Below are 280,885 nucleotides of genomic sequence, written 5' to 3' on the forward strand. Positions count from 1 at the left end.
ATAACAATAAATTGACAACACCACATTACAGGACTACAATACAAATAAATAGGAGAACATAATTTACAAAGAAACACACGAATAGTAGCTTACAAAAGGCACTAAATCCACAAACAAATAGTCAAGAGATATGTCGCAGCACAGGCATTTAATCTGCATTTACGGAATAGATTTCAAATACTTCGTATAAGGAGGAACTGAAGATGAATGGGTCGACATATATACTACAATTAAATTAAATATCCCCTATATAACGATATAGAATAAAAAACAATGCTACAAGATCACAAAGGTGGAAAATAAAAATTGGAGAAAATTTATGATAAAAAGATCATGTTCAGTACAAGATTTATTGAAATAAAACGTATAAACAGCATTATTATAGAAACAAAGTGCGCGGAAGATTAGTCAAATTAACTCATCAGAGATACCAGCATTTAAATTTTGTATTTTGCGCCAGATGCCCGTTTCTTCTACAAAGTTTAAAAGGCCAAATAAAGTACGAAGTTGAAGAGCATTGAGGACCAAAAATTCCTAAACGTTTTATCAAATACAGCTACAGTAATCTAATCCTTCGGTAGAAAAGCTTAGTATTTCAAAAATTCTAAGTTTTGTAAACAGTTAATTTATAATTATGGCCCTATCAACGATAATTCATGTCAAAAACAGAAATGCTGACTACTGGGCTGCTGATACCCACCAGCAGTTGGCATCAACCCAATGGTTTTAAATAAAACTCATCACAAATACATGTATTAGAATATTTTTTTTTTTTTATTTTGCACCCGACTTGCGTTTCGTCTAAAAAAAGAAGACTTATCAGTGAGCTACACACCTGTGCAAAACAGATATTGCATGACGTGGATATTGTTTTCTCTAAACATAATGTAAGAGGATGCGTACTTGTAAATAAAAGAAAGATATAAAACATTTTGACAGCTCGATAGGAATAACTTTATCATATGTATCCTGAAAAGTGACTTTAGTCGTCGACAGAATGATCATTCTGAGAAATATATCAGAGCATTAAATAAAACGGAACAGTCCCCTATTTATTAACATTTTTAGGACTTCAAATCGGCGTTTGATAACGTCAATTGAATAACCTGGAAAATCATCATGGAAAATTGTGTTATTCCATAGAAGGTACAATTAAACTCATCATGTCATAGATACCAGGATTAAATTTTGAATAATAACGCCAGACGCGCGTTTCGTCTACAAAAGACTCATCAGTGACGCTCAAATCCATAAAGTATAAAAGCCAAAAAAAAGTACGATTTGTAGAGCATTGAGGACCAAAATTCCTATTTGTTTTGCCAAATACAGCTAAGGTTATCTATTGCTGAGATAGAAAAGCCTTAGTATTTCAAAAATTAAAAAGTTTTGTTAACAGTTAGCGTTTTATTATCATTTCTGTTGTGTAGTTGACCTTTAGCCTGAACATTCTGAATGATTCACATATAAAGATGTTAGATTTTGAGTCCTGTATAAAGAATAGTTTATATAAGGGGCTCCTTTTCTACTGGTTATAGACTGGACAATTAAAGAAACATGCACATGGATTTGGTGGGAGACATTGTGCGCACTGACTTACCATTTAAAAGAACTTGTAATTTAACAATGTATATCATATACTTATAGAAAATAATGGTATAATTGTACCCAATGATGAAACTTATTCGTACATATATTTATTTATCAAATTTGAAGAATTGCCTTAGCCGTGTGTAATCAACTGCTTTAGGTTTATATCAACTGCTTCCGTTTCATATCAACTGCTTTTCTCGCATGCTTTGCTGTAACGTTATCGGATGACATTCCAACGTCATTCGGCAAATTCCGGAAAACATATTTCGCTGGTACGTTTCTTTTTGTAAAACACAACAAAGTTCGATACAAACAAAATATTAGAAATCAGGATAATATATCATTAATAGTTATCAAAGGTACCAGGATTATAATTTAGTACGCCAGACGCGCGTTTTAGTCTAGCGGATATCAGAATAATTGATCACTTTATGGTAAAAGCATGAAACTTGGCATAGTGAAAGATTAAGGGGTATAGACAAAATTCAGATATGGAACCACGAAAAAAAATCCAATATGGCCGCCAAATTCAAGATGGCCGACATTAGTATAACATAATTCACTTGATGAAGTCTTCCAATTTTAATGAGTTCAGAAGATGTCACAAACTTAAGGAAATACAATTAAGATATGTCAATTATTATTTGTTTAAACCTTATAATACAGAAATCATCAAAATGGCGTCCAAATTCAAATTGGCGCGTCAAAATGTGTAAGTTTGACAGTATTCGTATGTATACACCATCATTGTATGATAGAAAGTTACCAAATCCGTGAAACTGATCATTTGATATCGACAAAGGCCTACAATGTATCATTAATGCCTGGGTGCATAGATAATATTTTCAAAATGGAGGTTCATGATCTTTCATGTGACGGTTGGATAGTTTCTTTGTACAACTATACAGAAGATGTGCTATTGTTAATGTCGACTGAGAATATGAACGATCCTGAATGTTGGGTCCAAATTGAATCATACTGACCAAAGTAAGTATCTTAGAATGGTATAATCAGACTTTTTAGGCACAAATAAGAAATACTAGCTGGTTTTACTTGTATTGATTCTAAACTCCATTTGCACATAAATCTCAACGTCATAAGTAGCATGAGGTTACAATACATACATAGCGGTACCGCGAACGTTTAATGAACACAGTCCTGAACATCCTGGGGGCCGCGAATGAAAATTAAAGCAATAAATAAAGAAAAAACTTTAAAATGAAATAACTATTGTCTCTCAAATGAAATAAAACTTTAACTTTTTACACTTAAACAGTCTTTATGTTTTACGGAACGGTTGAATCCAACTTTTGATTTTCTCCTTGGCATCAGTTTTTGCTTTTCTAGTTGAAGTAATAGTATTGTCACTGGAATCACACGGACTATCTGTTGATAAGAGTTCAAGTGGATATAGCTTACTTATTGGTCTAGATGTCGTGCCATTTTTAGTGCGTAAAATGGCAGACCTACAAAGTCCATCTCTCCCATAAACTAACTTAACGATAATCGCTATATTCCACACTGTCCTTGGGGTATCATCATGAATCTGTACAATGTCGCCCACTTTAATGATTTGAGTGTTATTTCCGGTGTTTCTATGTTGTTCCCTAAGTGAAGTGAGATATTCCCGTCGCCATCTGTTCCAGAAGTCGTGAATAATGCGTTTTTGAACACTAGATTGTCTATTTGCTGTGTAATGTGTTAAGTTTTGTACGTTCTCCTCACTGCTAAAATTAATTGTTCCTGAATACGGTAAAGTTTTAACCCGTCTTCCATAGAGAAGATGAGACGGTGTAAGCGGTTCATCATCGGTAAGGTCCGTTGATACGTGGGTTAACGGACGATCATTTAATATAGCCTCTATCTCGATCACAATTGTCTCTAGCACTCTAAAAGTAACTAGTGCTCGTCCTAACACTTTCTTTATGCAATTCTTGGTCAAGCCGATCAATCGTTCCCACCAACCACCATACCATGGTGCACGCTTCGGAATTAATTTCCACTGAGTTCCATATATGTTGAGTTGTTCCTGAATAGTAGTAGATTTTGTAAGCATTTCAATTTCCTTCGCTGCTGCGGTATATGTTGTACAATTGTCAGACATCATGATTTTTGGTAACGATTTGCGGCTGGTGAATCTCCTAAACGCTAGAATGAATGTTTGTTCTGTAAGGTCTTCAACGATTTCCAAATGCACAGCTCTAGTGTTAGCGCAGGTGAATAGACAAATATATGCTTTACTAATACTGTTGCTTTTTGTTCTCACATTCAATGCTCCTGTGAAGTTGACACCGGTTACGCAGTCGGACGGCAGTGGTGGTGGGTCGGGTGTATGATAGGGTCTTCCTGTAATTTTACGGTAAGTAACGCAATTACGGAGTATTGATTTAACACATTGTCGAATCGACGGAATCCAGTAAGACTGGCGAATAAATGTCACTGTACTTTCTAATCCAGAGTGAAAATTCTTTGCGTGTGCATCCATCACAATTAATTTACAAAATCTGTCTTTGTTCGGTATTAGTACTGGAAATTTAGCTGATTCATCAATCGGTGCATTGTTAATTCTCCCGCCACAACGTATAATGTTCATTTTATCCATGTACAATCTAAGTTACTTCACTAGCGCATTTTTCTCTGATTTGTTGTTTAAACTCTCAATAACATCTGGGTATTTACGCAGTTGCGAATCTCGAATCCATGAAGTCGAAGCAGTCTGAATTTCATTGACACTAAGATTTCCTGTTAGTTTGTCATTATTTCTACAGTTGTTTATGAATCGGTACATGTATGCAGTTATACGCAAAAGTTTTTGGTATGAGCTGTAGCGTTGTATATCCATAGTTTTACTTATTCCTTCATAAGATATGATTTTCTGTTGCGGTTCACTAGTTGATTGTCCTTGCTGAATGGTAGTGCTAAGAATGTGTGATTCTTTATTCTTCCACTGTGGCCACTTTGATTTGTCAGTGAGCCATTCGAGTCCTTTCATCCAAAGATCCAATTCTATGAATTTGGTTGCAGTTACTCCTCTCGATAGCATATCTGCCGGATTTGAATCTGTCGGACAGTACTTTCATGTGTATTCTTGCGTAATTTCGTTAATTTCCTTCACTCGATTACTAACGAAAACGGGTAATTGTTTCTCAGTAGTAAGCCAACTTAAAGTTATCTGACTGTCACTCCATAATGTGACGCTTGTAACATCCAAGTGTGATTTCAAATGCCTGACGAGTCTTGCGCCTATCAAAGCTGCACTGAGTTCTAACTTCGGAATTGTTAACTGTTTCAGTGGTGTCACTCGATTCTTTGACATGATAAGTACGGTTTCTTTTCCACTGACTAAATATGCGAATGCTCCATAGGCTTTCAAGCTTGCATCCGTAAACACATGTAATTCTACATTGTCTGATTTTTCTTTGAAATACGGTCTATTAATTTCCAAATGTGAACATTCATTAATATCTTTTAGTACACACTTCCATTCTGTTGTAATTTCAGATGTAAGAGGTTCATCCCAATTTAATCCTTTCTCCCACAAAGTCTGCATAAGCATCTTACTACGCACAGTAACTGGACCAATAAGTCCGAGTGGATCATAGATTTTAGACGATTGTCTTAAAATCTCTCGTTTTGTCATACGTGTATCTTCAATATCGATGTATTCCGGTTTGGCGAAAGTAAGTGTGTCGTTACAAGTGTTCCATCTCAATCCAAGCACTTTTATGAGTTCATCTTTGTCTAATACGTTGTGTGAATTTGCGCGTTCTCGCAAAAGTTGAGAATTTGAAGCCCATGAGCGCAAGTTAAATCCTGCTCTAGTGAATAAGTCTCTTGATGTATCAAAATATTTCAGTAATGCACTCTCTGTAGGAAAACTCGACAGTATATTATCAACATACAAATCGTTCTTTAAAGTGTCAGTATATTCACAACGGTTCTCTCTCAAGTGTTTTTGTAGAACGGAATTCAGTATGAATGGCGATGAAGTGGCTCCAAATAATACAGACTTAAATCGGTAAGTTGATAGTGGAGTTGATGGGTCTGTTGGTGTATCGAACCAAAAGAAACGTGTGACATCTCTATCCTGTGTCTCTAGTCCCACGTTCAAGAACGCCTTCTCTATATCAGTAGTAACGGCAAATTGGTGTAAACGAAATCTTAAAAGTATGCCGACTAAGTCATTTAAATTGGGTGGAGTGGTCATCAAACAATCATTAAGACTAGACGATTCTGGTGTTGCTTTACAACTGCAGTCGAATACGACCCTGATTGGTGTTGTAGTTGAATCTTTTCTCACAGCATGATGCGGAATATAGTGTACTTTGCTCTTTTCATCGGCCTCATTAGTAGTATGCACTTTCTCTATGAAGCCCCTTTTCTCCTGGTCAGCCATTATTTCTCCATATTTTTCCAATAGTTTGGGTTCTTTGCTAAGTCTTCTTACTACACTTTCCGTCCTTTGTTGTGCAATGGCTTTATTTGTCGGTAACGTAGGGTGATCCTCTTTCCATGGTAACGTTACAAAATATCTGTTGTCATGGTAACGAATTTGTTTCTCTTCATAAGTCTTTAGAATATCCATCTGTTCTTCTAACTTTGTGGAGTCAATTTTCTCGGTAGCCAGTGACTCTATTTTCCAAAATTTCTCCAAGTCGTACAAATCGGTTTTTGTTGCGATCATCACGTTCATCATCGAAGCTCTCTTGTATCCATCTGTGTCAGAGTTGTGTGAATGTAGCGTTCCAGACAACAGGTATCCGATTTTTGATTGAACAGCTGTCGGTCCTTCGCCTCGGATAATATCATTCTGAACAATTGACCAGAAGTAATCAGCTCCAATTAGAATAGAAATTTCAAAGTTTTCATCTGCTGTTACTGGGTGAGCTAATTTGATTCCTGACAAATATGTAAGTTTTGCTGCTTGCATACATAGGTTCTCATCGGTGCTGCGATCTCTGGAACGATCAAGACTCGAATCGGCAGTTTACCCTCTGTAGTTATGAGATATACCAATCCTGTTCTTAAATGGCGAATTTTAGTACTATTTGCATTGTCTCCAAATCCGGATAGGTTAACGCTTTCAGTTCCAGTAGGTTTGAGTTTCAATTTCTCGGCTAATTCCTCTGTGATAAATGAGCGCTGTGCGCCTTCGTCAAACAATATTTTTGCATCAAGTATTTCATGTCCTGCACTTACTGGGTTAATTGCTGTCTTTAAAAGTACACGATCTGTCGATTGCGAGTGTAAAACAGTGTCTGGTTCCTCCGCGTTGTGTTGAATTGTGCCTACGGTTATATCCCCTGTTGGTTTGTTGTCTTCATTTGTTTTAACATTGTCTTTGCAAATGCTGGTGTGATGACGTTTGTGACACTTGTTGCAAGTTCTTGTAGATTTACATGCGGATAAGCTATGGTGTCCTAGACAGTTAAAGCATAAACGATCTTTTTTCACGATTGACATCCGGCCATTGTAATCAGATACTTTAGTGCAATTAACAGACGAGTGTGGCTCCTTACAGTACGCACAGAGTGGCTTGGGTTTAGTGTTAGTTGCGTTTGTATTCTTGTTACCTCTATTCCGATTACTATAATTTGTATTTGTCAGAAAGGCGGCGGTAGCTGTAGGGTGTTCTAACTGTTCTGAAGTTTTGCCTGCATCCATAATATAAAGTTCATCGAAAATTCCACGGCGTAATTCATTCAGTTGTAAATCTGTAGATCTATATTGTCTGGCAAGATTTCTGCGGATTTCACCGGGTAGTTTGTTCATAATAATGGGCACTAAAAACGCTCCGTATGTGTCTTCACTTTGACCTAATGACTCCAATCCTCTAATGTGTATCTCAATTTCATCGTAATAGTTTTTCATGCTAGATATCGTGTATTTAGGGGCTGGTATATCAACTAGTGCTTGCATATACTTCTGTCTTATTACATGCGATTGTCCATATCTTTCTTGCAGTAAAGAAATAGCTTTCTCATAATTTGCATGTGTAAGCGCGAACCCTGTGACGGTTTTCAATGCCTCATCATGGAGTAGTGACTTCAAATAATTAAATTTCTGAACGTTTCCAAGGGTAGTGTTTTCGTGAACGGATGTCTCGTATGAATCCCAAAATGACTGCCACTGCATAATATTACCATCAAAGGTAGGAAGATTCAATTTGGGCAACTTGTTGTACTCATTTAATCTAGTGTTAGTACGTGAAAACTGAATTTCCGGTACACGGAAGTTTGAATTACATGTATTCTGTTTATTGTATATCTCGGGTTGAGCATAACTTTGTTGATCATGAGCAGGTTGAGCATAACTTGGTTGATCATGAGCGGGTTGAGCATGAGCGGGCTGAGCAGAGGCGGAATGTGAAGGGTCGCTATAACTGACGAAATCTTTTGCATTTGTACTGAGTGTGGATGTATTGACAAGAATGAGCTTTTGTATTTGCGTTATTTTTCCATCTAATGTGAAAGCATACTCATCTGAATCGACGATCTCGGCTTCTACTTCTCCTTCATCAAGATTTTCTAGAATATCCTCATTTAGTTTTTGTAGTGTATCTTGTTTCTTCAACAGATTGTTCACAATTTTAGTTAACTCTTCAGTGTTCACGGGCTCATCTCCGTCGTCTCGGATGTCCTCAAATTTCTTCAAAAGTCGGGAAATAACGCTTCTGTGTTCTGCACGTATAGAACGTAGTTTGGAACTCATCTTGGTCCTACGGCACCAATATCTTAGAATGGTATAATCAGACTTTTTAGGCACAAATAAGAAATACTAGCTGGTTTTACTTGTATTGATTCTAAACTCCATTTGCACATAAATCTCAACGTCATAAGTAGCATGACGTTACAATACATACATAGCGGTACCGCGAACGTCTAATGAACACAGTCCTGAACAGTAAGCAATGACTGGGGTACATAAGCTTCATGATATCCCTTTGGGAAGATTCCTTTAAATTCTGAATTTGATGCGAAAATATCTTTACGAACAAACGTAGCTGCTTTTGATATGTTGACAAACTCATTATCAAAGTCTTCTAAGCATCGAAGTTAGGGAAATTACATTTCTGTGTTTTAGTCGTGTACTATTAACTCGAGATGAAACATCTGCACCTAGACATGTTATTCTTTCCGTATAAAGTTTACATAGATCTGACAATCTGAAAATGCAATACCATGGATTTGACTTTCCTTCTTAGATTCGACATTATCATTTTTCATTTCAATTTGACATGCGCGATTATATAAGGAAACAAAACATTTAGAGTGGAACTTTGCTTCCTTTGCAATTAGATCACCAGCACTTAACTTTGCAAGTAACAACGTGTCATTTAATTTTACTGCTCATTCTCTCACACGTGTATCCTGTCCAAACGTTGAGGACTCATGAAGGGCTTCTTGACCATTTTCATTACAGAAAAAGCACACAGACGGGTTACTGGTGGACTGAACGGAGAAGATATGTCTAGTTTTCTTTTAGATGTGGTTGCTTTATCATCTATTCTCTCATGTGAGGTTGGTTTTTCTGCTCTATCCAACTTTGTCCTGTTCAGTTTAAGTTGCATGCCTTTTGGTCAATGAAAGACTGTGCTATTCCAGATCCCTCATCTAAATATAAGTTTTCAATGCACACATTAATGCCTTCAGGCATCAATCGTAATTCATGAAACTTCTAAACATTGTCAGCTAAAGATTGATAACCAACATTGAGACGTTTAGAATCAAATGGGCATATACGTTTTTCATCTATTATTTCTTGGCATAGGATGCAATTTGCCCAATCAATATTATTTAATTTATTTGGTTTGTCATATTCTACACTTGATACCCTGAACGTCTTTTCAGTAGCCATGTTGTAAGAAATATGATCGTAAATTAGTTTATATATTCCTTGTATATAACTTCTGTATGCCAGACGCGTGTTTCGTCTACAAATGACGTATCAGTGACGCTTGAATCGAAAAAGTTAAAAAGACAAACAAAATGTATGTAATTTAATATTTGATGACCTGAAATCCTGAAAGTTTTGCAAAGCACAAATATTTGTTGATTATTAATAGCTTTCTAGATATACACGATACAGTTTCTGATAATAAGACTTTTGACGGCCATTTTGAATTTGTCGGCCATTAAGCAATTATTTTTTATTGTTCCATATTCAGAAAATATTAATAAGCATCATAACTAGCAATATGCAAAGTTTTTTGCTTTTATTTTCAAATGATCAATTATACCATATTTTTTTTGGACTCTGCCTCATGACTGTTGGCGGCCATTTTGAATTTGTCGGCCATTATGGAATTATTTTGATTGTTCCATATTCATTAAAGATTAATAAGCATATTTTTGGACTCTGTCTTATGACTGTTGGTAGCCATTTTGAAAATGGCGGCCATTATTTATTTTTTTGTTATTGTTCCATATTCAGAAAAGATTAATAATCATCATAACTAGCAATATGCAAAGTTTTGTGCTTTTATTTTCAAATGTTAAATTAAACTATATTTTTGGACTCTGCTTCATGACTGTTGGCGGCCATTGTGGATTTTTTTTTTATGGCTTCATATCCAAAAATGTTAATAAGCATCATAACTAACACTGTGCAAAGTTTCATGCTTTTACCATAAAGTGATCAATTGTCCCAAAATATTGGACTTAGCTGCTGGACTATTTCGTCTACATAATACTCATCAGGGACGCTCATATCAAAATATTCATCAAGCCAAACAAGTACGAAGTTGACGAGCATTGATGATCCAAAATTCCAAAAAGTTGTGCCAAATACGGCTAAGGCACAGGCACTTGTCTCAAAAAAAAATCCTATATACCTTAATAAATTGTTATATTAAGGTATATAGGAATTTTTTTTTGAGACAGGTGCCTGTGGGCTAAGGTAAGATATTCCTGGGATAAGAATATCCTAAAAAATGCAAAACAAATATAACAACAAACGCATTTTTTCAAAGTTTTAAAACTAGTGTTTGTCTGTATGTCTTCTGTTGAAGTATATGATAAAAAGAACACAACATGTTATTTTTCATATCAGACCCCTTATCAGTCCATGGTCAAAATCATCCCTCGAGCATGTCGGCTCTCGGGCTGATAAGGGGTCTGATATGAAAAATGCCATACTATAATCTAATCAATATTTATCATGCTTTTTATTTCTCTAAATGTTTTATTTTCTTTAAAGTGACGTGTTGACCCGAGACCCGTACACTCTGGATCTTCCTGATATTTTTTTTTCTTCATACTTTTTCTCTATCTATCATAGTTTTCAAACTAATATCCCAAAACGCAAAAGTAAATCCGACACATTTTAAATAAGATATTCTTATGATGATTGTGGTAAAGTTTGATGTTGGTGGTTTCAGATAGGAAATTGCTTTTACAAAGAAATCAAACGACAGCCACTTGATTACAGCTTCCAGCACAACATAAAAACAGTTGTAAAACTATGTTGCACATGATTTGACTCGTCAGAAAAGGACGAAGCACACTAAAATACTAACAAAATATTCCGACCTGAGAGTACTCGCAGTTACTGAAAGCTGACAATTTCTATGGCAAGCCGTTTTGCTATTTATTCTTACTTAAAGATATCTCATAAACTTTATAAGATATCGCATATACTTTATGATATATCTTATATGATTTTCTTTACAAGATATCTCATAAATTATATAAGATATCTTTCCGTTGTGTCATTTGTTTTCTCTTATTTTTGAGTGTGCATTCACATTACTATAAGACGTGTCACGGTACTTAACTATCCTAAATTCTTTGGTTTTGATGTTGTATTTGTTATTCTCATAGGATTTTGTCTAATGCTTAGTCCGTTTCTGTGTGTGTTACATTTTAATGTTCTGTTGTTGTTCTCCTCTTTTATTTAATGCGCTTCCCTCAGTTTTAGTTTGGTACACCGATTTTGTTTTTTGTCCATGGATTTATGAGTTTTGAACAGCGGTATACTACTGTTGCCTTTATTTTTTTTAAACTATATGAGATATCTTATAAACTATACAAGACATCTTTAAAACTCATATAAGATATCTTATATATTAAAGGAGATATCGTATATATTATATAAGATATCTTTAATATATATTATATGAGATATCTTGAAAAATTCGAATAAATAGTAAAACAGCTTGCCATAAGTTTCACTTAATAAATCAATCCGGACTCCTTAACTATGATTATACATTTCCAAAGGATTTATTGTAAAGACGTCCAAAAAACGTGTGGGCAATGCCAAAATATAGAAATATATAGTATCAACACAAGTTTGAAAACGTTTTGCTAATATACTTGGACTATATGCCATTGTGTGCTTCTTTGTTACATGTTTGATTGTTTGTTTGCTTTTTTAGTGATTTAAAGATTAAAACACAATGTTGACGGCTTTATCCGACCCTTTATCACTATTTTGACCTTTTTACCTAATGTCTGTTTGTTTTGTTCACGCATAAAAAAATAATGTATTTCCAAAAAAATCAGGATATATGTGTAATTGTTCAAGCCATCGAAATATAATATGAAATGACTAATGAATTGTCGAGTTCAGGGTTGTCAATTTTCAGTATAAACTCTGAAGAAATTATTTTTAATCTTTAGATTCTTAAAATATCCAAGCATTAAAATTCAGTTATTGTCGAAGGTCAAACTGTTCTCAGGTTCAATATTTGCAGTAGCTAATTTTTTAATATGCATTGAATAAAATAATATCAGGCCTTTCTATTTTTCCAAGCATTTTGTAAAATGCCTAAAATAAATTACTCAATATATAAAATGCCCGAATCGGACATCTAAATTGCCAAACTTTTTTTGAATGTCTGTAAAAGAGGGGCAAAAGATATCAAAGGGACAGTCAAACTCATAAATCTAAAACAAACTGACAAAGCCATGGCTAAAATAAAAAAAGACAAACAGACAAACAATAGTACACATGACACAACATAGAAAACTAAAGAATAAACAACACGAACCCAACAAATTGATAACAAATCCAGTAAATAGTCTAATTCGGTAGGTGACATGGATCATCCTTGGTGACATTCATGAAAGGGAAGGGGATTGTAGTTACGACGTAAGGAAAATATCCGATATCATTTGTGAAACGGTTATTCCATAACGTTTCGTCCCCGAGGTTATCACCAGTCCAGTAGTCAACACTTCGATCTTGGATACCGAATAAGTTGGGAAATGAATATATTCCATATGTAGGTGAAGTTGGCATACTGCTACTAACGTACATGGGGGTACTAGTAATTGATCATTTCTAAAATGAAATCTTCTCGTTTGTCATATATATAGATTGTTGAACCGAAATAACTGTGTATGTCAAATTCGAGGTATAAGTCTAAAAGATGAGGCGGAAGTAACCATGTCGATTGTTTCCTTAATATCTAGTTCTGTTGGACATTATAACGGCTATATCTTAAACGAACGTTCCAGTAAATACTTGGATCCAAGTTGTCCACAAACAATACGATAATACCAAAAACTTTAACTATCTACGCTATGCACAATGAACCAAAATATATACACTAGCTCTTTGTCGATACAAAGTAACAATGGACAATAAAACAATTATATATACACAAATATAATTAGTACACAGCCTGTCCTCCTAATGGGACATTCTGTCCTATATCAAGACGTAGACACTCTATCCGAATGGATTAAGGCAGTGAGGTCGTTAATACAAATCAGAATTAAGAAACTGAATTGGTCCATCAATGCCCATGCTACGTCAATCTTCAAAGATCCAAATGTTGCTAAACACCTATCTGACCTCCATGATGACTATGTTGTTGTCCCCGCAGACAAAGCCCCAAATAACATCGTTTTTATCTGTAAAAGTCATTACATTAATTGCTTGATAAACGAATTAGGTATAGACAATTCACTTGGAAACCCAACATATACCCTCACGACACTTACCAAAGAGGAAATCCTGGATAATCATAGGTCTGTTCTTTGTTCCTCAACCAAAGATGAAGAACTGGATCTTCCATCACTGTATTGGATACCTAAACTACATAAGTGTCCTTACAAACAACGGTATATTGCTGGGTCTTCCAAGTGCTCCACGAAACCCCTTTCTAAATTATTAACATCCATTTTATCAGCAATAAAAAACGGGCTTCAAAGTTATTGTGAAACTGCCTATTTTAGAGGTGGCGTGAATCAGATGTGGATACTTAAAAATTCCAAAGATCTTTTAGAGTACATACAATCTAACTCTCTTTCATCTTGTAACAGTATTAAAACATTTGACTTTTCTACTCTTTACACAAGTATTCCACATTCCAAACTAAAAGACAAATTAAAAGAGTTGGTATTACTTTGCTTCATAAAAAAGAATGGCCAACGTAGATACAAGTATCTTGTCTTAGGGAGGGATGAATCATACTTTGTAAAGAATCATTCTGATTCAAACAAAAAAATCTCTGAAACCGATATTATCAAGATGCTTGATTTCTTGATTGACAACATATTTGTTACGTTCGGAGGACGTGTTTTTCAACAGACTCTCAGCATCCCAATGGGAACAAACTGTGCCCCTCTACTTGCTGACTTGTTTCTTTATTATTATGAGGCTGACTTCATGCAGGAACTTCTTAGGAAGAAAGATAAGAAGTTAGCAATATCCTTTAACTCTACTTTCCGCTATATAGATGACGTTCTTTCACTAAACAATTCAAAATTTGGTGACTATGTGGATCGCATCTATCCCATCGAATTGGAGATAAAATATACTACAGATAGAGTTAAGTCGGCTTCATATCTTGACTTACATCTAGAAATTGACAATGAGGGTCGGTTGAAGACAAAACTTTACGACAAAAGAGATGATTTCAGCTTTCCAATTGTGAACTTTCCATTTCTAAGTAGCAACATTCCAGCAGCACCTGCATACGGGGTATATATCTCCCAATTGATACGATATTCCCGTGCTTGCATTTCCTATCATGATTTTCTTGATAGAGGGTTACTGCTCACAAGGAAGCTATTAAACCAAGAGTTCCAAATGGTGAAGTTGAAATCATCCCTTCGTAAATTTTACGGACGCCATCACGAGTTGGTTGACCGTTATGGAATAACCGTTTCACAAATGATATCGGATATGTTCCTTACGTCGTAACTACAATCCCCTTCCCTTTGATGAATTTGACCTACCGAATTAGACTATTTACCGGATTTGTAATCACATAAGCAACACGACGGGTGCCGCATGTGGAGCAGGATCTGCTTACCCTTCCGGAGCACCTGAGATCACCCCTAGTTTTTGGTGGGGTTCGTGTTGTTTATTCTTTAGTTTTCTATGTTGTGTCATGTGTACTATTGTTTTTCTGTTTGTCTTTTTAATTTTTAGCCATGGCGTTGTCAGTTTGTTTTAGATTTACGAGTTTGACTGTCCCTTTGGTATCTTTCGTCCCTCTTTTAAGACAGTGCGGCCTGGTACAGTATGCTACTTCCAGACAGTCTGGGCTGGTACATAGTTATCAAAGGTATACCAGGATTATAATTTAATACGTCAAACGCGCGTTTTGTCTACATAAGACTTGATCTTCATTGACGCTCAGATCAAAATAGTTGTAAAGCCAAACAAGTACAATATTGAAGCGCATTGAGGACTCAAAATTCCAAAAAGTTGTGCAAAATACGGCTAAGGTAATCTATTCCTGGGATAAGAAAATCCTTAGTTTAAAAAAAAATAAAGTTTAGTGACAGGAAATTTATCAAAATGACCATACTGGGCTGGTGAAACCCCCCGAGATGAAACGTCCACCAGTAGTGGCTTCGACCCAGTGGTGGAAATATTTATCAAAGGTACCAGGATTATAATCTAATACGCCAGACGCGCGTTTCGTCTACATAAGACTCATCAGGGACGCTCAGATCAAAGTAGTTGTAAAGCCAAACAAGTACAAAGTTGAAGAGTATTGAGGACCCAAAATTCGAAAAAGGTGTGCCAAATAGGGCTTAGCAGGAAGACATATATTATGTTAGATATACTGTTCCCAGTGCTAAGTTAGTAAGTTAAGTATACTACCATATAATAGTCCCAGATATAAATAAATAATTCTAAAAACGTACAAATTCGATCATGATCTATTTTAGGGGTTGGATTTTATCATGCATTACGTACTCACTAGTGTAGGCTAGTCTCAGTCTTCTCAGTGTAAGAAATTCCGCGACCGTCAGAACCCGGATACAAACAAATGGAAGTTTTTAACGGTATCAATTAAAATGACTTACGAAAAATCTTTACTGAGGTTTGCCATAAACTGCGATTAACAACAATACAGAATAAAATCTGCTATGAAAGGGGTGCAATTTGTGCCCATAGGAAAGCATACAACTTGTCAATCATATTGTCGAAAGTGCATAAATGTTGTCCATGAGAAAATATTAACATGTAGAGGGTGGAAAAGTCAAAACTAACTTCTGATTTATTTGGACCACTAGGTGTCCGTAATATATTTAAAACATTCAAGTTTTTCACATGGTGACTAAAAATAATGAATTGCAGTTTTCTAATATGTTTTATTTCAGAAGTGAATATGTTTTAAAAAATGTAAAAAGAAATGTTAAGATAACAAAATGATGAAGTATAATTATTTTAGGAAGCTTTTAATTGTTTGTTTACAAGGCAAAGATTAAATTATAATCCGCGGGAATTTTACTTTTTAGCATTTCCGGTGTTTAGATTATGAACCGGATGTTGCGATCACAACGAGGCTATAAATAGTTTATGAAGGTGAAGAACAAAACAAAAGTGCCTTCCTTTGTTTTCTTTAAATAGCTAAAGTAGGAGATAGCTTATTGGAAATGTTTTAAAATTTCTGACAAAAGACACAATATCTTGTTCCAGTCCGTGTGTTCAGTCAATTGACACGGAAGAAAGTCCGACGGTTTCAAGCTGTATGATCAGATAATTTCCTTGCACTGCTACGACGAATGCATGCACTTTCGAGTGCTCATTCATTAGTCACAAAGAATTTCCGTGTGACATATTGTACTCATAAACGTGATAGATTGGAGTAAAGTTATTTATCTGACCTAACCAGAAAAGGGGGTTACCCTACTGGGGTTTCAACCTCAGAGGTCTAAACTTAGTTTAGACAAAGGTAATCCAAACCAGACCCCCAGACATAATGGCAGACTTTGACCCAGAGACTTTGTTAGAATGGCTGCAGATGGGACAGGGAGACGAGAGAGATATGCAACAGATTGCCCTAGAACAACTGTGTATGCTGTTGTTGATGTCTGACAATGTTGACAGAGTTTTTGAAAGGTAAACTATGAAATTATATATATAATATATATGCATGTATAATATATATTATGTCCATTAAAACATTATAAAATCTTTTAAGATATAACCAAATGTTGTCATATGTAGAGCACTCGTTTAAAAAAACCTCAATTGTCAAAAAGAAAATTACAAAATAAATTTGGTTTCTCTTGCCCCATATTTGTTAGAGCATTTGTCCAAAGATTGGTGTACGTGCTCTTAGGACTAGTAAATCTCACAATTTTAATTATTTCAGATATCTTTTGAAGGGTCTATTAAAGCTGTTACAAATAAGGCCACATTTAAAAATATTTTGTTTTGCCCAAACCCTACCCAAAGGTTGAGACAGTGGGTAGGTAGGTCAAATGTAGGTAGGCATTTTCTTTTTTTTTTCAAAAAAAGAAATTGAAGTATCAGATATTTATAAGTCTTCATGCCTATTTGATTACAAAAAAACTTCTTCAAATCAGGACAATAAAAGAATTTGAGTAGGCAGCTTTTTCTGGGTAGGTAGCGTTTGGGCAAACAAACCTATTATTTATTATGGCTTAATGTAAGTTATAATTCTTAAGATGTATGAAAATCAAAAATATATTTTTAACCATTAACAATATTGTTATATCAGGCATGTGCCGGAAAGTAACAATCAATCAGCTGGTGTTTTTCTGTATACGAATTAAAGAAGGAGAAGACATGTTTTTAAGAAACTGTTTTTTTTTCAGTTGTCCACCAAGAACATTTCTGCCAGCTTTATGTCGTATCTTCTTGGATGAGTGCGCTCCAGACAATGTACTTGAGGTGACAGCAAGGGCCATTACTTACTATCTAGATGTATCGGCAGAGTGCACCAGGCGTATTGTTGCTGTAGATGGCGCTATAAAAGCTTTATGTAATAGGCTGGTAATTGTTGAAATGTCATCAAGGACCAGTAGAGATTTGTCTGAACAATGCATCAAGGTAAATGTTTAGGAAATTTGCCCATGTTTTTTTTCACCATGTTTTTATATACACTTTTTACGGTTTTGCCAAGTGTCATCCCTTCGAATTCTATTTCACTTGGATTTGAAATTCCTTACAACAACATTGTATGAAGTTTAACAGGTACCCTTGGAATAACAATGCTTCAGTCAGACTTGATAAATCCATCCTAGAATTAAAACTTAGGTCTTCTTTAGATAATGCTACATGTACAATGTAGGTAACCCTGTGCAATAAGTGTATATATACATGTCTTGCAGTTGCATTGTCTTGATATCATTCAGTTAAAAATATTAAAAGTTGTAAGTTAAGCATGTTAAGTATTTCATTCTTGTCAAATCCAATGAATTGAGTGAAAATATGCATGTGTACTTTTTTTGTTGCATAAATTTGTAATTTACTGTTAAGCCTTTTATTCCATGTTATGCTGTAATAGATCCCTGATATGAATCATCTGTTTTTAATCCCTTTCTTCACAGATTTGAGTAAGTCCTTGTGTTTATTCTAGACAATAAGCTTTGATTAAATGTGATAACTAAACTTAAATATGATTATTACATAATAAATGGCAGAACAAATTCTTGTCATTTCATTAACCTTATATATGACAGATAGTGAGATAACCTTTTAGTTTTGGCCAAATGATTGGTATATTATTTATTCTACAAAGATTTTATATTAATCCTGTTTAGCAATTATTAAAATATGAATTTCATAAAACTTATAAATATAAATCAAGAATAGGTTGTTATAACAAAAAATAATCTGGGAAATATTTTGGATTTTAAAAGAGTATTTTCTTTAATAAATTTGAGAAATTTGTTATACTGACAGTTGTAAAGTTGTGGTAAACATAATGGTATTTCAAATTTCCTTTTTTACCAGGATGCTATGTAAAATATCTGGGGAGAACCTTAAGTATAACTGCTAGTTATTAATTATTGAATGAATGTCTTGGAAAATTTACAAAATTTTGAAGATTTAAAAAATATTTCATACTTTTTAGCATTTTATCGATTGTCCCTCTGTCCTAGGCTGTTAGCTAGAACTTTACATGTATCACCACTCTAACTATCTTCTATAGGTTATGGAGAGAATGTGTACCAGAGAATCAGGAGCTGTTTTTGATGCAGGAGGACTACAGTGTGTTCTCACCTTTATCAGAGTGCATGGATCACAGGTTCATAAGGATACCTTACACTCTTCAATGTCTGTAGTTTCTCGTCTCTGTGGTAGAATGGAGCCCCAAGACCAATCCTTGGAGACATGTGTAATGTCACTGTCTGATCTTCTTGAACATGATGATCAATTTGTAAGTTTATATATTTTTACCACCAAAATCACATTTAACTCTAAATAAAAGCCAATCTACTTGCAAGTGCAGGGCCGTTACCTGAATTTTTTACACCAAAGTTTTTTTTTGAAATAATAAAATGAAATATTGACAATATGTACACGAAGAACTTGAATTTATATTATAAACAACACAGTTTTGACAGTGTCATCATCATACATGATATATCTGTCATCTTCTGGATTTTTAATCGATAGTAAACAGTTTCAGTATATTTATTTTATTTAAATTGTGTGAACACCCGTCTGTTATTCAGTATTTCCTATGTCGTACGAGAAAACATATTAAACTTTGGTCTTGACAAATTTGAATAAAATTTAACAATTCACATTTATTTAGGGGCTCAATTAAGCATAGGAAGTTCACTTTGTATTGTGAATCTTTCATGATATCGGAAATTCATTATCGGCTGAATCAGCTGTTGGATCATTATACAGTTAAGCTGCATTATGCAAGCACCCTAGATTTGTGTTCTACCCAATAAATGCTGAAATACCTGCCATTGTTATTTTCTAGCTGGCTACTATGTTACTGTATACATGTACATATATAACTAATTGAACACGTTTTAAATACTTTTTATTCTGGATCACAAACAATATGACCAGAAAAACCTTAAATGTTTGTCGAATCATCCTAAAGTTTTGAAGTTACACATAGGAAGTAGTGCTCATTAGGAATCATTGTGTAGTTTAGTATGACCTGTGCTTTTTGATAAGATGTCAAAGAACAATTGCATGAAATGTTTATCGCCGAAAATCTCTAAAGACAGGTAGTTTAGATTTCCCAAATGGCAAAAGTCGTAGGAATATTGTTTATCATTTGGTAGTACAAATACGTCAGTAGTCTATTTATAAGTTCAACTGTTCATGTTCATATCATATGATATAGTTACAGGGGAGGTAATGACGTTGCTAACGTAAAATGTTAATTTTGCAACGTCAAACTGTGACATATCGGAAAAAAGATGCATTTTCTGACTGATTTTGATCATTCAAACTGATTTATTTTGAAAACGAGGGCATGGCTTCCTATTTTTTATACGACTGCAAAATTTGAAAAAATTTTCGTCGTATATTGCTATCACGTTGGCGTCGTCGTCCGAATACTTTTAGTTTTCGCACTCTAACATTAGTAAAAGTGAACAGAAATCTTTGAAATTTTAACACAAGGTTTATGACCACTAAAGGAAGGTTGGTATTGATTTTTGGAGTTTTGGTCCCAACATTTTAGGAATAAGGGGCCAAAAAGGGCCCAAATAAGCATTTTCTTGGTTTTCGCACTATAACTTTAGCTTAAGTAAATAGAAATCTATGAAATTTTGACACAAGGTTTATGACCACAAAAGAAAGGTTGGGATTGATTTTGGGAGTTTTGGTTTTAACAGTTTAGGAATTAGGGGCCAAAAAGGGGCCAAATAAGCATTATTCTTGGTTTTCGCACAATAACGTTAGTTTAAGTTAATAGAAATCAATGAAATTTAAACACAATGTTTATGACCACAAAAGGAAGGTTGGTATTGAATTTGGGAGTTTAGGTCCCAACAGTTTAGGAATTAGGGGCCAAAAAGGGACCCAAATAAGCATTTTTCTTGGTTTTCGCACCATAACGTTATTATAAGTAAAAAGAAATCTATGAAATTTAAACACAAGGTTTATGACCATAAAAGGAAGGTTGGTATTGATTTTGGGAGTTTTGGTCCCAACAGTTTAGAAATAAGGGGCCCAAAGGGTCCAAAATTAAACTTTGTTTGATTTCATCAAAATTGAATAATTGGGGTTCTTTGATATGCTGAATCTAACTGTGTATGTAGATTCTTAACTTTTGGTCCCGTTTTCAAATTGGTTTACATTAAGGTCCAAAGGGTCCAAAATTAAACTTAGTTTGATTTTGACAAAAAATGAATCAGTTGGGTTCTTTGATATGCTGAATCTAAAAATGTACTTAGTTTTCAAGTTGGTCCAAATCGGGGCCCAAAATTAAACTTTGTTTGATTTCATCAAAAATTGAATAAATGGGGTTCTTTGATATGCCAAATCTAACTGTGTATGTAGATTCTTCATTTTTGGTCCTGTTTTCATATTGGTCTACATTAAAGTCCTAAGGGTCCAGTTTGATTTTAACAAAAATTGAAATCTTTGGGTTCTTTGATATGCTGAATCCAAACATGTACTTAGATTTTTGATTATGGGCCCAGTTTTCAAGTTGGTCCAAATCAGGATCTAAAATTATTATATTAAGTGTTGTGCAATAGCAAGTCTTTTCAATTGCACAGTATTGGGCAATGGCAAGAAATATCTAATTGCACAATATTGTGAAATAGCAATTTTTTTTAATTAGAGTTATCTTTCTTTGTCCAGAATAGTAAGCAAGAAATATCTAATTGCACAATATTGTGCAATTGCAAGAATATTTTTTAATTGGAGTTATCTTTCTTTGTCCAGAATCAACTTAAATCTTTGTTATATATAATATACAATGTATATTCACTTTTTACTACCAAATGATAAATTAAAATAATCTTTACCATTCAGTGATAACAAGCAGTTTTTTTAAAATCTTAATATTTTATGATGTATTTAAATGAGTAGTTATTGTTGCAAACTCCATTAGAAATTTTAATTGAAATTAGTTTTGGAATAAGGGAAAGGGGGATGTGATTAAAAAAATTGGGTTCAATTTTTCTCATTTGAAATTTCATAAATAAAAAGAAAATTTCTTCAAACATTTTTTTGAGAGGATTAAAATTCAACAGCATAGTGAATTGCTCTAAGAGAAAACAAACATTTTAAGTTCATTAGAACACATTCATTCTGTGTCAGAAACCTATGCTGTGTCAACTATTTAATCACAATCCAAATTTAGAGCTGAATCCAGCTTGAATGTTGTGTCCATACTTGCCCCAACCGTTCAGGGTTCAACCTCTGCGGTTGTATAAAGCTACGCCCTGCGGAGCATCTGGTTAAAACATCATTTTGTTTCATTTTGCAGGGAGATTATGTGAACCAAATTTTATAAAACTAAATAGTTTTTTATACGACCGCAAAATTTTTCAAATTTTTCGTCGTATATTGCTATCACTTGGCGTCGTCGTCGTCCGAATACTTTTAGTTTTCGCACTCTAACTTTAGTAAAAGTGAATAGAAATCTTTGAAATTTTAACACAAGGTTTATGACCACAAAATGAAGGTTGGTATTGATTTTGGGAGTTTGGTCCCAACATTTTAGGAATAAGGGGCCAAAAAGGGCCCAAATAAGCATTTTCTTGGTTTTCGCACTATAACTTTAGTTTAAGTTAAAAGAAATCTATGAAATTTTGACACAAGGTTTATGACCACAAAAGAAAGGTTGGGATTGATTTTGGGAGTTTTGGTTTCATTAGGTTATGAATTAGGCGCCAAAAAAGGGCCCAAAAAAGCATTATTCTTGGTTTTTATACGACCGCAAATTTTGAAAAAATTTTCGTCGTATATTGCTATCACGTTGGCGTCGTCGTCGTCGTCGTCGTCGTCGTCGTCGTCGTCGTCCGAATACTTTTAGTTTTCGCACTCTAACTTTAGTAAAAGTGAATAGAAAACTATGAAATTTTAACACAAGGTTTATGACCATAAAAGGAAGGCTGGTATTGATTTTGGGAGTTTTGGTTCCAACATTTTAGGAATTAGGGGCCAAAAAGGGCCCAAATAAGCATTTTCTTGGTTTTCGCACTATAACTTTAGTTTAAGTTAATAGAAATCTATGAAATTTTGACACAAGGTTTATGACCACAAAAGAAAGGTTGGGATTGATTTTGGGAGTTTTGGTTTCAACAGTTTAGGAATTAGGGGCCAAAAAAGGGCCCAAATAAGCATTATTCTTGGTTTTCGCACAATAACTTTAGTTAAAGTGAATAGAAATCAATGAAATTTAAACACAATGTTTATGACCACAAAAGGAAGGTTGGTATTGATTTTGGGAGTTTCTGTCCCAACAGTTTAGGAATTAGGGGCCAAAAAGGGACCCAAATAAGCATTTTTCTTGGTTTTCGAACCATAGCGTTAGTATAAGTAAATAGAAATCTATGAAATTTAAACATAAGGTTTATGACTATAAAAGGAAGGTTGGTATTGATTTTGGGAGTTTTGGTCCCAACAGTTAAGGAAAAAGGGGCCCAAAGGGTCCAAAATTAAACTTTGTTTGATTTCATCAAAATTGAATAATTGGGGTTCTTTAATATGCCGAATCTAACTGTGGATGTAGATTCTTAATTTTTGGTCCCGTTTTCAAATTGGTCTACATTAAGGTCCAAAGGGTCCAAAATTAAACTTAGTTTGATTTTAACAAAAATTGAAACCTTGGGGTTCTTTGATATGCTGAATCTAAAAATGTACTTAGATTTTTGATTATTGGCCCAGTTTTCAAGTTGGCCCAAATCGAGGTCCAAAATTAAACATTGTTTGATTTCATCAAAAATTGAATAATTGGGGTTCTTTGATATGCCAAATCTAACTGTGTATGTAGATTCTTAATTTTTGGCCCAGTTTTAAAATTGGTCTAAATTAAAGTGCAAAGGGTCCAAAATTAAACTAAGTTTGATTTTAACAAAAATTAAATTCTTGGGCCTCTTTGATATGCTGAATCTAAACATGTACTTAGATTTTTGATTATGGGCCCAGTTTTCAAGTTGGTCCAAATCAGGATCTAAAATTATTATATTAAGTATTGTGCAATAGCAAGTCATTTCAATTGCACAGTATTGTGCAATGGCAAGAAATATCTAATTTCACAATATTGTGAAATAGCAATTTTTTTTTTAATTAAGAGTTATCTTTCTTTGTCCAGTATAGTAAGAAAGAAATATCTGCAAGAATTTTTTTTAATTGGAGTTATCTTTCTTTGTCCAGAATCAACTTAAATCTTTGTTATATACAATATACAATGTATATTCACTTTTTACTACCAACTGGTAAATTTAAATAATCTTTACCATTCAGTGATAACAAGCAGTTTTTTTTACATCTTAATATTTTATGATGTATTTAAATGAGTAGTAATTGTTGCAAACTCCATTAGAATATTTTTATTGAAATTAGTTTTGGAATAAGGGAAAGGGGGATGTGAATAAAAAATTGGGTTCAATTTTTCTCATTTGAAATTTCATAAATAAAAAGGAAATTTCTTCAAACATTTTTTTGAGAGGATTAATATTCAACAGCATAGTGAATTGCTCTAAGAGAAAACAAAAATTTTAAGTTCATTTGAATACATTCATTCTGTGTCAGAAACCTATGCTGTGTCAACTATTTAATCACAATCCAAATTTAGAGTGGAATCCAGCTTGAATGTTGTGTCCATACTTGCCCCAACCGTTCAGGGTTCAACCTCTGCGGTCGTATAAAGCTACGCCCTGCGGAGCATCTGGTTGTACAATAACTTTAGTTTAAGTAAATAGAAATCAATGAAATTTAAACACAATGTTTATGACCACAAAAGGAAGGTTGGTATTGATTTTGGGAGTTTAAGTCCCAACAGTTTAGGAATTAGGGGCCAAAAAGGGACCCAAATAAGCATTTTTCTTGGTTTTCGCACCATAACGTTAGTATAAGTGAATAGAAATCTATGAAATTTAAACACAAGGTTTATGACCATAAAGGGAAGGTTGGTATTGATTTTGGGAGTTTTGGTCCCAACAGAATAAGGGGCCCAAAGGGTCCAAAATTAAACTTTGTTTGATTTCATCAAAATTGAATAATTGGGGTTCTTTGATATGCCGAATCTAACTGTGTATGTAGATTCGTAACTTTTGGTCCCGTTTTCAAATTGGTCTACATTAAGGTTCAAAGGGTCCAAAATTAAACTTAGTTTGATTTTGACAAAAAATGAATGGGTTGGGTTCTTTGATATGCTGAATCTAAAAATGTACTTAGATTTTTGATTATGGGCCCAGTTTTCAAGTTGGTCCAAATCAGGATTTAAAATTATTATATTAAGTATTGTGCAATAGCAAGTCTTTTCAATTGCACAGTATTGCACAATGTCAAGAAATATCTAATTGCACAATATTGTGAAATAGCAATTTTTTTTTTAATTAGAGTTATCTTTCTTTGTCCAGAATAGTAAGCAAGAAATATCTAATTGCACAATATTGTGCAATAGCAAGAATATTTTTTAATTGGAGTTATCTTTCTTTGTCCAGAATCAACTTAAATCTTTGTTATATACAATATACAATGTATATTCACTTTTTACTACCAACTGATAAATTAAAATAATCTTTAACATTCAGTGATAACAAGTAGTTTTTTTACATCTTAATATTTTATGATGTATTTAAATGAGTAGTTATTGTTGCAAACTCCATTAGAAATTTTAATTGAGATTAGTTTTGGAATAAGGGAAAGGGGGATGTGATTAAAAAAATTGGGTTAAATTTTTCTCAATTGAAATTTCATAAATAAAAAGAAAATTTCTTCAAACAGTTTTTTGAGAGGATTAATATTCAACAGCATAGTGAATTGCTCTAAGAGAAAATAAAAATTTTAAGTTCATTAGAACACATTCATTCTGTGTCAGAAACCTATGCTGTGTCAACTATTTAATCACAATCCAAATTTAGAGCTGAATCCAGCTTGAATGTTGTGTCCATACTTGCCCCAACCGTTCAGGGTTCAACCTCTGCAGTCGTATAAAGCTACGCCCTGCGGAGCATCTGGTTCTCAATTCATAACCATTTGATTAATATGAGTTATTTCTGAATAGTTTTTTTTTAGGATACTTACAAAATACAGAAATTACAAATTATTTAACAAAAAACAATTTGTGTTTATCTTTAAAAACAAAAATGTTATTGCTTTCTTTTGAAAAGGGAAATTCGACCACAAATCCAAATTATGAGCAAATATACAAAATTTCGACTCATTTTACTCAAAAAGTAGCACATGAAGGTTTATTTTTTATTACTCATTTGATTTGATCAGGCAAAAAATAGCCTATATGGAAATTTTCATAAAACTAAATACGGGATCAAAACTTTATTGTATGCCCTTAAAGTATCTAAGACGATTCAGAGCTTGACAATAAAAGGATAACTTGTTCTTATATTTTCATGTTTCACATGTCATAATGAATTGAATGATGTATTTGGTGAGGCCTCCAGTCTTATACATGTTATAATTATAGATAGATCCCTTTATATTATATAATGTTCAAATATCTTTTAAAAAAATAAAAAATAGTTCAGCTACATACCAAACTACTCAATTATAATCTGAAAATGAGTAAATACATTTTTCATGGTTACATGACAATGTTTATCAACATGATCATAATATAGAAAAGGTGTGAGTTTGCTTGCTTATAAGTACATAATAACATTGATGAAGTAGGAAAGACAGACCAAGTTAACATCTTTGATTAATAACATTTGTATGTTTAAACAGGTAGCAGATGGAGCCTTAAGATGTTTTGCATCTTTAGCTGATAGATTTACCCGTAAAGGAGTAGATCCTGTTCCTTTAGCTCAGCATGGACTTATAGATGAACTTTTACAAAGATTACAGAGAGCTGGTGAAACCAGTCATAATGTTTCCTTGGCAAGCACGCCAGGGGCAAAAACTCCAGAATCAAAGTCTAGTCCTAGTATATCAACTGTCATAAGTTTATTGTCAACCTTATGTCGGGGTTCACCGGGTATAACCCATGACCTTTTGAGGTCAGATCTTCCTGATGCTATTGAAAGTGGACTGAAAGGAGATGAAAGGTAATTTTATTTTTAAAGATTTATATATCACATTTTCATGTTCATGTACAAATGTGGTAAATTCATCGAGGCTGACAATTTTATATACTGATTATCTAAAGTAATATATATATTAATTTTCTTAATTGATAGCATGATAATTGTAGAGCAGGCATGGCATATCAGCTTGGTTTAGTTGTCAATTTATTTGGAACAATGATGCAGTTAGACTATTTTGATTGACACCATTATTTGACTACAGAAAGAAATTTTAAATGTTGTGTTTTCAGTACATATTTTTTTCTTCAGATGTTGCCTAGACACGATGCGTTTAGTTGACCTTTTACTGGTCCTGTTATTTGAAGGAAGGAAAGCTCTCCCTAAAACTGGTGTGTCCAGTATAAGTAGTAGGATCTCTAGTTTACGTAGAATGGACAGCTCTGGAGAAAGATCTCATCGTCAGCTAATTGATTGTATTAGGAGTAAAGATACAGATGCCCTCATTGATGCAGTAGATAATGGTAAATTGATTCTATGAAAAATTAATGTTTGTTAAGAATTCTTTTCTTTAGAAGCAAGTTAGAATTAAAAACGTAATGATATTCTTTACTAAATATATTTAAACTGAGAATCTAAGTCCTATTACAATAAGAACATAACATTGAAATATTGAATCGAGAGGGAAATATAAACAAGTTCACCTATGTGTCATGTTTAAAAATTTAATTTGCTATTGTTTCTTAACCAGGATTTGAAGTAAATTTTATGGATGATGTTGGGCAGACTTTACTTAATTGGGCATCTGCATTCGGAACTCAGGAAATGGTGAGTAGATTATCTCAAAATATTTATCAAGAATTGCCTGCTCTTAGTAATTTGTCTAGAATAATGTGTGAAAAAAAATCCTATAAAAGATTCTCATTTGAATCCTATTGGATAAAAAACTACCGCTAATAACAATGGCTTTGATTTGTCAATTTTTTAAGTTTCCTTCAGAATAACAAGGAAAATGTTTGACCCTTATTTTGTGTAATGGAATGGTAAACATGAACGCTTTGAGGGGACATATTTTTCAATGAAAATCCAGGAAAAAAACTAATATTTATCTCTGGAATTGCATGGGTGATTTTAAACAAACATTGCAAAAAAATAAATGAAAAGTCTCCTTATTAATGTTTTTCATTTGGTGCCATTAAGATTTAAAAAAAAAAGCCTATTGTTCAATTTTTATTTCTGGTTGGCCATTTTTCTCTGAGAAAACTAAAACTCAAAGGCAAAGATGACTTGGCACTTTAGTATAGTTGGGGAAAATGGAGTCAAAATGTTGCCAAATTTCCTTTAAGCAGTATCCCCATATGAGAAATCTTTTGAAAATACTGCTTAAAAATCTTATTTACATAGCAAATTTTAAATATTTTCTTTATTTAATTTGACTGTACAGTATTTTTGTGGTTTTAACAGGTTGAGTTTCTGTGTGAGAGGGGAGCAGATGTCAACAGAGGATTGAGATCATCATCTCTCCATTATGCTGCTTGTTTTGGAAGACCACAGATTGTTAAGGTAGGTGAACAATGTTTAACAGTATGAATTTTGAGAATGGAAATGGGGAATGTATCAAAGAGACAACAACCTGACCATAGAAAAAAACAACAGCAGAAGGTCACCAACAGGTCTTCAATGTAATGAGAAATTCCTGTAAACCTAATACAAAAATCCTGTAACAGTCAAATTGAAAACTGACGATTGTTTATCAAACAAATACTTGATTTGTCAATCATGCTTGAAATAACTAGAGTGGAATATAGTTTGACAAATTCCAAATCATTGCAGCTATTGTCATTCATTTATAAAGGAAGTATTGGGAAGTTCATTATCATTTTCAATATTAATTTTAAAGTTAAATGATAAAATGTATAGCAGACATTTTAGTTATCTGTATTTCTCATTTAGACATTGCTTAGATATGGTGCTAATCCAGAACTTAGGGATGAAGATGGTAAAACTCCTTTAGATAAAGCTAGAGAAAGAGGAGATGAAGGTCACAGAGAGGTCATACAGATACTCCAGTCTCCTGGTAAGTTGAAATCACATATAGATAGCCTTTTAAGATTAAGATTACAAAAATATTTTACAAGTCCTTTCTTTAGTTTCCTGTAAAATTGAAAATCACAGAGAGGGTATACCTTTTGTTCATCATAGACAAAATTGTAAAGAAAACATTTACCATAGAAAGGAAAAATTTCATATGTTATTTTGAATTTCAAGATCACAAATATTTTTCAGATTCTCTAGTCTGCTAACACTTCTGCTGTACAACTTTTCCATTTAAATGCATGTGTTAAAAGCTTATTTAGTATTACCTGTTTGTTCATGTTTTGAAAATCTTCATTGATGTTATAATTGATGCACAATTGAACAACCTTTTTGTTAATCAGGAGATTGGATGTCTGCAGCCACCAGTAGAGAGCCACCAACTACAACAGTGACAACAACTGCTACAGTAGTTCCCCCATCCCCTACAACAACCCCTCCAGAGGTCCCTCCTGTGCCAGAGGTAGTGAGGGAGAAAAAGGAAGATTCTACAATAGAGGAGAAGGAAGAATCTAATGAACCTAAAGGAGACCCTGAAGTAGCCCCTATATATCTCAAACAATTATTACCTGTATTTACCAATGTCTTTCAAAGTACTATGTTGCCTTCAGTTAGGTAAGATTCTTTAATTATATGTATATAGCTTTAATGGGCATAATCAAACTTAAAATGCTATGCATGTTTTGTTTTGTAAATTGTTAGCTCACATGTATAGGTTCTTATATTTATGGATTCAATTTCCTTTTATAATAAGTCAAATAAAATGTCAACAGAAGTCAACTTCTAGATGGAAGTATGATGTCACTGAAAGACCCTTAAAACCAAGTAAACAAAAGTATCAACTAGTTGCCAAAAAATGCAGCTTGTTGATCATCAGGTTGATGAGTGACTGAATCAATTTTTAAAACTGACTTTCAATTCTTGAAAAGTAATAACTACAGGTATCTAATAACCATATCCTTATAAGTTTAGGATCCTTTAGAAACAGTTGAAATATATTTACAATAATCTCAAAGGAAGTAATAGCTTCATAATCTAAAATTTAAAAAAAAATTGTGAGAGTGAATCTATTTGAGGTTAAACGGTGTCTCTGATTTTCTCATAATATAAACTGCATTGATATTGATAAAACTTTTCTTTTAGAAAATCCTGTTTATCATTGTTGAAAAAGATGATACATTACGTCACCAACACATTGATATGTGAACTGTCTAATCCCGAGGTGAATGTTGTTAACTTTGCTGCTGCCCTCACTGAAGTCATGACTAATGTCCTGGATCATGAGGTAATAATATAGTTTGAAGGAAATTAAATTTAAGATTTTTTTAAATTACCAGTACCAAGCTTATCCTAGGAAAAGAAATATGTTCATAACAAAGATTAAGTTAAGCTTATCTAGACTTATGAATGTACAAACATGATTTAAATTTTCTTTTTGATATTTTAATATATGCTATGCCCTCAATTAGTTTGTCTGTTCTCAATATAGCTGTAAATATTATTTGCCAATCTGAAAATAGATGAAAAGACTCTTAATACATGGTACCTCATTTGAGAGGAAGTCGTTCATGACTGTACAAATAAATCCGAAAATATTTCTTTGAAAATAGAAATTCAATGTGGTCTTCAATGGGAGAGATGGCTCAAATCAAGTTCTATTGTATGGAATGAATTGTTTTCCAATTTCTATGAGAATAATATTATACAAAAGATTATGGAATTAGTAATTAGTACAAAAACAATAAATTGCTATATTTTATCTCAGCATAAGACATTCAAAAAATAAACCAAACATTTAAAATAGTAGATAAAGATTTAGTATGTTGTAAATTTGATCATATTGTAATCAAGGGAAGTGAAGTACAATGTACCTTAATATTTATTTTAAAAATCCAAAATTACTTAAGGTCTGTAGTTACAAAATACTGGATACTTCACCATTAAACTGCATAAAACATTTTAGGTGTAAACAGACACTGAGTTCAGATGATTTTCAGATATATTTTTTACTTGCACTCATGTTTATTTTGCCATGGCCAGTCAATGATTAATTCAACAGGTATATAACACATTACCTTTCATATAAGATCAAATATTTGATTGACATTGAAATAAGATTTATTTTGCCAGGATGAGGATGAGAACCACCAGATAGTACTGAACATCATACAAGACATGATGAAGAAAGGCCAGGAATCTCAAGATGTCTTTCTAGAACATTTTGGTAGACTGGGACTATTTGGTAGGGTCCAGTGCATAGCTGGTCCTATGGAAGAACAGGAAGGAGCCATAGCCATGGAAGAAAAGGTATATTTGTTTTACTAATTAAAACTTCATGTTCTTTTATAGATTAGTCCTATTGCAACCAAATGAAACTTTTCCACAGAGTAATCTTCTATTGGTCAATCTATTAAACTTTTGTCAGTTTTACTGTCTCATTGAATAAATACAACTATATAGCTATTGTTCTCTGTGTAGTTTATACACATGGACATTTCAATTTCTTCTACAATAAATCTATCTCTCATTGATTAATTTACCAGAGTAATAAGATATCTTCTAAAAACATGAAAATGCATATGCATGTTATTTATTTTATCAATAATATTTTTGTAATCAGAAGTATAAAGAATATACAAGGCTATTGGAAAATACATCTGCCAACATACACCACTTAAGTATTCCAATGAAGCTTTTATCTATTTAGAAATTAGCTTCCCACCTGGTTTCTTTTGCTGCAACTATTTAAACTATATTGCAGGTTGAGGAAGATGGCTCTTTAGAAGATGCTACAGAGATTGTACAGGGTAGACCCTACCATTGGAGAGACTGGTGTATTGTACGTGGACGTGATTGTCTATATCTCTGGAGTGATGCTGCAGCACTAGAGCTGTCTAATGGTAGTAATGGATGGTTTAGATTTATATTAGATAGTAAATTAGCTACAATGTATTCCAGTGGGAGCCCTGAAGGAGGGTCAGACAGTTCAGAAAACAGAGGGGAGTTCTTGGAAAAATTACAGCGTGCTCGTAGCTTGATCAAGAGTGGAACTGTCAGCCAACCTTTATTATCTCATCTTGGTTCACCTAGACTGGTCATTGGGAATTGGTCTTTGTCTTGTAAGAAAGAAGGAGAGTTACATATACATAATGCAGATGGTCAGCAGGTTAATATGATTATAAATTATAGAATTGTGTAATTGGATGAATATTGTTACTTCTTAGATGATTGAGTGAGGAATGGGATTTTTGTCTGAAAGATATTTTTTTGGGCTGAAATATGGTAAGTTAATGATTTAATGATTCTTTCCCAGTGATCACTATTGTATTATAGATGAAATTGCTGACATTAATGTTAGATATCTTTGTTCTCAAATTCCAGGTTAGAAACAAAATAACAGATAAAACGGATATGATTCTAACTATAAATTGTAGAGAAGAAGTTTTATTTACATTTTTTCTAAAATTTCAGTCCACCATTCTAAAGGAAGATGTACCAGGGTTTATATTTGAGTCAAATCGTGGTACAAAACACTCATTTACAGCAGAGACCTCCCTGGGAGCAGAGTTCTCGACAGGATGGGGAGGAAAGAAGAGTAAGAAATTTAAATCAAAGACAGAAGAAATAAAAACAAAGGTAATTACTATAAACACAACATGTGTACTGTCATCTTGCATTGTCTCGTTATTTTATTTCAATCTATATCATCAGAAACAACTTATCTGAGTCCCACTAAACTTGCATACATTTACTACACTCCTGCATATGTTGTTTTAGTTTTTGATCTGACTTGTAATTGTGGTTTCACTACCAAAACATGGACCATTTATGTTGATATCAATTTGTTAGTGTGTCTGTTGATCTAAGTTTCCTATCATTTTGAAAATTCAGACTGAATTCCATCAAACATGCAAAATGTAGACGTGCAAGTAGTGCACTTTATGCCTGTACCAAGTCAGGAATTTGACAGTTGTTGTCCATTCCTTTTTAGCTCACCTGGCACGAAGGAGTTATTGCCCTTTAAAGACTTTTTTCACAATTTGTTCATCATGTTGACTTACTTTAAAAAATCTTCTCCTTTGAAACTGCTGTATCAATTTCAGCCAAACTTAGGCTAAATGAGTTTCAGAGTATCTAGTATGAGTTTTATATTTTATTTCCTTGTATGTCAAGAAACATAGCTCCTATGGCTAAAATAGAACATAGGAGAAAATGATTGATTTTTTTTTTGCTTTTGAAGAAAATAGGATGCTTCAAAGAACATTTAAATAAATTGTAAAGCCAAAATAATCATTGATGAGAGATTTAACCAAAAAAATTAAGGTGAGCAATTCAGGCTCTTAAAAGCCTATAGTTGATGTGTATTGTCATTTGATTTTGCCATGTGATTATGGACTTCCCTATTTGATTTTGCCATGTGATTATGGACTTCCCTATTTGATTTTCCTCTGAGTTCAGTATTTTTGTGTTTTACTTTTTAATCATTTTAAATTCGATTTTAAGTCTTCAAACTTATTCTGGAATTAGAGGATAAAGCTTTCAACATAAGTTTATAATAAATTTTGCATGTTTCAGGTGAAGAATCAAGCTCGAGATATTTATGAGCAATATTTCAGAGCAGCTGAAGCCACGCCAAGAGGTGTGGTAGCCAAGATAAGAGTCATTGTACAACAGCTAGAGGCAGCTTGTGCCAAACAAATTAGTCAAGTAAAGGTTAGTTTCTATAACAGGTAAAAACTAGTTCAACTTGCATAATATAATCACAAGTGATATAAATCTTTTATTTTACTTCAAAAATGATTGACACTTATCATTATTGTTCAATAGACCACTTTCGTGTTCATCTGTCACCAGAAAAAACTTGTCAAGTATACGCGCCTTTATCATCGTCATTTGTGCGTTTAGGGGCGTCGTCACTTCCCTTCCAATGTTGAGCGAGTGGTTGGAAAACTATAATTCTATATTGTATGTATTATTCGGCAAATTGAATTCTCAAAATTGACAATCAACACTACTGTCATTAGGGAATTGTCAGTAAGTACCTAAAGAGCAACCATTATTTCTAGTTTATCCTGCACAAAGACGATCACTAAGACGCTTGATGAATGTAAATAGTGCAGGGATACAGGCGAGCCCCTCTATCTGGTAAATGACGTCATAAAGGCGTGTATAATTGACGAGTTTTTGCCGGTGACGGATGAACTCGAAAGTGGTCTATTGATAGTATTTTAAATAGTTATAAGTTTACTTGATCTTCATACTTCACTTATAAAAATGCCTGAACTGCTGTATTGTAAACACTATTTTAAATGCTATCCATTGATGCTAACCTTAACTATTTATTCAATTGCTTGATGGTAAAGATATGTTGCTCTACTTTCAGTCCCCTGATGGTGAAGTAGCATGGAGAGATGACATGAAGGCCTCTTTTGAATCACTGGTAGATTTACTGAAAGAAGAACACACTGTATCATCATATGAGCTACATTCTAGTGGCCTTGTCCAAACACTTCTTAATATACTTAGTAATGTAAGTACCTCTTTCTCTTTGTCATACTTTAGAATTGTTTTAATGGTGACTTTTGATTCATTCGTATCAACAATATTTTTCATGGATTTCAGTCACCAATGCATGAACATTTAACTTGAAATTAGGAAAGAAATGACCTTTAAACTTAATTTCCATGAAAAAATGCATTCAAATTATGAATGACTGTTTATATGACCAGAAAGGGGCATTGACGAAACCGTTCATTTATTCTCTACAACATTGGACAACTGGTCCAAATCCTAAGGATTGATAATGCAAAGTAATTATATAATGAAAAGACTAAAGTGTTCAAACCCTTCTTGTTAAAGAATCGCTCTAAATGTTCCAATTGGTGTTTTTTTCCAGAAATGCACCTCTAAAGCAGGTTAACTTTTATTTAATTTCACATGTTATTTTTTACTCAGAATGTAGAGGATTCTGACAGTAAAGAGAGTAAGAAGAGGACAAAAGAAAGAATCAATATATTTAGGACAATCTTCCAGGATCAAGGAGAGTAAGTTGTATTTGTTTTGATAAGATATGCTTAATATACACCAATTATGTTAAATGTGATAATGGTTGGCTTGATAATTTTTTCAGATAATTCTGTTCATATTATCACAGATATTGTGACGAAATATTTTTTTTCAATTTAAAGATATTTTATATTAGTTTGAAGTATTGAAATCAAGAAACTAGTAGCATGGTAAAATGTTTTCAATTATTTTATCAGCCTAAGGTTTTTAACATTTCAATTAAAAATTGGTTCTTATATCTTTGTTTGAAAAAAAAACATGTACAATTATGAATATAAACATTGTACAAATATAAGTCAAACAAAAGCTTTATGGTAACGGAAACCTTTGCATGATTAGTTTACTTACTCACAGTTGTAGTATTTCTGTAAAGATATAGAATTGGTTTAAATACTTATAGTCTTATTTTATAATTGAAGCTTATCAGAAGAAGGGTGAGCACTTCAGCTTATTCTACTTCTTTATTTATGCTACTTACATTTTTGCTTGTATCATATTATACATAAGCTTATTTCCATTTGAATATGCATAGCAACTAGGGAAAATAATCCTGGTAAATCAGATATGATATTTGCAATTTAGATAATTTTAAATTACTTTCTTTCTTTAAGGGTGTTATTTGAATAGAAACTTCTAGAGCTTTTCAATGTCAGGTTACAACCCTTTAGTTATTCTATTTTGTTTTTTATGCCCCACCTACGATAGTCCGTCTGTCCCGCTTCAGGTTAAAGTTTTTGGTCAAGGTAGTTTTTGATAAAGTTGAAGTCCAATCAACTTGAAACTTAGTATACATGTTCCCTTTGATAAGATCATTCTAATTTTAATGCCAAATTAGAGAATTTGTTCCAATTTCACGGTCCACTAAACATAGAAAATGATAGTGTGAGTGGGGCATCTGTGTACTGTGGAGACATTCTTGTTTATAATGGTAATTTAAAATCAGTTAAATAAAAGGATATAAGAAAAAAATTCATTATATAGTATATATTTTGAGTAAAGTGATTTGTGGAATATTTCTTTTTAAATGTTGTTATTAGCATTTGCTGAAAAAATGTAACTGTATATTTCATTTATCTGTACAACTTTTCATGTTCATATAAATTTATATATATTTTAAGAAGGTATTTATTGATTTAAAAATGTAATCAATGAAACTGAAAATATCTACTTTGACTTAATTACTTGGCTTTCCTTTCCTTGCCACTCTTTTGCATAAACTTTTGAAATTTATTTTACAGTTTCTTAAAAATTCATGTCATGATTAACATTTATCCACATGTTATTTGCTAAGCAAAGATGTAACTACATGTTTAAGTTTTCTGGATAACTTTTACCTAGTGTTCAATTCTTATGAACAACTGAGTCCAGTTTTACATCTGTTATCATAGCTTATGTACAGTAGCAGTGGGTAAGGCAGTTTATTTTGTAATATAATAGAACGGTTTCTGATATGTATCTTAGGGTCTCAAATGACATTAACCCATCTTTCTTTCAATTGCTTACACATCATTTTCATTCAAGTAGTAAAAACAAATCTCATTTATATAATTGTCATGTTGGTGTTAGATATAACCAGATATAAGAATATGTTATTGATATGTTTTCTTATTCACAAAAATTAAATGTAAGCAAAAAAGACAACTCAAAGAAAGCACACATTTATATTTCACAGTTCTTAAAATTTGTACTGTACTTTACAAGACGATTAAGGAGCTGAACTGACTGACTTGAGTAATGCATAATTAACATAAACAAAGATCTAATATAATGATGCATTAGCATCAACATGAGCTTTTAACAAAACTGTTCTATATTGTTACAGGTTAACTCCAGCTATAGCACTTGTAAGAAAGCTGATATCAGTCCTAGAATCTATAGAAAAATTACCTGTGTACAGTTATGATTTACCTGGTTCAGGTTATGGACTACAGGTATGTAAATTACCTGTGTATAGTTATGATTTACCTGGTTCAGGTTATGGACTACTGGTAGGTTATTACCTGTGTATAGTTATGATTTACCTGGTTCAGGTTATGGACTACTGGTATGTAAATTACCTGTGTATAGTTGTGATTTACCTGGTTCAGGTTATGGACTACTGGTATGTAAATTACCTGTGTATAGTTATGATTTACCTGGTTCAGGTTATGGACTACAGGTATGTAAATTACCTGTGTATAGTTATGATTTACCTGGTTCAGGTTATGGACTACTGGTAGGTTATTACCTGTGTATAGTTATGATTTATCTGGTTCAGGTTATGGACTACTGGTATGTAAATTACCTGTGTATAGTTGTGATTTACCTGGTTCAGGTTATGGACTACTGGTATGTAAATTACCTGTGTATAGTTATGATTTACCTGGTCCAGGTATTAGACTAGAGGTATGTTTAATTTCTTCTGTCAAGTTATATTCTAATTGAAGATAGAATACCTGAGGTTAGTTATAATACATATAAATTATCCACATAAAATACCTGGTTTCTAAGTTGTGATTCACAAAGATCAAGTTTGGCTTTATAGGCAGTTAAATATATGTGTCTATTTATGACTGACAGGTTTAAGATAGTATTAACTATGGTATATACTTGTTGAGGGAATCCAATGAAAGTTCTGTTCAAAACCTGCTTGAAAGTCATACTTGTACACATTTCAATAATTTATTATATCTCAATCGAATCATTTATGAAAATTTTCACATTGTTCTCAGAAACTATGATTCAGATTTCCTTGAAATTTTGTTTCATCATCCATGTGAGCTTGCTATACTTCACATGTATTGCTCTTCAACTTCCTATTAACCAAACACTTTATCATAACCAGCACTTCCTATTAACCAAATACTTTATCATAACCAGCACTTCCTATTAACCAAACACTTTATCATAACCAGCACTTCCTATTAACCAAATACTTTATCATAACCAGCACTTCCTATTAACCAAATACTTTATCATAACCAGCACTTCCTATTAACCAAATACTTTATCATAACCAGCACTTCCTATTAACCAAATACTTTATCATAACCAGCACTTCCTATTAACCAAATACTTTATCATAACCAGCACTTCCTATTAACCAAATACTTTATCATAACCAGCACTTCCTATTAACCAAATACTTTATCATAACCAGCACTTCCTATTAACCAAATACTTTATCATTACCAGCATTAGCTTCAACTTTTTTTCATGTTGTCAGAGCTGCTAAAAAAACTTGTGAAATCATTGTGTTATGTACTATCTAATAAGATAGCTGCTGTGAAATTTAAGAATTTATTTCAATTGTAGATCCTAACAAGGAGAATCAGATTCCGATTAGAAAGGTCATCAGGTGACACTACTTTGCTAGATAGAAGTGGTTGTAACCTGAAGATGGAGCCACTTACAAATGTAGCATCACTAGAAAGATATTTACTGAAAATGGTGGGTTTAACTAGTATATATATTATGCCTACTTGTTCTCCATCATGAAAATAATTGGAAAATATTGAGGAAAATATGATATCTTCCTTAACAGTAAATATTTCATTTAAGTTTTCCACCCGACTATAATGGCTGAATATTCAATACTTTGAATTCCTTATTATTCGTGACTTCTTCAGGTATATATGGACCATAATTTTAAATGAAATATTAATTTTCTTTGCTCTTGTATGCAGACTTTGGCAAAAACAACCACATAAACACAATTTCTCCTTTATCTGCAAGAAAATGAATTAAGTTTCTCATAACTGGAAATGTAAGTGAAGAAAGATTCTGAAATGTATAACTATATAAAAAACTCAAGTTCAATAGCTGTAACGTTAGAATTCATATTTATATATATTCAAATTATCTATATATTTCTATGAATTTAAATGGCTTGTTTTTGACAGGTTGCCAAACAGTGGTATGATTATGACAGACAAACATTTACGTTTGTGAAGAAGTTAAAGGAAGCTGTATCATCCATTAACTTTACCTACCAGGGGGACTTTGATGAACATGGATTAATGTATTGGATTGGTTCTAATTCAAAGTAAGTAATGTAGTATATCAATACATGGTCTTTGCCTAAGCTATTTTCAGAAATGAATTTTATTTTCAATGTTTTGTTTCAACTATATGTTCTTTACACAACTATAATTGGAACTTATATAGCATTTATACGACTCAAATTTCAATTTTATAATGCCATCTTTGTTCCTACAATAACATAGAGAATAGCTATTTAGTCTTGAGTATTTTAGAGGTGACTGTCTGGCTTAATGTCTGTTGTCTTGTGCAAATGTTTGAAAATTGCATGTAAACATTGTAAAATTAAAGAAATTAAAGAATGCAAATCATTATTTTTTTTAGATTTTGAAATATTGTCAACATTGAAAGAATTCTAGAAATTTAGTTAAACATTGTTATTCTCCCACATTATTATGCAGATTACTAAAACTCAAGTTGTTATTTTTATGACAAATATATATAACAGTGATTTAACAAATATTTTGTTTTTCTTTTTTCAGAACAGCCTATGAGTGGGTAAATCCAGCACATTATGGCTTGGTTGTAGTAACATCATCAGAAGGAAGAAACCTCCCATATGGTAAACTGGAGGACATTCTGAGCAGGGATACTGCTGCTCTCAACTGCCATACTAATGATGACAAGTAAGTTACTATCAATATACCTACTTTACATCAGAGAAAAAACAGAGCTGGGGTGGTGTTGTTGTCAAATGTTGTGCAATATTGATAAGTAGGCGGCTCTTTCTGTCTTTTGTTTCATATTTTGTAATCACAAGGGCTTTTATAGATTTAATTTGCTGTATGGGTGTTGCTGATGGCTAAAGGCTGTACAGTGACGTCACCTATAGTTGTTTCATTGGCAAAAATAACACATCTCCTTATTTTTATAATTTTTATGCCCCACCTACGATAGTAGAGATGCCCCACCTAGGATAGTAGAGGGGCATTATGTTTCCTGGTCTGTGCTTCCGTCCGTTGTTCGTCCGTCTTTCGTTCATCCGTCTGTTACACTTCAGGTTAAAGTTTTTGGTCAAGGTAGTTTTTGATGAAGTTGAAGTCCAATCAACTTGAAACTTAGTATACATGTTCCCTTTGATAAGATCATTCTAATTTTAATGCCAAATTAGAGAATTTATTCCAATTTCACGGTCCAGTAAACATAGAAAATGATAGTGTAAGTGGGGAATCTGTGTACCGTGGACACATTCTTGTTGAAAATATTATCTGATGTTACATGTTATCAAAGTATATTCTGTTTTAATTTTATTCTAAAATTACTCTTTTTATTATCAAGTTTTATTTAGATTCTTGATTGAAATGACAACTTTTTACATAAACTATGGATAACTTATAATTGATATTTGTATGATAAGTATAAATACATACTATTTTGTAGGAAAGCCTGGTTTGCAATAGACTTGGGAGTATGGTTAATTCCCTCCATGTATACCATCAGACATGCAAGAGGATATGGCAGGTATAAGTGAATTACTATTGCATAGTTTAATATATTCAATATTTTGTATAGTAAATGTATAGTTTGAGAAGTGAAAACGGATGAATATAAAACCTATATCTAGAACATCTTTAAAGCTCTTTAAATTATTGTCTGGTCTGAACCAATAATTGTTCAAGCTTCTTCAAAGTTTAACTGTCGAAAAATTTATAAAGATTTTGTACTGAAAATAAAGGCAGTAGAATTGTATTTTTACCAGGGTTACTTTCAAGTCAGCCTATCATGATTTATGTGTGAATCAAAGATTATTTTATAAAATTTCAGATCTGCACTGCGAAACTGGGAGTTACAAGTGTCAAAAGATGGTACCACCTGGTTAACATTACGGAAACACAAAGATGATAATACTCTCAATGAACCAGGGTTAGTATTAGTTAAGTTAAGATGTCTAAAGCTTCTCCAGAAATATACAGGAAATTCAACAATGGATCTTCGTTTGATTGTTGAAAAGAGTTGAAACCTTTGCAGTATCAAATTGGAAAAAATAACCCCCATAGAAAAACTACTTTTCTGTGTGAGAAGAGAATGCAATAGTCTCTGTAGACCGGTTAAAATATATTATTAATGGAAAATTTTGCATGTTAAATTAAATGCTGTGTTTATTGCAGGTCAACAGCCTCCTTTGCCTTGACTGCTTCAGATGATGAACCTCAGGGATGGAGACATATCAGGATACAACAGACTGGCAAGAATGCTAGTGGACAAACCCATTATTTATCATTGTCTGGCTTTGAAATCTATGGAACTGTTACTGGTGTATGTGATGATTTAGGTAAGTAAAAGGTTCAAAAGGAAATCATTAATGTTTAGGTCACTAACACATCTCTGCTTAAAACGTGTGTAGCAGTCCAGCTACTTATGAGAACTACTGGAGTCAATAGGTCAGAGGTCAAGATCAGTGCATTGAAGGAAAGAAGGGAGATTATTGTCTGTCTGCACTTTAAATTTTAAAAATTATTCTTAAACAAAGGATTTGTGGACTTACATGACCCAGATGCTTTATTTGGTCTTTGTTTTATTAAGGTGATTCTTGGTATTTAAATTTCAAACAAAAATAGATTGTCATGTTTTGTATGTATGTTATTTACAGGCAAGGCTGCTAAAGAAGCTGAGGCTAACATGAGAAGATTGAGAAGAATTATAAGGACCCAGACATTGAGACAGATGGTTCCTGGGGCCAGAGTTGTTCGTGGCATGGACTGGAAATGGAGGGATCAGGATGGTAATCCTTCAGGGGAAGGCACTATCACCAGTGAATTAAGAAATGGTAAGTCCCATGCCTGTTTACTGATATATATTTTTCTGTAATATAAAAACACAAAAGGCACATGAATTAAATGAAAAGTGTGAAGTTTTAATAAGTAATAGTAAAAAATATGACAGTTATATATCTCAGTTGACATACAATTATATTATTTAGAAAAATAAAAGTGCATCCATTAATATTCATGGGACACCAGTTTTTGTGGTTTTTCGTTTATGTACAATGCAGTGCAAATTTTTATATACACTTGTATGCAGACTCGGACAAAACCATGAAAATACAATGTCTCCATTAAAATAAATGAATCCACAGTACATCTGAATTCTGGGGGATAAAAACATTGGTGTAGAAAATAATTCTTTCAGAAATTTAAATATTTGATTATTTATCAAGATAATATCAAAATAATATTAGTAACAAGTACACAATTACCATGACATGAATATGTAACGTAACAATCTCTAGTCCTTCATAAGTATTCTGTCTCTTTTAAGTCCAAATATTGATGCACACATTGTAAGCTGATATGGTTATAAACAAGTGATTTTAATATTTATCAGGATGGATTGATGTAACATGGGATGCTGGAGGAACGAACTCTTACAGAATGGGAGCTGAAGGAAAATATGACCTTCAACTTTCACCTAACCATGACCCACAGAATCTCAGACCTGTACCTGTCAGACAGGACAAAGGAAGTCTTAAAGTGAAAACACATGGTGTGTCAGTTTCTGATAAAATTAAGGTTAATAATTATTAGTATTTATCTTCAGTAGCATCTGTTCTCAGGCTCTGCCTTTCACTTATATTTTATTCTCTCCATTTAGCAAACAAATGGAGATTTTTTTCCCCATCAAATTCGACTTCTAAACTTTTATTGATGTTTCCTCATTTTCCATTGGCAGGTACTTCAAAACAGGAGAATCAACTAAAACATTATATTATTAACTTAAAAACAGATCATTACACTATAGGATACTACATACATACTTACAAAATTCATATTTTTAGATTTACTTTATTCACATTTATTATCCGAAATTATTTTCTTATGTGAAATTTTTATTTTGCAGATGTGCACATTGTAAGAATATTATAATATAACAATGAAATAACAACAACCAGAAATTAAAAGAGTTGTTCTTAATAATGATCCACTTAATATTCAATTTGGTATTTCCATATAAATTAAAATTAGGTTAATTGAAATACATCAATATAAAAAAGAAGATGTGGTATGATTGCCAATGAGACAACTATCCACAAAAGACCAAAATGACACAAATATTAACAATTATAGGTCACCGTAAGGCCTTCAACAATGAGCAAAGCCCATACCGCATATAGTCAGCTATAAAAGGCCCCGATAATTTCATTTGGTAAAAATTAGAATAACATTGCAATAACTCCCCTGCAGAAAAAAACAGAAGGACTTTTAAAGGCAACGTTCATTAGACACTAGGACATGCAAACCTTTTATAGATATCCCAAAACCAAACGTATGTGTATCATTTCATGTGTTAATTAGTTTACTTTGTATAAATAGGTTAGTGTGTTGACAAGTAGGAAGAGCAGCTCTACACCAAGTCTGACAGATGTAGAGGAAAACAAACCATCAGTAGCCAGCACAGAACAAGCTTCATCAGCTGAAAACTTAACTTCTAAAGTGAAATCTGTAAGTATTAAAATCTCTGCTTTAGTTAATAAAAAATTAAAGATCATATTAGGAAATGTTAAAATCTCTGCGTTAGTTACTGTGAAAGTACTTTAATTCGTGGGTATCAATTTTCGTGGTTTGAGCTATATTTACATGTGCCTGGGTTTTTAAATTCGTGGATTTTAGTTTTCTAAAAAAAAATATAATAATTGAAAAATTAAAGCCTTTAGAAACGAAGGTTACAAATTGTCTGGATTGAAGGAAATTGCAAAGTAAACATTGACCTGTGTAAATTGTAGTTATAACACTAATTAACCCATGATAAAGTGATCAACAGATTAAAGACCATCAAAGGTCTTAATTAGGCCATAAACATGTCACCTTAAGAAAACAGTAACATAAACAAATGCCATCAACGTATCTTGAATTGTCAAATAATTCTTATCAAAATTAACCCTAACATTAAATTATTATTTCTATCCCATATGTACTATAATTGAGGATATAAAATAAATACTTTATCATACTAGCATATCAATACTGGAAATCTGACTTTCAGCGATCAAATATGTTTTTATGAGAATTAAAAGTTCACAAGTTGTACAGTTTAGGTTATTAGAGATTAAATGGGTATAATCATGCATTCAGTTGTAGTTCTGTGACTGCTATTGAAGTATTCTCAGATTTGGCATTATTCAAAATAGTTTCTAGATCATAAAAGTAGTCAAACCTACCGACAGGGATCTCTCCATGTCTCAATCTGGACAATGATTGTTTTATTTCGTTGGACACTTAAATTCTCGGATAAAGTCATCCATGAAAACCACGAAAATTGGTACCCCACGAATAAAAGTACTTTCACAGTACCCAGAAACTTCTGAAATCATATCAGGAAATATTACAATCTCTTCGTAACCAGTTTCTGGTAAATACACAGACAACCCATTCTTTGAACTATATGCTTCTAAAATGTCCTGATATTTATTTTAGATTGTAAACTGATTTAACATTTTGAATTTTCAAGTTGAAAGACTGGGACAAATCAACATTTATGAGCATATTTTAGGCTTACTGTTCCTTTATTTGAAATTTTAACAGAAAAAGTCGAAAGAAGTAATTTAATTTTTGTGTGATATGAATTTCAGATCACAGAAGTATTAAAACTACACTATTTTTAAAAAAAAACTTGAGGTAAAGACTGAAATACATATAAACATGTCAAATTATTTAATCAGATGAAACAAAATAGTGCTTAAATGATACCTGTAACTCGTCTTCTGTTCAAAAATAATATATATCCATGTCCCTGTTTTGTAGATGGCTCAGAATCTCAGTGACAACCTTGTCAATCTTGCCAGTTCTAATAGACTAATGGGAAGTGTTGAGGAAGACAACAATTGTAACATCCCAAGAGAACAGTTTGTTGTAGCTCACCGTAGTAATAGATCAGGGGAGGTTACTCTGTCAGAATTTGCCACGTTATTAGAGGCAGACAATGAAGATGAAGTCAAAGGAGCAGAAGGAGGCCAGCCTGTAGATAATATATCTGTCACTACAACACAGCTGCATAACAAGGAAAACAAACGTCCAGAATCACAGACAAGGAGTTCCCCAACCAATCCAATGAGTGTTAGTGTACCTAATTTACCCACCAGTATGGAACAGACAGTCAGTTTGTTGGAATCCTTTGCAGCTGTAGCCAAGAGAAATCTAGGAACTGTGGGAATGAATAATAGGAGTAACAGTATAAGATTAGCCTCACAAAATGCTATCAGTATGTGTTTATCAGTTATATCTAATCTAATTATTTTCTTATTTAAAAAAAATCATTGTTAGTTTGAAACAAATCCTCATATCAAACAAAAATAGAAGAGAAGAAGTTTGAACATGGAGCCTAAACTGTATCTACAAAATCAGACAAAAAATAGACTGATGATTTTAAAAGTATTATAAGATCAAATATTTCAAAGTTTCAGAATCATTTTTTTTCACGAAAATGCACTACTGTTTATATCGATTACAAAGTTTCTATATAAATCAACTGAAGAACATTAGACTATAAGCTCACTAAAGTGATGCTGACACTTTTTTATTTCCCTGTCATAATTTTCAGCTTATGTTTACTAAAATTTAAAAAAAAATATGTCTTTATGGTTTAAGAGATTAGATTAATTTTATGTTTAAAGCATGTATATTTTTATTCAGGTAATCTTCTAAGTACTGCACAAAGTTATCCTAGCTTGACAACAAATAGTGCTGCCACCTCTAACACTTTGACAACGAACCAGACCATGGCCAATGTGACATCACTGAGCCAAGCTCTGACACGTAGTCTAACCTCTACATCGAGTGAGAGTGACAATGAATTTCTAGAAACAAGTAGGGCAACAAATCTTTTGGCAGAATTGGAAGATGAAGAAGATTTACCTGTACCTGATGAAGATGATGATGAAAATGATGAAGAAAATGAGGATGATGAACTTTATGAAGATGTACTGGTAAGTAGAAGTTTTGATAGATTTGATAAAAAGATAAAATGAAGATAAATCTGTTCACACAAGAACTTAGATTGAAGGGAACTGGAAATTGTATGAAAAGTAGAAGATACCCAGGAGGGAATCAGAATCTGAAATCTAATAATGTCATTGTACAAATGCAAAAACAAAATACACTTCAAAACATTACACAGACAAATTGCAGTTAGTTCACTTGTATCTTAACCAGTTTGCTGTGCAGATCATGTAGTTTAATGATAGTTTTGGCTTCTTTACCTGTTCTTGTGAATCCCTTCACATACTTCATATGACTTTTTGACATTTTTACTTGATCAAAGAAATGCATTTTGTTGTAAATCCATAAAATTTTTAATCTCAACATTATTCTTTACAATTATTTTCAAGCTTCAATATTAGCTTGGTAATGAAAATGAAAGCTTATACTATATTTGAAGCAATTCTACCTATGTTTTAGGAGGAAGAAGATCTTGAAATGAGAGGAGAGAGACGTAAAACTTGGGATGATGAGTATGTTCTTAAGAGACAATTCTCTGCACTGATTCCAGCATTTGATCCAAGACCTGGTAGAACTAATGTTAATCAAACTCAGGACTTTGAAATACCAACTCCAGGTAAGGAAGGACCTAAAATGTTCATTGTCATTTAGAAAAGCATGATGTTTATACAGATATTTATTACTTATGTTCATACTTTTCTGTTTGATAATCCTAACAATTCAAAATATAGCCTAGCATTAAAGTATCAATACCTACTTGCAAAGTCACAACAAAGCGAAACAAAGATAAATATAAAACATGTGTACATGTTGAAACCTTTCTAGGAACTAAACAAAATTTTACTGTTAACTCTATATAAAGTTTGAATATGATTTTTGTAGGTAAAGAGCCAGTACAGGCTCCAGAGAATATCTATCCTCTACAACAACCAAAACTGGTACTGTCTTTCAAAGCTCCTTGTCTTCCAGGGGTAAGTTTACATTCTAGGTGTTAAGCAAATGCCAAATAATATTTTTCAGCAAATTTTCCAAAAATGCTATACACCTCATGATTATAATAATTTTCTGTAAAATAAATTAATTAACAAGTAACTACTTTTGAATTAAAATTTAATAATATGCCCCAAATTCCTCACAAATATCATAGGATAAATATTAAATTTGGTGTATTTTTCAGTTGGAGGACACAGAGGTTGTTTTAACAGAAGATAAACAGTGCATATTCAGGTTTATACAAAAATTACTTATCCAAGGTGGTTCAGGCAGCAAGACAGAACGATTACGTAGAATCTGGGAACCAACTTATACGTAAGTTCCTAGTACTTATATGAAATAGAAATATATTTTATATTTGAGGTTGCTTAAACATCAACTTGACAGAGTCTGGAAATATAACATAAACATCATGCATTTAATGAATCATGTTAGATTGATGCTTGGATAGAAGGGTTGTAAAATTTAAAATTTACAATTAATAGAATTCAGGGACTTGCACACACATACGTTACAAATTCTTATTAGTATCTTAGATGGACAAACATAATGAAAATGAGACTGATCTCACATATCAAATATACTAACTTATTTTTGAAAAGAAAATTATCACAAGAAATAAATCTGTTTATGTTGTATAATGATGAGTTGATTAGTATATTTGTTACAAATTTCTTTGTAGAATTATATACAGAGCATTAAAGGATGGAGAGGTGAAAGAAGATATTGAAAAAATGACAGTAAGTATCATGTTTAAAAAATGTTATTCTATTTTATATTAACCTTTGTATAAATTTATGTTTTGTCATATTCCTAAATGCAGACAACTTTTATAGAATTTATTAGGGCTCTGCATCTTGTTATTCTGTCCATCAGTCCCTTAATTTTCATACAATTTTGTGAAGGAAGATCTTCAAAATAATGCATAAGATGAAATTGTGTAAAGTTGTCATAACTTCTGTGAACTTTGAATTTCTTCAACAAATTCTGGGATGATATGTGCATAGTAAAAAGTGTATTTGATGGAACATTTTTATCTGTCATTATCAAATAATAGATATATTATGATATTAATTAAACTATAATCTTTTATGTGCTATTGAAATCGATTTTTTTCTAAATTTTGCACTATTGATATTTATTCCACCTTATCATGCTTATAGCCTGTAACCCATTACTATCATGTGTCATTACATCTTAGAGTTTGTGTCATGAATTTATAAGTTCCATTTTTTTTTCCAGTTGAAAAAATGATCTTAAACATTTGTTTCTGATATCTTTATAGGATTCTACTTACAACCAGTTGGAGAGTAAATCTGAGAGTTATCAGATTCTAAGTGAATGTGATGTTCCTAGAAACAATGACCCAGCATCCTGTACCATAGACCATGTTTTACAGTTACTACAAAGGCTGTATGCTATTGGTATGGAACAGTCCATGAAACAAACTATAGGTATTGATTTTATACAATTATTTATACTCTGCAAAAATTTCCAAGTTCGAAACTTTACTTTGTCAACTTCAAAGTAATTGTACTGTGATAGGGTGTTCACTTTTAGTGAGGGAGGTTCAGGATTTGATCCTTGGATAGGTCAAACTAAAAACTAGAAGAAGAAAAAAATGAATTCTCTGCTTCACTGTTATGAAGGTGGTAGTGAGTATGAACAAATGATTGATTGAAGTGAAAATGATGTGTCCAACAATAGTGACATTACCTTGTGACTTGCATGTTAGAAGTCTGATAAAGCATTTCAAGTCTTAAACAATGTTGGTTATATTGATATCCCATAAGCATGTTATAATCCTAAGTATTTATGCAATATGAACTACTACACAATATCAGCCATCAGTTAATCAATCATGGAATGTTCCACATATTTCATAAACTTCCATATGAATTTTTTTTTTATACCTTGTAACTGTATAATGTTGAAATTTTGGAAGGAAAGGATTAATAACATATGTATATATTTATTTATTTTAGATGAGGTAGGAGGCCTTGTTAACCTGCCAACAGGAGAATTTTGTAGTAAGAAAATAACCAACAAAATAGTACAACAGATACAGGATCCCTTAGTATTAGCTAGTAATGCTTTACCAGACTGGTGTGAGAAACTTACCAAGAATTGTCCCATGTTGTTCTCATTTGATACCAGACAGCTCTACTTCTCATGTACAGCTTTTGGATGCTCTAGGTAGGATTTTAAAATTAACAAATGCAAGGCATTTTTTTTTCTTGCAAGAATGTCCTGGAGACATCTACTTTCAGTGAAGACTTCCAAGTTGGTTCGTGTGGAACTGGAAAGCATGAATTTTATTACAATATTGCATGTCTTCACCAGGACTCAAAACCTGGGACCTCTACTTTACAAGACAGCAAGTGTATCTACTGAGCTAAAGAAGTACTTTCTTAGCTCAACCTCTTAGGACTGACTAAGTATCTACTACATTTACTAAGGGATGCAATCCTGTCACCTAAAAAATAGACTTTCAAGAGGTCACTTGTCTTTGTTTAGATTTGTTGTTGTGTCAACTTCCTATTTATAGATCATCAATGTTTATGTTTTAAGTCAATGCAAAGTTAAATACAATGTATAACATTATTTCAGTCAAGGATAAACTTTTTTTGCAGGTCAATTGTATGGTTACAAGAGAGAAGGGATGCCACTTTGGAGAGAAGCAGAGGTGCATTGCCTCGTAGGGATGAGGGCGGGGAATATAGAATTGGTCGTCTGAAACATGAACGTGTCAAAGTACCAAGGGGAGACCACTTGCTAGAGTGGGCTGTACAGATGATGAGATGTCACTGTCAGAGAAAGTCAATCCTAGAGATAGAATTCTCTGGGGAAGAAGGGACAGGTTTAGGTCCATCATTGGAATTCTATGCCTTAGTAGCAGCTGAACTACAAAAGAAAGAGTTAGGACTTTGGTTATGTGATGATGATGCTCCCAATAAATTAGAGAGACAGGTAATAAAGTCGATTTTATAATGATTATATAAAACAAGAAAATGATTATATACTGTGGATTCATTATTATTCGTTGGATACCAATTTTCGTGGCTTTCGTGGGTACAGGTGAACCACGAATTCATATGTTCAACGAACTTCATATTTTCTATACGCTTTGTACACAGAAATCAGCAAACCACGAATTCAAATATCCACGAAAATGTAAGTTTTCCTCAATCCACGAAAATTGATACCAAAGAAAATAAATGAATCCACAGTATTACATGAAGTAACAGAGCATCTTTCTAATTTTTCTGTGGTTTAGTAATCCTTTTATTCCTTCTGTCAAATCAATACATGGATAGATCTATGAATATCAGTTACTGAAGTTATTTTAATGGCTCATGAATTAGAAAATAATACTATATAGATATGTTATGTATCTGAAGAACTTTCCTTGATTTACCTTCATCAGAAATGCTCAAAGCCAAAATTTGATTGAGGGAGTTGGAACCTTAGTTTCTTTATGATTTCTAAATCTAATGTTAATGTATATAGCTAGAAGAAGATTTGGTATGAGTGCCAATTAGACAACTCTCTCATCCAAGTTGAAATTTGTTGAAGCAAACCATTATATGTCAAAGTACTATTTCAACACAGAGCCTTGGCTCACACAGAACAGCAATGAAAAAAAATGGACCATAAAATGTGCATGTATAACAGTTATTTATGTTAACAATATTTTATTTTTCTCATGTAATTATTTCACTGCAGATTGACATAGGTCATGGTATTAAGCCACCAGGGTACTACATTCAGCGAGTAGGAGGGCTATTCCCAGGACCCTACCCACAGGAAAGTCCAGACATGCATAATATTGAACAGCTTTTCCAGTTTCTTGGAACTCTTCTTGCCAAATGTCTCCAGGACAAACGTATTATTGACATTCCATTATCAAGACCTTTCTTAAAACTGATGTGTATGGGTGAGGTTGGTCATCATATTACACAACAGTATACACAGTCACTTCACCGTTCAGTAGGGAGCTCCATGGAATCTTACCACTCTGACCTTCCTAGCAGTAATACCACTAGCTATACCACATCATATAGTATTGAGGACATGGACAAGGAGTTAATACTTGATCCACCAAAACCTAAACAACCAGAGACTCCAGCATGGTATACAGGAATATTAAATGATGACGATTTTGAAGTTATTGATGCTCATAGAGCTGTATTTCTCAGTCAACTCAAAGATTTGGCTAATCAAAAACAAAAAATATTAAAGGACAAAACATTGACTCCTGATCAGAAAAATATTCTTATTCAGCAGTTAGGGCTCAGAAATCCACAGGATCCTGAGGATAAATATAGATTGGAAGATTTAGGGTAAGTTTGAGGAGTAGTTAAACAGATTCATTTAAATATTTAGCATATTATTAATTCAATACCAATGCTAGGTTTACTAAAGCTAAAAGAGTTCAAGTTCAAGAAACGAAGGAAAACGATAATTCAAATCAAATTTTGATTAAGATTACCTGTAATGAAAGATATAACATTAAGGACCATACATATTTAAAAAAAATGCAAGATATTTCTATTCAAAGGTCTATCATGCACTAAATTGAAAGATTATGTCACACAAGGTTTCCCCAGAGAAATGTTCCATATTTAATGCCATCTTCATATTTTCAGAATAAATTTCCAGTTCAATCCATCATCTAAAGTATATGGTTATACATCATATGATCTCAAACCTAATGCAGAAGATGTAAGTATTTACTGTGGAAACATCACATCACATGGGTGAACATTTAATGATTTTATAGCACACAAAAATAATCAAATGAATTTTAAAATACAAAACTGTAATCCTCTAAATATAAGAAGTGATATACTGTGTTACTTCTTTAAGTCCATCACATTAAGTTTTCGCTAAGTTTTAGCTTCCTTAAATTTGTTTTCAGGTTCAAGTCAGCATGCTATCAGGCTTCAGGTGAACATGCTTTACTGTATTATGCGCTTTCAGATTAATTTTACATCAGCTTCTGTTTAACTGTATACTTTAAACCAACTAATTTTCGCGAGCGATTTAATTTCGCGACTTTTGCGAGGAGAAAAATAACGCAAAATTAAATAGTCGTGAATATGTATAATTTGGATCTTTTCTTATCTAACTACATCAATTTAATTAGATAATCGCGAAATTAAATCGCCGCGAAGTGGATTAGAAAGGACTAAACGCGAAATAAAGTATTCGCGAAAATAAGTTTACAGTAGTTAATAGGAAGGGTAGCATTACTTGTTTTCTGACTAGATTTCTTATCTAAAAAAATTTATGAAATAGAATTTTAGCGATTTGTGTAAGACTTATCATTAATCAGATCAAAATTACATTATTATTGTGTTTTTTTTAATTATTTTAAGGAGGAGGTAACTCTAGAAAACATAGAAGAATATGTAGATCTGGTCACCGACTTCTGTCTAAACAGTGGTATCAGGAGACAGCTTGATGCTTTCAGAGGTATTTAATACAGTACAACTTTGTACTAAATTTTTACAATAATATTGATGCCAAATCCAATACATTATATATATTGGATTGCAACCGTACTTTGGTCATTTATGGTATAAAATAATATAAAAGAAGATATCTATTTCCTTTTGAAGTCGTCACTTCATTCAAGGTAAAAGACATTTTTGCTAAAGAAAGATTGATATTTGTGCAGGAAAGTTCTCAGATGCTTAATCTATTACCTTACACAAAATTGAAACTTTACATTAGATTGAAATCTTGGATATGTGGTTCCATTCAAGGAGAGGAAGATTTCTTTTTATTTTGAAGTCACTAGGTCTAAGTTGAAGGTCAAGTTACATGTACAATATTTAGATACAGTTAGTTATTGTACAATAGTGACATCATGGGACTTCTAAAGATTTTTCATTTACCATTCACAATCAATTATTTTATATTTTGTTTGTTAGCAGTATTTCGATTATGTTTTTTTGAAGTCAATGCAACCCTATTAAATCACAACCACAAAAAAATTAGGAAAGATTATCTTTTTTAAAATTTTGATTGATAAGATAATCTTGACTATATTTTAGATGGCTTTAACTCTGTATACCCTATGGAGAAATTACATTCCTTCAGTCCCACAGAATTAGCCTCCCTATTGTGTGGTGACCAGACACCAGAATGGACTAAAGAGGACATACTCAATTACACTGAACCAAAATTAGGATATACCAGAGAAAGGTAGGCATATTGAAGTATGGTGAAATGGGATATTGTATAAAAGAACATGTCAGTGAACTAAATTTTTGTAATTTAAATTTTAAAGAATATTTCAATATTTTAGTTTCTGCAGAATTTTACTGAAGACTCTAGTATAATTAAGAAATAATTCATGGGGGCTTGAATATATCGTGATTTTACCACGGGTTGGCCCTTTATGACAAATATTTTACCCTGAGCGATAGCGAGGGGTAAAATATCGGCATAAAGGGACAATCCGTGGTAAAATCTAGATATATTCAAGCCCCCATGAATTATTTCGATTCTAATAGGACAAATACGGCAATTATTTTGGATCGAAGCGCTCTAGGTGATGGCATTATTTGCTGTTCCAATATATAAACGCACTATTAAATTGACGTAAAATAACGGAGCAAACTGAATAAATGATGATGCTTAAACTATTTATAATAACATATTTAGATAATTTTAGATTAATCTAATTATTATTGTACTTATATGTCTCATATGTATACAAAAACGGCTAATATAACTCATTTTAGCATCATTTGTTAACGTTTCCTTGTTATGAGGATTTTCCGTTTCACAAGCGTGTATTTTCCCGTAAATTGCTTATATTCTGACGTCATTGTTCTATGACGTCGAGTCGCTCATTCATTAAAAAACATATGACGTGGGGGTACAATGGGAACAGCCCATGAAATATATTCATATTTTACCACGGGTGTGTACTCAAAGCGTTTGAAGGACGTCATGTTAGAATACTGTATAGATATAAGATAATGCTTCACCCTTATTAAATTTTTTACTTGATTTCCGAATGAAAAATCGGTAATTGATTTGGGGATGAACACCTGGCACACATCTGGGTGGGCGGCTGCAAAACAGTATATGTGCATTTAATCATGAACTGTAAACCAAAGCTTTTTTAATTTTGATATGTTGATACTGAGGACAAAATGTAGGTCAAGTTTGATATTGACAATTTTCACTTTCACCGTTCAGGATTTATGGTCCTTGTGATATTGTAAACTACCAGGACACTGATAAAAGTTAAAAAATCTGGTTTGCTGTCACTCTGACAGCCTCTTGTTTTGTTAAACATGGCATGTTAGATGTTCATCTATGTGTTCACCATACATCTCTATAATATTTAATTTCCAACTAAAGTTAACATATATGCATAAAATTGTTCAGTGAAACTGTGACAAAAATTGAATACCCTTGTTAAAAATGATATACAATTTGGCAATAACAATTATAATTATTATGATAGTATCACTAAGTATCATCACAATTCTTTATCAGAGAAATATATTAACAGTGTTCCTTTTATTTGCAGTCCTGGATTCCAGAGATTTGTAAGTGTTATGGTAGATCTGAGTTCTGATGAGAGAAAAGCCTTCTTACAGTTTACAACAGGATGTTCATCCTTGCCACCAGGTGGCCTGGCAAACTTACACCCAAGACTGACTATAGTTAGAAAAGTTGACGGGAATGACACCAGTTTCCCATCAGTAAACACTTGTGTTCATTATCTAAAACTACCTGAATATTCCTCAGAGGATATTCTACGCGAGAAATTGTTAGCTGCAACGTCAGAAAAAGGATTTCATCTTAATTAATGAGAAAATTTTAGTCCTGAGAGTAGAAAATTAAGTATCAATTCTACTTTCTGTTTTATGTGATTAAAAATAATTGAATTTGAAAATGATAAAGACATATTTCTGTTGTAATTGATTATATTATTATTTATTTATAATTGCTTTTTGTAATACATTAGCAACTTTGTATAGATATAAATCCTCTAACTTACTGTTGATGTGTGATAGAATGTTTTATTGAAGTGAATGGATGTATTCAGGGAATTATGATCAAATTCATTATGCTCTGAAAAATAATGTGAGAGTCAGAACCTTGAATAATTATTGATAAATACCCCTCCCGAAAATGTATGTTTTTCACCATTTTAAGTGAATCTGATTGACATATTTTTCACCATTTTAGGTGAATCTAAATGACTTTTACTGTTAAATGATTGATTGTAATTATGACAATGTGTATATTACAACACATAGATTTTGTGCAATAGATGAGAGAGGACATTTGAATTAATATTGAAAGTGCTTGTGGTTGATTGTTAAGAATAATGTGTTTGTATAATTTGACAGTGTGTTCTGTTTTAATTAGGTCAATATAAAATTTGTTTTTCACATTAATCTGTGATTTTACACAGTAAAAATTGTTAAAAAAAATGTGTTTTGGTATTTCTTTGCCACCTGAAATAGAATTGTAGAATAATTTAGCTGTTTTTGGCGTGCAGGTATATTTCTTGACTTTATTGTTTATAATGCTATCAAATTTTTATGAGCCTCCAAATTTGTATTCTTCACTTCACTTCACTTCATTGTCTGTACAGTCTTTTTTCCAGTATTTATAATCTAGTTTTCTGTTCACAGTTTTGTAATAAGTGTAAATTGTAGAATCCAATATGACTCAAAATCTAATTCATATATAAGTATGAAAAAAAGGAAGATGTGGTATGATTGATAATAAGACAACTATTCACCAGAGTTCAAATGTAGTTATTGTACAGCCATAAAATGTTGGGACCAAAACTCCCAAAATCAATACCAACCTTCCTTTTGTGGTCATAAACCTTGTGATAAAATTTTATAGATTTATATTCACTTTTACTAAAGTTAGAGTTCGAAAACTAAAAGTATTCGGACGACGATGACGACAACGACGACGACGCCAACGTGATAGCAATATACGACGAAAATTTTTTCAAAATTCAAAACTAAATATTAATGTTATATACATATCCACTTTCATGGATTTTAACAGTCTGTCGATTCCTGTATCTTGGCATTGCACATGATCATGTTTTTATAAGACTGTTTATGGCGTCTTTAACCTTAATCTATTGGATGTGTTCAGATCGATAATTTAGTTTTAGATGCATGACTTTTTTTATTATTTGTTTATGGCTTTGAACTAGCTTTCAGTAACTGTAATCACTCTCAGATCTGTACTTTGTGTCTTGTTGTTGATGGGAATCTACACATATGTATTTCTATTTGTATCCATCTGATGAGTTCAGCCTTTTCAACTGATTTTTAGCTCACCTGGCCCAAAGGGCCAAGTGAGCTTTTCTCATCACTTGGCGTCCGGCGTCCGGCGTCCGTCGTCCGTCGTCCGTCGTCGTCCGGCGTTAGCTTTTACAAAAATCTTCTCCTCTGAAACTACTGGGCCAAATCAAACCAAACTTGGCCACAATCATCATTGGGGTATCTAGTTTAAAAAATGTGTGGCGTGACCCGGTCATCCAACCAAGATGGCCGCCACGGCTAAAAATAGAACATAGGGGTAAAATGCAGTTTTTGGCTTATAACTCAAAAACCAAGGCATTTAGAGGAAATCTGACAAGGGGTAAAAATGTTTATCAGGTCAAGATCTATCTGCCCTGAAATTTTCAGATGAATCGGTTAACCTGTTGTTGGGTTGCTGCCCTGAATTGGTAATTTTGAGGAAATTTTGCTGTTTTTGGTTATTATCTTGAATATTATTATAGATAGAGATAAACTGTAAACAGTAATAATGTTCAGCAAAGTTAGATTTACAAATAAGTCAACATGACCGAAATGGTCAGTTGACCCCTTTAGGAGTTATTGCCCTTTATAGTCAATTTTTAACCATTTTTCATAAATCTAAGTAATCTTTTACAAAAATCTTCTCCTCTGAAACTACTGAGCCAAATTAATCCAAACTAGGCCACAATCATCTTTGGGGTATCTAGTTTAAAAAATGTGTGGCGTGACCCGGTCAACCAACCAAGATGGCTGCCACGGCTAAAAATAGAACATAGGGGTAAAATGCAGTTTTTGGCTTATAACTCAAAAACCAAAGCATTTTGAGAAAATTTGACATGGGATAAAAATGTTTACCAGGTCAATATCTATCTGCCCTGAAATTTTCAGATGAATTGGACAATCGGTTGTTGGCTTGCTGCCCTCCAATTGGTAATTTTTAAAGAAATTTTGCCGTTTTTGGTTATTATCTTGAATACTATTATAGAAAGAGATAAACTGTAAACAGCAATAATGTTCAGCAAAGTAAGATCTACAAATAAGTCAACATGACCTAAATGGTCAATTGACCCCTTTAGGAGTTATTGCCCTTTATAGTCAATTTTTAACAATTTTCATTAATTCGGTAAATTTATGTAAATTTTTACCAAATATTTTTCTCTGTTACTAATGGGCAAGGTTAATTATAGATATAATTGTAAGAAGCAAGAACGTTCAGTAAAGTAAGAACTTCAAACACATCACCATCACCAAAATACAATTTTGTCATGAATCCATTTGTGTCCTTTGTTTAATATGCACATAGACCAAGGTGAGCGACACAGGCTCTTTAGAGCCTCTAGTTATAGTTCATGCTTATGTTGTACTGTGAGTGTTATACCACTGTCCCAAGTTATGATCCCACTAACATGTTTAACCGCCACATTCTGTATGTAAGTGTCTGTCCCAAGTCAGGAGCTGTAATTCAGTGGTTGTTGTTTGTTTCTGTGTTATATTTTTGTTTTTTCATTCCTTTTTTGTGCATTACTTAGGCCGTTATTTTTATCACTTAAAAATTGTTTAAAATTTGTGATTTCAGAGCCTTTTATAGCTGACTTTGATATGGGCTTTGCTCATTGTCAAAGACTGTATGGTGACCTATAGCTGTTGATTTCTTTGTCATTTGGTCTCTTGTTGAGAGTTGTCTCATTGGCAATCATACAACATCTTCTTTTTTATATGTGTACCAAGTTTCAAGTTGATTGGAATTCAACTTCATCAAAAACTACTTTGACCAAAATCAGTAACCTGAAGTGGGACAGACAAACAAACAAACAAACAAAAAAGACAAACAATTAAACAAAGGGAGACAAGAAAACATAATTCCGAAAAGTGGGGAATAATAAAACAAGAGATCTTTTGTGTGATTGATTGTATTGTTACTTATTCTAGATTTTTTTATAATGTTCCATTCAAGATCATTCAATCTCCAGTAAATATGGCAAAGATCTAATAACAATTTTACTACCAGTTTGCCCTTTTTTTGTTCTTGGACTAAAAATATATGAAGTAAGATGATTGAGTTTAGATATATTAGAAGATGCTTACCTAGTTTTAAGTTTGTCTCACATCATTCTTAAGTTTGATAGGCAGGCAGTACAGGGCAATGCATTAGGGACGACATGAAAAGTTCAATGTAGGATAAAAAACTTAATTCACATAGTTTTTTCGCTGATTTAAGTTTTTTAACCTACATCGATCTTTTGATGTTGTCCCTTGTAACAAGTTTTAATTTCATGTGTTTGATAGCTTTCATGAGAGCACATAATTTGAGATGCAGGTAATACTTGACTATCTTACTTATAAGGCTTAATGAAATAATTTTTTCCACTGCTTTCTAAAGTTCACACGACGGTTTACTAGCTTTACCATCAGTTATAAAATGTTCAATCAATTTTTTATTTCATTTATTATATAAAATACAACAGTAACAGATTTTACTCCATACAACAAAAGTTTAACAATAAATAAAATAATTTACAAAATATAATTATTATACAAAATATTGTTTATCTTCGTTGTGACATAAATTCCACATTCAAAAACAATTATACTGCAAAAACAAGAAAATTAACAGAACAAATGATTGTCATATATTGAGAAATCAATTTTGTAGACAAAACTTGTGTTTACTAGACAAAAAATGAAGATCTTGAAAAAAGTTTTTTTTTCTTCTTCGCCAATGCAATGGTTCCCAGTCAATATAATTAAATAAAAAGAAGCTGGTCATGGTATTAAACTCTTTATGAGAAAATTACCTTATAAAACCTAAAGTAGATTATAGGTAACTAAAGGAATTAAACTGAAAATGTGGACATAAACAATAGAAGTAAGACAGAGTTTCCAGAGCATGAGAATGATGAGACATGTATGTACACATATGGAATGCTTGTACAATTATACACCACGACTGCTAACACAATAGCATACTTAAGACGCATTATCAGGGACATGTATTGCAGGAGAGACAAAAAAAGATCACAATATTTGAATAAAAAAAATGGAAAAATTCTTTTCAAAATATAAATACTTTATCCTAGCTTCGTTCACACTTACATGGATTTCAAAGAAAAGGCTTAAAAATTCATGTTTTCTTCTGCTTTGTTTTTATCCTTCAAAAATTCAAAGAATTAGAAATCAAATTTGTGTCATTACCAGCCAGTAAAAAACAATCAAACAATTAAAAAATATTTTCTTGATTTTTAAGCTGCCTCTTTTTAGGAACTGGCTTTTTGTTCTTCTTATATAAACCATTTTCCCCAGCATTGTCATACAGAGAACTCTGTAATGTTGTATGGGATCGTAAATCTGGAAATGGATTTGGTGGTAAAGGCTTGTTTTTGTGCTCTTCATCAACAAAACATTTATTCTGAAATCCTCTCAGTTTTTCAAACTGATGATTAGCATACATTCCATGAGGAGCTGGAGGGTGATCATCATCTATATGATTTGCAGGAACATTAGGGAGAATACTTGATATTGCATAAGGACTTTCCTTCTTAGAACCTCTACCAGCCAAACCAAATTTTGATTCAAGTTCTCCATCTAATATTGTAGCAGTATAAATTCGATCATCTCTCTGCGATGACGTAATACTGTTTGATTCATGCTCATTATCCACACAAGAAGATGTAGAAAATCTAAACTCTCTGTCTGCTGACAAAGGTCTGTTTGATTCACTGTCTGATAAATAACTAGATTCTAACTCATTTGATTGTCTTGTATAACATTTTGATAGTTCATCATAGCCTGCTCTTGCTGATGCCCCTGAGGTCCCATGGATAGTAGATATTGCTGGAAGTGACATTGTATGGTTGCTATCGTCTTCTATGTTATTATTACTGGACCTCTCAGCCTCACCATTTTGCCTGGACTTCTTTCTGCGTTTGTATTTTTCCCCCTTTTCCATTTTGTTGTGTAAGTAGTTTACCCTGTGATAGTCAGTAAGGACATAATCTGCTCGTCGTTCTGGGCTGAAATAGAAAAATGTATAATTAGTATTGTAAGTAACAAGGAAACTAGGTGTTATGTAGGAATTAACAGGGTATTATTTGAACTTGGAATTATTTTTAATTATGGAATTTGCTTGATTTCTTGTTATTGAAATTTTTAATAAATTCCAAGCTTATTCTGTACTTAAATGTTCTGTGCTGCGCACAACACTTTCTATAACAGAGAAAATGGTATATTTTCAATAGAATGTACTGTGCCGCGCACAACACTATCTAACCAAAATACATTGTATGGAAAGTGTTATTAACCACTCAAAGATCATAATACCAAATAAACATGGAATTTATTAAAAAAAAAAATAAGCACAAGAAATTATGCAAATTCCATAGTTAAAAATAATTCACATAATAGCCTGTTAATTTATTTTTCTGGCATTTTCATTTTTATTATCACCTCTCGTTTAAAACTTTTGATTATATAATGAACAATCCATTTTGTTTATTTCAATTTATGGACACATGTTTAAAGTGGCGAATTCAACAGTTCTCATCAAAAGTAACCTGCATGGATGCTATCACAACAAAATTCCAAACATCAAAGAAATATATAATACTTCTCAAAGACACACTCAAAACAAGAAATATGAACAATTTTGAAATGTCAAAGTTAATGAATCATAAGCCAATTGATCTGAGCACCATATTCTCCTCAACTTTGTAGTGTACTGATTCTTATGCAATAGTGTACCTTAATTCCTGCAGTTCATTGTACCATTCAGGCAAAATTTTTAATTAGAGTTATCTGCCTTTGTCAATAATTGTCTAACAAATAGACTCGTATACCAGTCACATCTTGCATATAATTTGTTGAGAATATAAAATTTAAAAAATAAGAAGACATGATATGATTGTCAATGAGACAACTATCCACAAAAGACAGTAAATGTAGAATCCTTTCTCACAAGCAAAAATGCCCGTTACATTCTTCATAAATACTCATTCAATAAAATAATTTAAATTTTTAATTTTAAATGACATGGGAGCTCAAATATTGTATGCAAAGGAGATTCATGTATACCAAATATCAATGATCTGTCATGAATCAATCATTTATTTTAAAAAAGGAACTTATAAAAAATATTTCAACAAGATGCCAGAAAAATTAATCTCTATATCATCACAGACAAGACAAAGACACCAAAGTTAGACTTGTATAAAAAAAACTAGAGGCTCTAAAGAGCCTGTGTCGCTCACCTTGGTCTATGTTAATATTAAACATTGTACACAAATGAATTCATGACAAAATTGTGTTTTGGTGATGGTGATGTGTTTGAAGATCTTACTTTACTAAACATTTTTGCTGCTTACAATTATCTCTATCTATAACAGTAGTTTCTGTGGAAAATGTTAGTGAAAATCTACAAATTTTGTGAAAATTGTTAAAAAATGACTATGAAGGGCAATAACTCCTCAGGGGGTCAATTGACTATTTTGGTCATGTTGACTCATTTTTAGTTCTTACTTTACTGTACATTATTGCTGTTTACAGTTTATCTCTATCTATAATAATATTCAAGATAATAACAAAAAAACAGCAAAATTTCCTCAAAATTACCAATTTAGGGGCAGCAACCTAACAACCTATGATCCAATTCATCTGAAAATTCCTGGGCAGATAGATCTTGACCTGATCAACAATTTCAACTATGTCAGATTTGCTCTTAATGCTTTGTTTTTTGGGTTATAAGCCAAAAACTGCATTTTACTCCCATGTTCTATTTTTAGCCATGGCCGCCATCTTGGTTGGTTGGCCAAGTTACCGGACACAATTTTTATACTAGATACCCCAAAGATGATTGTGGCCAAGTTTCAATTAATTTGGCCCAGTAGTTTCAGAGGAGAAGATTTTTCTAAAAGATAACTAAGATTTACGTAAAATGGTTAAAAATTGACTATAAAGGGCAATAACTCCTACAGTGGTCAACTGACCATTTTGGTCATGTTGACTTATTTGTAGATCTAACTTTGCTGAACATTATTGCTGTTTACAGTTTTTCTCTATCTATAATAATATTCAAGATAATAACCAAAAACAGCAAAATTTCCTTAAAATTACTGATTCAGGGGCAGCAATCTAACAACGGAATGTCAGATTCATCTGAAAATTTCAAGGCAGATAGATCTTAACCTGATAAACAATTTTACCCCATGTCAGATTTGCTCTAAATGCTTTGGTTTTTGAGTTATAAGCCAAAAACTGCATTTTACCCCTATGTTCTATTTTTAGCCATGGCGGCCATCTTGGTTGGTTGGCAAGGTCACCGGACACAATTTTCAAACTAGATACCTCAATGATGATTGTGGCCAAGTTTGGTTAAATTTGGCCCAGTAGTTTCAGAGGAGAAGATTTTTGTAAAAGCTAACACCGGACGCAGGACGACGACGACAGACGACGGACGCCAAGTGATGAGAAAAGCTCACTTGGCCCTTCGGGCCAGGTGAGCTAAAAATGGAAAAAAATTGGACATAGTTTTCTAATATCTCATGGACAAAATTCAAGGACAAACAGCAAACTCTGATGAAAGCCTGTTTTATAAAAGTTGTATGTAGTAAAACTTTGGGTTCCAACAATGGACTAAGCAAGCTATAGTTATCACCCAGAGACCCTTTTTTCTGAATTTCTATACATGTATATACAAAGATCAGCTGATTTGACCAATTCATAGTTGAGTCACATACTTTTCCACCTTTCTGAGACAATTACCCTAGTAGACAATTGCTGGAATGTTTATTGAAATCACCACACAGGTAGTTTCTAGTTTATGTAGTAAAGTTAAAAACTTATAAAAACAAGCTGATATTTATAAGTAAAAGAATGACCTGGAATTTTTTTTTACTGTTTTGACTCAATTTCAAGAACTCAATTTAAGAGAAATAAATCATGGAAAGTGAAAATAGAACCTGAGTTGCATTTCATAGTTTATATGCTATGGTTTGCCTTTATCATGCTTATCAATGATATAACTTCCAGGATTTAAATATCAGCAACCCGACATGGTCATTGGTGGGACAGGAATTGGTGAGGTTCCTCATATTTTTTTTTTCTCCTGTTTAGTGTTATGTGGAATTTTGTGGACTGTTTTTTTTCTTCTGTTCAATTTATTCTTTGGAACATTGCTGTTTTCTGTCCAATTTCAACTTATGGTTTTTTGACTACCCCTCAGTATCTCCCTATTTTTTTTAATATCACTATTGCAAGTTTCCAGGGTCCTCTTACACACATTTCTCAAATACTTTAAGCAATAGATCAACTATAGTTAGTGTATGGAATCATTGTTAAGTGTACATATGTGGTCCTGCTCTGACATCTGATAATGTCAGCCATTAGAGCAATCTCAGACGTTGAATTCAAGTTCATAGTTCATTGAATAAAGTTTATGAGGTCAGGTCTGTTTCTCAGATAATATGTGCAATAGGTCAACTATATCTATTGTGTGGAATGATTTTAAAGGGTGCATGTCTGTCTGGCAGGGTTTGTCTGATCTTGACCTCATTTTCATGGATTATTGATAGTGTTGACTTCCTATGATAGCTGTAGTAGAACCTTTATCTTAAAGACTTTCGTCATTAATTCAATCATGATCAGTAAAGCAGGGGAGTCATTTCAGTGTGTGTACTTTTGTTTGTAGATTAAACCATATAGTTTGAAAACACTATCTTTAATAGATCTTGACCTTTTAAAAGAACATTTTGTGATACTACTACAAAAAGACCAGTCAAATAAACTTTAAGTGAATATACATTTAACAAGACTATATTAGAAAACATTACACTTATCCTGGACAATGAAAGATTAGCATTATTCTTTTTATCCTGCAACTATACTTTTTGTTCATTCAAAATGGGTTGACCACACAAGTTTTTTTTAAACAGTAACTGTTTGTGAAATTAATAACTGGTTCCACTAGAGTTCTTTTTATATGCCATATTTTGGCAGAATTTTTATTTTGTTCCCTGAAATTTCATTATTGTTGATATGTTCCCCTAAATATTTCATTTGGAACAGTTATAAGATTTGCAGTACGAAGGTGACATACAATTTCCCAAATGGCTTGGAAAGTAGAGAAGTGCTTATCAGAACCTTGAATTCAACCTGTTTCTTAAATTCTAAGCTAAGTTCATTTACACTTAGAAATTTTTATAAAGTTAAAATTCTTTACCAGTATTTATCTTCTACAAATTTTTATAGGCAATGATCAGAAAAAGAAACAACAGCATGTAACTTATTTGTGTTTTATTTTGAATATAATAACAACTGTTGATATCAGAATAAAATCAAATAAAATTGCTGCAATTAAAAATAAATAAATAGATAAATTAAACTTCTGGACTCCTATTTAAAATTGACTCATAAATTTCCTTTTTACCATTTATTTTACAATTATAATGGTTGAATGGTTTTGAATTCTAATACCAACAATTTCAATTGATATAAACAAAGAGTGTTTTTTATGACCAAAAAAATCATTCAATTAATAATTTGCATCTTTGAACACATTCTGTAATACAGTGAAGTTCTGCATCTCACATAATTTCAAAAATAATTACTTGGCATGTAAATGAGTATTAGTCCAACCTTAAAACCAGATGCTCCGCAGGGCGTAGCTTTATACGACCGCAGAGGTTGAACTCTGAACGGTTGGGGCAAGTATGGACACAACATTCAAGCTGGATTCAGCTCTAAATTTGGATTGTGATTAAATAGTTGACACAGCATAGGTTTCTGACACAGAATGAATGTGTTCTAATGAACTTAAAATTTTTGTTTTCTCTTAGAGCAATTCACTATGCTGTTGAATATTAATCCTCTCAAAAAAATGTTTGAAGAAATTTTCTTTTTATTTATGAAATTTCAAATGAGAAAAATTGAACCCAATTTTTTAATCACATCCCCCTTTCCCTTATTCCAAAACTAATCTCAATTAAAATATTCTAATGGAGTTTGCAACAATAACTACTAATTTAAATACATCATAAAATATTAAGATGTAAAAAAACTGCTTGTTATCACTGAATGGTAAAGATCATTTAAATTTATCAGTTGGTAGTAAAAAGTTAATATACATTGTATATTGTATATAACAAAGATTTAAGTTGATTCTGGACAAAGAAAGATAACTCCAATTAAAAAAAATTCTTGCAATAAGATATTTCTTGCTTACTATTCTGGACAAAGAAAGATAACTCTTATTAAAAAAAAAATTGCTATTTCACAATATTGTGAAATTAGATATTTCTTGCCATTGCACAATACTGTGCAATTGAAAAGACTTGCTATTGCACAATACTTAATATAATAATTTTAGATCCTGATTTGGACAAACTTGAAAACTGGGCCCATAATCAAAAATCTAAGTACATATTTAGATTCAGCATATCAAAGAGGCCCAAGAATTTAATTTTTGTTAAAATCAAACTCAGTTTAATTATGGACCCTTTGGACCTTAATGTAGGCCAATTTGAAAACGGGACCAAAAATGAAGAATCTACATACACAGTTAGATTTGGCATATCAACGAACCCCATTTATTCAATTTTTGATGAAATCAAATAAAGTTTAATTTTGGACCCAGATTTGGACCAACTTGAAAACTGGGCCAATAATCAAGAATCTAAGTACATTTTTAGATTCAACATATCAAAGAACCCAACCGATTCATTTTTTGTCAAAATCAAACTAAGTTTAATTTTGTACCCTTTGGACCTTAACGTAGACCAATTTGAAAACATGACTAAAAGTTAAGAATCTACATACACAGTTATAGTCCGGCGGCTTTGTAAAAAATTGTGCACATCCTGTTACAAGCATGAAATTTGGCATAGACCTTCCTCAACTATTACTCTTTTATTTCAGATAGGGAGGCATTTGAAAAAAATGTCTCACTTCCGGTAAAATCCAAAATGGCAGACGTTATACTTAAATCAGCCCAATATTGAAGGCTAGCGTGTAAAAATGTCCTATTATCATGCTACTATCATAATATTTGGTACAGACCTTTGTGTTTTACTACTTATGGATAAATTAAATAGATAAGATGTCTTCAGAAACCCCACTTCCGGTTAAAATCCAATATGGCTGACATTGTACTTAAATAAGCTTATTTTTTAGGGAGGGTAATTGAAATGTGTTTTAACGTATTGCTACTAAAATACATTGTGTATGAACCTTTCGTTGGTGCTTCTGAAGGGGACAATTTATGAGACATATATCTTAAAAACCCTTACTTCCGGAAGTATCCAAAATGGCGGACAGAGAAATATCAATTTTTTATTCAAATTTTCAACTTTTTTCAAAATGTAAAGAAAATGATTTTATTTTGTGCTGGTCATTAAACTTTTGGCTGTCAGTTATCCCCAAAACCACTTATTCTAGCATGTTGTAAATGCTAAGATATAAAGTTGACACTTCCGGTAAAAATATGACGTAAATTTTAAAGATGAGTCCTCAATCTATTTCTCCGATGTAGAGTTTTGGATAGATTGATTTAAACAAAATAAAATCACTATAGTACTAAAAAATATTTAAAACTACTTCTATTTGGCCAAGAATACATGCTTATTCACAGTCACCACCACATGCACACAAGGCAGTGCACGGGAGACCCGATTTTACACATTAAAAATAACCGCGGCATCCTTTCTTACATCCATAATGTACAAGCTTCTGAAAAAATGATGAGGTATCAGAAAGAGTTTTTTTTAAAGGGACCCTCTTTTTCCCTTCGCAATCCATTAGTGACAAGACAAGGTAGCATAAGAGTCAATCCAAAGCTCGTCTCACTAAACACCTGCATTAGTATATTACACGTTTTACATGCTTGAAAAGACTAGAACAAGTCGTGGGAACAGCCCCACTTAAAATGAGATTTCCCTTTTGTGCTAAAATTGACTTTCTTGGTTCGTTAATCATGTTAGATCTGATAAGTTTGTACAGTACAACCCCGGTGATTTAGGCTGATCAATCATCATTCTTTATGTTAAAGTCACATCTTCAAATACCATCAATGTCTCCCACATAGTCTTTTTTTTTCTTTTCAAGCAAAGAGAGAACAGTATCACAACCCGTCATAAGGTATTGGTCAGAAATAAAAGTGTGTGATCACTCATTGCCTTGTGCATTTGAAAGGCCATTGATAGATATTAATCCAAAGTTTTTTGCCTCCCCAAATACAATCAATAGTTCGTTTGCCCCTTTGTCACGGAATAGCGAAATACTGGTAGTTTGAAAACTGCTAAAAGAAGCAAGGGCAACATTTAGGGGAAAGGGAATACATAGACGAACCCAGGATTAAAAACATCCTCAAAGATGGGAAAGTTTTCTGAGAGATGACGACACTAAGAAAGAACTTTTAAATTTTCATTCACAGGAGCTTGCTCAATACAATTTTGAGTACAAGGTAGTTGAAGCAACAAATGCTCAGGATGTTTAGTGTTATCCACCACTTGATGATGTTTCAAGTTTAGCACCATGTTTACACGAAGAGACTGACACTAGAATCAAGATAGATGTGTCTGATGCAGTGAAACATAGACTTAACTGAGTCATGACTCAGACAGTCGATACTGATGTCATTGCTGTTTCGCTATTCCGTGACATAGGGCAGACAAACTTTGGTTTGCATTTAGAAGGGGAAAAGTATAAGATATATATCAATCAATGACCTTTCAAATGCACTAGGCATTAAAAGATAACACGTTCGCTGGAAAAGGAACTGCGTTGGTGACATTAATGGAGTTTGAAGATGTGACTATAGCATTTAGAATGATGATTGACCAGCCAACATCACCATATGGATTTGATGTTTAATGTCATTGAAAACGATACGTGGTTTTGTTGGAAGATAAAAAAAAACAGATTAGGTTAACAAGGCAAGAAAATATGTGTTTTTGCAGAATTTATTAAGATGTGAGAAACAATACCACAGTCTTTGTAAATGTTGGAAATCAGCTCTCCGATTGTGAATTGCGGCCTACTGAGTATGCTGATTGGGTATTATGTCCTTACCTAAATAAAATACCTTGAAACTGAAATACGAGTGGATGAAGTCTTGGATGCGTATGGTAGTTATAGCAACAAATGGTCAGGATATTCTATCTTATCCACCACGTAATGTATTTCAAGTTCAGCACCAAGTTCACATTTAGAGGCAGACACTAAAATCATGGTGCATGTCTGATGCAGTGAAACACGCACTTAAACGAGTCATGATTCGAACAGTCGTTAATGATGATGTTGTCACTACTGTTTCGCTATTCCGTGACATAGGGGTAGACGTTGTGTTTAGAAGGGCAAAATACTTTGGATTAATATCTATCAATGGCCTTTCAAATGCACTCGGCAATGAGTGATCTGAGTGATCTGAAACACTTATTGTTATCCATGTCTTTACCTGTTATGATATGGTTCTCTCTTTGCTTGAAAGGGGGGAAAGACTATGTGGGAGACATTGATTGCATTTGAAGATGTGACTTTAACAAAAAGAATGATGATTAATCAGACTAAATCACCGGGGTTTTACTGTAAGATCGCACAAACTTAGCAGATGGGTATAACATGGTTAACGAAGCAAGAAAATAACTATTTGCGCAGCAGGGACGGCTTTTCGAGGCTATTCCCTCAACTTGGTCTAGTCATTTCCAGCATGTAAATAATGCAATATACTTAGGCAGGTGTTTAGGGAGACGAGCTTGGGATTGGCTCTTATGCTACACACTCCAGGCGGGGACAAAGAGGATAACTTTTGAAAAACTCTTTTTGAGGCCTCATCATTTTGTCAAAAGCTTATACATTGTGGATGTAAGAAAGGATTCCGCGGTCATTTTTAATGTGGGAAATCGGGTATCCCGTGCACTGCGATGTGTGCATGTCATGGTGACTGTGAATAAACATGTATTCTTGGCCAAATAGTAATAATTTTAAATAATTTTTAGTACTATAGTGATTTTATTTTGTTTTAATCAATCTATCCAAAACTCTAAATCGAAGAAATAGATTGAGGACTCATCTTTGAAATTTACGTCATATTTTTAACCGGAAGTGTCAACTTTATATCTAAATATTTACAACATGCTAGAATAAGTGGTTTTGAGGATAACCTTAAGCCAAAAGTTTAATGACCAGCACAAAATAAAATCATTTCTTTACATATTGAAAAAAAATGAAAATTTGAATAAAAAATTGATATTTCTCTGTCCGCCATTTTGGATATAACCGGAAGAAAGGGTTTTTAAGACATATGTCTTATGCATTGTATCCATCAGAAACACCAAAGAAAGGTTCATACACAATGTAATGATAGTAGCAATACGTTAAAACACATTTCAGTTACCCTCCCTAAAAAATAAGCTTATTTAAGTACAATGTCAGCCATATTGGATTTTAACCGGAAGTGGGGTTTCTGAAGACATCTAATCTATTTAATTTATCCAAAAGTAGTAAAAAACAAAGGTCTGTACCAAATATTATGATAGGAGCATGATAATAACACATTTTTACACGCTAGCCTTCGATATTGGGCTGATTCAAGTATGACGTCCGCCATTTTGGATTTTACCGGACGTGAGACATTTTTTTCAAATGCCTCCCTATCTGAAATAAAAGAGTAATAGTTGAGGAAGGTCTATGCCAAATTTCATGCTTGTAACAGGATGTGCATAATTCGTCTGAAATATGCTTGTAGCCGCCGGACTATTAGATTCGGCATATCAAAGAACCCCAATTATTCAATTTTGATGAAATCAAACAAAGTTAAATTTTGGACCCTTTGGGCCCCTTTTTCCTAAACTGTTGGGACCAAAAATCCCAAAATCAATACCAACTTTCCTTTTATGGTCATAAACCTAGTGTTTAAATTTCATAGATTTCTATTTACTTATACTAACGTTATGGTGCGAAAACCAAGAAAAATGCTTTTTTGGGTCCCTTTTTGGCCCCTTATTCCTAAACTGTTGGGACCTAAACTCCCAAAATCAATACCAACCTTCCTTTTGTGGTCATTAACATTGTGTTTAAATTTCATTGATTTCTATTTACTTAAACCAAAGTTATTGTGCGAAAACCAAGAATAATGCTTATTTGGGCCCTTTTTTGGCCCTTATTCCTAAACTGTTGAAACCAAAACTCCCAAAATCAATCCCAACCTTTCTTTTGTGGTCATAAACCTTGTGTCAAAATTTCATAGATTTCTATTAACTTAAACTAAAGTTAGAGTGCGAAAACCAAGAAAATGCTTATTTGGGCCCTTTTTGGCCCCTTATTCCTAAAATGTTGGGACCAAAACTCCCAAAATCAATACCAACCTTCCTTTTATGGTCATATACCTTGTGTTAAAATTTCATAGATTTCTATTCACTTTTACTAAAGTTAGAGTGCGAAAACTAAAAGTATTCGGACGACGACAACGACGACGACGACGCCAACGTGATAGCAATATACGACGAAATTTTTTTCAAAATTTGCGGTCGTATAATAATGCAGAGATAAACAACCACAATTTTAAAAAGATGCTTTACATTACATAAGGTATGAATAAGTCATAGACATTATAAGATTGATTTCTATCCTTCAAAAAATATTTGGTTAAACACTTTCACTTCTGCCTTTACCTTATCATGGTCATTTTACCACATAATGAATTTGACAAGTATTAAATTATTTTTTAAGACAAGCTGTTTTGAAGCAACACAGAACTGATGCAGTTTTATTAAGTGTTGTTAATTAAGCAGTATTTGTTTTTCTATTTTTTTCCTGACAACCCTGCATACCATCTGATATGCATGTAAAGGAACTCTACAAGCACAAAACAAAGGAGGTGTTGGTTCAGCAGCTCTTTATTTTTAATAGGTAGGTAACATTAGGGTACCCAAATTGCACTTCTTTGGTCAAAAGTTTTCATTATGTGTTTATTTTGTAGATGTATCATTATTTTACTATATGGTTTCAACAATTTAATTTTGAATCCACATGGAATCATAGAAAAATTGGTCTGAGCTGACCTCCTAACCATCAATGATTCTGTAATGAGGAAGACCAAAACTGCATCTATGCTTAAATTCGCATCGCCAAAAGTCAAATAACAGAGCTTTTGTTAAATTTCTTCAAATATTTTGAACAATTGGAGATAAGTCCATGCTTACTCTTCATTTTTTTAAGAAATGGATGCTTGTAACATAATGTATTTGCTAATTTTAAAAAGATGATGTTTTGATGACGTCGCATGGCAACGTTTCCATACATTTTGCTTTTTCAGTAAACACTTCATCTGTTGATAAATACTGTGAATGTTTTGTGTATATTTTTTTTTTTTTACCTATGTTGAAAGATTTGCATAGTATCAAATCATAAACTACAAATTGATTAGTCTCTAGGAAATCTTGTAAGATATTTGCTGCTATTTTTGCTAAATAGGTAAAATTTGGGTACCATTACGTTAGGTATAAAACCTCATATTTCAAACCTTAACGGTATTAGGAATTTTAAAAGAACCAACATCATTTATGTAAAATTCCTGTCTTCTAGATATGGTATGAGATAAACTGTCTCAATTTCAATGCATGTAACAGATAGGCAGACAACAAATATTACTGAGTTTTCAAAAAAATTGTAGTCTAAGAGAAAAAATCCTAAACAAATTAGAAAAGTTTTAGATTTTTGGAAATTATATAAAATTTTGTTCACAGTTTAAAAAAACAAAAAACAACTAAGAACAAACTTACAATAAAAACTTGAACTAAAATACAAAATACAACATAAAACATAAATAATGGTAATTGCACTTGATAAAATAAATTAAAAACAAAATATACAACAATAAATTTGTACAACTAAACAATATACAAAGCACTACAGTTTGTAAACCATTGATCAATCTCTGTAAAATAAATAGGTACATCCTGTTTTAAAAAATTTTAAATAAATAAAAATAAGGTGATTTGCTTTACTTATATATTGAAAATAAAACGGCATCAAAAGTTACTCAGATAATTCATCAAAGAGATTCAGTGTACAGTAAATTGCATGCTTGTAACTGCAAACAACCTCTTGGGAAAGTTAAAAAAAAAATTCCCATAGTTAACCAGTGACAATGTATAATGTAATAGTGTTCAGAAGGAAATGTTTTGTATAAACTTGTTTGTATAGAAAGCAGATCATATGAAAATTATAAGAACATATTTGTTCTGTGGTTCTTATCCCATTAAACTTTGAAAATGTGTTTATACCACTATGATAAAATCCAAAGAATATGAGTTTACATCTCAGATAAGGTCTGTCTATTATACTTTGGTCTTAATACATAAAAGGAAACAATATGGAGTGAAGATTTGGCTGAGAAACCTGAATGATAACAGATTCCAATGTAACAGTCTTTGGGTTAATACAAAACACATTCAACCTTTACATAAAGCTAGGTCTTAAAACTTTTCTACTGGCACAGGTTTGTCCTTATTTAAAATTTAGGTATCAATGGATATTTTTGACAAACAGTGAACCATAATTGATATTAAAATACCAATTGTACATATATATAGAAACCAGATGCTCCGCAGGGCGTAGCTTTATACGACCGCAGAGGTTGAACCCTGAACGGTTGGGGCAAGTATGGACACAACATTCAAGCTGGATTCAGCTCTTAATTTGGATTGTGATTAAATAGTTGACACAGCATAGGTTTCTGACACAGAATGAATGTGTTCTAATGAACTTAAAATTTTTGTTTTCTCTTAGAGCAATTCACTATGCTGTTGAATATTAATCCTCTCAAAAAAATGTTTGAAGAAATTTTCATTTTATTTATGAAATTTCATTTCAAATGAGAAAATTGAACCCATTTTTTTTTAATCACATCCCCCTTTCCCTTATTCCAAATTAATCTCAATTAAATTTCTAATGGAGTTTGCAACAATAACTACTCATTTAAATACATCATAAAATATTAAGATGTAAAAAAACTGCTTGTTATCACTGAATGGTAAAGATTATTTTAATTTATCAGTTGGTAGTAAAAAGTAAATATACATTGTATATAACAAAGATTTGAGTTGATTCTGGACAAAGAAAGATAACTCCAATCAAAAAAATATATTGCTATTTCACAATATTGTGCAATTAGATATTTCTTGCTTACTATTCTGGACAAAGAAAGATAACTCTTATTAAAAAAAAATATTGCTATTTCACAATATTGTGCAATTAGATATTTCTTGCCATTGTGCAATACTGTGCAATTGAAAAGACTTGCTATTGCACAATACTTAATATAATATTTTAGATCCTGATTTGGACCAACTTGAAAAGTGGGCCCATAATCAAAAGTCTGAGTACATGTTTGGATTCAGCATATCAAAGAACCCCAAGATTTCAATTTTTGTTAAAATCAAACTAAGTTTAATTTTGGACCCTTTGGACTTTAATGTAGACCAATTTGAAAACAGGACCAAAAATGAGGAATCTACATACACAGTTAGATTTGGCATATCAACGAACCCCATTTATTTAATTTTTAATGAAATCAAACAAAGTTTAATTTTGGACCCCGATTTGGACCAACTTGAAAACTGGGCCAATAATCAAGAATCTAAAAACATTTTTAGATTCAGCATATCAAAGAACCCAACCGATTAATTTTTTGTCAAAATCAAACTAAGTTTAATTTTGGACCCTTTGGACCTTAATGTAGACCAATTTGAAAATGGACCAAAAATTAAGAATCTACATACACAGTTAGATTCCGCATATCAAAGAACCCCAATTATTCAATTTTTGATGAAATCAAACAAAGTTTAATTTTGGACCCTTTGGGCCCCTTTTTCCTAAACTGTTAGGACCAAAACTCCCAAAATCAATACCAACCTTCCTTTTATGGTCATAAACCTTGTGTTTAAATTTCATAGATTTCTATTTACTTGTACTAAAGTTATGGTGCGAAAACCAAGAAAAATGCTTATTTGGGTCCCTTTTTGGCCCCTAATTCCTAAACTGTTGGGACCTAAACTCCCAAAATCAATACCAACCTTCCTTTTGTGGTCATTAACATTGTGTATAAATTTCATTGATTTCTATTAACTTAAACTAAAGTTATTGTGCGAAAACCAAGAATAATGCTTATTTGGGCCCTTTTTTGGCCCCTAATTCCTAAACTGTTGAAACCAAAACTCCCAAAATCAATCACAACCTTTCTTTTGTGGTCATAAACCTTTTGTCAAAATTTCATAGATTTCTATTAACTTAAACTAAAGTTATAGCGCAAAAACCAAGAAAATGCTTATTTGGGCCCTTTTTGGCCCCTAATTCCTAAAATGTTTGGACCAAAACTCCCAAAATCAATACCAACCTTCCTTTTGTGGTCATAAACCTTGTGTTAAAATTTCATAGATTTCTATTCACTTTTACTAAAGTTAGAGTGCGAAAAACTAAAAGTATTCGGACGACGACGACGACGACGCCAACGTGATAGCAATATACGACGAAAATTTTTTCAAAATTTGCGGTCGTATAAAAACATTCAAAATGATTTTTTTTGTTTTAAAGTATCTTACAACTATTGTCGATTAAAAGTTAATGAAAAAGACAACATAAAGCTTGCATATGCATAGTTGATGCAGTAACCTGAAAAGAAATATTTAACCACATAGTTTTGCTCAAAGTTTGTTCTAAATGACTGCATATATATGTACTAGCAGGAACAGTTATCCTTGGATACTTGTCTGGAAGCATAACCACTGTCAACAGTCAAACTTTGAGGGGTACTATCACATAACACAATATCATCTGATGATACAGCTAAATGTTCTAACTTCTCCACCAAATCTTCTTTAAAGGTTCCTCTGTCAAGTTTCAATATATCATTATTTCCATCATGATGGTTCAGAGATTGTCTGTTTGACATAGAATTATCCACTAACTGATGTTCCCCATTAATCACATTTACACATGCAACTATTTCACTGTTTTTATTTTTGTTCATTTGCTTTTCAATGTCTATGGAAGGAGCTTCATTTTTGATAAATTCACAATAATTGTTGGAGTCCTTGTTTGAATGAGTATTTTTCATTTTGCTTTGTTCTATTTCTTTGAATACCTCTATACCAAATTCTGAGGTGATATCAAATTGAATTGTTGGAGAGCCATCTGAATAACTGTAATTAAGGGGCGATTCTGCACTAGGGCTCTGTGGTTCTTGGATGATGTCTGGTAGATCAATTCTTGTATTTTCATTCTTTATATGATTCGATGACATGCTTGATTGACTAGAAAAACATCTTGGCCATTTTTTCCAACACTTTGAATGTGAAGAAATCCATCTGGATATATTTGACCTGAAACAGAATTGTGAATACCAAACTGCAATAAACATTCTAAAACTTTTTTCAATTTTGCAAAAATGTTTAATCATGATTAAAAAAAAGAAATTAAAATAAAAAACAGTTATCTGAGGAGAAGTCAAATCTCCCACTATAAAAGATAAAAATAGGTTCTTTTCATTTTATCATTTTCGGACTATAGGCAATTGTTGCTCATTTAAAACTCCACACATTACTGTCAGACTGTGATTGTTCACAAAAAATAGAATGTCCATGTTACCTGACTTTTTCATTCAATCTTCAATTCTGTCAATATTTTTTATACAATTAATTTTTAATTTATTTTAATTTATCTGAAACTGTTGATTGAAATAAATATGTCAAGATTACATGAAAGTCCCCTAATTCCCACAATATTTTAAGAGGGAGGGTAGGAGGGGTCCTGATCCCGAATTCCCGGGCTTAAAAACACGAAATCCCCAAATCCCGGTCCTAAAAACATGAAATCCTGAGGTCCCAAAATTCAAAATAAGAATTCCCGGATCCCGAAATTCTGAACTTAAAAACACCCGATCCTGGAGTCCCAATAAAGGTCCTATCCCCCCTCTTTTAAGGACTGAAAAGATACCATGACATCACAAAGGATTCCCATAAGTTAAAACTCATCATTATACTTTTAGTGTCTTGGTACTGATATGAATTCTTACAAACATTTGTAATATTTTTTGGTTTAAAATAAGAAATTATTCAGAAACTAAGGTTCCAACTCAATAAACTTGAAGGCTGAATGTTGTCTCTATCTATTTTGATTAACTTTTGTTGTTGAGTTGCTGCATCATTAACATTACCTCCCCCTTCCCACATCTCGTCTTTTGCAACCCCCTTTCAATCAACAATAAACAGTCAGGTAACAAGAACAAAACTATCATTTATATCAACAATATTACAGCCCACTTGTTAGTTTTAACATAACATGAACTGACGAAAACCAAAGAAACACCTGTCAAATATTACCTTAATTTCCTGTTCATTATATCACAAAGGTAAACATTGTCTACAATTTTCTTGTAATATTTCTTGTTATAAAGATTTAACATCCCACACTTGATTTAAAACATGGGTAAAGGTCATGCATTTAGATAATTACATTGTTCTAAAATCTACATGTTAATGTTTGATATCAGCCAAGCAGTGAATTTTATTAGCACTATAGAAAATGAAGTGTAAGTCACAAATAAAGTATATGTAATGAAAGTGGCTCTTATTATAGTGATTAAATGCCTAAGGAAATACTATATGTATATTTCATAGTAATTATATAAATAGAAAAATGCATCCAGTCAATTCCAATATTTGAAGAAAAAAACCACATATCAGGTATTGGTCCATTTTTTACATATTTCAAAATTTCAAAAACATGAAGAGTTAATTTAATACAAACAGAAATGTCTTAAATGGAAACAACATCAAAACTGCATTTAAAAATTAATATCAAAAACTTCAGTGCTTTTAATCAAGAAAATATGTGCAACAACAAATCTTTTTCAAGATCTAATCCTTTCACAAGATATTTCTGACTTAATTCTAATTGAGCCAATTTAGGGAGGAGGATCATACACTTTCATTTAATCTTACTTTCCAAACAAAATCTTAACTTTATTCATTAATCTTATTTCTAAAACTCAGAAATCATTGCTTGGGTTTATTATTGCAATTCATTCATTTAAGACTAAAATGCGATATAAATATTTAATAATGATGAGAAACATCCTTTTGAATTCTTAATTTAAATGTCAAAATGAGAGTTTGAATTATTTCGATTATAACCCTGTCACAAGTTTTTTGCAATAATAAAAGCATCACAATAATTTCTGAATTTGCAGTAAGCGAAAGAATGAATTTGCCTGGAATTCATTGGATAAGCAATAAGAAACAGTGAAAGAATGGCTTTGCCTAACATTCATTAGATAAGCAATAAGAAACAGTGAAAGAATGGCTTTGCTACAATTCAGTGGATAAGCAATTAGAATCAGTGTAAGAATGGCTTTGCCTACAATTCATTAGATAAGCAATAAGAAACAGTGTAAGAATGGCTTCGCCTACAATTCAGTGGATAAGCAATAAGAAACAGTGTAAGAATGGCTTTGCCTACAATTCAGTGGATAAGCAATAAGGAACAGTGAAAGAATGGCTTTGCCTAACATTCATTAGATAAGCAATAAGAAACAGTGTAAGAATGGCTTTGCCTACAATTCAGTGGATAAGCAATAAGGAACAGTGAAAGAATGGCTTTGCCTAACATTCATTAGATAAGCAATAAGAAACAGTGTAAGAATGGCTTTGCCTACAATTCAGTTGATCAGCAATAAGGAACAGTGAAAGAATGGCTTTGCCTACAATTCAGTGGATAAGCAATCAGAATCAGTGTAAGAATGGCTTCGCCTACAATTCATTAGATAAGCAATAAGAAACAGTGTAAGAATGGCTTTGCCTACAATTCAGTGGATAAGCAATAAGAAACAGTGTAAATATGGCTTTGCCTAACATTCATTAGATAAGCAATAAGAAACAGTGTAAGAATGGCTTTGCCTACAATTCAGTGGATAAGCAATAAGGAACAGTGAAAGAATGGCTTTGCCTAACATTCATTAGATAAGCAATAAGAAACAGTGTAAGAATGGCTTTGCCTACAATTCAGTTGATCAGCAATAAGGAACAGCGAAAGAATGGCTTTGCCTACAATTCATTGGATAAGCAATTAGAATCAGTGTAAGAATGGCTTTGCCTACAATTCATTGGATAAGCAATAAGAAACAGTGTAAGAGTGGCTTCGCCTACAATTCATTGGATAAGCAATTAGAAACTGTGTAAAAATAGATTTGCCTGCAATTTATTGGAGAAGCAACAAGGAACAGAATAGGAATTGATTTGCCTGAATTCATTGGATAAACAACAAGGAACATTGTAAGAATGGCTTTGACTGCAATTCATTAGATTAGCAATTAGAAAGTGTGAATGGATTTGCCTGCAATTCATTAGATAAGCAACTAAAAACAGTGTAAGAATGACTTTGCCTACAATTCATTAGATAAGCAATTAGAAACAGTGTAAGAATGGCTTTGCCTGCAATTAATTGGATAAGCATTAAGAAACAGTGTAAAAATAGACTTGCCTGCAATTTATTGGAGAAGCAACAAGGAATAGAGTAGGAATTGATTTGCCTGAATTTAAAACAAAGAAATAGTGCATGTATGGCTTTGCCTACAATTCATTGGATTATCAATAAAGAACAGTGAAAGAATGGCTCTGCCTACAACTCATTGGTTAATCAATAAGAAACAGTGAAAGAATGGCTTTGCCTGCAACTCATTGGTTAAGCATTAAGGGACAGTGAAAGAATGGCTTTGCCTAGAATTCATTGGTTAAGCATTAAGGGACAGTGAAAGAATGGCTTTGCCTGCAACTCATTGGATAAGCAATAAAGAACAGTGAAAGAATGGCTTTGACTAAAATTCGTTGAATAAGCAATAAAGAACAGTGAAATAATGGCTTTGCATGCAACTCATTGAATAAGCAATAAGGAACAGTGTAAGAATGGCATTGCCTACAATTCAGTGGATAAGCAATAAAGAACAGTGTAAGAATGGCTTTGCCTGCAACTCATTGGATAAGCAATAAGGAACAGTGATAGAATGACTTTGCCTGCAACTCATTGGATAAGCAATAAAGAACAGTGTAAGAATGGCTTCGCCTACAATTCATTAGATAAGCAATAAGAAACAGTGTAAATATGGCTTTGCCTGACATTCATTAGATAAGCAATAAGAAACAGTGTAAGAATGGCTTTGCCTACAATTCAGTGGATAAGCAATAAGGAACAGTGAAAGAACGGCTTTGCCTAACATTCATTAGATAAGCAATAAGAAACAGTGTAAGAATGGCTTTGCCTACAATTCAGTTGATCAGCAATAAGGAACAGTGAAAGAATGGCTTTGCCTACAATTCATTGGATAAGCAATTAGAATCAGTGTAAGAATGGCTTTGCCTTCAATTCATTGGATAAGCAATAAGAAACAGTGTAAGAGTGGCTTCGCCTACAATTCATTGGATAAGCAATTAGAAACTGTGTAAAAATAGACTTGCCTGCAATTTATTGGAGAAGCAACAAGGAACAGAATAGGAATTGATTTGCCTGAATTCATTGGATAAACAATAAGGAACAGTGAAAGAATGGCTTTGCCTACAATTCATTGGATAAGCAATTAGAATCAGTGTAAGAATGGCTTTGCCTTCAATTCATTGGATAAGCAATAAGAAACAGTGTAAGAGTGGCTTCGCCTACAATTCATTGGATAAGCAATTAGAAACTGTGTAAAAATAGACTTGCCTGCAATTTATTGGAGAAGCAACAAGGAACAGAATAGGAATTGATTTGCCTGAATTCATTGGATAAACAACAAGGAACAGTGTAAGAATGGCTTTGACTGCAATTCATTAGGTTAGCAATTAGAAAGTGTGAATGGATTTGCCTGCAATTCATTAGATAAGCAACTAAAAACAGTGTAAGAATGACTTTGCCTACAATTCATTAGATAAGCAATTAGAAACAGTGTAAGAATGGCTTTGCCTGCAATTAATTGGATAAGCATTAAGAAACAGTGTAAAAATAGACTTGCCTGCAATTTATTGGAGAAGCAACAAGGAATAGAGTAGGAATTGATTTGCCTGAATTTAAAACAAAGAAATAGTGCATGTATGGCTTTGCCTACAATTCATTGGATAATCAATAAAGAACAGTGAAAGAATGGCTTTGCCTACAACTCATTGGTTAATCAATAAGTAACAGTGAAAGAATGGCTTTGCCTGCAACTCATTGGTTAAGCATTAAGGGACTGTGAAAGAATGGCTTTGCCTGCACTTCATTGGTTAAGCATTAATGGACAGTTAAAGAATGGCTTTGCCTGCAACTCATTGGATAAGCAATAAAGAACAGTGAAAGAATGGCTTTGCCTAAAATTCGTTGAATAAGCAATAAAGAACAGTGAAATAATGGCTTTGCCTGCAACTCATTGAATAAGCAATAAGGAACAGTGTAAGAATGGCATTGCCTACAATTCAGTGGATAAGCAATAAAGAACAGTGTAAGCATGGCTTTGTCTGCAACTCATTGGATAAGCAATAAGGAACAGTGATAGAATGACTTTGCCTGCAACTCATTGGATAAGCAATAAAGAACAGTGAAAGAATGGCTTTACCTGCAACTCATTGGATAAGCATTAAGGAACAGTGAAAGAATGGCTTTGCCTGCAACTCATTGGATAAGCATTAAGGAACAGTGAAAGAATGGCTTTGCCTGCAACTCATTGGATAAGCATTAAGGAACAGTGTAAGAATGGCTTTGCCTGCAACTCATCGGATAAGCAATAAGGAACAGTGTAAGAATGCATTTGACTGCTATTTAAATACTTAAATAAGCAATAAAGAACAGGGTATGCATGGATTTGTCTGCAATGAATTCATTTATATTGGATAAGCAATATTGAACAGTGTAAGAATGGCTTTGCAATATACTACACAGTAAAAATTATTTAATTTGCAATTTTCTTCACTGTAAAAATTGGCAAATACTTTTGGATTTACAAACAAAAACACATCTTACTACAGAGTAAGCTTGATAGCAAATGTTTAGAGTTGTTCAGATGTATGATACAGTGCAATTTGTATATATACTGATGTTAGAAATGCTGGTGTTAAATATAAGCTTTGGCAGGACATCACACAAGGTTTGTATATACATTATACAATTGTTTATATATATGACAAGCTGCAGTGCAAGACAGGTGTGAGCTATATTTACCTCTTTATTTGGAGTCTAAAATATGTAAAATGGAATATAATATATACATAAACATTTACATATACAGGTACTACATACAAGTATATATATGTGCAAGTGGTATTTTAAATCATACATGTTAAAATCAAAATTTATAGAATTACATAAATATTCTATTGTAAAATGTAAAAATCCACATATTTCTATTGAGCACAGACAATTAAAGTAAAATTAGTATATTCTTAAGCAGATTCCAAATTATTAACATATTCATCCAGCCATGTACTAAATCTATTACCAATCATCCAAAGAAATTATTAAAAAAATATGACCTTCAAAATTCAATTATATTCACTGTTGCTATGCTAGAAAAGTGCCTCAATGATTATTTTTTTTGTGGGGAGGGCATGGAGGGAGGATCCTCATTACTGATATTGTCATTAGATTCAATCAAATAGATTTTGTTAAAATGCAAAATTGACAGTTTTTCTCCAGAGATTCTTGTTCTCAACATATGTTGCCTAGATTACCAGTTATTTTAGCCAAAGAATATAAATATATAAAATGCATATTTTGTTTTTAAAATTATTGAAAAGTAAGTGGAAGACAACATTTGCAAAGTGATAGCAAAGGCTTATATTGACCATTTTGTCAAGTAATATAATAAATCATTTAAAATTTTATGGAAACTAAGCTACATGTATATAATAATGCATAAGTGATTTTCTGATGTAAATGTGTGATCAAACATTAAGGCAGTATTTTCTTCAAAATCTGCAATGATTTTGGTAGTATATACAATTTTAACTAAAAACATTCCAACTAAAAAGCAATTTCTTGTCTTATAACAAGGCATTTCAAACATACTAACTGGCTTATATAAGGGTATATGTAAGTATGTAAAAATATCAAATTATCAGCTTACATTTTGGATAAATTTGATTTGATCTGAAATCAGAAACTGAGTGCTTTAGGAAGACATTTAAATACTAAGAAATGCATAATTAATCAAAGAAAATTTGAAATGACGCTGGTGGGCTGTCTTCAATGATGAAATACAGAACACACAATGTGTTTTTCAATAGGCCATTTTCTGTCTGTGTAATTCTGCAAAAGTTACAGAGATGAGAAGTGACTATTTTGTGTTAAATTTGTACATCTTTCTGAGATATGCACTAACATGGCATTCTCCCCATTTAAAAAAATCCATACAATAAAGGGCATTGCAAAAATTATAGGTTCATATTATCCTATGAGGAATAAAAATGTTTTTATAAGCTTGTACAATATAATACTTTACTAAGAGTAACATTTATCAATATATGATTTTTTATTTTTTATTCATCTAATTGACAAAACCTTTTCTGAATCATTATGAAAACAGATAATGCTAAAATATATCAAAAGTTGATATATATTTTCTATCTTCATACATATTATATAAAACATTAAAAAATAAAACACCAATCAATACAATGCATACATGTATAAGAAATTGATTTATTCCATACCATTTATAATACAAAAATACCAACATGTCTACTTAACATTGATATAATGCCTGTAAAGCAAAACAATGCAAAACTATTCCAGGTGCCTGACAAAAAAAAGATCCATATATATCCAGGAAATACCTTTCAGTTCAATTTTATGAAAAAAGATAATCATATTATTCAATATTTAAGTGCCAATCTGTCTAAGAATCGGGCTGTGGTAAAAACATGACAAACTAAAACCCACTCAACTTCACATTAATTTAAGTTTAGAATGTATAATGGTGCACTTCTATAATATTTGTTTCCTTTTCCTGTTCTAGTATTTCAAGATATAATTTGGTTGCAATAAATTGACTAGAAGTTAAGGGAAGATAACTGCATGATTTGCTATGATTCTACCCAGAAGTTATCTAGATATTTCTTGAATTACCAGACGTGCAGAATCAAAAGACCTACTATCTCCATGTTAGGATGGTATGGTCAGTGGGCTTTTTCATCCATGTTTTAAAATTCTTCTAAATTGCCTGAATCTTACACAAACTGGCATTTAAATGATGTAAAAAGTACACTTAAGAAATTGCATATTATATACAGTTTCATTTCTATTTACTTTCAAGGCCATGCCGTTAGAACACAGTTACACAACCATGCAGACCCACAATGCACAAATCACGTTTTTTTAGTTTGAGTTAAAACAGACATATACACTTTACATAATTAACACAAGAAGCTACTTTAAAACATAGCAGAATTACCTTTTTTCTGTTAGAAATTGGATGGAAAAAACTTTCCTCAGATTTAACAGACATCTAAAAATGTGAATTTACATTATCAATGCAACAATTTAAAAAAAAAAGTTTTTTATAAAGTTTTCTTTTGTCTTTTTATTATTTAGAGGGATCAAGACTTTGGTTTTATATAAATATAAATTCAAATATTCCATTTTCTCTGCGAGCTGATTCTTCTCTTCCAGTAGACCATTTTTTTTAAGCATATTTCAGAATACATAAATCTGACAAATGATTGGAATGGAACATAAGCAGCAGTATTTGAGTCCAGAGTGTTACTTCAACCAACTACTGTTTCATTTTAAAAGTTTTTTCGAACATTTGTAATTTGTCCAAAAAAAAATCATAGTAGAAAATGTATCCCCTGGGGTAATGATATGGGTCTGGGGAACTCAAGGTGAAAGAATGTACCGCTGGAATAGGTCACATATTTCAGCTTGAAAATCTGTGAATAGGTGGGGAAAACTATCGGAGATATATGATTAGGTCAATAAAGTTCCAATTACTTGTACTTGTATATAAAAAAAACTGTATTTTTTTCACAGCCGAATGTCTCGTCATAAGTCATACAATCCACTCCCCCTGATATGTACGGCAGATGAGAATTTAATTAATTCACAGAAGTATTTTCAGGTTGAAAGATTAATCTCTGTTGGTCAGACAAGAACAATGTGGACATACTTTTTATATGCCAATTAATAACCTGTGAATTATAGCTTTGTACATACCTCTCTCCTTTTGTCTTTTTCATGATACACACTACAATGATAACAACAATGATGATGACTGCAAGAACAGCAACGACAATCACACCAATTAACCAGGCAGGGAATCCTGCATCTGTAACGAGAGTTAGGAGCAAATGATCGCATGGTTATTTCATAAACTAATATGTTGTCCTGTATATGTCATTCAGGTAAACTACAAATAATCATGAAGAGTAAATGTATGACTATAATACTACAAATTCAAGTCCAATGCAATTGTGAGAGGATTGTTCTGAAAACATGTATTTTTGATAATACATTGTATACCTAAAGTTTAAAATCTTTGAATAATGATGAATCTGCAAATATTAATTCACTAAATGCTAACCTGAATCCATGTTTGTTTCTTCTTGAAAATATTAATCCATTTTATATATCCATTGAAAACCACAATAACTAAATAGTTCAATAACTTTGCAATATAGCTTGAGACAGATAGATTGAGAGGAAAGTATTATATACATTCTATATGAAGTTGATTACGTAGATAAACAAAGAATTGAATAGATAATCAGAACACTCAGCATTTTAATAATTTCAACAGTTATAACAATTACGGAGAAATAAAAGTAAACACAATTAAATTAATGCTGATAGTTAAAACAAACAGAATAAATAATTCTAATTTTTATGATTCTATTAAAAAACTTTAAAAAAACTAAATTGATGGACTGAAGATACATGATTTATCACTTAAAATGTCAGTTCAACATAAGCAGTTAATTTGTGTTTTCCTATGGCTAATTAGACATGAAATTTTGCTTCTAAGTGTTTTATTTTTAGATTGGAAGTCATGCTCATAGCAAAGTTTTATTCAAAGATAAAAATGTACGTTTCTTAATTTCGTACTTATCCCCAACTTCATTTTAACATTTCAACTGCATATCTATGAACAAATTTACATAATACAAATTACAATTCTAACTCTTAAAGAGCTCTGTCTTATTGATTTCATATTAGAGATCCTTTAAGGAAATTGCATTAAATGTTTGGTGAAGAATCATCCTTTCTCTTCAATCTTATAATAAGAAGATATTAATGTAATAAACTTTGGAAAAAAGTTGGACTTCCTAATCTCTTTTTTTGGTTTAATCATAATATATTTCTGCATTCAATGTATAGGTTAGTCATGCAAAGTATCTCTGAAACATTCTACCTAGACCAAATTAAAAGAAAAAAATAACAATAATTAGTAGATGAGTAAAAGCAAATCACAGGAGATTAAGATTTATGTAAGGAAAGATTTTTGTGAAATTAGAAAAGCTTTCTTTATATTCACCTGGTCATTTTAATGTCTTCTATAGCCAACAAAATGTCAAATTTCCAAAATGAAAAAACACACTATTTTTTCTGATTTTACAAGTCATATTTTAACGTGCTAAGAAGCATTTGAAAGAACCAGGTGAATAAATTAAGACCAACAGCCAAACTCTGATAACCATTCAAAAAACAATTTAGTTCTTACAAAATAATGATTGGGGAGATTTTGTCACATTGAAGACAGGACCAGCTAAAGTTGTATAGCTAGAAATAATTGCCGTGACTAGTTGAGGGTATTTCTGTGTGACAACTGGTACAATGTTTTCAGGGGTAGTTCTGGTAGTTTTTTCTGTAACAAGAGGAAAACTTAAGTTTATATGAACATATGTTATTGGCATCTGGAGGTCAACACATTTCTGTAATATAAGTGCTGCAAAATTAAAACAAGCATAACCAAGCCATCAACATTACAGTGCAAATGATCCATTGCTTTTCAAAACCCATGATAAAATACAAAATACATTATTTTTGTGTGTATATACATGTACTTAACAAAAAGGAATCAAAGGTCAATATAAAGGTCACAGTGACCTGATTTTGGTATGTGGCACACCATCTTCCCAATGTGTATGTGTATATTAAGTTAGGTTAGCTTAAGTTCTACCATACACCAGTTCTGCACTGGAAATGAATTGGTCAAGGTTCTTCTATCATAGGGTAAAAGTCAAGGTCACAGTCACCCACTTTTGGTGGATTCAAACCACTTTCCCTACTTTCTATGGTACAACAGTTATGATTATGAAATATGTCAAGGACACAAAGCAGGAAGGACGATTGACCAACAGACAGACAAAGTGATTTATATATTACCCCCAAACATTGCTTGTTGTGAAATAGAACACTTTATTCATGTAGTCTGTCATATTCTTTTATTTTCACTTTAAATAATGTACCAGTACTCTGTCTTTGTTAATCTTCATGATTAAAAGAGGTGAGTTTTGGCAATTTACAGAAAATTTGTTTATTATTGAGATATATACCAGTGAGACAATTTAATAGCCAGAATACCTTTAATTGTTTAGAACTTCAGTGCATTTTGCAAAGAAAACTGTTTTTTTATTTTTTTATCTTAAATTAATAGGTTTTAACTGCAGAGGTAAACTGTGTTTCATTAAAATTTTAAACACTGAAACATGCTGTTAGATTTAAGGAATTAATCTTACTAGCAACCAGATTAACAGAACAATGTATCATTGTTAAAAGAACAATATCATAACTAAGTTTGGTTTACTTCGGGTTGTGAATCAGCTTAAATAGGAGGATTAAAACAATATGTTTTCCTAACCAACACAAAAATATACAACTCGAAGAACCAGAAAACTCAGAAGTATTTCATTGGAGTGTAACTAAAAAGTTCTCCAAGGAGTCCAAGCCCTTTAATATTCCAAATGTCAGATGATTAGCAAAAACTGTTCTGTGTAACAAAACATGTTCAGAAAATATCATCTATAAACTACCTTGAATGAAAACTTTAACCTGATATGGGATGGGTACAACAGATGAAAAGGAGATCAAATAAAAAGACATGCAAACAGAGTGGAAAACAATATTTCTCCTTTTTTTTTTATCATAGACATCATAGATCTGTCCAGTTTTAACAGAGCACCTGTACACAACAGGGTTTATGGAAATATAGTCAGAATCAATCATTTACATATAGAACCTTGATTGATTATAAATTTGATTGAATTCTTAGGTCATTTAAAAAAATCCTTTGTTTGACTACAAGGACAAACATTTTTTTTTATAATTATAGCAGTAACAAGGAGGTCAAAGCTGTCCGAGTTTAAACTTTGGACTATCCATCATGTAAAACAAACATCATATTTATGTAGCTCACATTTTCACTATCATGTCATTCATTTTTCATCATTAAAATATACATGAATTGGATATATAAATAATGTTCAACAAACCTCTCTAACTAACTAGTACCAAGATAGAAACTTTAACCCTTGTCAGAACTACCCTTTATTTACAAAATATTGTCCAATATTTCTTTCAGATTTTATAAAAGCTTGGTGTTTAAGCAGTTGTTAAAGCCTCAATAATGATACTTTTGAGCCAGTATCCTTTAGTTAGTCACTATGTACAAAATATTTTCTGATGTTTTAGATTTTAAAAACAGCTAGGTGTTTCAGCAGTTGTAAGAGCATCAAAATTGCAAATTTACCATAACACCTTATTTAAGAAAAAAATTAGCAGTTACAACCTAAACAAAGTCATTTGAACTTGACCTCCATTTTGTCATCAGTAACCAAATTAAAATTTGAAAAGCTTTGGTTGAATGGTTTATGAGTAAATGAAGGGACTCTGGCACTTAAAAAGCCGTAGTGTTACTTTCATAGTTGAAGTTTTATAAACCAAACTAACTTGGCATCTTCATCACAGGTAAACTGTAATTTGTCTAACAGGGAAACAATGTCTGATAATGGTTTGTGTCAATTTAATAACAAATAAATCAGTTTTGTTTACACATGTTACAGTAACAAAGAATAGATTTAAAATGTCAATAAACAAGATAAATCTTACTCCATTTTCAATATAATTCATTATAACCTGATAATGAAATATTAATACATCCTCAGTTTCAAATTATCATTGTCTCCTCAAGTAACTCTTTTTATTGTCTTCTGACAATAAAAGGGGTCATTGTGTTTTTAGGTGCATCTGTCCTTTCAACCACATTTAATTTTAAGTCTATAACCTGACAATGAAATATAAATACATCCTTATTTTGTTTACTAAAAAACTTATTATCATCATCTTATGATTCAGTAATTTATTGTCACCTCAAGTAACTTTTTTCTTCTCCTCTACAATAGAAAATGGGGTGGGTTTGTGGGTGGGGGTTGGGGTTGGGGGGGGGGGGGCAATATGTTTTCAGGTCTCTTTATCTGTCTGTACATCCACATTTAGTTAAAAGTTTTGACAGTTTACCCTCAACTTGTGGTCATATCAACATGAATATGAGTGCACATGTTATTAATTATGAAATAAACTTAAATATTAATGAACATGGAATTTGATAGTAAGAGCAGGGAATGGTGTTCTGTGGACACTTCCTCAAAAGGTAATTCAAACATAAAGACACAAGAATGTGTCCAAAGTACACAGATGCCCCACTCGCACTATCATTTCCTATGTTCAGTGGACCGTGAAATTGGGATCAAAACTTCAATTTGGAATTATTAACTAGAGGCTCTCAAGAGCATGTGTCGCTCACCTGTTACTGTATTTACAAGTTGTTCAATATTGACTATAAAGGGCAATAACTCCTTAAGGGGTCCTCTAACAATTTTGATCATGCTGACTTATTTGTAGATCTTATTTTGCTGAACATTATTGCTTTTTACAGTTTATCTCTATTTATAATAGTATTCAAGATAATAACAAAAAACTGCAAAATTTCCGTAAAAGTACCAATTTTAGGGCAGCAACCCAACAACGAGTTGTCAGATTCATCTGAAAATTTGTGAGGGAATAGATCTTTTTCTGATGGACATTTACATCTTGTAAGATTTACCCCAAATGTCTTAGTTTCAAATATATAAATAAACCAGATGCTCCGCAGGGCGTAGCTTTATACGACTGCAGAGGTTGAACCCTGAACGGTTGGGGCAAGTATGGACACAACATTCAAGCTGGATTCCGCTCTAAATTTGGATTGTGATTAAATATTTGACACAGCATAGGTTTCTGACACAGAATGAATGTATTCAAATGAACTTAAAATTTTTGTTTTCTCTTAGAGCAATTCACTATGCTGTTGAATATTAATCCTCTCAAAAAAATGTTTGAAGAAATTTTCTTTTTATTTATGAAATTTCAAATGAGAAAAATTGAACCCAATTTTTTATTCACATCCCCCTTTCCCTTATTCCAAACCTAATTTCAATTAAAATATTCTAATGGAGTTTGCAACAATTACTACTCATTTAAATACATCATAAAATATTAAGATGTAAAAAAACTGCTTGTTATCACTGAATGGTAAAGATTATTTAAATTTATCAGTTGGTAGTAAAAAGTGAATATATATAACAAGGATTTAAGTTGATTCTGGACAAAGAAAGATAACTCCAATTAAAAAAAAATCTTGCAGATATTTCTTGCTTACTATACTGGACAAAGAAAGATAACTCTTAATTAAAAAAAAAAATGCTATTTCACAATATTGTGAAATAAGATATTTCTTGCCATTGCACAATACTGTGCAATTGAAAAAACTTGCTATTGCACAATACTTAATATAATAACTTTAGATCCTGATTTGGACCAACTTGAAAACTGGGCCCATAATCAAAAATCTAAGTACATGTTTAGATTCAGCATATCAAAGAGGCCCAAGAATTTAATTTTTGTTAAAATCAAACTTAGTTTAATTTTGGACCCTTTGCACTCTAATTTAGACCAATTTTAAAACTGGACCAAAAATTAAGAATCTACATACACAGTTAGATTTGGCATATCAAAGAACCCCAATTATTCATTTTTTGATGAAATCAAACAATGTTTAATTTTGGACCTCCATTTGGGCCAACTTGAAAACTGGGCCAATAATCAAAAATCTAGGTACATTTTTAGATTCAGCATATCAAAGAACCCCAATTATTCAATTTTGATGAAATCAAACAAAGTTTAATTTTGGACCCTTTGGGCCCCTTGTTCCTTAACTGTTAGGACCAAAACTCCCAAAATCAATACCAACCTTCCTTTTATAGTCATAAACCTTGTGTTTAAATTTCATAGATTTCTATTTACTTATACTAACGCTATGGTGCGAAAACCAAGAAAAATGCTTATTTGGGTCCCTTTTTGGCCCGTAATTCCTAAACTGTTAGGACCGAAACTCCCAAAATCAATACCAACCTTCCTTTTGTGGTCATAAACATTGTGTCAAAATTTCATAGATTTCTTATAACTTAAACTAAAGTTATAGTGCGAAAACCAAGAAAATGCTTATTTGGGCCCTTTTTGGCCCCTAATTCCTAAATTGTTGGGACCAAAACTTCCAAAATCAATACCAGCCTTCCTTTTGTGGTCATAAACCTTGTGTTAAAATTTCATAGATTTCTATTCACTTTTACTAAAGTTAGAGTGCGAAAACTAAAAGTATTCGGACGACGACGACGACGACGACGACGCCAACGTGATAGCAATATACGACGAAAATTTTTTCAAAATTTGCAGTCGTATAAAAACTGCTTTTACCACCATGTTCTAATTTTAGCCATGTCGGCCATTTTGTTTGGAAGGCGTGGTCATCGGACACATTTTTTTAACAAGATACCCCAAGATTGATTGTAACCAAGTTTGGTTTAATTTGGCCCAGTAGTTTCAGAGGAGAAGATTTTTGTACAAGTTACAAAAAATGACGAAAAGTGGTTAAAAATTGACTATAAAGGGCAATAACTCCTTAAGGGGTTGACTGACAATTTCGGTCATGTTGACTTATTTGTAGGTCTTTCTTTGCTGAACATTATTGCTGTTTACAGTTTATCTCTATCTATAATAGTATTCAAGATAATAACTAAAAATTGCAAAATTTCCTTAAAATAACCAATTCAGGGCAGCAACCCAACAACAAGTTGTCATATTCATCTGTAAATTTCAGGGCAGATAGTTCTTGACCTGAACAACAATTTTACCCTTTGACAAATTGCTCTAAATGCTTTAGTTTTTGAGTTCTAAGCCAAAAACTGTATTTTACCCCTATGTTCTATTTTTAGCCATGGCGGCCATCTTGGTTAGATGACCAGGTCACCGGACACATTTTTTAAACTAGATACCCCAAGGATGATTGTGGCCAAGTTTGGTTAAATTTGGCCCAGTAGTTTCAGAGGAGAAGATTTTTGTAAAAGTTTACGGACGACGGACGACGGACGCGGGATGACGGACGCAGGACGACGGTCGACGGACGCCAAGTGATGAGAAAAGCTCACTTGACCTTTCAGGTCAGGTGAGCTAAAAATTAGAAAGATCATATCATAGAGAACATGTGTACTAAGTTTCAAGTTGATGTAACTTTAACTTCATCAAAAACTACCTTGACCAAAAACTTTAACCTGAACTTTGCACTATCATTTTCTATGTTCAGTGGACCATGAAATTGGGGGCAAAACTATAATTTGGCATTAAAATTAGAAAGATCATTTTAGATATAAATTCAATACAGATAAATGGGTATGACATATAAATAAATATATATATAATACAATTACATCATACATCATGAGATATAACAGTCAGCTGAGAAGGTGAGTATGGGTGGGTCATACTGTTACAGCCATAATAGGTTATTTTGATACATGTAGTACAAAATTACTATGTATCAGAATATCCAATGTTTAATAGATTTTCTATAGCAATAAAATCTGTTTCAACACCAAAAGTATAACGTAAAGTATTCAGTTCATTTATATAATCTCTGGGGTATAATTTTACAGCATAATACATGTATAATTAAAAACATTCAATACAAAGAAACTACAGTGTAACATAGGAAATTGACTCCGGTTTATAATCTTATTTAAATAACCCCTCCCACTCAGACTATGATTAAGTCCATTTATTCCAATGTAAAAGTACCTTTTCCTGTTTCAACTGATATAGAATGATTGATAATGAAATCAAAGGTGTTTACTATTGACAAATGATCCGAATGTACCCAATAACTTATTTTGAAGGCGAGGCCTACTTACCAGAGGTAGTAATTGCAGCAGTGCTAACTGTGACTGTATGGAGACAACCTTCTGAAATACAATAGAAAGTGTCATGTATTTTACAAATAAAACAGGATCTACTCATTATAATGTAATAGTGTAGAGACTGCAAGATTTGTCATCAAGTTCCTTATTTAATAACTGAAATCTTTTAAAAAAGTATTTAATGAAGTGTATCAAACAATTTTTATGTTCTAAACCACATATAATATTAAAATAAAGATTTCCATTCCTAAATAATTAGTAGAAATGGTTAAAATGATGAACCCTTTTTATTCATTCATCCCTTTTAAATACCATATAAGTCAGAAGGCCAAATCAAAAATTGGTGGCCTTGAAATCATTGTTTCATTTCTACATTTGCTTTTCAATTACATGTACACATTAAAATAGAACAGAATGCATAGGCGGATCCAGGGGGGGGGGGAGGAGAATCATGGGAAAAATTTGGTTGATTATATAAGGAATCATTGAAGCATGACTGGAGCGGCCCCCCCTAAGGTCAGTCAGCGGGGCCCCCCCTTAGGAAAAGTTCAGGATCCGCCACTGGAATATTACAGAAAACCTTACTTTGACTCATATGAAAAGTCTCTCATGGGATGCAGTTATTAGTATAGATTTTTTTTATATATTACATGAAGTCCTTTGTGAAAAATAAAAAAAAATGAAATAACTGGTCTAAAATTTAAGGCTGATTACCAACTGAAGGATGAACTAATGGATGCACAGACCAAAAAACTTATTGCCCCTATGTGGGACAATAAAATTTATCTGAATATGATTACAAAGAAAAATCAATGGCTTACCTGAAAAATTGGACCATACAGATTTTTGACTAGACAAGAATTGGCAGGTGGATATGATGTCATGACATTCATCCTGGGGCAAGAACTCTGGTGGTGGTATGGGTGGTGGTCCAACTAACTCTGTACAGCCATTACAAAAGTCTGTAGTCATCACCTATAATACAAAACATGTAGGTGCAACGGTATTGTACAAGGAATATCTACTTTTCTATTATCCAATAATTTTGACTCATTGATGTAAATGGTATGACTAAATTGTCACATCTTTTAAATGCAAATACACAAGCAATAAATTTACATGTATATACAGCTGGTTCTCAGAAAGGCTGCAGACTTCAAATAAATAATGTAATCAGTAAAAAATAGAATATATTCAATAATCCAATGAAGAGTGCAAAGTGTTTAAAATACACTCTAAAAAAAACCAATCCTGTTCTACATCTACATACCAAAACATAAGTAAACGTACAATAACAAACTGTTTTCAATTATAAGAAAAAGCTTGTTATCAATTAATTAATTCCAGGCATGGTTCAATTAATCCATTCCTTGTAGAAAGCACTTTAATTTAACATTGACAGCTAGCAGTGTTGGTAGATTGATGAAAAATATAATGTCTATCAATACAATCTATCATGGTTAAAGGGTCACCTCTTTTCCTACCTAATCCCCATTTTGCTTTCAAATCTCCTTTGTCCATATATTTAGAAATAATCATGATAATACTTGAAATACCATTTTTCAAATGTTATCTTAAATGGTCAGTCTTAGATTTAAAAAGCAATAATGTGTTGACCACATAAATCCCACATCAGATGATAAAATAGCAAAAAAGTATAAAAGTGCATGGTATCATTTTAGAACACATTTGTCATTTTGAAATGCTAATAATTATACATGTATTTTCTTGCAATGCTGTATCTTGCATCTATATTGATTCATATCATATAAGTTACAAATTCCTTGTTGCAAGGTATATTTGTATATTGGTTGGAATATTGACAATAGCTCACACAAACTTTCTGACAAGGAGACCTGCTTAGAAATGAAAGGAAACTTTTCCTGGAAAATTATTCTGTGAAAAAGGGATCAAACTATACTAAAAAAACTTTTATTTTAATCGCCAGCATAATTTGAACATTTCAATCATCTTATATACATAATGTATAAATTTGTGATCATACTTATATCTTCCTGATGTTTATCTAAACAAAATCTAGACATAAAGTAAACAAACAGCTGTCAGCAGCTGGATGTTACAAAACACTTAATTCTAAAAGAATATTTAGTTTTTTATCCTCTCTGTGCTGCTATGATTCCTAGGCTGGAATGTGGTTTTGATTTGTCAACTTCCACCGAATCTCTATTCTTTGGCCTATTTGAGTTTAAAATGTCAAACTCAATAAGAATAAAATGCTCTGCAGGGCACAGCTGGATACGACCACAGATGTAGAACCATCAACAGATGGGACTAGTATGGACACAACATTCAAGCTGGGTAGCTCTAAATTTGGATGGTGATTAAATAGTTGACACAGCATAGGTTTCTGACATAAAATGAATGTGATCTAAGAACATGGAAATTTGAAAATTAAGTTTTTCTTTTTATGGTTCAATTTCCAAAATCTAAATAGATGGTTTAATTTGGCATATCAAAGAACCCCAAGAATTCAAGTTAAATTTTTGACCCTGTGGACCTTTCATGTGGACCAATTTTGTAAACAGGGCTCAAACTTTAAAAATCCAAATACATGATTTAATTGGGTATATCAAAGAACACCAGTAACTCAATTTATTTAACTTTAAAAGTTTTTTTCACTGTCATATAAAAACTTGAAAGACTTGTTCTGTTCCTTTTCTCACATAATCTTGCAACACTTTCATGACTTCAATTTTTCATCTGAAAAAATGGACTTAATATAGGAGCATGTTCATGAACCTGTGTTATGAGATACTCTCTTGGAAATCTTAAATGAAATTGAAAAAAAACAAGTCTGAACATTTAAACATAGTGTCTTTAATTCAAGATATTATAGCTATATCATGTATATAGGCTTTCTTAAATAATTATCAAAGGTACCAGGATTATAATTTAGTGCGCCGGACACATGTTTCGTCTAGTTATAAGAATCATCAGTGACACATAGATCAAAAAAGTTATAAAGCCAGACAAGTATTAAGTTGAAGAGCATTAAATTAAATGTTCTATACATTTGAAGTGTGTTTTATAATAGTGATTTTGACATTAGATTAAAATGAGGTAAAATTAATGTCTCAGTTAATGTGATTTTGAACTTCGATGTTTGCTTTTGGGTACCTTTTTTCTATAATATGAAATAACATTTCTAATGGTATAACAAAATTTATTGGCACCCTGTTCCTCTAAAAAAATATTGGAAAATTTCAAACAGCAATAATTTTTAAGATTGAAAATATGAAAAAATAATCCCAAGGCAAAATTCTGTATGGTTTAAATCATTAATGCATTGTAAATACTTATAGATAGAACCAGTATATCTCACACAATAAATTGAAACTGTAGTCAATTTATTTCAGCATGGCTAATACATGTTTACATTATCAGCAAAATTATTAAATTGTGTGGAAAATTGTTGCTATTTTCTAGTTTTTGACAAATCAAAACAACATTAGACAAAAACATAAATGTAAATATTTAATAACTGAGAATGAAAAACAATACAATCCTTTGACAAATATTTGAAAGTTAGTAAATTTTAAGTTATTCAAAACAACACAAAAAAATCTATATATATATAACTGTCAGAGAAGGGTAAGGCAAAGGGGGGTTAGGTAATTCATACTAAAGTATCAATGAAAGTAACATGGTAAACCTTCCATAGTTGGGTTAGTTTTTATCATATTTCTTATCGATTTTCCAGAATTCAAAAGATTGCAGATTCAAACAATTTCTTGTTTTAAGCAGTTGTAAAACTAAAGCAGTGCAACTTTCCCGTTACATTCAACTTTAATCCATACAAAAGTCAACTGAAACACTTTAGAAACTTGTATTTATTATATGTCTTATTTTGAATAAGAAACTCAATCCCTTTCAATGAAAGATGTGCAAACAGTTCAACCTGTGTCAGACCCCTGGCACTGTGTACATGGTGTACACATTTATATGATTCTATTCTAACAAAAAGTACTCACTTTAATATATCAATGCAAATCCACTACATACATTTGTATACATGTATGTAATATATTTTAATAATACAAGATACATTTGTCCATTTCAACTTCCTGCCTCAAATTAATCTGTATTCAATATTGTAGATTAAAAAGATATGTATCATTTAATCCAGAACTACATAATGTATCAACACAGCATCAGTTCACCATATGTCAAATTAGACAAATTAATCCTAACTTATATTTGAACTAACATGGGCCTACATGTGATCTAATGGTGTGGTTTGAACGTAAAGTATTAAAAAGAAATGTAATTATAGAAACATGATAGAGGAGTGGTAAGTTTTTCTAAAGTCATATGTCATGACACTTAAGTATTTCAACAAAAACTGTGGAATAAATATAATGAGTGCTCCCTTTACACAAGAATAAGATTTGTGTTAGCCAACCAAAGTTTTAAAGTAATGTTGTACATTTAGTGTAGAATCTGTAAGCGATACAAACAAATTCAATTTTTTTTATTTTTCAAATTTAAGTTTAAATGTCACCTAAATATCAACTAATCATGCTAATTCTATTCAAAGCTTCTCCAACCTCTGGCTCCAAACATTCTTTCATATCAGAAATGTAGCCTATTGTCTATGTCTTGCATAATTAAAGAGAGATTTTTCTTATCACACTGCACAGAGTATAATACAAAAAAAAACCAGAAATTTAAGATGAGAACAGGACATATATATATATGACCGTCATTTTGATAGACTTCAACAATAAAACATGGACTTTTCTAGTGAACATCCAACTTATTAAAGAGTAATAGCCTAGGTTTAACAACTTGTAAGAATTGAATATATCCATTGATAACAACTGTCAATTTAAGTCTGTGGATTTCTTTATTTTCATAGGTACGGTGACCGTACCAATATTAATTTTTGTGGATTATGGGAAACTGACATGTTCAAGGATATTTTTTTCATGGTTTTGCTGAAGTCTGCATACAAAATGTACAAGCCTATAGAAAATGTGTGATTCATTGAACCTTTAATTTCGTACCCAAGAAATCCTACAAAATTGACATCCAACATATAATAATGAATCCACAGTAATTTAAAAAATAATAATAAATCTGCAGAAGCTGGTTGATTTTCATACTAAAATAAAACAAAAAACTCAAGCTGCTATACAATTCTCACTAGTAATTATGGACCCATAACATGTATAACATGTATAATATAACTACTCACATAAATAACATGAATAAGCAGTACGTTTGTTAAAGATTAAGTTCCATTACATCGTCATGTTGGTTGCCATGATTTACAAAATAATGTACATGTACATACATCATGTACATGTAGATCTCCCAGTGAAAAAAAAAAATCGATAATTTCAAATGTAAAATAAACTCCTCTGACCTCTACTAGTACTGTGATAGTCGTATTTGGCACATTTTTACCCCCTATTTGATTGGATTTCAAATCCTATGATATAATAGACCACTTTCGAGTTCATCCGTCACCGGAAAAAAACTCGTCAATTATACACGCTTTATCATCGTCACTTGTGCGTTTAGGGGCGTCGTCACTTCCTTCCAATGTTGAGCGAGTGGTTGGAAAACTATAATTCTATATTGTACGAATTATTCGGCAAATTGAAATCTCAAAATTGACAATCAACACTGCTGTCATTAGGGAAATGTCAGTAAGTACCTACAGAGCAACCATTATATCTAGTTTATCCTGCACAAAGACAATCACTAAGACGCTTGATGAACGTAAATAGTGCAGGGATACAGGCGAGCCCCTCTATCTGGTAAATGACGTCATAAAGGCGTGTATAATTGACGAGTTTTTGCCGGTGACGGATGAACTCGAAAGTGGTCTATTACCTAGCCTTACTGAAATATCAACCCCCAGAATCTAGCTGCGGTATCATAGCTCTTAGGTCCTTATGTTATTTTTTGACTATTTCAGTATTTGCAGACCATAGACCAACTATATGGCATGTACATGATCTATGGGGGTGAATATTTGACTGATATATCAATTTTCTAATTTTTTTTTTTTTCAAAACTATTACATGGGTATGGGGGAAATCTGCAAATTAGGAAAAAACATATTCCCCCCCCTTTTTTTCAAAGTTAAATGGTCCTACCCTAGGCTATATACTTTCCCAACTTCACACAGTTTAACTGTAAATCCATTTGTTATATCTAACATCAGATTTAACAAAGAACATGATCAAAATGAATTAAAAAAGATAAAACAAACAGCCTTTGACACTTTTGTTAGCGCTAAATATTTTTTAAATTTTACGCATCGAGCCACATAACCATACCCATGTTTTCCTGAAACTGAATAATTGACAGCTGAATCAAGAAATTTATTGAGACTTATCTTACCGTGTTCAATTTAACTGGGTCCAATATCTATATATCCCAAGTATTAAAGGTCTTGCATCTTCGTTTCATTTACAAACAAAAAAATATTTGAACATTGTGGTACCGGAAGTTGATGAAGCTGATTACTTATGGAACTTGTCTGGACCTGATATGATAAATCCCGTCGGAAATCGGAATAATTTTTTTTACCTAAATATTCATCTACTAACAAACAAATCCTTAATGTCAGTGCAAAAGTTTTCAATTATATTTAATGAAAAACGTCAATGGAGCATTTTGAAATTAACATACAATGGAGAAAATACTAAATATATATGAGATAGTTGTGATGTAGAGACATTATGTCTCCGATGTGTGCCTACTCCATGGTTTATACAGTAATTCTTAAAAGAGACATATTTTAATACATTAAGACATATTTAACATAATTTACATATGTAATATATAAATTAAGGTAGTTTTCTCAGTTATGTATGGACCTGTTTAGAGTTATAATGACACTCCGCCTTCGTCCTCGGTCAATATAATCTGGACTGGTCCATATATAACGCATTGATCGGGGCATTGATCTCGCTATCAGTCCATAATTGATAAATATGTCTCTGGTCATACTATATAAATCCTTGTTGTTCTTATGAATCTAAAGTGTAAGTGTAAGTAATCTCTTTGACATCTTTAATTCCGACAACGTATAAGGAGTATGAAAGTCATAAGGTGATGTTACATCCTTGGAAGTGTACCTGGTGCACGTGGTTACAGTATTGTTCGTGTAAAATCTGTGCCATAAACGTTTCTGATTTTCGAATAAGGAAACTATGATAAAGAAAGGTTTGTTCAACCGACAAGACCTGCGACTATTATATTATTAGACAAGACCGTGACAAACAAATATAATGAGCTCGTGTTTAACGGGTCCTTTGAACCGACAATACAACAAACATTCCAGCCAAATAGAAGTAAAATTATTAATACTATTTTATAAAGCCGTACAGATAATCTACTTTATAAACATAGACTGCATAGTAACAGAAACACCAGCATCAAGGAAAATATATGTTGCTTTTCGCTTCTTTTTTTTTTGGGGGGGGAGGGGGGGGGTAGTTTAGGGACAAATATGATAGTCTACGAAATATTTTCATTTTTCACGTGCATCGCTTTTTCTAAGAATATTCATGCATTTCTATATTTCGTAAACAAATTTTTGAGATTAATGCATTGTTATTATGTTAAAGGAAACAAGTCGCAGGTAAACTGGGACTTTCTAATACGGCATAGATGTAATAATACTAGGTACAGAGAGTCCCTGGGGAGACAAATAAATATTAGAATGATTTTTCGTAAAGTTTCCAAACCCTAGCTTTGTGTGAAAGCAATCCTTTTGCAGGAGCCTAATATGTATGCTATTATTAATAAACAGCACAGACACATTAATTACTTGGTTATTATACTTATAATAAATCACGGTCTTACCTTGAATGTAAATAATAATACCACATACAGATATATACAATACTAGCTGTTTGTAACCAGAGAAGTACTTTTCTTCTCAATCTAGAGAATTGAAATATTTTTTAAGAAATGTCTAAAATCCCAAACAGAATTCGAAAAATTATTCACACGACATTTCACTCATAGATGTATGGAACAGGAAGACAGGACATGTGTCAGAATTTGAAAACCTCACCTGAGGGCCAAGTGTACATTATATGTTCGTTTTCAGATGACGAATGGATGAGGTTTGGTACAAATGTATATACGGCTATATACAACTTTATTATATCTTAATTACAGTATTACCAGCAGGGAGCGACCAATTTCAAGGGTTTACGGATGTGCTTGTACTTTAATATTTCTATATTTTGAATTCTTTGTTTCGTATTTTAAAACATGATATATAACAATGATTTTAAATGACCGCAAATAGATGACACACCAGTATCTTAATATTACAAGGAACTATTACACCTGTATATAATTATGTACATGACAGTTTATATAAAAATGTGTCCAAAAAAAAAGCAGACATTGACTGCACACAAGTATAATACACTGCCGTTATTTTATCTGAACAAAGAAAAGATTCTTATTTGATCATAATCACGCCACAACACCACTAGTACTAGCGGTAAAAACGCTTAGACTGACAAAGGACATTGCATTGGAAACTAATTTGTATTGAATACGCGCTTTCTTATGCATCATGAGCATCATGCTATAGTTTCTGCTTCTAGTGTACCGCTAGCAATGAACCAGCGACTCTTTTCACAAAGAAAAATCTTTCGTGATATAAAAAAGAAGATCAACATGCAAGTTCACGACGATTCTTATCTCAGTGGTTCCAATATAATGACAAATGGATGCTTCAAACTTCTAAGCCCCTTACTTCACTTCTATTCTGATGGACAGTCTACACTGTTGTTCTAACCTAAATGAAACAAAGGAAAGGGATGTATGCCTTTATCCAAATTAGTTAAAAATAGACTAATACTATAGACGAATATGGGACTTTTTCATTTCAACAGCCAATCATCAACCGAATCAAGAACGATGTCTACAGAAGTTCACACGATGGCACCCGAATCACACACAGATTTTAATTTTGATTGCGATGTTTATACGCTAGAAAAACGAAGTCAACACGACGACTTTACGATGCCGTATTGAAAGTACGATGCGTGCAAACTTATTCAAGAAAGTGTCACAAGACTTCCCGATGGTATAAAACATTCGGCTGGTCGTGGGAAATTAAATTAAATGGCCTTGGCCTTTTTTCTTACAAAACAAGTTATTTCGATTTCTATATTAAAGTATTTTTTTAACCCAATACACATGTGTAAAATAATTTGTTCCTCATACCGATGTCAGTGTTTATGCATTGGTGTTACTGTCACTACTTTGTTTGAATAATTACTAGACCAAATTGTCCTGTCATGTCATCATATCAAGCCTTTGATGTAAAGTAGTGATCAAGGTAGAATTTAATTTGCAGCCCTTTGGGATTTGGGTGTTCCATTTCATCTCATGGTAAACATCCATAAGTATTGTCAATTCTCCATGCCACCCTTCCTGTGTTCGAGTGTTCCATGCCACCCTTCCTGTGTTCGAGTGTTCCATGCCACCCTTCCTGTGTTCGAGTGTTCCATGCCATCTCATTGTCAACATCCAGAAGTATTGTCATTTCTCCATGCCTCCCTTCCTGTGTTCGAGTGTTCCATGCCATCTCAAAGTAAAGATTCCAAAGTACTGTCATTTCTCCATGCCACACTTCCTGGGCTAGAGTGTTCCGTGCCATCGCAAAGTAAAGAACCAGAAATATTGCCATTTCTCCATGTCACTATTTCTGGGTTCGAATGTTCCATGCCATCTCAAAGTAAAGATCCAGAAGTATTGTCATTTCTCCATGTCACCGTTCCTGGATTCGAGTGTTCCATGCCATCTCATTGTCAACATTAAGAAGTACTGTCATTTCTCCATGCCACCTTTATGGATTCGACTTTGAGAAATGACAATACTTCTGGATTTTTACTTTGTGATTGCGCGGAACACTCGAACAAAGGAAGGGAGGCATGGAAAAATAACAATACTTCTGGATGTTGACAATTAGATGGCATGATACACTCGAATCCAGAAAGAGAGGCATTGAGAAATGACAAAACTTCTGGATGTTTGCAATGACATGGCATGGAGCACCCGAACACAGGAAGGAGGCATGGAGAAAAGACACTACTTCTTGATATTGACAATGAGATGGCATGGAACACTCGAACACAGGAAGGGAGGCATGGAGAAATGACAATACTTCTTGATGTTGACAATGAAATGGCATGGAACACTCGAACACAGGAAGGGAGGCATGGAGAAATGACAATACTTCTTGATGTTGACAATGAGATGGCATGGAACACTCGAACACAGGAAGGGAGGCATGGAGAAATGACAATACTTCTTGATGTTGACAATGAGATGGCATGGAACACTCGAACACAGGAAGGGAGGCATGGAGAAATAACAATACTTCTTGATGTTGACAATGAGATGGCATGGAACACTCGAACACAGGAAGGGAGGCATGGAGAAATGACAATACTTCTGGATGTTGACAATGAAATGGCATGGAACACTCGAACACAGGAAGGGAGGCATGGAGAAATGACAATACTTCTGGATGTTGACAATGAGATGGCATGGAACACTCGAACACAGGAAGGGAGGCATGGAGAAATGACAATACTTCTGGATGTTGACAATGAAATGGCATGGAACACTCGAACACAGGAAGGGAGGCATGGAGAAATGACAATACTTCTGGATGTTGACAATGAGATGGCATGGAACACTCGAACACAGGAAGGGAGGCATGGAGAAATGACAATACTTCTGGATGTTGACAATGAGATGGCATGGAACACTCGAACACAGGAAGGGAGGCATGGAGAAATGACAATACTTCTGGATGTTGACAATGAGATGGCATGGAACACTCGAACACAGGAAGGGAGGCATGGAGAAATGACAATACTTCTGGATGTTGACAATGAGATGGCATGGAACACTCGAACACAGGAAGGGAGGCATGGAGAAATGACAATACTTCTGGATGTTGACAATGAGATGGCATGGAACACTCGAACACAGGAAGGGAGGCATGGAGAAATGACAATACTTCTGGATGTTGACAATGAGATGGCATGGAGCACTCGAACACAGGAAGGGAGGCATGAAGAAATGACAATACTTCTTGATGTTGACAATGAGATGGCATGGAGCACTCGAACCCAGAAAGGGTGACATTGTTTGTCCTGGGTTAGGACCCCCTTTTTAAAATGGCTGGATCCGCCCCTTGGTGGCATGGAACACTTTAACCCAAGAAGGGTGGCATGGAGAAATGACAATATTTCTGGATGTTTACAATGAGATGACGTGAAACACTCGAGACCAAGGAAGGGCTTTCTGGAATCGAGTGTTCCATGCCATCTCATGGTAAACATCCAGAAGTATGGTCAATTCTCCATGTCTCCTTTCCTGGATTCGAGTGTTCCATTTCATCTTATAGTAAACATCCAGAAGTATTGTTATTTTTAAATGCCTCTATCTTTTCAGATTGAAAACGGGTTCATCCGACACTTGTTAATACTATGAGGAGGAACTCTGACCTTTACCAGCAATGGTATCCACCAAGTGGTTGATAATAAATTCATCATAGATACCAGGATTAAACATTTGTACACCAGTCACACATTTCATCTCATTGACACCCTAATCAAAAGTAAACAAAGGCCAAATAAAATACAAAGTTAAGGAGCATTGATGACCCTAATTCTGTAAAGTTTTACCAAATACAGATAATGTTATCTATCCCTGGGGTACATTTGCTTAAACTAGATATACATTCCCGTTGACGACTGTATAGGTGATGGTACCCTTCAATCTTCAATCTTGACCCTATGATGTGATCTTTTTTATATTTATGAGGTGATTTAACTGGTAAATTGAGCTTTTTAGTTCCCTTTCAAGTCATTCTTTTCTCATGACTGACTTTGCTGACTTACTGTGGTTTATTTGATACTTGCAATTTCCAGGACATTGTTTGGAATCATAGCCATAGATCTCACAAGTAAACCAACAGGCTGGATTCAGGAATACTTGTCAACCTTGATGTCAAATCAATAAAATCGAAAGAAGTTGAAAAATAAGGTGTCCCTATTGTAAACAGCTGCAGTGACCTTTATTTGTTGCAACATGTCCTTCATATATTAACTGTTTTCCTGACTTTGAGGAGGATTTTGGATATTGACTCATATAGATTACGTGTCTTCAGTGGCTTTCCTCATTAGAGACATAAATGTTAAATATAGTTAAGTAGCATTTTAAGCTACACCTTGTATGATAATCATTCATGGCATGAGAAATTGTACTTAAATGCAACATTTCTTTTCTTTTGGTCTGGTTTATTGTCAGACTGTCTATTTGACATATACCTTGTTTCGCCAATAACACTTTAATTCATATTCATAATGTACTAATCTGAATCCATTTTGAGCAATTAATGAAAGTTGAAGACATGAAAGGAAATAAATATTCCTTCCAAGATATCAGTCAGGATCAAACTTATGATAACTTATCTTTTATGATTTTAGTGTTACATAAATAATCACAGCTGATTTGGTTCAACAAATATGTATAAACGATATGATCAAATAATGTAAAAGCAATTGTTTTAAGCTTTATTAAAAAGCAGTCTTTCACCAGATGAAATGTGTTCTAAAATTGTTAAGCTATTACACTTGATTGATTTCTAAAATAATAATAAAAAAAAACCTTAACAATGAAGTAAAATCATTTTTCAGAGAATTTTCCTTCACATACACGTGCATCATTCCAGGGAATCTATTAACAGCTTCATCATCACACGGATTCTTCCAATTTTATACATATGATATTGGTGATGGAAATACCACTACAATGTTAGTTAAGGTTATATATAAGCAGCACATGATAAATCTAATTATAAGCAGGAAATATCATTTAACAATACAAGGTAATAGTAAGGAGTTATGGTACGAGTGGCAAAGAGACAACAATCAACCAGCGTCCAAATGATGTAGATGTAAGCAACTATAGGTAATAATCAGCAAAATCCACATAGCCAGCTATAAAAGGCCTAATAGGACAAAATTTGAAAAAGTTGAATAAATGTGCAATGATTGAAAAAAAGAGTCGAAATATCAAATGTCTACGGACTCGACTCCAAAGAACTCAAAATAACATGCCATTCCAAATAAACTGAAAATTAAAAAACTTCCTTATTCACTAAAACATGACAAAGGTAGGGCTCCCCCATAAAATGAAATGCAAATATATGTTGCTTTTCAATGAAAAATACCGTACCCAAAACTTGAATTTTCACTTACAATCTAAAAAATCTTATGCGACTAAAAGGGATGGTGTCACTGTGACCAATTTCTCCATTCAATCACATCAATTCAAAATATCAGCAAACAGAAAGTGGGTTTCTGGCAGATCAGAAAAATGTTTACACTTTATATCTTCTTCTTCCTTTATAGTACAGGCCTCCCATGGCAATACTATTGTACTTACTTATCACTGTCAAGCTGCTGATTTAACAGGAAGTAATTTTGTTCACTTGTACATGTTAAAAGTGTGTTAAGAAAATTAAAGTTAACTAAACATAATTAAACAATTTAATGTATTGGCAAACAGGAATAGTGTGTCTAACAGACCTGAACAGTGCTATCATATTACAACTAATCACTTTTTAGCTGCCCACCAAATAAAGAGCCACTGTAGGACCTGAGAAAAAAATGGGATTACACATATTGGATGAAGAAACTTACAAATGAACAGGCTGAAAGCAAGCAGCTCACACTCCTAGAGTGGAGAAATAATTTTAGGTCTTTGAATGAGATTTTCATGTATGATTGTATTATACAATATTGTACATGATGACTGATGTACCCATAGTTTGACTATTTTATTTATTGTGTCTGTTTATTTAACACATCAATGTAAATATAACAGAATTTGATGAGACTGTTATTAAAGTGAGAGGGTTAGCGCTATAGAACCAGGTTTAATCCACCATTTTCTACATTAGAAAATGCCTGTACCAAGTCAGGAATATGACAGTTCTTGTCCATTCGTTTTTGATGCGTTTTGTTATTTGATTTTGCCATGTGATGATGGACTTTCCCAATTGATTGTAAGTTCAGTATTTTGTAATTTTACTTTTTGCATTATACATATAAGTAGATATTATTCAATTTTAAAGTCCACAATTTTTACATTAGTTTTAAATTACACTATAAACATATAAAAGTTGATTCTTTACACTGTACATGTAACAAATATAGAATAACAATAAAAAATGACAACAAATTCATTGTAAAATTAATGGACAAGACACCTGTTTACTGTATACTAAAATGAATCATTTTTAAAAATAAATTATAAGACTTTTTACAGTAACCAAATTAAAACAAAAGCGTACATGCTGAAAAACCTGGCCTGCATAATCTGATATTGGTTGATTTATTTTTATGAAAGTTTTTGACATCAAGGTTTACTACAGATACCACACCAACTTAACATTATAAATGAACCCCAAAAATGATATCAAAGTTAGATGGACATGTACACATTACAAGAACTCTAAAGCCTACTATACTGCTTGTAGAACTAAAATGCACAAGTTCAAATGCAACAACAAAACAAATATTATCAAAAGACATACACTTTATCAGAAAATTTGACATTTGAACAATGTAAAACTTTAAAAGATATTGACACAAACCACACATTCTCTTTGAAGCTAAGATGTAGGACTACAACACCATAACAAATATTATATGAAAGTCTGGTATAAGCAACACACTATAAACACACTAAATCAAGAAACTAAACAGAATGAAAAAAAATCATTGCAGAAACATTATTAAGACAGTGAAGCCTCAAATAATCTTTGAAGTCTACTGATACTAATGCTACAGTATAAAAATATCAATGGTCAATAATTATTACATCTTGAATAAAAACTTATTTAAGTTGATGTTACTGAAGAATAACTGACTAAGGCTGAGGCTAACATACACAACTGTAAGAAAATGAATGCAAAATAAATATAACAGTTGATAAATCTGAATAAAATCTAAATATAAATGACAGCAAAAAAATAAAATGATCGAATGATGAAATAAAAAGTGTATGGGTAAAAAAATTAATGATAATCAATTCTCCATGTCAGAGAAATAATAATCAGCTTCTTCATCTGAGTTGTCATGATTTTCTGAAGAGCTGGCATCATCCATGAACAAGCTCTGGCTGTCAAATGACTTTCCAAACAAATTCTTAGTGGGTGATGCTGTAGTCTGTAAAAGAAGAAAACTTATTACTCTCTATAAAATAGTTGATACAGAACATACAAAATCTAATTGGATATTCATCATTGCAAAACTTTAATACCCGTAAATGATGCAAAATGTGAAAATTGTATCTGTGAACTCTTTTGTTGGTTGATATTTACATAAGATTTCATTCCCAAATTATCCCATGGAGGTTAAATTTGTAAATTTCAATCTTGAAAATCTTGAAATAAATACTGTTAAATATCAACCTTTGGGTATTTTCATCATTTTACATGATTGCAAAATCAGCAAAAATACCCCTGCTTAAAAAATCAGCAAAAATACCCCTGCTTAAAAAATCAGCAAAAATACCCCTGCTTAAAAAATCAGCAAAAATACCCCTGCTTAAAAAATCAGCAAAAATACCCCTGCTTAAAAAATTAACATTTACAGTATTGTGATAACTTGAGGCATTGTTTAAGGAATAATTCATGGGGGCTTGAATATATCGTATTTTTACCATGGGTTGGCCCTTTATGACAAATACTTTACCCTGAGCAATAGCTAGGGGTAAAATATCTGCATAAAGGGACAACCCGTGGTAAAATCTAGATATATTCAAGCCCCCATGAATTATTTCGATTCTAATAGGACAAATACGGCAATTCTTTTGGATCGAAGCGCTCTAGGTGGAGGCAAATATTTGCCGTTCCCATAAATAAACACACTATTAAATTGGCTTAAAAGAACGGAGATAACTGAATTAGTGACATGCTTAAACTATTTACAATAACATATTTATATAGTTTTGGATGAATTTAATGATAATTTACTTATATGTCTTGATATTTAAAAAAAATAAATGGCTTTTATCACATTTTAGCATCGTTTGTTTTATTTCCTTGTGATGATTTTCGGTTTTACAAGCGTGTATTTTCCCATAAAATGCTTATATTCTTACGTCAGGTTCCTCATTGAGAAAAAAACAACATATGACATGGGAGTACAATGGGAACAGCCCATGCAATATATTCATATTTTACCACGGGTGTGTACTCAAAGCGTTTGAAGGACGTCATGTTAGAATACATAATATTGATCTGAATTTATATTTTGACAAAACCAGTATTTCAAATAAAACCCACAAATCAGAAATTATCATCACGAATAAAAGTATTTGACCTGTTAAATAGGAAAATTTTCATGCCATTTTGAAGACAAAAACATACTTTTTGTGATTTTTTGTTGACAGGAGTTTGATTTTTATCTAAAATTTTACGCCCCTTCATTTGACGCCTCTTCTGCAGCTGATGGATGTAATGATCAGCATCTTTCCTGCAAAAAAAAAGGAATTTCTTTAATCAAATTTTACTGTTCTTAAATACTCTGGACCCATTATTATTCATTGGATACCAATTTCTTGTATTTTGTGGTTTCTTAGAAATAGATAAATTTGCAGTTTATAAAGATAAATTCAGAAATAGGTCTTTCATGCCATATTCTATAAATATATTTTTCTACAATAATTCTTGATTTTTTTTTGTATTGTAGTCTGAGTGAAATGTTTACTTCTTATGTAATGAAAAGTATCATCATTTTCTTTTTCTGTAATGTGCAAGGATATCATTCATTTTGAAGAAAAACAATTGAGCCATTTTTGCCTATATTTAAAAAAAACATTAATCCAATATCCATTCATTTTTAAAAAGTGGGCTACTGTTGATATCATACCTGTCAATATTAGTCCATGGGCTTTCTAAGGAGGTAGCTGGAGTCTTTTTCTCTGAGACTGGATCTAGATGGACCCTGGTCAGTGGTGTGTAGATCTTGTTGAGAAGGTGTGGATGTTTTCTGGACATCTCTTCAAATATGTCACCATCACTGTCATCCATCAGTTTTGGTACCTAAATAAAGGTAGAATATAACTTCAATTTATCTATAAAGAAGCTTATGCCAATAATACTGGACTATAAAAATCTCAAGATCACAACTTTCATCTTTCAACAGATACTTGACTTTTCATGATGGGGTTCCTTTTTCATTGACATAATTGCTCTCGTTCTTTCACATAAATCTTTTTGACAAGAGAAGAGGTCATCTGTGTAGGTCAGTAGTAAAGTATCTTGACAATATTATTTTGTATGTCTGATCCAATATTTCAACTTCAGTTTCTTAACACAACACTGCCATAATTCTTTTAAAGAATTTTTAGTTAATATCTAGGTTGGCCTAGAAGTATAATAATGAGAAACCTATATACAATGTATAAAAACTAAATATATAGAAGAAAAAAAAACCATTTCGATATCAGTTATCCCTTGAGCTATGATCCTACTGTCTTTCAAAGTTATCATTGTTCCTTCATAGCCAGTGATTCGCCATTTATTTTATAAATGGGCCTATTATGGCAGGTTTGATTGTTATGTATTCCTTACCTTTACATTGTCTTGGTTTCTATATGGAGTAGAATCAAATAAATCATCCTCATAGCCATCATTATGGTGTTCTATCAGATCTCTTAGCTGTTGTTTTCTCTTAAGAGTACCCTTTCCTGCTGTTATAGCTCTAACTTCATTAGGTTTCACTGAAAATAATCAAATTAAGCATTCAGTGAACTCACTTATTGAATCAAATGTACATTGATACCATGAATACAAGTAAGTTTATTATTAAATATACCTTGTATATAAAATAAGGAAATTTGATATATAGTCATTAAGATAACTATCAAACCAAGTCTAAACAGAGTGGGTTTAAGGTTCTAGTTGGAACTGGGAGGAAAAGAGTTTTGTATGGTTAACAAATTACAAATGATGGGAAAAAAAAGTGTTCTCAGCTCATTCACTAGTCTTTTGTACCAGGTGAGCAAAAAATTAAACTATATTTTTGGAGTAAAAAAGTATTTTTGACAAATTTCACTTTTTACATACAAAATATTGGTGGATTGTCATGCATAGTTACTAAATGTGGTGAAGGGCAGGTGATAATGACTGGTTTAAAAAGTCTCTCAGATTGAGTAACCTATGAATGAAAGAGTTGATAAGATATTAAGCTAATTCGTAAATTGTTAAATCTGCAAACTGAAGTTCATACTATATTTAACCGTCTGCTATTTCATGGCAAGCGAACCAACAAATATACATACATTTTATGTGAGACTAACCTGCATTATTGACTTTTCTTTTCTTTGTTGACTTAGGGACATCTTTGTAGTACCATGCAATACATTCTTCACTTGTTCGTGTACCAACTTTCTCTGCGACAATCTCCCAGAAAGAGGGATTATCTCCCGGTATACTGGCTATTGCACTGTAATATTTTATCTTTTTGTTAACTTTATGGTTAATCTGATTTGGCTTTTGGGGGTATTAGAATGTATTTATTAAGCAATCTAAACATTTTTCAAAAAGATTTGTTCCTTGAATAAATACAATATCTATCCTACACTCATTGAATCATGTTGTCCACCTCTAATTAGGTCATTATTCATTAAATTGATACATTATATTGCCTTTGATAAAAACTGTCAGCATATTAAAATACAAATATGTTGTAAACACATAATTCAAAAGCTGGTATTTGTTAACAGTCTGTACGTGAAAGGGAAACCTCAAGCATAGATTATGTAAGAAAATGTCCTTAACACATTTAAATGACAAAAGAACAAAGAAGTTGGTGAGTTCAATTTACTATTCATCTCTTTATTCATTCAGCCATAACATTGCAGTGGAAAATCTTATGCACTTAATTTACTACCTTAAATGCTTATATATGTTAAGAACACTGGTATATTTATCAGTAATTATGAAGTTTGATTTGGTATTGTTTTATATTAAACAGAACTTTTTACTGTAATGGTATCAATGTGTATACAAATTATTTGTGTTTTTCCTCAAATCTTGTTATGTTCATTTTTAACAGAATACATACTTATTTAGAGTGTTAACTTCCTGTTTGGACCATGGTAATAATTCCTCTATCACTTTTTGTGAAATGTTCTTTGCACCATTTTGTTTATCTTTTGCTTTGATGGTACCAGTCTTTTTCTTACTGACTTGCTCATCCTTAGGCTTTTCTGCTGGTTTATTAATCCTGCTTTGTGTTCTCTTAGCCTTAACAGTGCCAGTTTTCTTACTAAAATCATCATCATCATCACTAGATTCTTCTTCTGAAGAGATACAATTCTTCGTCCTTTCATTGTAATTATCAGTTCTTTTTCGCAAAGACCTTGAAGTTAGGTCTTTTTTCTTGGAATTTTCACTCAATTTTGGAGTATCTGAACTTTGATAATTACTCTGCTTTCCAAGTTTTCTAGAATTAGTACCCTTATTACCATTTTTATTCTGCACTGCAACTGATTTTGAAGAATCTGTACTTTTACGACCTTTTTTTGATTTCAAATTTGACTTTTGACCTTTGACGTTCGTATCCTCTTCTAAATCTTGATCTGAATCTTCTGAGTTCTTAACAGTTCCAGTCTTCTTACTTATATCACCATCACTATCATTAGATTCTTCATCAGAAGAAATACTTTTCTTCTTTCTGTGATCATTTGTTCTTAGTTTACGTGACCTGGAATTGTCTGATAATTTATTTTTACTTTGGTCAAGTTTTTTAGAATTAGTACCCTTATTGCCATTCTTGTTTTGCACTGCAGATGATTTTGAAGAAACTGTACTTTTACGACCTTTCTTAGATTTTTGACCTTTAACGTTTGTGTCCTCTTCAAAATCCTGATCTAAATCAACTGAATATGTATCATCAGAAGTCTTGTTAGAAGTCTTTTTTGACTTGCCTGTCCGACTGTAACATGTATCTTTTCTTACCACAGGTGTTTTTCTTTTTAGTTTTGCTTGTGTGACAGTATTATCTAAATCTTCTACTAAACTATCTAGATCCTCATCAGCACTATTTAACGAGGTTGTAGTTTTGCTATGCCCTGTGGTCCTACAGTCGTCTGAGGGATCATGAGATCTAACATTCTTATTGTCATAACTATAACTTCCATTTTTTGCTTTTTCTGACAATCTTTTTTGTTTGGGCTGTCTATCCAAGATCCTTTTTCCACTTCTGTTAATTTTCACTGGTGTATTTTTATCTGTACTTTTATATTTTTCAGCTGCAGAGCTGTCGCTGCTATAAATTTTGGCTCGTTTATTTTTTGATGTACTCAGATGCCTTGCCTGAAATTGAATAAAAATTATATTTGTTATATAAATATATCATATGAATTGTTATAACACAGGTTATTTTATTCAAAAGTCATCATACTTCTTTTATAGAATGCAACCCTATAAAGTGAGAATATATACTGTGGATTCATTTATTTTCATGGATACTGATTTTTCTGATATTTCCAAAAACAGTATTTCATGTATATTTGATTTTATGTTTCTGCAAAAGGCTTAATAAAAGCAAACAGAAACTAAGAATGTGTCCAAAGTACACGGATGCCCCATCAGCACAATCATTTTCAGTAGACCTTGAAAACGGGATAAAATCTCTAAATTGGCATTAAAATTAGAAAGATCATTTCACATGGAACATGTTCAAGTTGATCGAACTTCAACTTCATCAAAAACTACCTCAACCAAAAACTTAAACCAACACTTTACCTGAAACGGGACAGACGGACGAACAGACAAACAGACGAACAAACGGACAGAGGCACAGACCATAAAACATAATGCCTATAAATGGGGCATTATAAATGAAGCATAAAAAAAAAATTTTAAATAGTGATTTACCTTAATCCACAAAACCCCATTAATTAGTATCCAACGAATTATAATTAATCAATAGCAAAAAAAGTTAAATGGATTCATCATCATAAGGGAATTTGCAACACTTGAGAAGAGATTTTCAACACACATATTTTGCCATCACAGAGATACAGGCCTGTATACAAAGACTAAACAAGACTATTGTTCCTTTGTCAGGAACTTTGTTTTTACTGGTGTGTGGCCGCATGGTTAATAACAATATCATCATTAACGACAGACAAACCAGCGGATTTGAACAGTACACCATCTAATACACCTTAAAAAGTGTACAAAATAACTTCAATATAAAAAACAGAAAGTCAATACAATTATCAGTTGTAATTGAACAGTGCTACTCATTGAGGATGTTTGTCTATTCCATCTGTTGTAATAACTATTCTTTTTCCCTTGTGAAAATTTGCATTGTTCCAGCTGATATTGCATATTACTATTCTTTTAGAATGCATATCTATGCAGTCCCTTTATAAGTACTTAGCCTTTAAACTTTTAAGAATTATAAAAGCATGGTTTGGTTTTTAATTTGTATAACTTTCAAGATTGTTTTTAGCCATATCTAAATAAATTGACAAGATTCATTTAACATCATACAGATGAGGGATATCTGCTATCTGAAATATTTATTGATACTTGTTTTTACTTTTACTTTTTTAATATTGGTGTTGTTTTATACACTTTTTAGGTGTCAGGTTTAACTTGGTTTTTCTTACAAGCATAATGTGAAATATTTTCATGTAATGTGTTACTTACTTTGTATGTTTCAGACATTTCTTTCAATATTTCAGGAGTGTGTGATGAAATGTAAGTTGTTTCAAACGTATTGTCATCATAAGTTTTAACCCTTTGACCTGCCCACCATGCTAGAGTAGGTTTAACTACTCTTCCACTCCTTGTTGTCTTCAAAGTGCCTAATTCTACCTTCCCAGTGGGTGTATAAACTGTAATGCAATATATATGTTTGATTATACATATACTACAATTAAATTTCTTCTACAATCTACGACATTGAGAATAAAGAACTGTGAGAAGTGCTACCTAGGAAAAGCACACAAAATTACTCAAATTTAATCAATTGTGAGAGTATTTTCATGAATTAATACAAAGTGTTTTAATACCTCAACTCATTGTTTCGATTCAAAATATATCAAACATAAGACAAAGCTTGTTTTGTAGTGACCAGATCCTGAATCTTTTTTAAAGATATTTTAAATTTCATGGTCTTGAAATTCAGCTGGCTTTTTTTCTACAAATTTCAGTTAGCTGTCAAAATTTGTCAGAAAGATCAAGGTTGTGGGCAGTGCTAACAAGAGAAACTACAGCTCACTGATGATAACCCTGACGAAACTTGATAATTCTAATAGTGTAAAAATATGTTACTGTTTGATAAACAGGAAGTTGTTGAGTGATTAATCTGAAAACTCATCACCCTGTATAGCTGTCTTGTATAAACCTTGAAACCAAATTTCTGAAATCCTTATGATGTAGTTCCTGAGAAAGATGCAACAAAAAATATTCATGGTACTGATAGACTGATAGAGGTAAAACTGTATACCCCCACCTTTTTTAAATTAGGGGTACAATTACACTGATATAATAATGATTTTCATGATCCACACACTTGACATTAGCAGATTTAGACACACTTACCTTCAGACGACACATCAGATGTCCCTGGCTTTTGTGCTTTTGGTGTGAGATAACGCTCTGTCCTACTGTGGAAAAATTCAGGTCAATTTAGATTAAAATCTTTAACTTTAACAATAAACTATTGTAAAGTCGTAGCTGAAGTTTTTAAAATTGTTGCTTGTATCTTGTATATATAACTGTTTTATGATTTTTTTTCCTTTTCTTTTTTAATGATTCTAACAAACTGTCTTTGATATCTTAACAATATATACAGGCATTCTGAGAGTATTACATGGCAATATTTAGTCCCCTTTTCATTCAAAGATGATTGTACTGGAACAAAATGACAAAAAGGTGCAGAAAACTGATATCTTTTCAGTAGTTTCTCTAAGTCCAGGGACCATAACTCTGTACAAAAAATCTAAAAGACCAGAACAAAACTCAAACTTGATCTGTAACTGGTCATGATAAAACTATATACCAAATATCAAATCAATATCTTTAAGCATGACAAAAAAAGATGGAAAACTGACGACGGACAAAGTGCAAACCTAAAGTCATCTTCAACTTTAGCAATAGTGAACTAATAATCCCTCTGCTCCCTAACACTCTTAAAATGTACTATGAACTCACCTACGTCTATTTAAACCATTGAGATGTTCTTTTACATAAATCTTCCAAGATTTAGGGAAACCATTAATAAACATCTTAATAACTCTCTTTGAAAATCCTGAAAGATAGAAAAAATATGATCCATATAATTTTAAATACTTAAGTCTTTTTTATATGGGTTTGTATGCGTAAGGAAAACTGATTCAATAACCTCAAAGACGTATGCATTATAAACATTTTATCTATGTCAGTTTGTACTGACTAAATCAGCCATATAAAGAGGAAAGGGAACCAAAATTAAGCCAATGACTCAATTACTGGGACATAACAAGAGATGCAGATTGATTGTGTTACAAAAGCTTTGAATGCTCACAAAAGTGTACTACACTACTTTTTAATGTAGTAAGACATTATTTTGGCATGTTGAAAAGTTAAATCATTTCTTTTCAAATAAACTACAATGTAAGCAAACTAGCATTCTTTATCTGAAAGAGTTTAAATGAAATATCTAAATTTTACATCTTGTGAAAAATAAAGTCCTGGAAAAAAGTTTCTTGTAAATCAAATACAAGCAAATATATTGCAGTAATCTGATACCTGATTCTAACATGTCCAGCTGTGATATTTGACCCTGTATTTTATAGACAGTTCCTGACGTTGTTACCAAGGTTCTTTTGTCTATGATGTAATCTATAGCAGTGCTATGCCAGTATTCTTCTGTACCACTGTAAAAAGTATAATAAATCATAAAAAAAATTGTTAAAGGGGCACTAGCTACGAGATGTGTGAAAAACCTATTATATCATTTTGTTTTGACTCAATCAGTAATGAAATACAAATAGTGAAATAATAATTACTTTTTAGGAGCCAATAAGGTTCAATTTTTGTTAAAATTAGCCAAAAAACATTGATTATTAATTATTCACTTTTAAGTGAATAGATCGACCTCATTGTACCTGTATTCATGTGAACTTTAGTTTAACTCCTTAGCTTGAGATGGATAACATGTGAATTGTATGTGTAAAGTTATTTAAAGGAAGAGAATGTCAACATTGAAAGTGAAACAAAGGTATATCATTTAATTGACTGATTCCATCCACAAATAAACATTCTTTTTTTATATTCTAATACAGGTTAAAACAGTGATAAACATTTTTTTATATCTGTTATATGAAATTAAAAAGACCTAGAATAATTCAACAGCACATGTTTGCTTAATCTATTTATATCTATATTTATGTTTACATTGCTTACATTGGATGACTATAGAGGTCAGCTCGATAAATAATTAAAAACACATGAAACTAAGCTACATATTTTCATACCTGTGCCTTGTTAATTGTTTTATTTAGACTTTAAATAGTTTGGATACATGTTTAACATTGTTATAATTCAAATATGAGAATTTGATTAGAATCGGTGAACACGAATGTGACAGCTAATGCCTCTTAAAGAAATTTAATTAGGATCAAGTCACCTGGAAATTAACATGATGAAAATAATACAGTAAACTGGAAAGTGATTAATATAAGTTGTTATAATTTGTTTCCCAATCCACTATAAATAAATATGTTTTCTCATAAAGAATCAATATTGTTGTCAGAATTTAGGTTATCTAACACTGATTTCAAAATCATATTTTATGAAATAAGGGAGACAATCAGCTACTTCAAATCAAATGTGTCCAGTGCTACATGATAGTCTCCTTTACTTTATGGTTATATTATGGCTTGAAATAAGAAAGATAATTTACTACTTTACATTAATATCTGATACAATTAAATATTCTGATTCCAAAAATTTATACTTAAATCATATTTTTTACAACAAATTAGACACGACAAGACAAACACTTTATTAAAGTCTCTTCACTTGTAACATATAAAATATACTGCTTTTTAAAACATAAATTAATAACATGAGGCACTCTATAAAGAGTTATGAGAGACTATAAAACATTTTTTTTTTAAATTAGAGCAAAAATGAGAAGTCAAAATATAGAATGTCAAATTGTCCTTTGACAATGACGACAATTTGACAGTCATAAAACAAGGATATCTAAGTCTCTATTAATTATGGGTTATAAATTAAATCACCATACAGCATCATATTAACTGTAAATATCAATTTTAATACCCCAAAAAAATGTTTAGTAGTTATTGAACCAAGCCAAGAAAAATTAGTCCAAGGACCAAAGGTTCATGCCAGACATAAACTTAAAAAAAGTGAAATATAGACAGGCAAATATAAGACATCAGTTAACTAGACATTGGTTTTGATCAATACCTCTTTTTACCATCAACACAGATATCTGATGTTCCTATTGGTCTGATAATCCAGTCTGTCAGGACATTCTCACTTGAAAGTCTGTCATGTGATTCTTGTAGATGGTTAATCTCATCAGGGATCTTATCTTCAACTGCAATATCATTTACTGCCCCAGCTTCTAATCTCTCCTCTGGAAATAAAAAAAAAACACCATTCAATTAATGAAGTACAATCACAAAGAGTTCATATGAAATCAGTTTTAAATCTGAGAACAGAAGTCCCTGCATTTTTAGGTGGCTCTTTAGACTTTGATGCAAACGAAAAGTAGCCATATAATTGATATCAAATTGATTAACAAATTTCATTTGTGTGTTGGTTTTTTTTTTAAATCAATAAGGATTTGTATAGTTAGACTATACAAATCCTTGATTCAACAGTTAAGGGGGCTCCTGGGTATAAATGATTTTTTTTTTCTAATATAGGATTTCGCTATATTTTTTCATAAATGAACTTTATCATATACTTAAAAGAAAAATGAAATAAAAAAATGGGGTCACCGTTCATTTAAGCTAAAATCTGCCTCTGGAAGAAACATACATTTTTGTTAATGTTCTTTTTTTCTGTTGAACTAATAGGAGAAAAAGAGGAAATATCGAAATAAAAAAATAACCTAATATAAGAAATCGCTTGAATTTTACAATTATTTAGTTTATGTACAGCTTATTTGAAAACAATAATAAAAAATATAGGTCACCGATGAGTTAAAAAAGATATTTCAAATTTAAGGCCAAAAAATGGCATTTTTGCACCAAAGGGAGATAATTTGGAGCTTTTTCAATTTTTAAAGTCATCTGGGGCCAAACCAAATCATTTTTTGTTGTTGTTTTTTGTACCATATCATAAAGTAACAACTAATAGTGTAATAAATAAAATTTGTAATGAAAAAATAAAGGTTTAATTTTTTGCTAAAATTTTTGTACCCACGAGCCACCTTAATCATGCATTTCATCTTCTAAACATGGCTTTTTCTGGTAACATTCAATGTTTTATTATAGTTTTTAAAACTTTTTATTGAAGTTGTAGCAAAAGGCATCATTTTGCCTATACAATTTTTAATTACCTTTACCTTATCTTATAAAATTAGGACTACTTATTTCTTTGTGTATGAGTTTTTTTTTAATAATTGTTTACAATTGAAATTAACGTGTGGGTAATTTGTAGGACTGCTTTGTAAATGCATTAGTGTCTTAGCTAGTCTATATACATAAAACAAAGGAGATGTGATATGATTGCCAATAAAACAACTATACAACAGAGTTCAAATGAAGTAGATATAAACAATTATAGGTCACTATATGAACTTGAACATGTACATGTTTTAAACAAACAGGCTCAAGTAGAAAAAAATATACAAAATAAAAAAATAAAAAATTTTACCATTAAAAATAGGGCTTGATTGACTGACGCTGACAGCTTGCATTTTTTGTCAAATATATATATCTTTATTCTCATAAAGCCAATGCATTACATCGGTACAGAGATAACAAATACAACAATAAATATTTACAATATGTACAAAACAAGCGAGAGAGGTTACAAAAGTTACAAGCCAGGAGTACAAACACTAGTATTTATATTTTTTATAAAAGAACAAAGCTTCTTCAGAACTGGTTTTCTTGTACTTGACATAAGTTCAGAGAATTTAACTGTATTTTGCCGTTTTGTAAAATATGCAGTTAAAAACTCTTTTCGTTTTTGATGGAAAAAATTGCATTCAAATATAAAATGATATTCGTCACCTATTTGTCGATTGTTACATAGACTGCAAAAGCGGTTTTCTCTGATCACGTTTTGCCATCTTCCTGTTTCAATCGGCAGCTTAGTATTAGTCGTTCTAAATCGACAAAAAACAATAGCGTCTTTGAAGTCCAAAATATTAAAATATTCTTCGAATTCCAAGTTTTTCTTAAAAATTTTGTAGTTTATACCTTTTGGTGAATTTTGAATGAGGGAATTCCAGTTCTGAATATATTGATCTAGCAATCTCTGCTTTATAACAGTTTTTAACCATTTTTTATTAACGAAATTTTGTGACTCCCATATGTATGAGAAACCACAATCTTGAAATATTTTTTGTATAAACAGGATCCATTTTATCTGGTTATTATGGTGATCGTTCATATGACGAGAAAGTTGATATAATATGAAGGAAAACTTTGCTTGTTTACCGGATATCAAATTTGCCCAGAATAGTACTGTTCGAACTTTAATATCTATTTCGATCGGATGACGACCTAGTTCCCCGTAGACCATATAATTTGGCGTTGAGGATTTCAAGTTTAAAAGAATTTTACAAAATTTTAAATGAATCTTTTCCAGGATATCATTATTACCAAAGCCCCATACTTCACACCCATACAATAGAATGGGCTTGATCATTTTGTCAAAAAGGTCAAGCTGACATTTAACAGAAAGCTGATACATCCTTCCTATTTTCAGGACTTCGTACATGGCTTTTAAGGCCTTATCGGATAAATATTTTTTAGTCATATTAAAGTTTCCTGTTTTAGTAAACACAATACCCAAATAGTTGAACTGCTTTACTAACTCAATGTTTATGCCATTATAAGTAAATTGGAGATTTTTTGGCAAACGTCCCAAACCAAATACTAGGGTTTTAGTTTTGTCAACGTTTACTTTCAGTTTCCAAACCCTACAATAGTCATGAAAGGCATTGAGTTGCGTCTGCAGATCCTGTGCTGTTTCGGCCAACAGCACCGTGTCATCTGCGTATAATATGATAAAAAGTTTTAGATGTATTTCTAATTCTCTTTCAAGATCTTCTGATAAGGTTTTAAGTCCTGTAATATTTTTACTAACCAAGAAATCTTCTAGATCGTTTAAAAATAAAGAAAATAGGAAAGGTGATAAGTTTTCTCCTTGTCGTACGCCGTTGTCACAAGCAAAGTATTTTGAATTACAATTATTGTATGATATACGAGATTTAGTATTACAGTACATATTAGATATAACCTTATACATCTTACCATTTATATTATTTAACAACATTTTATAAAACAAACCATCTCGCCATACAGTGTCAAAAGCCTTCTCAAAATCTATAAAGGCACAATATAATTTCTTTTTCCTACATTTCAATAATTCAAAAAAAGAATACAAGGTAAAAATATTATCTGTAGTAGAATACTTTTGACGAAAACCACTTTGATTTTCTTGTATTAAGATAAACTCTTCTGAAAAATCATTAAGTCTTTTATTCAAAACTGCTGTAAATAATTTTCCCAGACAGCTAACGATAGTTATTGGTCTATAATTCTTTGGATCTTTGGAGTTTCCTTTGTTTTTATAAATTGGTTTAATTGTACCTATAAGCCAGCTATGTGGAATAAGACCTTTATCAAATATAATATTAAAAAGTTTCTCATAAATGCATAAAAACTGGTTTGATGTGGATTTTATGTATTCGTTTATAATTTCGTCTTCACCACAAGCTTTGTCATTCCTCAGTTTTTTAATAGACTGGAGAATTTCATCTTTTGAAAAAGGCGAATTTATATGTTCATTCATATGTTCACATTGCATGGGATCAATCTCTGGAAGTTGCACATTTTTTTCATCTTCCGGTGCAGCGTTTAAATTTTTGAAAAAATCGTGTAATTTTCCAATGTCAATATCGGGTTGTTTCTTTCTTTTATTCTGATTTAAAATTTTCCAATATTCTTTCGGATTTTTGCCACGCAAATTTTGAATTTTATCTGAAAGATCTTTTCTAAAGTTTCTAAATTTGCTATCGAGAATGTGTTTATACGCTTTTTCGGCATTTAGCATGTCTGAATGGTTTTTAGAATGATTTTTGGACTTGAAACGTCTTTTTAATTTCCTGTAATTTTGACGTGCAAATTTACATTCCTCATCAAACCAGGGTTTATTTTTATTTCCAAGATCCCCCCTTTTCTTATTCTGTTTTACAGTATAAGTACCAAAAGTTGTCTGCCCAGACTTGACAAAAATATTACACAGATCATCTATAAGTGAATTAATCATGTTCTTATTCACTACAGTTAAATCAGTATTTGTAAGTTTGTATTCTAATTCTGCTATTTTTTCTACATCAATATTATTTTGAAATTCATTTATCTTTTCAGAATTCCATCTTTTTATCTTCGTAAACGTATTCTTTTTACTAAAATAATCGACATTTTCCGCATGGGCAATTGCCAAGTTTTTATCACAGAAAAAAGTAATAGAGAGTGGGTTATGAACATCTGATAATAACTTACTTGAATCTAAAACTTCAAAGTCCTTAAACGTTTTCAAAAGTTCAGGAGTGCTTATACAATAATCAACTACACTGGCATTACGACAAGTGAATCGCCCGATATTTTGATCCCTTCCCAATCTTCCATTTAGTATAAAAACCCTGTTGCCTTTGCAAAAATTTAACAGCATATTGCCATATCTATTTTTACCTTTATCCATACTTTCCCTCTTCGTGGGAATAGACAGAGCTTCTAGAGCATTAATGGGGTTTTCGATAAAGTCAGACAAGTTATTATCACCATGTTCATCTTCATTTATAATTACAAAATCATCATCACAACCTGTCCTGGCATTAAAATCCCCTAAGAGGCATATGTAATTTGAAGTGTTCGAAAAGCGTAGAAATTCTTGTTCAATCTCATTAACAGCTTCATCTGAGGAATACCTAGTATATTCCGGAGGTATGTAAACGACTCCAAAAACAACGGGTTTATCTAAATTAAATGTTTTACCGTTAACTTGAAACCACATTACATATTTACTTTCTGTGTCTATTATTTCTATCATTGTCTTCAAATGTTCTTTGTAGCCAACTGTAATACCACCCGATCTCGTTTTTGTAACTTTTTTCCTGTTTTTCATTTTGAATTCATAACCAGGAAGATTTATCACATCAATGTCATCGGTTTTTGTTTCTACAAGACATACTATTTCATGATTATCTATAATGTCTTTAAATTCTGGATAATTCACGCGAGACTTTATTCCACAGCAGTTCAGGCATAAAATGTTTAGATCACTACCAGCTGAAATATTTTTTCTAGGACTGCTACATGTATCGCTACTGGTTGAAGTCGAAGCATTATAAATGTCTGAATTCGGGAGTGAGAATATATTACTGCTTAAATCATTTTCAATATTCGTTTTTGTATGTTGTCTAGCTGGTTGTTCTCCGTGGCCACTCTAATATTGGTTTGGTTGTGTGTTGTTCGCATGTGTTGATGGAGAAGGTATGGAATCACTGTTTCTGAGATTTCTTCTTATAGGGCTGTTATCTGACTCAGTCCTAGCTCGTTTTGATCTAGGTGGGATTGGCGGGCTCTGGTTGGTTGCCTCAATTTTCTGTTGTGTCATTTTTGCCGGTGTTTGAGAATGTGTCTTTATTTTCTCTTCTGTGTATAATTTCCCGTTTATAAATAGTTTATCCCGTACCAGGCTTGCCATTTTGCCGTCCTGTTTGGCTTTCTTTAAGATAGGATAAAGCTTTTTCCGCGCTTGTTCAATTTCAAACGGAAACTGCTCTTTAATCCCAAAAGGTTTTCCTCTAAGGTGGTAAGCACTAGAAAGCACCATCTCTAAATCTTTTCTGTACAAAAACCTTGCAACTATTGGCCTCGTCCCATTAAAGCCCTGTTTTCCATACCGATGGGCATTTCCAAACTCTATTCGATGGTTAATTTTAAGTTCGTTGTGTAAGAAATTTCTAAGTTTTTCTTCAACATGCTCATCCTTCTGGTATTGTAGACCAGAAAATATCAGATTATTTTTCATGGAGCGACACTTTAAATCTATTAAACTTTCTTCCATTTTTTGAATAACGTTAGATTGATCGGTGACTTTTGCGGTGTTTGATTTTTCCACTTCCGATCCTATTTTTTCAATTTCAAATTTCAGCTCTTGAATTTCCTGTTTATTCCCGGTACATTGGTTGATCACGTCATCCACCACTGTGCTTAAACCTATAAAACTGTTCTCAGTCTGTTCGTTTCTTTCATTTATAGTTTTGACCGCGTTCTTCTAGCTTGAAGGTAATTCGTTCTATTTGGTCAAATTTCCTCTCAATTTTACCCATTCTTTCCTCCATTTTAGTAAGTGTCTTTAATATTTCTACAAGAACGGTAGGTTCTGCAATTGTAGCTTCTTCATTTGTATATTCTTTTAAGTCATGTCACATTAGCATTTTGACTTATTCAATTAATGCACATCAAGTTTGGCAAACAGACTTCAAAAATATAAATGAATCAATGCCATGTTAGTAAATTTACTGCAGTTAAGTCAGCAGTGGTAGTGAAATAATAAATTTTTTTGTGCATCCTACTTTCATATGTACACTCTGCATACTATCCTATACACATACTACCCTGTATTAAGTGAACAAACTTACCATCAAGTGTCTAATGTCTCTCATCAACAAACTTACCATCAAGTGTCTAATGTCTCTCATCAACAAACTTACCATCAAGTGTGTCATGTGTCTCATCAACAAGCTTACCATCAAGTGTGTCTTGTGTCTCACCAACAAACTTACCATCAAGTGTGTTTTGTGTCTCATCAACAAGCTTACCATCAAGTGTGTCATGTGTCTCATCAACAAACTTACCATCAAGTGTGTTATGTGTCTCATCAACAAACTTACCATTAAGTGTGTCATGTGTCTCACCAACAAACTTACCATCAAGTGTCTTATGTGTCTCATCAACAAACTTACCATCAAGTGTGTCATGTGTCTCATCAACAAACTTACCATCAAGTGTGTCATGTGTCTCATCAACAAACTTACCATCAAGTGTGTCATGTGTCTCACCAACAAACTTACCATCAAGTGTGTCATGTGTCTCATCAACAAACTTACCGTCAAGTGTGTCATGTGTCTCATCAACAAACTTACCATCAAGTGTGTCTTGTGTCTCATCAACAAACTTACCATCAAGTGTGTTTTATGTCTCATCAACAAACTTACCATCAAGTGTCTTATGTGTCTCATCAACAAACTTACCATCAAGTGTCTTATGTGTCTCATCAACAAACTTACCATCAAGTGTCTTATGTGTCTCATCAACAAACTTACCATCAAGTGTGTCATGTGTCTCATCAACAAACTTACCATCAAGTGTGTTTTATGTCTCATCAACAAACTTACCATCAAGTGTCTTATGTGTCTCATCAACAAACTAACCATCAAGTGTCTTATGTGTCTCATCAACAACATACCATCAAGTGTGTCTTGTGTCTCATCAACAAACTTACCATCAAGTGTCTTATGTGTCTCATCAACAAACTTACCATCAAGTGTCTTATGTGTCTCATCAACAAACTAACCATCAAGTGTCTTATGTGTCTCATCAACAACATACCATCAAGTGTGTCTTGTGTCTCATCAACAAACTTACCATCAAGTGTGTCATGTGTCTAATCAACAAACTTACCATCAAGTGTCTTGTGTCTCATCAACAAACTTACCATCAAGTGTGTCATGTGTCTCATCAACAAACTTACCATCAAGTGTTTTGTGTGTCTAATCAACAAACTTACCATCAAGTGTCTTATGTGTCTCATCAACAAACTTACCATCAAGTGTCTTATGTGTCTCATCAACAAACTTACCATCAAGTGTGTCATGTGTCTCATCAACAAGCTTACCATCAAGTGTGTCTTGTGTCTCATCAACAAACTTACCATCAAGTGTGTCATGTGTCTCATCAACAAACTTACCATTAAGTGTGTCATGTGTCTCATCAACAAACTTACCATCAAGTGTCTAATGTCTCTCATCAACAAACTTACCATCAAGTGTCTAATGTCTCTCATCAACAAACTTACCATCAAGTGTGTCATGTGTCTCATCAACAAACTTACCATCAAGTGTGCCATGTGTCTCATCAACAAACTTACCATCAAGTGTCTAATGTCTCTCATCAACAAACTTACCATCAAGTGTGCCATGTGTCTCATCAACAAACTTACCATCAAGTGTGTCTTGTGTCTCATCAACAAACTTACCATCAAGTGTTTTGTGTGTCTCATCAACAAACTTACCATCAAGTGTCTAATGTCTCTCATCAACAAACTTACCATCAAGTGTGCCATGTGTCTCATCAACAAACTTACCATCAAGTGTGCCATGTGTCTCATCAACAAACTTACCATCAAGTGTCTAATGTCTCTCATCAACAAACTTACCATCAAGTGTGCCATGTGTCTCATCAACAAACTTACCATCAAGTGTGTCTTGTGTCTCATCAACAAACTTACCATCAAGTGTTTAGTGTGTCTCATCAACAAACTTACCATCAAGTGTTTTGTGTGTCTAATCAACAAACTTACCATCAAGTGTCTTATGTGTCTCATCAACAAACTTACCGTCAAGTGTGTCATGTGTCTCATCAACAAACTTACCATCAAGTGTGTCTTGTGTCTCACCAACAAACTTACCATCAAGTGTCTTATGTGTCTCATCAACAAACTTACCATCAAGTGTTTTGTGTGTCTAATCAACAAACTTACCATCAAGTGTCTTATGTGTCTCATCAACAAACTTACCATCAAGTGTGTCATGTGTCTCATCAACAAGCTTACCATCAAGTGTGTCATGTGTCTCATCAACGAACTTACCATCAAGTGTCTTATGTGTCTCATCAACAAACTTACCATCAAGTGTCTTGTGTCTCATCAACAAACTTACCATCAAGTGTGTCATGTGTCTCATCAACAAACTTACCATCAAGTGTGTTATGTGTCTCATCAACAAACTTACCATTAAGTGTGTCTTGTGTCTAATCAACAAACTTACCATCAAGTGTTTTGGGTGTCTAATAAACAAACTTACCATCAAGTGTCTTATGTGTCTCATCAACAAACTTACCATCAAGTGTCTTATGTGTCTCATCAACAAACTTACCATCAAGTGTCTTCTGTATCTCATCAACAAACTTACCATCAAGTGTGTCATGTGTCTCACCAACAAACTTACCATCAAGTGTCTTATGTATCTCATCAACAAACTTACCATCAAGTGTGTCATGTGTCTCATCAACAAACTTCACCTTATCAAAGTACTCTGAGATTTTGGCTTTCCATTTAATTGGAAAACCTTTAGTAAAGTCTTTCACAACATCCTCAGTAATACCTACAAGCAAATACAATCTTATCAAATGTATTAATATTCTTAAGTTAATTTTTGTAAGTACTTAAATTGAGAATGGAAATGGAAACTGTATTCATGTCATAGGAAGAATATTTTTAGTGAGTGAAAAAGATTTTTTATTTCTAAATGAAAGGATCTATTTCAAACAAATCAAGAGAGATGTCATATGTAAGAAATTGATCAAGTTTTATGCATTTGAATATTTTTCAATTTTTCAATATGTTAGTAAAACAAACAAAAATGTATTTAAAATCAGCATTCCAAACTTTTGGTCATGTGTGTACTTGATGAAGGTTATTACAGGAACATGTGGAAAGCGAGCACATTGAATTCATACCATACTTTTTGAAATTCAACTTTGTCAGTCACAGAGGGTACATGTATTGTCTGCCTGTTGGCTTGTGCTTTGATTTTGGCATGAATTAAATGATTCATTATGTCAGTAGTTTGTTTGTTTGCAAAACTATGTAATTGTGCTCAAACTTAGGTTGCACCTCCCTAAGGCATATAGTTAACCATAGACAGTTTTGATCTGACCTGTTTTAAACATTCTTTGGGATTTTTAGGATCTCTATTGTTTTTAATTTCAATGATTTTTTTCCTACATCATTACATCAACAAAAAAAAGTGTTATGTTTGTGACAAACAATGTTCAGTAATACTAATTTTACAGTAATAAAAAGATCAATGTAAGTTGTTAATTAATATACCTGCTTCCAAAGCATCCTGTTTTTCCATATTCCCAATCAATCTATACTTGGATCCATTTAAAGTGCTTACTTCGTTCTTCTTAATACGAGTTGTCACTATACTACTTTGAAAAAACTGTTCATCATTTGGACTGGAAATAAAATAAATATGTAGGATACATGATACCTTGCCATATTATAACTATCAGTAATGTGATGCTGGATTGCTGTAATGTGATGCTAGATTGCTGTAATGTGATGCTAGATTGCTGTAATGTGATGCTAGATTGCTGTAATGTGATGCTAGATTGCTGTAATGTGATGCTAGATTGCTGTAATGTGATGCTAGATTGCTGGAATTATTTTCCTAAAGATTATGTTATGGATGTATTGCTATTATTTCTGGAAACAAGAAAGAATTTCAAATTTTGTTGTTTACAAGGACAAAGAATAACGCTCAAACCAGTGTTAGGGGCAGTCTTCAATTTTGATCATCAGGGACTTCACCTTTCATTAGTAACCTTAATCACCAAAATATATTCTACAGTAACATAGTTTGATATTAAGACATTTGCATAGAGCTTTTTTGTTTTAAATATGAACTACTTTCAGTTTGTTCTTTTTTGAATGGACCAGAGTTGGTGGAGTTACATTTTAAATAGTTTATATGAATTATTAGCCTTTAACATATATAAAATGTATGTGATTTCTAACTGAGGTATAGAACCTATATCTGGAAGTGCCTCACAGTCGTCTTTATGTTTGTATTGGTTTTCTTCAGTGTAATTGTAAGGCTTTTTTATGACAGTACAAGTTTGATTTCTTTGCCAGATTTATAATTTTATTAATTTCACTCCACGGCTCTGTTCTACAATTCACAGTATTGGCTTGCTTGTCAGTTTGCAAAGAAATCAGCTCAAATAGATTCTAGGGTCTGTCTTAAACTTGCAGAGATGTGAGAGCTTTTTCTTCTAGATAAGACTTACTTCTTTTTCCCTTCGACACAGATCCCTTTGACTTCAGGGATCGGTTTGATAATCCAGCTATATAGTTTGTATACGGAAGTGTCCGGTTCTTCATCATCTTTACATATCTGTAAATCATGGTTCTGTATCACATCACTGGAATTTGTAACCCTTTCAATTAATGCCTCCTGTATAAATTCATCTTGACGATTCATTGTCCCTACATGTGTGACCTCTTTCCTAGTCTCAACATTCACTTCTATTGGATATCTATAATCATTTGAACTGACATTTGAACTTGATTCAGGATCATGGTTTTCCTGGTTTTCAATAGAAATGCTTTCTAATTCTTTATTTGGTGATAGAAGTTTTATCTTTTTAAAAATAGCAGCAGCTGACATAGAAACTCCAGCAGAACTTCTAACTGATCTGTCTGTTAAAACTTCACTTTGAGATTCAGAAGACTCAACTGAATTGTTATAAGAAAAACTAGCACTGCTTTTATGGCCTACCCCATCCACCTCATCAAGTCTATTTAGTTTGTTATTATCTTGAATGTCGCTACGAAATGTATTGTTCTGCCAGGATGATCTACTATTGTTACTTATATCTCCATCAAAGTTGTCTTTTGAACCATTCCTTTGTATGTTTAAAGTTTCAGTGTTAGATAATTGTACAGCATTGCTCTGTCTAGGTAATTCAAGATTTGTGTAATTTGATTTCTGTAAACTCTGTTCATGAAAACTTTTAGAGGTATAAATAGCTGGAGGGGATTTAAAAGAATTTTGTGACTTCAACTGGTTAAAGATGTGACTTTTCTGTACATGTAGTGATTGTCCCTGTGTTGAAGTATTAACACTGATTCCTGATGAATTCATAAACAGATTCTGTAAAAGATTTACATGTATCAGTAATAATATAAACTTTATTATAGTCTCTATTACAGTAAATACATGTACAACAGTCTTTATTTTCATGATGAATTCTAGTTTGAAAGTGATGAAGGGAATTTGTATTAAAATTTACCAGTCATGCTGGTTTACAAGCAGGTAAAATAATCTAACCATTGTTTTTGAGTTTTTAATGAAATTATTAAAGATAGTTTAAGAAACAGGCATTAATAATAAAAAGATGTTAAAGGGAAACTTCGCAAAAAAATCAAAAATTGATATTATGTTCATTCTGTATAAAAATGCTCAAATTCAAAGATATTAAAGTTTTATTCCGCTAGATAAGCGATCACCATCGGTTTTAAATTTAGAGTGTCAATTCTCCGAGATCCGCCATCTTGTCTTCTTTCCTGATGAATAAAAACGATATGTCTATAAACCACAAAGAAACAAAACTACAGTAACCGATGTAGTCGTAATTGCGTGTCGATATCTTGTCAATCGTACGGTTGTTTAATCCGACTAACTAACTTGATACGGAAAATATTCTTACTTTTTTTTAAATACCATGGTCTGTTGTTTTTAAACTGTTGATATTGGAATTAGGTGAAAAGTCAAAGTTGAAATCATAATTAAGTGTTCCGTGAAAATTGTTTTCGAAAATCTAATTTGTTCATAATTCTTAAAAGTAATAAACTTTTTTCAAATATATTTTGATCTTCCCTCATCTGATCACCAGCATGGCTAAAGGTATTACTTCCAAAGGTATTGTGAGGGGTGTGAGGTGACACGTCCAGGTATTCAAGCGATTTCCTGTCGGGCTTGCAAGTTCATGCATCGTTTCACTTCTGCAGGTATTGATCAGTGTACACGGCTGATAACTTATAACTTATAACTTTCCATTTTGAACTATCAGATGTATAATATACAGCTCTGTCTTACTTGTCATTACTAAACACATACGCTTGTTTATAAATAACATTTCTGGTGTAAAGAATATAATTCATAAAAATATAAATAATACCCAAAAAATAAGATTTGATGAAATTAAAATCTATTTAAATATTTTTTCCAAGGGTGAATTTGGGAAAATGTAATATATAGTCATTGTCAATAGTGAAGGACAGATTGGAACAGACCAGAAATATTGATTTAAAAAAATGTACGCACTTGCAGACGATTCGTTTATACGACTGGATAGAAAGTTACGGAACAATAGCGCAATTTAAAATATATACGTGTATACATTGAACATAAGAAAAAAACATATATTTTGAATAAATAGGGGTTAAAGTGTTGTAAATAGACTAGTCCACGTATGCCAACAGTATGTAATCATTGAATGTCGATAGACTACAGTTGTATACCAAAAGAAGAAGAGAACCAATTTGATTTAAATACAGGTCGATGTATAAGTTTTGCTTTGGTTCATTGAAGCTGTGGACCTAGGAAAATCACAGATTTATATTTCAATAAGATTGTTCTCAAACAAAGGAAGGAATTCGTCATCACAATTGTTATATACGCCACTGGACGAACACTAATTATCCCCAGGGGATGTGAATATTTTGCTGGGAAACTTTTGAGTATCAAAGGTTCAAATTAATTTCGGGATTTATTTTCTTTCTTGGTGTTCAATAACAGAAAAAAGAATAAATTACTTGTTCGCTAAATAGGGGTATTCTTGTCAGATAAAAGAATTTTAGTTATATTTAAAAAATAGGGAAATATGACATTAAATTGGTTCTGTCTTTTTTTAAACATCGTTAAAACGATGTGTGTCTAAGGTGAACGCCACAAGAACCCTGTAATACTAGTACGAGAGTATAGCATGTAAACATTCCTTCTCAATAATATGGTTGTATTGGAAATCTTTTCATACAGATTGACAACTCATTGTCCGATATGCATGTAATATTTGCCACATGACGCCCATAGTTCTTTCTACCATCATCACCTTATTCTTTGATATTGCTGTAAACATCGATGGTTCACACCTAAACAAAATGGGAGTAATGAACCTTCAGAGCTTCTCCGTGTTATACACTTGTGAAATATATAGACGAAATTTCTGTATTGAAATGAACCTACATCTCACAAACAGGATTTTCAAATAACGATTTTGAGTAATCACCTTACAAACCAATATAAACGTATGGCAAGATATAACCATGAAGGAATTTAGTTTTTGTCAGACGCAAGAACTCATCACTATATCATAAACGTATACGTATATATATGCATACAGTTTCAAATATCAAGAACAAGCGGTCGATGTCGATAGTCTGTTTTCTAACTGTTCAGAGTTAGACATGTCACTTGTTCATTCTTGGAAGCCTTCATATTCCCCGTCTAACGATGGGAACTCTTTCTGATTGTGTTGACTATAAATGCGTGTATGGTAATTCTGTAGTTTATCTGTACAAGCGGTTGCATTTCCTCTCCTTTCCCAACAAACAAACGAACGAAACGCCACTAGTCTGATTTCTCTGGAGCTCATCCTCAATGGCTCTTATACGTCAGGAAACTTACATGTATACTAATAATGATTGTTTCATGAACAACGATGTATGAACGAACTATTATAAATTCGTCAATATCTGTTATGCATGACTAAAATATAACTTTTATTACAACTACTGTATTACTTATTTGGATTATTCAACATTGCACAAATATTATCATAGAATTTTTAAAAAATCCTCAAAAATTCTCAAAAAAAATAATGCCTTAGCTTAGATAATTGGTATTCTTTTCACAAAAAGTTCGTGTAAATGATTGTCAAATGAATTTAATTATGTAAGAATAAAATGTTAAAAAGAAACTAAAAAAAAATTATGCATGTTGTAGGTTGTATTTTTTTGTCAATTAAAAACTTTAAAATTGCAATAGTTTTATTAGCATTTAAACACAGCCAGCTTTGAATACAAGTTAAGAAATTCCGGTAAAGTCAATGATATCAAACAGATGTACAATGGTATAACGTCACGCACGCTGTTCCTACAACCCCGATGATTTAAAACATAATCTTAGAAATTTCCTCCGCAAAACAAAATAAAACGTTAACAAACACTAACCACTATAAAAACTGATTCAATATATGTTTTCCTTTATGTTCGTATAGCTCTTGGTCATATGCTTAGTAATATCTAGTATATTTGAGGATTAAAACAACAAAGCTATGTGAAAAAACGAATGTCCAACGTTACATTTTTGAACAACTGTTTTATCTCTTACGTACAGTGATCCTATTTCTTATTCTCTGATGTTCCCGAAACTTGGCAGAAGCAACGAAGTGTGTCAGTTCTTGGTTAAATTAAAGCCGTTTTTTTTTTGTCGAGTTTCGTTTGACTCGGTGGCTGCATATTAAGCTGGAATAAGAAAAATGTCCAATGACGTTTTTCGTTGACTTAACGGCTGAAAGGTAGTTTTATAAGAAGACATAGCTAAAAATGTCTAAAAAATGTGAGATAATTATAACATCTACCGAAAGAACAAACAGTTGCCTCATTGTTCGTGAGTTCAAAAATTGTAGATTCTATAAAACCATCTCTACACAGTCGTTTTTCAAGCGGTAGCCATTTTGTCCATGTTGATATTTCATTTGTCCAAGCACTAAATGCGGGTTTTTTACCTGATATTTCAATAAGTAATTTATAATTTACCAAAACAAAAGTTAGATACACGAAAAGAACATAAAGTCTAGATTCTCTTTTTATTAACTGCATGTTTGGGTCTTACAAGAATCAATTGCTACGAAACATTACAAAACGGTAGCCATTTTGTCCAAACGTCGAAAAACGTCGGAAAATCCAAACAAAGTTGAAACGGGTTTAGTTTCGACGTTACATGTGCAAAATTTGTTCCATTGTATATTCTCGATACTTAAAACAAATCGCGTGGGGGAATTTTGAAAAAATAGCCGGTTGTCGAAAAAAAACCACGTTGCATGTTTTCCATGAAACAGAGGTAACCGAAAGACTTATTGGAAACAGCGACAAAAACAGTTTCATTGAAGTAAAGCAACCCCGTATTATACGGACGATTCAGGAGAAGATTGGTACATTTCAAAAGCAAGCAACTTCAAATGTCTGGGAAAATAATTTTCAAGATCGGGTTTTAATAATAATTTTATTTAATGGTTATATTTCGGCAAGTTATGTGTCGAGCAAGTTTTTAATACAATTCAATTCAAATCATTAATCAAGGGTAAATATGTTTTTATTTACTTGCATCTATGCTTGCAGAGTGTCGGATATATTTGTATTAGGGTTGAATCAGGATATTAAAAATTTACAATGACAGATGGAATGCACCATGCAATTTTAGCAGCCTGCGATTAAAGTTTTGTTATAATTCATTTATTGAAAACCGTATTATTCTGTCCCATTTTTCCTTCCTTTTAGTTCATTACTTACGACAATGCAACATTTTAAGGTGAATTAAGGGTAAAAATTATTTAATCGATTTCCACAACTTGAGGTAAATAGACATAAAAAAATTAATAGAGACAGATTTATAATCAACCAACTACACAAAAAAGCAAATGCAAATTGAATAAATGTACGTCAAAAGTTTCAGAAAACTCTCTTTGACGTTTTGGTGGTGTAACGTCGTGTTGTAGGAACGTCGTGTTGTAGGAACATCGTGCGCAACGTTTATATCAAATTGGGTAATATTGCATTTAGTTTTTATTAAAGATTAAAACTACTATTTTTTGCTTCATATTTGAATCTTTACGCCAATTGCCGCTAAGAAAGTAATAAAAAATTGTTTCCTTTTATTTTTATACACTTTCGGAATTACGAATCAGAATTTTATTTTCAATTGATTTACACAATTTAATTATTGTATCTTTATTCTCATCGTGTATCAAATCTTAGTGTATTAACATCATGGCAGCATATACTCTTTCTAATCCTTTCTGTTTATCCTTTCCAAATAACAACATTTATACCTGTGTACGCTTGAACTCACACCTGCGGCTAAATAGCTACAAGGTAAACGAATTGACCTCAAGCCGAGAAATATACAGTGACCTTTACAAAATAATATACACACTCTGCTCACACATTAGTTGCATTGCAATGATTATCAAAACAATAACGGTAAATAGAATTGAAATATTTTCAGTTCAATATCAGTAAAAATGTTCAATAAATATTTTATTAAAAAAATCTCAACAATAATTAATTAAATTTATTCAAAAACATTTACTAGAGATAATTTTATAGGAGTTTAATTCAATCAATACAAAACGGTATATATATGCATATTCACTTTCGTTCATTCTTATATGGTGGTTAATAACTTCGACCATTCGTCAGCTGTGCGCTTTTAATTACGTATATTGTCGATAAGCTATAAGAGTTAAACAGATTTTATTTTTTCCCAGAATTCAATAAATCGGGCTAATACGTCACGACCCACTCGAGAATTCAACCAAAAAAGTTACAAATACTTGATTTTCTCCGTTATTAGAAGGAATATAAATTTAAAACTTTGCAAATGTGTTTTTTATGTTAAGATGAACATGATTAGATGATAAGTAAAAAATCGCGGAATTTCCCTTTAAAACTTATGATCTGAAGACAAATTACATGTTTCAATAAGTTGAAACTTTAGAAATGTTGTACTTTTGCAACTGTTGGACAATCCGTAGTAAGATGAGTTTAATTATTGTACTACTAATGTATTGTGATTGTGGGATTTAGTTTTTTAAGAGTTTGCCTTAGTGTTGAAAGTTGCAGCATTGACTTAACAATTTCCTTGAGGCAAAAAAAAAATGATTAAGTTGATTTTTTTAATAACTTGATTGAATGATATATATTTTGAATATATCCATTTCTCATTTGCCAAATCACAGTAGTTACAAATGTATCTGTGTATACCTTAGGAACTGGACTTCTTTGATACAACTCTTCAAACATATCTGGAGGTCCTTTGTTTGGATTTATTCTAGCCTTTATGAAACTCATCTGAAACAAAAAATAATTAATTCTCTAAATTTATTATAACTACAAAATATATTTTGCAAAGGACAGTGTGTTTACTCTAAAAGAAATTTCATAATCCACACAACTCTTGAAACAACAAATTCAGGTTATCTATCATATGCATACATTTTTCAATATTCAATCCTTTGCATGCAATTTGTAGATCTACATGGATGTATGAAGGACCAGAAGGGGGATTTTGCACTCACAATATTAGTCAATGTTTTTAACTTGTAGAAAGGAATGCAGGAGTTTTGAAAGTCAAGATATTTTTTAAACTGTCCTGTCTATGTAACATGTTTAATATTACATTGATGATCAGTATACTGTTTCGTGATTAATTTTCGAGCACAGTTTAAAGATAGCTACATGTATGTACAGATAATTTTACTATGATTTGGTTTTTCATCATTCCATATAGCATTGCATTGAACATCCCTTCATGACTTGCAGAGTCTGGGTCCTTTGCCCAAAATCATTAATTTTGCTTTCATTAGTGTACTTATGTAAATAAATAGCTACACGTAAATGATGTTTCAAATAAAGAAAAATAATTTTCTGTTGTTTTGAAATAAAATAAAGTGGCATTATAAAAACGTAAACAAGTTTTCCTTTATAAATTAACTTGGCAAGATGGATAATGAATATTGATGACCAAAGACTTGTAAAAAATAGATAGGCAAAAGGTTCCAAACAGCTATCAAACATGTAACTAACTGGAAATTATAGTTAATGTATCTTTCATTTTTTCTTTAAAAATCTTCATTGTTTTACCAATAAACTGTAAATAAATTAATAATAATCATTATCTAATCAAAACACATAATATATCCTATAAAAAATTAATTATGTTATTCATAACATATAAATGATTTGATATTAACATCTTAAAGCATCTCATAATTTGACCGTTATAAAAATAAAAATTTGGTACAAATGGACACAAGGAGCAAATAAACAGATCAATGTACTAAATTACAGTGGTCTACTGTGTCTTATACATTATTATTAATATATGAAGTGTAATGTGTAGTTTGCAAATTGGCCACTGAATTAATTCAATTATGTGTTTTGGGAGTAAACAGCACAGGCACTTGTTACTATCCATGGGAAGACCCACTATCAACATTCATTTACCAGGAGGTATCCAACTACTTTTTTCACCTTTCCACTTAAAACCCTTAATCCCCAAGTGGTCAATACTGGCAAATACTGATCAATTGAAATTTTCATGGTTGTTTCTACTATTGATTGAAGTAAAATCTTGATCAAAAGACAAATATAATGTGTCAGCTTATAAAATTGATGAATTTGATATCTTTTATTCATTTATAACACTTATTCTTACTGATTTAAAATTTAGTTTTTATGAATTATGATATTGCATACTTAAGAATTTACAAATTTTATATTTTATTTCTACATGTTTGAATCAATATATTTTTATTCAAAATGTATGATTTTACAGGTAATTAAAATTAAAGGTAAATAAAACTACAGGTAAATGAAGTTACATGGGTCTTTTTATCTATCACCTGGCATTGCTAGGTGTGAAAATTCAATTACAAAAACAACAGCCTCCAATAAAAGTTGACAGTACATGGGTTGAAAGTAATAAAATTGATATATATGAAGACTCCCTTGAACAATAAATCATTTCCTGTCTATAGCTATTTAACTGTGAGATTAAAACCTTCTTCATGCTGCAAGGGAATGGAAATTTAAAGCAGGGACACAAAGTTTTTATCTTTTATTATAATATTATGTACACATTTATCAATGTCAATCCCTGTTTGAATTACCATAGAATTAGAAATGAAAGCATTAAAATTGATATGGACACTTTCTTTATAAATTAATTATTAATTGTAATCATAATTGACCAAGTAAATAGTGTTTTTTATAGTAATGACCACTCAAAATTCCAATCGACCAGTATTTGCCTGTATTTCCCAGTATTTCCCGGTAGTACTGGTATTGACCACTTTTTTGCCAACCTTGATCTGACGCCACAATGGATAAGTGATTGTTGTATGAGTCAATAGTTTTAAATAATTGTTTGATATGAAAAAACATTACCTGATAACAGTGTTTCCTTGTTTACATTGAACATGACGTCATAACTTAAAAAACATCACAACTAAATCCCTCACTTTATACTAATTTGGCCTTTTTTAACATTTTTGGATTCGAGCGTCACTGATGAGTCTTTTGTAGACGAAACGCGCATCTGGCATGTATGTAGGATTTTATGTCCAAGAACAAGGGAAAATTTTTACAACAGGAGACACTATTTTATGGTTTACAAATGTGATATCTTGTCCCGTGAACGAAATTTCACAGATGAACCGTGAAATATAGTTCAAGAAGACACAATTTCATGGGACACTTTTTTGGCTTACATATATACTCAATTTAGTTCTGGTATCTATGATGAGTTTATTTACAACAGAACCAATATTAGTCCGAGATTACTCTGACGTCCATATCAAAAAGTGGGTATTTGTCCACCCAAAATAGATGCGCTGCTTCCTCGCTTCTGGAGCCGACTGAGGGCCTTGGAATTATATAACTAGCATTTAGTTCCGACCACGATAACAATCGGCAGCTCTCGGACATTTAGGTAACTTGCAGCGTAAATGAATGAGGTGTTACATTATGGTCATTTGCACTGTTTTCTTGTGGTCACATGATAATCTTTGAAAATGAAAGGCAACATGGAGAAATCATGGGTCTCTGTGAAAAATGTTAAAATATAGAAAAATAAAGATTTGGCAGGTACATTTGTAGGTAAAACTTACATAAATGAAGAGATAAATGAAAACTGAAGAGATTGGTGCCCGATTTATATAATTCCAAGGCCCTCAGGTTGGCTCCAGAAGCGAGGAAGCAGCACATCTACAGTACCCTTCAAGAGGACCAACTCTCCCACACCCTACACCGAGGAAAATGTCGGAGCCACTCCAGAAAACTCCAATATTCCTCCCAAAATGTTGGGAGGAATTTGAGAGTAATCTCTCCCAAAATCAGGTAAATATTTAGTGTGATTACGAGCTCACTCTCTACACCGTAGAATTAATTTCCCTTATTCTACTTTGATCTCTACCGGCAGAAGACTGAATGGGTAATTGAATTACCTGACAGGTAAAGGTTGAAGTAATAAAGAATTATATTTCCGGTCTACTGTATCAGTTTAAGTGTCAAACAGGTGTATAATTTTAATTGTCTTTTATTCTTATTAAATTTAATTTGTGGTAATAAAAACTTAAGTCAAAATATTTTCGTATTTTTTGTTAGCCCATCTAAAAATATCTTAACCTTAATGTACTTGCTTTAAAAAAAAAACGATTACAAAATATAGTGGACTATGTGAAAAAACAAATATTCTACTTCAAAGTTAGTCTTTATTTAAAAATTATATGTTTAAAAGTTTGGTATATGCAATTTAAATGGAAAATTTATTCACCATTCATTAGGCATAATAATAGCCCCATAATAATTGTGTAAATCTACGGCCTTTTTTTTACAATTATCTAATTGCTGGAATGAATAAAAGATTTATAAGCAAAATGTTGTTGTTAATTCTTTCAATTGTATTTAAGTTTTATAAAAAATGAAAACTACTTAATTTTGGCCTCGATGTCTTCACCAGTAAATTAATAGTTTATTTACGAAATGAACATACTTGTGTAAAAATAACCGAAAACTTTCGCTTAATAAATCTGAGCAGTTTAAAGAAAATTATAAAATTACGTGTCTGAAAGTTTTTATATTCAAGTAAAAAGGAAAATATTATTCACCATTCGTTATGCTTAATAATTACGGCATTTTTCATTTACGATTTGTTGGCAGTACAGTAGGATAATAATACATTTCGGTTACAACAGGAATACTTCTACAGCTGCATTAATTCTTCTTTGTATAATTAATATCTATTTTCGCACAATGAATGTAAATTTGTGTATTTTAAACAAAAGATTTTAAAAACAATTATTTGCGTGCGAAGACAATTCCACGATACACATCTCAGTTATCAACAGTTTGGGTTGAACTTGAACTTGACTTACTTAACAATGTTAAATGCTAAAAATAATTAACATCAATTTTATCCACAGCACGAGTTTTTTAAAGGGCGGGAAAAAATATCGTGTACTAGAAAACTCAGGTGACCTTTCTAGATGACCGTGAATTTGAATGTCAATGTTTTATATTTCAAACAAGAGGCTCTCAAGAGCCTGAATCGCTCACCTGAATTTTTTTGGTTTAATCTCTCATCAATGATTATTTTGGCTTTTCAATTTATTTAAATGTTCTTTGAATCGTCCTATTTTCTTCAACAGCAAAAAAAAATCATTTTCTCCTATGTTCTATTTTAGCCATAGGAGCTATTTTTCTTGACATACAAGGAAATGAAATATAAAATTTATACTAGATACTCTGAAACTCTGAAACTCATTTAGCCTAAGTTTGGCTGAAATTGATACAGCAGTTTCAAAAGAGAAGATTTTTTAAAGTAAGTCAACATGATGAACAAATTGTGAAAAAAGTCTTTAAAGGGCAATAACTCCTAAAGAGGTCAATTGACAATTTGGTCAAATTGACTTATTTGTAGATCTTACTTTGCTGATCATTTTTGCTGTTTACAGTTTATCTTTATCTATAATAATATTCAAGATAATGACCAAAAACTGCAAAATTTCCTTAAAATTACCAATTAAGTGGCAGCAACCCAACAATTGGATGTTTGATTCATCTGAAAATTTCAGGGCTGATAGATATTGACCTAATGAACATTTTTACTCCATGTCAGATTTGCTCTTAATGCTTTCGTTTTTGAGATATAAGCCAAAAACTGCATTTGACCCCTATGTTCTATTTTAAGTAACGGCGGCCATGTTTTTTGACGGATCAAAAATCAAAGCACACACTTTGTGCAGGATAATCTAAGGAACAACCATGCTAAGTTTTAACCAAATCCATTCAGTAGTTTCAGAGGAGAAGATTTTTTAAAGTTAGCAAATATGATGAACAAATTGTGAAAAATTGTCATTAAAGGACAATAACCCCTTAAGGGGTCAATTGACAATTTTGGTAATATTAACTTATTTGTAGATCTTACTATGCTGATCTTTTTTGCTGTTTACAGTTTATCTTTATCTATAATAATATTCAAGATAATGACCAAAAACTGCAAAATTTCCTTAAAATTACCAATTAAGTGGCAGCAACCCAACAATGGTTTGTTTGATTCATCTGAAAATTTCAGGGCTGATAGATCTTGACCTAGTGAACATTTTTACCCACGTCAGATTTGCTCTAAATGCTTTCGTTTTTGAGATATAAGCCAAAAACTGCATTTGACCCCTATGTTCTATTTTAAGTTACGGCGGCCATGTTTTTGACGGATCAAAAATCGAAGCGCACATTTTGTGCAGGATATACTAAGGAACAATCATGTTAAGTTTCATTCAAATCCATTCAGTAGTTTCAGAGGAGAAGATGTTTGAAAAATTGTTAACGACGACAGACGACGACGACGACGTACGCCAAGTGATGAGAAAAGCTCACATGGCCTTTTAGGCCAAGTGAGCTAAAAAGGAAGTAGCCTGAACATTAGTTATATGTCCATGGTCAATAATATAAATTACGGTTGATGAAATATTAAAATTATGATGGAAATTGTCCGGGTGAATAATTGTATTCAAATGACAATACATGTAATACGATAAAGAACTGCCAATTGTAGGCGTTTGGGAAATTTTGAAAATAAAATGATGACTGATTTAACTGGAATAGAATATTATGATGGGCAATTTTGAGGTTTGATATTAATTGAAGGATAAGTGACCTATCGCATAGCGATAAGCGGATTACTTATCATCACAACTTTTAACATCTTTTGTAAACGTATACTGATTGAGCGTCATAAACTTGTCAAACGCATGAAGGCCGGTAGAATTATAGTACTTTAAAGTGAAAATAGTTTTACACTTTCCAAATTTAAATGACAAATTGATATAAATACTTTCGTCAATTTGAAACCCCTTCTGTAATATGCGAAAATGAAGAGCGCTATCAATATAACTTGGAAGTTATTTCCTTTGTTCAACAGAGCTGTCATTTTACAGTTTCTGTTCGTAATTTAAATTATTCTAGTCTGTATAAATGTACCGAGATTGTGAAACATAATATTTTACATTGCTCACAAAATTAAGTTTACTTGATGATCCGATGAATCATGTTACCGAAAAAACAACATGATTTTATTAGCCAGTTGATTTTTTAAATAATGAACAATTAATACGCCGATATTGCTTTAATATTGAATGAGTTATAAAAGATACTAATTGTGGCAAAATCGTCTTTGTTGAAAGAACACAATGTATGACCTGACGGCATTGTAATAGAAACACAAAATAACAAGTATTTTCTTCATACTTTTTCGTATGTACATTTATTTTCAAAGCTAATGGCATAGGACAAAAACATATAAGATAATAATTATCTTATTCTAAATGATATTGTCACATCTTTATCTGTCAAAGAAAGAAAAACATTTTCAATATTTAATACCGTGATTTTACAGCACACCTGTGCAACCAAGATCGATTAAATGTTCATAGGTAAATTATCTGGGTATTCCGATTATGTTGTCTTGCGTCGTTAATTTTTAGTACTTCTGATGGGCAATAAACCAATTAACAGCCACACGTGTTGGGAGAGAATCTTTGGAGGATTTTAGGAGTGAAATCCGCGGTTCTCGGTGTGATTCCTAGAAACACGGAAATCGAAAAAAAACAAATGGAATCGATATTTTTTAAGGGTACTGTATTTTGGGTGGGCAAATACCCACTTTTTGATATGGAACGAGCTCTGACGTCCCACAGCCCCAGCTTGTCTGTCTAAACAGACGTCGGACGTCAGAGTAATCTCAGAAACGTTACAATATTTCCGTTTCTTTTTATCAACATGTTTGAATTTTTGAAAATAAAAAATAATAAATACTTCGTCCCCATTCACAGGTAATGCCTGCCTCATATTACATGTATAACAGCCTTTTGAAGCGCAGGCACTTGTTTCTGTCAACATGGGGTTTACTATCCATACCAGTACAAATACTGGTATGGATAGTAAACCCAATATTGACAGAAACAAGTGCCTGTGTTTTGAACTGTTGAAGACCTCATTATAATTTATTTGGACTAGCGAACTGACCTGATACCTGTAAAGGCTAATTACATATCACATATTTCTCAGTTTCTTCAACCTTACCTTTTATTTATTTGATGGGCTAACCATTCAATGCCTCTGGTGATTTTATCTTGTTATGTTTTCAAAAATATTGTGTGTGCATTTTTTGTTTTGATAAAACCGCCTTAAAACCGGAAAATTGTTTGGTCAGTGAAATGTTTTAAGTGTGGTACTATTAAATAGTGATAATTTCAAGCGCCGAGGAGACTTATTACAATTCAAGAAAATAATATACAAAACGAATAATCTGTATTTGCTCCCTGAGACTACTATAACACTGTGTTATGATAGTCTCAGTCATTCCTTCGGATTTAGCAGAAAGCAAAAGCAGATTGTGTTTGAAAATATATTTCAAATTATATTACTTCATATTAAAAAAAATGACAATTAACAAATTTTGAAAATTAAAATTCGTTTTGTTAGGTTTTTTTTCCTGAAACAATATTATTTTGGTGTTGCACTTCAGTCTGACTTGTCAGTTGCATCCTTCGAAATAAACACTTTAGACAATGGCACTTTCCAATGAAGAAGTGGCAAAAGCGTGCATGGAGCCTGACGAATCAACCAAGGTAACTTTAGATTTATGTTGTCGAAAGACAGCGTATAATTATCCATAAACAACAATTTCTTTTTTAGCTCTGTATCTGTATTTCCCACTTCTGTTATTAGGATGGGTACGTCACAGATTCCTTTCGGCTATTATGTGACGGGTTGGTCTGCGCACAATTAGTCGCGCTTGCTGAGGAGTGCTGATTTAAACTCCTCGGTAGTAGTGGCGCACACTACTGAGTCCTCCAGATGGTTCCAGTTTATTGCAGTGCGCACAAAAATAGAGTTCTTGTACTGTTCTGTCTTACTAGTTGGAACTATGACCGCACGTTTGTTGTTACGGACTTGGTGGTCTATAATGTTTTTTGTTACAAAGTTATTATATGTTGTTGCTTTGATTTGTCTCTTTGGTCTATGAAATTGGATCAAATCGTCGGGAGGAAGCGCTGGTATCTTCCCCTCAACCACTTTGAAAAAGAAGATCAGTCGTTGTTGTTGGCGTCTTGATTGTAATGACGGAAGCTGAAGTTCTTTTAGCATTTTTGTCATACATCCTTCCTCTCTTGATTTGTAGTCTTTGGTAATGAATCTAGCACCTCTCTTTTGTATGGATTCTAGTTTGTCAATGTCTTTTTGGGTATATGGGTCCCAAATAATTGATCCATACTCCATTATTGATCGTATGAGAGCTATATATGCGGTTTTACGGCATTCCATAGGACAGTGTTGTAGGTTCCTTCTAAGGAAGCCTAGGGTAGAACTGGCTTTGTTACACGTATTTGTTATTTGTTCTTTCCATTTAAGATCTTCTTGTATTTGGAGTCCTAGGTATGGGTTGGATGACACTTGTTCAAGCGTGTGGTTGTTAAGGTTGTAAAAACGCTGACTTTTACTTTTCAGGCTAAGCATATAGCATTTTTTGGCGTTGAAGCGCATACCCCAGTCGTTGGCCCATTTTTCTAGTGATTTGAGATCCTCTTGTAGTTTATTATGGTCATTTTGGTTTTTGATTTCCCGGTAGAGCAAACAGTCGTCTGCAAATAGTCGTACTGATGAGTTTACTGCATCTGGGAGATCATTTATGTGACACAGGAAGAGGATGGGTCCTAGTACCGTTCCTTGGGGGACTCCGGATTCAACTGAAGCATTACTCGAGTTTTCTCCATCAAGTTGTACTCGCATTTTTCTTTCGGTTAGGAATGAAGTTAGCCATTTGTGGATATTTCCTCTAATTCCATATTGGTCTATTTTGTGCAAGAGTCTATCATGAGGTACTGTGTCGAACGCTTTTGAAAAATCCAGAATCGCAATATCTACTTGGTTTCCTTTATCGTAGGATTGTAGCATATCATGGATTGTAATGGCAAGTTGGGTCTCACAGGAATATCCAGATCTAAAGCCGTGGTTTAGTGATGTTAATACATTATGTTTTTCCAGATGTTTGAGTATATGACGGCATATGATGTGCTCAAGAAGTTTACATGGTACTGATGTCAATGAGACTGGCCTGTAGTTTTCGGCCGCTCATCAGGTTCACCTGTCCTGCTATGAAGCCAGCAAAGGTTTTGTGTACTTGTGAGCCTTGGTATCATTTTTTTTGTCCTGGAATGCTTAATGTTAAGAGGGAATCCTGTATCCCACTTCTTGTTGTCATTATATCGCATGAAATTTCCCTTGTCCTGACATCAGGAGTTTGAAATCCTATCAATATTAATAAAGGGGGTAAAAATATACCAAAGTCGACTATCACTGTAGAGTTTCTCTCGAAGAGAGAATCGAGAGAAGCTTGACTGTGATAGTCGACTTTGGTATATTGTTACCCCCTTATTGAAGAGAGAAGCGATAGAAGCTCTTCTGTGACAGTCGACTTTGGTATATTTTTACACCCTTATTGCGAGAGAAGCTCTACTGTGATACAAAATGTAGTAGACTTTGGTAAGCGTATAATTATCCATAAACAACAATTTCTTTTTTAGCTCATCAGGTTCACCTGTCCTGCTATGAAGCCAGCAAAGGTTTTGTGTACTTGTGAGCCTTGGTATCATTTTTTTTTGTCCTGGAATGCTTAATGTTAAAAGGGAATCCTGTATCCCACTTCTTGTTGTCATTATATCGCATGAAATTTCCCTTGTCCTGACATCAGGAGTTTGAAATCCTATCAATATTAATAAAGGGGGTAAAAATATACCAAAGTCGACTATCACTGTAGAGTTTCTCTCGAAGAGAGAATCGAGAGAAGCTTGACTGTGATAGTCGACTTTGGTATATTGTTACCCCCTTATTGAAGAGAGAAGCGATAGAAGCTCTTCTGTGACAGTCGACTTTGGTATATTTTTACACCCTTATTGCGAGAGAAGCTCTACTGTGATACAAAATGTAGTAGACTTTGGTAAGCGTATAATTATCCATAAACAACAATTTCTTTTTTAGCTCATCAGGTTCACCTGTCCTGCTATGAAGCCAGCAAAGGTTTTGTGTACTTGTGAGCCTTGGTATCATTTTTTTTTGTCCTGGAATGCTTAATGTTAAAAGGGAATCCTGTATCCCACTTCTTGTTGTCATTATATCGCATGAAATTTCCCTTGTCCTGACATCAGGAGTTTGAAATCCTATCAATATTAATAAAGGGGGTAAAAATATACCAAAGTCGACTATCACTGTAGAGTTTCTCTCGAAGAGAGAATCGAGAGAAGCTTGACTGTGATAGTCGACTTTGGTATATTGTTACCCCCTTATTGAAGAGAGAAGCGATAGAAGCTCTTCTGTGACAGTCGACTTTGGTATATTTTTACACCCTTATTGCGAGAGAAGCTCTACTGTGATACAAAATGTAGTAGACTTTGGTATATTTTTACCCCCTTATTGATAGGATTTCAAACTCCTGTGTCCCGACGTACTTGTTTCCTGCCTAGTCCAAATAATTATGACGTCTGGCAATGCTATTTTATTTTTTTTCTGGGATGTCGTCAATGTGGGATAAAAAAAAAAGTCAAAATAGAAAAATACCCACAGCAGACGACATGATTATATTGATCTGAACTAGTTTCCTGCCTTACTTTGTTTCCTGTTTTCTCCTCACTTAATTATTCAACTTTCATGTGTCAGCCAATCATGTGTCAAGCTTAAATCCCCACTTTCAAATCACTTTGCATTTCCTGAAATTTTGGTAAATTGTTTATATCTATTGACTATTGTTGTAAGCTCCCATTTAAGTTTTTATAAACTTTAGTTTTCAAACAGTATCTTGAAGTGCTTTGAACAATTTTTATTAGACTTTAGTGACTGATTTATATCTATATGTCTATAAAGGTAACCTCCATCCTGTTATTTTTTTTAAAATTTCTGATATGACATTGAGAAGTTATTGAACTTAATTCTTTGAAAACACGACAGCCGGACAGGTACATCATGCGCTTATGGCTCAGTTGTTTATTTTTAGCTCACCTGGCCCAAAGGGCCAAGTGAGCTTTTCTCATCACTTGGCGTCCGTCGTCCGGCGTTAGCTTTTACAAAAATCTTCTCCTCTGAAACTACTGGGCCAAATCAAACCAAACTTGGCCACAATCATCATTGGGGTATCTAGTTTAAAAAATGTGTGGCGTGACCCGGTCAACCAACCAAGATGGCCACCACGGCTAAAAATAGAACATAGGGGTAAAATGCAGTTTTTGGCTTATAACTCAAAAACCAAAGCATTTAGAGCAAATCTGACATGTGGTAAAAATGTTAATCTGGTTAAGATCTATCTGCCCTGAAATTTTCAGATAAATCGGTCAATCGGTTGTTGGGTTGGTAATTTTGAGGAAATTTTGCTGTTTTTGGTTATTATTAGCTCACCTGGCCCTTCGGGCCAAGTGAGCTTTTCTCATCACTTGCCGTCCGGGGTCGTCCTGCGTCCGTCGTCCGTCGTCGTTAACTTTTACAAAAATCTTCTCCTCTGAAACTGCTGGGCCAAATTAATCCAAACTTGGCCATAATCATCATTGGGGTATGTAGTTTAAAAATTGTGTGGCATGACCCCGCCAACCAACCAAGATGGCCGCCACGGCTAAAAATAGAACATAGGGGTAAAATGCAGTTTTTGGCTTATAACTCAAAAACCAAACCATTTACATGTAGAGCAAATCTGACATGGGGTAAAAGTATTCATCAGGTCAACATCTAACTGCCCTGAAATTTTCAGATGAATCGGACAACCCGTTGTTGGGTTGCTGCCCCTGAATTTTGTAATTTTAGGGAAATTTTGCTGTTTTTAGCTCACCTGACCTGAAAGGTCAAGTGAGCTTTTCTCATCACTTGGCGTCCGTCGTCCTGCGTCCGTCGTCCGTAAACTTTTACAAAAATCTTCTCCTCTGAAACTACTGGGCCAAATGTTACCAAACTTGGCCACAATCATCCTTGGGGTATCTAGTTTAAAAAATGTGTCCGATGACCTGGCCATCCAACCAAGATGGCCGCCATGGCTAAAAATAGAACACAGGGGTAAAATGTATATTTTGGCTTATATCTTTGAAACCAAAACATTTAGAGCAAATCTGACAGGGGTAAAATTGTTAATCAGGTCAAGATCTATCTGCCGTAGAATTTTCAGATGAATTGGACAACCCGTTGTTAGGTTGCTGCCCCTGAATTGGTTATTTTAAGGAAATTTTGCAGTTTTTGGTTATTATCTTGAATACTATTATAGATAGAGATAAACTGTAAACAGCAATAATGTTCGGCAAAGTAAAACCTACAAATAAGTCAACATGACCAAAATTGTCAGTCAACCCCTTAAGGAGTTATTGCCCTTTATAGTCAATTTTTAACAAATTTTCGTCAGTTTTTGTAACTTGTACAAAAATCTTCTTCTCTGAAACTACATGGCCAAATTAAACCAAACTTGGCAATTTTTCATTGTGGTATATAGTTTGAAAAATGTGTCCTATGACACCGCCTACCAAACAAAATGGCCGACATGGCTAAAATTAGAACATAGTGGTAAAATGAAGTTTTTGATTTATATCTTTAAAACTAAGACATTTAGGGCAAATCTTTCAAGATTTAAATGTCCATCAGAATAAGATCTATCCCCTCGCAAATTTTCAGATGAATCTGACAACTTGTTATTGGGTTGCTGCCCTAAAATTGGTAATTTTAAGGAAATTTTGCAGTTTTTGGTTATTATCTTGAATACTATTATAGATAGAGATAAACTGTAAACAGCAATTTTGTTCAGCAAAGTAGGATCTACAAATAAATCAACATGATAAAAATTGTAAGAGTACCCCTTAAGGAGTTATTGCCCTTTATAGTCAATTTTGAACAAATTTTCGTCATTTTTGTAATGTACAAAAATCTTATTTTCTAAAACTATGGGCCATATTAAACTAAACATGGCCACAATCATCACTATGGTATCTATTTTAAAAAAGTGTCTAATGACCCCACCTACCAACCAAGATGACCGACATCAGTAAATACAGTAACAGGTGAGCGACACAGGCTCTTGAGAGCCTCTAGTTTGTTATTATCTTGAATATTATTATAGATAGAGATAAACTGTTAACAGCAATAATGTTCAGCAAAGTAAGATCTACAAATAAGTCGCATGACCAAAATGGTCAGTTGACCCGTTTAGGAGTTATTGCCCTTTATAGTCAATTTTTAACCATTTTTCGTAAATTAAAGTAATCTTTTACAAAAATCTTCTCCTCTGAAACTTTCAGGCCAAATTTAAACAAACTTGGCCTCAATCATCATTGGGGTATCTAGTTTAAAAACTGTGTGGCGTGACCCGGCCAACCAACCTAGATGGCCGCCATGGCTAAAAATAGAATATAGGGGTAAAATGCAGTTTTTGGCTTATAACTCAAAAACCAAATCATTTAGAGCAAATCTAACAGGGAGTAAAATTGTTAATCAGGTCAAGATCTATCTGCCATGAAACTTTCAGATGGATCAGACAAAGTGCTGTTAGATTGCTGCCCCTGAATTAGTCATTTTAAGGAAATTTTGCCTTTTTAGCTCACCTGGCCCAAAGGGCCAAGTGAGCTTTTCTCATCACTTGGCGTCCGGCGTCCGTCGTCCGTCGTCCGTCGTCTGTCGTCTGTCGTCCGTCGTCCGTCGTCGTCCGGCGTTAGCTTTTACAAAAATCTTCTCCTCTGAAACTACTGGGCCAAATCAAACCAAACTTGGCCACAATCATCATTGGGGTATCTAGTTTAAAAAATGTGTGGCGTGACCCGGTCATCCAACCAAGATGGCCGCCACGGCTAAAAATAGAACATAGGGGTAAAATGCAGTTTTTGGCTTATAACTCAAAAACCAAAGCATTTAGAGGAAATCTGACATGGTAAAAATGTTTATCAGGTCAAGAACTATCTGCCCTAAAATTTTCAGATGAATCGGTCAACCTGTTGTTGGGTTGCTGCCCCTGAATTGGTAATTTTGAGGAAATTTTGCTGTTTTTGGTTATTATCTTGAATATTATTATAGATAGAGATAAACTGTAGACAGCAATAATGTTCAGCAAAGTTAGATTTACAAATAAGTCAACATGACCGAAATGGTCAGTTGACCCCTTTAGGAGTTATTGCCCTTTATAGTCAATTTTTAACCATTTTTCATAAATCTAAGTAATCTTTTACAAAAATCTTCTCCTGAAACTACTGAGCCAAATTAATCCAAACTTGGCCACAATCATCTTTGGGGTATCTAGTTTAAAAAATGTGTGGCGTGACCCGGTCAACCAACCAAGATGGCCGCCACGGCTAAAAATAGAACATAGGGGTAAAATGCAGTTTTTGGCTTATAACTCAAAAACCAAAGCATTTTGAGGAAATTTGACATGGGATAAAAATGTTTATCAGGTCAAGATCTATCTGCCCTGAAATTTTCAGATGAATCGGTCAACCTGTTGTTGGGTTGCTGCCCCTGAATTGGTAATTTTGAGGAAATTTTGCTGTTTTTTGGTTATTATCTTGAATATTATTATAGATAGAAATAAACTGTAAACATCAATAATGTTCAGCAAAGTTAGATTTACAAATAAGTCAACATGACCGAAATGGTCAGTTGACCCCTTTAGGAGTTATTGCCCTTTATAGTCAACTTTTAACCATTTTTCATAAATCTAAGTAATCTTTTACAAAAATCTTCTCCTCTGAAACTACTGAGCCAAATTAATCCAAACTTGGCCACAATCATCTTTGGGGTATCTAGTTTGAAAATTGTGTCCGATGACCTGGCCATTCAACCAAGATGGACGCCACGGCTAAAAATAGAACAGGGGTAAAATGTAGATTTTGGCTTATAACTCTGAAACCAAAGCATTTAGAGCAAATCTGACAAGAAGTTAATATGTTAATCAAGTCAATATCTATTTGCCCTGAAATTTTCACATGAATTGGACAATCGGTTGTTGGCTTGCTGCCCTCCAATTGGTAATTTTTAAAGAAATTTTGCCGTTTTTGGTTATTATCTTGAATACTATTATAGATAGAGATAAACTGTAAACAGCAATAATGTTCAGCAAAGTAAGATCTACAAATAAGTCAACATGACCTAAATGGTCAATTGACCCCTTAAGGAGTTATTGCCCTTTATAGTCAATTTTTAACAATTTTCATTAATTCGGTAAATTTATGTAAAATTTTACCAAATATTTTTCTCTGTTACTAATGGGCAAGGTTCATTATAGATATAATTGTAAGAAGCAAGAACGTTCAGTAAAGTAAGAACTTCAAACACATCACCATCACCAAAATACAATTTTGTCATGAATCCATTTGTGTCCTTTGTTTAATATGCACATAGACCAAGGTGAGCGACACAGGCTCTTTAGAGCCTCTAGTTTTGTTATTATCTTGAATATTATTATAGATAGAGATAAACTGTAAACAGCAATAATGTTTAGCAAAGTAAGATCTACAAATAAGTCGCATGACCAAAATGGTCAGTTGACCCCTTCAGGAGTTATTGCTCTTTATAGTCAATTTTTAACCATTTTTCGTAAATCTTGGTAATCTTTTACAAAAATCTTCTCCTCTGAAACTATCAGGCCAAATTTAAACAAACTTGGCCTCAATCATCATTGGGGTATCTAGTTTAAAAACTGTGTGGCGTGACCCGGCCAACCAACCTAGATGGCCGCCATGGCTAAAAATAGAATATAGGGGTAAAATGCAGTTTTTGGCTTATAACTCAAAAACCAAATCATTTAGAGCAAATCTAACAGGGAGTAAAATTGTTTATCAGGTCAAGATCTATCTGCCATGAAATTTTCAGATGGATCGGACAAAGTGCTGTTAGATTGCTGCCCCTGAATTAGTCATTTTTTTAGGAAATTTTGCCTTTTTTTGTTATTATCTTGAATATTATTATAGATAGAGATAAACTGTAAAGAGCAACAATGTACAGCAAAGTAAGACCTTAAAATAAGTCAACATGATCTAAATGGTCAATTGACCCCATAAGGAGTTATTGCCCTTTATAGTTAATTTTTAACAATTTTCATAAAATTTGTAAATTTTCAGATGAATCGGTCAATCGGTTGTTGGGTTGCTGCCCCTGAATTGGTAATTTTGAGGAAATTTTGCTGTTTTTGGTAATTATTAGCTCACCTGGCCCGAAGGGCCAAGTGAGCTTTTCTCATCACTTGGCTTCCGGCGTCGTCCAGCGTCGTCCGTTGTCCTGCGTCCGTCGTCGTTAACTTTTACAAAAATCTTCTCCTCTGAAACTGCTGGGCCAAATTAATCCAAACTTGGCCATAATCATCATTGGGGTATCTAGTTTAAAAATTGTGTGGCGTGACCCCGCCAACCAACCAAGATGGCCGCCACGGCTAAAAATAGAACATAGGGGTAAAATGCAGTTTTTGGCTTATAACTCAAAAACCAAACCATTTAGAGCAAATCTGACATGGGGTTAAAATATTCATCAGGTCAACATCTAACTGCCCTGAAATTTTCAGATGAATCGGACAACCCGTTGTTGGGTTGCTGCTCCTGAATTTTGTAATTTTAGGGAAATTTTGCTGTTTTTTGTTATTATCTTGAATATTATTATAGATAGAGATAAACTGTAAACAGCAACAATGTACAGCAAAGTAAGACCTTAAAATAAGTCAATATGATCTAAATGGTCAATTGACCCCATAAGGAGTTATTGCCCTTTATAGTTAATTTTTAACAATTTTCATAAAATTTGTAAATTTTCAGATGAATCGGTCAATCGGTTGTTGGGTTGCTGCCCCTGAATTGGTAATTTTGAGGAAATTTTGCTGTTTTTGGTAATTATTAGCTCACCTGGCCCGAAGGGCCAAGTGAGCTTTTCTCATCACTTGGCTTCCGGCGTCGTCCGGCGTCGTCCGTTGTCCTGCGTCCGTCGTCGTTAACTTTTACAAAAATCTTCTCCTCTGAAACTGCTGGGCCAAATTAATCCAAACTTGGCCATAATCATCATTAGGGTATCTAGTTTAAAAATTGTGTGGTGTGACCCCGCCAACCAACCAAGATGGCCGCCACGGCTAAAAATAGAACATAGGGGTAAAATGCAGTTTTTGGCTTATAACTCAAAAACCAAACCATTTAGAGCAAATCTGACATGGGGTTAAAATATTCATCAGGTCAACATCTAACTGCCCTGAAATTTTCAGATGAATCGGACAACCCGTTGTTGGGTTGCTGCTCCTGAATTTTGTAATTTTAGGGAAATTTTGCTGTTTTTTGTTATTATCTTGAATATTATTATAGATAGAGATAAACTGTAAACAGCAATAATGTTCAGCAAAGTAAGATCTACAAATAAGTCGCATGACCAAAATGGTCAGTTGACCCGTTTAGGAGTTATTGCCCTTTATAGTCAATTTTTAACCATTTTTCGTAAATTAAAGTAATCTTTTACAAAAATCTTCTCCTCGGAAACTACTGGGCCAAATTAATCCAAACTTGGCCACAATCATCTTTGGGGTATCTAGTTTAAAAAATGTGTGGCGTGACCTGGTCAACCAACCAAGATGGCCGCCACGGCTAAAAATAGAACATAGGGGTAAAATGCAGTTTTTGGCTTATAACTCAAAAACCAAAGCATTTTGAGGAAATCTGACATGGAAAAAAATGTTTATCAGGTCAAGATCTATCTGCCCTGAAATTTTCAGTTGAATCAGTCAACCCGTTGTTGGGTTGCTGCCCCTGAATTGGTAATTTTGAGGAAATTTTGCTGTTTTTGGTTATTATCTTGAATATTATTATAGATAGAGATGACCTGTAAACATCAATAATGTTCAGCAAAGTTAGATTTACAAATAGTCAGTCAACATGACCGAAATGGTCAGTTGACCCCTTTAGGAGTTATTGCCCTTTATAGTAAATTTTTATACGACCGCAAATTTTGAAAAAATTTTCGTCGTATATTGCTATCACGTTGGCGTCGTCGTCTGCGTCGTCGTTGTTGTCGTCGTCGTCGTCGTCCGAATACTTTTAGTTTTCGCACTCTAACTTTAGTAAAAGTGAATAGAAATCTATGAAATTTTAACACAAGGTTTATGACCATAAAAGGAAGGTTGGTATTGATTTTGGGAGTTTTGGTCCCAACAGTTTAGGAATTAGGGGCCAAAAAGGGCCCAAATAAGCATTTTCTTGGTTTTCGCACTATAACTTTAGTTTAAGTTAATAGAAATCTATGAAATTTTGTCACAAGGTTGATGACCACAAAAGAAAGGTTGGGATTGATTTTGGGAGTTTTGGTTTAAACAGTTTAGGAATTAGGGGCCAAAAAAGGGCCCAAATAAGCATTATTCTGGGTTTTCGCACAATAACTTTAGTTTAAGTAAATAGAAATCAATGAAACTTAAACATAATGTTTATGACCACAAAAGGAAGATTGGTATTGATATTGGGAGTTTAGGTCCCAACAGTTTAGGAATTAGGGGCCAAAAAGGGACCCAAATAAGCATTTTTCTTGGTTTTCGCACCATAACGTTAGTATAAGTTAATAGAAATCTATGAAATTTAAACACAAGGTTAATGACCATAAAAGGAAAGTTGGTATTGATTTTGGGAGTTTTGGTCCCAACAGTTTAGGAAAAAGGGGCCCAAAGGGTCCAAAATTAAACTTTGTTTGATTTCATCAAAATTGAATAATTGGGGTTCTTTGATATGCCGAATCTAACTGTGTATGTAGATTCTTAACTTTTGGTCCCGTTTTCAAATTGGCCTACATTAAGGTCAATAGGGTCCAAAATTAAACTTAGTTTGATTTTAACAAAAATTGAATCCTTGGGGTTCTTTGATATGCTGAATCAAAAAATGAACTTAGATTTTTTATTATTGGCCCAGTTTTCAAGTTGGCCCAAATCGGGGTCCAAAATTAAACTTTTTTGATTTCATCAAAAATTGAATAAATGGGGTTCTTTGATATGCCAAATCTAACTGTGTGTGTAGATTCTTCATTTTTGGTCCCGTTTTCAAATTGGCCTACATTAAGGTCCAAAGAGTCCAAAATTAAACTAAGTTTGATTTTAACAAAAATTAAATTCTTGGGCCTCTTTGATATGCTGAATCTAAACATGTACCTAGATTTTTGATTATGGGCCCAGTTTTCAAGTTGGTCCAAATCAGGATGTAAAATTATTATATTAAGTATTGTGGAATAGCAAGTCTTTTCAATTGCACAGTATTGTGCAATGGCAAGAAATATCTAATTTCACAATATTGTGAAATAGCAAATTTTTTTAAATTAGAGTTATCTTTCTTTGTCCAAAATAGTAAGCAAGAAATATCTTATTGGAAGAATTTTTTTTAATTGGAGTTATCTTTCTTTGTCCAGAATCAACTTAAATCTTTGTTATATACAATATACAATGTATAATCACTTTTTACTACCAACTGATAAATATAAATAATCTTTACCATTCAGTGATAACAAGCAGTTTTTTTACAATTTATTTACAGTTTATTTTATGATGTATTTAAATGAGTAGTTATTGTTGCAAACTTCATTAGAATATTTTAATTGAGATTAGTTTTGGAATAAGGGAAAGGGGGATGTGAATAAAAAAATTGGGTGCAATTTTTCTCATTTGAAATTTCAGAAATAAAAAGAAAATTTCTTCAAACATTATTTTGAGAGGATTAATATTGAACAGCATAGTGAATTGCTCTAAGAGAAAACAAAAATTTTAAGTTCATTAGAACACATTCATTCTGTGTCAGAAACCTATGCTGTGTCAACTATTTAATCACAATCCAAATTTAGAGCTGAATCCAGCTTGAATGTTGTGTCCATACTTGCCCCAACCGTTCAGGGTTCAACCTCTGCGGTCGTATAAAGCTACGCCCTGCGAAGCATCTGGTTAACCATTTTTCATAAATCTAAGTAATCTTTTACAAAATCTCCACTGAAACTACTAGGCCACAATCATCTTAGGCGTATTTAGTTTGAAAAAATGTGTCCGATGACCTGGGCATTCAACCAAGATGGCCGCCAAGGCTAAAAATAAAACATAGGGTTGAAATGCAGTTTTTGGCTTATTACTATGAAACCAAAGCATTTAGAGCAAATCTGACAAGAAGTTAAATTGTTAATCAAGTCAATATCTATCTGCCCTGAATTTTTCAGATGAATTGGACAATTGGTTGTTGGGTTGCTACCCTCCAATTGGTAATTTTTAAGGAAATTTTGCTGTTTTTGGTTATCTTGAATACTATTATAGATGTAAACAGCAATAATGTTCAGCAAAGTAAGATCTACAAATAAGTCAACATGACCTAAATGGTCAATTGACCCCAGCAATAATGTTCAGCAAAGTAAGATCTACAAATAAGTCAACATGACCTAAATGGTCAATTGACCCCTTAAGGAGTTATTGCCCTTTGTAGTCAATTTTTAACAATTTTCATTAATTTGGTAAATTTATGTAAATTTTTACCAAATATAGTTCTCTGTTACTAATGGGCAAAGTTCATTATAGATATAATTGTGAGAAGCAAAATCGTTCAGTAAAGTAAGAACTTCAAACACATCACCATCACCAAAATACAATTTTGTCATGAATCCATTTGTGTCCTTTGTTTAATATGCACATAGACCAAGGTGAGCGACACAGGCTCTTTAGCGCCTCTAGTTGGTGTTTCTCCTTAGATTTTAAAATTTATATAGATACATGTAGATATATACTTAAACGCATGAAATGCTAAGCACGAATGATGAGTAAGACAAGATCTTCTCATATGTCAAATAGCAGAAATAGTCAGATGACTTCATATTTGAGTAATTGCTCTTTAATAATGATTTTATCCATTTTTAATGTTTTTGTCCTTTTATACCTTTAAATTGTAATAGATGGATGGATGAAGCAAAAACTATCAGCAAGGTAACCCTTAGTAGAAAGAAATTAATTATTAGTTTGGTTGCTTAAAAATTATTCAACATTGTATAAATAATGTTTTGATATATTTACATAAGAAAATCTAGATGCTTGTTTCAGGTACAAAATTAAGTCAAGAAAGGAGGAAAACAAATATGAAATATGAAAATGTACAGCAATAAACAACAACCACCTGACTTTATATTTTGCAGAGACATAATTTATTCTTGTTCTTATGACTTAGTGTTGTTCTTCACAAGATGAGAGATTTTGTTAAATTTTGTAACATTTTAACTAATGTTTTATAAATAGAATATCTTGGTTTTTTTCAGGAGTTCTTTTTTCAACAGACAATGATGAGGATAAAGGATCCTAAAAAATCCTTAGAGTTTTACACTAATGTCATGGGAATGAGGTAAGTGAAAAATCCTTAAAGTTTTCACTAATGTCATGGGAATGAGGTACATGAAAAATCCTTAAAGTTTTACACTAATGTCATGGGAATGAAGTAAGTGAAAAATCCTTAAAGTTTTACACTAATGTCATGGGAATGAGGTAAGTGAAAATCTAGAGTTTTACACTAATGTCATGGGAATGAGGTAAGTTAAAAATTCTTAAAGTTTTACACTAATGTCATGGGAATGAGGTAAGTTAAAAATCCAGGACTCACTGATTTTCATTTACAAATATTCTATTGTTACAGTATCTGTTTAAGTTAAATCTATTATAGAATTGACATACCCCCTGCTTCATGGTAGAAGGCAGTATAAAGTGATCAATTTGTTGCATTTTGTATCAACAACTTCTCTTTTACTGGTGACTGAATTTCAATAAAACTTTCATGTAAAGTTATTCTAATGAATCAATTGGAATCCTACAGTTGTAATTTTCTCTAAAAATGATAGAGGGGATTTTAATTATAAAATATGGATTGAGCTATACTTAGATAAGGAGCAGACATTTTGAAACTCTCCTTCAATATATATCTGGATTTCAATAAAATTTGACCAATTCCCTTACATTATGCCTTTTTTGAAAATTTATAAGTGATTTAAAGGTTTTCTGTAGCAAAAGACATCACTATGTTTAAACAAATGCTAAATGGTATCAATTATTATTTTAAAGCTCGACTTCATCCATCCTAGTCTGCCTTGTGTCGTCTGCTCTGTCAAATTTATATGTACATGTACTTACATTTTATGCATTATTTATTCTGAAATAGTATAATACATGATTGTTACTTAATTTGTGTGTTTATAGGTTATTAAAGAAGTTGGATTTTCCAGCTATGACATTCTCATTGTATTTTATGGGTTATGATCAACCAGAAAACATCCCTACTGATGAAAAAGAGAGGACTCGATATTGTTTCTCACAGAAAGCAACATTAGAGTTAACTCAGTAAGATATGTTGATACAATAGTATTGCAGTAAACAGAAACCTCATATTGAACACCAAACAACCTGGAACTATTTCAATGTTAAACACAAAAAAAAAGAAACAAACAAGAAACCACTTGTTAAACACCAAAAAAATAAATAAACTAGAAACACCTTGTTATATACAGAACTCCAGAAACTATAAGTCGTATTGAACACCAGAAATCAGAAATGTTTGTGAACACCAAAAAAAACCTCACCTGAGACCTCTTGTAAACACACAAAAAACAAATACAGGTAACCAAAAAATCTATTTTCAGCTCTTTTTTTATTAACATTAATTAAGAATTTTTTTAAACATAATAGATAAGTTATGATGAGTGTGTATTAGTACATGTACATGTATTATTGTTTTATTCGATCTAGCTAATTCCACTATGAATCAGATACACTGTAAAACTGTTGTAGTGTTATTTTACAGCAACTGGGGAACAGAAAAAGATGACAGTCATTATCATAATGGAAACAGTGATCCTAGAGGGTTTGGTAATTTTCTTTTTTTATATAGCACATTATGACATTGATCTTATAGAAGTTTTATATTTTTGCATCTACATATATTATGTATACTTTCTATTACATTGTAATGTGGTAAGTGACAAAATGTGAAACAATTCAAATGAAAAATAATAGCCTGTTTTATGACAAACAGCAACCAAACTGCAACCTCTGTAATACAGATTTCTGAACAAAAAAATAATATAAGTCAAAAAGTGTTCTACAATGATCACCAGTCAGCTTTCATTTAATTCCAATATATATAGAATAATAGGTAGTTTCGTTTTTGATACAGACTATGTCATGTGGAATATCTAGACCAGCCCATTATTCTGTTTATCAGTAATTATGACATCACACAATGTATTGCCTAATATTTTCAGTGATACCGCCAGTACATTGATACTCGAAAATATTAGGCAGTAAGATCAAAGGGAAAATATATGAATTACCAATAATAACAAAATATGCAGCATATTTTGAAAGTTATGACCCTGTGTGGAAACTATTTTGTTTTGAATGAGTACAACTTTCCTTATATTCTTTCAGATCATGGCGTTACACCATAAGGGATTTGAAATTTTGTTTATATTAAATGCTATCTAAAACAAAGTGCACCTGATGACACTACCAATATTGTCTACATATGATCACAAATGAATTGAATTTTATGTGGGTTTATTATTTTCAGGTCATATTGGAATGGTTGTACCAGATGTAGACAAAGCTTGTGAAAGATTTGAAAAACTTGGTGTAGAATTTGTCAAGAAACCTAATGATGGTAGGTAATAAGACGAGATAGATTATTGTAAAATGATTATGTACTCACTCTCATCAGACAAGATAGATTATTGTAAAATAATTATGTACTCACTCACATTGCCAGACAGAACTGCTTAATAGTATATACTGGTTCAGCATGTACAACTACAAAAACATCTCAAGACAAATGATGTTATTAGGACTTGGAATGAGGAAGCCCTATAATTTTCACTTTGTCAGTCTTTCTGTCAACGTAAAAACTCCAAAAGAATAGGTAGGAAGCTAATGAAATTTTGCACAGTTGTATCCAATATACAGATGCACAAATTATATTTTGATAAATTATATATGATATAAGTATGATATGATTCCAAAATTGTTTCCTAATGTAAAAAACTTACTTTTTGTTAAAAATGATAAATTCTGTGCATCATTTTTGTTAGGGTTTTAATGAAAAAGGTATCTTTTATAGAAAAGTTATTCTCATTGTCAAAATTATTGGTTGTCAACCATTTATGAAAATTCCCACCAAATTACACCTATAGTTTTGGATTTTTATGCCCCACCTACAATAGTAGAGAGGCATTATGTTTTCTGGTCGGTGTCTCTGTTTGTCTTTTTATCCGTGTGTCCGTTCGCTTCAGGTTAAAGTTTTTGGTCAAGGTAGTTTTTGAAGAAGTTGAAGTCTAATCAACTTGAAACTTAGTACACATGGTCCCCATGATATGATCTTTCTAATTTTAATGCCAAATTATAGTTTTGACCCCAATTTCACTGTCCACTGAACATAGAAAATGTGCGAGTGGGGCATCTGTGTACTATGGACACATTCTTGTTACATATTATTATTAGTTACATAGTGTGTTAGTGACTTAATATGATATATACAGGGTCAGTAAACCCCATATGGAATTTACGTACCCTGTATATATCATATTAGGTCACTAGCACACTCTGTAACGAATTTATCTTACCGACTACAGTACGCCCAGAGAGTATGTAATCGCGAACTCTAATCACTGATTTCCGTGTGTAGCGGATTGACACCGTGAATCACGGATTATACTCCCAATTTCCTCCAAAGATTCTCTCCCAACACCGCGTGGCTGTTAATTGGTTTATTGCCCATCGTATGAGCTGAAAATTAATGACGCGTGACAACATCATCGGATTAGCCAGATTTATTACCTTTGTACATTTAATCGATCTTGATTGCACCTGTGTTCTTTAAAATACGGTATTTAAATGTCCTTTCATTGTCAGATAAAAGTGTGACATTATTATTTAAAATAAGATAATTATTTTTGTATGTATATGCCCATGTCATTGTCTGATGACAGGCAATGTACAACGTATAAAAATACAAATAAAACACTTATTTTGTATTTTCATTATAGTCCGATCCAGTCATAATTTTTGTTTTTTCAACAAAGATGATTTTACCACAATCAGAACCTTTTATGACCTACTCAGTGAGCAATATTAGGTTCATTAATAGTTCAATATTATATAATTAATATCAACTGGCTTAAATCAAAATGATGTTTTTACAATTATATGTATGACATGTATGAGCAATATTCGGTTCATTAATAGTTCAATATTATATAATTAATATCAACTGGCTTAAAACAGAATGATGTTTTTACGGTTATATGTTCAATCTAAATTAAACCCAAGAGTTAATTTATCAGATCAACAAGTGAACTCTGTTTAATACTTTCAATTTATTTTGAAATGTAGAATATTATGTTTCACTACCTCGGTAGATTACCGACTTGAAAAATTTGAATTTATAAAAGAAACTGTAAAGTGACAAATAGTTTTGTATGTATGCAATGTGGCAGCCCTTTATTCATAAATACTGAGATACATTCGCCGCCTGGACACAACACAATAATCACAACCTTATTTATTTATATGGAGAAAAAAAGCATGTGTTTTTTATCCGTAATGATCTGTTATTGGTCTTTAATTATTCAAAATAAAATTGGATTAGCGCAATCCGTCCGTATTTTACTGCTTGTTAAAATCCTCGGCGAAATATAAAAAGAAGTATTTCAACAATTTATAAAATAGAATATTAAAATGAAATTATATCGTATTTCAAGAAAGAAATATGTAAAAAAAAAATTGGATCGGATTTTTACAATATCGACAAATTTTCACAGAGGATCTCTACCAACGCCCATCAGGAACTGAACGACATGCATCCTGTTTTCATCTACCATTAATATATAGTGTTGACTATGGACGTATAAATAATGTCCTCTGTTGACTGAGAAACGTAAAAATAAAAGACTGATGTTGGTTTATTCAGAAAAGGAATATAATTTAGAATCCGGTTAATCAATTGTAAAAGGACCTTCTAGAGCCTCAATCTTAACGCACACACATTTATGTCAATTTTTTACAAAGCAAGTTTAAACCTTGAATGAACTTTCCCACGGTTATCCAGAAAGGTCACCTGAGTTTACTGTTACATGATACTATTTCCCGCCAAATAAAAATCTCGTGGACAAAATTGATGTCACTATTTTTAGCATTCAATATTGTGAGCAAAGTCAAGTTCAAGTTCAACTACGCACTGTTAATCACTGAGATGCGTATCTTCTTCCCACGGCAATTAATTGCTTTAAAAATATTTAAAGATCACTCTTCTAAATACAACACAAAAGTTTACATTCATTGTGCGTAAATGAATATTATGCAACGACGAGTTGATGCAGAAGTAATCCTGTTGTAGCCGAAATGTATTATTTATCCTAAAGTAATGCTAACAAACCGTGAAGAGAAAATGCTGTTGACTTATTAAGCATAAGGAATGGTGAATAGTATTTTCTTTTTTTCTTGCATATTGCATACCGGTATACAAGTTTTAAAACGTTATTTTCTTTCTTTCTCACATTTTATACCTTCAGCATTAATTACCGTTTATTTTCACGCAAGTATGTCTCTTTTCGTAACTTAGTTATATAAATTACCGATAAAATAAATCGAGATCATAATCAAGTATAGATTTTTTTTATAAAACTTTAATGCAATTGTAAGCATTAACAACAACCTTTTGCTTTTTAAAACTTTTATTTTGTAAGCGTAAAATGGAAATTGGGTAGACTTTTTAGCATAACAGATAGTGAATAATACTTTCTTTTTTACTTGTATAAACAATTTTGAGACCTGTAATTTTTCTTAACATTGTCCTAATTTATTCAGCGTTAGTCTCTGATTATTATTACACAATTATATCTCTTTTAGTAAATTAAATATTTATTAACTGATAAAAAACGGAAGTCAAAATCAAATATAGTTTGTTTTTAAAACTTGATTTAAATGTACAGAGTCAGTGCAATTAAAATAATTAACAACAACGTTTTGATTTTTATTTAATCTTTCAATTGTTTCAAGCAATCAGATATAAACTGATAATCAATAGACAGGAAATGCAATTGTTTAATTACATAAGAAATCTCGCATACCTTGACTGCACAGTTGTATCCAATATACAGATGCACAAATTATATTTTGATAAATTATATATGATATAAGTATGATATGATTCCAAAATTGTTTCCTAATGTAAAAAACTTACTTTTTGTTAAAAATGATAAATTCTGTGCATCATTTTTGTTAGGGTTTTAATGAAAAAGGTATCTTTTATAGAAAAGTTATTCTCATTGTCAAAATTATTGGTTGTCAACCATTTATGAAAATTCCCACCAAATTACACCTATAGTTTTGGATTTTTATGCCCCACCTACAATAGTAGAGAGGCATTATGTTTTCTGGTCGGTGTCTCTGTTTGTCTTTTTATCCGTGTGTCCGTTCGCTTCAGGTTAAAGTTTTTGGTCAAGGTAGTTTTTGAAGAAGTTGAAGTCTAATCAACTTGAAACTTAGTACACATGGTCCCCATGATATGATCTTTCTAATTTTAATGCCAAATTATAGTTTTGACCCCAATTTCACTGTCCACTGAACATAGAAAATGTGCGAGTGGGGCATCTGTGTACTATGGACACATTCTTGTTACATATTATTATTAGTTACATAGTGTGTTAGTGACTTAATATGATATATACAGGGTCAGTAAACCCCATATGGAATTTACGTACCCTGTATATATCATATTAGGTCACTAGCACACTCTGTAACGAATTTATCTTACCGACTACAGTACGCCCAGAGAGTATGTAATCGCGAACTCTAATCACTGATTTCCGTGTGTAGCGGATTGACACCGTGAATCACGGATTATACTCCCAATTTCCTCCAAAGATTCTCTCCCAACACCGCGTGGCTGTTAATTGGTTTATTGCCCATCGTATGAGCTGAAAATTAATGACGCGTGACAACATCATCGGATTAGCCAGATTTATTACCTTTGTACATTTAATCGATCTTGATTGCACCTGTGTTCTTTAAAATACGGTATTTAAATGTCCTTTCATTGTCAGATAAAAGTGTGACATTATTATTTAAAATAAGATAATTATTTTTGTATGTATATGCCCATGTCATTGTCTGATGACAGGCAATGTACAACGTATAAAAATACAAATAAAACACTTATTTTGTATTTTCATTATAGTCCGATCCAGTCATAATTTTTGTTTTTTCAACAAAGATGATTTTACCACAATCAGAACCTTTTATGACCTACTCAGTGAGCAATATTAGGTTCATTAATAGTTCAATATTATATAATTAATATCAACTGGCTTAAATCAAAATGATGTTTTTACAATTATATGTATGACATGTATGAGCAATATTCGGTTCATTAATAGTTCAATATTATATAATTAATATCAACTGGCTTAAAACAGAATGATGTTTTTACGGTTATATGTTCAATCTAAATTAAACCCAAGAGTTAATTTATCAGATCAACAAGTGAACTCTGTTTAATACTTTCAATTTATTTTGAAATGTAGAATATTATGTTTCACTACCTCGGTAGATTACCGACTTGAAAAATTTGAATTTATAAAAGAAACTGTAAAGTGACAAATAGTTTTGTATGTATGCAATGTGGCAGCCCTTTATTCATAAATACTGAGATACATTCGCCGCCTGGACACAACACAATAATCACAACCTTATTTATTTATATGGAGAAAAAAAGCATGTGTTTTTTATCCGTAATGATCTGTTATTGGTCTTTAATTATTCAAAATAAAATTGGATTAGCGCAATCCGTCCGTATTTTACTGCTTGTTAAAATCCTCGGCGAAATATAAAAAGAAGTATTTCAACAATTTATAAAATAGAATATTAAAATGAAATTATATCGTATTTCAAGAAAGAAATATGTAAAAAAAAAATTGGATCGGATTTTTACAATATCGACAAATTTTCACAGAGGATCTCTACCAACGCCCATCAGGAACTGAACGACATGCATCCTGTTTTCATCTACCATTAATATATAGTGTTGACTATGGACGTATAAATAATGTCCTCTGTTGACTGAGAAACGTAAAAATAAAAGACTGATGTTGGTTTATTCAGAAAAGGAATATAATTTAGAATCCGGTTAATCAATTGTAAAAGGACCTTCTAGAGCCTCAATCTTAACGCACACACATTTATGTCAATTTTTTACAAAGCAAGTTTAAACCTTGAATGAACTTTCCCACGGTTATCCAGAAAGGTCACCTGAGTTTACTGTTACATGATACTATTTCCCGCCAAATAAAAATCTCGTGGACAAAATTGATGTCACTATTTTTAGCATTCAATATTGTGAGCAAAGTCAAGTTCAAGTTCAACTACGCACTGTTAATCACTGAGATGCGTATCTTCTTCCCACGGCAATTAATTGCTTTAAAAATATTTAAAGATCACTCTTCTAAATACAACACAAAAGTTTACATTCATTGTGCGTAAATGAATATTATGCAACGACGAGTTGATGCAGAAGTAATCCTGTTGTAGCCGAAATGTATTATTTATCCTAAAGTAATGCTAACAAACCGTGAAGAGAAAATGCTGTTGACTTATTAAGCATAAGGAATGGTGAATAGTATTTTCTTTTTTTCTTGCATATTGCATACCGGTATACAAGTTTTAAAACGTTATTTTCTTTCTTTCTCACATTTTATACCTTCAGCATTAATTACCGTTTATTTTCACGCAAGTATGTCTCTTTTCGTAACTTAGTTATATAAATTACCGATAAAATAAATCGAGATCATAATCAAGTATAGATTTTTTTTATAAAACTTTAATGCAATTGTAAGCATTAACAACAACCTTTTGCTTTTTAAAACTTTTATTTTGTAAGCGTAAAATGGAAATTGGGTAGACTTTTTAGCATAACAGATAGTGAATAATACTTTCTTTTTTACTTGTATAAACAATTTTGAGACCTGTAATTTTTCTTAACATTGTCCTAATTTATTCAGCGTTAGTCTCTGATTATTATTACACAATTATATCTCTTTTAGTAAATTAAATATTTATTAACTGATAAAAAACGGAAGTCAAAATCAAATATAGTTTGTTTTTAAAACTTGATTTAAATGTACAGAGTCAGTGCAATTAAAATAATTAACAACAACGTTTTGATTTTTATTTAATCTTTCAATTGTTTCAAGCAATCAGATATAAACTGATAATCAATAGACAGGAAATGCAATTGTTTAATTACATAAGAAATCTCGCATACCTTGACTGTCGCTTGCCGGCATAGATCAGAAGGATTAGGGCAATTAATTTCCTGGTGTGACACCGCGTCACTCCAGACTGGGAGGGATGTTGCTAATACAATAAACAAAAGGTAACGGATTTACGCGAAAGTCGGAGGGAATACTCCCAAATTTCTCCGAGAATTTAGGGAGTGATGTCGGAGTTTCCTGGTGTTACACCAGGAAAAAACTCGGTGTATGGAGTATGGGATGGCTTTCGTGAAAACTGTACTGTACCTTTATTTGTTGAAATTAAACTAAAGTTGTCTTATTTGCTATCATAACACATCTTCTTATTTCTGTATTAAAGTGTTCAAGTGTTCAATTTTAAGAACCCTCTTCAGTTGTTCTGCACTTAAACGATAAATATCTATTATCAACAACCTTAATATAACTATATTAAACAGAACTTTCAATACTTTTAAATAATCAAACAGTGCCTAAGTCGTAAATCCACTACTTACCGTGTATTGAAATAAGCCCCGCCTTCCTACTAACCTAATATTGAATATAAACGGTATCCACGAGGTTGCTTTTAACCAATGATATTCCTTGAAATGTATAGGCGGTAAGATAATTATTAATCTTGAATGAATTGCTTTACAACCTCTGGACATTTGCTTTGAATGCATCATTTTCTTTGCCTGTGCTGACATGTCTGTTTTCTAGTCTTTCTTGACCAACATATTGCTTATGCTGTATGTGTTCACCTAACTTTTTTAAATCAGTTTCCTTATCAATATGTACTGATATAATGTTTTCACTCATTGATTTGAATGTGACCTCTAATAACTGACTTTTATATTTCCAGGTAAGATGAAAGGGCTTGCATTCATTAAAGATCCTGATGGTTATTGGATAGAAATCCTCAATCCAAACAACATGGCCCAATAGACAATTGCCATGTTAACATTAATTACCATTGATCATGTAACAATTACAATGTGACAATCTACAATTCTTGACATGCATCCGTCATTTATAAGTTTTCTACTATAAATATTATACATGTAATCAGAGCTTTAAAGGTCTTATAGTAAACGAAATTAAATTATGTCTGAGCTGACATAATATTCTGTTAATAATTGTTTTGTGTGTGTCCCCATAGAAATTAATATATTCTTGTGCCATTTTTACACATTAATGAATACTTGGATTATGGGATACTATTTACACTTGTTAATATATTATTATGACATTATATAGTGGTCAGGGATTTTTTGCTTAGTTTTATCAATGCTTTTGAGAACACAAGACTACTATTTGTAGAATGAAGAGTTGTTTATATGTATGGAATGTTCAATACCTCAATTTTTTCCGAGTCAAAATGTTTATGTTGCCTGGGTTTTTTTTTATGGATAATGTATACAGGCATGGTGCTAAGGTAACTGTCTTGTTATTCTTAAGTTTATCAGTATAAAAGGAACTAGTTGATGAAAAGAACACTTCTTAATAAATGTACATTCATTCATATCTGTTATTTCTCAGAAATGAGACTCTTCTACATAAACCTAAATACATTTTTTTGGTGGGGTCACTTTAACCATTCTGGAGTTATGCCCCTTTATAAATGAAAAAAAAAGCAAATTTTTAGTTTCTGTTCACTCAACTTAGTACCAAATATTATGAAACTTATACACGATGCTTATTACCACACAGATCAAGTTGAATTTTGGTGGCGTCACTTTAACCATTATCCAAATACGTCCCTTAATAAATTGAAAAATTGCCAAATTGTTAGTTTCTGTTTTGTAACTTAAGTTTGCCCCAACCAAATGTTATGAAACCTATACACATTCCAATTACCACAAAACACAAACTTTTATTTATTGTTCTTGAGTTATGTCCTTTTATAATGTTGTGTGCAATTGGGGCATCATCTGTGTCTATTGGGACACGTTCTCCATTTTTTGTTATATCAATTATGTCATTTAATTAAAAACACCACTTTTCCAAAGGGTACAATTTGCAATACTATCATTTGCATGCTTATCCACTCTTTAAACACCTTCAAATTTGAGTAAAGTATTGATTATTCAAAAAAGTGATAAACCTTCTTCGGATTCAGTTTTAAACTTGTTGGCAATGGTGCTCCAATATCTTCCCATTGAATATCATTTGGATTCCCCACTTTTAAAAGTACTCTCATGCTTTTAAGAGTGACTGGTCAGGTAGTAAGATATTAGAATATGAGGCTAAACAGCCTTAAAATCTAATTGTATTGTTATTGTTGAATTTTTGCTGAAAAAATAAATGACATGGATGTAGACATTGTTTAATTTAATTTTCATGAAAACAATATTGCTGAATTTTAAGTTTTTTCAAACTTATGTCTTTTCTTAATGTTCCTTTCAGTTCATGATTTAAGTGTTGTATTTTCTGAATTCTAGAGATAACAAAAGATATGATATCTTATACCAAGGTGATCATCCATAAGGTATCACATATTATAAATTATGTTATTTGGTCTCAACTTCATCAAGTAATATCAAGCATATTAATTAATGAGATAGGTCAATGTAAAAATACAAGAGCAAAACAAAACAACACAATATGATACATCACAACAAACAAATCTATGTCTAATGAGAGTATTTTATGGTGTAGTATATTTGTTTGTAATAAGTATGTCAATTTTGTCATATTATTTTTTAAACTTGACTAGTGCTAGTATATTTACAAAGTGATTAAACATCTAATTTTTAGACTTGTTTCTTTTTTATTCAAATTGAAATCGGCTATTCATTGTAAAAAGTGGAGATAATCACAAACACAAAGATGACTTTATTCTGCTTCTGATGAAGGTCCCTTTTGGACTTTGGACCAAAAACTGTCAGGCTATGAAAAATCACCAGGCACTGTTTGATAATAACATCCATTGGCATATACTATATTTTTATGCTTTCGCTTTTCCCCCTGCTGATACACATAACTTATATGGCTAGTATTAACAAAAGCTCCATTTGGAGCCAATGTGTTTGAGACCTCTTATGTTGGTTTACCTTTCCTACTTTGCCTACTTAATACGATTGATTCATTAATATTATTAGTTCTTGTTTATCATCTCTAATGAGATTTAAAAAAAATAACTTTTTAAGTGTTCGAAGATAGAAAATATAAGAAAGTAATATTCTGATCTGTATTTGCATTCAATTTCTAATAGATTATTTTTTTTTTCACAAAGAAAAATATAAAGTCAAGGAGTATATTGTGAAAAGGGACAAAAAAGGGAAGTAACTCAAATTTATTGTGAAACAAAGAAATAATCAAATTAATATGACATTAAGCTATCAAAGGTAATATGTATTAAGTCATTAACTGTGTGTTTTGACATCAAAGCTGTCAAGTGAAGTTTCATTTGACAGTTTACACAGACAATTGTACATCGTGTACAGGAAGAAATACAAATTTGCCTGTATTTCAATGGAAAATCGCTTGTTAAATCAGTCAAAATTAAGGCTTATAAAGAATTGAGGTGAAAATGAATAATTTTCTCCGGGATTATTTAACGAATGACTGTAATATTTTTTCTGTCTATGAAGAAATAACATTAAAAAAAAATGGTGCACACTGAATAACGCAAGTAGTGGGTAATTTAACAGTGTGCACCACATTTTTTATGTTAATTCGAATAGACAGAAAAATTATTACAGTCATTTCTTATAGTTTAAATCTAAATTCCATTTTAAACCTTAGAAAACCATGAAAAAAACGGTGATGACGTCACGGTCACATGACTAAATTATGTCTTTAGGCTGATAACAAAATAATGTCAGCCAATCAAAAGACATGTTACATCAAAAATTGAATTATTAAACAGTGTTTAAAAAAAATCTAGGTATGGGTGAAATTCTAGGATGTGACCCACAGGATACATTACAGGTCAGTAGACAGGTATGAATGTGTTATGATTTCCATTGAGACATCTATCCATAATGACCACACCCCTCAAAAAACCTTCAACAAATAGCAAATTAGAAACTATAATTTCCTATAAAAGGTCCAAGGATGACAAAACGTGAAAGTATTCAAAATAAATCCTGATTTATACTACAACAATAAACAAACGATCAATTAATCATCCAACAACCACTAGATAACAAGATCCTTACAAGACAACCATATTAAGAATATGGCAATATAAAACTGTTTCATGAGTCCTTATATTGAAAAGTAGTGTATTGCCACAAGAAAGAACTCTTAATCAGCTTGGGGAAAACACACATCCGACTTTACTGAGCACTTACCATTGATCATGTAACAATTACAATGTGACAATCTACATTTCTTGACATGCATCTGTTATATATGAGTTTCCTTCTATAAATAATATATATGTACTCAGAGCTTTATTATGAAATTATTTAGTCATAAGTGTTACAATTTGAACCAAATATAGACTTTTTGTCACAATTATCTTTAAAGTATCTTTCCTTAAAATAGAGATGAAATCTACATACTCCGCCTGCACCAAAGAGAGATCATGATTTTGTGTTTGTAGTAGCATACACTGATTTTTAAGATGTTGTAATAGTTATGCCATAGTCCATAGGCAGTGTGTATGGTCCTATATGTATAACTTTATTTTGTATACCCTTGTATATTGTTTGGTGCCATTTTGTTCAATTCTATGTTAGTATGATAAAAAAAAACAACAACAGTGAAGTGCAAAGGCAACCATCGAAACACACCGTTCATGAATGTTGTCTTTTCTTTATTTCCGAATTCGTTCAAGGCAATGATCGAGTGACCGACCGCTGTTGATTTTTGTAATTTTTTATTTCTAAGTTTCCTTTATTTTCGTGTTAAACAGTGAGTATGATATGTACATAAATATACTAGAAATAAATTGTAGTTGCTATTTACTATCAATTCCAAGTTACCGGCCGCTATCCACAGCAGTCACTTATATATTTATTGTCTCAATACTGTATGTCATAACCATTTAATTTAATTGTGTTTTTGCTAATAAATATTGTCTATATTACTGCCGCTTCTCTGTGGAAAAAAAATGTTCTGTCCCAAAGTACCTATGATATATAATAGTGTTTTTTTATCTTGAAATTTATAAGAGATATGTAGAGAAATTTTAACGAGCAACGAAAACATGCAAAACAAAAAAGTCAACACGACTAAAATGTCAATTGACATCTTCTAGGAGTTATTGTCCTTACAAATGCTATCCCATCGAACTGGAGATAAAGGATACTACAGATACAGTTTAGTCTGCCTCATATCTTGACGTGAATAGAAATTGACAATGAGGGTCGGATAAAAACAAAACTTTACGATAACTTTTGATAACTAATTACGACATAAGAGATGATTTGAGCTTTCCAATTGTAAAATTTCATTTCCATGTAGCAACATTTCAGCAGCCCCTGCATACGGTGTATATATCACCCAATTGATACGATATTTCCTTGCTTGTATTTCCTATCATAATTTTTTTGATAGAAAATTGCTGCTCACAAGGAAGCTATTAAAAGAAGAGTTCCAAATGGTGAAGTTGAAATAATTCCTTCGTACATCATTTACGGACGTCATCACGAGTTGGTTGGCCGTTACCGAATAACTGTTTCACAGATGATATCTGATATGTTCCTTATGTTATAACTACAATGCCCTTCCCTTTTCATGATAAACTCATCATAGATACCAGGACTAAATTTAGTATACGCCAGACGCGCGTTTCGTCTACAAAAGACTCATCTCAAAACAGTTAAAAAGGCCAAATAAAGTACGAAGTTGAAGAGCATTGAGGACTTAAATTCCTAAAAGTTCAAAATGTGTTAACATGATTTGTAAATGAATGTGACCTATCGAATTAGACTATATGCCGGATTTGTAATAACACAAGCAAACGATGGGTGCCACACGTGGAGCAGGATCTGGTTATCCCTTTGGAGCACCTGAGATCACCCCCAGTTTTTGATGTGGTCAGTGTTGCTTAGTCTTTAGTTTTCTATGTTGTGTCTTCTGTACTATTATTTGTCTGTTTGTTCTTTATTTTTAGCCATGGCGTTGTCAGTTTATTTTCAATCTATGAGGTTGACTGTCCCTCTGGTATCTTTGCCCCCTCCTTTGTCCAATTGGTACTCATACCACATCTTCTTATATCTAATTAATCATTTCTGCAAAAGTTGGCTACTATTTTGAAAACATAAAATGAATGGCAGAACAATGTAAAACTTCTAGCTTTTCCAGTAGACGTCTAATAAATATTCCGACTGATAAAACAGTTTATAGAAAGCGATTACAAGATGTAGTTTTGCTGCATTCATCTCACTTCTTAATTGTAGAGAATAGTTCAACCATCTGAATCCTTGCAAATGATCCCCTTCATTAAAATAACACCAGGCCAATATGTTGCACGCAGTTTCCCTGTGTCCGAGGTCTTCGGAATTCATAATGACCCATTTTAATTTCTCCAAGTTTCTTGTGGCATTTTGGAACTTTTTGTGTTTTTTATTCATCAAATAGTGAAGAAATAATGCCAGAGGAAGACAGTCTATAACGCAACATTCATGCCAGAAACCAAAACTCAGATCAGCACTCAAATGCTTACTCGATCCAACATGTCGATAGAACTCATGTATCAACGCACCAAATGTTAATGGTTTTTCTGTTGGTAAGAACATCACACAAAATGCCATACACTGTTCATTTACTGTCTGGAATGAAGGTTCCGCTTCCAACAGCCAAGTAGCAAAATTCTTATTGACCTTTGTATTGAAATTCCAACACCGACATACTTGGCATATATAGTTGGAACTCTTCTTTCGGACGTAATCTAAAAGTTTTGTCTCCTTTTCAACATCATCAATTACATGATAAATAACAGCTCTTTTCAAAATGGAGGAAAACAAATCCGGACTAGGCCCTTTCTCTAGATGATCTAAAGCAAGATTGACCACACTAGTTAGGTTGACAGAAATCTCCAAAGAAACACATTGCGCCCAACGGCTCGTATTAAAGAAACGCATCATCCAACTTGCAAACTTTCTTTCCAAGTTTTTTCCATTTTCCGTGATTTTTATAAGTCGATTTATAACGACTAAATGACAGAGGATCGATACACCGGTGTTCTTACTCCGACAAAAATGACGAAATATTCTGTTTCTGCTGAACGACATTGCGTTAGCAATATTATTATACTCATTAAATATCTCACAGTCAATATTTTTTTGAATGGTTAAGTTATGAAATGATGTGTATTGACTGAAATTAATCCACAATCCTGAACACTGTTTTGCCAAGGCCTCTCCAAAACTGTCAAATGCAATTTTAAGTAGATACTTTCCTTCATCTCGTAATAAACAGCGCAATAACAATTCAAGTTTACAACGGACCAAGCCTTCAATTTTGTTGATAAATAAATTTTCATCCTTTTTAAAATAATGCGGACAGTTTCCCACTTCAACCCACTCCAAAATTCGCCGTAATAAAAGCGCTAAACACGAAATAATGTTGTCAGGCCGCCAAAAACTATTATTTGTTTCTGTTGAGAGGTAAAATATACTATTTTTACAGTGGAAACTCGACAAAGAATCTCCAATAACTGGCTGAATAAATGTTCCTTTAATCATTTTCAACAAAATATAGCATTTCATTTGGGTTTTATTCAAACTGTGAATTAATCTTTGTTCAAGGAAAGAAAACGAAAGCCTCCATTCTAGTTCCAGTTGTGAGCTAAATGGGTGACCAACTGCTACCACTAAAGCTTGACATGTCTCAGTGGATAATAGATTGTGTTGCCTGTATTTTTTTGACCATATGCTCGTTTGCATTCGATATTTTGGAACTACTAAACCATATACAATGTCTCTCGACTGAAATCCTGGTTCTTCGTCATAAGTAAACGCTGGACCATGTTGGTCAAACTTAGGCATGTTAGTAACATCTTTGAAGCATGTGTTTCTAAGAACTATTCGCCCATGTTGGTCAGTCGCATGCAGACTGTCTAACATTATATATGGCTCTGGCTTGTCCGTTTTTAAACGCTGTAATTTGACGTATCCAGGAAAAGATAATTCATCTGCCACTATCAGATAACACTGTTTATTTGGCACCCAGTCTGTCATGTTTTGAATGACAATACAATTTGTAGGACATATAACCTGATCAATAGCAGAATTCATGTCAAATGTTGTAGCTCCCTCGGAAAGACTGCCAAAAGAATATGTAACTAAAGGTTCGTTCCTACATTTTATAGTGACGTTTATTGCTGCCTCTATTAGCTTTGTTTTCATCTGTCGTCGGCGTCTTGCTTTGTCTGAAGCACCGATTCCATCAAGTACTTCATTAATTGCTAGTGAAAGTTTTCGTCTCTTTTCACCAAACATTGCAATATTCCTGCTGTAAAATAGGGAAATAAATGTAGAGACATTGCTGTAGTCAATTTGAATTCAGTATTAAAAAAATAGGAAAGATAGGGATCCCCTTAAATGTAAGCTTTTACGAGTCGTATGTAGACGAAACGCGCGTCTGACGTACTAAATTATAATCCTGGTACTTTTAATAACTATTTACTATGCATTTAAGACTATGGGACTAGATCTTTTAGTTAACTTTTCAATTAAGTTTAAGTAGACTTTTGTCGTTTTCCTAAGGTATAAAAACGTGACAGAAACGTTACGAAAACAAGAAAAATTGTTACCAAAAAAAATAATCTAAAGAATAATTCAGATAGATATGTGCGGTTTTAGTAAATGCATTGGTGTCTAGAAGCTAGGAAGAGTCTTTTTAAGTGACTGCATGTCCCAACTAAAATGGTATAATTTCAGTGGAGGAATGCAAAAGACGGTCTCCCTTGTTCTATTCTTTCTCTCTAGTCTAGACTACTATGTTATTAGTAGTCTCAGATTTCAGTTCGAAGCAGAATTTAGACTAATTTTCCTTCTACAGAGCATTTAGTGAACTTTAAATTGTAACCGTTGTTTGACTATAGATTCTTCCAAAACATTGCATACCACCTCGACCTGGTTGCAAGGGTTTATACACCCATCATACACATCCCTGATTGTTATTTTTTTTTATATCATTATTTATACTTAGCAATGCTGCAAACCAAATGACGCTATGCGTGACTATAACATACCTCAACTATTTCTTCGTTATATTTAAACCAGGAAGAAATAATCCCCAATAACTGACAACCGTTTCCGTTTTCACCTCGTCCCATGGTAATGCAAAATGACAGAGATGATCATCCTTTTCGAAATTATTATTTTTGCAAGCATTGATTATTTTACCAAGTTAATTACTTTTTCGTTCCCAAAATTGAAATCCAGGTACAATAATAATATTTTAACATCGGCAAAGTGTGTTGGTAATTATTTTTGGGTTAAAGTTATATAGTACATTGGGACTTTCACACTGTCCTGTATCCTACATGCTATTAATAGTAATACTGTGGAAATATAATCCCCTTTATTTGTTCCAATTTAGAAAAAGAAATAATTGAATTTATAGGCTTCATAACTATAATATAATTATGTGTGAAGTAAAAGGTCACCCTGATAACCAACAGGGTCATTGTTATGAAAGATTATGGCCACTAAATAATCAACATAGTCAAGAATCGTCGTTGTAAATGATATTGGGTCTAAAGGTTTAATCTCAATAACAAACATAGTCCTTGTTGTCAATGATACTAACAACTCAAGGCGTCAACTTAATAGCAAGTCCTTGTTGTAAATAATGCTGGACGCTCAAGGGGTCAACTTAATAGCAAGTCCTTGTTGTCAATGATCCTGGACACTAAAGGGGTCAACTTTATAGCAAGTCCTTGTTGTAAATAATGCTGGTCACTAAAGGGGTCAACTTTATAGCAAGTCCTTGTTGTAATTGATGCTGGACACTAAAGGGGTCAACTTACATGCTAACAGAGTCCTTGTTGCAAATGATCCGGGACACTTAAGGGGTTAACTTAATAGCAAGTCCTTGCTGTCAATGATACTGGACACTCAAGGGGTCAACTTCAAAGCAAGTCCTTGTTGTCAATGATTCTGGGCACTCAAGGGGTCAATTTTATAGCAAGTCCTTGTTGTCAATGATCGTGGACACTCAAGGTGTCAACTTTATAGCCAGTCCTTGTTGTAAATGATACTGGACACTCATGGGGTCATCTTTATAGCAAGTCCTTGTTGTCAATGATACTGGGCACTCAAGGGATCAACTTAATAGCAAGTACTTGCTGTCAACGATACTGAACACTCGAGGGGTCAACTTTATAGCAAGTCCTTGTTGTAAATGATGCTGGACACTAAAGGGGTCAACTTATATGCTAACAGTGTCCTTGTTGTAAATGATACTGGACACTAAAGGGGTCAACTTTATAGCAAGTCATTGTTGTAAATGATACTGGACAATCAAGAGGTCAACTTAAAAGCTAACACTCATTGTTATAAATGATACTGCACTAAAGGGGTGAACTTAATAGCAAGTCTTTGTTGTAAATAATACTGTACACTCAAAGGTAAAATTAAGTCAAAAGTGTCCTTGTTATAAATGGTACTGAAAACTAAAGAGGTCAACTTAATAACTAACAGAGTCCTTGTTGTCAATGATCCTGGACACTAAAGGGGTCGACTTTATAGCAAGTCCTTGTTGTAAATAATGCTGGTCACTAAAAGGGTCAACTTTATAGCCAGTCCTTGTTGTAATTGATGCTGGACACTAAAGGGGTCAACTTACATGCTAACAGAGTCCTTGTTGCAAATGATCCGGGACACTTAAGGGGTTAACTTAATAGCAAGTCCTTGCTGTCAATGATACTGGACACTCAAGGGGTCAACTTTAAAGCAAGTCCTTGTTGTCAATGATTCTGGGCACTCAAGGGGTCAATTTTATAGCAAGTCCTTGTTGTCAATGATCGTGGACACTCAAGGTGTCAACTTTATAGCCAGTCCTTGTTGTAAATGATACTGGACACTCATGGGGTCAAATTTATAGCAAGTCCTTGTTGTCAATGATACTGGGCACTCAAGGGGTCAACTTAATAGCAAGTACTTGCTGTCAACGATACTGAACACTCAAGGGGTCAACTTTATAGCAAGTCCTTGTTGTAAATGATGCTGGACACTAAAGGGGTCAACTTATATGCTAACAGTGTCCTTGTTGTAAATGATACTGGACACTAAAGGGGTCAACTTAATAACTAACAGAGTCGTTGTTGTAAATGTTATTGGACACTCAAGGGGTCAACTTGAAAGCTAACAAAGTCCTTGTTGTAATTGATACTGAACACTAAAGAGGTCAATTCAATAACTAACAGTCCTTGTTGTAAATCAAAGCGCTGTAAGCACTGTAGGCAGTTAACCAAAAACCAAGGCAAGGCAAACATAATTATGAAAACTTTTGCAATGTTGCTTCAATTTTTTTTAAAGATTTAAAAGAAAAAAAACATTAAACATTCATGTATAATTGAACATTTATGTTCCCTTAATGAATTGATCATTAAGGCAAATAATTCATATTTTATCAAGGTTTTTAAAAGCAACGCATATATCGAGTTTATTTTTTCTGTGGTCATGAGTCTGCAGTTGTACAAATTCGCAATGAATGCAGTTTTTCTAGCTGATCGTTAACGTTCGTATAAGTTGACTGTTAGTAGTTCAAGTTTACTTTAGTACGAGCTTGTAAAAGTATGAATGGACTTCCCTGGAAAGAAAACTGGGTTTGTGTTCTACAGTACACAAGTTTTAAGACACAAATCAGACAAATGTTTACTACTACAGGGATCAATGGGGATGTCTGACTGACCTGTCCATAGTAAATGTTAATGACTCCCACCTTCACCCCAAGTCCATGATATGTAAGTTTGGAATAAAATGACAGGTGTTATGCATATGCATATGTGATGCCTATGAGATTGACCTTGTATGTCATTCAATCTTTTTGAAATGACAAACAGGAATATATGACTATGGTTTAGGAGTTGGTATCTCAATCGTTTACAAGTTCTCAAAAACACACACAAGAGGGTATGGGGTGACCCTAGGGACTACCCCTATATTTATTTACCATGCATTGATGTATTTGTCATCTGTATGAAATTTTTTCATCGCCAAAACCCGGAATTACCCTTAATTGTCCTCTTCCGGAATCCGATCCGATATTGTAATTTTCTTTTCACGTCAGCCATTTTGTTTTCAATGTTGTTTTTGTCAGATACGATTTTACTAGATTTTACACATTTTTTGTCGGCTATTTTCTGTAAAAAGCTAGCGGTTGAACAAAATGAACATCGCTGTCATGAATAATAATGCTAAAAATAAGTTTTGAGATCGTTTATTAGGAGACCTTGGTAAAAAGGTTTGCAAAGTTATTTTTTCTTTTCCTCTCAGTCAAGTCGGGCATGTCGAGCGTATACTTAGCTAGCAACCAAGTCGACGTCCGACTACAAACGTGGAAGGTCGCAGACCTCGGACAACCGCTTATTTGAACCCCTGCCTCCAAATTGAAAAGATACAAACAAAAATAATAATCTTAAGGTGGAAGGTCGCAGACCTCGGACAACCGCTTATATTAAATCCTGCCTCCAAATTGAAAAGATACAAAAATTTCATCTTATAATTCAAAATTGCCGCCAACAGCATGAACGGTAGAACTTATTTTAAGACTACTGACTTGTTGCCTACGTATTGACGACAAACAATATTCCTACGACTTTTGCCATTTGGGAAATCTAAACTACTTGTTTTTAGAGATTTTATGCGATTAAATATTTCATACATTTGTTCTTTGATAGCTTAGCCAAAATCACAGGGGATAATACTCTACATAAGGATTCCTATTGTGCCACTTCAAAACTTTTGGATAAATCGACGATCATTTAAGGTTTTTCTGGTCATATTTTTGGTAATCAAGAATAAAAGTATAAAAAAAACTGTCCAATTAGTTATTAAAAACATAACATTTAGCTGGATAATATCTAAAGCACATATTTCAGCATTTATTTTGGTTTCTTGTGTACAATTCGGAGTTTAGTATGACGTCCATTATCACTGTACTATTATGCATATTTTTAGGGGCCAGCTGAAGGACACCTACAGGTGCGGGAATTCTCGCTACATTGAAGACCCATTGGTTGCCTTCGGTTGTTGTCTGCTCTATGGTAGGGTGGTTGTCGCTTTGACATATTCACCATTTCCTTTCTCAGTTTTATTGGGTAGCACACAAATCTAGGGTGCTCGCATAAGGCAGCTTAACTGCCTAAAAATACTAGACACTCAAGGGGTCAACTTAAAAGTTAACAGAGTCCTTGTTGTAAATGATACTGATCACTCAAGGGGTCAACTTAATAGCAAGTTGTTTGTGTAAATGATGCTGGACACTCAAGGGGTCAACTTAAAAGCAAGTCCTTGTTGTAAATGATACTAGACACTCAAGGGATCAAATTAAATGCTAACAGAGTCCTTGTTGTAAATGATACTGGACACTTAAGGGTTCAACTTAAAAGTTAACAGAGTCCTTGTTGTAAATGATACAGAACATAAGGGTCAATTAAATACCTCACAGTCCTCCTTGTAAATAATACTGGACACTCGAGGGGTCAACTAAAAAGTTAACAGAGTCTGTTGTAAATGATACTGATCCCTCAAGGAGTCAACTTAATAGCAAGTCCTTGTAGTAAAAGATGCTGGACACTAAAGGGGTCAACTTAATTTAAGTCCTTGTTGTAAATGAACTGGACACTCAAGGGGTCAACTTAAATGCTAACAGAGTCCTTGTTGTAATTAATACTGGATACTAAAGGGGTCAATTCAACACCTAACAGTACTCCTTGTTGTAAGTAATACTGGACACACTAGGGGTCAACTTAAAAGTTAACAGAGTCGTTGTAAATGATTTCGATCACTCAAGGGTCAACTTAATAGCAAGTTCTTGTTGTAAATGATGCTGGACACTCAAAGGTAAAATTCATTCACCAGATTCCTTGTTTTAAATGGTACTGAAAACAAGAATATCTAAATAGGGTGTGTTGCTTTCCTAAGTATTTTTTTGTACATCTTGTCTTACTGATAATTTTTGCTTATTTAAGTTTCTTTCTATCAATTATAATTTTCGAGGTAACAGACAAAAGTGAAAAAAGTAGTAAAATTCATCAAGGTAATGAAAATCAACAATATGAAGAACTCAACTCAAAATTTCCCACTGCCAGATTTTCTCTATTTCAAGCAGTCTTTTTTAGATAATAGACATGCATTTAAACAGAATGTTCATTTTTGGCCTTTTCTTCCACATTGCTTGTCATCAGACACATGTTTTAAACCAGATACTCCAATGATGATTGTGGCCAAATTTGGTTTAATTTGACCCAGTAGTTTCAGAGAAGATATTTGTAAAAGGTACCAATGACGACAGATGCTAAGTGAGGTAAGAAAGTAAATAAACAAATTAAGAGGTAGTTTTCTTTTATTGACTTTTATCACAGACAGTAACTGTCAATTTTATTTGTTCTGTGCAAAAAACTTTTAAAAAAAAGAGAAAAAATACAGTAAACACATTATTCATCCAGAAACTCATCAGCAACCTCATATTTGTGGATATAAAATAAAATAAAACTAAAAAATATAACTGTTATCAACTATTACAATAGATTTGGCACTTCAGTACTTCAGAAATTAACAAATATTGCTGTTACTAAAATTTTACGAATCTGAACTTTAATGGTTTTGAGTTGTCAATACTTAGGAAAAATGAAAAATTAGAACTTACAATTGAAGAATGTGTTAAAAAGCTAAAAAAGCTTAAAAAAAAGAAGCATACAGCTCTTAAGTTAAACCACCAGTATATATACAGCACAAGAGGTCCATTTAGCCATATTATACTAAGTATTTGAAAATGCGTTTAATACAGGCTGTCCAATTTAAACACCTGGCACCTAAATAGAAATAATGCTCTTTTTCTAATGCTTTTGAATTTAAAAACTTTCAAATAATTTATAAAATGATAAAAATTTAAAAAAAAACCTTATATTGCTTTAACATTTCTTAGTTGTATTTTAAAATAATTATAACCTTTTTAAGCCATTAATAAAACAAGATAAAATGTTATACAGAAAGGTAAATATATGAAGCAGAATATATTTGAATAACCAATAACATCAACCCAATCAGAATTCTATCTGATACTGATTTCTCAACAAAATCTTCAACAATAAATCTATACAATAAGCATTAATATGAATTCAACCTTCTTTCAAGCTGTTCTAACAAAATTTTGTTGACTTGCATGAAGGTTCTATTTCTAACTAATATTAACAAACTTTATAAATTGTACATTTTTAAAAAGAAATAAAAATGAAACCTTGTTCGTCTTTTGAAAATTTGTACAAAATTAAAAAAAAACTGTTAAAAATCAAGCAGACCAAGTTCCTTTGGTTCTAAATGAAGTGCAATGATACCAACGTAACTGTATCTTTCTACAATGTGTATAACAGGTCAAAAAATTACAATTTCATTATTTGAAAATGTTGACAGTATCAAAAATAATTTTGTAAATATTTTGGAATTGTTCCTTTTCTGTGACATTGTGAAAGAGGACATAGAAATATTTGAACTCCACAATTGATTATATTTGACAATAATCTTAGGTTCAAACGACTCATTCAAAACTTAAAAGGGGGCGCTTAGAGCTCACACTTCAGAATCATAGGTCATTTCCAAATCGCCAATCAATTTCATAAAATACCATAAAGAGAAAAATACTCATAATATTTCAGTATTACTTACAAACCATTTTGACGGCAATGTTTAAATTAAAAAAAAAAGCCTTTAATGACAGATAACAAGGCACCTTTTTGTCAAGTGTGCATCACAAGCCTGTCAACACTGGGATATGTGCTTGACTAAATTCTTAATTGACTACTATCGCATTTTATAACTGATGGTCAGTTGTACTCTCCAGCTTACTCCATAAAGTAAAACTGATCCTCATGAAATAGCACAATAGTCCTGAAAGTAGCATTAAACACCAATCAATAAATGTAAAGATTGAATTGTCTTGCTCCTCTGACATTTGAAATAACCAAGTTTGGTAGAAAAAGTTGGCAATGTCTTACCATCCCTAAAATAAATTACTCTCAACTTTGTTCAAAATAAAATTAAGTTTGTTTATCAGTTCAGCTTATAAAGTGTTTAAATAAAATTGAATTAAAGGTGTATAGAATGATATCAAGATTGACATTAAACAGTGTTATAAAAACAGTATTATGCTAGCCATTCAGGCGCCAATATTACAAGCATATACAAAACCAGATGATAATTGTACCATTAGATATAGGGAAAATGTGGTGTGAATGCCAATGAAACAACTCTGCATCCAATAACAATTTAAAAATATACCATTGTACTGTAAACAAAACACCACAAGAACTACAAAAACAAATATCTTAGTGTATATTAATTGTTTTGATCTTTTTCACTCAAGTGTAGACTTTATGCATATTTTTTTGAATATTTCTTTAAAATATAAAAATCTGGTTTATAAACTCCTCCATAATTAATTTGTGTGTATAAAATTATAAAAAATACAAGACAATTTGTTAAGAGCATAAATCTGTATTGACATTCAAAACTTCGATGATACTTCGGACTGTAGGAAAAACTTCAGTAACAGATGGTAACTGTGAAACTGGTACAGCTAATCTGAAAATACAAATTATTCTCAATGTTTAAAGAGAATTCACAAAGATAACAGGCAGCATTAAAAATGTAATGATTTAAATTGCTCAGTCTTGAAAATGTCTTTCATTCACATCAAATTTTATAAACATTGAAAAACTGAAAAGGCTATTGAATTTTTATTAAGTAAAAAAAGACAAGTTTGATGTATAATTAATATACTCAAGAAGTCACATTTTTTTTTATACAATAAGTCAATAATGTATAACAAACCTGCAGTAACCATTATCATAAGTTTCAACAAACTATTCTGAATCTGAAACTCAATTCAGCACATATGAAAATAAAATAAAATATTGAAAACTGGTTGAATTCAAAATAATTGGAAAGCCCACAAGATAACATTATCATCAGATATCTATAAGGCCAGGATTTTTTAATTTGTTGGTTTACGGATCCGCCGACCCGATTTTGCCGATTTCGAGAATAAAAATAAAATCGAATTTTCAGGCTTTTTTTTATTCTCGCCGACCCTAACAAATGCATTATCCCTGTAAAATAATTAAAATATCCTTTTTTTATGAAATGAAATGCATTAATCACTAACAGAAGTGATGACTCTTTCTGTTGTGAAAAAATGAAACTTCCAGTTTACGTTTCTAAAAATAGATAAATCAATTATTAATGACCTTGAAATGTAGTTTGCGCAAATAATTTTGCGGAACGAAACCTGTGTTTAAACCAATTACACAATAAGTTCGTTTCCCTTATTTGTCACCAGTCCGTAAGATGCATGTTCTCATAGAAATAGACTTGACCAAATGTGGACAGGTAGAGGTTAAGACATCAAGTTAAAGTACTGAATTTTAACAAATCATTGGATATTTTCTTGTTTCATAGATATTAAAAAAATATAGCCCATTTGGATAAAAAACGGGAATGCATGACAACAGATTATTTAATCTGATATTCTCGTTTTTCCAGAGGACGAGTCTATAACGTTTTTTACCACGTGTGTTGAAACATTTTGTACGGCGTTTTTACTTTTTTTTTTCTTCCATCAGTTTTCATGCTTATTATTTTTCACCAAGTTTTGATTAAAAGCTAAGTCAAGTAACTGACGTGAATCTGTTTTTCTTGTTTGTGAAATGACGATTTAATTTCGTCTTTGTCTGTGTACCCCCCTTTTTTAACGGGAAATTACGGGAAATTATTAGACAATGGCATGCAATGTTTATCAAACTAAAATTCAAGAACGATGATAAAATAGTATGACAAACATATTATTAGAAAGATGAAATATATTTTTATTTTGCATATATCAGTTTTCTGTCTTGAAAGATCTTTTTTTTTCTTTTTTTTTTCCGACCGAACGACCCGACTTTTTCAGGTAGAAAATCCGTAAACCAACAAAATAAAAAACTGTGGCCTAAATGAGGACAACATACAGAGTATTAAACATTGTAAGAAATCATTAAGTTTATACTTCATAGTATTGTCAAATACCTACTTAGAGCTCATGCAAACAATGAAAACAAGAACAAGCCAACACTGATTCAAGGAAAATTGTACAAGTGCCTGAACTTACTGTACTCAAGCTAAATAAAAATAAACCTACTTTTTAGTTTGCATCCACTGTTTAGTTACAAGAATAAAGGCATCTGGAGCTCCAGATAACATGGCCTCCATCTCTAATAACTGAAATAAAAATAATCTCTCAAAACTATATCTAGTTCATGATACTGTGGATTCATTTATTTTTCGTGGGTACCAATTTTCGTGGATTAGGAAAAATTTGCATATTCGTGGATATTTAATTTCGTGGTTTTGCTGAAGTCTACATACAAACCTATAGAATAATTATCATTCGTTGAATATTTAATTTCGTGGTTTGACGGTGCCCATGAAATCCACAAAACATTGGTATCCAACGAATAATAATGAATCCACAGTAGTCATCACAATTGCTAACAAATACTTTTTTTGTAATTCAAAAGCGTTATGTGTTTACTAGTTTAATACTGAACATACTGAAGAAAGTTTCTGATGTTGTACAAAAGTCAATACACTCGTAATCAAGCTATAGAATAATGAATAAATAACGCAGCAGTTACCTTTCCATTGGGAACTTTTCCTGTCACCTGTCTACCAACAGACATTAATAATCCTAAGGCCACTGAATAAGCTACCACACTGCAATACAAAAGTGTTTCAAAACATAATAAATTGCTTTGCTGAATGCAACTGGATACGACTGCAAAGGTCTAGCCCTAAACAGTTGGGGAAAAAATGGACACAAAATTAGCACTTGATACAGGTCTGCATTTGGATTGTAATTAAATAGTTTACACATAATAGGTTTCTAACACAGAATAACTATAGTCAAAGAACTTATAATTGGTTATATGATTTGAATTCATATTCAATTTTTTCTTTTGTGCAATACACTATGCTGTTGCAAATTGACCCCCCTCCCATCGCCTTTTTTTTTCATCCCCAAAAAAATCTTTTTTGTGAAAGTTAACGAGGCAAGATGCCAAGTGAAGGAAAAAGCTCACTTGGCAAAAGGCCAGGTGAGCTAATAGGATATAATACAAATTTTCACAGTTCATTTGTGCATATGTTCACAAACATGAAAATTCTTGGCTACATCCTGTTTGGTGATGCCTTAGAAAAGAATTTGAACAATGCTTTCAATCCAAAAAAAAATATTATGTCATGACTACATTGGTATATCTAACTAAATAATACTGTATAGTAATAGGCTATTATAAGTAAACTTACGAGGAGCCTCTGGTTAAAGGCATTAAATTGTAGAAATAGTACACTAATGTTAGGATGATGTTCACTACAGAATCCACATCCTAAAATAAAACAATCATGTGTACAAATCTTTAATAAACTGTAAATTCAGAAATTATTGAGAGGTTTTTATTAATGCGAGTAATGTGACTGTTGGGTATGGTCATAGAAAATCTCATTCTAATATAGGATACATATATTTATCATATGTTTAGTAGTAAATACACTAGTTTTGAATATTTGATAAATAGCCACCTGTTTAATCCGTATTGGGCAACTTTGATGCACACCCTTTACCCTTTATCACACCCCTACTTTTTATTTATTTTATTTTTTACATAAAGTCAGTTATTATTTATGTGAGCTTTAGAAATATTTTCCCTTAAAATAGGTCAAATGGTCATTAGGGCATGACACAATTTATTAAATGACTCCATTGTTTGGTATGTACATGTGATGTCACGAACGTCAAGTTTTCATGTTTTTTGGCACACTATAAAATGCAACCATAAAAAATACAAAACACACACAAAAAATACAATAATAAAACACAAATTGTAAGGTTACCCATGTGCTTTGGATAAGTAATTGAGCAGTTCTTTTAAGGCTTTTAAAACAAGACAAAAGTAGAACTAAAGGTAACCCAGTGCTATGGATCAGAAAACAGTTCATATAATATAACTCTCTTGTTGAAATATATGATAAAGCGTATAAAACATGGCAAAATCCGTATCATCCTCAATCAATATCAGCCCTTGGGCTGATATTGGTCTCTCAGGATGATACGACATATGATACAGATTTTGCCATGTATTATTCTCTATATATTCTAAAATCGCAATAATTAACCTCACATTTAAGTCCATTCTTGAAAAACCACCATGCAAATGAGCCTTTTTTTTATATTGTTGCATTTACTATAGAAAATTGATCTGACATCACATTTGTTTTAAACCAACATATCTTTAGACTTAACCCTAAAAATGGACCTCGTCAGAAACATTTAAGTTGTTAATATTCTACCATGAAATTTGGGCAATTTCAGCCATTTGACATATTTTTTTAAAAGATACAATGCATGAAGTTTAACTGGTTATTTTCTAGCTGTTATACTATCAAACTACCTTCTAACTGTAACCTTTACAAGGAGACATACAAATGTACATAGAGATAAACAACATAACAGAATGCAAATACTGTATGCTCTTCAAATATATAACATAAATAATGTACATACTGTCAATTTAGTTATTCCTGTCCTTTTTATTTCTTCCTGTAACTGATTGAATACTGCATCTAGTTCTGCATGGTATGCTGATGTCCGACTCTTGGAATGTACAACATGGATAGCAAACATCATTTTAGTACTCCTAAAAAAACAAAAAACAATACGGTTTCTAGTCCCTGTCACTGCATTGAGTTATTTAGAAAGAGAATTTGGTGCTAGAAACACTTGTATTGTTCAAGATGTCACCTTGACATAAACATTTTGTTCCAATTTTAGTCTATCAGTTATTGCTGTGACCTTGACCACTGACTTAAGGTCTTTGTCATGCAAAGTATTTTTTATTTGAAACAAAGATAAATTCTGCACATTTTTTTGAAAAGTGCAAATTTAACAAAGACTAATAGGGGAAATTCAATGGTGGTATTACACCTGAACTCTGGAATAGTAATTGTGAAAATTACACATCTGGTAGTAAAAGTCTGCAATGTTGACATCTCACATTAAAGTGAATGGTTGTCCAACTGAAAATATATGTAATATCTTTTGTAGCAAAACACTTAAACAGTGAATATAGATCATGACTTTGAATGTAATTACACAGTGGTATAATTCTTTTCCAAAGGACCTCCAGTTATCATCTATAGGATGGACAAACATGCTTGTGGTGACTACCCAAAATTTTTGTTTAGAGCATAAAAAGTTGTTAATAAAATATTTAACAAATGACATACCAGCTATCTGTCAATATTAACATTGCTCCATCTAATCTATTATTGTTATTGCCATCTTTTCTGCTACTGGGTACTTGTGTAGACACCATAAAGCCATGCTGATTTATTTGACGCTTCTGTAAAAAAATGCACAATCTTTATAGACCACATGTTTTGTGTAAAAAAAATGAATAATGTTTAAAAACTAATGAAGATATTCACAGCTCAGATAGCGACCTACAAACATTTAAACTGGCATGAGAATGCATCAAAGAAAGCATTGTAGTCTGCTACCAAAACAATATTAGTCTAATCGATCTAGTTGATCTTAATGATAAAAGATTCAATCATTATCTGTGCACACCTTCTGTCAGGAGGGACCAATAATAACATATATTAATGTTGACTTAACAGGATAGAGTAATATACTGGCTTATCCCAGGAGTTAGGTGTTGCAAAATAGTGTTCTCTGTTGGTCTGTCCAATATTTTAGTTATGATGTGTAAAATGTAGGTTGAGACTTGATCTTTATAGGGGGCAAATTTAAATTCTTCGGACTACTGACCCAAGTCTACCGCCCTCCCAAAAATATCTATAGTTCTTCAATCTTTTTTTCAGTTATCTGAAATGCAAAATTTGAAGAGCAACATTATTTTTACACCAATGTTTATCTTTTAAACCATTTAATTTATGAAATCAAAAATCATTCTAAAGTAGAATAGTCAAGTAAACATGAAAGAGAGTGGGAAAGAATTGAATGCAACCTTCAGTAGAGTAATATGAGTATGTTTTGTAATGATTTCAATACTATGATATTGTATCATTCTATAACTTACCCTTGCTACAGTTAAAAGATCATCAACTGTTTTAGCTTTTTCTATGTCATCTTGTAATTCAGGATAAAACACTGCTCCATTCCTGTTGATTAAGAAAAAAATGTTTGTTTTATTTGACATTTTTACAGCTATTATATTTGAATACTGGTAAATATATTTGTGAATAGATAATTTTTTTAACTTAAACAATACTTACTACTAAACTAATAATGAAATTTTGACATAAATATATTAAGCTAAAGGTTAGATGACATAAAGGTAGTTTGCTGTCAACCCTAAGCAAAACAAAACTTTAAAATTTGCTGTGATGGCTGCAACTTCTATTTTTGATTCTTGTAGACATAATTTTTTTTTTCTTTGTTATAATCAGATAACAAGAATGTGTCCCCAGTACACGGATGCACCACTCACACTATCATTTTCTATGTCCAGTGGACCGTGAAATTGGGATTAAAACTCTAATTTAGCATTAAAATTACAAAGATCATATCATAGGGAACATGTGTTCTAAGTTTGAATTCAATTGGATTTCAACTTCACCGAAAACTTTAACCTGAAGCGGGACAGACAGACAGACGGAGGAACGGATGCACAGACCAGAAAACATAATGCCCCTATCGTAGATGGGGCATAAAAATACGATAGGGCATAAAAAGAGATTTTTACTCATACTAACCCTGAGTAATGTTCAAGCATTGTCTTCGCCAGTTTGAACACCAAATCAAAATATTGCATCAGTTTTATATTATGTACAGATCCCCTGAAAGATAAAATAAATACATATATATATAGAGAGAGAGAGAAAGAGAGAAATATGGCAATGAGTTACCTTATTTAATGAAAATAAACAGGCCAGACATATCTAAGCTTGTTTTTTTTCTCTAATATCTTATTTTGCCCATTATTCTCTATTCTTTATTTTTCAGCACCTTATTATTCTTTAATCTTTTATTCTGCAGTTCTTGTCCATTATTCTCTGTTCTGTAAAACTCCATTCAGACCATCATGTTAGATAACAGACATATGAAACTGAATGATTGAACAGACTGAAAAGGCTCTATTGCCCATATGAGATAAAATTACCTGATAAAACTAAATTCTGTTCTGTAATTTTCATTATCTGGAGGAGTCATTAAATCTAACCATAAAACAGGTTGTTCTGGATCTACCAGTCGTCTGTATTGTACTGCTATGTTAAATACATCACGCCATAACGCTCTCTCTGAAAGAGTAACAATTCTAAATCAACAGTTATTCTGACTTGCTCTCTCTGAAAGAGTAACAATTCTATATCAACAGTTATTCTGACTCGCTCTCTCTGAAAGAGTAACAATTCTATATCATCAGTTATTCTGACTTACTCTCTCTGAAAGAGTAACAATTCTATATCAACAGTTATTCTGACTTACTATGCTTTGAATACATTTTCCCATGAAAGTTTCATGCACACTGTTCTATATAATGACAATGTTTTCTGGGAATGTATTCAACAATGTGTGTCATTATTTTACATGAGGGTGCCAATATATATATCATAATATGCCTGTTTTTCATTTTTTTTTACATGAAATCCAGACACTGTTGCAGCTTGCAATAAAAATATTATGAAAATATTACAAACACAGAATTGATAAATGTCTTATTTAATGGCAATAAAAATAAAAATTAAAATAATAATGTTTTATCTCCTTCAAAACTTACCCATTTGTTGCTTATTTTGTCGTAATCCTTTCCATTTTGCCTGAAAAATTGGTTAATTAAGGTTAAAGGATCATTGAAATAAGATATTACATTAACAAAGCTATCAAACTTCTATGGACTGTGAAATTGGGGTAAAAACTCTTAATTTGGCATTAAAAATAGAAAGATCATATCATAGGAAACATGTATACTAAGTTTCAAGTTGATTGGACTTCAACTTCATCAAAACTACCTTGACCAAAAACTTTAACCTGAAATTTCCACTATCATTTTCTATGTTCAGTAAACCGTGAAATTGGAGTCAAAACTTTAATTTGGCATTAAAATTAGAAAGATCATATCATAGGGAACATGTGTACTAAGTTTCAAGTTGATTGGACTTCAACTTCATCAAAAACAACCTTGACCAAAAACTTTAACCTGAAGCGGGACGAACGGATGAACAGACTGAAGGATGGATGGACAGACAGACGGACGAATGAATGGACCCATAGAGTAGAAAACATAATGCCCCTCTTCTATTGTAGGTGGGGCATAAAAAGTTGATTGTTCACCAATATAAAACTTGTCTGAGATATTGATGATTTTAACCTATTGTATAAGTTTTATAAAAATCTGACAAGAATTGTACCTGTGAGAGAGCTTCTAAAAAGGCCATTTTCAATAAATTTAATACCGTATAGCGGGTTATTTTAGCGGGGTGTAAATTTTCGCTTATTTTTGCGGATAGAATAAAATCGCCAAAATAAATCCCGCCAATTTAAAAGTGTACATGCAAAGGTAATGTTGAAAATGTTGAATCCGCCAAAATAATAACCGCCAAAATATTTCGTATACCTTATTGAATGAAAATCGCGAAATTTTACACCCGCGAAAAATAACCCGCTATACGGTATATCCAAAGGGCATAACTCTTTAAACAAAAGTGAATTGTCCAGCCATAGAGGATGTGTTATTGCTGATACTAACTATAATACAAGTTTTATAAAAATCTGGTAAAAATTGTACCTTTTTTATGGGTTCAAATGCAAAAACAATATATGAAGGGGAGATGATGAAAAATGGTTCTTTTTTTTTTTAACTTGTTTAATAAAACAGCTATGAATCTGGCAATAACTAAGTATGTAATTATATAGTAACAGTGAAGAAAAGAAGAATGTTTGAAAATTAACTATTTTTAAAACAGCTATGTTCCATCTGTAGGGCGAAGATACAAATGTTCTACAGTTTGTAATAAATCTCACTAGGTGTAGGTTACAGAGACAATTATTGACTTACCTCTAATAACTGGGCTATGTGTATTGAAGCTAATCCCATGGCTAAATTATATCTTTTATTAGGTGTATAACCATCGGTATTGACTTGCATCATTTTACCAACAGCATCAGCCTTACATAATAATATTTCTTTATTTTTATCTAATTCTTCAAATTGCAATAAATTTACATCACTGAAATAAGAAGAATATGTCATATTTATTGTGAGTTCAAGAAATAGCATGAAACAAGTGAGTATTGGTAACTTTATTTAGTTTAGGCCAATTGAAAAATAATAATATACCATAACAATCTGTAAATTCAGAAATTATTGCGATATTTTTATTATCCCCCAAAATGCTAAAGGATTGGGGGATATAAATGCATGCAATAATTTCTACATTTAGAGTAATAATGAGGGTTGTTCTTTTTTCTTGTCCAAGGAAGCTTATATGAACATCAATCAGAGTGCATCTCAATTACATTCAAACCTCCTTTAACTTTGGAGAAGATTATTTATAAATCAGCCTTATTTGGGTTTTGAGCAAGCTTTCAGTAACTGTGAGTACATGATTTGAACTAGCCTTTAAAAACTGTGAGTACTGAGTTTTGAACTAGCTATCAGTTACTGTAAATACTGGGTTCACACAAGCTTTCAGTAACTGTGAAAACTGCATTTGAAACTAGCTTTCAGTTATTGTGAGTACATGGTTTGAACTAGCTTTCAGTAACTTGATAGTACATGTATTGGGTTTGAACTAGCTTTCAGTAACTGTGAATACTGCATTTAAAACTAGCTTTCAGTTATAGTGAGTACATGGTTTGAACTAGCTTTCAGTTATTGTGAGTACACTATTTGAACTAGATTTCAGTTATTGTGAGTACATGGTTTGAACTAGCTTTCAGTTATTGTGAGTACATGGTTTGAACTAGCTTTCAGTTATTGTGTGTACATGGTTTGAACTAGCTTTCAGTTATTGTGAGTACATGATTTGAACTAGATTTCAGGAGCTGTCAATACTTGGTTTGAACTAGCAGTATGTACTGTGAGTACTGGGTTTCGGAAAGTTTTCAGAAACTGATTTTTTGTTTTTTGTTTTTGTGTTTTATTTCAATTTGATCCTTTTTGGCCTCTTCCAAATGTTTTTTTTAAAGTTTATTTAAAGCATATTTACTTACGGTATTTCTGGTTGAAGACCCGGTTGTTCCTTATATTGTGTTTTAAATGTAAATGGAGATATCTTTGCCCAACGATCTTTAAATTCATGGTTTAAATCTTCATCCAATTTCAGATCTGTTAGAGAATATTCTAAATGTGCATGTAGATATCTTCCGTATTCTGTAAAATATAATTAATTGTTGTAGCTCTAGTACATTTCAATTACTAGCCTTATTAGCCTTACACTTATGTTGGATAATTAGGTATCAGTGCAATTTGATTTTATAAATTCATTATTTTTTGCAAAGATTTGCAACATTTCCATTCTAGTTTTTTTCGGACCACAATAAGGTGGATATTATTTTCTGATGCATTAATAATCAATTTGTAAGTAATTTATTGCATACACTTAGTTTGTGAAAGGTGAATGCTAAGGTTTTTTGTTTTCATTTTATGCCTTAAAGCAAATTTCATTGAGACTTGGTATACTCCAGGTTGATTCCTCAAGAAGAATGTGTCCATAGTAAATGGATGCCCCAATCACACTATCATTTTCTATGTTCTATGGACTGTGAAATTGGGGTAAAGACTAATTTGGCATTAAAATTAGAAAGATCATATCATAAGGAACAAGTGTACTATGTTTCAAGTTGATAGGAATTCTTCTTCATCAAAAACTACCTGGACCAAAAACTTTAACCTGAAGCAGAACAAATGAAAGGACAAACCAACGAACAAACGAAGGGATGCACAGACCAGAAAACATATTGTCCATAAATGGGGCATAATAAATGGGGCATAAAAAAATGACCTATTGTTCTTAAAGAAAATAACTCCATGTAGGTATATAATTACAGGTAAAAGACCTTGCATCATAATGTTTGTGACAAATTTACATCTACATACCTCTTAAATAATGAGCTCGCAAAAATTCAGGAGTAGCTTTCATCATAGGCATATTGTTAACCATTACCTGATAATGACATAATTCATATGATGATATAAATGATCTAATACACTATAACAATTCTTTAAAACTTTTTTTTTTATTTACATGTATTATGAAATTATTTTTTACTGATATTTAATTACAAAATTAAATTGACAGAAACAGCAAATATAGACTGAAGCTTGGTTTCTGTTTGTTGTTAGCTTAACTGTCTTCTATGGTTTGTTGTCTTGTCGACATATATTCCACATTTCCATTTCATGAGGAAGTTGTAACATTATGTTCTAACATTGAACTATGGTAAAGTTATATGCATTACACAGTAGTTAATGATATTATAGTATAAATTTAATAAATATCATGAAGATTACATGTATTTTGCCGCATCATAAAATATTTATTGAGATTTCACAACAGGGGTTCAGCTTTTGTATTGTGTTGAAGTCCTCATTGTGACTTTGAGATGAAGATCAGTTATAAAATTGTGAATAGCAGTACTTTTTTTTTGCAATCAGTTTTTCCAAGTGCCTAGTGATTTTTCACAATGATGTAATACATCTTATCCTTTCTTATAAATTATATCAGAAAGTCTTAAAGTAATAAACAAAGAAATTAACTTTGACCTTACCTTTGTTGTTGATTTTAAACCTTCATAGAATTTACCAGTTGCTATATATGACAAAGCTTCCATATACTGACAGTGTATATTGTCTGGGTCTACACTTAAACATTTCTGTAGATGAAAAAAAAACTTAAATGACATGCAAAATTCGCTTTGTAAAATTGTGGTAGGTGTTTTCTTTTTTAATTCTATTGCATTAATTGTACATTTGGATTTCAGAAAGCCAAAACAGATGCTCACTCCTTAATGAAAAGAAGTTAAGTTAGTTAACTAATAATTTGATAGTAAAAACAAGCCAAAAAAAATAATTACAAGAGTGCACATGCTGAAATGTCTCACCTTCTTTACTAATCATTGATATTATGTTGATAGTCCTAAATATAAAGTGCTTTTTTACAACTGTCACATAAACTTAACGTTAACCAAAAAAATATTAAAAAAATGACCACAAAACCATGAAAATGAGGTAAAGGTCAGATGACACCTGCCAGTTAGATGTGTACACCTTACAATCATTCCATACACCAAATAAAGTAGACCTATTGCATACAGTATAAGAAAAACATACCAAAAAACTTAACTATAACCACTGAATCATGAAAATGAGGTCAAGGTCAGATGACACCTGCCAGTTGGACATGTACACCTTACAGTCCTTCCATACACGGAATATACTAGACCTATTGCTTGTAGTATCTGACATATGGACTTGACCACCAAAACTAAACCTTGTTCGCTGATCCATGAAATGAGGTACTGGACAAGGTAAGCACATACCAAATATGGTTATCCTATTACTAATAGTAAGAGAGATATTAACATTACAAAATGTTTTTTTTTTCAAGTAGTCAAATTAGGCCAAGGACATTGGACATGTGACTGACAGAAACTTTGTAACATGAGGCATCCATATACAAAGTATGAAGCATCCAGGTCTTCTACCTTTTAAAATATGAAGCTTTTAGGAAGTTACCTAACACCGCTGTCGTAGCTGGATCACTTTCCCTATGTCAAGCTTTCTGCAACAAAAGCCAAATTAAAAACTGCAAATGAATGGGTTGAGAATTATAAGAATTAAGTACATTCTTCTAGAGATTATTTAGAATATAAATTCATGCAAACTAAAGGTATTTGTTTTTTAGCTTACCGGTAATTTTATAGTCAATGTTGCTCAGATTTTATCTGTCCAAGAACAATAACTTAAATTGAACTTTTTTTCTCATTAAATTTTAAATAAATATCTTTGAGAAATGCAGGCATTCTACTCCAATACAATTAATATTTCCAAGGGACACAACTCTTGTAAAAAGATTTGATAGGCACTTAATTTCAACTAGTTCCAAACAATGCTCATATAAATCTTTGACATAAATTGGATAAAATCTGGCAAAAGTTGACATAAATCAGATAAAATCTGGCAAAAATTATTATCTTGAGAGCACCAAAAAGACCAGACAAACAGACCCCAAGACAAATGCCAGATATTTATTAGTCCCCAGCATTTGTTTGTGCAGGTGACAATTATAATCACATCCACACAACTCCGTCTTACCTGGTCATCCTGTAAAGATTTCATTGGATCACCACTATAGTAATACATATTTGCTCTCAACTGTAAGGTTAATGAATGATTGGAATTTATTTCTAAGGATCTGTTAAACTTTCCTCTTGCTGCTCGTAAATTACCAAGTTCTCTGAAAATACCAAAGTAAGAATGTTATAAAAAAAAATGCAAAATCTCCAATACAAACCCACACAGAACTCTTTCAAATTTGCCTGAAATATGGAAACATGATTTAAACCAAGAAATATGAATCAGTTAGACAAAGTTAACAATGTTATGACGGCATATTATATACATGTATATTTCATTAAATTGGGGAAAATGCAGATATTATACAAATTAATATCTATATCTCCTTGTTTAAACAGCTTTGGGAAGCTTTCAGAAAATATATATATTTTTAACAATGATTCCACTCAAATATAAAATTGTTATTTTGGTGTGCCCATACTTTTCCAATACAAAATATACTCAAAAGTTATTTCACAATCAGGAAAATTGAAAAAAAATTCATCATGGTTTAAGACCTGAAGGGACCTACACTAATTATTTAAATAGTTAAATGAACTACTACTGACTTTGAACATTTGGAAAGATGGAAGGACAGTGTTACACCAAAATCTATTTCTTTTTGACCTGTTAGCCTGACCTTTGTGATACATGTACATGTATCTTTACATCCAATACATAACAAAACTTACTTGTAAGCCTGGCCTACACTGGAACAAGCATCAATATGATCTGGCTGTACTTTTAATACCTCTTTAAATACTTCTATTGCATTCTGAAAAGTTAATTTGATCAAAAACTAATACATTTCCTTTGAATACGGTGTAAAATTTGATGTTCTTAAAACTGGCATGAAAAAAATAAAAATTATTTTTGATAAAGCAAGGTATAATGACTTAAGTTATTAAAATGTTTATCTTTTATTACATTACTTTCAACTCAAGTAACACACTTTAGGATTAAACGCCTTTTTAGAGGAATTTATTGGTGTATAAACTCGACCAATTCACTCACAAACAAATAAAAGTCCAAAGTTCAGACTTTTATGACATGTTTGTGAGTGACTTGGTCCAGTTTATACACAAATAAATTCCTTTTAAAAGGCATTTAATCCTTATAATTCTTTAAAATTGGAGAAAGGGAATATATTTTTCAACAATTGTTAACTCTATCAAACATAAATTGTATATTGTTTACATTGGTTATGAAAAGAAGTCCGGTCAACGTCGTCAATCAACAAATAACCAACATTAAGATCAACTACCTGAAGTTCTCTCTATCAATGATATCAACATATTCCCTTATATGTAAATCATATAAGATTATCTTGTTATATTAACTATAACCCGCAAAAAGTGCATTGCAAAAAGTGCATAGTATAGAATTCCAAATACAATATCAGACTCCTGTTTCCAGATAAAACTATTTACTTAATTCAGCATTATCTCTATATATATTTTTTTTTGTCCAAAGTGGTGACAGTGGACATAATTTTGAATTTATGAAACTTATGAAACAGATAAATACTTTTATACAAATCTAAAAGTATTTAAACACAGTAGGCAAAGAACAGTTTCGTTATTGGTTTTTTTCATACTATTTTGAAATACTGAACAACCTTTATTTAAACATGAATCACATAGTAAAGATTTGACAGATAGACTTTACCCGAATTCTTCCTCTATAGTATTGTGCTAATCCCAAGTGGTACAGATTGGTAATATATGTAGGACTGTCTTTATCTAATGTTAACTTGAAATCTTTCTCTGCATCTGAAAAATTCTACAAAAGATAATGAAAATGAGTAATTATCAAAATGAACAGAAATCCTATATCTAGATGAGGGAAAAAAATAAATTACAGAACACAACATTAGTAGGAAGATCATTGAAGTAATCATTAAATAAAATTGATGTAGGATGATTACAATAGTCCACTTTAAAATTACCAATTTTGCTTTCATTTTTTTTCAAATGGGAAAAAGGAAAACAACCCCTATTGAGGGCAAACTGAGGTCCTTTTCTATCTAAACTATGCATCATGACAATGGTAAATTGTCCAGGAAATGACAATTTTGTTGAGTTAAAATGTGCTTAAAATGTGCTAAAAAACCTTCAACGTAAAAAGGGGATTGTAAATTATAGAGCTATAAAATGGAAATACTAAATAATTCCTAATATGCATGTCTTCTATGAGTTGTCTCTCTTTTCTCTTGGATTTATTTAACAACTCAAATGCAATTTACAAAATCTTACCTCCAGTAAAAGGTTTACAACTCCTCGTAGGAAAAAGATTCTTGTTGGAGCATTTAACTTGATAGCTTTATTGAAATCATTCAAAGCATCAGGGTAGTGACGAATTGCCATGTAAGCCTGCAAAATAACATTAAACAGATATTTATACTATAATGTTTGCAGTAACTTCAAAAACTTATATTTTCTTTAATAGATTAAAATTATGCCATCTTTCATAATTGTTAAATAAAATTAGCTTAAATGTAAAGGCTGTTTGTTTTCACTTTTAAATTATTTTATATTCATTGTGTTATCTCAAAGCTATTTATAGCTTACTACATAGCATGGGTTTTGCTCATTGGTGAAAGCTGTACAATAACCTGTAAAACTAGAAATGGGGAATTTGTCAAAGAGACAACAACCTGACCAAACAGCAGAAAACAGCTGAAGGCCACCATAGGGTCTTCAATACAGCGAGAAATTTCTGTATAAAACAAAGCTTTTGACATCATGGAACATATATAATTTAAAGTACAGTTTTTTCTCTGTTTTTTTTTTTCAGACACGGAGAATTTTATTATTTTAATCAAGTCACTAAGAAGTATGTGTTCAAGTTTTCTATGATGTATCTAGTAATATTTGTTTTATCTTTATGATATATCTTCTATTACCTCCCCTCTTCTTGCAAATGGTTCATGAAAATTTTCTGTTCTGTGTATGACTTCAGTAAATTCTCTGATAGATTTAGCTGCATTGGCTTTTTCCTGGTGAATAGAGGGAACAGATGTATGGTATAATCCAAGGTATTTCAATAGTTTTATATACAAGTTTTACCAAATAGATTATTTGTTCTTTTCATAATTTTACAAAACAAAGTGTTTCTTTTTAATATTTTCTAGAAACTGCAACAAGTTAAATAATTTGTACATTAGGCTCTTTGTTGTTTTACACTTTTTCTATAGAGGAGAAATCTTATACTGCAGGATCCATGACTATAAAAAACTTAAGTGGTTCTCAAGATGATTAAAAAATTGAAATTACAATGTGTTAAGTTTGGGGGGAATTTACTTTGTAAAATTAGAAGTTTAGCATCAAGTGAAAGTGGAAACATTTCAATGAATTAAAAAAAAAAATGGATAATGTGTTCATTGAACACAGATGCTGCCCCTGATTGCATATTATGTTATAAAGGGACATAAGTCAAGCACAATAAAAAGGGATGCAAACCAAAATCAAATTGATCTGTGTTTTGTGGTAATAAGCATTGTGTATAAGTTTCATATCATTTGGTCGAAACAAATTAAAGTTGGCGAAAAAGAAACTAATTTTGGGATTTACAAATGCACAGTAGACTAGGTTCACATTTAATTACAAAAAATAACAAATATCTGTTTACCAATTATAAATTACTGCAAGATCTCACTATTCAAGTATCAAATAAAAGTATCAAATTGGTAATCATATTCGTTGTTTTGCTAACTTCATTAAATCTCAACAAAAAACCTTTTAGTCATCTTTTTTACCCATAACCACCACTTAGGTAAAAGTTTTCCACTACCAGAAAAAAGTTCCATGTAACCTGAACCAATGAAACATTATTCCATTATCAATGTAAAAAGTTCTATGTAACCCTAACCTAGGATACATCATTCAACAATTAGAGAAAAGTTCCCTGTACCCTAACCTAGGATACATCATGTCCTTGCAAAGTAATCAATTTACCTGTAAACCTCGCCTGGCATACACCATTCCTCTGCCATAGTAAGCACCTTTTAAATCATTACTTTCCTGAAACAAAATGCATAGAAAAGTGATTTTTACATACAAAGTTATTAACATAAGGCAGGTGCTACCTAATATCTCCCAAAGGTTATTGGTGCATATTACTTTAACTATTAAATCATTAATTTTTTTAATAGTCAGAAATACAAATATTCACGAAAGTATATGCCCACAAATGATGTGTCAGGAATAATCTGTAAAAAAAAAGTCTCTTGTATTCATTGGTGTCAGGTTGTTAAAAGTTAATGTTTAAGGCTAGTGGTTAACACAAAGCCCAAAGGAAGCATAAGAAAGCATAAATGGTAGAAGTTTATGTTTGGGTCCCATTTATGCTTCATTTGGTCATTCAAACATAATATCAGATGTTGAAATTTATTTTCTTGTTTTCAAATTCATTTATGTTCCATGCACTATGATATAACAATGACTAATTACATATATAAGAATGACTATACATTTACTTACATACAAAACTTCGTTAAATGTCTTCATTGCTGCATCATAACTTCCCATGTTTAACAATACAAATCCTAAAGCTGGAAAATATAATAAATGAAGTATTGGATGCATTCTCTTCTTTTTATTTCAATTACTCGAAGCAAAATTTCATGACATCTATATCTACTGCATATAACACAAAAAATCTCTACAGAACATAGTTGTTGTCCATTCTAATGTTATCATTAAACAGAAAATGAAAATGAAACATTGTTAAATCTTGATTTCCTTGTTCATATTTCCTTCATAAGTGGTACAAATAGTTGACAATAAGGATTCTTTTACAAATAAACATTGTATGAATATTTAATGATTTTAATAAAATATAATCCTTTATAAATAAACATGCATAGACCTATAGAACTTGATATACCAAGAAAATCATTCATCATGTTGAAATGGACAATTACAAACAAATTATAAAAGATATTTGTGTAGTTCATTTTGCTTGATAAGATGAAATATATTATAATTATTTTAAAAATATATTAAAATCTGACAGAAAATGTTTTTCTCATGTGTAGATGTATTGACATGCTAGATTTCATAATCTTTAAGGTAAAATTTAAATATTATGTCACAGCAGTGATCCAACATGTATAAAGGATAACTATTTACATAACGCTGTATTAATGTAATTTAAATGTACTGCATTACACCATACTAATAACACAATATAATAAAGTTAGCAATTATAACTTGAAAACTTCCTGGAAGCATTTTCTACTAAATTATAAATACCTACATGTAAGTGAGAAAACCCTTATTAATACAAGTACTCAGTATTTCAAAGTTTAACATACCTACAACCTCAGCAATTGTGATACCAGCAATTCTTTGTTTTACCTATTTTTTATCCTTAGGATATTGTGATTCTAGTCATAATCTATCCTTACTAATTTAAATCAGCCTCTGACAGGATTTTGTGATTCTAATCATAATCTATTCTACCTTTTTTTTAATAAGCTTCAGGATTTTGTGATTCTACTCATAATTTATCCTACCTTGTTTTTTTTATAAACCTCACAATTTGTTATACTAGCTATACTTTATCTTACATAATTTTCAACCAACCTCAGAATTTTGTGATTGTAGTCATAATTTATCCATACTGCATATTACTAAATTATTCAATCTGCTTTTTGATTTTGCGATGCTAGCCATACTTTATCTGGGACAATATCCCTAATGTGCCTTTAAATGTGTAAACAAAAAATCTCTGTGTTGTGATATCTTACACATTTCTATGATAAACAAATGACTGAGCAGAACCATTTGTGTTAATTTAGAAAGAAGAGGAACACAGAATAAATGTGTAAAAACTATGGAGCTATTAAATGTGTTCAAAGAACTTATTGTGTTAAAAATGGGATTTTTCATCACCAGGAGCTGCATCACAAAAGGATACTTGCAGTTTGCTAATTTACGGAAAAAGTAATCTCTCTTCGTACCCCGAAAATTTAACCACATATGTGAAAATGTCTCAGCTTCAAAACGAGCCATCATACATATCCTAGTTAACTATATGGACTGAGCAACAGAAGAAAACGTTTTTTGTGATTCTAGCCATACTTTATCATACCCTAGTTCATTATCAGTCTCAGGATTTTGTGATTTTAACCCTACTTTATCTCACCTAGTTTTTTATCAGCCTCAGGATTCTGTGATGCTAGAGGTACTAGATCTCTCTCAACTATCTCTGTGGCCAAATCCTAAATAAATCAATGGTCATTCAATTTCTGCTCATTTAAGTTTTTTTGGAGTCAATTAGTAATTAACTTTCTTTCTTTTATATGAAAGATTTTTAGAGTGAACTGTTTGTCTTGTTTTGCAGCCCATACAATGTTACTCTATGCAGAATTCAATATCATGTCTTTTTCTTTGGACATTCAATCCATAATGTATCATTGTCATCTATGGATACCTTGTTACATTTAATTTCCCAATACTATCTGCTTAAATTTTAGTCATGTAAATTATCCAGGCATATAAGTTAATATATATATGGATTATTTTCTAAAGTATCATGATTATCAGTTCAAGTGTCACACTAAAACCTCAAGGAGGATGGAAATGGGAAAATATAAATTCTGTTCAAATCCCAAAATAAACAGTCTAAAGTATGGGAAACTGTATCATATCATTTGTAATGTTGATTTTTTTTTTATAATATTCATTTAACTTAACCAATATCATGAATATAGCAACCTGTTTTATTCAAAAAGTGAACAAATAAAATAACAAGAATGTGTCCATAGTTCACGGATGCCCCACTCACACTATCATTTTCAGTAGACCGTGAAAAAAATAATGCCCTTAGTAGGGGCAAAAATAAATAACCAAAATTCCAGCCTCATGTTGAATGACAACAATGGTGCATGACTAGCTCGTTATCAAATGATTAGGGTATGTTGTACCATGTGATATAGACATTATCAAATGATTAGGGTATGTTGTACCATGTGATATAGACATTGTTTGTTCATTATGCTCTCAATCATTTGATATTTTCTGGTTTTTCAATCTTTTGAGTTATATGTTAAAAACTCTAAATGATATTCTTGTCCCTGTAAACTGAAAAAATCAAAATGATTAAATAAAACTAGAGGCTCTAAAGAGCCTGTGTCGATCACCTTGGTATATGTGAATTAAACAAAGGAAGCAGACAGTTCATGACAAAATTGTGTTTAGGTGATTGTGATGTGTTTGTACATCTTACTTTACTGAACATTCTTGCTGCTTACATAATGAACTTGTCCGTGTAGTTTCAGTGGAAAATGTTAGTAAAAATTTACAAATTTTATGAAAATTGTTAAAAATTGATTTTAAAGGACAATAACTTCTTAGGGGGTCAATTGACCATTTTGGTCATTTTGACTTATTTTTGAGTCTTAAATTGCTGTACATTATTGCTGTTTACAGTTTTTCTCTATCTATAATAATATTCCAATAATTACCCAAAACAGCAAAATTACCAATTTAGGGGTAGCACCCTAACAACGAGTTGTCCCATTCATCTTAAAATTTCAGGGCAGATAGATCTTGACCAGATAAACAATTTTACCCTTTGTCAGATTTGCTCTAAATGCTTTGGTTTTTGAGAAATAACCAAAACTGCATTTAACCTCCATGTTCTATTTTTAGCCGTGGGGGCCATCTTGGTTGGTTGGCCGGGTCAAAAAACACAATTTTTAAAACTAGATACATCAATGATGATTGTGGCCAGGTTTGGATTAATTTGGCCCGGTAGTTTCAGAGGAGAAGATTTTTGAATAAAAATCATGGATATTTACGAAAAATGGTTAAAAATTGACTATAAAGAGCAATAACTCCTAAAGGGGTCAACTGACCATTTTGGTCATGTTGACTTATTTGTAAATCTTACTTTGCTGAACATTATTGTTGTTTACAGTTTATCTCCATCTAGACTAATATTCAAGATAATAACCAAAAACAGTAAAATTTCCTTAAAATGATCAAATTTAGGGGCAGCAACCCAACAATGGGTTGTCTGATTCATCTGAAAATTTCAGGGCAGATAGATCTTGACCTGATAAACTTTTTTACCTCATGTCAGATTTGCTCTAAATGCTTTGGTTTTTGAGTTATAAGCCAAAAACTCCATTTTACCCCTATGTTCTATTTTTAGCCATGGTGGCCATCTTGGATGGTTGGCCAGGTAATAAAACACAAACTTTAAACTAGATACATCAATGATGATTGTGGCCAAGTTTGGATTAATTTGGCCCAGTAGTTTCAGAGGAGAAGATTTTTGTAAAAGATCATGGATATTTACGAAAAATGGTTAAAAATTTACTATAAAGGGCAATTACTACTAAAGGGGTCAACTGACCATTTTGGTCATGTTGACTTATTTGTAAATCTTACTTTGCTGTACATTATTGCTGTTTATAGTTTATCTCTATCTATAATAATATTCAAGATAATAACCCAAAACAGCAAAATTTCCTTAAAATTACCAATTTAGGGGCAGCAACCTAACAACGAGTTGTCCGATTCATCTAAAAAATTCAGGGCAGATAGATCTTGACCAGATACACAATTTTACCATGTCAGATTTGCTCTAAATGCTTTGGTTTTTGAGTTATAAGCCAAAAACTCCATTTTACCCCTATGTTCATTTTTTAGCCATGGTGGCCATCTTGGATGGTTGGCCGGGTAATTAAACACAAACTTTAAACTAGATACATCAATGATGATTGTGACCAAGTTTGGATTAATTTGGCCCGGTAGTTTCAGAGGAGAAGATTTTTGTAAAAGATAACAACGCCGGACGCAGGAGGACGCCGACGGACGCCAGACGCCAAATGAAAAGCTTCTATTTGTGAGACAGATTACCTCAAGACTATGCTGACATGTTTCTGTTTCTTCCTTGACACAATATCCAGAATCCCTAAGTGTTGAGCAGAGTCCCACAGGAGGGTCAGATGATTTGTCATCTAAAAATTAAGAAAAAAAATTAAATTAGTTACATTCTTACATGTATATGAGTAAACAGGGACAGATCTCAAAAAACATGTTTAACCCCGCCACATTATGGCACCCGTCCCAAGTCAATTCATGTTTAGTTGTTCCCAATGAATTGAACTAACTATAATATAAACCTTAACAATGGATGAAGCTTGCACCTCTGCTGCCACTTGAAACAGTTTAAGTCCCGCTTATTTACTCTGTCAAGGCATCACATTACTAAGCCAGCAAAATAGGCCATTAAGGGTTTTTATTCAATGTTTGAATGCAAAGTTTAGGAAAGGTCTCAAAATTATGTTAGGTAGAGAAATAAGAACAACAAATTTGTTAAAAGACAAGTAATTTAACATACTCCAAAAACTTGGTTGAGGAAAATTGGTAGATTTTGGAAAAATTTATCATGCTAAAAACTAAAAAATATGGAAATAACATATTTTTCTCTAAGGCCTATAAAACTAATACATACATGACATATGGTTCCATTAACAAGCTGGAAAATGTTAGGAGTTGGTAGGCAAATTGTCTTAATTTCAAAAAGTTTTCACAAGTTTGAACAGGAGAAACAATGTTTGACTTTAATAGTGCTTTACAAAATTGAGGAAAACAACTTCAATCATTGTCAATTGAGTACTTAAAATTAGGGTAGGTATATATATCACCATTGACATGTATATAGGAAAAGTGAACATACAAGTATATTTTAAGGTAAAGGTCAATTGAGATTGTTGCTGGTAAATGTTTCCTTACAAACTTTGATTGTTATTTTTTTTCCCAGAATTGTGTACATACATGTAAAACAAGATCCTTGTAAAATTTCAATCAATTATATAAACATGTATTTCAAAATAATGATATGTATTTCCCTGTATTGAATACTTCAAATCAGTGGATGAAATGTAAGATTGTGAAGAAATTTAAAGTTTACAGAAGTATTGATAATACTAACCTAACACAGATTCTGACAGGAGTGCACTCCCCCCCCCCTTTTTTTTTATAATTCAGTTGTTGGCATGAAACGGGTTATGTTCTTCTCATATATGTTATGATGGTATGATACTGAACCCCTAACTGGAAGGAGTGTGCCTGTTATTCATATGATGAAGACATAGTCTTTAAATCAGTTTAATTGAAGTCTGGAGCTGGCATGTCAGTTAACTGCTAGTAGTGAACTTTCAGTACCTGATTATTAAAAAAGGAGTTATTATAGTAAATATTTTACTATCTACAGCTGGCAAAGTTTATTAAGTGAAAGATAAAATTAATTGCTATATATATTTGATTTAAATTGCAGGGTTTCCCCTGGGTCAATTATTTTTTTCGCCACCTCTTTCGCCAAAACAATATATTTTTCGCCACTTTATTATTTTTTCGCCAAGTAACACAATATATTTTTCTTTTAAAATTTTCCTTTTTTCAGCCCCCCCCCCCCCCCCCCCCCCCCCCCCTAAATAAGAAGTGGTTTTTACAACAGAACGAAGCATCTTATCACTTGAAATTGATCCCTCATGTAAGGTGTAGTCATTATATTGAAGGGTTACTCTCATGCCAACCTTTTGAATATATTTCGTCATAACGACAGTTTTCTTTTCTAGACCATCGTAAATAAGTAAAACTATATGCTTGAAACAAGTGTGTCACTGAAACGACTTTGGAGTACCCACTCAAATCAATTATCTATATGAAAGTTAAATGATAAAGTTTTAAATCAGAGACCTTTCTTGCTTTTGAACATTTTCCGTCATAACAACAATTTTCTTTTCTGGACTATCATTAAAAGAAGAAGAGGCAGCGTAAAAATTTTGCTTCAAATACGTGCGTCGCAAAGTGGTTAATAGTTCCCTTTTGTGACATGTGACAGAAGCCATTTAATCATATCATTTTGTCATATTATAACAATCAACACCTTTATTAATTAGTCCTTTGATGTTGATAGCTATGAGTGCAATCAGCTGATTATCGATTTTCTGTCAAAATCTTAACGAGTTCAAGGTGAATTCCGAGTATTGTCTGATTGGTAAAGTCAGAGAAACACGAAAAAAAGTAAATAAACAAGATGGCTGAAAATAAATCGTTTTATTTATTTCTTTCGCCAAATTCTTTCGCCAATGACGAATTTTAATCGCCAAAATTATTATTTTTTCGCAAATTGCGAAAATGGCGACCGCCAGCGGAAACCCTGTAAATTGTCAACAAATAAAAAAGATGTATTAACAATGAAATAAATATTCAAACTAAAATTGAGAATGGAAATGGGGAATATGTCAAAGAGACAACAACCCGACCAAAATAAAAAAACACAACAGCAGAAGGTCACCAACAGGTCTTCAATGTAGCGAGAAATTCCCGCACCCGGAGGCGTCCTTCAGCTGGCCCCTAAACAAATATATACTAGTTCAGTGATAATGAACGCCATACTAATTTCCAAATTGTACACAAGAAACTAAAATTTAAATAATACAAGACTAACAAAGGCCAGAGGCTCCTGACTTGGGACAGGCGCAAAAATGCGGCGGGGTTAAACATGTTTGTGAGATATCAACCCTCCCCCTATACCTCTAACCAGTGTAGAAAAGTAAAAGCATAACAATACGCACATTAAAATTCAGTTCAAGAGAAGTCCGAGTCTGATGTCAGAAGATGTAACCAAAGAAAATAAACAAAATGACAATAATACATAAATAACAACAGACTACTAGCAGTTAACTGACATGCCAGCTCCAGACTTCAATTAAACTGACTGAAAGATTATGATTTCATCATATGAACATCAGGCACAATCCTTCCCGTAAGGGGTTTTGTATCATACCATCATAACATATATGAGAAGAACATAACCCGTGTCATGCCAACAACTGTTTTTAGAATAAATGTGTTTAGTTCCGACGCAAAGACCTTATCAGTGACTCAATATTAACGCCAAAATATGCAATCTTTAATGACTTGACAACAGTATCGTAATTATATCCCTTCTTAATAAGTCTATTCAAAGGTTTTGTAAGTTTATGAGGTGAATACTGACACCTTTGTGCTTTATAAAGAATATTTCCATAAAAAATTGGATGTGAAATACCTGAACGTATAAAAAGTCTGCATGTTGAGCTATATTTACGAATGATGTCTTTATACCGATGATAAAATTTAGTAAATGTTTTGACTAGTTTGTGATATCGAAAACCCTGGTGTAATAATTTTTCAGTAATAAATAAATTTCTCTCGTTAAAATCTAAAACATTGTTACATACACGAGCGAATCGTACAAGTTGAGATATATAAACACCGTAAGATGGTGACAAGGGAACGTCACCATCTAAAAACGGATAATTAACGATAGGAAATGAAAAATCATCCCTTTTATCATAAATTTTAGTATTCAGCTTTCCGTTAGTGATATAGATATCAAGATCGAGGAAAGGGCAGTGGTCATTGTTAGTATTAGCTTTATTTAAAGTAAGTTCATCGGGATAAATTTCATTAATATACATGTATACTGAAGTCGTCATTATTGAGAGCCAAAATATCATCCAAATATCTAAAAGTATTATTAAATTTGTTTATCAGATGTTTATTTAATTTATTTAATTTAATTTATTTAATTTTTTTAACATTTTTTTGTTAGGGACTTACTAGTTGGTCTTAGGAATGGGTTAAATATAGGTACCATAATAATATATTATTTTAAATAAAAGTTCCATAATAATGATAGTGCACAACATTTCAAGCCTGAAGTCTGTATTGAGGAATTCATCATTTACCAAAAAAAATTGATTACCATCACAATTTGTTTGACCATTATTTCACAAATGTTTAAAGATATGTTGTACATTTCCACTGGTTTCAGACAAGTCATTGATCATATATTTGCTGCATTGTTTTCCATTTGCTCAAAATTTGCCATAGATTTGGAAACAACAAAAATCTGCCATAGATAACTAGGAAATTACAAAACTTGACATAGATTTGGGATAGCATGCCGTCACATTTGCCATAGATTAGGAATATCATTTATGGCATAGATTTGGAACCCATCATAGATTTGAGTCCTACATCTATATTTGTTTAGGGGACAGCTGAAGGACGCATCCAGGTGCAGGAATTTCTCACTGCATTGAAGACCTGTTGGTTACCTTCTGCTGTTGTCTGTATTATGGTCGGGTTAACGTTGTTGTCTCTTTGACACATTTCCCATTTCCATTCTCAATTTTATTATTGGTACAGGTTTGCACTGTTATTAGTTACCACTGGTACAAATTTACAATGGTACGAGCTGACTTGCTTCACTCTGGACTACTTAATACGATTTCTGTATCATTAAAGTCAATGAAAGTGCAAGGAATATAAAAATCAGACACACATTTAGGATTGGAGACTTGTGGGGCATACATTTGTAACTCTTAAAACAATGTATGATAATGTTGATGATCACAACAATTTGTTTCCTGATTGAATGCTCTTATTAGTTATCGAAGTTATTCTAATTACTTACAGAAGGTGAAGAAGTGATATGATACCAGTTTTTAAAATTTTAAAAGAAATCAAAGATATCTCTTATGAAAGATTTTTTACTATCATCAGTACAAATACCCATGGGCATAATTTGAAATTAGTCAAACCTAGATGTAACACTTCTTTTCGATTAAGACATTTTTCACAACATATAATAAAGATTGGAAAACCTACCAGCTGAAGTTATTTCCTCAAAATCGGTAGAAGCTTTTGAAATTAATATAGACCATCATTGGAAGTCAGTCATTTATCCAGGGGCGGATCCAGTCATTTTAAAAAGGGTGGAGGGGGTTCCCAACCCAGGACAAAAAGCAGGGGAGTCCAAAAATATGTCCCCATTCAAATGAATTGATCATCCAAAAAGAAGGGGGTCCAACCCGTGAAACCCTCCCTGGCTGAGTCCCCCTGGATAAGCCACTGAGTATCTGTCAGATGAGGACACAAATAGTTTTCTATATATCTTTTAATATTGTGGGAAATATTGCATCAAATCATGCAGGATTGATGATTGTATCAGTTTTGAAAGTGTACCAAAATGTGGTGGGCTAAAAAGGATAGGATCCTTCCATGGCATATGAGCCCAACAACGATCTTACAAGTTACAGGCCAATCTGCCTCTGAAAATGCACTTTGGACAGTAAATTAGATATCGTTTAATATATTTCTGTGATTTTGATAATAACAACAAATCGCAATTAAAATCACAAACCACATTCAGGCGCAGCTTCTCCTATTGTCAGAAAGACACTCGATCCTAGTCCGGATAATCGAGGTCCAGCGTTGACAGCTTGTTGACTGCATGATCCACATGTGTCTCCCTTGACAGGTTCCAAACGTTTCACTTCAAAAACCTGAATCACTCCATCTTCGTTCTCTACTTGAACGTTTGCGACATCGCACATTTGGCAAACCTTTACTTTAAAAGCACAAAAAGTAAGCAAAAGTTGCAAAACAAATCTAACTTTCTTTTCCATGTCACCAGTTGGTTAAAAGGAAGTAAATATAGATCGCTGGCGCCACCTAGATTTTACATCCAAGATAATAGGTAGAAGTAAATTTATTTTCTGCTGCCTTGGTAATTAGAAATTAAAATTGAAATAGTGAGAAATGAGTGTTGGCCATTGGTGTAGAAATAGCGAGAAATTTAGAGAAAACTCTCTAAGACTAGCAAGATTTTCTGTGCCAAATTAAGCATGGGGTGTTCTTCATTCATACTATTTCGAAAATTCCGGAACCGTTGAGTACCCTTAAAAAATGCCATTTTTCTATCAAAAAAGCTGCGGCACCATATGTGTTTGACCATTGCAATTACACCCAAAGGTGTTGATAATTCAGAATTCGAATCTTTTTTTAATGGATCTTTGATAGTGAAAAGGCAGGACCAAATAAGGTTACCATTGTCGCCTATGTAAATAATTACTTCCTTGTAACCTAAAGCAAAATGACGATTTCTGGCGCATCACTGTATTTTTCGAGATATTTTAGAAATTGGATCGGTAAATTAATAAGGTACTAAGTGATTAACTATATCAGAAGAAAATTGCTGATCGCCGTGAAACTATAGTCTATATCAAATTTTTACTGTTTTTTTGTTCTTCTGTCTCAGGGGTAGGGTTCATCGAGCTACTGTAAAAACGAGAATTCTGTCAAGGACTCTGTCTTTAATAATTTCTCCTCATCCTCGATAACACTGAATGTATTTATGCATATCTAAAAAAAGGGGGGCTTATTTTTGCTCACATTAGCGATTTTTTTGTATTTTTAATGGCTAAAATGTGCCAAAATGACCGTAAAATATTAAAAATTAGGTAAAAAATCAAAGGCTATACATGTTTCTCCTTAGTATCGTCGAATTGAATATTCTGAACACAATTCATATAAAACACATAACAGCAATGATGAATTCTTAGTTTCAGCATTTTTATAGTCTGTTTCATAAAATATTTTGACTCTTATGCAACGGTGTCCATATATTCGCGATAAAGACATATAATTTGGACACAGTTATTAAATTATCAGCCTAAAGTCTTTAATAGACCCCAATCGAACTTCATTAATCAAAAACCGCGTTTTAAATATAACCAAACAGTCAAAATGAGCTGGTCAATTGTCCCAAGTCTGTAAAAAGTAACGTTTTCTGTAAAGGGGGTACCTGTAAAGAAAGTCATTTTAAATGGTGAATAATTGTCTCTTTAATCCAAAATTTTGAACTTAAGCAGCAGTAGTATATAGTAATCGACTAACGTAAAGGTTGTCCGATTTTATTTCAATATGTGTCAGTATAGGTTAAAAGGAAGTAAATATAGATCGCTGGCGCCACCTAGATTTTACATCCAAGATAATAGGTAGAAGTAAATTTATTTTCTGCTGCCTTGGTAATTAGAAATTAAAATTGAAATAGTGAGAAATGAGTGTTGGCCATTGGTGTAGAAATAGCGAGAAATTTAGAGAAAACTCTCTAAGACTAGCAAGATTTTCTGTGCCAAATTAAGCATGGGGTGTTCTTCATTCATACTATTTCGAAAATTCCGGAACCGTTGAGTACCCTTAAAAAATGCCATTTTTCTATCAAAAAAGCTGCGGCACCATATGTGTTTGACCATTGCAATTACACCCAAAGGTGTTGATAATTCAGAATTCGAATCTTTTTTTAATGGATCTTTGATAGTGAAAAGGCAGGACCAAATAAGGTTACCATTGTCGCCTATGTAAATAATTACTTCCTTGTAACCAGTTCAACTCCTCTTTTCACGCCTCCACTGGTAAAAGAGTAGATTAGGGGAATGAACTCTACCGAACGTGCGTTTTTTTTTATTATAATAACACGCTTTTAAAGTTTAAACTTGCATAGATTTCATGAACGTATAGTAGGACCGCAGTTAACGTGAAATACTTTATAGAAATAAAACAAACTTTCTAGCTTTAATTCGAAATTTACTGGATACAAAAACAAGCAAAAAAAAAAAAAATCGATGACGTCATAGCAAAATACTGAACGTCAAATATTCAAGATGGCGGTAAAATATGGAGTCAAATCTGATAAAAATCTAAAAATGGTTTGAAATGGAAAATCCAAATGGGTTGGCCAAATTTAAAAATCAGCGAAACAAGCAGACGTCGACTTGCAAAGGCAGCTGCTGGTCTAAACGTTGTTGGCATTTTTATGTGTTTAATTATTCTTATTACTGGCGCTTACATATCTGCAGCCATTCAAAGTAAAACGCACTTGATTCAAGATTTTGATCCAAATGCGCTGCCAATATTTATGATTGTTGTTGCGTTTATTGGAACGTTCATTAGTGCTTGTGGGATCAAAATTTGCTGGAGCAATCATAAACCCAAAAATCGCGCAGATTTGAATCTATTCTTGTTGATATATGTAATTGGAGTGGCAGTTTTGTTTGTGTGTGTTTTTGTATCAGCTATAGTATGCTTTGTTGCTATTGGACTTCTGAAAGACGGATTCTCATCTGGTATTTCATCGTCAATGAAAAAATATAATTTGGTCCAAAGTAAAAAGGCAGAGATTGACCAGCTTCAAATTGAGTACAGATGTTGCGGTGATAAAGCATATACAGACTGGTTCAAAGTTTCTTGGGTACACATAGACTACCTGAGTGAAACCAAAAAGAAGTATGTACCACTAAAATTTCGTTTTTACAATGATTTGATGAGATAATTAAAATATCATGTTCAGTTTGTCTGTCTAGAACAAAACAAAGTTCGTAAACTGTCTTTTCTCGTCATGATGTGGACGTGAAGTTATTTCGCCAATGGACGTTACGCACAATTCTCACTGTTACCATCTTCTTGTTTCTTGTTAGTAAGAGTAAATTCAATAACTTGTAACATGTTTGTCATGTAATACATTCTAATGAAGCTTCATTCAATGAATATTTTAGCTTTCAAGAACACAAACTGCATAAGTTTCTTCTTCAGGTTAACAGATACAAAAGACTATACAGTACCACAATAAATTAAAAAAAAACAACACACAATTGACCAGCACTTAATCTGCAGTTATAATTTTTTTCGTAGAACTAGGAGATATCAGGTTGAATTTTGCACACTTACTTTTATCGTAATGTTATAAATATAAATTTATTACTAAAAAACTTGGCCAAATTTCTTTCAGCAAATGCTAGATTGTTTGATGGATTGTTGGTTGCTTTACTCAGTGGCAAATGTTTTATGCTTATTCGGGACGATCAGGAGACGTAAAATTTAATGACAGAGTCAGTTTATACATTTCTTTTTTCCGATTATCTTACAATTTTAAATGCTAATTGACTTCTCTACCAAATACTTTGATTGAGTACTGACCAGTCGGGGAACTCTGGGGGAGAATTTAGAAGAAAAAGAAATTGGCTGATGTAATAACGATTAAAAAAGGAAGTAGAACAGAGTGTTGTTAGATAATAAGATATTCATAAACAAAGCGTGGTCAGATATACATGGAGCGTTTTTTAGAGTGTTGTTTCTAATTTTTGTGTGTGTTTTCTAGAGTGTCACAAATCATCACACTGCTGTGGTTACATACAACCAAATAATCTTAGTCTACAATAGAGGAGCTGATATGAAGAAATCGTTCCTCAAAACTTTGAACCACATTGTAAAAACAATTTATTGGCAGCTCGTTAGACGCTCTCTCTGCTGCTTGAGCTAATTTGGTAAAATCATCCCTCCATCTTCTTCTCTAAAGTCTTTGGCCGCCATAATCTTCCAGTATCATTTAACGATGAGACAGTAGACCCCTACAGCTGTGCTCCCAAACACCTGTTTAAAACTGGCGCATTGTGTAGATAGGAACCTGTAATGTAATGGTTGCTGTTGAAGGCTTATGCTTGTCTTTCGTTTATTGTGGGTTTTTTTCCACAAATAAAGCCGTTGGGTTTTATAGTTAGACAGATCCACATTTTATCACGTTTGTGGGACTGTTATATGTAACTTTGAGGTATGGGTTTTGCTCATATTTTATTGCTCGTTTGGTTGTTTTGGATTAATATATTGTTGGTATTCAAACCCAGTCTCTTTTATTTTTATAAACATTCCAAATCAGTTACAAATATATCACCCATGTACCCAAATCTAACTGCTAGCTATAATCTGCTTTAAAACCGTAATAATTTATTCAATTCCAACAACACGACTTTAATCAGTATCATCAATCTCTCGTTTCTTCTTCTTTGGCCCTAGAACAATGTATACATAACATTACGAAGTTCTATGCATACCTTTCAACAGAATCATAATTTGTTTACATTTCCAGTTCGAAAAGAAAGCCTTTGACTTAAATATATCTCATATTCATGTTAGTATGTAGAGGTTTTAGATATATATACCAACTTATTCAGTTTATGATGAGAATCTTAGTTCTTGACTCACAATAGACTTTTTTTGGTAATTAAATTCAGTAAGTTTCCTCACATGATCTCATGTTCGTTATGTTTCAAATAGAGTTACACTTAACAAAATTTCCGGTTTTCTGTTTTCGGAGATTTTAATGATTTAAATCTTAGTTTTTTGTCTCATAATAAAAATTTCCTTATACACTCATCTTTGTGATATCTCGTAATGAAAGATATTGCTCATTTTTTTTCATAAAAAATATTGACATTTTCTTTTTCTTTAAAAAAAACCCACATTTATTACTTTCTACCACTATTTACTTTTAGTATATCAAATAAGATGTCTTTATAGATACAAACACACTCAAAACACTTTCTGGTGAAATTTTAAGCCTTTTATACCTCCATCATGTTGACTGGACTACAAGCCATAAGACACCGATTATTTTTTTCCCCAGGGTATCATAAATATGAAAGCAAACATGTTTTGGTTAACCTAATAGGCATCGTTTAAATCCATAACTTTCCATATTATAGAGTCTACACCTAAAAATCAAACAAAACAACAACAACAAAAAGTAAAAAAAACCTGTCAGCAAACAAGAAACAAGCTTATATTTCATTTACATTAAGATACTGTTCCAAAAATACTGCCTGCTTTTCTAATTATCTCTATGTATATAAATAGAGATAATTACAGCGGGTTAGACTTCATTAAAAGTTGAAATAAAGGTGATTTGTAATATAAATTGCATTTTTTCTTTCAATGAAATAATTTGCTTAAAAGGTGTGTCCAGGTGTGTGTGTGACTGTGATCCAGTCCCCTCCTCTGGATCGAATACCTTGGCTAGCGAGGATGAAATGTTTCTGAAGAGATGAACAATGCGTTTGTAGTAAAATGTTGAAAACAAATAAAATACTAAGAATGTATCTAAAATGTATTTATAATACTTGCGCCTATGATAAAGTAACACTAGCGGGAAAAAATTCACAACTACGGTATCTGACGTTTCAGTAACAACGTACACAATCTAGAACCCTAGAAATTGACATTTCAAATACAATGGTACACCGATTGAAGTTGTAAATGGCTTTAATTATGTCGATAGGAATACTATTTAATAAAACGGGAAACTCTAATACATGCAAACCCACTTGGAATAAAATATAACTGAGGCAATGTATTGGGACCCCCCCCCCCCCCCTTCCCCCATTTTTTTTAAAATTCAAAGACATCAAAGAAATTATTGAAACGCACTCAACATGTTAAGCGTGTTTTATTATGATTTGTCAACATTCCTGATATACTTACCATAGGGACATACTGTAATTTACGGCAGGTTTTCTTTTTTCGTATTATAACTATCTTCATTTATATACACAATAGTGAAATATGACCACATTGTTTGGAATGACTCAAAAGGGCGACCTTGTGTCAAGAAGTAACAAATATATTTTATAACTAAAAGGATTAAACAATGAATTGGTCAAATAGTTTTTAATCTTCGATATAATTGCAGGACTGGAGAAAATTATTTGAATGACGATGTTCCATTCAGCTGCTGTAATCCAATATATGATAGACCCTGTATACATCACCATGTCCATGACAGTGACTTGCATTACAACTATGACTTTAAGACTCAGCATTCCCTATACACGGTTGGATGTACAGATGCTTTGATGGACTTCTATGGTGATAAGGTTCTGAGTGAGATCGGTGGTGTCATTATGTTTGTGTCGATTTTAGAGGTAAGCTCAGTTAGAAGAAAACACATTCATTGTTAAAAATTAATAAGAAAAGATGTAAAAGTTTTTTTGCAGAACAAGAATTTAATAACATTAGGATTTCAAGTGATATATAAATATAAATCTGAAATAACTTTGCAAATGTGTTTCATAATTCATTCAAAGAGGTAGAAATGCGAAACTTGAAGAGCATCAGATTCTTGCGAAATACAACTCATAACCATAAATGAAGTGTGGTTACTGTTCCCTGTAATTGTATACATATCAAGAGGCTTAAAACAGAAAGTTGTTTCAAAAATCAAACTTCCAATTACTTTTTTAATAAAATTACAGCGTTTTATCATTAAAATTGTGTTAGTATCCGCAACGGCCAAAGTGCTTTTGATAAGTTACTGTGGGTTCATCTATTTTCGTGGGTACCAATTTTCGGAGATTGTGGTAATCTTGCATTTTCGTGGATATTTGATTGCTTGGTTCTGCCAAAGTCTGCATACATTCTTATTGCTTTTTTTGTAATTCGTTGTCCGTGGTACATTAAGATTCGTGCTTCCCGTATTATCACGAAATCCACGAAAATTGGTATCCAACGAATAATAACGAATCCACAGTAGCTGAAATGTTTGCCACTGAACGGTATGCAAACAACAAATTCCCTTTTAATCTAAGTATATTCAGGGTAAAATCATAAGTACATTATATATTATTATTGATCAAATGAATGTAAAATAATAATTAAAAAATGCACATTTAATTATTCCAAGGACTTGTATAGAATAAAAGAGACTACAATAAAAAAATAACCGGCTAGTTGATTTATTTCGTTGCTTACTGCTCAAAGGAAATCGATCTTTGTACATTGCGACTACAGTGGTCAGCCTTTCTGGTCTCATGGATGAAGCTAGGCCTGTCAAACAGAAGAGACAGCGTAAAACAAAAATAAAATGGAACCATTCCGTGCATTTCTGTTTGTTTATTCTTGTTTTTCTTTTTTCCAATCATATTGTGCATAATACTGTTGTAAAATGATGCCCTTTATGGATTCCTGATTAGGCTACACAAAATTGTTATTTAGTTTTTCTGTTCTTTATTTAACATTGTCATAAACAGTCGATATAGCACTTTGCGGCAAAAACTGTGACACTTTTACTATGATGTTTCGTGAAAAAGAACATCATAGAACGGAAAGTTTATATGCACTATATACTATTTTTTTCAAAGGTCAAAATATAGGGCTGTGCGGCTAATTTTCAACATTTATATGCCACGAACTTCTAAGAGTAAGTAAACTTATACTAAAACTGTACCCTTTTAATACCTCTAGTTTTGGACCTCCTGAGAATTAAAATTTAGGTACTACCATGTTTTTCTATACTGGTTATTTTCCCAACTGATGTCTCAATGAGACGAAACACAGAGATCATATCTTGGAACCAGTAAGTAAACAAATTAACATATCTATGAATATTATATATTTCCTCAAAAGAGCCGTGGTTTGAGAAACAGATGTACTTACAAAGTACAACCTAAATTATCTGGTGTATTAAACCAACCTTACGAGACCTGCATGGCCAGTAGCCAAGGTCGTGAAACAATCCCTTGCATAGTCCGAGATTACGCTGACGTCCAACGGCTGTTTTGCTAGACAAACTGGGGTCGTTAGAGTAATATCAGACTATCCCTTGTAGTAATAGTGCATTTAAAATTTCTCCCAAAATGATTAACACTAGGAAAGTTTCTACGTTTGTTTCCCTTTTCTCATCACTTTTTTTTTCTTGCACTGTGCAGATGTCAATTGCACAACTATTTTAACAAGGTTTGAAAGTTGTGAAAAATGGGTTTTACCCGGCCACGTCCACTTGTATTTTTTGTCTATCTGATGAATTAAGCCTTTTTCAACTGAGTTTTATAGTACGTTCTAATGTTGTACTGTTATACCACTGTCCCAGGTGAGGGGGTGGTTGGGATCCCTCTTACATGTTTAACTCCGTCACATTATTTATGTATGTGCCGGTAATTCAGTGGTTGTCGTTTGTTTTAATATGTGTTACATATTTGTTTTTCGTTCATTTTTTTTTACATAAATATGGCCGTTAGTTTTCTCGTTTGAATTGTTTTACATTGTCTTATCGGGGCCTTTTATAGCTGACTATGCGGTATGGGCTTTGCTCATTGTTGAAGGCCGTACGGTTACCTATAGTTGTTAAAGTTTGTGTCATTTTGGACTTTTGTGGATAGTTGTCTCAGTGGCAATAATACCACATCTTCTTTTTTATATTTATAAAAAACCTCAAATTATAAATGTAATTTTCTTTCAGCTTTTCATTTTGCTCATATCCCGAATTCTACAGACGTCTATAGCAACAGCGATAAAAGCCGATGACATAGAAGGAACTTCAAATGGGTACCTCTTTCCTTTTGACTTTGGTAAGGACACAGGAGATGATTCTATGGGTAAGGATAATAGCATACTTCCCACAGTTCTAATGCTGCTTTTAGGAGTTTGACATGGTCTAGCCTTTACATAAAAAATAAGAAAATGTGGTTTGATCGCCAATGTGACAACTCTTTACTAGTGACCAAATTACTGCCATTAAATAAGAATAAATATTATTTTTTTGAAATGCCAGCGAACTTAGCCTTTTGTGTGAAAATTATGGAGCTACATATATATGATGAATGCATATAATTTTTACAAGCATCAGTCCAAATGTTGACTAATAGGAACCCTCCTTTTCACATCCATGATCCGCTTCTGAGCATAATAATTAAAGGTAACTCCTCTTTATATATATATGAATACTCATATGCAAGGGAATTTACTGTTATTATCATTGGCTATCCTTTATTTCTATTGCGTATCATATGTTAATAAATAATATTCATAACAGATGTTATATACTAGTATTTATAAAAAGGATGTATATTTCAATTGCAGATGGTGTCTTACAATATGATTGACATATATATATGTTCTTACCCTGAAATCATTATGTTATAAATGTAAAAAATTTTGTTTATAATTTTCCAATGATTTGATAAGTCTTGAACTGAATTTTAATGTGCGTATTGTTATGCGTTTACTTTTCTACATTGGCTACAGGTATAATATACTATATGGGAGGGTTGAGATCTCATAAACATGTTTAACCCCGCCGCAATTTTCCGCCTGTCTCAAGTCAGGAGCCTCTGGCCTTTGTTAGTCTTGTATGATTTTTAATTTTAGTTTCTTGTGTATAATTCGGAGTTTACTATGACGTCCATTATCACTGTACTAGTATACATATTTTTAGGGGCCAGCTGAACGACACCTACGGGTGCGGGAATTCTCGCTACATTGAAAACCCCTTGGTGGCCTTCGGCTGTTGTCTGCCCTATGGTCGGGTTGTTGTCGCTTTGACATATTCACCATTTCCTTTCTCAATTTTAATATTTATGCAATAGCGAAATCAAACTGTTCACCAAAACATTTTTAAATGATTGATTGATTGATTGGTTGATGGCTTACTGATCGACCTGCCTGTAAATAATAATAATAACTTTCTGTTTGTATATAGCTTAGAACGTTGATTTTTCCTGTTTGAATTGGTTTACACTTGCAATTTTGTGGCCCGCCTCATTTTAAGACTTATACCTCGAATATGACATACACAGTCATTTCAGTACCATATCGACAAACAATACGATTTTAGTTTGGAAATTAATAATTACTTTTGAAAATGTGGGGGAAATTGATAATTTGAAATTTTAGTACCAGAATCTATGACAAACGAGACGATTTTAGTTTTAAAATTATTCTTCCTAACTAAAAATCGTCTCGTTTGTCATAAATTCTGGTACTGAAATTTCTAATTATCAATTCCCCCACAGTATAGTAGCAATATACCACCATCACCTACATATGGGATAGACAGACGTTTCCCAATTTATTTGACATTCAAGAGATTGCAGCTCCTACGCAGACTTTGTAAAACATCACCAGTGTCAGCAGAAAGTTAATGACCAGGGATATGTCAAGTACGTCTCGTCCTTTTTATAAAAAAAAGTTCATCGGAAGGTACAAAGACCTTGTTGATAAATATTCCGTATCAACTTCACAAGTAATACATGAAGCTCTTGGAGTATAGATTCTGCGTACTAACCACAGACACTTGTCTCAGATTTTTTTTTGGCTGTGTGTTATAATAAGATGTATAGGATTTTTTTTCTGAGACAAGTGCCTGTGGTATTGACGTTGTTTATCATCTATGTAGTTAGAGTATATTTTATTGTTGAGAAAAATTTAATCGTTATATTGATAATTACATTTTGTATTTTTTCTCCTAAATGGATGTTTAACATGACGTGAACTTTTATATTTTGACATAGTCTTCCATCATGAAACTCTATTTTATATATTAAATAGGAGTTAAGACCCAGGAGGATGCAGAAAAAGAACCATTACTCAAGGCTGAAGTAATTAATATAAACGATCCTGATGGCGATTCATACTTCGACGATTCTTCTTTTGACAATCAGTACGATGATAACCCAGATCAGCCTCGTATCGCGGATCAAGACAAAAAATACCTCCTCCCAACACGATCTCTAACCGAGCACTTATACGTGAATTTACAACCTACACAGCCTCCTGTTGAGGGTGACTACATAGAATTTTTCCCGGTACCTGAGGGTGAGGACATGGAGTATAACCCAGCACAGCCACATGGCGAAGGTGAATACGAGGAATATCAACCACAACATTTACCAAACACAAACGAGGAGCCACTATATGATAGTGCAGATGGCATGTTAAATAGACAGTCTTTACCTAACGCAGACGAAGAGCCACTATATGATAGTGCAGATGGCATGTTAAATAGGCAGCCGTATGAACCACAACCAAATTATGGTTTACGTTCAATGGATTCGATTGGTGTTCCTCCTCATGCTCCTCCTCCACCGCCACCGCCGCCGCCACCACCACCACCACCTGGTCATAAACCGTATGAACCACAACAAAATTATGGTTTACGTTCAATGGATTCGATTGGTGTTCCTTCTTATGCTCCTCCTCCACCGCCACCGCCGCCGCCACCACCACCACCTGGTCAAAAGCCGTATGAACCACAACCAAATTATGGTTTACGTTCGATGGATTCTTTTGGAGTTCCTACTTATCCTCCTCCGCCGCCTCCACCACCGCCGCCACCGCCACCACCACCACCACCATTTTAAATAGATATCAATTGATTAAACTGTTTACTTTGGACAATATTTCCAAGAGAGAAAGTAACTCGTATTAACAGGCTGAAAAAAAAACATTTATATGAGTTCTTATGCAGATAGATTCTACAATCATAAACAATTGCATTTTTTTCAGTTTTCATTATCGAGAGTTAAATGAAAATACATTTGAAATAAAAGTGTAGCTACTTTTTTCTGTATTTGTTGAATTGCATAGAGATCTCGATACTGCAAACCCGTACTGCATACTAAGATATAAGAGACATCGAAATTGGAAATGTAAAATAATTCAAACAATGAAAACGGCCTGATTGATGTACAAAACAATTAACACATATCGCTTAATTATAGGGTTTTGACTTGGAACAGCTAGGAGCATCACAAATGTGAAGGGGTTTAACATGTTTTCGGGCCGCCCAACACTCCCCTAACCTGAGACAGTGTTGTAACATTTTCATGAAATCAGTTGAAAATGGCTGTTCCCACCAGATTTAAAAGATACTTTCGTTGATCGTACAGGTTAGGTTATGGGCTCAAAAAAACAACATGATAACCTTAAAAATTGGTATGGACTATCCTATTCGAAGTAAGTGTTCTACAGGTACTGTCAAACTTCCAAACCAGATATTTGTATTTATGATATACGTTCATTGTTATACCATGAGCCAGTGCCAAAAGAACACCACCAACCGAGAAAGGGAAAATTAACAATTGGGAGCGAAAAATCGTTCTTTTTGTCGTAAATGGTACACCTGATTTTCGTTTAAAACTGAAATAGATTATAAACCTAAAAAACAGGACTTTATGTATTCGATTTATATAAAGTATCAAAGTTCCCTCGGGTAAATGTTTGCAGTATATTTAAAGAATTCTTATTACTTTTAACAAGATATCGGTTAAATAGGAATGTTTAAATTATTGGAATTTAGACGGGTCTGTTGTGAGTCTTGCCATAAACTGTGATTCCTTACAGTACAGAAACAACTAAGTACATATATGTCTTCACTCTTTTAATTCTTTTTTTCACAACCTATGTAACCATTAGTTTTCTAGTTTGAATTGATTTACATAAATTTGTCATTTCGGGGCCTTTTATAGCCGACTATATTGGTTTTACCGAGTCATAGTTTGAAGGCCGTACGGTGACCTATAGATGTTAATTTCTGTGTCATTTAGTCTCTTGGGAAAGGTTATCTCAATGACAATCTTACCACATATAATTTTTATATTTTTGAACATTTTGAACATTTTCTAATTGTTTTACATTTTTGCAAAGTAAGAACAAATTCTACCCTTTTCGTTTATAGTTCCATACAATCCTAAAAGGGCGAAACTAATCCCCATAGAATACCTACAACCTACTGATAAATTGGTATTGCCAAAATATACAACCGTGTTGTCATGGAGAAAATGTATAACCTTCATCATATCACATACCCTACCCACAGTAAGTCTAACTAAATTTTACCTTTTGCAGCAAATGAATTTGCAATCAGAGTTTTAAAATATTTAATTGATTAAACTTTTGTTTGATAAGCTTATATAGATTAGACCGTTGGTTTTCCCGTTTGAATGGTTTTACACTAGTAATTTAGGGGCCCTTTATAGCTTGTTGTTCGGTGTGAGCCAAGGCTCCGTGTTGAAGGCCGTACTTTAACCTATAATGGTTTAATTTTTAAATTGATATTTGGATGGAGAGTTGTCTCATTGGCACTCACACCACATCTTCCTATATCTATTGTGTGTAAACGTAGTGTAAAGAGTTGAAAAACAAAAACTGTCTTCTAATAACGTTTTTTTCTAAAACATCTAAATAATTTTTAAAACTTCAAAATAATGAATTCCACCCTTTTCGTATGTTTTATTGCAAAACATGACAATAAGTTCTTTGACAGTAACCAATACAAAGCATGGAAAGATTAGTTGTAGAGCACAATTACTACAGGCCGAGCATGTTTTCATCTCGCATAGCGTATATTAAGCTATAATGATAAATGTAAAATGATTCATAACAGAAAACGAATGGCCTGATTTATGTAAAAAAATAATGAACGAAAAACAAACATGATATGGCTCCCGACTTGGGACAAGCACATTCAACAGACTGTAGAGAGGTTCAACTAGTTTTATGGCGCCAAACCTAAACCTTACCTGGGACAGTTGTGTAACAGTAAAACATAAGAACAAACTATAAACGTCAGTTGAAAAAGGCTCAACTCATTAGATCATTACAAATGAGAAAACAAAAACCTCCCCAACTAAGTACAGATCTGAGAGAGAACTCATAGTAAATGGCAACTGGTTCAAATCAAATAGCAACTACTAGTAAAAGAAACATCATACATCTCCAACTTATATATCAATCAGTTCATATCCAATGAATTAAATGTAAAGACGCCATTGGCAGTCAGAGAAAAACATGACCTTGTGCAATGACAAGATATCAATATCATGTAGAGACATGAAAGAGGGACGAAAGATACCAAAGGGATAACCAAACTCATAAATCGAAAACAAACTGACGACGCCATAGCTAAAAATGAAAAAGACAAACAGACAAACAATAGTACACATGTCACAACATAGAAAACTACGGAATAAACAACACGAACCCCACCATAAACTAGGGGTGATCTCAGGTGCTCCGAAATCACAGGCACTTGTCTCAATCCCCCCCCCCCCTATATACCTTAATAAATAAATTTGGTGTTTTTACTGTCTTCTGATTGGTTAAAATTATTAGTTTTATTTTCAATGTTGTCAAATTTGAGGGCGACACGCCCACTCTGACGTTGAGTATTCATACGCCAACATGTGTGTACGCTTGTTATTGTTAATATAAAGAATATAAAAAGTTCTTTGAGCCTTATTTTTGATAGAAATTTATTTATAATGAATGGCAATGATTTATTTTGATTTTATTGAACCATAAAACTAATTTTTGACTCTTCACATTTTACATAATCCGCTTCGCGGATTATTCAATGTGAAGAGTCAAAAATTAGTTTTATGGTTCAATAAAATCAAAATAAATAATAGCCATTCATTAAATATAACACAAGGTACTTAGGGAGCTACCATTTGATTTTTATGGGGGGGCTAGGATGAAAAATTGTGTCCTGCCTTTTTTTTATTTGTAATCTCTGTCCTGCCTTTTTATTTTTTTCAGTCTATTCGGTCCTGCCTTTTTTTTTCTTAGCTTATCCTGACTTTTTTACAACAATTGTCATCCTGCCTTTTTTTTTGGCCAAGTTACTCATCCTGCCTTTTTTTTTAACTCAAAATCCTGTCCTGCCTTTTTTTTCAAATTTCATCCTAGCCCCCCCCCCCCCCCCCCCCATAAAAATCAAATGGTATAATTTTTTTGAAAAATGACACCCAGTCCCGAATTCCCGTTATTTTTTTATTTTTTTATTTCTCGGTTGTCAAACCTACTTAATCTTAATATGCCGTAAATCTAAATTGATTTATCTACACAATGGTATATGACACGACTATCATTGTTGTCGGGATCATTAGTAGCAGGCCTCAGAAGTCGGTCAACGGGATGTTTTTTTGCAATCGTTTCAAACTTTGGCAACACCCAGTCCGCATGAAATTTTATACTGGTTTCTCATTGGTCAATCGTCTGGCTAAAAATAAATGTGGGAAATTTTGGTCAATTTATAACTCTACATTAGTGTCGTTGTGTACACGTGGGTTTCATAACAAACTTAATTGGGTTTGTTTCACATAATCTGTAAAGAATTTACAATAAAGATAATAATTCATAGTCAGAGGGAAGCTGACGGTATTTATATTAATATTTTTTTTATAATAAATCAATCACTGCGGGCTGGGTGTTGCCAAAGTTTGAGACGAATGCAAAAAAACATCCCGTTGACCGACTTCTGAGGCCTCCTACTAATGATCCCGACAACAATGATAGTCGTGTCATATACCATTGTGTAGATAAATCAATTTAGATTTACGGCATATTAAGATTAAGTAGGTTTGACAACCGAAAAATAAAAAAAATAACAGGAATTCGGGACTGGGTGTCATTTTTCAAAAAAATTAGTTAAGTACCTTGTGTTATTTTAAGGTATATAGGAATTTTTTTTTGAGACAAGTGCCTGTGCGCGTCATCCCAACAATGGCTTCCATTTCTACGATTGTGAAAATGAACTGGCGTAATGGGGAGATAATTTTGACGAAGTAGACTTCTGACTGGTATTGTGACTGGCTGTGGTAAAAGGTAAAGGTTTGGGTCTACTGCAATGAGATGGTGTGAGATTTTGTAAAGCATAGTGCCTCGATTGATGTTTCTGCGAGTTTCAAGTAACTTCCATTGAAGATGGTCAATCATGGAAGTGACACTACTGGTGTTGTGGTATCTGTTGGTGACATAGCGTGCTGCCCTTCTTTGTACTTTTTCAATGTTGTTTTTTTGTTTTGGGGTGTGAGGTGACCAAACTTAAGAGCAGTATTCTAAATTTGAACGTTCCATGGATTTGTATGCCAAACTTTTAGTTTCTTCCTGGTTTATTTTTAAGTTTCTTTTTAGAAAGCCTAAGATCTTATTTGCTTTTGCAGTAATATTATTTATATGTGTATCCCAAGACATGTCGTGAGAAAGAGTGATACCGAGATATTTTGCAGTGCTGACGGATTCTAAGATGTGGCCTTTTAATACATAGTCATGTTTGAATGGTGACTGTGATCTTGTCGCAGTGAGGGAGTTGCATTTTTCTGGTTGGAATTGCATACCCCAAGTTTGTTCCCAATTGGCTAGGCAGTTTAGATCATTTTGTAGTATGGTACAATCTTGTTGATTTGTTATGTTTCTGTATAAGATACAATCATCTGCAAACAAGCGTGTTTTTGATGTTACTGCTGCAGGTAGGTCATTGATGAAGATGAGAAAAAGTAGTGGACCCAAAACTGAGCCTTGGGGCACCCCACTTACCACAGGCATTTGACTAGATACCTCTCCGTCAAGGGCAACCTGTTGCGTTCTGTTACTAAGGAAGGCTGATACCCAATTCCAGGCATTTCCCCTTATGCCATAATTATCCATCTTCCTTAATAACTTTTTGTGAGGTACCTTGTCAAATGCCTTGGAAAAGTCTAAAATAATAAGATCAATTTATACACCATTATGGAGGTTACTAAGTAGTTCATGACTTAAAGTAAGTAGCTGTGTTTCACAGCTGCGTTTTGATCTGAAGCCATGCTGATTATCCACAAGGATGTTATGTGTGTCCAGATGTTTTAGTATGTTACTTACAACAATGTGTTCGAGCAGTTTGCAGCAAATGCAGGTTAGGGAGACAGGTCTGTAATTACTGGCTAGGTATTTTTCGCCTTTTTAGCTCACCTGGCCCAAAGGGCCAAGTGAGCTTTTCTCATCACTTGGCGTCCGGCGCCCGTCGTCCGTCGTCCGTCGTCCGTCGTCGTCCGGCGTTAGCTTTTACAAAAATCTTCTCCTCTGAAACTACTGGGCCAAATCAAACCAAACTTGGCCACAATCATCATTGGTGTATCTAGTTTAAAAAATGTGTGGCGTGACCCGGTCATCCAACCAAGATGGCCGCCACGGCTAAAAATAGAACATAGGGGTAAAATGCAGTTTTTGGCTTATAACTCAAAAACCAAAGCATTTAGAGGAAATCTGACATGGGGGTTAAAATGTTTATCAGGTCAAGATCTATCTGCCCTGAAATTTTCAGATGAATCGGTTAACCTGTTGTTGGGTTGCTGCCCCTGAATTGGTAATTTTGAGGAAATTTTGCTGTTTTTGGTTATTATTTTGAATATTATTATAGATAGAGATAAACTGTAAACAGTAATAATGTTCAGCAAAGTTAGATTTACAAATAAGTCAACATGACCGAAATGGTCAGTTGACCCCTTTAGGAGTTATTGCCCTTTATAGTCAATTTTTAACCATTTTTCATAAATCTAAGTAATCTTTTACAAAAATCTTCTCCTCTGAAACTACTGAGCCAAATTAATCCAAACTTGGCCACAATCATCTTTGGGGTATCTAGTTTAAAAAATGTGTGGCGTGACCCGGTCAACCAACCAAGATGGCCGCCACGGCTAAAATTAGAACATAGGGGTAAAATGCAGTTTTTGGCTTATAACTCAAAAACCAAAGCATTTTGAGGAAATTTGACATGGGATAAAAATGTTTATCAGGTCAATATCTATCTGCCCTGAAATTTTGAGATGAATTGGACAATCGGTTTTTGGCTTGCTGCCCTCCAATTGGTAATTTTTAAAGACATTTTGCCGTTTTTGGTTATTATCTTGAATACTATTATAGATAGAGATAAACTGTAAACAGCAATAATGTTCAGCAAAGTAAGATCTACAAATAAGTCAACATGACCTAAATGGTCAATTGACCCCTTAAGGAGTTATTGCCCTTTATAGTCAATTTTTAACAATTTTCATTAATTCGGTAAATTTATGTAAATTTTTACCAAATATTTTTCTCTGTTACTAATGGGCAAGGTTCATTATAGATATAATTGTAAGAAGCAAGAACGTTCAGTAAAGTAAGAACTTCAAACACATCACCATCACCAAAATACAATTTTGTCATGAATCCATTTGTGTCCTTTGTTTAATATGCACATAGACCAAGGTGAGCGACACAGGCTCTTTAGAGCCTCTAGTTTAAAAATAGGGATCACATTTGTCTGTCTTCAGTCTGTTGGTACATCTCCTTTCAAGAAAGATGTGTTAAAAATGAAAGCGAGATGTGGTGCAAATTCTGGTGCAAATTGTTTAAGAATTCGTGCTGGTATTTCGTCTGGACCTGTAGCTTTAGATTTTTCAAAAGTTTTTCTATGCCATTTGGTGTTACATGTATTTCTGCCACATATGGGTAGTTGTCCGATAGAGTTGGTATTTGTTCTTTATCATTTTCAGGTGTAAAAAACAGAGTGGTATTGCTTATTGAGTATTTCAGCTTTTTGTTTTGTGTCGTCTATCAGCATACCTTCAGATCTTGGTGCAACTCCTGAATTGTCTTTTTTGGTGGACCTGATATAATTCCAATTTTGTTTTTGTTTTTGCGAGGTTTGTAAGCTCTCGTCGTATCAAATGATGTTTTCAAGATATGTCCAGTAAGCTTTTCTTGTCTCTTTCTGAAGCAGTTTTTTTGTTTCCCTGTACTGTTTATTTATTTTACTATGCGAGTCTGTTTCATTTTTTTGAACAATTTGTTCCTTTTTCTAATCAGTTACCTTATTTCTTTATTAATCCATGGTAGTTTTTGTTTGGTGTTATTAATCATTTTAGTAGGGATTGACTCTTCCATGGTTTTTAATACCTTTGTTTTGAAATTATCCCAAAGTTCGTCCATTGTGAGATTTTCTAGGTTTGTAATATTGTTCAGATGTATGTCATTTAGCTTTTCTTTAATTTGTTCAGTATTTGCTTTTTTGTATAGGAAAACTTTTCTAGGTGTTTTTTTTTGCTCTTCTAGGTTTTAAGTTGGATTCAATATAAACAATTTCATGATCGGAAATTCCGGGAATGACTTGTTTTATTAACTAGAGAGCTGTTATTAGTAAAAAAAGAGATCAAGTGTGGACTGTGATGTTTCTGTGTAATGTGTTGGTTTTGTTACGACTTGTTCCAAATAGTTGTCTTGGCATATGTCTATAAGTTGTTGACATTGTTTTGAATTGTATGCCTTCTGTTTTATAGAGTAGTTGTTCCAATCAATTCCGCCAAGGTTAAAATCACCACCTAGCCAAAGATGACAATTTTCACTACGCTTTATTCTGGAGATAGATTTTCCTAAGTGTGATAAATATTCCTCCTCAGTTTTATTTGGAGGTTTGTAAAAACTACCTATGTATAAATCCGGTGACCCTGTAATCTGAACCTTAACGCACAATTGTTCACTAATGTCATCAGATTTTAGATCTGGTGGCTCTGAGCTGAGATATTTATCAGATATGAGTATGAATACCCCACCATGTGCGTCTGTTTTGCTGTCTTTTCTGTATGCAATGTACCTTTGTGGGAAAACCTCAGTAGAACTTACATCTTTTTGCAACCATGATTCATTACCAATCATAATGTCTGGTTTAGTTGTCTCAATGAGATTATCAATGTCAGCTTTTTTTATTCCTAATGGACTGGCAATTAACCACTATGTTCCAACCAATGATTTTATTTTTCAACCAAAAATCACTTTCCATCCATTATTTGTCTCAATCAGAGTACTCTGGCAGCTTTTAATACTAGTGGGCTCAAAGGAGCTGTATTATGTACAATACTATTACATTGAATGATAAAAAAAAGAATGAATATTTTATATTTTATTTACTTAATATTTGATCACAGTAACAATTGTACAAATGAAAGAACAGTGATCCAATGTCCCCTACTGATGGACATTGGCAATAACTCTAATATTATTTCTGAGGGAATTCTACTTTTACATACATACCATATAAGAATTGAAATACAATTTTTAATATAATTTCTAAATCTAAGATGCATAACTTCTTTCAGAATAATTGATCAGTTCTGATTTTTAATTCTATCTTAATCATTGCTGATATAAATCTCATAAATTTTATTAGAATCTGACAAGGTTGGCTTGAGAGCACTAACAATGAAATTTTGTTTCTAAGCAGTAAAACTCCTTAAAAAACAGTTAAACAGCACTGATTTTCGAACTCATCCAAGAAATTGCAAATATAAACCTCTGATATAATTTCATACAATTTGGCAAAGAATTGTACTGTTATAACGCTAACAAGATGGGACAGACAGATGCACAAATATTTTAAGGATCATAATTCTTTCAAATATAAGTGATCAACACTGAACTCATTGAGACATTGAATTTCATTAAAAAAAATCCAGGAATCATTGTCCCAGTGAGAGAGCTTTATAGAAGGCCATACAGACATGTGTACAGTATTTCCATGGACAAAACTCTTTTTACCAATTGATTGGCACTGATTTTCAAACTCATCTGAGATACTGTTGATATAAACCTTTGAAATAAACAGAAAATAAATTGTAGATGTGAAAATGTTTACAATATAGGATGGATGGACAGACACAGGGACACTAGTGATTCTATGTCCATTCATCTTGCAGACAGAGGCAACTAACCTTGATCTAAACATTATTTTAACATTTTCATCCTATAAATCAGATCTGTCTCACAAACAGTGCTTACAAACCAGATTTTATTACAATTGCCATTACTGGTACATAATATTTTTGTTTTCATTTACATTAAAATTAAGGGAACAGCATATCAATGTACAAAGTTTACTGGGTAGAGTTTATAATCAAATCTAAATACTGGGCTATTTATGTAAAATTAAAGCAATAACAAATTTCAATGATCTTAAATGAAATTATAGAGAATAGCAGATTTGCAATATTCTATAACAAAATACAGCCTTACAAATGTCCAATTTATAGAAAACAAAATATTGTCCTCTCATGACAGAAGGAATTCATTATGAACTTTCTGTTATATTCTGTTTAAGGATGAGGTAAAATTCTGACACCAAGTAAAATGACCCAAACTTTTTGTGGAAGCTTTCGATGTTCATGCGTAAAAGTGAGGAGAAAATTTATAATAAAAAAAAAACCAAAAAAAAAACCATACAGATTCTACTATGTTTACATTGACATTTTATTGAGATTCATAAAAATTATCAGTTCTACTGGAAATAATAGGCAAAAGGTAAATACCTCTTCATTTCAAGGAAAAATTAGAAGAACTGAAGGACAGATCAATAAACACTGATAGATCATAAATGTATAATATGAGTTAAACTATTATGCAAACATGCATAAGATGTAGGCCAATATGACCAAAACATCCAGTAGGTGGAGAATAGGAACCAAGTGATGCATTAAGCATGAAATGAAAATCACTAGTTGGTACAATTGCTGTGAATGATTTTTTTGTAGTATATTTGAGAATTGATGCAGATCAATTAGATTGGTATACCATTATGAATTTTGTAATTGATATACAACCCCCATTGATTTTGAAGATGAAATATTAAACATATACATTGTTGAGTCAACACCTGATAAATACAAATTTCATCAAAGTTGACAATTTTACAGACCATATCAAATAAAAGAAAAAGCCTTATAAGTATATTCTTCTACAACATATAAACTCATATTGTGTCAGGTATATAAAGGTTGTAATTTTTTTAATTCAGTGGATCAAAGTAGTTTTTTATTTTCATTCTTACAACCCCACCCTACTGTAGTTTAAGTGGTATGACTAGGTCTTACAGATGTTGACTCAAAGGATACAAGTCTTTAAACAGTGCTAAATATAAACAAATAGGAAAATTTAATGCAAGGGGAAATATTTATGCCCTAGCCATACTTTAAATTGTGGCAGGACAAAAGAAAAAATAAGCTTCAAAAAGGGTGTACAAGTATAAACAATTGCATTATATATAAAAAGATGATTAATATACTAGCTATCTATAATTTACACAAAACATCAAATTCTATAGGAAAAACCTGCAGATTTACGTCATAATTCAGACTGCGAAGATCAATTAAAACCTCATACATTTTTGTCACTACTCCCAATCTTTTCAAACAATCCTTTTGCAACTTCTCTTACAACACAGATACATACATACATACATAACTGATAAACAAATATTGCTTCTATATATAAGATAGGGATTCCTCAATTTAAGTTTTTGTAACAATTGATCAAACTTTCAGTGAAATCAAAAGCTGCTATTAAAGCATTTTTTTTTTTATGATCCCTGCATTCTATATGCAGTTTTAGCATATTAAAACTTTGAAAAGACGTTTTATTCTTTTCTTTCTGTTAAATGGAATATAAAAAAACTGGAAAATATAAGGTGGGAATGTTACTTTTTCCTGGAATACTGAAAGTCCATGTACAAAATGATGTAACTAACCCTAAACATATGACTTCTCATGGGACCCTGAATGAGTATTTGATGACTTCTGAATTTTTCAATAAATGAATAGGGTGTACAAATCCAATTTCTTGGAATGTTGAAAACATATACCAAATAGATAGAAACAAGCATTGATGATTTAATTTTCTATCTTATATGCATATCTAATCACCTGTTTGATTTTAATTTCTAATGAATGCAGGTTTGTCACAGAATTTCGATGATGACTATTTGTTGTTGAAAACATGTTTAATTGATTATGAATTATATAATATAATTTACAACTTATCTATTATTTGTATTCTATTTTTACAGTTAAACTGGTACAACCAAGCATGCCACCTAACATATTGATATACTGGTTATCAAGTAGAATACCATGTAATTAAAATAAATTCATGTTTTTATATAGAATGAAGGCAGTGCTAAATTTAAGTTTACAAATTTTTTTTCAATATATATGATCATTCTAAATATTTGAAAATATTTGCTGAAAATGAAGGTGGTACTAAACACCTTGAATATAACTAAGTTAGCTCTTTTAACTTTCATAGAATTTTGACAAAATGTTTACTTTGACCATTTGACAAAAATACAAAAATTTAAAAAAAACTTGACCTGCACAATTTATTTGAAACATTTCATTTGATGAATAGCAGTTTGACAAACACCAATTTTGATCATTAGGAAACTTTAATATATCCTAAACAATAGTACATGATTAAAACATTCAGCTGATTTTTACTTTTTACAGAGTTATCCCCCTGTAGTGTTATGTACCACAGATGGTCAGTTTAATCTAAAATTTATCAAGGGCTATCTGAACATTCAAAAGAAATCAATATTTCCTGCTACTGACTACATTAAGATAAGTGAACCATATATTATTACATAAAGTATGCAAATGAAATTAAGAATACATGATTACAAAATGATTCCCCCCCCCCCCCCCCCCCAAAAAAAAAAAACCCAGAATATGTCTATAGCACACCATGCCCAGCTCACTACCAAAATTTCCATGTTGATTGAATTGTAGAAAATGGGTTATTATTTGAAAAATATTTAAAAAAAAATTAAAACAATATTACATTATAATGAACAAAAGAACCAGTAATTAGATTCAAGTTGATAAGACCACAATTTTATGAGAAGACTGTCTTAAAATTAAACTTGAACCTGATAACAGACAGATGAACACTCAACAGGTGAACAGACAGATGAAAAGTTTTAGCTTTTTTCTATCAAAAAGATCTTCTAGTTTTAAAATCTAATGAAATATGTGATGATATCTTGGGGTTGAACATGATACAAAATTGGAACATACAAAACATTAACTAATATATATATAAACAATGATCAATTCTTGTCTTCATCTTTTATCTCCATATCTTCACCTTTGTCCTCAGATTCATCTATCTCAGGAACTAATAATGGTGCTTCTGAAATTATAAAAAAATGAAAATCGTCTAAAACAGCATACTTATGATGATATTTTAGGATTTACATTTAATGGGTTATTTTGAAGTAAAGGTATTTAAAGTAAAATACAAGGAGTTTAAAAAACACAACACTATAAGAAATACAGTTATGATGTCATTTAAAAGCAACTACTTCTTTTGATGAAAGGAATACAGAATTTGGTCAATTTTCAAAATGTTTATCCCTAAACAAATATGAAGCACATTTTCGGCCTTGCAAGTAGTTGCAAAAGTAATTAAGAGTTACTTTTATGTTATTGTTCCACTTTTTAAATTCAGTTAAGACATCTGAAAACATTTAATACAATGTAAACTTCCCACATTTCAACCCATGTTTTAATGCGAAAATGACAAGATTTACATTACTGGTACTTATCTATACAGGTCAAATATAATGTGTAACTTTTTCTTGTTTGTGTCTTTATGACTTACCTTCAGTGACTATATTTTCTTGGGAGGTATTGACACTGCCAGCAGTGGCTGTACCTGACCCATGTGATGGCCGTGATGTTGAACTGTCAAATGTGTCCACTGTGACAGAGGTAGACGCATCACTCATACTATAATTGACTGTATCAATAGAACCAAACACTTCAGATATACCGTCTCTGTTTACAGTACTCATCGTTGTAATAGAATGTCGATTCGAGTGTACAGATTGAATGTCACTATTTTGAGCATTACTGCCTCGAACAACATTTTGAATGTTTGGCAATGGCCTGAATTCACCATTAACTGAAACTTCAGACAACCCTTGTCCCCTCTGAGGAACAGAGGAAGAGGTATTATTTCGCACAGCCTCTTCATAAGTTGGTAATCTAGCAGCATCATATCCAATTAATGCTACTCTGTCGAGCTCATCAAATGAGCTACTGTGTACTCTAGTGTATGGTGGTGGGACACCAACTTGGTGATAATGACGGGGACGAGGCTTACGTCTCCGTATGATCATCACAACCATGACTAGTAAGAGAATGCCTAGGACACTACAAGCTGTTGCTATGACAACTGCAAGTGTATTCATTCTTGTTGTAGATCCATTAGATTCACTGTTATGTCCTGCAGTATCTATGGAAATATCATCAACTAAAAATCAAACAAAAATTGTAATACATTTATTAGTTCCGTGGTATGAACTCCTCTTTAATAAAGAAAAGTTTTATTTGAAGCTACACAAAATTGTTTAATAAAAAAAAACAATTATTGAAACGCTGAGTTTTAAAATAAGCCAATCAAGAAAAAGAAGAAAAAAATGCAGAAGTTGTATTTTTTTAACTAGAAATTGCAACTGCCTGAAAAAAAAGGCTTTTACAGTAACCGGCTTTGTCTCCACTTTCACTTTGATGTGCAATATTTGTCTTTTCTGAACAACTTACAAATACAAGTACTTTTTAACTCAATTATATAGGAATTTTCTACACCTTAAGAAACACTATTTCCATCTGTTTTCATAAAAAAAACATACCTTTAACGCACGTAGGTTGATCATAGTTCCATAATCCTTTGTCAGTACATGTTAATGTCCTTTGTCCCACAAGTCTGTACCCTTCATTGCATGAACACTGTATTTTCATTGTAAGATAGAATGGCTCACAGAAATTGATGTCCTTTTTAGAATTACAGGAACATTTACCATTAGGTATAGGAGGTATTGCTGGACAAAACCAATCTTTATCTGTAAATATTTATATTTTTCAAATTTGAATAATATTTTTATTTTTTAAAACTTATTTTTAGCTAGATTAACAGACAACATTAAGATGGACACAAAGATATAACTTGTGCTTGGATGTTATTTTGATAGTACAATGCAAATGTTAAAATTAAAATAGAAATGCTTTAACCTGTAAAATATGCAAAACATAGTCAATGAACCATGCCTGGCCCACTCTTTTGTGGAAAATTTAGGTATATATGCATATAAAGGAGATAAACAACTAAAAAATGATGATGTGGTTTTAATTATCAAAGAAGGATTTTTGCAGAATCTTGAAAACCATTTTACAGCTCTGACGGGAAATATGAGCATGTTCTATATTATTATGAAATTTCTGTGCAATAATAACCAGTTTAATAAATTGTGCTAGACAGAATTTTAACTGAAGATTTAACAATGAAGTTTGATCATATACTTTTTTCCGACGTAGTCGGTATAGTTTCGGTTTGTGCACTTTGAACTTAAGGACCCTTCACTATGGCAACAGACTAAGCATGCTCGAAAATCCTTTCTGTGATTGGACAAAATGCTGTCATGGTGGGTGATTTGGTTGTGTTTGAAAAAACGTCTCGAAAATTATATCGTGATGGAAAGCAAGTGAAAAACTATAAATATTTGAACTAGATCATACAAAGATTTATATTTTCATTAAAATAATTGTCTCCAATAGTTCTTTGCATCCACGAAAGCTGTTTATTCGGGACAATTAGATAATTATATAATTTTTAATGTAAACTTTGTTGTACGACCGTACATGACTTTTAGACCGCACCTACGCATGTGAGATTTCCGCGGGGTTTTGGTGAGTGTAAACAGAAAGATACTACTTACATGTATACTACCAATAGTTTCTAGCGTTGTTAACCATGAATTAAATTTAATGTAAACAGCAGTAAATGTATATTAGTTTCTTTTTATTTGCACTAGATTTTTTGACAAATAAAAATTTTAGGTGTCATCACAATATTCTTATATATTATTGCCTTAATATAACCAAACTTAGTAAAAAAAATTCTTGTAGTAACATTCAGATGGAGATTTTATAAAACATATCCTGCATCATTAAGTCATTGTGCTTCTGAAGGTTATCGAAATGATAGTTTTAAACATAATACTCAAATCTAAATACGTCGGATATCTTTTTTAAAGATAGTTCTTGTTTTAAATTAGATATAATACATACTAATTAAGCTGGAAGACAAGATACATGTAGGCTGGTACCTAGACCATGTATAGTCATCTAAACATTCCATAACTGGATTCCCCAGTAACTGGTATGCATTGGTATTACATTTATATGTTATTTTGGATCCAACATTGTAAGAATTATCCTGTAAATATATTTCACCATTATCTATTGATGGAGGAGCTGGACACTTATAGTCTTCAAGTTCAAGTTCTGAAAAGATAAACAATAATCAAGGTATCCAATCTTGTAAAGATAAACATATACTCAAAGTTAACAATCTTTCAACCCTCAATAATAAAGGAGAAGCAAGAAGAGATTCACAGTCTCCAAGGCCTGAGACGGTCTAATGAATTGAAGCTGTAATTACTGATTGTCCTTGGCAAATATCCAGACATCATTTCTAAAGAAAGGTGATTTATTTTCAATTGAATCCATGTAAATGAATGCAAATATTAATTTATTTTCATTTCCTCCCCAAACTTGTTATGAACTGATTGCTTTATTTTCTAAAAGCATACACCACATTTATCTGTTAAATCTTAAATATTAAAACCAATTTAATATCAAGAAATTACTCACTACATGTAGGTGTGTTTCCTATCCAACTGGTTCCTTCACATAGTAAAATGGCAAATGGTTCTTCTGTATAATATCCCTCATCACATTTGTACTTCACCTGGGTTCTACCAGTAAGTGTGCCTTTCCCATGGAGTATTAATGGAGGATCACCACAATCAGCATCTACAAACAAGTCAAACAGGAGATTTTTTACCCAGAAGTCATCATTTTGTTTTATAATCTTTACCAAACAATGAGATATCTGAAAGCAGTACCAGAAATGTTCAAATCAGGACAACAGAAGATAATTTACTATTAAAGACACACATGCTTTAATATTTGATAGATTTGGCAGGGGTATAAAATGGTTATGCTCTCTCTACAATATGGCATGTTTTTTTAAATATGGCCTACAACAAATATCATCAACGAATCAGTAACTGTCAGTTACCAGGACATTCATATTCAATATGTGTTTTACAAGGATCACTTGTCCTTCAAATTTCATTTCATACCTTAATTACTTTTTATATTTCACATGTCTTAATATTTACATCTGTGTGTACTGTGTAGTAACTTTTTTGTTTTAGATATTTACTATTTCCATTATGTTCTTTTTGCCAAGGACAGATTTGGTGGTGTTACAAATAGATATAGGAAGATGTGGTATGAGTGCCAATGAGACAACTCTCTATCCAAGTAACAATTTATTAAAGTAAACCATTAAACATGTAGGTAAAGGTACAGCATTTTATACAGAACCTTGACTCACACCCAACAGCAAGCTATAAAGGGTCCAAAAAATTACTAGTGTAAAACCATTCAAACAGGAAAACCAAAAATCTATCTAAATCTATTTTTCCGAAAATTTTTGGCTCAAGTCTGGATCTAGGAATGTCTTAAATTTTGAAGTGAATAGATTTTTTTGCTTTATGTGGAAGGTTCAACTGTGACATTGAGATGAAGAATAGAAAAAAAGCCCTGTTCCTTTGCCATGTGTGTTTTTTATTGCTATGCAAAACCTGATTTTGTGGTATGGATGGATACTCCATATATTTGTTTATCTAGTAATTCTTTGTACCTGTATCTCTAACACATTCTGGTAAATTTTTAATTCCATCAGCAGACATCCATTCTCCATTCTGACATTTGATGCTTATGCTATGAAAGGCTATCCCATTAACATGTATAAATTTTCCAGGTTCACACTCTACTAATGCAGCTCTAAAAGATGGTTCCCATCGGACTGTTGAATGAGGTATGTCTGGATACTCTAAACATTCATCAGTACTTCCTACAAAATATCACAAATTTATGTCTTTGTATCAAATATGTATTTCAATGCACAAACTAAGCATAAAACTAATGATCATAACAGCCATTTGTGCACATCAAATTTACTATCTTGAAATAATTTAAACAAAAGATCTACTGTGAGCTAATGCTGGCTTATAGATTATTGATAGTTTATAATACCCTCTATTCAAATGATATTTGAAAACATTATACGTCAGTAAGATGCAACATAATTGAGTACAACTTGAGGTGATTTTCTTTAAAAATTCCCCAATGTTGTTGCATCAACAAAAGAAGCTTCTTGTTCACCAAAAAATTCATACATAATTGTACATTTCTTTATTTCTGTTAAAATAATTTAAGTTCTTGGATAATCCAGAAATGTCAAAGTTTTTATTTCACTGCTATTTACAAAAATGATCAAGTTCACATATAACATTTCGGAGCATGCATTTTGCCAAAATTTTCAAAGCTTGTTTCTGAGATATTTTAAGTTTTTGAAAAATTTGTAATTTATAACATTTTAGAAGCCCAGCAACGATATGTAGATTGTTACTAACCTTGTTTAACAGTAACTGTAACCCTTACTGTAGATTGTTACTAACCCTGTTTAACAGTAACTGTAACAGGATATGTAGATTGTTACTAACCTTGTTTAACAGTAACTGTAACCCTTACTGTAGATTGTTACTAACCCTGTTTAACAGTAACTGTAACCCTTACTGTAGATTGTTACTAACCCTGTTTAACAGTAACTGTAACAGGATATGTAGATTGTTACTAACCTTGTTTAACAGTAACTGTAACCCTTACTGTAGATTGTTACTAACCCTGTTTAACAGTAACTGTAACAGGATATGTAGATTGTTACTAACCTTGTTTAACAGTAACTGTAACCCTTACTGTAGATTGTTACTAACCCTGTTTAACAGTAACTGTAACAGGATATGTAGATTGTTACTAACCTTGTTTAACAGTAACTGTAACCCTAACTGTAGATTGTTACTCACCCTGTTTAACAGTAACTGTAACAGGATATGTAGATTGTTACTAACCTTGTTTAACAGTAACTGTAACCCTAACTGTAGATTGTTACTAACCCTGTTTAACAGTAACTGTAACAGGATATGTAGATTGTTACTAACCTTGTTTAACAGTAACTGTAACCCTTACTGTAGATTGTTACTAACCCTGTTTAACAGTAACTGTAACAGGATATGTAGATTGTTACTAACCTTGTTTAACAGTAACTGTAACCCTAACTGTAGATTGTTACTCACCCTGTTTAACAGTAACTGTAACAGGATATGTAGATTGTTACTAACCTTGTTTAACAGTAACTGTAACCCTAACTGTAGATTGTTACTAACCTTGTTTAACAGTAACTGTAACAGGATATGTAGATTGTTACTAACCTTGTTTAACAGTTGTTGTAACACTTTGTTTAACCGTTACTGTTACACTATCTGTAGATTGTTGTCCAACTAAATTTATCACCTTCAGTTTAAATGTATATACTCCTTCCCGCAGATGATATACCTCTAAATATTGTGATCTTTCACCCTGAAACATAGTTTTATAAAATTCAGTATATGGTGCAAAATGCTTTAAATCTGAGGTTTATTTAGATTTTAAATAATTTTATCATAAAATTATTGAAAAAATGAAAACACAATAAAATGGTTTGCTGAGCACTGCCTGATACAACCACAAAGGTCAAACCCTGAACAGTTGGGGCAAATTTTGACACAAAATTCAAGCTTGATACTGTTTGAATTTTTGACAGAAAACAGGTTTCTGACAGAAAATAAATGGTCAAAGATCTTACAAATTTATTGCACAATACTGTGCAATTTGATTTCTTCTCAAAACTTTTAACAAACTTGAATTTTTTTTCAACCGAAATTTCGACTCATTAGGAGTCGAATTACATATATTTTTATGGAACAAAGTTCAGGACCACGTGAAAACTTTGACTCATTCGAAATTTCGAGTCAACCGAGTTTGAGACAACGAGAGTTAATTGTATTTCTATACTGTATATTCAGGAATCATTGCAAGGTTTTTATCAAATATAGAGACTGAGTTTGTATCGCAACAATTATAATTGGTATTCTGGTACTGATCACTGAACAACCCCTTTCCCTGGTACAAAATGTATCAAAGATTTAAACAACATTAATATATTACATACCCTTAAATCAAGAGTAAGATGATCGCTATTCCACCAATGATAAGTGATCGTATCATCATTATCATCATAACTACCATTACCATTTAATATAACGTAATTTTTAGGTAAATATATCACAACATCATTACCAGCATCCGCGTGAGGTTGGCTATCTATATATATAAAAAAAAACAATTTAGTCATTCATTAAAAAAATATGTATTAAGGTTTTGCCCTGTTGTCAGTTTAAGTTACATAAAACAAGAGAAGCTCACTGATGATTCCCCTGCTCAAATACTTGACAGCCAACAGGAAGTTGTTGAGTGATGAATCTGATAATGCATCACACAGCAAAGCTGACTCTTATAAACCCTGAAACTAAGTTTCAGAAATCCTTGTAATGTAGTTCCTGAGAAATACAAGTATGCGGTGAAAAAAAATCATGCAAAGGACAAACAGAGGTACATGTAAGAAAGTAAATCCCCACTTTTTTAAAACGGGGATATAATAAAAAGAACGTTCAAGAAATTTAAAGAAATACATGTTAAGAAGATATAGGAGAAAATAATGTAGCAACTTACCGATTACTTTACAATATGGCAGCTTGACTGGACTCCATTTTGAATTATTACAAGTAAGCTTCATATCCCCTATAAGCTGGTAACCATGGTCACATATAACTTGTGCTATTGATGGTTTATTATGAAATCTCTGAACACGTCCATGTTCTATAGTTGGTAAAGAGGAACACCACTTCAAATACAGAGGTTTTTCTGAAATAAAACATACATGTACATTACTATATCGGTTGATAAGGTACATAATTGTATGGTATATCATTCAATCAATCTACTGTGTCTGTTCCTTACTACCAGTACAAATGTATATATAAAATATAAATGTCTAAGTCTATAAAAAAAAATACAAAAAGAGGGAAACTGAACAAAAAACAATGTTACAGTCTATAAAAGACAAAAGAATCTCCTTTTACGTGTAGAAAAGGACTATTTTAATTGATGCACATACCCCAGTACTTAGGATATAAAGTTTGATCTATTTATTGCCAACCAAATGACACTTTTCCACACATCCGACTATTATTCAATATATATAAACTAAATGGTCAGTTCTATTGTCATTTACCACAAAAAATGAAAAATATAAAAAAAAAATACAGTCTTCTTGAGGTTAAGAGTCCCTATAAACATGTCAGAAAGGAGAATCCTTAAATTACTGCATATATTATACATGTATTTGGAAATCATTTAGCAGGAGTTGTATTGCAATGTAGAAGTATGTATAACGTTCATGTAAGTATAAATACAAATGTATATTCCTTAGACAGTAGTCCAACTTTTATTTGTATTTCACAAATTATTTTGTTGAATTGATCTTAGTGCTCAAAAGTTGTTTAAAGCCTCATCATTTTGGCTCTGGTTTTCTCATTAGCAAGCATACCACATCTCCTTTTTCTCCTTTTTTTATATGCCAAGATCTTTAACTGTCTAAAAATGTGTGTCTATATTTTAGTTTAATATATTAATTCCATCATAAATATATCATACGATTAAAATCTACTGCATCCGCAAGATAATCCATGAACTGCAGCCATATCAACAAAGCAGTGCAGATCCATTCCTTACAAATCATCTTTTTTAAACTATAAAATCTGCAATTATAAATTAGAGGCTAAGCAGATACATTATCATGATTATATATCAATGTAACAAGAGATAAAAGCAACTGTTAAAGAGTAACTTAAATTGATCAAGTCAATTTATCAGTGAAATACAGAATTAAACAAAAAAATCAATACACATGTTTTAATGAAATGAATGATCAGAAAGGTTTGCTTAACTCACAGTTTCATAACAATCCTTTAAGGTGACTTAGGTCACAGGCATTTGCCTCAAAGACACAATACTGTTTATTATAAGTGTTATATTAAGGTGGTACCTAACACTACAGGGAGATAACTCCGTAAAGTCATCCAAACGTTTTAATTACGTTGTGTTGTAAAGGGAATTTTTAGCTGCTCAGTGATATAAATTGGTATTTGTCAAACTGCTATATAACCAGTGTAATTTTTCCGACGAAACGGTTGGTTCAAAATTTTTGAAATTTTTATATTTTTGTTAAAGGGTCAAAGTAAATACATTGTCAAAATTTTATGAAAATTAAACGAGCCAAATTAATTTTAGTGAAAGTGTTGGGTACCACCTTAAGCAATACAAGTATTTTTTTCCTGAGACAAATGCCTATGGTGAATCAAAGATTTTCAAACTTGCACATTGTATCATGTGAACAATGTAATCCCAGAATGTCTGTAAATGTAATATGTTTTCAACAATTTGCTTCAAACTGTATCTATTCTATTCAATAATATGATTGTTAATCATAGAAAAACTTCTCCCAAAGTTTCATAAAACTCCATGAAGGTTTGACAAAGTTACTGATGTGTATAGTAAACTTTAAGACTGCCTGTAGAGTGGGGTGCTCATTTTCGCCACACCTTTTTTCACGTTTTCTACATTCAGGTCTAAATGTTTTTGAAGTATACTGATATTTCTATATGAAGATAACTTCAAATGCAAAATATTCTTAAGCTTGAAAACGTGTTTGTTTGAATATAATCATCTGAAAAGTTAGATTAAAGGGTGTTTGAAATTTCCTGATTTTTTGTCAATGGGGGACACATATTTGCCGTTTTTACACATCTATTTAAAATCAAATACATGTAACCGCAGCTTTTAACAACATTGGTCAAATTAATTTAATTATAGATGAATAGCAGATATTTCAAAGGTGTTAAGAACTGAAATTTAGGGGCATTCAGTCAAAGAATTACTTAGAAATACTTCTTTGAATTCGTGTTTTTTCTTCAGGAAATTGGCCGAAATCGTTGTCCGTTTTTCGGTCCTTTTCAGTACACTGTTGTAGGTGCTGCAATTTTGTTTCAGTTTTAAAAAAGAAGCATATTTGTTATATAATATTGTAACGGATTTCGACCTCGTTGTTCAACAGTTTGTGTCCCCTCCCCCTTTTCACTTTTTATCAAGTTAAATCTCCGTTTTACCGTATTGGATACTTATAAATTTTTGAAAATGTTTCTTTTTATTAAAATAAGTTATCTTGGATATTTATTATGAACAGTAACTTGAGCAAAGATAAAAATAACGTCAAGTCCTCCTTGAAACTGAGTCGCCTTTCTATTTATTTTTGTACAGTGTAAATACAGAATTTCCTTATACTGGACCTACCTTTAAATATTTGTTGATGATTGTATTATGTTGTTTTAATCTCTATATATATTTATATTGAGAGAATTAGTTAACCTGGTCAAGTTTCTAGAGACTCAGAGTCTCTCTTTTTCCTTGTAATGTCCGCCATGTTTACTTGAGTCGCTTTACCGTAAACCGTCAAAGTGCACTGTCGTGAATGGCAATATTACGTTGAAATAGAGTCTTTCGAGTGGCTTTTGACGTCAATATGAAGTCTTTCAAGTCTTTTTGTTGTATATATACTGCACTACCATTGAACGCATTAGTCGTGATCGGACTACCGTGACAAAAGGTTGCTTACAATCACAAGCCTAATAATAAATCCTTTCTGCACTGTAACTTACAATTTGAGTCTTACACTTTGAAAAGGTTAGGAAATATTTTGTCAGAGTTTTACTTTATGTAAAACATAGAGTTATAATTTAATATTATAAGGGACTCTAAAGATTAGAGATCATTATAAGTACAAAAAGTTATATACTGAGAAGTACAGAAAAGTCAGAAATATAAAATATTCCATATTTTATACAGAGACTCACCGACGCAGTCTCGAGTCTTAAGGTCGCTTCTAATAAGACGTCAATAGAGTTTTTCTTCAGAGAAAGTAACAGTTAAAGTTATTCTTGTATTATTTACTCGATATACCAACAGTATAGAAACTGCAATTATTAACGATTCTTTACATATATACTACGAATTCGAATATTCACAAAAAGAACAGTAAAACCCAGAGTCGCAACTTATACATTTGAGAAGTCGGCATCACTAAATATAATTATAGAGATTTCTATAATTACTTGTTAATAAGATTGTTTATTTAATACATGTGTATATAGAACTTGACCAGAGTACTCACCAGCTTGCATACTATTTAAGAGTTATTTATTGTGTGGATCTAATGTAAAAAGATATACAATATTGAAATTGTTTGAATGACATATATATATAACTGATCATAGTAACACTTCATTAAATCATTAACTTGAAACGAATTATTTATTTCTGTCTTCGGAAACAACGCATCGTTAAATATACATATTGGATTACAGGGTTGAGTTAACCCAAGGGAGCAGTCATTTGAACCAGTATTTATTGTCGAGTATTAGTTTGTCTGGCGGATTGTCTAGTTTTGTCAGTGGGTCAGAGTTTCACTTCAGGGTAACGAAAACGCTATAGCAACACCAAGCGAAAACGTAACAATATCATTTACCGGTATATGTCTTCCATTTCAGCCATCCTTTGAAGTTTTTACACCTCAAAATCATAAAACGGCGAAATTGTGTCCCCCGCGAATATGGGCGCCCCACTCTACACTGTACATACCTGCCAACTTTCACGATTTAGGCGTGTACTACACGATTTTGACCCTTAGTCACGATTGCACGATCGTGTTCCTGAAAAACCCTCTAAAACACGATTTGGTGAAAATCTACACCAAAAATATTGTTGTTCCCGATTTTGAACTGTGTCTAATGGAGGAAAATCGTGTTCAGCCAATCAAATTGTGTGTTTCTCATGATCAAATTAATCAGCCAATCAAAAACGTTTTCTCCCAAGATTGTTTTAACATGCTAGATATTGAACTTGTGTTGTATTCCACTGTTTGTTGATGTAAAAACGTGAACATGGCAAATGATTTTTCAACTGCAAGGAGGTTCTTACACAGAATAAGAATAAAAGCATGGCTGATTGACAAACTTCAATGATGCAGTACTACCATGAATATAATAAATAGTAGTTTATTCACTAATTTATTGGCATTACATATACACTTGCTGTAACATAATTTCATTTATGTATTTATGGCAAGCCAAAGTGGACAAAAAGAGCTATTTTCTAATATTAAAAAATCATTTTCTAATATTAAAAAATGATTTTCTAATATTAAAAAATCATTTTCTAATATTAAAAAATCATTTTCTAATATTAAAAAATGATTTTCTAATATTAAAAAATCATTTTCTAATATTAGAAAATCATTTTCTAATATTAGAAAATCATTTTCTAATATAAGAAAATCATTTTCTAATATTAGAAAATCATTTTTTAATATTAGAAAATCATTTTCTAATATTAAAAAATAAGGTACTTTTTAATATTAGAAAATGATTTTTTAATATTAAAAAATCATTTCTTAATATTAGAAAATCCTTTTTTAATATTAGAAAATCCTTTTTTAATATTAGAAAATCATTTTTTAATATTAGAAAACCATTTTTAATATTAGAAAATCATTTTCTAATATTAAAAAGTACCTTATTTTTTAATATTAGAAAATGATTTTCTAATATTAAAAAATGATTTTCTAATATTAGAAAATGATTTTCTAATATTAGAAAATGATTTTCTAATATTAGAAAATGATATTTTAATATTAGAAAATGATTTATTAATATTAGAAAATGAATTTCTAATATAAGAAATTACTTTTGATTTTCTAATATTAGAAAATGAATTTCTTATATTAAAAAATGATTTTCTAATATTAGAAAATGATTTTCTAATATTAAAAAATGAATTTCTAATATTAAAAAATGAATTTCTAATATTAAAAAATCATTTATTAATATTAGAAAATGAATTTCTAATATAAGAAATTACTTTTGATTTTCTAATATTAGAAAATGAATTTCTAATATTAAAAAATGATTTTCTTATATAAGAAAATGATTTTCTAATATTAGAAAAGGATTTTCTAATATTAAGAAATAATTTTTTAATATTAAAAAAGCATTTTCTAATATTAAGAAATCATTTTCTAATATTAGAAAATCATTTTCTAATATTAATAAATAGACTTTTTCTTTTTTAATATTAGAAAATGATTTTTTAATATTAGAAAATGATTTTCTAATATTAGAAAATGATTTTTTAATATTAGAAAATGATTTTCTAATATTAGAAAATGATTTTCTAATATTAGAAAATAGCTCTTTTTGTCCACTTTGGCTTGCCATATGTATTCAATCATTTAAAGTATAATGTACTATTCATTATTTTTCACATGGACCCCCACACCCACATCAACATGAGGAATCCCTTAAATGAGGGACTACCCTTAGTCAAGGGGTCACTCTTGTAAAAAATAAAATAGAAAAATGTAGATTTATTAACTTTAAAATGGGAAATTCTGACATTATATTTGGAACAGCTTTTCTAAATGAAGAGTCCTATTATTTTGAATAATAAAGAAGATATAAGGCCAAGAACATATAAAAATTCTTGGACATGTGTTGACCATATAATACCAGATAGGTCATAAGATGTATAGTTCTTTGGGAAAAGTTTCTTTAAATAATATGCATATGAATGTGTGCTCAATTGTACTTTAAAAGTGGTTTTTAATGTCCTAACATTGAGGGGGGATCCCTATGTGTTGTTCCCAACCTGATAAAGGTCCTTCTTTGTGTATAATTTTATATTGGAAAAGTCAACAACTATTTAGTATCCTTACACATGAAAATAATTCCTGGTCTTACAGCTACATGTTCATACTTTCTGCTGATATAATAACTAGAATCATGCAAATAAACTTTAAAAAGAGGGATGTAAGCTCATCTTACAAATCATGCAAATATGACACTTTTTCTAGACTACAAAACAGCACGCGCAAAATAGTCGTCGCAAAGAATTTTCAACTTTGAAATTGTTGTTGCGCGCTAAAACCCCCATGGGCATTTTCAAAAGTTGGCAGGTATGACTGTATATATTGTTAATTATTTTATATATCAACAACGAGAACAATGTCTCAATTAGCAGATTTTACATTTTTGTGCTGATATTTAGAGTAAAAGGCCCCTTCACGGTTAGTTTGGTCATATTGGATAGGAGGATTTTTTTTAATAGGAAGAAATTATATATACATGTATCATGTGTAATGTATGAAAGTATGGGAAATCCTATGCATGTTTCCAAGCAACTGCAGCTGTAATTTATGATGTTGTCACATATTTTTCACACCAATTTATCTCCATTATGAAATCTATCTCCCCATCATATATGGCTGAACTAACCCTGAAGGGGCCTATTATGAATCTAGGATCTAATATAAAATGTGAGGCTGGCTAAAATATGCCTGTGATTCAGTGGTATAGGGACCGTTCGCCCTAGTAACATGTTCGCCCTGGGTCTGTTTGCCCTGAGTTCGTTCGCCCTTAGAGTCCGTTCGCCCTACTAGAAAATATCCGTCTCACTAATAAGCAACAACAAGAATTTTAGCGACAACAAGCGTCAACAAGCGACAAGAGGCGACAACAAGAATTATTTTAGCGACAACAAGAGACAAGAAACTATTTAGCGACAACAAAACATATTTTTTTTAATTAAAATAAATTATTGCAAAAAATATTAAAAGAATATGCAAAAGAAAATAATTTTTATTTTATTATTTATTATGTATAACAGCAATTATTGTATTATGAGATTACTTTAAAGTTTTCCTTGTGTTTTAGAATATATCATTTATCTTATAATTTGTTTTTTAAAACTCTTTTCGTTTATTTATACTTTGACTTTGATGAAAACAGATACATCCATTATCTTATACATATTCATCATATTTAGAAATAAAAAAAGAAGCTCAATCTCTTTCTTCTTCACAAATGTTTAATATCTTCATCTACCAATATACTAATATAAACTTCACAATCTCTTTCTTCCTCGCAAATGTTTCATTTCTTCGTTTATCTTTATAATAAAACATTTAAATTAAACATATCTGCTCGTAAATTAAAAAAAAAAACTTGACATACAAATTTCTTTATATCTAAAATCTAATATTTAATAAAAAAAAATGTTTCTTGTCGCTAAATAGTCTTCTTGTCGCTTGTTGTCGCTAAAATAATTCTTGTTGTCGCTTGTTGTCGCTTGTTGACGCTTGTTGTCGCTTCTTGACGCTTGTTGTCGCTAATTAGTGAGACCCGAAAATATTAATATTCAGGGCATTGAAGTTGAATAAAATTAATCAGATATATTTCTATGGTATATGTTCTTGAAATTTATGGAAACATGGAAATATCTAAAAGTTTATGGCTTGTTAAGCATCATTAATTTATTGTTTTATGACAAAATAATTCGGATCACTGCTTATTGTGATACCTGTCTTTTGATGGATTTATAATATAAAAAACAAATTTGTTTTGATAATATATTCAGCTTGAAATTAATTTTTAAAAAATGTACGAACAGTTAAACGGATTTACAAGTTCATTCATTAAAATACTCTGAGACTAGTCTAAGTTATACTGCATACATTAGTGAATGACTGAATACAATTATTTTGTTAACAAATATCAACAAAGATAAATACATTTTATTCCAGTATTCTACAGCAATCAAAGGGAAAATGATGAAATTGATTGCGGCAATATCAATATTCTGTGATTTTTTCAACAAACTTCAACATATTTTATTCAAATACTTAATATTATGCCACTAGACAACAATTAGTAAAAAATAAAAATCAGGGCGAATGGATCCTGGGCGAACAGGTATCAGGGCGAACAGGTACTAGGGCGAACGGGCGTACGGACCTGGATTCTGATTTTTTTGCACTTAAAGACTAAACAGCTAAAGACTGCTTGCATTGAACTGTTGAAATAATTTGCTAAATTTTGGTCTCTGATAGGATCTGGTATTTTTGACAATCATACAACATCAGATCTCCTTATGGTAATTACGTTATATTTAACGTTATAACTTATAAAATCATGACTGTCACTATGTCTAAGTTGTCTTGTTGATCTACATTTTTTTCTATCATCTATGTTGTCATTTTTTATTTATCGAGTTGAAGTTAATTGAATTATTTTGAGTCAGATACTCATCTTCAGAATTCAAGATTTGGTGATTAGTTGACCAGGGACACTCTTACTAATGTATTCATGAATAAAACTACAAGCCACCTCAATATTGAAAGAACAAGATATTTCTTTACCTTGCTCATTGTTTGTCAATTTTTTCTTCTCGTTACGCATGCCCAAGAAGGCGGAAACTGGAATTGTAAACAATGGAATCATTCGGAACGGCCACTTGCATTTTACCCTGTTTCTAAGGGAATATGGTTAGTTTTATTGCATAATCGCATCTACTACATCATTCTAGAAACCATTTTCATGTATCTACTCTTACCAATGTATATAGCTTACTGATAAGCATGATATTTTCTGTAAATCGGTTTATTCTCTGTTGGTTAAAACATGTTAGCTTTTAAAAAAGCTTGTTTGAGATTATCATCTAATGTGAAAAGTGGTTACTGGGAGGTAGTGCAAGTTCTTGTATAGGTTTAAGATAGTTATATTCTCATGCATCTTCGCTAGCCAAGGGTTACGACCCACTCCCGCTCTCTTCACCCTTGGCGGATTGAGATAACATTTCGGAGACACGAGGTAAGGATTTTTATTGGTTGCAGTCAAAACTCACTGCATCCAATCAAAATGCGCCTATAACATGATCACGTGTAAATGTAGAAAGTGTTTGTAAACAATTGCCACATGTTTTTTGTGCAACAAGCCTTTACATCCCTAAACATACAACTATATTTAGTGAAAACTTGAATGTTTTTAATCAACAAATAGAAGTTCCTGTGTATGTTTCATGCACAAATGCATGAATGTTGACGTATGCTTCTATTTTCGGCTTTACCAAGTGTGTAGAATCTAGACGCTACCGTGTTTTTACCTCCAAATTGAAGAGTTCAAGTGCTACCATTGGTCAAGACTAATGTATTTAGAATTGTCGTGATTTTTATCTTCCGATAGATGGTGCAACATTGTTATCACAAACGTTGGCTCAATCCGCCAAGGGTGAAGAGAGCGGGAGTGGATCGTTACCCATGGCTAGCGAAGATGATTCTCATGATGATATGTCAAATTTTAACCGAATCAATTCTTAGACTCAATATGACAGTTATTTTTCCTGTTGAATTTGACATGTGAAGTATCACATGTATGGTAAGTATTAAATACAGAAGGTACTTGTATTTGAGGTCCTGTGTTCATAAAATTAAATTTGTGGTCAAAGGTCAAGGTCATTTTTTAAATTTTTTAACCTTTCATTATTCCGATTTCTACTCCATAACTGTAAAAGAAAGCAACACATTTGTTTTACTAAATTGCTTGTTAGATACTAAGGATGCAGATTTGTCAAATTTAACAGAACCAATTTGTAGACTCTGCAGGACAGTTATTCCCCCTTTTAAATTGGACATAAGTGATATGTCAATGTATTACATGACTGGTAAGTAATACAGACCTAAGGTACATGTATTTGAGGGCCTGGGTTCATAAAAATAATAATTTGAGGTCAAGGTCAAAGGTTAAGGTCAAAAGTCAAGGTCATATGTTTTAAATTTTGACTTTTCATTGTTTCTTGATCTCCCCTGTCACTTTTAAAGATACATGTATCTATAAAAGAACTAGTGCAAAATATTTGCCAAATTGTGATTTAGATATGACAAATTTGTTCTGCAACAATCCAATGACATCTTATAAGAGTTATGGGACCTGACATGATTCAAATATAAGGTTAATTGATATAATCCAACTTTATTCATAATAAAGCTGTAGGGTCTTTTGCAAATTGTTGATTGACATATGACCTTAAAAAAATTCAGCCTGAAGTGATCCAGAGTAAGCTGGAAATAGCTTTTTTTGCACTTAGTTCATGGAAATATACCTACATGTTAGTTCATGGAAATATACCTACATGTTCAAAAACCAATAATTTGAGACTGGAAGTGAATTTCACTAAACTGGATGCACCAAATATCTCATATTTTACAGGCAAAAGTTTATAAAAACTATATTTTTTTTGGAGTCAGTGTAAATAAAGTTATCATGTGTTACACTTATATTTAGATTATGAAAATGGAGATAACAACATGATTATTGAAAGTATGGTCAGAAAATGTGTCTTACAAGTCACAAAATTTGCTGAATCATAGAATCCATGATGCTTTGATTGAATACATGTAATGCATCACTCATGTTGATCAACAAAATATGAGCCCAAATTCATTGCTGATGTATTGTTTGGTTGCAATTTAAACCAACTGCAATATGTCAATGGAAATTCTGTAAAGAAAGTAAAACTATTTAAGATCACTGAGAGCCTTAGCTCACACTGAACAGCAAGCTATAAAGGGCTCCAAAATGACTAGTGTAAAATGATCAAAGCAAGAAAACCAATAGTCTATAAAATACAAGAAAAACTTATGAATCTGATCAACAAACGACAACCATTAGGCTCCTGACTTAGAACAGGTGCAATGATTGCAGTCAGGGGTACTACTTGTACACGTTATTTTTATTTACTTGAAGAAGTAAAAAAAAAGTATACACATATAAGTATATTTGTATTGTACTTATACTATGTATACAAGTGAATTTTATTTACTTGTTTAGGCAACAACAAAAAATTGACGTAGTTATGTCACTTAGACATTCAGATTTTTTTACTTATATATGTGAAAAAGTCATCCTTATCTTCATTTCTTAATTTCTTAGGATTTCTTTGCTCTACTAGAATTTTAATTTGTCTGTCTATTGCAGATGTCTTTACTAATCATTTACTTATGGATTTTTACATACTATGAATGATAAAATTATTCATTAAAATACTTTAAACTTATGTTAAGTCTGTTTTTTATTTTATACATTTGACGTGATACTGTACGTATGTATCCCATCATACTTTGAACCACACCTTATTTATTTATTGTTATTACATTTATTGTTGAGTCTGTTGTTTGTTATATCAACTTGACTATGCATGTATGTATACCTTCATACTTTGAACGACAAATTTATTTTTATGTCTACCTGTGCGAATTTCAAACGCGCAATTTTACACCAGCAATGAAAACCTTCTATTCTTTCCGGGTAGACTTTATATAGATAAATTAAGTGGTATAAGAAAAGCAAAATGAGTATATTAAATTTGATGTATGCCTTTTTGTGCTTCTTCGTTACATTTGTTGTTTTTATAGTGATGCAAGTATGTTTGTTTTGTTCAAAATTTTAACGACAAAATTATTTTTATGTCTACCTGTACGAATTTCAAACGCGCATTTTTACACCAGCAATGAAAACCTTCTTTCCTTTACGGGTAGACTTTATATACATAAATTAAGTGGTACAAGAAAAGCAAAATGAGTATGTTAAATTTGATGTATGCCTTTTTGTGATTCTTCGTTACATTTGTTGTTTTTATAGTGATGCAAGTATGTTTATTTTGTTCATACTTTTACCGACAAAATTATTTTTATGTCTACCTGTACGAATTTCAAACGCACATTTTTACACCAGCAATGAAAACCTTCTTTCCTTGACGGGTAGACTTTATATACATAAATTAAGTGGTACAAGAAAAGCAAAATGAGTATGTTAATTTTGATATATGCCTTTTTGTGATTCTTCGTTACATTTGTTGTTTTTATAGTGATATTAAGATGATAACACAATAATGACTGCTGTACCCCTATTTTTGACATTTTTACTCTTTGAGTATGTTTGTTTTGTTCATACATCGTTGACTTGTAATGGAATTTGATGCGACTGTCATACAAGTGAGAGGTTTAGCTAGCTATAAAACCAGGTTCAATCCACCATTTTCTACATTAGAAAATGCCTGTACCAAGTCAGGAATATGACAGTTGTTATCCATTCGTTTGATGTGTTTGGACTTTTGATTTTGCCTTTTGATTTTGGATTTTCCTTTTGAATTTTCCTCGGAGTTCGGTATTTTTGTGTTTTTACTTTTTAAGTGTAATTTCGTGGACAATGAAAATCCCATTTGTCTGTTATCTTCAGAACACTGGTCATTTACAAGCCCCAAAGGAGCAATTTTTGAAGGCTTTGCACAAATACTTAAGATCTTGGCTTAATGAGTTGAATTAATGAGATGAAACATTGATCTGTAATAAAAATTATGAGCTAACCTGGGAAAATCATTAAGGCATGAATTTTCATCTCAAAACTTGAGAATTTTGGTGGGATTGTAAAAAAACATTACTTGTATAAATAAAAAAATAACTAGGGGAGATTATTTAAAAATTATAGTTTACTTATATAAGTATATTTTTTTCTTCTTCAAGTAAATGAAAATAACTTGTACAATTAGTACCCCTCACTGTCAGTGATTGAAAAGAATGTTAGCTGAAAAAAACAACTTTGGAAGGTGGCAGCGAGAAAATCTGATGCAACAGTGCTATACTGGGCCAAAACAACTACTACATCTGTATTTGATACTATGCCAGCCAGAAGGAAGGAGAGATTACATTAGTCCGAGATTACTCTGACGTCTAGCGACTGTTTTGCCAGACAAGCTGGGGCCGTTGGACGTCAGCGTAATGTCGGACTAAGATTATATATGTCTTTTTAAAATACCACATAAGGAACGAAGTGTTCAAATTTTGATAATTTCGTTTTAAATTTAAATTTATATAAACACAATGTGAATAATTATATTTCATTTCATTTCATTTTATTGGTTTGATAGATATTGTGCAAGACACCCCAACATACAACTATATAGTATGATGAATATAAAAGGATACTAACATGGTATTTGGTTTTGGAAAGATTGGTATTGGAAAAGTCATAGCGTTCTTGGTTTTAATTATTGTTCTTATTCAAATCTGGCACATAGGCATGTTGACAAAACATGAAAGGATGACATTACCAAGCAACCAGAAAAACGAAGGAGACCATGGACAAGTTCGAATGCTCATATCAAAAATTGAAAACGCACATGTACTTGATAGCAGTGGTACTTATAATATTATCACCGATATTTTCTGCCATGAGGATTCAAGTTCCATTCTACAGAATGATGTAACACTGGTTTCTCAGACATCAAGCAATAATTTAAATGATGTGATTGCCCTCAGTGAAAGATGGGACGGTGTAATCTCGATTTCCGTTTTTACTCACTTTAAAGATTTACAATTTTCTATGGACAAGCTGTTACATCTGCATCTATGCTTTCCCAAAATACAAAATCGTGTTCATTTTCATCTCGTATATCCTTTATATAATGACATTTCGCTTGACGAATTAAAACATAATTTTGTTAGCTCTAATTGTGAGAATTCTATGAAAACTTTTCACAATCAAAATTATGAAATTGAAGGAATAGAATACCCACATAATCTTTTGAGGAACACGGCAATAAAATTTTGTAAAACAAGCTATGTGTTTCTCATTGACATAGACATGCTCCCAAATAAATATTTGCGAAGAGAATTTAATACGTTTGTACAATCTTTTAAAAATGATTCTGTTGTGTTTGTTGTACCTTCCTTCGAATCAAAAGACGATGCCGTTATTCCAACAGATAGGACACAACTTTTAAGAAATTGGAGATTAAAGAAAATCAGACCATTTTATTTTGATGTTTGTGAAAAGTGTCAAAGGCCTACAGACTATGACCAGTGGCAATTTCTACCAGACTCTAGTCATTTAAATATAGCTTACTTTGTACAACGGGAGGATGCTTACGAACCATTTTATATAGCCAAGAAAGATTTCCCATTGTACGACGAGCGGTTCAAACAGTATGGATACAATAGAATTAGTCAGGTATGATGCATATGCATGCACAGAAGCGAGAATATTTTTTTTTCTTATAGATGTTTTAACACTGAATACACTAACAAGGTTAACAACCTACTTTTTCATGAAAATTTACCAGTTTTAATGTATTCATTATATGAACATATATAGATCTCTCTCCCTTTACTATAGATAATTTAGCTGATCTATAACAATAACATCTTCATGCCTTAGATATCATGTACTGTAGTACGCCGCTAGATTAAAACTGACGAGGAAAGGTAACACACGGCCAGCGAAAGCTCTATTATTGTAGAGCCCAGGTGGTCCAGTTGCGGATCTAGGAATTTTCATAAGTGGGGGCCCACTGACTGACCTAAGAGGGGGCCCGCTCCAGTCACGCTTCAGTGATTCCCTATATAAGCAACCAAAATTTTTCCCAAAAAGGGGGGGGGGGCGGGCCCCCTACCCCCCCCTAAATCCGCCTCTGTCAGGCCGTGTGGTCTAGCGGGACGGCTGCAGTGCAGGCGATTTGGTGTCACGAAATCACAGTAGCATGGGTTTGAATCCCGGCGAGGGAAGAACCAAAAATTTGCTAAAGCAAATTTACAGATCTAACATTGTTTGGTTGAGGTTTATACGAGTTGTATATATATTTATATATATAAATGTTAAAAAAGTTTATGTTGATTTCTATAGTTACCATTTTTTTGAAAAACGAATAACTTCTACGGAAAGTCCTTGCAACAGAACGTGGAAATATAAAAGTCTATAGCTCTATGCCAACAAGAAACATATGCACCACGTCCAGTTTATTTTTGCTATGAATTACACAAGCCGCGTGGTGAAAGCTATGTCACGTTTTGACACTAGAAACGAATTGATAAAAAACCCACACAGTACATTGCATATATACATTTTGTACGGCAGTTTCACTTTGTACGGTCTATATTTCCCTGTGAATACATAGACGAAAATCCTGTAATTCAGGTATATAACAGTAAAAATGTTTAATTTTAGGAAGATATCAGGATTAAACGTTTGTACGCCAGGCGCAAGTTTTGTCTACAAAAGACTCATTAGTGACGCTAGAATAAAAAAAAAAATGAGTACGAAATTGAGGAGCTTTAAGTGGTGGTATAACTGTAACTGTAAGCGATAGTAAACGTACGCGTGGTTATCTCTACTTTTAGATATAGACATCTTGTTTTTATTAATTGTTTGCAACACTGACATATCATTCTTGGTGATTTTGTATTAACCATTTATTTGTGATGTAAAATGTATCGTTGGTAGACATTAAAAATGATGTATCTTTTTAAGATTATTTTTAATTGTTTTGTAGGTATGTGAAATGAACATTGCAGGCTACAATTTTGGAGTTTTAAACAACGCCTTTCTTATACATAAAGGATTTAAATACAGAGACGGCTTCCATAAAAACAAAGAAATAGAGAATAACAGGAATAGAGACTTATTTCAACAGTTTAAAAGAGAACTCAGAACAAAATATCCAAATTCAAAACGGTCTTGTTAATATTTTGCATATTAAGGATTTTATAGTTCCATAAATACTTAACTGATCAACGATTTATTTCAATATTAAATTTCAAACATGTATCATAGAAATATTAACAACCAAATTAACTATAGAACTTCGAATCTCTGAAGCGTTGATTTGTATGAATTGGTAACAGAATTTTCAATGTTAGAACATGTCAAATGTTGAGAGGCAAGAGTTAAAAGTATCGACAGCCACAGTTTTATCATTGTCGAAAATACTCTTCTCGTCATACGACAAGTCAAATTCAAATTGATTATCAACAAGAAGGTACAACTTTGATTTCCTTATGTTCTTTGTTTTATTGGAAACACATATTAAACCAGGTATTTTCCTAAGAATTGTATTGGAATCTCGAATAGCCGGGACATTTAGGCAACTATTGACTACCAGCTTGATTCAAACAATGCGATATAGAATGCACACAGTATTTTCCTTTGAACAACACTTCAGTAAATACAAGTTATGTCTCTCTCTTGAAATTTTACTAGACACCAATGAACAAGTATTATATCCTTTCCAACAAACTTTGCAAAATTGTTTCTGAACGCTGCGTACAAGTTCAACGAATCTATGTCAACCCTTCTGTCATTTGACAAATTTTCTGAACAATAGCTTTGTAATATATCGAACACAAACCCAGAGCGCAGATTGATTAAAATAATCTATACATTCATCTCGGTCATAACACTGAAAAACGGAAATTGGTTGCAATGATTTAAAAAAAAACTTCTCCGATCTCGTGCTCAAAACACAGTTGAATGTCATTCTGTGTTCTTAGGGTAATTTATTTTATGTATGTTTTTTTTCCGGCATATCACATTTTAATGTTTGAACTTTCGACAAACGTGCTTTCCAATTACAAATAAGTAAAATATCCGTCAAGTCTTCTGATAGTTCCTTCTTTCACTGAGTATTCTCAGAATTTAATGTTTCTTTTATTTTTAACTAGAGTAATGCTATTATGATATCCATTATAAGTTAAAATAAACTCATCATAGATACCAGGATTGCAATTATATATATATATATATGATGGCGATCCGATGGATACATCTGTTGTAGGGTTGTCACTGACTCAGACGTACTTATGAATATAATTATTTTCTGTGACTGTATCTTACATTAATTTGTAGGATCCTTTACTATAGATAATTTAGCTGATCTGTAACAATAACATCTTCATGCCTAATATATCATGTACTGTAGTACGCCGCTAGATTAAAACTGACGTGGAAAGGTAACATATGGCCACCGAAAGCTCTTTTTTTGAGAGCCCAGGTGGTCGTGTGGTCTAGCGGGACGGCTGCAGTGCAGGCGATTTGGTGTCACGATATCACAGTAGCATGGGTTCGAATCCCGGCGAGGGAAGAACCAAAAATTTGCGAAAGCAAATTTACAGATCTAACATTGTTGGGTTGATGTTTAGACGAGTTGTATATATATATATATATATATGCGCCACATGGGCGTTTTGTCTACAAAAGACAGAAAAAGGCTGACACATTTGCTTATTTTATTCTTTACATGGTTTACTCAGACTTTGAGTGTCGGATTTCTTCAGATTCGAAACACAAATAAGAAATAAGAAATTATCTTATTTCGCCGCCTTTAAATGTCTCTCAATTTGAGCATGGATTTTCAATCGGCCTCGTTTATTGACAATGACGTTCAAATAAGCTCAATCTCCAGACAATGACAAATAAAGTCAAGGAATTATGTCGACCCATGCATCATGACCTGTTATATCGGTGGTCATGTTTATTTCTATTCGAGACATTTTGTTGTTCACGCATCGTTGTCAATATAATGGAATTCGATGAGACTGTCGTAAAAGTGAGAGGTTTCGCGCTATAAAACCAGGTCAAATCCACCATTTTCTACATTTCAGAATGCCTGCACCAACACTGGAATATAACAGTTGTTGTCCATTCGTTGATGTGTTTTATCATTTGATTTTGCCATTCGATTAGGTCCTTTCCGTTTTGAATTTTCCTCGGAGTTCAGTATTTTTGTGATTTCACTTTTTTCTTAAATATTTGAAATACATTGTCAGTTTTCAGTCGGTATAAAGAATATTTCGACTACTTCATCAGAAAGATTCTTACAAATCAAGTTTGGAGGATCCGACTTTCAATATTGTTATTTCTTCTCTACAAGTGCTACTATTTGTCAAACCAACTTGGTCCTGCTACTGGAGCTGGTGAAATAAACGCTAACTGTTTTATCCTAATAAAACTCATTTTTTGTCGTTCTGTAAACATATTGCAGCTGACAAAATATATTTTTTTCTCACTTTAAAAATAGTTTTTTCATCAGAAATATTTGTTTCTTTGTTATAATTGGCTTTAAAACTAGCTTTCTATACCAGCACTTTTTCTCTTGTTTTGGTTCTTGTGTCTATTGTTTTTTTTTATTAAGTTAGTGGATGTGTACCTTGTACCGATTTAATTCAAATGCAACTGATATGTACAGGATTTTTTTATGTTGTGCTGCTACACCACATTCCCATAGTTTTATATAAAACATAAAACTGAAAATGGAAATGGGGAATGTGTCAAAGAGACAACAACCCGACCATAGAAAAAACAACAGCAGAAGGTCAGAACGTTTTAACTTCTTTATTAATTCGGAAATCTTTGTTGGTGCGCTTTTTATAATTTTAAGAAAGGTGACACCATGATACTCGTTTTGAATATCAACATTATTTTATATTCACATCAACTTTCAATTGTTTCCTTCATGAAATTATTCCCTAACGTCCTAAATAAGGTTAACTTTATCAAATCCGTTATTCTCCCCTGTGTGTATGATAGGACTTCAAAATACGATACAAGCACATAAAAACGAGCAAACCTCTTGTTATACGTTTTATACCATTTTACCCGAACCTGATGTTCTGTTTGTTCACCAGTCGCTGTCCATTTAAAAATAAATAAATAACGTCGATATGTATGCTTAAAAAGAATCAATGAGAACGAAAGGGGCACATCCTTTGAGATTACTAGTGCCTGCAAGTATGTTTTCTTTCATCTAAATGTTTGTTCATGAAACAAAATGTGTATTTATGCATTTCTGAACTCATCTATTGCAAAAATCAAGCAGACACCGTTTGAGTTGTATTACATCGGTCTTTTCGAAGCCTATTGTATCTGATTAAGCAGTATTTATTTTCTCCTTGTTTAGTGAAGGTTATACATTGAGTAACCTATAATATTGTTAACTTTTATATCATTGTTGGGTCCGGTAGAGAGTTGTCTATAATTGACAATCATACCACATGTTCTTAATTTATACACACAATCTATATGGAATAGAATAGACTATTTTTATTTCTTAAATTACAGGGCCCACAAAGAGCATGAAAGGCATAAAATCATGCAAAACACAGTGTACATGTACATGCATATTTTAGTAATTTAGCATTGGTAAAAGTGCCAACACTATATATTACGAATGCGCAATCAAATAATAGTAATATTACATCATATGCGTTCGGATATAAAATCAAAACAGGTATCTCTATTCATTAAATGATGAATACAATGTTGAAGAAAAAGTAAAAAAGTTACATAACAAAATAAGTTAATCGAGTAAATATACTGCACAAATGTATTTGTTGATATAACGTACAGGATGTAACATATACCAAAATACGTATTGTCCAATATCCACCCCTCCCCCACTATTTCATATAAGTGAGCAGCAACTGCTTTGCATTGAAACAAAACATAAGCCCATAGTATTTATTTTGCTGTAGTCATTTTCAAACCAATTTCAAATTGAATGAAAATATCTAACTTCTATCCTTTAAATGTGGCTGGCATTTATGGTGTATCATGACATTGTAAAGAAGACTTTTAAAATGTCTTTAAAGTCTTGTCCGTCATAGTTTTTTACCGTTACTTTATGGCCATCATGCAGACCTGCTATCATACTGGACAGCTCTAAAAAAAAATATTTCAGTATTAACAATGTATATAATTCATTTACTGAGGAATGTTACAATATTTGTAATCTTGTTTATTTTTCACTTCAATTTTTTTCTGTCGATACTAACAATAATCGCGTAAGGTTTTAAATACTCATAGAAAGACCTGAAACATCTGACTTTATGTTATTTACAGACTTCGGTATTCTCAGGCATAGATAACCTTAGCTGTATTTGGCAACACTTTTAGGAATTTTGGATCTCAATGCTCTTCAACTTTGTACTTTATTTGGCTTTTTTAAAACGTTTTTGGATTCGAGCGTCACTGATGAGTCTTTTGTAGACGACGTATATAAAAATTTAGTCCTAGTATCTTTGATGAGTTTATCCACACTTTGTTAAAGATGGATCCGGTTTTGAAGTAATTTTTCATTGCAGTACACATGTATCTTAGACATAATTTAAAAAAAACCTGACCTCCTATTAATGATAGGGTTACAATTTGTGATGTGGTTTCAGATTTATAAAGACAAACGCCCTGTGATACGCATTTGAATGGGTACGGAAAATTAGTATAAAGATGTTAATCTGCATAATAAACTGAATCATCGGATCAAATTTTGATATCAATTTTTGTGTTGAACTCTTCTTGTTCTGATTTCAATTTAGTATGGTTTCTAGTCGGTCCATTAGAATGTGTGAAAGAGTATATAGAACGTCAAGTCAAACCCCTTTTGTAGTATGTTGTGTCTGTCAAAACATCGTAGTGTTTTTTAAAAATCGGTTGAAAGGTGCATTATTGATGAGCTCAAGATAACATCCAGGATTTTACTGTACAAGATGCTTTAGATGTATTTGATTTGTTAAAAGTATTTTTTTCCTCTGTGAAATGCTTTGTGTTTAATATCTGAAACAATTTCCTGCATATATATTTGTTTTGCTTAAAAGTAGAAAAAAATCTAGATGAAATAGCCTACTTCTTCCTGAGTTTGGTCGGAAAAGGCACAGTATTTTCTTATCCATTCCAACTGCTCTCCCGATCTCATAACCAACACCAAGGGATGGCTGTGTTACTTCTGCAATTAAAACTAAAATGGAAAATTTTAAGCAGTTTTATTATGAAATAAAAGAAGTCGTTTCTTCTGTTCAAATTGGTATATAATTTTTGATAAACTGAATCATCGGATCAGACCAGGATAGGATTATTCCATTTAAAAACAAAAAGACCTCGATGCATAATTTCAATCATCTGGTCCATATCCGATGAGAGAGAGATATACGAAAAAACACACAATATCACAAATCATTCAAAACGTGAGTTGACCACTCGGGATTTTATGCATATTTCTTTCAGAGATAGTAGTAGTTAAATCAATAAGACTGATATCAAACATGCAAACAGCAAACATGACAAAGCAGAACACTTGACTAGTCCGAAGCATTTTCCAGTATCGGTCGGAAAGCTTTTGATTTGACTATTTTATATATTGCCTTGAAAATTGTCGATTTCAACAATTCCTATTTTAACTTATCGTATGTTAATTATGATTGACGAAGAGTTGTAAATGAGAAAGTCGCGATGTAAATTGGGCACGCACGGAGGAAGCCTAAGAACAACATTATAAGGCAAGTATTACAGTAGAACACACAAGGAAAGCCCAGCAGGATCAGACCAAAATACACGTGGAGAAGGAACGTTGCAGCAGAAATGGAGAAAGAAGTGTACAAGTGGTATGATCTGCAGAGGCTAGCAAAAACAAAACAAGGTAGAAAAATATCGTTAGGTGCCCATGCTCCACCAAGTTGGACCATAAGATGATAATTATGACATTGTGATTTGTTTTACGCCGCCACGTGCTGACCACATATGGATCCGTTGGGGGGGGGGGGGGGTAGTAAATTTCATAGGGGTTTATGACGTCACGTTTACTTTTCATTGCAACAAAAAGAAATATATATATAATTTATATATTAAGATATTTTTCAAATATTTTTTTGCGTTTCTGGTTAGTAAATGGTTATTAAAGGTACCAGTATTATAATTTAATACGCCAGTAACATTGGTATCGTTAATAATACTCTACAACACACTTATACAACTGATTTTGCAAAAGCTTTATTTTGACACGATTTAAACACCATTATATAAATACCAAACATATGATCGGTAAATTTTATGCATTTTTTTTCCAATACAAAGTTGTTTTTTAGCTTGTCAAATCAGAAGTAGCTAGTACAGAAACACGTATTCCTCCTCACATACAAAGTGATGCTCACTTACCGTCGGCACTTTTTAATTTGGTCAAACACAACTGATGTACTTCTTTACTCCCCAATTCGATTTCATCTGTAAAATTATACAAAACGTGTTGCATGTTTTGTTTCATTTTATGAACTTGCAAGAAAAATGGTTCCTCTGAATATTCATGATATCATTTATAGTACAGTATACGTACAGTGTCCAGTATAGCATGATGAAAATGCAAAGTTGACAATCAACAGTATAGTTCTTGTTTATCTTGAGATAACAAATAATAAACCCATTTAAGCTCAAACCTGTGTCTCATTGATGAACACGATAAAAAAAATTAATGAAACAACATGTAACACATTTCAAGCTTCCGAAGCAATTTTCTGTATTTCCCTACATCAGGAACGCTCAAAGCCGATTATTTGAAATCCAAAGATGTATAAGGAAAACGTCCACGAGCTTCAACCATAAAGGACCAACATGCCAAATCTAGTAAGGCCACCTTTGCGTGTTTGAGATGAAACCTTAGTTTCCGTGTAATTTCGAAATTTGCAATGTATTTTATATTTTTTTTTAAATATTTTGTGGTAAAATCATGTCAGTACCGAAGTACTGACTACTGAGTGGATGTTACCTTTCGAGGACTGACAGTCCATCAACAGAAGTGTCGATTCAGTGCTGTAAAAATTTGAATACAACATGTAATGTCATGCGTCCGAAGCAAAGTATTTACCTTCATCAGGAATGCACAAAGCCGAATATCTGAAAGCCAAGATGCACAAAGAACGAAAACGTTAAAGAACTTTTAAATCTATTGTATTCATTTATAATCCTGTAACTCATACAAGAATGACTTTGAATTGGGTAGTTCCAATACCTTTGTAAGTGTAATGCCCCCTTTATCATTTTGTTGTCAGTTGATTTTCGACTTATGAGTTTGAATGTCCCTCAGGTATCTTTCACCTCAAATTCAATAACTTATATATACATGATATAGATGAAATATTTGGAAGTTGAATTTTCTACCCCTCCCAAATATGCATAATATCTAGTATAAAGATTCACGCCGAAAAGATGATTAGCTGATTGCTTTTCTCTAACGTAAATGCCGATATGAGTGTCATATTAGGGACGAGAACCTGATACAATATCAACAAGGGAACGTATTGCATAGCGGTTCAACCAATGAAGGGCTGATAAATTAGATTTTTGTAAAATTTTATTGTGTTCTCATCCCTAATATGCCAACCATATCTGTAATTAACTTGGTTTTCTTAACCAGCAATCAACGAATCAACTGTGTTAAACATTATGCTAGGTTTTGTTTGCTAGAACTAATATGCGAAGGGAGTAAACTTACTTTCCTAAACATTAATTCTTAAATTAAGATGCAAGCTCCGTGCAAGTCAATACTTGGAAAAAAAGGCAGTCTTCGACTATCAGAAACTCTTTTTAATTGTATCGTCTTAGCTTTCAACATTTACACGTACGACATAATGGAAAGTATATCGTTGGCGTTACCTTGTTCACTTGTTGGTGATCCAACGAATTCCGTCAACACTTCACCATACTCAGATTTTAATTCACCAATTATAGTAGCGTACAAATCAGCGTCTTGTCTACCACCCTGAATACTTCCACAGAAGTATATCTTCATTATCACACCGGAATTGGGTTGTAATTTGTAATATGTGTCTGCAACACACAGAACAGGAAAAAATAAGAAAAATAGTGTAGAATGATTTAGTTGTTGTTTGCTTGACATCTATTGGTAAAGGTTTCATGTTTATTCAGAACGACAACTAATTATCAATAAAATGAAAAAGATTAACTTTAAAAATACAGAAAAGCAATATTGATCTTGAACAATGAACCTATATCAAATGATCGATAAGTAGTAAACAATGCAAATATTATAATTTCATATAATTAATATGACAGTCATCTAAATGAATAATAGAACACAACTACACAGCACTGCTGTACATTTTCATGTTGAAACTGCTAATTTTTTAAAAGTGCTTCTTTAACTAGATGTTATTAGAAGTTGAAGTTATTTTTTTTAATTATCATACGCTTTTTGATCGACAACAAGAAAGAAAACATTTATTAGAAGATAAGATCTTACCTGATGGCGATGTTGTCGCAATTAATGTGATGTCTTAAGATAAACAGTCTGGAATCATCATTGATTTTAATATCATATATAAAATTGTACAATATGAATACACCTTGCATATAACTTCGTCTTGATCTGTTGAAAGGAATTAAGATTTACATAACAAAAAACTGGAAAAATCATTCTCAATGATGTTTTGAATTTCTCATGTAAAGAATCTTGTTTCCTTGTCTTTGAAATACAAAGTCACAAAACATCACAATGTAAATATTAACATATTATCCATGATATAAGGACAAACTTAATAATTATTAATATATTTTCTTTAATAATTGATGCATTATTCTAGTGTTTGAATTTATTGTTGTAACTATACGTCAAGTCTTAGTCTCCTTACTCGATTCAGGCAACTGCGTGAATTGTTTTTTTGTACTCATGTGTAGCCAAATCCGAACAAACCTCCCCAAAGAAAGTAAAAGAAAAGGCATCTTTCAAAGTTCTTTTATTTCATTATGATTGATGATGTCCTGTCTCTCGATAATCATTTCTTTCAAATTGACACATGTAGACGATTTCAAAATAGGATCAATGCCAAACGTAATGATTTCATTTTCTAATTGCCAACTTTCCATTGCTCAACATTGACATACTCTGTTATATCGTATGAAGTAAATAAATTACACTTATACATTAAACTCGTTCATATTCACACTATAATGACTCCATTAACATTGATGTGTTCCCGAGGTCGATTTCACAAAAGAAAACTTACAACTAAGATTGATCGTAAGTATACTGATTTGGTCATGACTTAAGACCAATCTTAATCGTAAGTTTTTTTTTGTGAAACCGACTCCTGGTACGTCAAAATGTTCCAATAGAGGTTAGAGGTAGAACGATTGACATCGCCTCTACATAATTTCTACGGTCCCCATGACGATTCAGTTGAACGAAACGATGTATTTGTTTCTCAATGCGCTAGGGGCATGGTTTTGCGATCTTAAGATACCACAATAATCGTTAAAGTGTTATTGTAAGTTTATCGATTGTGTATCCTTTTCCCAAATATAAAGAAAATATTTTGACTGAATGAGGACTCTAATGACGGGTGATGTATACATAAGTAGGAAAAGGTTCACCTTTTGACACAATAAGTTTCACTCCTTTTTTGAGGTCATGCGAACCTTACATTATTTTTAATTTTGTTATCTTTTTTTTTAAGTTATAGATATTTCATATCTCTTGGATAGTTTTGCGGTGTTTCGTAAATTATACCATAGCGTTTGTAAATATTCATCAAATGTACCAGGCTTATAATCTAATACACCAGACGCGCATTTGGTACTTATTGTACGATTATGGTAATATTTGGAACAAAAACAAAAGTGTTTATGAAACAATAAAACAGAGCTTATTAAAGCATGCAACAACGATTAAATCCAAAACTAAAATAAGGTTAATGAGTATGATCAAGTTGATAATTATCATACATTTAATATAAAATTAGCATGTCTAACTTTTTAACAATCTGTGATTGAAAAATTAACATTATTACATGTATTATAAATTATCTTTGTATTTATGTATCCCAATGCTTGTTGGTTTTTTTTTTAGCTAAGATAAAATAAAATTACAAAAAAAGAATACTAGTAAAGTAAAATTTTTGTTGAAATGAAATTTTCAAAATTCATCGACCATGCATTGTATGACAGCTTTGTTTTTTTTTTAATATTTGGTATTTAGTCTGCATAATTGCACACACAATTCGTTTAATTTCAGTAAAATAAAATTTTATAGTATATACAAAAAAAGAGTGGACGAAATTTTCCCAACTTAATTGATTGCAATCCTGACATTGTTTTCACATAAACTACATGACAGTAGACAAAACATAACATAGAAAATTATATAAAAAAAACCCAACTCATTTAATATAGTGATATTACGTAAGGTCATTTAAGTGTGAAATGGTATGTACATAAAAAGGGACAAAAGTTGAGAATTGATATGTACCCTGTATATAAACCTATTTTTTTGTTCTATTTGCATGAGCCTTAACTTTATTGAATGTTAGAGTCCCTTTGTGGTCGTTCTCCTTTGCTTTGGCTTGCAGTAAAATTATTAAGTAGTAGGTGTACATCATTTCGTTTTATATCTGAAAATTAAGTTTCTTTGGCTTTGATAAAATTGTGACCTGTGATCTACACCTACTGTGTTGGTCGTTTATACCACCAATTCTTGTTATATGTGCGTTCAATGATGCAATACACTTGTAATCAAAGGAACTTTTACTGCTATACAAAAATTTGGTATATGCATTTGAAATTGATTTGACAAAAAAAAGTCATCGGTGTAAAACGTCACAATATGTGTTTATCTAAAGGTTTGGGAATTAATCGTTTGTTGTAAAATACATGTATATCAAAATGTATCACTTCCTTCTGTTGTAAGAAAAGGTTAAACACGTTGGGTTAAACCCTTCAAATAAGAGATTACCTCACAAGGTAATGTCATACCTTTCCCTTGATAAAATAGGGGAAACATTTCAAGTAAAAAAAATGTTTTGGAAATGATTCCTACGTGCAAATATTCACATATTTATATCATTTGCAGAAACTTTTCCAAAAAGAATTATACGTCTATCTGGTAATATAATTACAAAACATGTCCTTGCATTTTTTAATATTTATGGACTTCTATCTTCCTTAGAATTCAAAATAAAAGGACCCCTTTTGAATATGTTATTCCAAATACAACGAATTTCCGACTTTTAAGTTTCATTTTCCTTTTCTACAACAGCAATATACCAACTTGTTTGAGGAACAGTCCCTCATTTAAAATGAAATTTCTCATTTGTCCCCCCCCCCCCCCCCTCATCTGCTAAATATCTTAAGTCTGTTTAACAGATTAATCATGTAAATCAGCTCAATATAAGATTATTATTAGTTTATCAATAATTTACTTACACTTCTCCGCCTCACAATTTTCGAGATAGACGTCAATACAATTTCTGTGGATTATGAAATAAAATATCCTACATTTTTGTCAATTACACAATCCTTTGTTATGTATAGTCTGTTATATCATATGATGACACGCATCAACAGTGATAGTAATTTAAATCATGGGTCAGTTCAAACCATTCATTTAGTTACAAACGTTTAAAAAAAAGACAAACGAAGGATACAACTCATCTGTTGAAAACATACTGATATTTCCATGACGTACAAATCGAAAAAACCCAGTAAAAAGACAAACAAAATTGCATAAGACACAATGTAGAAAACGGAAGACTGCGTAACAATAAACACAAGAACAAACTGGCGTGAAGTTGATCAAGATGCTCCTGTTTAAATCATGAACAATTATAGCGGAGTATATAACAGCCATACAGTTGCTGCTAATTGTAGGGAGAATTAAGGAGACAAAATATATCAGTATGAAAACCAGTCGCTGTTCCTTATTCTTTTGGTAAAATCTGTTCTATGAAAACAACTTTTTCCATAATTTTTTTTTACAATAAGTAGTGTCAATATGTGAGCCAAAATTTGTTCCTGTGAAAAAAGTTCCAGTGGAACATATTTCACATGAAATATGTACTGTGAGAATTTTTCCACAGGAAAATTCTATATAATTTGTTCCTTCCAGTAAAGTAATCAATGTATATCACATTGAGGTGAAACAATTAAGTCGTTACTATCAAATTCAAAAAAATGATTAACTACACTGCCAAATAAAATTATAAAAGTCTAAGGCTTAACAATTTCACAAAGATATTGTAAAAAAAAATGGGGAATGTGTTCAATAGGACACAGATGATGCCCCCACTTATAACGTTTAGTTATTAGTGAAAACATGATTTTATTGTTGTTTGCTTGACATCTTTATACAAGGGTTATATGCATAACGACAGCAATTGCGTAAAAAGGGAAAATACTAAAAATAATATACAGGAAAGCAACTCTGATCCTGTCCAAAGAACTTAATAATTCCTTATAGTCTAGTATAATGTCACAATATGATAGCCATCTATAAATAATTTTTTAGAACAAATATACACAGCACTAGTTCACATCTTCACGTTGAAACTGCTGACATTTTCAAAAAAAAGTTTCTTAAACTCTGTCATTAGAAGTCAAAGTTGATGTTTTAATTGTTATACACTTCTATGATTTACAAACGAAAGAGTAAAAAGAAAGAAAAAGTAATTAGGAGATAAGATCTTACCTGATGGCGATGTTGTCGCAGTTAATGTGATGGCTTTAGGATAATCAGTCTGAAATCATCATTGATTTTCATACATAAAAATTGTACATTGTGAATACAACTTCAAATATTACTTCGTCTTCATCTGTTAAAAAAATTAAGATTAACATAACACAAACCGGAAAAGATAATTCGCTTACCAAAGAATTGAATCTCTCTTGTTAAAAGAATCATGTTTCATCGTCTTTCAAATACAAAGACACACAGCAGAACAATGTTAAGATTACTATATTCTGCATGATATGATGACACATTTGATAGTAATTATTAAATTTTCTTGAGATGATGCAGTATTTAGATATTTCTGTCAAAGCTTAAATTCACTACTCGATTCAAGCAACTGGCTGACTTGATTTTTTATAACCATATAACGCAGAATTAGTTCAAATTCTTTCAACAAAAATAAAAGAAATTTTTGAAAGTTCTTAAATTTCATTATTGATGATGCCATGTCTCTCAATAATCTTTTCCTATAAGGCAGTAAGTGTTTACATCTCATATATCCCAGTGAGTTAAAGATTTGGGAAACTACAGACACGAGAAAGTTTTCTTCATATCTTAACCTTTTTCCTCCAATTTGACACAGATGGACGATTTCAAACTAGAATCTAGGACAAACATGATGATTTAACTTTAAATGTCAAATTACCATTTATTAACAGTAAAATATCCCAGTAGTGAGCACTTTTTGTGCTGACATGAATTGTCATTGATATTGTTATATTCATAAATTTACTGTTTACAAATTTTTGATTCTTTTTAAATACTAAGGCTTTTCTACCTCAGGCATAGATTATCTTAGCTGTATTTGGCAAAACTTTTAGGAATTTTGGTTCTCAATGCTCTTTAACTTCGTACTTTATTTGGCCTTTTTAATTTTTTGGATTCGAGCGTCACTGATGAGTCTTTTGTAGACGAAACGCGCGTCTGGCGTATATACTAAATTTAGTCCTAGTATCTATGATGAGTTTATATAACAGCGTATGACGTCACCACATTAAACTTATACATTACGCTCTTGAATATTCATGCTACACGGACTCCCTAAATAGGGGTGTGTTCCTGGTACGATACAACGACGAAAGGTTAGAGGTAGAACAACTTCAATCTACTTTACATAATTTCTACTGTCACCATCATCAATCAGTTGAAAGATACTATGTATTTGTTTCTCAATTCATTAGTGACATGCTTTCACGGTCTATGGATACCCAACATAGTCGTCTGAGTTGTAAGTTTACATAACCTGTCTCTCTTTTATTTTACCTTGATGATCTCAAAGAGACGACGAGAATATCCGTAATCTACGATTATCTCTAATTTAATGGAGTTCGCTTCTCAGTTTTAAAGAAGTTAACTTTTCAAAACAATAGTTTATATTGATAGGGGATTATTAAAGGAATACAAAGACCTAAAAAAATATATAGGTCACCGTGATTGTTTTCGATATATTGGTCGTTGAAATTTTGGTGGGAAAATGTTCTCTCTTGACTTTTTATAGCTTTATCATTGACAAGTTTAAATCCTCAAAAACTATCAAAAAATAATATTTTTTTTGTAAGACTTTATCAGACAGCTCATCATTAAACATTTAAAAGAATTACAAAAAGAAAAATGGGGGTCACCCGGCAAAATTTGTTATGGCATTAAAATGGATAAAACCAGAGGATTCCAAAAATCTGACCAAAATTCCAACACATGCCAAGCCAGCTTTTTTAACAGCAGCAGTTTTAAAAAGTACTTAATTTAGTGGTTGTCGTTTGTTTATGTGTTACATATTTGTTTTCGTTTTTCTTTCATTTTTATATATAAATAAGGCTGTTAGTTTTCCCGTTTGAATTGTTTTACATTATCATATCGGGGCCTTTTATAGCTGACTATGCGGTATGGGCTTTGGTCATTGTTGAAGGCTGTACGGTGACCTATAGTTGTTAATGTCTGTGTCGTTTCGGTCACATGTGGCAGAAATTATGTCAAATTAAAAAAAATATTCCGAAACTGTATTGTACGTTTCTTGAAATGTGTGGAACAAAATCAAAAACTGAATATGACACCATGAACAGAGCTAAATAGACCACGTGACAATGATTAAATTCAATACTAAAATCCGGTAAATTTTTAAAATCAGTAAAAAACATATTTTCAAAATGATCAAAAACAAATTTCAAACCTCCTATACCATTGTATGACAGCCTTTTATTTTATTTGCAATTCGTATACTTTAAGTTTAAGGTATACAACATTTTATAGTATATAAACAAAAGGAGTGGACGACATTTCTATACAACTAAAATGCATTGTTTACACATAAACTACATGATAGTAAACAAAACATTACACTACATATAATTAAACTAAATGCATTTAGTAACATCACGTAAGTGCTTTTAAGAAAATGGTATGTACAAAAACAAGTTTAGAGCTGATATGTACCCTGGTTCCGGGTGCTAGAACTCTCCCTTCTATAGACGATCAATCCATGTGAATGGGGACATATAGTTGGATGTCATTAGTCCTTATACCCCTATTTTGACAATTTTACCTATTATGTTTGTTTTGTTCACGCATCTTTGTAAATATTTGAATTTGATGTCAAACAAGTTAGAGGTGCTATGGCTATCAGGTTCAATTCACTTTTTTTCTATATTTGAAAATGCCTGTACCAAGTCAGGAATATGACAGTTGTTGTCCATTCGTTGATGTGTTTTATCATTTGATTTTGCCATTTGATTAGGGACTTTCCGGTTAATATTTTCCTCGGAGTTCAGTATTTTGTGATATTACTTTTTGATATCGTCATCCTTTGCTTTGATTTGTAGTACAATAATGGTTACTTAGTGTACATCATTTCGTTTGATATCTGAAAATTAAGTTTTTCTTTGTTTAAGTAAAAATGGCATTCAAGAAAATAGTGGAAAGTGCCTTCGTAAGTGATTCCCACCTACTTTGTCGATAGTTTATAACATCAGTTCTTGTTATATATATGCGTTCAACGAGGTTTTTTACTTGTATACTGCAACACTTAAGGTTTGCATATGCATTTTAAATTCATTTGGCATAGCAAGTCATCGGTGTCCATTTTATGGTGTTAAGATCTCCAAGGATTTGGTATAATTACTAGTTTGTTGTAAAATATATCAAAATGTATCACTACCTTCTGTTAGGACAAAAGGTTAAATATGATGGGAAAACCCTTCAAATGAAGAATTATTAAACAAGGGTTAAATTTCAAGTGAAAAAAAATAATTTGTTTTTTAAACGACTTCTACGTATAATGAGCACATATTAAAAAATATAATTTTCAGAAACTTTCCAAAAGAATTATACATCTATTTTGTATAACAATTACAAAACATGTAAACATGTATGTGAATTTTGGAATATTCATGAACACTTTTCTTCATTATAATTTAAAAAAAAAGAGATACCCCCCTTTATAAAAGAAGTTGGTCCTAATTTAATGAATTTTACCCCTTTATAATCAAAAAGGTTAAGTTTTTCCTTTTTTCATTTCTACAACGGCAAACTAACTCCTTGTTTAAGGCATAGTCCATCATTTCGAAGGAAATCCCTCATTTAGGGTTACTCCCCACTTGTTAAATAACTTCTGTTCAACAGATTAATAATGTCAATGAGCTCCATATAAGATTACTTTTTAGTTTATCAATATTGTACTTACATTTCACCGCCACACTTTTGGGGATAGACGTAGATACAATTTATGTGGATAATCAGTATTTATGAAAGAAAATATCCTATTATTTGTCTATTTCACAATCCTTTGTTATGTACAGTTTATATTTCAACGAATTACACGCACCAACAGGTCTAGTATAATGAAAGTTACATAATGGGTCAGTTCAAACCAACCGTTACAATAACGATAATAAACAATACAAACGTTTAAAAAAAGACAAGCTAAGGATAACAGACGATACTTAAACTCATAAATCGAAAATAAACTGCCATTTCCATGGCGTCAAAATATATATAAAAAACGTCGAAAGACAAGCAAAAGTGTATAAGACACAATACAAAAAACTGAAGACTACGTAACACTAAACCCAGCAAAAACCCAGAGTGAAGTTTAGGTACTCCCGTTTAAATCATTAAACAAAAATATTGCCGGAGTATAATAGCCGTACAGTTGTTGAGTATCGAATGGAGACCAAATGTACTAAATTCAGAATCATTAATTTCTCTTTTAATAAAATGAAATACTTCATCGGTTCTATAAACAAGTAAAAAAAACAAAAAACCAAACCCAAAGTCGAATTCAAAACGCATAGTAGTCCGTATATATGTAGGACTCAAATCTATGGCGGGTTCCAAATCTATGGCAGATTCATAATCAATGGCAAATGTGACGTTACAAACGCCAAACAACTCAAATCTATGGCAGATTTTTGTTTTCTCCAAATATATGGCATCTATCTAACATATAACGCCATATGACATCGTCGCCGCCGCACACGATGGCGAAACCCATAGATTTGAACACCGTTTTAGATGACAACAATTTGACGATGGTTTATAACATAAAGATGTGACCCATTATCCAGAAAAGGGACACAATGTGCTGTACCGGTCGAAGTCCGCGATGAACAAGGACACCGCTTTTTTCAGTAACGGATATTTAAAAAAAGAAGTTATTATAGTAAACATTCTACTGTCTGAAAATCTTATAAAGTGAAACATGAAATTAACGGATACCAATTTTTTAGATCGTCATAAAATAATAATGCCATAACGATGAATAACATATTATTTGAACATTCAAACTGTTCATTTTTATTTATCCCCATTTTTTTTATTTATTAAAAATTCACGTTGTTGTTTTTAAGGGACTTAACGTTAATTACTAGTTGGTTAAATAAATGCACAGATTAGAAAACGTTTATTTATTCAAGGCACATCATTTCAATCTTGAAGTCTGTATTTATGTTATGAATTCATCATTTACGTTTTTTTTTTGCCGCCATGATTTTGTTGACCAGTATTTACTGTTGTCGTACATGTTCACTTGTTTAAATAATGCAAGTTAATGGTCGTATGTGTACTGCATTATTTTCCATTTGCAATTCATTTTCCATAAACTTGGACACAATAAAAATCCGCCAAAGATTAGGAAATTACAAAACTTGCCATAGATTAGGATTGTAAAAATCTGCCATAGATTTGGGATTGCATGACGTCACATTTGCCATAGATTAGCAATCTGCCATAGATTTGGAACCCACCATAGATTTGAGTCCTCCATATATATAAGCAAATGGCAAAATCAAAAGCTCAATCACATCAAACGATTGGATAACAACTGTCATATTCCTGACTTGGTACATGCATTTCCTGAAAAATAGAAAATGTTGGATTAAACCTGGTTTCACAACAAGCCAAACCTCTGACCTGTATGATTATTATAATCAAAGGTACAAGGATTTTAATTTAATACGCCATACACGCCTTTCGTCTACATAAGGCTCGTCAGTGGAGCTCAGATAAAAATAGTTATAAAGCCAAACAAGTATAAAGTTGAAGAGCACAAAAAGTTGTGCCAAATACAGCTAAGGTAGTCTGTTCCTGGGATAATAAAATCCTTAGTCTTTAGAAAAATTCATAAAATGCCAATATATTGACAACGTTGTTTGAACAAAATAAACAGACACTATAAGTAAACATGTCAAAAATATGGGTGCACCATTGTGTATTAATCATAATTGCTATACAAACAAACAAATATGCAAACAAAGAAAAAACAAAAAAGGCATATAGACAAAGCAGATTAGCAAAACGAAAGACAAGAATACAAATATTTACCATAGCACAATAACACAATGACGGGATGCATAACTGCTGAGCAATTTTAAATGGATATTATAAAAAAAAATCAACAGTAGCTAAAAGTAATAATTTACAAAGACAAATAAAATCTTACAATAAGACGTTGTTAAGATGATAAACAACGTCAGTACCCAGAATCTATACTTCAAGACCATCGTGTATTATTTGTGATTAGTTGATACGGAATAATTATCAACAAGCACTTGGCATCTTCCGATGGTTTGTTTTTTCAGAAAAAGAACGAAACGTTGTTTGACATACCACTGGTAGCTAAATAACATTTTCTATAATTTGTTTTTCATTAAAGTAATAAAATTATATCAAATGGAGGTGAAACAATTAAGCCGTAACTATAAAATTCAAATGAATAATTATCTACATTTCGAATAAAGGTTTACAAGTTATACAATTCAGTCTTCATGCTAAACAAAACAAATAAAACAGTTTTGCGATTTCACAAAGATATTCTAAAAATATTGACTGTTACGTGCCCTGGAAATGCATACAAATAAACTTTACCAAAGGCTTGTGTTTCGTTTGTCTTTACTTTTCATCTTTTAACATTCTGCCTACCCATACGGAACACATGAGATCACATCCGCTTTTTTGCAGAATGTTTTTCGTCATTTGGTTGCGTTTCTTTGTGACCAAATATTTATTGGCATACTTATGAAATCATGTACTAGTATGAGCAGTTCAAACATATGTTTTCCACACCTGGTGATCCTTTCACGTTGCTTCATATACTTTGTCGTGTTTTCTTAATACTGGGAAATTCATTGAACAATAGAGTTAACACGTTCGTTAACGTATCACAATTACAGACTGGGTGAGACCTCGATTATCTGACGCATTAATATCAACAGGAGTTTAAAAATATTTCATCTCTATATTTTCCCCTCTCAGCTCATTACTGATGACCTTTGGTTTCGCGACACTTAACCAAAACAGAAAGTTGTCTACACGACTGTTTTTGCGGATTGGACTTATTCCACTATGCATCTATCTGTCTGAACAAACCCTGGTCCTTTCATTGTGATCCAAGATTCTCACATTGTATCTTTTAAAAATCATAAGGATTTGACAGCTAACATAAGGTGTTGTCCATTTCAATGATATTTTATCTTTTAAATCGAATAAGATTGACCTATTTTAAAAGTCGAGTGCGTAAACAAAAATTGCCAATATTGTAGATGCTCTTATCGCCTTTGAACTATTTGTCGATGCCACTGCTGGTGGACGTTTCGTCACCGAGGGTATCACCAGACAAGTAGTCAACACAACGGTGTTGACATGAATCTCATATATATTTTTTTAAATTTACTGTTTACAAAATTACGTTTTTTTCGAAGCACTAAGAATTATCTTATCCCAGACATAAATTACCTTAGCCGTATTTGGCACAACTTTTTGGAATTTTGGGTCAGCAATGCTCTTTTTACTTGTTTGGCTCTATAACTATTTTGATCTGAGCGTCACTGATGAGTCTTATGTAGACGAAACACGCGTCTGGCGTATAAGCGTATAAGCCTGATACCTTTGATAACTGTCGGCCAGTATTCCGAGTACCAGCTACAAGAAATCAATTCGGTCGAGAACTGATATACTACTAAGTTGGAGCTCCATCTTGTATATGTCTTCGAATACAAAATGTTCTTATTATCATCATACACTTTTATTTTAATTGATTAAGACTGTTGTATAGACCAGTATAGGTTTAAAAAAAGAGGGACGAAAGATACCAAGGGGACAGTCAAACTCATAAATCTAAAACAAACTGACAACGCCATGGCTAAAAATGAAAAAGACAAACAGAAAAACAATAGTACACATGAACATTACTCCGGTCACTCCTCAAGTGTTGACAGTTGCAAAGGTACACGCCTGTTTAAAAAAAATATGACTTGCTATTTACAAAACACCAGCACGGAACTTTTAGCGCTATACATGGCTTAAGGCAGCACAATACAAAGATGTTATAACTCCAACTCCTAAGTTTTAAAATGCTGTAACTTTCTAAAGCCTCGGTCACACCGGATAAGACGAACGGACGCCTAACGGATGAAAATAAAAGTTGCCCGTTGACAAAATTGTTATCCGTTGGGAGTCCGTTGATGTACGGACACCCAACGGAAGCTCACCGGATAAAACGGATGAACAAGATATCAAGGAAAAATCAAAGGCGACAATGATAATACATGTAAATCGCATAAATATTAAAAATGTTTCTGTGTAACTGGCTTTGGTTTGTTCTTCAAAATGTAGCTAAAGGGCAGTGTCTGACCTGAAAACCAGCTGTTTGATTGTGAAGATGTGCCCTAATTCTAAGATCGATTATGAATAATAAGAATTCACGAACCTTAAGAAATCTAATTGGCATTTCTGACGAGAAATTTTCAATTGGCATTTATCCGTTTCAGATCCGTTCATCATCCGTTTTATCCGTTATACGTCCGGTAGAAGTCCGTGTATCTACCAGACCTCCAACGAATGTATAACGGACAACATGCTCAAAATTTTCCACCGGATAGAACGGACGTCGACGGATAAAACGTACGCTTAACGGACATGCAACGGATATGGACGGACGCCTAACGGATAAGAACGGACGTCTAACGGACATAAACGGACTAAAAAAAAAGTTATCCGTTAGGCGTCCGTTCGAGCTATCCGATAAGCTGTGACCGAGGCTTTAATAATGCTCGAAATTGTATAACAGTGGTAGTAATGGATAGCTAAAGCCTCGGTCACCGTTTTATTTGGCCAGTACATCAACGGACTCCCAACGGATAACAATTTTGTCAACGGACTACTTTGATTTTCATCCGTTAGGCGTCCGTTCGTGCTATCCGGTAAGGTGTGACCGAGGCTTTACAGATAAGTCTTTCAAGTTAATTCAATGTTTGTATTATGCAACTACTATGTAAACAATTACTAGTATAATGTTAACTGTGTCAAATATATTTTTCAGCAAATTTCCTATTTTAATTGAGATTATCTTCTGCAAAGGTATTCAAAGAGGGCTGATTTTATTATATGTTGTTCTTATGGCCGTTATCTACAAAAGAGTGTCTCAGATTTTAGATATAATGTATAGAACAAATTTTACACCTAATTAAACATTATTTTGTTTCATTTGGTTAGAATGTTTACACTAATTAGAGATTTATAAGAGAATGGAATACCATAGGGACAATTTGAGACACCCTTTCAAAGCCAATGATGTGTTGATTAAAATTTTCTGTATAGTTATAGAGATGATGGAGCTAAATTCAGTCAAGTGAACTGACCAATATTTTGCCACTAATTACATAATAATTGCTTTATAAAAATTGCATTCATTTAAAAGATTAATCTTTTATCTATTTATATATACCTCTTTTATTATTTTTTATGCATTCATAAGAAAGAATTTTGGTTCTCAATGCTTTTCAACTTCGTACTTTATTTGGCCTTTTTAACTTTTTTGGATTCGAGCGTCACTGATGAGTCTTTTATATACGAAACGCGCGTCTGGCGTATATATAAAATTTAGTCCTGGTATCTATGATGAGTTAATTTACAGCATTTTAAAGGTTAGTGATTGGAAGTAAAACAATCTTTGTATTGTGCTACCTTAAAAACAAGAAATGTGCAATATAAACTTTTGTTTTGAGAAAACTTTTCAATGAAAAATTCAGTGAAATATCTACACGTCTCCAATATATAGGGAAATATTCAATATTCCCACAATACAATGATTCGCGATTGTCCAAAAAAGTACACACGGTCTTCCTTCATATAATGTGACCTATGAAACATTTTATGCATCTAAAAGTTGTTTAAACACTACTTTAATTAAATCTAGTTCTAGAGTAACAAATCATAAAAACAACATTAAACAACGAATTTACTCACTGAATAGTATATTGTAAGTCTCCGTTCAAAATAAAATGCAGTTTATGGTATTACCAATGTTATTTCAACTGATCGGGCGGAGCTTACGTTTTAATTTGCATAAGGACATTCTATTTGAAAATGTGTGTGATAAGGATTATTGCCGTTATAAGTATTACTGATTTCTAATCACATATCAGTGTCATCAAAGGAATTTACAAAACAATGACTGGACACTTCATTGATGAGTTTATCCTAAAACACCTATCTATAGATGGACTGGTTTATTGTGAGCGAATCGGTTATACTCCGCCCAGTCAAGTGAAATAAATCGAGTAATACTCTAGTTTTTGAAATAACTTCTGTAAAAATCATAATTACGACCAATTTCCATTTTCCTTAATTAACCCCACTTAAAACTAGTTAGTCTTGATCATCAAGGAAACGTCAAATTTCTTCAAATGCAAAGCTCTTGTTTAAACTTTTGTTATTTCATGAATACAGAGTATTCAAATACATTATCTGGTTGGAAATTACATAACATGTAACGAGAAAATATATTATCTTATCTACTGCATACATAATCGGGGTCATTTCTAATAAAATGAAATAATGAATATTTAATAAACTTGAACCTTTTATGTTAAATACGATTGCAATGTAGAAACATTTTGAAGACGAAGGGATAAGATAATAATCCTATTATAAATGTATCGTTTGAAGATTCGCTCGATGACGAATCAAACATTATTAAATTTGTATTGAAAAGTCATATAAAATAGTGAAAGGTTAGTATTGTAATAATTACTTAAAATACTAATTATTTCTGAAGACATGGTTTTATCTTGTTATTTTGTATCATGTGCAAACTATATAGTATATTTTTGTAATCTGCATGCACATGTTACTGATATGTACAAGCATCCATTAAACGTTTGCATACATTAACGCGGTTACATTCAGAGCTTCATCTGTTTTCACACAATATATCACTGGAATGAGTGCAAATCAGGGAAGACTCCTTTTGGCGTGGCTCGGTATTTATACATCCCGTCATTGTGCTATTTTCATTTTTGTATTCTTTTCTTTCATTTTTGCTAATGTGCTTTGTCTTTTCATTTTTTTTT

General features: G+C 32.3%; 12 protein-coding genes across 31 annotated transcripts; 4 read left to right on the plus strand and 8 right to left on the minus strand.

The window, feature by feature from the left end:
• Nucleotides 1-2,869: 2,869 nt before the first annotated feature.
• Nucleotides 2,870-4,183, minus strand: LOC134711040 (uncharacterized). The gene has a single exon (XM_063571469.1). It carries the CDS (start codon nt 4,181-4,183, stop codon nt 2,870-2,872), a length of 1,314 nt encoding a protein of 437 aa, XP_063427539.1.
• A 483-nt stretch (nt 4,184-4,666) lies between these two features.
• LOC134711041 (uncharacterized) lies at nt 4,667-6,283 on the minus strand. The gene has a single exon (XM_063571470.1). The coding sequence runs from the start codon at nt 6,281-6,283 to the stop codon at nt 4,667-4,669; it is 1,617 nt and encodes a 538-aa protein (XP_063427540.1).
• A 10,037-nt stretch (nt 6,284-16,320) lies between these two features.
• LOC134712452 (E3 ubiquitin-protein ligase HECTD1-like) lies at nt 16,321-55,515 on the plus strand. Of its 2 annotated transcripts, XM_063573988.1 has the most exons (41): nt 16,321-16,902; nt 17,625-17,859; nt 18,965-19,192; nt 26,653-26,972; nt 27,261-27,472; nt 27,700-27,776; nt 28,413-28,511; nt 28,902-29,025; nt 29,387-29,657; nt 30,186-30,327; nt 31,173-31,349; nt 31,804-32,208; nt 32,514-32,678; nt 33,618-33,755; nt 34,426-34,572; nt 34,998-35,086; nt 35,528-35,542; nt 36,931-37,039; nt 38,403-38,537; nt 38,990-39,132; nt 39,611-39,754; nt 40,509-40,589; nt 40,893-40,991; nt 41,237-41,400; nt 41,719-41,895; nt 42,453-42,637; nt 43,439-43,567; nt 44,867-45,323; nt 45,755-46,047; nt 46,520-46,676; nt 46,943-47,031; nt 47,238-47,368; nt 47,736-47,793; nt 48,339-48,507; nt 49,039-49,249; nt 49,687-50,023; nt 50,780-51,396; nt 51,703-51,778; nt 52,435-52,531; nt 53,116-53,266; nt 54,609-55,515. In XM_063573988.1, exons 1-41 carry the CDS (start codon nt 16,763-16,765, stop codon nt 54,889-54,891), a joined length of 7,476 nt encoding a protein of 2,491 aa, XP_063430058.1. In that variant the 5' UTR covers nt 16,321-16,762; the 3' UTR covers nt 54,892-55,515. The 2 variants fall into 2 exon arrangements, with proteins under 2 accessions (XP_063430058.1, XP_063430059.1); XM_063573989.1 differs by lacking the exon at nt 35,528-35,542.
• Nucleotides 55,516-58,788: 3,273 nt separating this feature from the next.
• Nucleotides 58,789-100,787, minus strand: LOC134712454 (uncharacterized). 11 transcript variants are annotated; one of them, XM_063573996.1, is made up of 8 exons: nt 100,473-100,669; nt 93,449-93,602; nt 92,622-92,672; nt 86,063-86,206; nt 84,559-84,670; nt 83,798-83,851; nt 81,568-81,582; nt 71,588-75,725 (listed from the first exon to the last, which is right to left on the minus strand). In XM_063573996.1, exons 2-8 carry the CDS (start codon nt 93,597-93,599, stop codon nt 75,083-75,085), a joined length of 1,170 nt encoding a protein of 389 aa, XP_063430066.1. In that variant the 5' UTR covers nt 93,600-93,602; nt 100,473-100,669; the 3' UTR covers nt 71,588-75,082. The 11 variants fall into 11 exon arrangements, with proteins under 11 accessions (XP_063430062.1, XP_063430060.1, XP_063430061.1 ...); XM_063573992.1 differs by lacking the exons at nt 71,588-75,725; nt 81,568-81,582; nt 100,473-100,669 and adding exons at nt 58,789-60,371; nt 100,687-100,787; XM_063573990.1 differs by lacking the exons at nt 71,588-75,725; nt 81,568-81,582 and adding an exon at nt 58,789-60,371.
• A 4,427-nt stretch (nt 100,788-105,214) lies between these two features.
• On the minus strand, nt 105,215-143,318 carry LOC134712455 (uncharacterized). 3 transcript variants are annotated; one of them, XM_063574004.1, is made up of 16 exons: nt 143,191-143,318; nt 135,790-135,876; nt 129,030-129,895; nt 128,065-128,195; nt 127,217-127,336; nt 118,168-118,339; nt 116,479-116,606; nt 115,903-115,999; nt 115,291-115,352; nt 114,394-114,581; nt 111,794-113,046; nt 111,027-111,172; nt 110,299-110,447; nt 109,595-109,767; nt 109,093-109,198; nt 105,215-107,887 (listed from the first exon to the last, which is right to left on the minus strand). In XM_063574004.1, the coding sequence occupies exons 1-16, from the start codon at nt 143,191-143,193 to the stop codon at nt 107,747-107,749; spliced, it is 3,822 nt and encodes a 1,273-aa protein (XP_063430074.1). In that variant the 5' UTR covers nt 143,194-143,318; the 3' UTR covers nt 105,215-107,746. The 3 variants fall into 3 exon arrangements, with proteins under 3 accessions (XP_063430074.1, XP_063430072.1, XP_063430073.1); XM_063574002.1 differs by having other exon boundaries at nt 115,291-115,355; XM_063574003.1 differs by having other exon boundaries at nt 115,291-115,355; nt 143,167-143,318.
• A 240-nt stretch (nt 143,319-143,558) lies between these two features.
• On the plus strand, nt 143,559-168,243 carry LOC134712457 (lactoylglutathione lyase-like). The gene is made up of 6 exons (XM_063574008.1): nt 143,559-143,714; nt 157,375-157,457; nt 158,303-158,443; nt 158,904-158,968; nt 159,672-159,761; nt 167,243-168,243. The coding sequence occupies exons 1-6, from the start codon at nt 143,655-143,657 to the stop codon at nt 167,323-167,325; spliced, it is 522 nt and encodes a 173-aa protein (XP_063430078.1). The 5' UTR covers nt 143,559-143,654; the 3' UTR covers nt 167,326-168,243.
• Nucleotides 168,244-170,779: 2,536 nt separating this feature from the next.
• LOC134712456 (uncharacterized) lies at nt 170,780-175,641 on the minus strand. Of its 2 annotated transcripts, none has more exons than XM_063574007.1 (2): nt 175,532-175,641; nt 170,780-174,786 (listed from the first exon to the last, which is right to left on the minus strand). In XM_063574007.1, the coding sequence occupies exon 2, from the start codon at nt 174,774-174,776 to the stop codon at nt 172,626-172,628; it is 2,151 nt and encodes a 716-aa protein (XP_063430077.1). In that variant the 5' UTR covers nt 174,777-174,786; nt 175,532-175,641; the 3' UTR covers nt 170,780-172,625. The 2 variants fall into 2 exon arrangements, with proteins under 2 accessions (XP_063430077.1, XP_063430076.1); XM_063574006.1 differs by having other exon boundaries at nt 170,780-174,789; nt 175,532-175,614.
• A 5,193-nt stretch (nt 175,642-180,834) lies between these two features.
• LOC134712458 (tetratricopeptide repeat protein 13-like) lies at nt 180,835-212,168 on the minus strand. Its single transcript, XM_063574009.1, has 25 exons — nt 212,136-212,168; nt 210,116-210,383; nt 204,772-204,872; nt 202,049-202,124; nt 200,380-200,450; nt 199,855-199,920; nt 198,804-198,896; nt 198,154-198,270; nt 197,567-197,680; nt 196,591-196,673; nt 195,878-196,019; nt 194,332-194,436; nt 193,661-193,727; nt 192,775-192,934; nt 191,618-191,789; nt 190,340-190,379; nt 189,722-189,860; nt 189,315-189,398; nt 188,639-188,720; nt 187,824-187,939; nt 187,102-187,234; nt 185,847-185,926; nt 185,177-185,255; nt 184,681-184,760; nt 180,835-183,086 (listed from the first exon to the last, which is right to left on the minus strand). Exons 2-25 carry the CDS (start codon nt 210,378-210,380, stop codon nt 182,984-182,986), a joined length of 2,568 nt encoding a protein of 855 aa, XP_063430079.1. The 5' UTR covers nt 210,381-210,383; nt 212,136-212,168; the 3' UTR covers nt 180,835-182,983.
• A 208-nt stretch (nt 212,169-212,376) lies between these two features.
• Nucleotides 212,377-221,919, plus strand: LOC134712460 (photoreceptor outer segment membrane glycoprotein 2-like). Its single transcript, XM_063574012.1, has 4 exons — nt 212,377-213,039; nt 216,275-216,506; nt 218,819-218,954; nt 220,906-221,919. The coding sequence occupies exons 1-4, from the start codon at nt 212,483-212,485 to the stop codon at nt 221,715-221,717; spliced, it is 1,737 nt and encodes a 578-aa protein (XP_063430082.1). The 5' UTR covers nt 212,377-212,482; the 3' UTR covers nt 221,718-221,919.
• Nucleotides 221,920-233,626: 11,707 nt separating this feature from the next.
• Nucleotides 233,627-250,348, minus strand: LOC134712459 (sushi, von Willebrand factor type A, EGF and pentraxin domain-containing protein 1-like). 2 transcript variants are annotated; one of them, XM_063574010.1, is made up of 11 exons: nt 250,297-250,348; nt 242,646-242,749; nt 241,662-241,853; nt 241,102-241,253; nt 240,323-240,470; nt 238,693-238,905; nt 237,633-237,794; nt 237,048-237,263; nt 235,613-235,822; nt 234,580-235,233; nt 233,627-234,108 (listed from the first exon to the last, which is right to left on the minus strand). In XM_063574010.1, the coding sequence occupies exons 2-11, from the start codon at nt 242,728-242,730 to the stop codon at nt 234,026-234,028; spliced, it is 2,115 nt and encodes a 704-aa protein (XP_063430080.1). In that variant the 5' UTR covers nt 242,731-242,749; nt 250,297-250,348; the 3' UTR covers nt 233,627-234,025. The 2 variants fall into 2 exon arrangements, with proteins under 2 accessions (XP_063430080.1, XP_063430081.1); XM_063574011.1 differs by lacking the exon at nt 250,297-250,348 and adding an exon at nt 250,234-250,253.
• LOC134712461 (beta-1,4-glucuronyltransferase 1-like) lies at nt 250,304-257,531 on the plus strand. Its single transcript, XM_063574014.1, has 3 exons — nt 250,304-250,422; nt 254,859-255,940; nt 257,259-257,531. Exons 2-3 carry the CDS (start codon nt 254,921-254,923, stop codon nt 257,448-257,450), a joined length of 1,212 nt encoding a protein of 403 aa, XP_063430084.1. The 5' UTR covers nt 250,304-250,422; nt 254,859-254,920; the 3' UTR covers nt 257,451-257,531.
• Nucleotides 257,532-260,783: 3,252 nt separating this feature from the next.
• Nucleotides 260,784-273,862, minus strand: LOC134712462 (putative 2'-deoxynucleoside 5'-phosphate N-hydrolase 1). 5 transcript variants are annotated; one of them, XM_063574019.1, is made up of 8 exons: nt 273,721-273,862; nt 270,003-270,126; nt 268,742-268,785; nt 265,785-265,910; nt 265,178-265,351; nt 263,687-263,752; nt 262,383-262,481; nt 260,784-261,421 (listed from the first exon to the last, which is right to left on the minus strand). In XM_063574019.1, exons 5-8 carry the CDS (start codon nt 265,311-265,313, stop codon nt 261,312-261,314), a joined length of 411 nt encoding a protein of 136 aa, XP_063430089.1. In that variant the 5' UTR covers nt 265,314-265,351; nt 265,785-265,910; nt 268,742-268,785; nt 270,003-270,126; nt 273,721-273,862; the 3' UTR covers nt 260,784-261,311. The 5 variants fall into 5 exon arrangements, with proteins under 5 accessions (XP_063430089.1, XP_063430085.1, XP_063430086.1 ...); XM_063574015.1 differs by having other exon boundaries at nt 262,383-262,493; XM_063574016.1 differs by having other exon boundaries at nt 262,383-262,493; nt 270,003-270,051; nt 273,721-273,820.
• Nucleotides 273,863-280,885: the final 7,023 nt, after the last annotated feature.

This window comes from Mytilus trossulus, chromosome 3, assembly GCF_036588685.1.
Source record: "Mytilus trossulus isolate FHL-02 chromosome 3, PNRI_Mtr1.1.1.hap1, whole genome shotgun sequence".
NCBI classification, from domain to species: domain Eukaryota; kingdom Metazoa; phylum Mollusca; class Bivalvia; order Mytilida; family Mytilidae; genus Mytilus; species Mytilus trossulus.

What these genes read in the sequence shown, in the direction of transcription:
- LOC134712462 (XM_063574017.1), bottom strand. Translation starts at nt 265,313, where the DNA reads ATGAAGATATACTTCTGTGGAAGTATTCAGGGTGGTAGACAAGACGCT. An exon ending in CAAATTAAAAAGTGCCGACG is followed by an intron (nt 262,494 to 263,686) that starts GTAAGTGAGCAT and finishes TTTCCATTTTAG; the next exon opens with TTTTAATTGCAGAAGTAACA. An exon ending in CCGACCAAACTCAGGAAGAA is followed by an intron (nt 261,422 to 262,382) that starts GTAGGCTATTTC and finishes ATTTTTTTTTAG; the next exon opens with AGCTGTCCAGTATGATAGCA.
- LOC134712460 (XM_063574012.1), top strand. Translation starts at nt 212,483, where the DNA reads ATGGGTTGGCCAAATTTAAAAATCAGCGAAACAAGCAGACGTCGACTT. An exon ending in CTGAGTGAAACCAAAAAGAA is followed by an intron (nt 213,040 to 216,274) that starts GTATGTACCACT and finishes ATATAATTGCAG; the next exon opens with GACTGGAGAAAATTATTTGA. An exon ending in TGTTTGTGTCGATTTTAGAG is followed by an intron (nt 216,507 to 218,818) that starts GTAAGCTCAGTT and finishes ATTTTCTTTCAG; the next exon opens with CTTTTCATTTTGCTCATATC.
- LOC134712461 (XM_063574014.1), top strand. Translation starts at nt 254,921, where the DNA reads ATGGTATTTGGTTTTGGAAAGATTGGTATTGGAAAAGTCATAGCGTTC. An exon ending in GATACAATAGAATTAGTCAG is followed by an intron (nt 255,941 to 257,258) that starts GTATGATGCATA and finishes ATTGTTTTGTAG; the next exon opens with GTATGTGAAATGAACATTGC.
- LOC134711040 (XM_063571469.1), bottom strand. Translation starts at nt 4,183, where the DNA reads ATGAACATTATACGTTGTGGCGGGAGAATTAACAATGCACCGATTGAT.
- LOC134712454 (XM_063573992.1), bottom strand. Translation starts at nt 93,599, where the DNA reads ATGACTACAGACTTTTGTAATGGCTGTACAGAGTTAGTTGGACCACCA. An exon ending in TGTATGGTCCAATTTTTCAG is followed by an intron (nt 92,673 to 93,448) that starts GTAAGCCATTGA and finishes ATTGTATTTCAG; the next exon opens with AAGGTTGTCTCCATACAGTC. An exon ending in CAATTTCTAACAGAAAAAAG is followed by an intron (nt 60,372 to 83,797) that starts GTAATTCTGCTA and finishes TTTCTATTTCAG; the next exon opens with CCCAGAACGACGAGCAGATT.
- LOC134712459 (XM_063574010.1), bottom strand. Translation starts at nt 242,730, where the DNA reads ATGATTTGTAAGGAATGGATCTGCACTGCTTTGTTGATATGGCTGCAG. An exon ending in TACAACAACTGTTAAACAAG is followed by an intron (nt 238,906 to 240,322) that starts GTTAGTAACAAT and finishes GATATTTTGTAG; the next exon opens with GAAGTACTGATGAATGTTTA. An exon ending in AGGAAACACACCTACATGTA is followed by an intron (nt 237,264 to 237,632) that starts GTGAGTAATTTC and finishes TTATCTTTTCAG; the next exon opens with AACTTGAACTTGAAGACTAT.
- LOC134711041 (XM_063571470.1), bottom strand. Translation starts at nt 6,283, where the DNA reads ATGAACGTGATGATCGCAACAAAAACCGATTTGTACGACTTGGAGAAA.
- LOC134712458 (XM_063574009.1), bottom strand. Translation starts at nt 210,380, where the DNA reads ATGGAAAAGAAAGTTAGATTTGTTTTGCAACTTTTGCTTACTTTTTGT. An exon ending in ATGCCAGGCGAGGTTTACAG is followed by an intron (nt 198,897 to 199,854) that starts GTAAATTGATTA and finishes TCTATTCACCAG; the next exon opens with GAAAAAGCCAATGCAGCTAA. An exon ending in TTGTAAACCTTTTACTGGAG is followed by an intron (nt 197,681 to 198,153) that starts GTAAGATTTTGT and finishes TATCTTTTGTAG; the next exon opens with AATTTTTCAGATGCAGAGAA.
- LOC134712457 (XM_063574008.1), top strand. Translation starts at nt 143,655, where the DNA reads ATGGCACTTTCCAATGAAGAAGTGGCAAAAGCGTGCATGGAGCCTGAC. An exon ending in AGCCTGACGAATCAACCAAG is followed by an intron (nt 143,715 to 157,374) that starts GTAACTTTAGAT and finishes GGTTTTTTTCAG; the next exon opens with GAGTTCTTTTTTCAACAGAC. An exon ending in ACTAATGTCATGGGAATGAG is followed by an intron (nt 157,458 to 158,302) that starts GTAAGTGAAAAA and finishes GTGTGTTTATAG; the next exon opens with GTTATTAAAGAAGTTGGATT.
- LOC134712455 (XM_063574002.1), bottom strand. An exon ending in TGTGTTGATGGTAAAAAGAG is followed by an intron (nt 116,607 to 118,167) that starts GTATTGATCAAA and finishes TACTTTTTACAG; the next exon opens with TGGTACAGAAGAATACTGGC. An exon ending in TCAACAAAAAATCACAAAAA is followed by an intron (nt 107,888 to 109,092) that starts GTATGTTTTTGT and finishes CTTCTTTTACAG; the next exon opens with ACTACAGCATCACCCACTAA.
- LOC134712456 (XM_063574007.1), bottom strand. Translation starts at nt 174,776, where the DNA reads ATGTTTGGTGAAAAGAGACGAAAACTTTCACTAGCAATTAATGAAGTA.
- LOC134712452 (XM_063573988.1), top strand. Translation starts at nt 16,763, where the DNA reads ATGGCAGACTTTGACCCAGAGACTTTGTTAGAATGGCTGCAGATGGGA. An exon ending in AAGATATTGAAAAAATGACA is followed by an intron (nt 47,794 to 48,338) that starts GTAAGTATCATG and finishes ATATCTTTATAG; the next exon opens with GATTCTACTTACAACCAGTT. An exon ending in ACAGCTTTTGGATGCTCTAG is followed by an intron (nt 49,250 to 49,686) that starts GTAGGATTTTAA and finishes CTTTTTTTGCAG; the next exon opens with GTCAATTGTATGGTTACAAG.